This window comes from Patagioenas fasciata, chromosome 9 (assembly GCF_037038585.1).
Source record: "Patagioenas fasciata isolate bPatFas1 chromosome 9, bPatFas1.hap1, whole genome shotgun sequence".
NCBI classification, from domain to species: domain Eukaryota; kingdom Metazoa; phylum Chordata; class Aves; order Columbiformes; family Columbidae; genus Patagioenas; species Patagioenas fasciata.
The window spans coordinates 26,962,260-27,247,260 of record NC_092528.1 but is presented as its reverse complement, the minus strand read 5'-3'; the positions used below and the strand labels follow the sequence as shown (position 1 = coordinate 27,247,260).

Below are 285,001 nucleotides of genomic sequence, written 5' to 3'. Positions count from 1 at the left end.
TGTCAAATAATTCCTAAATGTGTGCACATGGTCCAAACTGCGGCTACCAGGGTGCTGTACCAGATGAGGCTGTGCTTGAGCACCGTGCCCTGTTTTAAATCAGTTGCTTTGGCTTGCAGTCAAGCAGTGTGTTACTTTTAGAAACTGCACTGCTTGTTTTTAAGATGGTTTCACTTTGGCTCCAGCTCCGCAATTAACCCAGAGAAACCCTTACCAATGCTGCCGTATTTTATGTTCGTTTCACAGTAGCTCATTACAAACCCCATGCATGCAAACGTTCCTGAAAGACATTTCCTTGGAGAAGACGCTGATCTTCTTCCCAGTCAAACACATTGTCTTCTAAGAAGCCACTATATGAGTAAGAGTGGTTGCAAGGTCCTGTCAGAAAACCTTTAGAAAAATCTTTAGTTCTCTTCAGTGCCTACATATGGAGATATGTAAAATACTTGAGAAAACAGTGCTTTTATATTACTGCCAGTAATATACCATATAAAAAGATATAAAAACAAATTCTGACCAATTGGTGGTAGATACAGTAACAGACTATAATGTACCCATTGTAAAGAATTCCCAGCGGAGACCGTGGAAATCTTACATTGATTGAGTCGCGCTGGACTGGAGATGCATTGAAAAACTTCCAAATGGTAAAATATTAGAAATACTATTTTGAAATATTTACCAGTGAAACACTAAAGTACTGTTACTGGCTGACCTTTTCACAGCAGTTGTTTCTGTTGTACTTTTGTAAAAGCAGCCAAGAGTTTAAGAAAAAAAAAAAAGAATAAAATAAAAAAAGCTTATTTTCAGTCTCGCTACCACCCCTGACCTGTGCAATAACATCATAATGGAAGAATAATCATTGTAAACAATACCCACGGGAGTTTGCTGGCTACAGCAAGGGACGAGCCCAGCCAACTCCACTGCTTTTCTTTACTACATCATTGCATTTTTGTCTGCATATGGATAAGAAGAAGGTTCCACTCAATGCCGGGTGATGGAAAGTGCTAATTGTTGACACATTAGCTAATTGTTATGATTGCTTCTTAACAGTTTGTGTCTAGGAGTCCAGATTTCATCCGCCAAAGTGTGAAGATTCTTTATAGCAACAAGTGCTGTGAAAACACTTACACAATGAGGTCCTAATCTTGCAGATCTCTCAACCAAGTGACAGCCTGGCAAACGTGCTGTCAAAGTGCAGACACTCAGGAACAAAAAAATAGTAAGAAAAACTAACTCCCTTGTCCACCCCATATTTCAGACACATGTCATCTGTTGTTATCATTAATGATCTGTTTTTGCAAACAGAGTACCACTATGGAAAACTGAGAGCAGGCCAATCAAAATAAACCCAGCAAAACCCATAATTGTCTACTGACAATCTGGGTTGCTTGGGTTGTAAGATAATGTGGGTGTATTTAATGCAGAAATGCATTACGTGCCACACTTTGCAACTGCTCTGTTGAGTCCAGACCTTGATACAAGGCAGGAAGGCTGGGCTAATGGCAGCTGCAGTCTCCTGAAACCTACCTAAGCTCAGGTGCTAAAAACCCACACGAAGTGAAATCCTGGCACCATGAAAGTCCATGGCAAAACTCCTGTGATTTCCATGGGAGCAAGATTTCACCAATGGGAGAAAAAATAATAATTATAATATATATATGTTTAAAAAAAATAAAGAGAAACAAACCTTTATGATTCTGAGCAAACAGGGCTCATGTGCTGATGCTTGCTCCCGCCCGCACAGCTTTTCTGACTTGTGCAGTATCTTCTCCCATTCATACACCAGCAAAGGCAAGAGATCACCTCTGTTATCACTGTTTATATAAGAGTCATATCTTATGGCTTTAAGTGGGGATCAAAACCATATCATGCCAAGGACTGCAGATAAATCGTGCAAAGGCAGCTTTTGCCCATGTCTGGAGGGCTCAGGATGCTTTACACCAGCACAGCTCCTGCTCTGCATTTCTCTGGTGGTTTCCAGCACTCTGTGGACAATCACTCAGACCTCGGAGCATTCCCTGTGCTCTCACCATCTGGTCTCATATCCAGGAGCTTCTACTAAACTTACTGAAATTATGTGTGCCAGGAGCAGAGATGTCCCTTACACTGCACACTTCATCAGAAATAACTGTTGTAGACACAAGAGAAGCTCTTGATGCAAAAGGTTTTTGAACTGACAAAGAAATAAATCAAACAGCAGCCTCAAGCACGCTCAAACTGCAGATGGAGAAAAAGTACAAAATTAAACCTTAAGATAACACCTCATTTAACTGGAAGACTCTTCAGATGGTACATTAGATCACTTCAGATTGCACAGAGCAAATGGTTCTGTTCGGACTTAAATCCAATCAGCGAGTGTCCAAAGAGCTTGACATCCTAAGGTTCATCTGGGTTTTTTCCCCTATAACTCGTCTTTACAGACTTTTACTATATTCCAGCATTAAATATTAAATATCCCTTGTAAAAGGGAGCAAGGCTCTCTCTTCTGCCTCCCTGTCCCTCTTGAACTTTGGGGCCTGGCAAAGCACGAGGACGCAGGGCCACTTGTCTGCTTCCTCCATCCCTGGGGCACGGCGGCAGGAAGCAAGCTGGGAGCAGATTACGCGCTGGCCCGACTTTTCCCACTCGCTGGCGAGAGCTGCTGAGTGAGAATGGGGGCAGATGTATATTGCTGATAAAAGCCTTCAGCAAATTCCCATCCTCTCCTTGCGAGGAGGGAGGAGGAAGTCACAGGGCAATTGTAAAAGTCCCAGTCACCCCGAGAGATAGCGCTGAGCCACTGGTGTGCCCAGGGGAGAGCTTGGAAGGTCCCTGGGTTACTCCACTTGGGATTGCTACTGTATATTGTGTTGAAAAATCTGAAACTATATTTAAACATCCTACTTTTTTACATCAAATCATCAAGCCGTTCCACCCCAAAACTGAGTCAGCCCACTCAGCAAAAGCTATAAACACTAAATGTTGCAGTGCAACACTCTGCCAAAAGAAAACAAAAAGAAAATTGCCCATTTACGGTTGTAATGGGAGAAGCAAAAAGATTTTAAAGATTTACATTTTGGAACAGAACCAGAACTTTGGAAATTATGAAAATGAACTTGATCTAAATAATTTTACCAGGTCTAATAAGAAACATAGACAAGGCTTTCCAAGTACTCATAAAAACTGTAGTTTAGCATAAGAATCTGTGACTCTTGACTCCCATCATAATTTTCATATTACAGGCAACCTGAAAGATTTTGGATTCCTGTAGTGTATTTACTAAAGAAGGTTCTCAATTGTAAACACATATAGAAAGGGAAAAAAAAAAACACAACACAAAACAGAAAACCAGACAAGCGATGTTGGCTTGCTGGCTACAGAAAAAGATAACTGCGGAATAGTGCATTCTACTGGGAAGCAGGTTTCTGCGTGTTGCTGTGCAAAAGGACCCACGTGCCACGAGCAGATGTGAACACACCAGAGACAGAGAAACCATCGTGACTTTCAGATCCAAAGAGCTGACCTCTACTTCAAAGTAAGAAAGCTGCATCTCTTTGCAAAATTACATTTTGCAACCACCAACAACAAAACTTAACTGCCAAAGTAGAGTAGATTGACCTTAAAAAGGAGATAAACGAAACCATGAAAGTCCTAAGTGTATTTGTGGCTGCTCTTCCACCCTCAGCTCATCACACCATGCCCAGGCACTAGAAGCAGTTCCTCATGGACAGCGATGCCCAGTCCCGGGAGTGCCGCCATCCCATGCCTAGACATCGCAGGGCAATCCAAGCATAACCTATCAATCTGCAATTTGGATTTCCTGACTTTTGTTAGCTTGGTCATAGTTTTAACATGACTAAAATATAGACTATGTTCATGCAAAACATCCAGCAGATGCCAGCCACTGCTCTGGTTCAAGTGCTAATGAAAACATCACAGCAAGACCACTACTCCATGGGACGATTGACTCATTCAATAGCCACAAGAATATCTGGGCTGGGAACAGCAAACAAGGTGAATGAGGTAAGGGATGTCGCTCTTCATAGCAACGGTCTCAGGAGAATGGGAGAATCCAAAAATAAGACATTTGTTGACTGGATGCCCTTGAGCTGGCAACCAAGCTGAGTTGGTAACAGAGCCAGCAACAGACATCAGCCTGGTCTTGTTGCTGCCAAGCAATCCCAGTAAACCAACAAGAGCTAGCAGGAGAGAGACTCTGATTTAATAGATTAAGGAGCAGGCTAGAAGCCAGTCTGCTCCTGAGTTTTACTCCTGGCTCTGACATTAGTTGGAATTAGAACCTGCGGGCGTGAAATTTGTGCTTTTAAACAGGGGTGGATGTAAGGGCACATTAACTGGAAGGTGAAATGACTGTTGCTCCAGACACACTCCTGTTCCCTGTCACCAGCACACACGGTACAGCCCAAAACACAGCCCCCAGGCTCCTCATTCACAGCACACCTGCATGGGACCTGAGGAGCAAGGTTGAGTTTCAGATGTTTTCTACAACCAGCCAGCAGGTCAGTGCCCTGACAGGGAAAGCTCGGCTTTGAGCAGTTTAAGCCATTTAAGCTCTGTTGAGTTTAAGTGAGTTATTCCAGTCTTACAGCCTGCCAGGCTGGTTTGTTACCTTTGCTTTTTTTAAATCCTACTCTTGAAACTCTTACCACTGATATTTGTAGGAGAGCCCTTCATCCAGCCCTGTCCCATGAGATCCATGGTCCTGGGTGAAGGTCTTTATATAGATCCAGATGTTGCTGTAAGGCAGCAGGTGCCAGCTGAGAGCATCGTTACCCTGATCTGTAAAAGTCTACGTTGGCAACTTGCTGGAGGTTGATAAATCTGCAAGTTCTATTTCTGACATAGCAAAATTTGCTGGACTCTGACTTCTCTGAAATAAAGAGCTCTAGAGGATTTCATGTTCCACTTCTTGAAAAAAAATAAAGTTCCTAAAAACATTTTAAGAGAGGTAAAATCCTAGCTAAAAGGTTCAATAGAAAAATGAAATCTGTTGATTCGTATTATAATAATCTGAGTTTTTACTTACTGATTTGGTAGGTAGAGATTTTTTGGCAGAAGTGTGACTTTTGAAGGTGACAGTGTCCATTTAATTCAAGTTCAGTACCTCCTCTCTTGCTGTACCTGCCCAACTTCTGTGTGTTCAGCAATCAGAATAAAAGCCAATTGATTTTAGGTTATAATGATCCTGCAACCTTGGAGGTGCACTGAAAGGAAAAAAACTCCAGCACCCTCTGCTGTCTGCACACAACCTACGCGGAGATCCACCACCGCGAACCCTGGACATTTGCTGTGCACACATCAGCTTCACACAGGCTGCAGAAAACACAGCACTGGAAGAGACTGTTCAGGGGGCTCATTTTAGATGTCCAATTTGAGGTGAGATGTCGTCCTACAAGCTGTCCATCAAGTATAAAGGAAATCTAAACAATTTCCTCAGATGTGGGAATGCTACAGCAGCTAAATCCTACCTTGATCATCTGTGAACAAGAAGAAGTGGAAAGCTTTGGCATGAGGAGGCACCCCAGCACACAGCCTCAAAAGATGTGCCTGTGGATGTGTGGGCTGCAGTTGACCAGGAGGAGCCAGAAGGGCAGGAACTACTGTGTGAGAAAAGCACCTATTTGCTATTAAATCTGGCCTCCAAAATTTTTTCTCCCACCTAGCTCGCTCCCATGGCAGCACAAATAGCTGGGCTTCAGAAGCTATATTTTTGTTGTAATAAACCACCTATCTCCTGTCACCAACACATGTGAAGGAATAAGACCTGCCAAAAACTACATTATGGAGATGTGACATTCAGCTCTTGTACGGTACCTTTAGTGTTTCAAAAACTCAGAGGTACCTGGCTGACTCTGAAAGTTCATGCTAAGGAGATCCTTGTAGAAAAAAAAATGGACGAATTAGTGCCCTCACCCAGGAGGCCAAAGGAACAGATTTCTTTCCAAAATCCACGTTTGTGACAGGGAGAAGAATCAGACAATTTCACCAGCAGCAATTTCAGTTATTGAAGAGATGCAACTCATACCTCGTCTTGCCATTTTGGCTGTTGGAGTTGGGAGTGAATGCATTTCTTCATCAACCCTGATGGGGTTCTCTTGAAAATTACGTAGTTACCCAAAGAAAACAGAGAGATGCTCTTAAATATCATCTGTGAGAAAATAAGACTATCCATTATCTATGCAAAAGCACATGTGAAATCAAAGCTAAAGAAAACCTGTACTTTTAAACAAGCTGAACTAACATCTTTGTTTATTCCATGCATGCCAGCAGCAATTTAACTTCAGAAAGCAGTCATTTCAAGCAGCTCTAGTTGCCACGATTCACCATTGTGAATGATTTTGCCTCTCACAGCAAACCGGGAAGTGGTGTGAATGGCTTATTTTCCTGCTCCAATAAACTCTGACTTGTCATTTTGCAGATTTGTCTTTGTTCCTTATTTGCCTCCAACATAAAAATAATCTGAAGAATCAAAGGAAAAGACCTGAGCGGAACGATGATCTCAAAACTCACATCTGCGTGGGAGCAGCCACCCTCGCTTCCTGCCAGTCACCTGTCCGCTGTGTTTTCCCATGTCCAAGTACGTTCCTGCAAGATGGAACTTTATCTTTTTTGAGGATTACTCATACGTAGCAGAGTTTAAATGCCAGACCGAATTGGAAAGTTCTGTTTTGGACAAAGTCCCACCTCACTTTTTGTTTCAAAACAGAAGCGTGAAGTAAAAGAGACATCGTTTTTTCCCACAAAGTGAAAATCAGGGCATCTCAACACCCAGTCAGCACATCTGGGGTTTGACCCAACTCATTTTTTATGTGACCCAAGAAGGCTGCCAGTGAGGCCATCTGTGAGCACCCAGGGCCCACAGAAGAACTTCATCTTCAGCTGACATTGAACGCTGCTCCGCACAGGCGGTGCTTCTGCAAATTCGCCTGGGTCGTTTCTCAAAGGTTTTATTTTCCACAGCCCACATGTCCAAAAAGCTCACTCATGGTGATAAATATACACCACCATGAACATGCTCTTCTATGCGTATCAGGAGATTTTCAGCCCTAACTGAAAGAAACTATGATTTTGCTGCAAGTACCTATACAGTTCTTTAATTGTTTTCTGAAATGCTTTCCCTTTTGTACAGGCTGCAAAAGGATTTCCTGGAACAAGCCACTGACCAGGGTTTGCATGTGACCGCTCAGCTGGCTTTTTCCAGAAGATACATCTGGATGGAGACTTGGCTCTATTGCTACAGTTTACCACCCTAAGACAAGAGCAAGTATCAGCGAGCCCAAAGTTTGCAGTGGTTGAGAAAGGGCCCATAATGTGCCTTTGATGCTTGCTGCTGCCCACCACGGCCAGTCCTGGGAGATGCAGAGTGGTCCTTTGGGATGAGCTCTTGTGTCTGCTCACTGCTGACAGCAGAGCCTGAGCTGCCATCCTGGCCGATAGGGCAGGAGCTTGCAATGCCTTTTACACCCCTTGCTCTTCTGAACCTCCCTGCAGCCCAGCTTGTCATTTAGGAAACATTAATCATTCCTTTTGCACCCATTTTGTTATCGTTTACGACCCATACCTACCCAAGAGATGTCTGCAAACATCCCCCCTGGCCATTCCAGCGCTGAGGTCAGCTGGACGTTGCTTGGTGAAGATGAAGAATGTATTTGGGGACGTCCCAGCCTCCCCAGATGACTGCCACAGATGATGAAGTTTTGTACTTTCATTGCACTATGTCCTGGGACTGAGTCCCTGCTTAACCTGAGCTTCACTGCTGCGGCTTTCAAAGGGGAAAATTACCACACCAGTCTTTTCCAACTGGAAATGATTATGCCTTTGTTGCTACCGAGGGTGCTCCTTGGCAGGCAGCCCAGGCACCACAGGTAATGGTCACAACAGGAGGTGCCGCAGAGATGCTGGCATTTCATCGCGGGGCAGAAAAAGGGGGGAAATGCACTATCTGCGAGCCCGACACAAACAGCTCAGGGTAAACCCATTTGTCAGAGTGGCAAGTGACCCTTTCCGTTCACCTGTGATTAAGGAACCAGATTTGTTCATTAAGGCAAATAAACCAAATTAAGACTGCTGGGTGCAGGGGATTCAAGCAGCTTTCGCCATCCCACTCCTTGAACTCATCTGATTAGAGCAGCCTGGGAAGTGGAAGGAGTAACTCAGGGCAGGTCAGGGCAAAGCAGCGCTAAATCTGTGTCTCTCGACCCGTTGTTAATCATCTATTCTCTTTCTATAAATGAATTTGGAATGTGGAGCAAATCATACTAAAAGATTTCTCCTCCTTGCTGAATACTTCAGGAGCTTTAAGGAATTCAGCTCAGGAGCAATGCTTCATTCAGGGCTGTTGATTAGTTCCACCGTGGAGTGCACTAGACAAGACAATAAGTGGACAACAGACACAGTGATTCATAGATTACTCTGTTGAGAGTTGCAGGTGTTTTGGGATCGAAAGAAAGGAAAGGAGGTTGGGTCGGTTCTCAAACTGCCTTCCTGTTAAAGGATTAGCACTAGTAACTTGGAGTTATTGAAATTGTTCCCATAAATGTAAAAGTTGGAGTTTTTCCTCGAAACTGCCTTCTTCCCCAGCTGACCTTTCCTAGAAGAAACAGAAACTATCTCAAGTTTAGCGTTAGTGGCAGCACCAAAATGAAAGCAAAGGAGGGGGGCATCCTCCCCAGTGTAAACAGGAAGTGTTTCTGGAAAACTTCATGTAGAAATCCAAAAAATAGATTCAACTGAAGCCCTGAAACTTTTCTCACTTCCCAGAGATGGCTGGATGTCATAAATCATGCACAATCACTTAAGATACAGGCATATGACTATAAGACCCTTTTCCTTTATCAGTATGAAGTATAAATACCATAGGATAAAAGGATTTTAGTGAAGTTGCAGGAAAGAAGAGAGTATTGTGCACCTCACTGAAGCCAACAGAGGAGACTTTCTACCTTAGCCCGAGGAAAGCAGTAGCACAGGGGGGTGCCAGCCTCAGTGGGGGGACATGGGGCAGCTCTGCCAGGACAGCTACCTGTCCCCGTGGGGTACATCAGCAGGGAGAGAGGCAAAGGGGTTTTGCTCTCCAGGAGTGCAGCCAGGAGAGAATAACTGTAATTTAACCACATGCTCTGCTTAGCTAAAGCAGGGAGCTGATGCTGCTGCAAGCGTTCATCCACCTACCCCTTTTGCAGGCACAAACAGGGAAATCAAGTGCCACGTTTTTTCAAGATAAAGCAAAAGCAGTTATTTTTCCATTGCCTTCCACAGGATTCAACAGTGACATTGCCCCTCCACCCGCACTGCCAAGCCACATGGTACCCTGCGTCTGCTTATACAGACCCTCAAGGAACCAGTCGCCAACATACTTTTGAATTCGATGCTTCAAATGGGTATGCAAATCCCACATTTCATGCATCATGGGGTGTTTTACGCTTTGGCAAGAAATGAAAGTCACCTAAGAAGCAATTGCCATAATAGGGTGATGAGCACAATAGAAAGACATTTACAGGGCTAAACATATTATTGATGTGTCTGGTTTGCCATAGTTTCGGTACAGCAACACGTAGTTCACATGTCAAAAGCATGTTTCCAAATACAACGTACACATCCAGAAGTGCAGTACTGTACTCTGCTGTTCTACGCACGCTGCCTACAATAGGAATTAAGAAGTGTTACTAGTTAAAAAGCAATTTGTGTATACTGTAAGTTATGAGTAAGGCATTGCATTCCTCTAGGATTTTGACTTGAGAAGATTCCAAGTATGTAAAAAAAAACCAAAAAAACCCGTGAATTTTTGTCAAATCTCAGCAGATACACTAAACAGAGGAGATGATAAGCAATAGCGCATGGTTCAATGATCCTATCTGATTTTTCACTTTTAGAAACGTGTATGAAACTCATTTCTTTTCATCTTTGATATTTGGGGTACTATTAATTTTTAAATCAATTTTGCAGCTCTAAGATGTGCTATATAGCAGCATCCATGTTGACTGCCACGCTTTTTGAAGTGCTTTTTATCAAATATCCTTCGTTTGCAAGTAAAACTCCCTTTCTTCCTCTGCTTTGCTTTCTTTCTGACCTGCAACTGTGAAAGCAGGTTTGGGCTGCTAAGAACAGCTCCCAGCCAGCACACCTCTGTAGAGCAGAGCAGCAGAACCTATTGCTGCCCACACTCCCTTTTCCACCCCCACTTTCCCCAGAGCTGGGCATAAGGTGAGCAACCCTCAACTTGCATTTTTTGCAACCCAGTTCGCAAAATGTGCCAAGTGGAGGGCAAGCAAGCGTGAGGAGATCTGGATGGAGACCAAAAGCTGAAGTTCCATCTCCAGCCAAGGCCAAGCACGGCACAGAAACCACAGCTGCTCCCCAACCCACCCTCAACCAGGGCTATGGAGCAGCTCCCGTGTGGTGGGTGGGAAGAACAAGGACATTCATTTAGCAACTGGCCTGGGTTTTCCACTTAGCCTGGAGGGAAAATTCACGCCTGCAAACAGCAGCCAGGAAGAACCAGGTGGGAAGGTCTCAGCTGCACCATCCGCTTCAAGGCCGTGCTCCCGGCTGGGAGAGGGCAGCGCTCCCCAAGACGCCTGCCTGCCGCACCAGTGTGCAGGGCGAGAGGAGACAGCAAGGGGGTGTCCCCACGTGTTTCACCCCAAAGCCCAACATAACAGCATTTCAGTGGAGCATTAAATAAAATTGGAAAATAATCCATAAAGCACTTTGCTGTCTTTCAGGACAAAAGGCTGAGGATGAGCTAATATTGCTGAAAAGAAAAACCCAAAAGAATATTAAGAGGTGCGAAAACATTCAGTGCTGAAGTTACATCAGCCTGACCCAAGATATCAATTATTTGCTAATCAGAGGGTCTACACACATCCCAAACATGCTGGTCAAGGGAGCATCACAGGCTGACAGCCCACCCAGACCTCTGCTTGCTCATCTGCCGTATCCTAAAAACCACTTTTTTGTAGTTTGTCATGTCACATTAAATTGAAATCTTTGATTGCCAAACTGGGAAAAGATAATGGAAAGCAACATTTCAAGGTGATCTACCCTTTCAAACATAATCTTTAGCTAATTAATAATTAACCAACTATTTATTGGTCAGCTGATACTGCTGGAGATATGGAGCTACAGGCAATGCACCAGTGAGGTCTAACACAGCCATATTTCTCTTAATTAAGGACAGGTGAAAGGATATCTCAGCTAGCCCTATTAATCTGGAGGACCTTTAGGGTAGGAGCAGCACAAGCGTGATGCAGCTCTGCACCCCAACTGACCCTTGCAGACTTTTCCTCCTCCTTTCCACCATCCCCAGCGGATGGCACAGCTAACCTTGCCAAAGAGCCACGCACAGGCATAGCTCTGACTTCAGGGTCCATTTCCCTCCAGATTTGGCCCACGCTTGGGCACCTCCGCATGGGGTCAGGCATCCTTTCTCTCACGTGCTCTCCAACCTGCCAACCACTAAATTTCCAGCGTACCTACAGCCCCCTTGTGGAATGAGGTTTCAAAAACTACACCAAAAAAGCAGCATTGTTTTAATTTAAGAGCACTGAGGAGTTATTTTTAGCTGCTGTGGAGGTGATCCTGCAGGTGCCGCAAGCTCCTGGGGCAGCAGTGGCTCCTAGCACACCCTGGGATGTGCTGAAGCCACCAAAAACCAGAGGGAAGAGTCCACTCAGTACCATAATTCAACACCAGAAAAATGTTTGCCTTGTTTCCCTATAAGCCCTCAGCACAGGTTTCTGATTGAGGGGTTTTTTTGTTGTTTCAGTTTAGCCCAGAATTGGGGACTTTTCTTCACAGTGTTATTTCCAGCTCCCCCACTCTGATTCTTTACTTGCTGCAAGACCAGAGGCACTTTCCAGCCCACATCGCTGTCACAGGCTGGCCAAGGGCTGTTCTCACTTCCAGCGTTTACTCACTTGTGTCCAATAAAATAAATTACAAGAGATATCAAGCTGCTTCTGATTTCACTTTCGCTGAAAATATCTCAAGGTATCACACCCATCAAAAGCCCAAGCGGGATGCGGGACCCGGCAAGCGGTCTAGGAGCAGAAACACTGTTTGTAAGGCACTCGGAGAGAAGTACAATTAACATGCGTTTCCTTCCCAGCACACATCTAGCAGAGCATATCAAAGAGAAAGTGTGGGGGGGAATAAAAAAAGCACACTATGGTATTTTTAATAAACTAAGAAACTTTTTTGACTTTCATGATGTACATATGGCCGTTAATTTCGATGTCACGTTATGATTTTTGGCTGAGCCAACAGTATGTATGGATGGAAGCAAACAAAACAAATGCATTTTGTATTCAAATTTATACAACTCCATACATTTTTATGCTGTTTATTTGAAAATTAATTTTGGCTTAGGCCTTAGAGACAGCAAATGTTGTCAAGATTTGAGGGCTACCTGAAAAGCCTTGGGGACAGCATTACCCTTATGCATAAGAAACAGCAAAATAAAATAAAAATAAATGAATTTCCAAATACGTCATGGCTAATCCCTTGAGCTGACCTACAAATGAATTATAGAGGGTTTGCTACAGGACTGAGTAGATCTTGTGATTTCACTGAGAGATTTATCTTATTTTCCAACTTATTTTCATATCTTATTTCCTTTTCTTTTAGAATTAGACTGTAAATAAAAGAGCTAAGACCGAATGAAGCTCCTTTTCGCCGCACTCATATTGGATTGATAAATTAAAATGGTGAGATGAGTTTTGTATGACCCATCCTCGAGGATTTGGGAAATTTAGCCGATGCAAAACAAGGCATTAATTTGGAGAGGCCTAGCTACTTACAATGCTTAGTATTCTGACAATGATGAATGGCATCATTCCAAGCAAATGGTAATTTCACTTTTTGTGACAGTACTTTAGAGCAAAACCGACTTTCTTCACACAAAGAATTTGCAATCCTATTGAACAGAGGCTGTACCTGAATATCAGAAATCCTTCATTGTTTAAGTATCATCTGATATTCTTGATTGGCTCCAGACTGAAGGTTGCAGTTGAATTAGGGAGAACGGAGGTTAAGTCCTAACCTTGAAAGATTTAGCAGCCATTGAAACACTGCCTTTGGGCACTTATTGGCCTGTATTTATCAAAAAACTTTTCAATTCAATGAGGGGAGGGAGAAAACACAAAACTTGTCACATTCATCAAGTGAAGCCACTGGAAAGACATCTACAGAAGAACACCCAAAAAGCATAATCTTTCAGAAGAGCTGATAGAAATGGTAATTGGATGGGATGAAGAATAATACTTCTAAAGCAGGGGTATAGAGAATATAGCTAAAAAATCAAGGTCAGGAGAAGAGAATGTATCCTTTTCAACTTAATAAAACTTACATTTGGCTTTTGTATTGCAGAAAATATTCCAGGTACCATCTCTAATTTATTTCTGCACAAACATTTCTAAGCAAAAACAGGATTACAAACAAACTGGAAGCACGTTTTCTTTGAGCATACGTGCAGCGAACATAAAAGCATTGTTAGCAGATACAATTAGGAAAAAAAAAACACACACACACGCACACAACACAAAACAAACTCCAGCACTTCCCTATTATTTAGAAATGTGGCTCAACCTTCAGAAACAGAGAGCATCTTTAAAAAAAAAGCATCTCCCTAAGGCACTCAAGACCCACCTTCTATGATTGGCAAAGAGCACCGACATTGTCTCCCAAACAGGGAACAGAAATGATGAATCATAAAAACTTGATTGCACTTCTTCCTGCCTCCTTACTAACAAGCTAATCAGAGACTGCAAAGTGAGTGTCATGTGTAAACGGATGAGTTGTACGGGGATGCTATATTGTCCCATTTTTATCTTGCACAAACACCTCAGGCTTGAACTTTGAAGGCTTTTGGCACATTTCTCGGGTTTTGTATCAGGGGTCCTATCCAGCTGGTGAAGAAGGGGAAATACTGAAGGGCTGTGTTGCTCTGCTCGGCGGAGCTGCACGGATGCAGGTGTCTCCTTACTGACGAAGACATCAGCTAGGGGAAAAAAAAAATCTGCAAAAGGTCAGTATCTGCAGGCACGGAGCCTCCAGCCAGCTCCCTAAACAGTTAACAGACACATCACCTACTACCAAAACATCCTCATAAATAACTCACATAATGAAAGTAGAGATGAAAGCATTTGTTAATTTTCCATAGTCCAGGGATTTGGCTATCGATGCCTATTAATTCAGGAAATATAGCATTATATTTGTCGAGAGCTTCTTAGCACATAGGGCTGGAGGAATAACCCGTGATTTGTGCTGACATTTTCTTTGCCAGGGCAGGTATTTTAGGGTTACAGAGCATTTAATGACAGCGTTGACTAATCTGCTCAGGGTTCAACTGCTCATCAGCAAGGCTCTTCTGCCAGAGATACCTGAGAAATAACCGTTGCCAACAAGAACTGTAGGTCACCCTCATCCCAAAAATATCATCTGCAACATATGGTTGGTGAAGACGCACTGACATGATGGAAACTGCAACTAAGGACAAAAATACACAGCCGCAGCCCCCCAAAATATCTGTAATTTGGGGTGAAACCTACCATCTGTTCTTCAACACCTTGACATCAAGAAAGCAGTTATGGGGATGCCCTGTTGTGCCTAGGCACTTGCGGACATATGGTACGTTTTACCATTAACTGCAAATTTCCTCACTTTTATGGTTTTCTGTCACAAGCATAATGTTTTCTTTAATGCAGATTCATTGCATGAACATATTTATTATATATCTCATGTTTTTCCCAGCTGCTCACCACTTCTCCTTGGCTTTCTTGGTCTCTGCACCAGTCCAAGGCCACACCATGGCAGGGACACATCCCAGGGATGCTGACCACCCTGCAGGACTTCAGGCATCCATTTCAGTGTTAGAAATCAGACATCCCATTACAGGGGTTTGCACTCCAGGTTTTGTGTTTTCCTCCATGTTGCTCAAAACCCCCTTTAAATCATCATCCACAGCAGGTGCTTCGTTTCTCCTCCTCAGCACATGGATCTATCAAATCCCCCCACGCTGAGCACCACACTGTGGATGGTCAGTCTCCTCAAGTACTTCCTTAAGGTTTTTATTTCCCTCTCCGAGCCAGATAAGATGTGTCTTTGGCCACACTTAGCTCTGGCATGAGCAGACCCTGCCTTGCCCCCACTTAGTGCACTCTGCTGAGTCTCCTCCCTGGTCCCACCATCATAACCCTGGGGAGAAAGCCAGCAAATAAAGCAAAAAGTCAAGAGTCTCAGGTAATTCCGGCATGGTCACAGCTGAGGCAAACCCACATACACCTCCATGCCTTCAAAAGAGCTAAGAAAAGACTTTTCAGGACACGGACCATAACAACAGATGCACAAACTCAATGGCCATGGTCCATGTGGTGATGGCAAGACTGGAAATGTCACCCTATTGGTGATGAAAGAAAAGGACGTTTACAAGATCAGTGCTTTGAGGTAAAATCTGATTGACGCTGTCTAGGGAATTAAATATGTGCTAACCATAAAAAGAACTTCTAATCTCTAACACTTACAACGGAAAAAAAATATTCAGGAAAATTCCTGTATCATGTGCAATTATTCAAAGGCATCTCAGCAATCCCTAGAGCCCCTGTTTGTAAGTTATGACTGAGCAAAAGTTGAGTAAACACCTCAGAATTTGACCCTCTAGTGTTTAGCAACTAACCTTTATTTAGAGCATATATTTTGCAAAATACATTTAAAGTCTAAGTCTTTGCCGCAGCAGGCTTTAGGAAAACAAAGTAAACAGGTCATTATTTGTGGCAAAGGTGGCATGTGCGGTTTTCCAAAAAATGGCTGGTTTGTGGGAAATCACCGAATTAATCACTACACCGCATAAAAGGGTATATTCTATAATGATTTTGGCACGCTTCTATGAATTTATTTATCTGCCTGATGCCACCTGTTTCACTACTGGTTCCTCCAGCCACATACCAAGGCAGCACTGGGGGGGGTCAAACCAGGAAAATTCCTGGGGACCATCTGCTTATTCATAACCCCCAAACCTATATTTCCATCTCAGCATCATATCCGTCCTTATTGGGGGGCATTGTGCACTAACAACCATTATTTAATTAACAGATGAAGAAGCCCTGAAAGCCACGCCGGCAGATTTTGAACTTGATCTTCTCTCATTTGCTGTCATGCAAGACCAGATAAATGACAAGTATTTCAAGAGTCTGCAAAGGCCCTTTAGAACAGCTGCACAGGCTTCACCCCTTCTTTGCAGCAGGTTTCTCACTTAAGAAAAAAACACGCTTCATTACATCGCCTCTTACTTGAGCTGCAAGGGTCTATTCAAGGAAGATAAGCCTCTTAGAAATGAAGTAGCGTTGAATTTAGGTTTTGAGTGACAGGAGGAAGGTTTATCCATTCAGCAGACAATACTGCTTTCTCTGCATTAATCTAGGAGGCGGACAATGATCTGGTTTTTAGGCAGCATCTCATCTCTTTTCCCACAGCAGAAGGTGATTAGAGTTCGGAAGCAGGGACTGTGAAAGAAAGGCGAGCACTATCTCCCCAGCCCTCCTGTTTCCTGAGCGGGCAGGAGGGAAGTTCTCAGCCAAGTGCATCAATCACAGGGCTGGCGCTCAGGATGTGCCGCTTGGTCGGGGGCTGACCGGGGGCTGGCAGGTGAGGGCATGAGCACCCCCGGCCTCCTTATCTCTGAAGATAAAGTTGAGAACTTTGTTTCATAACCCTACATGTCTTGCATTTGGGACAGAGGGAATAACGCCCCACTATGAACACCCAGGGTAGGTAATAAGTGTCAGAAAACACTTTTCTTAAGTGGGTCCAGCCCAGGGATTGTTTATCAGTGATGAGTGTTGGCATTTCTCGGCTCAGCCCTCGCAGCAGCACTCTGTGCTCACCAGCAGTTCCATCCAGGCGATCTCCCAACACTCACACAAAGGGAGTCGCGATGGTCCTGCTTTGCAGAGAGGAAAACCAAGTAACTGAGAAGCAGATTTGTCTGAGACCACAGTGGCAGAATGGAAATTGAACCCAGAAATTTTGGCTCTCCCCTTCCTGCCCGGGATCTCCTAGCAGATTAGGCATGACCAAAGGGGCCAGGAGCTGGCTTGCTGAGCCCGCTCGCCCCACACACACTCCTGTAATGATGATCAAAAACAGCTAAAACTTTTTTCTGTCTCACATCACCTCTATTTCCCACATTCAAGGAGCAACCTGCTATTTCAGCCAACTGTCCAGTGGGAAAAGTGAGCTACCGGGAGCCACGCGAGAGCAGCACGGCCACAACCTGCTCGGCAGCACTGGCATTTCTCTCTGCTTTTCTGAGATCTGTGCCTCCAGCTGTTGGGCTGCAGGGATTTTAAGCACTTTAGCTTTTCAAGCACACATGCATAGGCATGAACAGGCAAGGCGGCAAGAGAGGAAAATATTCTGAAGTGTGAATAAATACACGGCACAAATGCCATAGTTTGTGCTGGTACATGGGACAAAGCACCAAGCTTTCCAAACAGAATTATTGAAGTATCCACATACATGTCTTCTTGCATGCAAAAAACCTGCAACATCAAGCATTTTCTTTAGGTAATCATTCTAGCACTTACATATTCACAAATTAATTCAGTTTCTTGTCCCCACATGTCAGGGGACCCAGTAGAGCTTATGTCCACAACCAAGGGGTGTTACAACCCATTATGAAATATCAGGATGAAAAAAGCCAAGACCGAGGCACATTGGAGACCCTGGTCCCAGCTGCCTGGGGACCTGCTTGGAGCGCGTTGAGCAAAGCCAATTCCACATGAGCTGAGAGGTTATAAAAAAGGAGGAGAAAAAAATTCTGCCATTTTACCTAATACCCTGTGGGCACTACTTTTAAATAAGCAAATCTTCTGTAACACAAATGCTTTCTACATCAGGGAGACTTTATTGTGTCCCAGAGTGAAGCAGCTGAAGGGAATCCCTTTTCACTGCCAGGATGCTCTGAATAACTTTTAAGGGGCAACACAGCAACCCTTGCTCCTGTTAGCGACAGCCCACAGATCAAAATGCGGCGTGTTGCAGAAACACGGCAAACCTTCCACAAATAAGGAGCGTATTGACACATTTTCTCTTCGCCCCTTTGTGCTAAGCCTGTGTAACTGCACTTCAGTGAATGGCTTTTTTGTTATTCTTATCTCCGCGCCTCAAAATTCTTCAAAACACATCTGTCACGGCACAGCTTGAGAGCCAGCCCCAAACAACTCCGGTGTCACAGCTCTCCTATCGCCCCTCCAACCTCCCAGGTGGGAAGAAGTTTGCACAGACATTTCTTTTGCTCATCGGAGCATGGCTGGCGTGCCGAGTCAGCACCGCACAGACCCACGTCCTCCCCTTTTTTCCTTCTTCCCCCCCCCCCCTTTTTTTTTTTTAAAGGGGACTTAATTGCTTCATTTCAGATGTTATGTTTAACCTCAGGAAATGGTACTATAGACATGGCAAACAACTTTCTGGTTGTTTCCAATCAGTACCATATTATAAAGTACAGCCAGTTAAGAATCCTATTCATTTTCTTACCCTGTCATCTTGATCTTATTTGAATGTCTGGGGAGCAGGAGGTGCTCGCTCGGCCCCACGTTTCAGAAGTGGGGGTAGGAGCGTCTGTGCAATGTGTTAGAGACACTGAAAGTTTTCATTTTGACTCCTTAATGAGAGCGACCTTTGCCACGAGCTGATGAGTTCCATACCTGTCCTGGTGTGTTTTCTGAAAACATTTGACACTGCTCGCAGGTTTGACGGGGATATGACTAATGAAGTCTTGGTATAAAAATAATGGGCTGCAATTGCAAGTCATTTGTGTGAAACCAAACTCCTTAAAAACTTGTCTCTGCTCACTTTCTGTTTTCTAAATGAGTCAATAATATGAATCAGATGGCTTGAAGGAATAGACCCCCAAATATTTCCTCTCTCCCTTCTATAAATTAGCTGCCATTTTGTGCAATTTTTGTTGCCTCCAGGCATGGTTTAAATTGGACTGTAGTTACTAAATTGCTGGAGCTATTGCAAAATGTGTAGGCTAATACATAATACCTTGTTTTTGTTAAATGCATAGTAACAGCTCTTCTTGTGAGGTCAAGAGGCCCAGGTTGCTACTACTTAGAATGCATAACAATTTTATGTAAAGTAATGGGGAGGCAGGCAGGAGCGTGTGTTTCTGCTGCAAGTTTTAAATAATCAAGAAAAATGTATGTATTGTTTTCACTCTTTTTATCTGCTACAAGGGCAGAGGGAATTCCTGTTGCAACACTGTGCCTTGCCTTTCATCCCTGCTGTGGGACTTGCCTATGGGCTGGGTGATGCAGCATCAGGAGCCTCCCAGCCACATTAAAGACCATTTTGGAGACATCACTGTGGCTCACCGTCCATTCTCAAAGTTTAAATTCTCTTTTTAATTGAATAGGTACCTCATGAATCTAACTACCTGGGTAGCCAGCTTAGAAGCTATAAAACATTGCAGAAACTCATGAACTGTGCTACATTCACAGCACAATTAGATGGGTCGCTGACTCTTCTAACTTTAGTATCGGTACTGATAAATGGTGTTTCTCCTGAAGCCTCAGCTCATGGAGTTCTGTGAATATGTGAGCATTTTAACTCTCAGAAGCAGCAGCTTACAATGTGACAGAAGAATGCCTGAAATACTCACTCAAACTACCTTAGGAGCTCAAAACCTTGAAGGAAAACAAAAAGAAACTCATATGCTTTAACTTCTATATTTCTGAGGCACCTGATTCATGATTTTTGATTATCGAGAACTGGAAAATCTGTTACAATGACTATGAAAAGTTCTGTCATAAACTACTCTGTCTGCTTTTAATCCAGCCTGACTACTGATGACAACAGGTCCATACTGGTCCTAACTTTCCCTAACATACATATATTCCCACATAAATTGTTTTAAATCTCCCCTATCTGCTGGATACAATAAAGGGAAAACAAATATATGACGGAGGTGTAGTCACACATTTTAGTGCTCTAGTGGAAAAGGGTTCATATTGTATGGTTTTAGAGCCCATGTGAACTAGAAGGGGCCACCGCTGCGGGGACCGCCAGCCACCACCGAGAGTTCTGTTTGATGTTGAAACACACAATCAAGTTATTTTATATAAGATACTATTTTAGCCACATTTGGATAGGCAATTGTAAGGCAAAGGTCAACATTTTTCCTTCAGTTCAGGGATGTATATATATACACACACCACACAAGTACAAACACACATTGTACTCCTGTACGTGCGTATATACGTGCATGAGTGTTATGAACGTGTGGAAGAAATAATCCGCACAGGTTACAGACATTTCCCATTACAACCTGTGAGTGGTCTCATTATACCCAAGCTCATTTGCACTCAAAATGTGCAAAGTTAGGAACAGGCGTAAACTTTCGCAGGACCAGGGCTTAAGTACACACTCAACCTTGGGCTCCAGGTTTGGACATGCTGTTCTTCAGCCCTAGAACAAACACAAAGCTTCATACAACTAAATATAGCCAGTATACAAGAGATTTTGTTTTGAAGCTCCCCTGTGGCCCAACAGAAGTTGCGAAATCAAATTAATGTAATCGAGCATTCATTCTCCACTTATTGATGTGGCCTCGCCCTTGGGCATATTTGCAAAATTTCCTTCTACATAATAAAAAATGACATGTCACTCGGTGTGACCAGCGAGACTGCGGACCGGCACTAGTCAAACACAGAGGCTATTCGCTGTTAAAATGCCTGCTGCTCCTTCAAGACAAAGGCATTCCTGGACTCAGCTAAAGATTATACTCTTCTACACTGAATCTCAGTGAGGATGGTACAATGGTTTGTTGGTGGTGTTGCCCAGAGATGGGACAGTCTCTTTGTGGGAAGTTTGCTCACAACACAAACCTGCTCTGTTAAGTGGACTCACAGCACCCTTGAAAGGGCTGTACATCCCATTTCATCATTTTTTTCCTGCATAAACAGACACATTTACCATCACTGACATTTCCTTGCCTTCAGCCCCAAGCAACTGCAATCAAAGGGACACACAAGAAATCCCCCCACATGCAGCTCAGCAGCAATAGCAAGAGACCAGAAGCCACAGAGCCCATTTTTTGCTGTCTTCATCCAAGGATTCACTAATAAATCCTCATTAGCCAGACCAAGTTGCTTTACTCCTACCCTCCTGCACAGATGCAGCCCAGCCCTGGAACGAGAGGACTCTGATACCCAAGTGCTCCAGGACCCCACATCTGCTCCCAAGCAGGACCCACCTCACCTCCAGGTAGGAAGGGGACCTGGCAGTTGGTGAGTGCTCCTCTGGGTGCCAGCATCACACAAAACAAACAATAACCACGAACTCTGCCATTCATATCTCCACAGCTTCCACTTTCTGTGGTCAGAGAGTATCTCGTGTAGCTTTAGGAAGGCACTTCTCTGAAAGCGGTTACCCAGCCTCTCACTGCGGTCCATGGAGGAAGACACTTTGGAGACCTCACCCCAGATGCATGGGCTCACTGTGTTCTTCTCACTGTCACCACCACGGTGGCTTTGACTGCCACAGGGAGCTGGATACCAAACATTCAGACAGCTCAAGCTAGCCAAGATGAATCTCACCCTGTGTGGCAACCTATGGGGAAGTTCTCTCATCCTTGTACAATTCAAGATCTCTTAGATTTTCCTTTAAAATACATGGTATCAGCTATGACAGAGGATCCTTAGCCAAATCACCCAGTTCACTGTGGGATTTTCTACTCTCTAAACTCTTTGGTTTTGCTGGCTCAAGTTTGCTTGTAGGTAACTGTACATTTTTCCAAACTCCCTGTGAACCACATTGTAACTAAACCTGATTTGCAGTTTGTGTATGAACGGGTAATTAGACATCCATTTCTTCCAACATTTGTGCCAGCAATTTAAAGTGGGCAAAGAATTACTCGTTTAAAAATCGCACCTTACACCTTGACACCAGCTCTGAAAAGGCTGGTCCTGGGACATTGGACATTCCATAAATATATGCACGGCCAGGAAGAAAATGGTGCAAGCCAGCCAGGATTCTTTTTAATATCTCTCCTTAATTCAAGGGGCCCATTATATATAGTGCTCAGGACAGGAAAAGGAAGACTTGTACCCACTTGGGGGGGTGGGTTATGGTTTAGCCACCAACTTTCCTTTTTGCTCACACAAGGGCTAATTCATAGGTTAAGTGGAGGATTATAGATGATAGAAACGCAGCAGCCCTTTTCCTTTCCTCCTCATGCTTTTCATGTAAAGAGAAAGAAGGCTTCTCTCATCCCTTCTGCAAAAGTGTCGACACATTTCCATAGCTCTGTGAGAGGACCTGTCATTTCTGTCACTCCACTACCCCTTGTCCTTTTGTCCCCCCAGCATCTTATTTCAGCTTGGAGAAGAATAATTCACAGCTTCAGAAGATAAGAACAGATTTCCTAGGAAATACCTCTGTAAGAAAAGCCTGGACTGTAACCATGCCCAGGATAACACAAGCCCAGTCCTTTCTTTCACTGATTTGTGAGAGTTTTGCCACCAACTTTAAGCAAAATCAGCCCTTTGCAAGATGTGTCTCTCCAAGTAGCATCTTGCTTAGCAAGACAGCACCTGCAAAGTCACCAGGCACCTCTGAGCATGTTTTGTCAGAGGGAACAAGACGACAGCGTGGAAGATCAAGCACTGGCCTGATACCAGCCTGCTTCCCAGTACCCGGCCATACTGCCCCATCAGAATAACCCCTTGTCTTTGCCTGGCAAAACTGTAACTAAATAGCAAGTAAACACTCAGAAAAATTAAACAAATTGTTGCAAATTAAGGGTGTAAGGCTGCAAAGAGTCACACTGAAAACAAATACATACATGAACAGACAGCCCCATTAGGCTGCTCATGACCCAAAGTTCCTGACCGGAGCAAAACTGAAACCATGGGGTTTTGCTTAAAGGAAATTTCTGTGAGCTTTTGTCACTCTGAAAACATCGCAAAAGCTACAGGCAGATCCCCTATGCATTTGTACATACATTGCATTTCAGGAACAACATATACATGCTACAGATCGTTGAATTTCTCACAGTAAGCGATCATAAGCAGATCAGTAAATAAAGCTTCAATATAAAACTCCTGTAACTTTTTTGCTGGCATGAACATTAAGTCTGCCCTTAGCCTTCTAGTAACTTAAACATTTTCCTTTGATAGTTTCCCTTTTGTTTCTTTCAATTCTGTTTGTTTAAGAGAAATACTTGGAATTTTAGCACAGGGGCTGCAAGTGGCTTTTTTTTTCCTCGACTCCTCCCTGTTCAAACCTTAACTTCTTTTTAAATGCACAACAGAGACATTTGCTGGGTTCTCAGAGGGAAAGAGGAAACAGAGGAAAAATGAATTTGTAAAATGGTTGTGGTTTTTTTTTTTTTCTTGTGTTTTCTTTTTGGTTTTGTTGTTGTTGGACTTTTGGGGGGGGGTTTTGTTTGTTCGTTTGTTTCTTTTTGTTGGGGGTAAACGCACATTCCACTCTTGTTCTGGGTAAGACAGATGGGAATCCTACATAAAAGGAGCTCTTTGGGTTTTGAAGAGTGAAGTTGGGAACCAAAAAATGTCCTTTCATAAAAAAAAAAAACACACCAAACACACTACACACTAGTTTAGGATAATCTATACATTTTTTTTTTCATGTATTTTCTATGGAAACGTGGCCAGAACTCACAGTTTCCACCTTAGGTACATTTTCCCTAGTTAATTAAACCCTCTTTCCCCACAAGACAAATGGGCCCTTCTGAGGAAAGGGCACAATTGCAGGCACGGGTGAAGTCAAAGAGGGCATTCTTACTGATTAGACATGAAATACAGACTCTGAAAACAGAGATTTTGAATGTAAAGAGGGAATAACTTACTGCATCCTCAGGGTAAAGATTATTTATGCATCCTCTACCTAAATGAGTTTTCTCTATCTGTTTTCGGGGGGTTTAAAAGGTCTATTTATTTGGTTGGCTGTACTTTTAAAAATATACTTCCCAAAGCCCTCCTCTTCCGTACAGTGCCCATATGTTTCCCGAGCCAAAATCATTAGAAATACTGCCTAGATGATATGGGAGCTTTCAAATGCGGCAGCTTTCATACAAATGAGGAGAAAGCATGGGCACCGATGGGCTCAGTTTGGGCTCAGTGTCTCTGACTGACCCCAAAAGCACCACCGCAAACTGCAAACGTGCAGGATAAAATAAAATCTTGAAGTATGAGGGTGGTGGAAGGGATACCTAAAAATCATGAGAGATTTTATATTTTGATTTTGTGCTTGGTGTTCCCAGCCATGTTCTCAAGCACTGCTTGAAAACTCACTGTATTTTTTAAATGAAAATTAGGGTTGTCCCAGTTGCTTTCTCTATAAAGGTTTGGGCAGGGAGGTGGCACCAGCTGGAGCTCATAGCCTACAGGAAAGTTTTGGAGGTTTCTTTCTTTTGTCAGAGGCGTTTTGAGCCCTAGAGAAACAATAATTGAGCTGAGGAACTGGGCCAAAACAAAGGGCAGAGATACAGAATGACCCAATTGATTCAACTCCTCCTACATCCTACATATCAAGGACAATTTATTTTTGTATCAGTGTCATTTCTCCTTAATTGTCCCGTTCATTTTATACCAGGCATTAAACTGTGCATTGAAGTGTCTGGTCAACTTTTACATACTAAAGCAATCCCTCACTAATTCAGATCTTCCTACTGAATTCATAGGATCTCTGCTGATCAGGTGTTTGTACTCCAGAAAGGCAGCAATTTCTGCTCAGATGTTCATGGGTGGAAAGTAAGCATTTAGGAAATATTAGTCATGTACTGGTGTGATTTAAAATTAAGAACTTAAAGTTCAGCATACAACACATGAGAAATCAGAATAGGAATTTACACCATGGAAATAAGAAAGGATTCTGGCCCAATCCCATATTCTGTGTGTACCTGAAGTGGCTTCCAGCATGTGGCCCACCACCTGCAGCACACACGCTGCCTCACCACACAACACAGCCCTTCCAGGAGCCCCCTGCACCTCTCTGCTGATGGTCAGTTCGGTTTTCCAGAGGGAAACACTGTCCTGCTTGCTCCTCACTGCGATTTATCCCCAAACAGCCTCTCTGACACCTCCTGCTGCAGCAACAGGGGCTCCTTGGAGCTGTCCCACCACTCACACGAGTCACCAAGAGGGACGCTAATGACTTCGTTCTGGTGATTACTAATTACCAAGTATTAGGAATAGGAAAAAATACCCCCAAACCGGACCTAAGAGCAGGAATAAGCCTGTCCTACCCTAGGGTCTGTAACACCAACAAAATCAGGCCCTGTTCCCGCAGCCCTTGCTCAGGTGGCAGCAGGACTGCCCGCATGGGTTGGCAACAACTTACACAGCCAGAGCTGCAGGATTGGGCCCTTAATTGCTTAAAAATACACTACCCACCAATGGTTACCTAATTTAGCAGAATATATTACCTCTCTGCTTCATAAATCTTAATTAAAGCTGTTAGTTTTCCTATTATATGATCAAGAAACGCCCCATTAAAGTTAAGCAGTTTCTCCAAGTAATTATATACATTATGTGGTGTGAGTGTAAAGATGCATACAGCATTCCACTTCCAATTATTTTGCATACCCTGAAAAGCACTATCTATTAAATAAAAAACTTGCAGAATTTCATTAATGCACGATTTTTTAATCTCCCAAAAGTCAAAGCTGTCCCACAGGAGCATATATACTCAGTGTTGGCTCCTTATAATACAATTTAACTCTCACAAACACAACTAAAGTATTTAAGCATTTACTGAGGTTGTCATAAATGCTTTTCTTATTTTTGATCAAATTCAAGTCTACACTTAATACAGTTAACTGTAGTTATTTAATTTCAAAACTCGAGAATCCAACCTCAAAAATTTATAACGATATAAATTTAGTTACAATGATATAGGATATGTATGCTACTGGGAAACCATTTTTCAGTAAGAAGTGCAGAATTGTAAGATCTAAAAGGAGTTATTTTTTAAAGTAAGCATTATTTCAAATAAACCTTGTCAGATTTCAAATAATATTTTCCTATTCGCCTGCAAAATGATTTCGTAATTTTTAGTGGTATATTTCAAGCCAGTGCTAAATGCTACCAAAAGCTAAATGTATTTTAATTATGCTTTCTCTTTTGATGAGGATTTCAGGTAAATACAGAACAAATATTAAACCGAGACACTGCAAATATCTTAAATACACTATTAGCCAAAGCACTTCATTTCCCAGCGACTGGCTAGAGAGAATGAAATTTGGAAAATTATGCTTAGTTCCCCTAAGACACTGAATTTATTGCCTGACCACATTAACAATTAAAAGGTATACGCAAAATGTTAGATGTTAAAATATAATGAAAAGAGCTTAACATCTGCTCATGTAAGGCAAGAAACCAACTCCTGCCCTTAAAAGTAACCTAATCAGGCTTGCAAGAATGTAATATTTTACTTTTAAGCAAAATATTATTCTCCAAAAACTACAGAGAGTTGATAACACATAAAAAAGGAGGAAAAAGAAAAGCACAGAGAGAAGCAGCCCCGGCTGATGCTGATAATCTTTGATCCAATACAGTTTCATATCATCCCTCAGAGCTGACAGTACATTATTAATTGAAACATTGGAGCTGAACTATGTCCTTTTCTGTAGTAATCGTAATATAATTATATCCCATAGGCAGAAATACTATTTCCACCTCTGGCCCTGAGAAAGTAATCTGCAAACTGCCTTAAAAATGCGTGAAACCAAATAATACACCACCGCACTATTTACAGTATCGGTACTCGGGGTCCATAAATCATGACGCATATTCTAAGGAAACAGATAAATGAAAATAGCAAACATGATTTTTACATAATACATTATGAAAGCGTCTTGGATAACTCGATTTCAAACTTCTCACTGGGTTTCTTTTTATAATTTTTTTTTCCTGTTTTTAATTTTTGCACAGATGCAGCTATATAAATAGCAGTATTTCCTGGAATCCCTGAAACGTCAAACCAAACATATTTTCCAATATTAAATGATTGCATTCCATTATATCATTACCACTTAGAATAGGCTATAAATTCATTTACCAAAGAGTTTAAGAGCAATGCCTGATCTTTTATATACCATACTTTCACTAATAGAAAATTGGCCTCTTCTGAAACGTTAGCACTTTACCCTTTCTAGTAAAGCATATCAAATCACGTTAGTGAAAAAGTTGCCAAGTCAAATGGAAGTTTGGTGCCAGTTTTCCTTCTTTCTTTTTTTTTTTCCCCCTTTCTTTTTCTCAAGAGGCAGACAGACGGACAGACAGACAGAGAGAGCGAGCACAAGAGAGGGGGGATTAAATTTCTCGCTAAACTTGTGGCAGTGAACATAAAATATAATGATACTCCTTTAACATTCCTATCGTGATTTTGGTCCTAGCACTTCAACCAGTTGAGGACGGAAGGAGTTAATGTTTTAAAATATGCAACAATTCAGAGAGATAGCTTGCATGATTTGCAATACACTTTTTTTGCTTTGCAAGGTGGACTCTGGAGCAGACAGATCAACTTCGCAAAAAGAAGTGAAAGCGGGGGGGGAAAAGGACTTTACAACCAATCAAACCAAATGCCAGAGCAGAGGGCAAAAGGATATGGAAACTGAGAAGATAGACTTCCAAGTCCTTTCCTGAAAGTGCTTGGATTTTGAGGAGAGTCCAACACAGCCTGACAAAAGTGTCTTTGTGCAGCGACACTGGGGAGAAGGGAGGAGAGCTCGAGAAACCTAATGAAAACAGGCCAAGCCCCGTACATTAGACCCCATGGAGAACTTTGGATCATACGAGCTGCAGACAAGCGCTGAGTATGTAATGGCAAATTAAAGACCACCACATCTGGGCAACATCGGAGCAGCACCAGGGCAGATGCACCCACAGTGCCATGGCCCAGATCCCTCACCTTGTCCCCTGCAGAGAGCTGAGCACTCAGGGCCTCTCTGCAGGGACTTCGGGCTCATTTACCCACTTAAAAAAAAAAAAAAATAATAGTTAAAACTTTTTAAATCCCTCCATTTTAAAGCCAGTATAAAAAAAGGCATAACACCCCACCCAGCAGAAAGAAACTGAAACAGAAGAACCCACAGTATAGGTGGGGGGATAAGGTAAGGGGTATTTGTCCCTCCCTGTCACTGGCATGTATTAAGTGGGATCAAGTTGGGGGGCATTTGTCCTCACCTGTTACTGCTATGTATTAAATTAGATTTGAAATCACTGTCCAGTTTATTGACAGGTATGAACTGGCACTGCTCCTTAGTGGTCAGCTAAGCTTAAACTTGCAGGAGAGCACAGGATTTGTTCGTGTTAAATTAAAAAAATGTATAGGAAATAGTGTAGAAATAGCTGGTTTGGGATAGGGGAGAAGAAAAAAAAGGGACAAAAAACCAAATGTAAATCCAACATTTTGATGTAGCTAGAAAAGACTAGCCACTTTTTAGCTCTGAATAACAAATGTGAAAAGAAAAACCCCTATATTTAAAGTAACACTTGGAAAAATGACCACTGTGTTTCCTCAGCAGCAACCGAGCCAATTTCTCTGTTACCTGCAGCACAGAACACCACCGATCGTGGTGAGGTTGCACTCATGTGAGCAACCCCCGCTGGCCAAACCCAAGTGTCCATACCCAGTGGAAACCTGGGGCAACCTCCAGCTTTGGTGGGAAGGCCCTGGATTTGCACCAGCATCCCTAAGGGAAATACTTGGCCCAGTAATTCCTTAAAAACACAAGGTGGTTGGGTTTTTTTCTCTCCCACTGAATGTGAAACCTCAGTGGAGTCAGTGGTGTTGCATAGACTACAGATCGCTACAGGCTTTGGCGCTTTGTTTTATGCCAGATATTTTCTGATATTGTGTATTTCTAGCAAAAATTCACCTTCATTTATACAACAGCAAGCATGCTGAATGCTTCCCTGATACCTCCCTGGTGCAGGCTGGACCCACACAGTCAGAAAACTCCGGGTTTTTCAAAGTCCTGTGAGTCTTGTGTGAGTGTGTTCCTCCCCACTACTCTTCCAGAGACCATTTTCTCTAATTTGGGCTAATAGTGACCCAGACTGCTTCTCCTCACAGCCCAGAACTTCCTCCTATCTCTCCTCAGGGTATTTCTTTCTTTCATTCCCCCATCACAACCCTCACTGGCCTTTGTATCACTTTAGATCCTTGCAATATTATCCTTTAACTGGAGGCAAAAGTGGACATTCAGGATTTTCATCTCTCTCTCCTTCTTTCTCCTCCCAGTTCCCCTTGTTCTCCTATCATGACCAATCATTACCCATGTTTCCTTCCCATCTGTGGTGCCACCACATTTCAATGGTTCAGCACACCCACAACTGACCTGCCCCTCTTCACCTTCAGCATACAGCTAGTTGGATTTATAGATGTATACAGTAGGAGGGTTTATAACTATGGATTCCAAGATAATTTAAAGCATTCTTGCAAGATACTGTATGAAAACAGCCCTTTTGGACTATTCTTTGTCCCACTAAAGGTTGATGGGACTTTTCAAGCCAACATCAGGAGTTAAGACAACCTCTCTTAGATCATAAGCCAGTGAGTTGCTTTCACATTGCCTTAAGTGTTCCTTTTCAAGTAAACAAATTTACGATCAGCATAGCCCAAACAATCACATTTGATTATTAATAGTTTCTATAGCTATCGAGCCACAAGAACATTCTGAGGTTACCCATCAGACATGAACTTTTATCATGGATAGCTCTGTTCCAAATTTAACAGGGGGTTACTTTCACTAAAAAGGTACTAATGGATATGGCAAGGAAACTTCTCCACATTGTACACAAAAAGAGAGAAAATAATGAAAATAGCCTTCATTTCCTATTTGAACAATGATAGACGGTTTGGAGTTGAAATCAGGCTCATTGTTTTGATGCCTGTGACAGCCTATACCATTAGCATTTTATAAAGATCATTTTATCACTAGATGCATTAACAATGTGTCTCTAAAACTCTTCCTTTTACTGTCTAGACTTCATTAAATACTAAAAGAGCACTGAATAAGGAAAAAAAAAAAAAAAAAAAGAGTACAATAATCCCAGACTTTGTAGAACCTTGGATTTGTCTCAAAAGCTAATTAATAGTTCAGAGGCATCTGAATTCAGAATTTTGATTTGGGTTCTTATCTACGATTTATAGAAAGGGTTGTTTTCCATCCCTAACACAAAGTCTGTTTGTTTCCAGTGTCATTTACTAAAGACTGACCATACCTTGGGGCTAAACAGAGACCAAGACCACAGTGCCTCTGGCATCGCAGGCGAGTGGTGGGGAGGGACCTCCTTGCTCCACACCTAGTACCGCGGGGGCTTTCTGGCATCGTTATTAAATCAAAACAAAACACCAACAGAGAGCACTCATCTCATTTTTTAAAGCCGTGTGCTCTCCGAGCTGCTTATTCAATCATTTTAACAATTCCAAAAAAACACGACTCGCATCACACATGTCCTTTCATTGGGAACCATAGGTGATATGATCAAAGTTAACCTACACCTAATCAGCAAGCGAGAAATAATCAAGAATCTTTTTTTTAAGACGTGTTCAATTCAGCAAAGGGCAAACACTATTAGTCTTTTCCTTATTTACTACAGTTTGGGTGAAATTCACATTATTTCCATTAATATCTCTCCCACCATATCAATTATTATAAGGTGCACTCAATAATGCGGCTACGTTATACCTCGAGCAAAGTATCTTTCAGTGCAGTTTCTCAAGCAAACAAGATTTACATCCTAATGCAAGATTCACAGCTCTACCAAACAAATGCCATATGTCTCCTTTTTTCAGTCATTGCCCCAGTGACATAATCCACTGGGTAGATTCAGCATGGAAAAGAATGTCAGAAACTCTGCAAAGGAAAACAAGCACCGAAACGGAAAGTTGGATGGGACTGATTAAACCACCACTTTTAAGTGTTTTCGCAGCAGATTTAATTGGAAATTATCCTATCAATACACCAAGAGGGGGGAATCTCACATGGAAAGGTTTGGTTACATATCGAACATCCCTAATCTGTACCCACTGAGTGACCTAAACGAGCAGCAGCGTGTGTGTATATCTCTGTAAAACAACATGTCTGCTTTCCCTTAATACAGAATTCCTGAACACCTGGATGCTCCCATGTCACAAAATGAACGCTTGTAGAATAAAAATTTACAGTCCTCCACATGCATTAAATTTGTTTAAACACTTTTTCAAAGCAAGGGCCTTTTTTTTTTTCTTTTTCTTTTTTGTTTTTTAAATGGTGAGCTGTATTTTATAATGGAGCGTCAGCTCTCCGGCGAGCCTCCATTCTTCCAGCCCTGACAGACTGTTTGTCAGCTAAACTCCCCTTGTCATGTATCCCCACCACTGCCAACTCATGCACGGAGACCTTCACTTTTACTGCTACCACTTGCACCCTGCGCAACCTTTGTCATTGATCACTGATCCAACCCAGTGCCCACATGTTCTTCAAGTGCCTACACAAGTAATGAGGTACTTGTGGTGTAAAATTAAACTGTCAACTGTCAGCGATTGATAACCACAGTGAGAGCTGACCTAGAACACCTGCACCCGTGGCCAAGACAGGTGTGACACGTTTGATCGCTGAGCCCTACTAGTCAGCCTGACCCGGCGATGTCCCTCCATGGATTTTTTGTCCCTGACAGAGATGCCGTATTTCAGCCCCAGGTTTCCAGTGCTGGTGCAGGAGCAGCCCCCTCCTTGATCACCACAGACCCCCTCCTCCATCTCCTCCATTGTGGTGGTTGCAACGCAAGTGACACCACATTTTGGTGGTGACAGATATTTATGACCACAGAGTGTCTTTCTACTTCCCCATCACCTTGCTCCCCCCTGCAATTTCTCTTCATCCCCAGCCCAGCAGCAGACCCCACATTTATCAGCGTTGTCACCCCCTTTATCCAGGTTTCTGTGAGCACCCCAGGGCTCAGTCAGGGTGTCTGCTCCCATACGTGCATTGTTTTAGGAACAACACTGAGTCACATATATGGCTATTTTTGTAGCACAAAACCTCCAGTTCTGCTTCTGCGTTACTCTGCATGGTGGGAGTGCAGAGCTGAATGTTGCTTTGGCATTAAGTAAACTCAGTCTCATGCTGTTGGGAGCACTGAATAGGAAATCTCCATTCTACCTCTCATCCCTTCCATCACTGCCATGGAGAAGCACATCCCTCTTCACCCAGCTGTAATTAGTTTTAGCTGTGGTTATTACACAGTGGCTAGCCTTCAGTTCATATTTAAATATTTTCGTTATGATTTTTGTACTATTGATTTTCATTTTAAGCAAAAAAGGTCTTTTAAGGCACACACTGTCTTTTAAAACCCCCTGAAACACATCAGAAAATAATGGCAGGAAGGTTTCTCCCCTCCCCTCCAACAGTTGCACTATATTAAACTCATGTGATGAGAAGATAAAAATCTATTAACTTGCTGCTGACCTTATCGACACAAGGATCTCTGCAGACATTACAGGAACCATATCTCTTCTGACTTTTACATCCAGAACCTCATGCACCAATGTCCCAAACCAAATATAAAGTCTTCATGATGAGTGAAACAGTGACACATACTCCAACTTCAGTCCTGCCGGCTGGCAGGAGACACGGGGTCCTCCGGGGCCTGGGACCAGCCTCTACTTTCAATTTGACTTCAGGGGCATATTTTTCACCATATGCTGCTGGGGGCTATGAATCAAAACAGTTTCCATAGGACCATATGCTACAAGACAAATGTGCTGGATACAGAAAGGCTTTCTGCTCCCCCATATCACCATGATGTATCACAAACATAATTAAAGGTGAGTAACGCAGGCGCTCCTGTTTGGGTTAATCATTCCTTTTTGTAACTGAAGCCCGTATAAAACAAACCAGTTTTCAAATTAGACCGAAAGTCCATCTAAATGCACAACGCTCACACACACACACCTCCCACGTCTATACCAGGTTCCTCCTCTGCACAGACAGTAGCTCTGGAAAGGCAAAGTATTTAGGTTTATTATTATTTAATAAGGGTTTCTTTAGGCAAAACAAGGACTCATGCCTGTCTCCCATCTCAGAAATGAGTGAGACGGGACCATCCCAAGCACCACCATGCTCCAAGTGCCAGGAGGCAGGGATGGGGCAATCACTCAGTGGTCTCCAAAAGGCAGCCAAGGAGTTGGTGCCAGAGGGATGGTGCTACCACGAAGATGACAGCAACATTTGCTGCTCACCAGTTCTGCCTACCAGGAGGCAGCAGTTTCCCTTGTGATTAGAAATCACCCTGCACAGGATGCCAGTACAACTGCACCCCAAACAGTCCACCGCTGGATTACATTGAATGAAACCGAAGTGTTGTAACACCACCAATCAGCATCAACACAGTTTGCTGGTGTCACCAACACCTAAATTCCAGGGGAATTTACTCAGTAGCATATCTCCTTGATTTTGTTTGGACTGGGACAAGTCTTAGAGTAATTCCAATATCAGCTCAGCAGGGAGGGTGTCACATACCCCGTCACACACCAGAGACAGGGCACTGCTTTGACAAAGCTCACTATCTCCCAGCCCACAAACATGACCAACACTACACCCAGCTCCTCCATGCTTTGATTAAAAGATAAAACTCTGATGCTAACAAAGAATGTAATAGACAAGTCTTTTCAGAAGGTGGCTGGAACTCAGGCTGGCTGCTCTCACAGCTACACAAGCACACAGGTGAGCCCACAGAACAGTTTCCTAGGGACTAGTCAATGTGTGTGCACTTATCTCCTAACCAGGGAGTTTTTGATGCGAAACACAGAGTTTTCTGGGATGTCTCCTGCCCTCACACCCTGCTCTGGCCACCCACCAGAGGAGATGGGACACTGGGCTGAAGAGACCTGTGGTATGACCCAGCACATCTAGTTTCACGTTTGGTAGCAGTCACACATCATTTTCTAGCAGTACCTAGAAAATCCTCAAGCGTGCTATTAATTTGAAAGGCCAGTGTCCCTCCAAAGCTCCTGGCATGCCAACGCAAACCGCTTGAGGAGCTGCAAGCTGGAGCGGTGCCCATGCCCCATCCCTCCCCATGGCTCCAACGCCTCGCACATGTTTCACTCCAGAGAGCTCGGAAGAGTTCGCGGTTAGGACGAGGACTGGCCAAACCACACGCTGTATCCCTGTTTCAGCCCCCTGCATTCCTCCAAGATCTCTAGGAAAATGGTTTCATTTCTGTGCACCCCAGTTTACTCTTATTTTACCAGAGCTAGTAGCAACACCCATCCCACAGAGGTGTTGGGAAGTGACTGCGGTGGTTAAACATGCCTAAGGCGCATTCATATCATGAGTAATAAAAATATATTACAAATGCCTAACAATAAAGAAATAACATAGCCTAAGCCACTGCTGGTTGTGGTTGTGGTTTTGTGAAACAAAAAAATCTTACTGATGGGGAAAATTGCTGATGATTTGCTTCACAGAAAGAAAAAATAAACAAGTACCATGTAACACGGAACAAAGTTAAGGTTTGATCAATGATGCTCTTTGTATTAGCAACCAATGTAGGCTGAAAAATTTGGATGCCAATTCAAATGTTTGCAGAGTTCAGAGATGTAATATAGAGCTCCATGTGCTGAACGAAACGAAGCTGATGTGAAGATTGCAAACAGCTACTGTTCATCATCCAATCCTGGCACTACCATCTGATACTGAAACTGCAGACTCACTGTATTTGCAAGCAAAGCCCAGCATTTTTAGTGCATATACAGCCTTTCTGTTGTTTTACTGCAAACAGATTCTGCAATTTGTATGCTAGAAGGAGAGTAGATATGTTGCTTCTCACTGATGCTCCCTACAAGATAGGCTGAGAATAGGGACTGAAAACCAACCCAAAGAGAGATCAGTATGTAAAGTATGTCTAGAGCACCACATACAGCCCAGTCCAGCGTGCACCATCAAGGAGAAGTTAATGATACGTGGAAAGCTCATTCCAGATGATCACAGTGACCAAAACTCTTGGACCTAGAGCCTCCTCCACCCGCTGCATCCAGAGAGAACCCCTCTTGTTTTTATTCTAATCACAGAGCTGACTCAAAACCAGAACTTCCCCAGCCACCCAAGTGGAAGCAAAAGAGTTGATTTCAGAGCAATGAGGATGAAACAGAGTTAAGATTATTTGCCTCTCATCTCAGCGTTTTACATCAAGAACGGTGCACACCTTCTGACATCAAAAAGAGATACATAAAAGTAAAATTAAATGGCTAAGCTCTTGGGCATTCCTTGGGACAAAAAAAAGGCAGCGAGAAGTGACATCAAAGATAGGCTGTTTACACATTGGGGGACCTGTCTGCCTGTCTCTTTGCATTGATTTTTATGGTACAAAAATATTATTTCAGTGACAAGGATGTAAACCTTATTCAAAACAGGATTTAAACCATATCCTGCAAGTGAGGCATCTCTTCAGATAGCCTGCCTGCACTTACAGCATACCAAAGGCATGCTGATTTTCATCCACGGTGTTTGTTAAGAGGGTCACAATATCAGGAAGCAGGAGAAGGCTCATCAAAGCCTCGTTGCTCGCCTTCACCGCTCATCAGCTAGACAGTACCTTGTTTTTTAAAGCAGAACGGAAATGCATCTCCAGTGACCCATTGTTAGAAACTTCCTTTTGTCTTTAAGTTTGCTGGAAGGAGTATGGGGGCCCCTTTTAACTCTTTTCCAATAGGTAATTTCCCTTAATTAGGGCTCTCATTACAAGTGAGAATTTATCAGACATGATTAAAGAAGCATCTTGTCTCTTTCCTATCACCTCAAAAGGGACATATTTTGATCTCCCAGCATGTCTTGCAAACACAGATAAGCACAGGCACTGAGCTGGGAGATCACAGCAGAAATTTGGCCTGCCCAGAAAGTTTGTGTTTGGATCTCAGTATCCTCAGAGCTTCCCTCTGAATTGCAGGGTGTCAAAGCCACCACGGGGAGCGGTGGGGCTCCTGGGGCAGGCAGGAAGACGGGCAGATGCGACCACAGAGCTGAGCTCCAAGGCTTCAGGCAAACCACAGTTCCTAAAAACCCCACACACATTGTGCAAATCGCCTTCCTGCACAAGTCCAGACTTCATTCTTTCAGAGTATCCATCACAGACAGACCATTCCCTCAATACAAAAGGGCAACACCTGTCAATACCCAGGGGAGGTCCAGAGAAACCTGAATATAGCCTTTTCATAGCACCCTTAAATCCATTTCCCCATGCTGTAAGAGATCAAATACAGAGCTTGCTGAACCAAAATCCTGCACTCACATAACGAATTTGCTCTACAGGTGCAGCCCTCTTTGCTGTCAGTATCCTAAACACTGGCCCTACCTCTGATGTCTTTCCCTCAAGGTCTTATCCAGTTTGTGTTTACAACAGGGGAAAATCTCCCATTGACTTCAGAGGCAGCAGAATCGGGCTGGTATGTTAAAAATGTGCTTGTACTCTTAATAATATTGTTTATCTTTAATAAACATTAGTGATAAACTCAGAAGCAAGTGCACCATTTTACAGAGTAACTACAGAGATAAAAGTTGTTATTGTTTATTACTGTGAACGTAACCAAAACTCATATTACAATAGCAAGAATATTAATTTGCACCAAGAAAAACTCCTTCCCCACCTGCAAGTTACGGTATGTACTTTCATTAATGATCTAGTAATTACACTCATGTTGAGCTCAGGGTGAGCATTAATCAGACAATAAAGAAGCAATGAGGAATTTTGCAAACATTAAAAGCGTTCGTAATCTCTGAATCACCTACAATCTGAGGTGTCCCAAACATTCATCTCCGTATGTGTCACCTCAAACATCTGTCCCCTCTTTCCCTCGCACGAACACACATTCCATTCAACCACAGATACAATCAGCCTTTAATTTTATTTTTCTCACATAATGTTAATCAAGAGCTAAAAAGATAATTTCCTTCTACCACAAAGCAATTCCACTGTGGTGGAACAAACTGTTATCTTAAGTTTCACAGAGCAATTGTTCAATAATTCCTGTTTGTGGCTCTTTTCCAAATCCTGGAGAATAGCTCAGGCTGCCAACCCTTCTAAAAAAAAAAAAAGAGAGAGAAAAAGAAATCACAACAGAAGCCGAAAAGCACTTGCTGTCACTCAGGGGTTCAGCAGTTGCAGGTTCAGCCATTTCTCAGAAGAAACTCCAGCCCTGCAACTCCGACATGCAGAAACGCGCTGCCTGTTTGAAGACAATTGCCTGAAAAGATATAAGCTCCCAGACTGTAAATTTGTCGCAGCGCTGGCCCTCTGAGATGGTGTTATCTTGACTTGGTGGATTCAGTGACTTGGAAGCTCCAGGAGGAAAAAATAAGAAGGATACTTGGCGTTTCTGCATTGTTTTCTACAAGCAAAGCACAGAACGAGCTTTAAGCAATTAATGTTTATTAAAGAAGAATGGGAGGGTGGTTTGTTGCACGAAAGGAAACTGATAACGTGGATTTCTTCAGTGAAAGTCATAAAATGTTCTGTTTCTATGGAAAAAATATTAGAAATAACAACAACAGTCCTTACCCAGAAAGCACCCTGCATTTCAAAACCACTATTAATTTTAGCCTGTGAGCTCACTGAGGAAGGGACAGTCATTTACTACAGCTTGTACAATGAGCAGCACAACAGGGCGCTGCCCTGCCCGTCGGTGGGAGTTACCATCACACAAATATTGGAGCAATATTAATCATCACAAGTGAAAGTGCAGCATTAAGCTGCCATTTCCAAGTTGCTGGGTCTGAGCCAAGCAAGGAACAGGGCAGCAAGGGAGGTCCAGGGGCTCAGCCTGGCCAGCACAGGGCATCCTGTAAGGACCTGAGCTGTGACCCGACCTCCTCCAAAGCATCCAGACATAACCCTACAGCATCCTGGCCAGGGTTTCTCCCTAAGGTTTGGCCACAGCTTGCAGAAGGCGATGCCTGCTTGCTCAGAGCAGATGCAGCTAGTGGGTAAGTCTGGTGTTACCAACACCAGGTTCACATCATCTTCAACCCCAACACTAAAAGGCGGGGGGGGGGGAGGGGGGGGGATGAAAAAAAAAGATGGCTTTCACTCCAGAGCAGAGATATCTGCAGTCAATGAAGATAATCTGTCAGGTTATGAGTGGATTAAACACAATTTTTGGCTTCATTTAAATGTTTCTTTACATTGTTTTCACTTTGGTGTAAATGTGTGTATCCCAATGATACACACTCTACAATGATACACACTCTACAACAGAGTAAAATTGAAGATTCAAGCCCAGACCCTCATTTTATTTTGCTATGGCTGGAGAAAAGCCACCATCCTTTGGTTAGAGTAACACAGCAGGCTTTCCAGGGGTGGAATACACTATTTTACCCAGTCTCTAAATTTTTATGGACTCTGAGCACAGCTGAGAACAACCTTTGGAAAGATGCTCTCCAGGCAGAAGAGGGAAAATAAACAGACATAAATAACCACTAGCTGCAAAAGAGCTTGGCTGTATATGTCACTGCACACTGGCACTGAGATTTAGACCAGGTACAGCTAAGATGAAAATGGTCCCTGAAGCCAAGTAGGGTAAGACACAGTTCCCCACCAGACCAGCACACTAGGGTTATCCCCCAAAAAAAAACATATTGTCATGCAAAGATAGACTTCACATTAGTATTTTAGTCTATTTGAGCCCACTGATCAGATAAAATGTATAGAACTGTCCTAACAGCGAGCACCAGCAGGAGCCCCTTGCCATGGGATTAAAGCCCCATGGAAGGGAAACCAGTTCAGTTTCCCTGCTGGGGGTGGACCAGGCTCCAGCCTGCACAGCTCATTGTCTCTATTGTGGAACAAGGGGCTTCTCCTGCTGCCCGTCTGCCCAGAACAAAGGTCAAGAGAAGACAGAAAAAAGTCAATGGGGACAGGGGGAGAGGAATCAGATATTGCATTTTGGAGGCTTCTATGCTGAGCTGCAGTAGTACTGCATTGAAGGAATTGTCAGCAGCTAAGATATTGGGTAATTCCTATTCTCTCCCAGGGCTTGCCAGGCAAGTAGTGTTTATAAGATCAGGTTGTTTCCACAAATCCTCATGCAAAAATATCACAGAATTTAGCTGGAGTCCTGCACAAGCCTCCCGGGCTGGAGATCATGCCTTCCTTTCATCCCAAATCCAGTTCTTTACCTATTACACTGCAAACTCTCCCAATTTAATTTCACTGAGCTCACAGGGCCCTTCCCTTTAAGTTCCCTGGCTCAGAGATGCAGACAGGAGAGCCACCACCCTGGGCTAAAACACACATACACGCACATGACTTAACACCCTGATCCTCCGGGATAAGCTATGAGCCTGTAAATCACCACACTTCCAGAAAACAATAGCTACCTCTTGTTTAAATAAAACTGCACCTGCTATATTAACATACCACCAAACAATCGCTTTGTTTTTCACTAGGCATCCAGGCTGAAGCCACGCTGCTTCCTGACCCATATACTGGAAGACTTATTCTTAGAAGGGTATGGGGTTTTCATGCCGTGCAGCAGCATTTCACGGTGATCACCTTCCTTCCTTCTTTTGTACCAGGGCCGTACATGGTTTTGTTTAACTTTCAACAGGTTTATTCCCATCTCAGCCCTCAAAGACCTGTTACAGCCCTTATTTAGCAATCATTCCTTCTTTTTGTTTCCTATCTTGGGCTATCACAGCTCCGAATTGCTTTTTTGGGCCATTTTGAGCCATTTTTCAAGAGATTCTTATTCCATTGAAAGTTTGGGCAAAGCAGGTGCCAGCTGAAAATTCCTTTGCCAAATGTATAGTCATCGGTAAATCATTTTGCTCTCCCCTCAGCAGGTTAATTATGATGCTTGTTTCAAGTTTATTTATCTCTACTCAATGCTTGTTTATTGATTGCGCTGGGACCCTTTTCTAATGGAGTTATTTTGCTCAAATAAGGTGCTCAGCAGTGATTGAAAAATGAACTGTTTGAAGAGGCTGGGTCATGGACATAGGGAGCAGTAAGAGTTTTGTAGAAGTATGCAGTGGGTACTTGAGCCAACTTCTCCACGTCAATGAGAAACACGATGTCTCCAGTGAGAAGCACAGATGGGGCGTTGCTTAACAAAAAATGTTTTATTCCCGAATCTGAACCCAAAGCAACCCCAAATCCAGCATGGCCAGCACATTTCCACTTAGATGCACATCTTCTGTCCTGCAGGTTATGCGTTTGAAACAAGCACCCTGCCTCCGCTCACGGCCAGGAGCACTTCCTCGCAACCGGCTTTCCAGGAATGCGGTGCCCACTCCTCCTTGTATCCTCTTCCTGGCCACCTGCCCCACACCACGCTTCCTGCTCGTCCCACACGGCTCTCAGCCGGATCCAGCACCTCCCGGTTCACGCAATCTTTTCCACTCTCAGCTGGCTGAAGCCAATGAACTTTGTGAGGACCTGTGTTCCAAGGCCCCATTCAACAGTCACATCAAGGCTTCAGCAATTTAAAACTACAGATTAACTTATAAAACACCATCTTGATGCAGACCATACTGCCCAATTACATTAGCAATTATAAGAATATTTGTCCTGCTCCTGCAGGCACTACTGGTAGGTTACTCCTCTTCCTTTTAACCTAATTATGGCACAAAGGCATAAGAATAGCTGACTTTTAGTGCAGCAGCTCAGAATTATAGAGAATGTTACCAAACTGAATTTCAAGGCACTGTTTGGAGTTACTGGTGAATCCTGAAAGCCAGGTTGCAAAGAGAGTCTTTAATGAATTGAGCATCAGGGCAAGTGGGATTTCCTCTCACACAAACCAGAAAATACACAAGTTCAGAATCCTACACGTGACTCTTCCATACAACCAAGAACCTCCGCACACATCATCTACAGAGTCACCATTCTGTCCACTCTCATTATTGTTCCATCCCAATCAATATATTACATTACTTTTAAAAGGCTTCCACATGCAATGCATGATATTTCTCAAAGTCCCTTATAGAGGAAGAAATTACCCTGAAAGTCAGGTTAACTCCCCAGTCCCTCTATCAGCAAGATGTGTAACCATATACCAGGGAAACAAATGCCAGCTTTTCTGAAGACCTTCCTTGGTCAGCACCTGCCCTGTCCCAACCTTCACCTGTGACGTGCCCTCATTGGCATCTTTGCCCACCACCTTGGCCAAAACCACCAGCAGCACCAGGTGATTTGGCTGCCACTAGCCCAGACAGCCCAAACTGTGGTACAAAGCACATGCTGTGCCTCATCACAAGGTTTAGCACCAAGATGAGAAGGAACCACCTGCAGTGACTGCAGAGCTGCACGTCTGCAAGCCTCAGCAGTGACCACAGCCACCCACATGGGTGCTGCCACCCGTGCCATGAAAGAGGCCAGGTGCTGGGAAGCCTTTGCAGTCCAGCAGCAGCCTCGGGTCAGGAGGAAACAGCACATCTTACAATGAAGGGAAGCTGAGCCAAGCTCTGGACCAGATCCTCCCAACATAGGGGCATTTGAAACGTGGCTGAAGAACAAAGCTCCCTGCTAATAACAGTTTGTTTTGTGCAGTGAAAAATGTGCAATATTGGGTTCACAAGCTGAATTCCAAACTGCTTGGCCATTTTCCATTCAACTTCCCAAATGTATTGAAGTGTGACAGTTTGGCTCTCTTTATAGTGTTCAAGTGACTGGCACATCATTTAGTCCTAGAGACTCACATCCCCCATCACGACTGTGCTCAAGGGCAGAGTCAGCTCTCCCATTTGCACATGCTGCCCAAGTTCAACATCCACAGGACAGCTGATTTCTGCAGAGCCCTCACCAGCCTCCCTTTATCTTGCTGCACTGGGGACTTCCTTCCTACCTTGCTCCTTCCAAAAGCCAGTCAACTCAATCACCAGCCCTTTTAAAACACAGTGATTGATCCTACATGCATCTCTGGAACACGGATGTGAACAAGCTACCACTCTCAGCATCTCCCAGACTCACAAGTGTCAGAAGCACAGAGCGAAGCCATTCCCCTCACCACCAGAGGCAAGAGAGATACCTTGATCCTCATGTCAGATGGTTGTCTACTGACTGTAGATACATACAGCATCTGCCAAGCAGAGAGACCAGCTTGTGCTCCCAAGGGGTAAAGGAAAAAGCAGAGAGGTCATTTGACCTCAGTGCAAAGCCCAGGTGAAACATCACTCTGCACCCCACACAGGTCTTTGGCCCCCACACCCTACTCCTGCTCTAGCCACTAGAGAGCACTTCTTCCCTTCCCTTTTATCAGTCAGGCTCACAGATTGAATGTTATTAATTGACAGCTTTAAAGCTAAGGAATTGTATAAATTAAATACAGTCTGCAGCAAATATACTGAGGAGCTAGAATTTATATACACACTAGATATGGGAGCTCTTAGTTATTACCCACTTAAGGCTATGGCACTGATGAATGGTAAGGCCACCCTATCCCTGAAGGCACTTTTCATTACAGACAGTGTAGGAATATTGAAAGTGTGTGTGTATGTATCCAACATGACTGCTCATTTCCATAGTTCTCCGTCAGGTTTGCATTGAGTTTATAAAATAAAAAATTACTCCAGGGACATATTTCACTCATTCCAGAACCCTTTCTCTTTCTCTCTCTCTCTCTCCACCCCCCAGCCCATATCCCAGCTGCCTGTCTCTCTTCCTCCCAGCCCTGATACTCTAACAATGCCTTTAAATCTGATGGTGCTTATTAAATGAAACAGCTTAATTACTATCAATATATAATGTTGTGCACTTCAACCTCAACCCAGACGTCTGATCCCATACTGCTCCTGAACTTTAATGGCCATCAAACCAAAGAAATTTTGGTCAGCTCAGTACAATTCTGACACATGCCCAGGTCGGGAAGATGAAGGGACGCTAATCTACCATGTTATCCCACCCATTGTTTAATACCTTTTCCAATAGAATCTAATAACTGGAGAAATGCCAGTTTTCTGTCTAGTTTGGGTTAAAACCTCTTTCGTTGAAAATAAATAATTATGGAACATTCTGAATAGCCCAGGGTTTACATAATTGGTGCCTCTTAGACAGAGCAATAAACTTCAAAGGCAAGTATACAAGGAGAGGAATTTAGGAATTCAAATCAGCGGCAGCGCTCCTGAGTGTGCTCCACTCTCCACCTTGGTGAGGCCAGCGCCAAAGGAGGCTTAATTAAGGGAAGTGAAAACCACTTTCGATTCACCAAGGTAACACAACAAGTGCATTGCTTCCTCTGAATTGAGGGGAAAATAGCAGGAATGCTTCCACTCAACGGCAGCTATTCTGCAGGCTGGGATTCGAGTTCTTTCGGGGAAGAAAAAAAAAATCTATCATAAAATAACCAGTAACACAGCACCTCATGCATAAAGACATCAGGAGTGTTTAGGTTCAAGTATTACTATTTATACATATTGTTTCCCTAGTGCTAAACAAAACAAGTTTTCCCATGCCAAAGTGAGGGATGCTGCCAGGAGAGCCAGACACCCTGTCTGGATCGGACAAATAGTTTGACCTATTGACGGGGCAGCTGCATGCAGCAATATTTTATAGTGGGTTCACTTTGCTAATGCACTTGCATCAGGCCATTCTCAAAGCAGCCCCATCCTCCAGAAGAAAACTACTGCAGTACAAAAACATCACGTCAAGGCAGATACTGGTGATTCTCTGGAAAACCAGCCCCAGCTGCACGAAACATTCGGGGACTGCCAGGTTCCAAATCAGCATTGCCTTTGTATTTGTGAAAGAGGGAGGCTACAAATCATATCTGCCCAGCTTTTGAAAACACCGGTCACGGAAGCTGAGCAGAAAACACAGAAGGATGTTTTTGTTAATTATCCATTTCTCCAATACCCATTCTTTACCTTAAGTCATTAGTCACGTAACACAGCAGGCAGGTAACAAAAAACCGTGACCAAGACTTATAAGACCTCTCTCAACCCGAGGGTCCCACAGCAGCTTGTGGGGTTGGGATTACATCATGCCAGAGCTCTTCAAAGGCTGAAGGGCCAAAACCACCCTTGGTGCAGCCACCATCACACCACGGGTGCTGCGCGGGGTCACAAGGAACTTTGCAGATCCACAGGGACAGGCTCCATCCCTCCCAGCTCCTGTCCAAGACAATCAGCAGTGGGATGCGGTGGGCACTGTACGGCTTGGCCTGCCCACGCTGCCTGTGCAAGGGAAATGGAGTAATGCCATCGGCTCTGGGGGAGTTATTCGGGTGTAACTTAGAACAGGATTTGCAATCAATCCTCACCCAGACACTTACTTGAGAAGGAATTCAGGGTTTGGCTGTACGTGCACCAGAATCACTTCACAACCACTGAATACATTTATAGTGTAATTTAATCCTTTAGTGATTTTTCTTAAAGGGAAACCTTATCCATTTAAGGTCGATTCTGCATCATTAAAGTTAATGGGAGTTTTGCCAGTTACTTCAGTGGCAGCAGGGCTGGGGAGGGATCAGGGCAGGGCAGATGGCTCTACACAATGCATCAGCAGCATCTCTGGCTGCCAACCTCTCTGGGAGTCATGAAAGAGTATTTTTCTTTTATTTTGGTGAAAAGTTTACACTTAACTTAAACAGAACAAACACTGAGGTCCGTGATCAAGCTCTGCTCTCATTCGTACTGAACTAAATCCAGAGGGACGCTTCCAAAATCAGTGGGGATCAAGTCACAGCCTCTACAGTGGACACAGAGGGGCTTTAGTGCAGCCATCACATGCTTCCCTCACACTGGCTTTGCAAGAAAATAATATCTCCTCTCCAGACACACAAAGCTGAAATGCAAAATATTCTTTTAGTTCAAACACGAGCACACAAAAGCATTTTTTCCTCACAAACTGCCATGCAAACCTTTTCCCTTTTCCCAGCATTGGATCCCACATCTGGTTGGGCTAAGTGGAAAACACTGGTGAGTTTAAATGGCGTGAGTCAACTCCCATAACCAAGAAGGGCACAGCCTAGACCACCAAATCACAGCTTATGAGTCTTTCCTGGAGTATTCCGAGATAAAAGATCTCTGTTTTATTCAAACAGAGCCAAACCCTGCTGATACCTAATTTCGCTTCTATTACCTCATTAATAACCTGCAGACGTTCGCGGCTTACACTTCTTTATGTCTGCATTGTGGTCATCATACACAGGCACGAGTGCTATTTCTTGTTGTATTTGTTTTGGGTTTAATTCCCAATTCTAGTCTGTGCCTCTGCCACCTTTGCAGGGCTGGGCTCAATTAACTCTTTTGTGTTCTCTTTGCAATGAGCTGCAGCAGTCGACAAGCGATGCACAATCTTTTAACAGGTATTAATGTGTTCACGTGAAAATATTCATCGACAGTTTTATGTAACGTGGCAATCACTAAGTGGGATTTAAAGTACAAAAGTGGCATTTAGTAGTAAAGTGTGTAAAGGCACATTCACATGTCACTTAATTGTAAATGTGTTTAAAGTGTATTTGCAGCTAAAAATAAACCTATATCTTTAACAAATATTTTTCATATTGGTCAGACTGGCAAAACTGAAAACAAGTTCAAGTAATTTGACCATGTCAGGTAAATTCTTTAAAACAATGTTTTAAACGAAGGGTAAAACTGTTTACAAGTTTTTAACTGTAAAATATTTCTTTTCTTCTTGTATCTTGCCAATATCAATAAAGAAACAACATGTATAAATATATATAAACAGACACTTGGCATAAGAACACATTTCATGAAATATGAGTAATAGAGCAGGAAAATTCAACATATATTTCTTTTTTACTATATTGAACGGACAGGTTACCGTAAAGAATACATTATGTGCAGATGGATGAAAATACAAAGTACATGCAGAATATGTAGGATATGAACAGGGTGTTTATTTCCAGGTAGAAGCACAAACATTTTGGTTCATTTCAGATCTCACTTACACGGCATTATTTGGTGTCATTTCATTGACTCCCATGCATTCGGACTTCAGTCCAGCAAAGCACTTAAACACATGCTTAGCTTTAAGCGCACAATAGTCCCCTTGAAGTCAAATTAAGCACATATTTACGTGCTTGGCTGGATCAGGGCCATACTACAGATTTACACAGATGTAAGTAAGCTCAGATGAGCTCAAGCCACAATGTTTGTGTCCAGATTCAAATCCAATTGGCAAATGCTTTCAAAAGCCGGAGGTATTTGGATTAGGGGTTTTGGTCCAAGCCAATCTGTAACTTTAGTACCTGAACCCACATTTCTTGTGCGCCCAGGACTCCCATCGGCATTAGTGGAAGCTTTGGAGGAACAAGAAGTACAAGAGCAAGACCTCTGGGACTAAAGAGCCAATTTACTTAAACCCAAATTATAACATTTTTTAACCTTTAGATTAAACCAAACTCCCACCAGAGTTCAACCCTCGCTCCATTACATTTCTCACCCAGCATTTGGATTTTTTGTTTATCATATTACTATTGCTTTTGGCTAGCATTCACTTTATTATATAACATTAACCTAGGAAAAACTAATGGGCACCATCAAATAGCTGTTAACATAAAGTACTTATAAACAAGTGCCATTAACAAACCAAAAGAGAGCACAGGAACTCATTTATGTTACATCTGTTAACATTGGATAAACACAGGTTTACAGTTTTAAACAGTAAATGATGCCTCAGCCTCATCAGAAATTAATTTCCAGGTTTTTCCACAGATCTACCAGTCCAGCAAATGAACGCCATGTGCTGAACCCCTGGTGATGGATAAGCCAGCTGAAAGGTGCCAGAGCCCACAGCGACACACACTTTCACCCATGTGTATGCACCAGCCTCTAACATCAGCTGCTTGTTCACCTGGGACATCAGACACGCAAGTTCCCTTCCACATGTGCATGGAGAAAAAAAAAAAGTCATCTTCAAATCATCAGGAACAGAAGTTATCACCTACCGCCCTGCGGCTCTGCTGTGCTCTACACGGATCAACAGGTTCCTGCTTCTGGTATTGCTCAAACCAGAGGTGGCTGCTGGCTCTGCAAAACCTGTGGTTCCCATAAATGTGGGAAACACTAGCACCGACATGGGAATTTCCCCCTCTCCCTCCAGCCCAGCACAAGAAGTTGCAAAGCCCTTTCAGCAATTTCTGCCCTCTCCAGAGGATGTTCCTCAACAGCACCATCCTCCAATGCACCCCTCATCCCACCGTGGCCAGCAAAGCTTCCACAGGACAGCCTCTGCTGCTTTTGTCAGACATGCTTATAGGATTAACACATCTTTTCTTCCTTATTAACCAAAACCAAAGTGAAATGGTGGTATTCAATCACCTCCGCTGCTGCAATTCCATGTAGAGCACAATGTGAGCTTTCAAGAGGCAGACTCTGAGCATCCCCAAAGCCATCTCCCTCCTCAGGGACTACTGACCAGGGCAGCAGGAAAGAAACACATGAGCTTCTGATGCTGACAGATAGTGATCTAAATCTACAGCCAAAACGTTCTTTACATATGTTTTTTAACATATGTATTTTTATATGCTGAGGGCAGTACACAGAATAGGGCAGAATCACAGGGCTGGAGGCACTGGCACTCAAGGCTGCCAGAGGAAGTGAAACAAGACATGGCATCTAACACCGGTTCCCCATAGCATCTCAGCTGTGGATAGGAAGATAATGCTAGGAATAGAGTAGAATTTTGTTCCTCCAACCTATTATCCAACATCCTCTGAAAAATCACACAGAGGAAGAAGAGAAGAAAGTCTTCTTTCTATCACTCTGAGATTTGTAATCAACACTAAAAATGTCAGTGCCAGTAGACACAACACTGAATAAGAGAAAATTTTGCAGAAAAAGATTATGTACTTCTCAAGAAAACATCTAAACATTTTTTGTAGCCTCTGCCTAAATTCCAGGAGAAACAGCATTTTCTTGATGCCAGTTCTGGGATGACACCATGAGACTGTTGTAATAGCAGATAGTTACACCAAGGGGAAGGAAACAGCCCCAGCTTGAACCGCAGGCAGCACCAGAGGAAACTGAGACCGGTTCACACTGTGCTCAAGCTCAAAAGACAAATCACCCCAACCCACCACCAGCTGAATGGTACCTGACACGGCAGCTCCACAACATCCCTGCCCAGAGAAGGGCATAAAGCAGCAGCAATGCTTTTTCTGGTATCCTATAAGAGGAGCAGCAGAAAAAGTATCCTCTGCCTAACATGGAACCAGGCTTCATAGTCCCTAATTATCTTGCAAACAAGCCCAAAATAATGAGCTTATTTTCACCATGATGTGACACAGCTGAGCAGGTCCCTGCCCAGCTGCGTGGAGGGGTAGCTCAAGAGAGGCAGGACACACCCTCACAGTCTCTCTGTTTTCTTTCTCCTGAGCAATCTTCATTCCTGTATCTCCCATCACTCCCATCATAACTCAGGCCATCTGGCACATAAGGTGCGCAAACATACCAGATGAGCATCTGAAAACCTGAGAAATTGTGATGTAACTACAGGAAGAAATCAGCTGGGCAGTCTGGGTACTTGAAAGGCTGCAGAGGACAACATCAGGTGGTGCACAGTCCCAGCTTGTTAGTGCATAATTATAAAACTCGATGTCCTGCTCTTCCACGTTGCCTTTTTGTTTTCCTTAAAAAAAACCACCTAACTTAGTTAACAGCCTTTCCTCACTTGAACCTTCAGGAAGTTAGTAATAATATAACTCAAATCTAATATTTTGCTTCTCTTCAGCTGCTGTTCTACATTTTAACAGAGTTTTTCCAAAACTTTATATAATTTTTTAAAAGCCATCATGATTAGGGTAGCTGTATCACCAGAAAGATATCCTAAAAACTGGTAATGGCACTGGGGGCTAGAAAATGCAAGAGTGACTGATGAGTAGTCTTAATAATTCTGTATATCAGGAAAGAGAATGAGAGATGGATACGTAAAATAATGTTGTTGTATAGCCGTGAAAACAAGCCTATAAGGAGATGCCCAGAAATTAAAGCCCAGGCTGTCCCGCCGTGATCCTATGCTCTGAAACAAATGACACTCATTGAAGAACATAATCTCCAGGAACATCTAGAAATGCAAAAGAGGAGAGAAAAATCCTTATTTTAAAGAACTGTAAACATTTTTCGCTTCTAAGCATTAGAGGCTATAGCAGTGAAGATTGCCCTGTATCTGCCTTCTCCCCACCCTGGATGGATCCCAGGGCAAAGAGCCAGCAGAGCCACATCAGGTTCATCCCCTGCCAAAGTGGGTTTTGCTCTCACACCAGTTTTACACCAGTTTAGCTCTGTGTGTTTTGGGGCTGTTACTTTCACAAGCTAAGGTAAAAAAAGCCTCTGCCACAGCGCTGTGTGGTTCCTGTGGCTGACGGGAGGTACGACTGGGCAGGCCACATCTGATGGGCTGCGGAAAGGTCTGTCTGCTTCTGCTCCTCTGGCAGGCGGGGGAAAGGTATCTTGGAGAAGAAAGGGATAAGAAACTCCAAGAGTGAGAGAGTTTGGCTGAAAACCCCACCAGTAAAACATACTTTCTCTCGCTAGCCTCCTGCAGACTATGTCTTTAAGCTATTGGCAGATTTGAACACACAGAAAATGTCTTTTGCTAAAATATTTTCTGTATCAAGTTGATCCAGATAACTTCTGAAATTAAATACCTTCTTCCAACTTAACGTACTTGCCATGTACTTTTATTAACTCAGTCCAGTGTCAAAATACAACAGCAGAGGTAAATATTTGGATGTAGCTGTTTTTCTAGCCTTTCATATCACTTTTATTTCCTTTCCTTTTTGTTCTTTCCTTAACCTCTTTTTTTACTGCTGTTAAATTCTTTGCTTTCATTTTTGCAGAAGTTCAGCCTTCCAGCCCACTCTCCAATGCTGTTAGACATCAGTTCAGGCTCAGACTTATTACTTCTGATATGTCACTCCGCAGGCAGGGAGCCTAAAGCAACACTGCTCCCTCCAGCCCTCGCAGGCTTCAGCTGGATCTTCACCGATCCACAGAGCAGAGTTATTTCTGCAGAGCAGGGACCTGGAGGAAAGATGTGGACCCAAAGAATAAGCCCAGCACCTTGGTTCACGCTGAGCCTCTGAAACAGGAGACTAAGCAAGGGGTCAGGATTCATGGACGTGATTTAGCCATGTTGGCTTGCTGAGTTCATGCATATATATACATAACTGGTATAGTACTGGGGAGAGGAAATCTAGGAGAACAGCATATTTGGGGCCTATTGAGTATCTGAAAAACACCAATCACCTCTTAAATCAGGTGTCCTGAATTATTTTAGTATTTTGGGGCAGAAAGGTGCCAGCAGAGTGATTTGTTTGTCTCCTTTATTCAGGGTGTTCTGACAGCAATCCATCAGGCACGTCCCATCTCCTGCTCCTCTCCCCCTCCATGATCCCTGCCTACTGTCTGGATGCTTCCATCTGATTTTTGGTGGTACTTTTGCTGTTGTCAGCGAGAGATAGCCCTTTCTTTCCAGTGAAATAGAGAAGGTTGGCAGGACAAGTTTGATGGTCATGGGCTGCCATATGCTCAAGGCGCATAAACAAAGTGGGTAAAAGGACATCAAATATTTTCTCATCCTTTGCTCAGTGGAACCAGGAGAGGCAACCTTTGAAGAGGAAATATAGGCATAGGAGTGAACACTGCTTTTTCTCTAGTTTCTGCTCCGTTCTTCTTCTTTCCCACAGTGTTCTCTGCATTCCCTTTCCTTATTCAAGCTACATAAATAGTACTGAGCACTGATGAGATCTAAGTTCTGTTTAAAACCCCAGAAAAGGTTTTAAGGTTATTTCTGAGTCCTCAGACCAGTTATAACTAGAAGAAGAAACATCCGTGATTTAGTGTCTAATAAACAAACTGCCAAGGTCATGATGGCATCTTTTCCCATACCCACAATCACCTCCCTCAACATTTTGAGTTGTTGCATGTATCATCTGTACTCCCTCTAATGCCCAGCCACATTTGATTTTCCTTCTATAAGTGACATCCCAAAGAGAAGTGAGTGTGAATTATTACATTGTAAAATAGATTTTTAAAAGATGAACCATTCTGAGTGTAAAATAAACATTTGTGTGAGGTTTATCTTGTAAATGCCATCAAAGATGCGATTGAAATCAATAGCCTCTGTTTTGGAATATGAGCCTTGAGATGGCAATGATCACCTCACCTGTAAAAATCAGGGCATTTAGCATGTTTCAAAGCAGAAATGCTTGATCCTCCAAAACAAACCATATAGGTTGTTCATCCCTGAACCTGGGTCAAACTGTCCAATTGGCTTTAAAAGGGCAGTTTCTCCCAAGGACTACCCAGCTGTGCTGGGCTCAGCATCCAGCTTTTCACAGCAGAGGCAGGTGCCGCTGCCATGTCCTGCCGAGCACTCTGATCCAAAAATCAAACATTTTGGGAATGAGGACTGTGTGGTACTGCTTCCTGCAGCAGCTCCCTGTGCTGTGCACAAAGCCGTAGTGCCTTACTTTTTAATGTGTCTCCGTATTTATAAAAAAAAAAATTATCTAAAACTTTGGCACTGGTAACCAAGTTGCAATCAGAAGTTAGGAAATTGCTAAATAAAGCCCATTTTACTGCCTAACCTGAAGGAAAGCCATAAAATTATCAGTCCTTTCTTTCCTCAATGTATTTTCTCCACAGTCTGTGATGCTCCATGGGGTATTTCTCCATGTGAACTCCATGACGGTTTGGCTCCAAATTATCTGAACATAAAACTGAGCTTATGAAGCCTCACTCAGAGGTTGTGTGGACCCTTTTTGTTGGCACAGACTTAAAAAGAACCTTAATAAACCTTATAGGCTTAGGGGACTTATTTAGTTGCAGGCACTTGCCAGGCACACTGCTCACATCCCTCTTGCAGTGCCCAGTTGGAAAGTGGGCTGGAACCACAACCCAGGGATTTTATAGGGCTGGATTATCTGCTGGTATTGCCCTCTTCCTTCCTGGAAAATCTCAGAGCTATTTTCTTTGAAAGCAAGTGGATGATGCTGCAAGGATACTCATAGCTCAGTATGGCTTGATCACCCAAGGTTATGGATGCAGCCAAAACTAATAGGGTCTAAAATGGAACCGAGGGCCATTTGCTGGCAGAGAGAGAGGCTGATGGGATTAAAGCTGAAGCACATCCGCCCATGTGCAAGAGGAAAGCCTAGAATTCCGCAGCCCTGACTCCATGGATTTTCCTCAAAGCATCCGTTTCTCCTCAGGATTTTATTACTGCCTCCAACGATGCTGTAATCGCATACGTAGGGCAGCAGGCATGAAGTTTAATCTGCATTTCTTAGGGCCTAAACTCTGTGCGGGTTGCCTGTGTTTGCACAGAGCTCAGCACAACAAGCATCCAGTCCTGGCTGGGTTCTGCAGTCACTGCTTTAATTCAAATCATGATAAATAACAGTGTCATGTTGGAAATAAATCTTCTGGGTTCGGTCCATGGCTGATCCTTCAGCATGGTGTGCAGAGAAAGAACCAGTTGGGAATCTTTGCCCTGTGCTACCCCTTCTGGTTCAGTCTCAGTTCAGTTTTCACTCAGGGTATTGATCCAATACAGATAATTTCACTTTTTCTCTCATTCTGAGACTGTTCACTGGTATTAAAGACACCGCACAGTTTTATTCCTTCAGATCTCTCTGATCTGCATCATGTGGAGTGACCTAGTGCATCATTTTTTCATTTCTCAGTTATCTTGGCTTTATCTGCTGTCTTGCATTGCACCTTGCATCACAAACTCTTCGGTGGTAAATATTCACAGAGCATAAATGCTTAATAGCACGTACACAGGCAATGACTACTGAGATATTTCTTACTATATGAACTGAAAGAAACAGGATGAACATGTAGTACTGTTTACCTTTGACAACTAACAAGTCTTTCTTATTGCTGTAAATTATCATTATCATGGTACAGTAACAACAAAACACCAAGAGTATAAAGCAGTGCTGTTAACTCAGATACAGCTGATATCTTTTGGGTTTCAGTGTTGTGTATTCTTAGACTAATACTCCATGTCAGTCCCTGCAGCCAAAACTACATCAAGAGCCTAAAACAAGTAAAATAGAAACATCACTTCAAAATTATTTCAAACAGCAATTCCTTTTCTTCCATTATATGGAGCCACAAAGACAATGGGAAAGATTAAAACTCAAAAAAAAATGATTGCTTAATTCCTCACCATGATACAAGTAAATAAAATGTGGTGAAAAGGCAGCCACAGCAAATTGAAATCACAAAGAGTTTTCAAGAGGGAAAGGCCAATCATTTCTGTCAAATGTTGGAAATGTTAAGTGGTTTTTAAATCAAAAATATAAGCACCACCAGTGACTCAAGTTGTGTTTTAGACATGTATGGGGTGATCTTTTTCCAGCAGTCATTGCTCATCTCTCGCATACCTTCTGTCTGTCTGAGATGAAGTCAGGAGGCATTAAGTGGAGCCCTTACTGGAGGCACAAGGCACTTTCAGCAGCAGAGCTATTTGTTTAGAAGGTACAAATTCAGGCTTCTTGCAGAACTGTAGTCCTGGGGATGCCAAGCCCCACAGCACAACCCATGGGTGCCAGACCCCTCCCGCGTCCCCCAAGCGCCCACCACACCCCCCAGCAGTCCTCGACTCACCAGAGAGATGGAGAGCACAGGGAATGGATGGGGCACGGTGGGAAACAAGTATGCAAAGCCACCACAATCCCCCCATCAGCAGTGTTCATATTTCATCATAATGGCTAAAATGACTCTTAAATGAGGCCAGATTATAGGGCCAACCTAATTCACTTACACTGATGTAAATCCTGGTATCTGTTACAACATCGCATGTTGGGGCTCACCACAGAGCAAAAGTTGCTGATAAACATCCCCATCACCCCAAGGATGAGGGGAAGCAGATTCCTCCTGACCAGACCCGATCCAAAGCCGGTTGAAGTCGGTACAAGCTCCTTTAGCTCCAGTGGGTTTGGGATCAGGCCTGCTGCAAGCACTGAGTCAGCTCTGCTGCCAAAATGCAAAATCCTTTTCCATTGGCTTTGCCAGTTTGGTGTTAATAGATGTGTGAAGGAGCTTGAGGGAGAGGGGGAGGTGGAAGTTTTTGAGGGTTTTTCTTTTAAACTGAGGAATGATTTCACCCTTGCCAGCATGTGGACTTTGTGTGAAAAAAACGGGAGGGGGCAGGAGATGTTTTACCTGAAGCCATCACCTCCCTGTCACAGCATCCCAGGGGAGGATGGATGTGTCCATCTCAGGGACCCCTTGGTCCCTAGGGCCAGGTTAGTGCCTGCACTCCAAGGCAGAAAGACAAATCTGGAGTCACAGGTGGATGTTAGTACAGAGCCTGCACTCACCCAACCTGGCTGAAATAAGGGCAGGTTTGAGGTAAAGTATCCCTTGGACACAGGTGAGCCCCTCATCCCAGTATAACAGGACCTGCTGGGGGCTGGTGTCATTTTATCCTCCTTTTTTCTATAAAACTATGATCCTCCAGTTTTCTCTACCATTCAGCTCTTCCCCCACTGCCAAGTTTTCTATTGCACATGTCCCATACAAGATGCTGTTGCTCATTTGGCTTTCCAGGGGAAGGGCTTTGCCTTCCTGTGGCTTTCGGAGCATGTAGCCCGGCTGGTCTCAGAATTAGACTGGGGCCTTTGCAGGCTGCCGCAGTATAAACAGTTTCAGTAGGCCACATGTTATATAGTAAGATCATCCGAAACCAAACATTTTCCCACTACACACAATAAACATCCATAATAAATTGCATTATACGAAATATATTTATGGCTAATTTTTTAATTTAAACCACCTGGGAAATTTTTGTTAGATTGGTTGATACGAAGGTCTCAGTATTCTGGTAATCTAATGATATCTAATAGACAAAATAGTATGATGTTACAACAGTCTCAAAGTTTTCATTTTCTGTAGCCCTCTCAGAGATCAAACTGGCAGAACTCATATTTTTTGAAATTTTATACATAATTAGTGATGCAATTGCCAAAAATAACCTATTCATAGAAGTCTTGCTCTTCTGGTTTCTAACTTAGTGTAATCACGAAGCAGAGCAGCGCACTGCTTTGCAATGGAATATGGGTTTGGGTCAGGGAGCAAGGGCTACAGTTGTGTGGCAGTTTCCATTCTGCGTATTATTTTACAGGCAATTTAAATTTAGTTTAGAGTTTAAACAGGGCTAAAAAGTAGTGCACCCATACAGACATGTAAGCAATTCTTCAGAAAAGGAATAAAGCTGTAACTTGGGTATATCTCTTTCCTGAACAATTTTTTTTTTTCCAATATAGGATTTTCTAAACAAAAGCTGTCAGTGCCAAAGGGGAAAGAATGTTTCTATCGTATAAATTAAGCCCAGACTTGCAATCCTTCCACCATAAAACTCTCATGTTCATCACAGATCAGCCAAGATCTCCAAAAAGGCTCAAGATCATCACAGATCTTGTTAAGCCAGCCCCTCTCTAGTCAATACAAATCCCAGCTCAAACCGCACTGTGTATCTGCAGTGAGCGCTGGCAGCTTGGTAGTTGCTGGACTCGTTTTAAAGCACAGCCCGTACCTTTAGCTACTTCCTTGCCTCCTGTTGTTTCTGGGACTCGGAGGCCATGTGGTACATTTCAGCCTTAACTTTGAATTTCCTTTATTTTGTAGATCAAACTTTGACATTCCCTTAAGGTAGTAGGGTTTTATGTCGTTGCATATATCCCAGTTTTAAAAGATAATGCTTTGCTGAAACAGACCACAATATTAAACCCTGAAATAAAACGAATTGTATTTCACTTCCCAGCTTCTATTGCTGGATTAGCTCACATTTCTTTCTCTTTGTTACATATTTAGCATCAAATACAATATTCATTGCAGGCTAGCTTCCCTCCTCCCACACGGCTCTGTGGCTGCCTTTTCTTCCAGCAGCACTGGAGAAGGCAATGCCTCGCTATAGCCTGGAAATGCAAACAAAAGGGAGGGAGCCTGAAGTCAATGAATGATCAGGCAGGGTTTCTTTATACCCTGAGCATTTTAATTTTCATATTTAAAGTGGCAATGCAAAGAGACAGAGTCCCGGGGATAACAACATCCACTTCTCCTTAGCTTCTCCTTCCACACCTCACTGTTTCTTAGCTGAGTTTTTCTGCCAGCAAACACCTGCCTCCAGCAGCCCCTGCAGCAAAGGGTGTTTGGGGGCATTTTCTGATGCTTATTGGTCCATATCACAATTTATACTGGTCTTGTCTGGTTTCTAGTCTGGGCGTTTGGAACTGCAGTGGTAACCAATTGCACATTAACATAGCAGGAACTCCTAACCCCAGTGTGTACACCCCATTCCTCCTGCCCATCTTTGCAAAACCCACCTGGGAGCCTTTGCTTTAAATGCAGAGCCAGGGCACCCCTGAGCCCAGCATAGCTCCAGGGATGCTTGTGCAGTGGGTTAGCAGTAGTACTTATGGAAAGTACTTTGAGCCAGACACTGGTTCTGCAGAGTCTGAGCTGAACCCAGTTTGCTTTTTAATGGCCTTTTAGTTTTTTAAGTGCATTCCTGTGATCCCAGCCTTAAGTCTAGGTCTCCATATGAAACAGCACCGCTTTAACTAGGTGCATAGATTATAAAACCAGGAAGAGTGAGTGGTCTGGTGTGCCCCCCTGTATAACACAAGCTACAGGAATTCCCTAAATTAATTCCTGTTTGGATTAGCTCATATCTTTTAAGAAAAACATCCAACTTTAATTAAGACAAAGGAATTCCAGTGATGTTGAAATCCACCCAGCGCTCAGTAAATTGTTACTACTTAAAATATAAACTGTATTTTAATCTGTATTTGTGCAGTTCTAGCTCTGTCTACCGGATAATATGACACTTGTATCTGTTAGTTTCAAAAGCCATGTGTGATTAAGCCTCTCTCTCCTTTTCATAAGTCACTCGTTGCCTAACTAAACTGAAATGATGTAAAACTGATTGTATTGAATTATAGCAAAAGAACACTGAGTTGCCGCAAAAATGGCAGTAAAGCTATTCAAATTTTAAATAAACAAATATAATGAATTCTTGATCAGAAACCTAAGTGTCTGAACCAGCCCTTCCAAAGTTAAAGTACGTTTGTTTAGAAAGTGGTTTACTGCAAAGCGAGGCAATTTCAGTGTACAAGGCTTCACTAGCTGGGATTTATAAAACTCCATCTGCCTCCCTTCTGGCCTTTCCTCATCCACCCTCCGGTGGGCTGGGGCAGCCACTGATGCTTTCCTCTATCCTCCTGCACCATGTACCTGTCCTGGCAGAAAATACATTCCACTTTCTTCTTCAGCAACTGACTTACACACACAACTCTAGCAGGGAGCTGTGCTCCCTGTGACAGCCAGAAGTATTTTTTCTGCTCAGACACTTACTTGTGCAGTCAATAAACATTTTACAATGAATACTCCCAACAGAAGTACATAATTTGTGCATTTGGGAGGCATCCCAGGGAACAACGTATAGGCTCCTGTATGTCAGCTCTGTGCTCCCTACACACACATCTACACATTTCAGAGCCTGTGTGAATGTACAAACATAGGTGTTGAGCCTGTGCATACCACAATCTCTCTTTAAAGTACTATATATGTTAGTAGCGATTGCAGATATCAAACATATTTACCTGCTTTTCTCTCTGTATGTGCACACATACATACAAGTATTTTTTATATATATATCTCTGTGGCATAAATAGAAAGCTATGTTATGAACGGTCACGTATGCACATGTATGCAGTAAGCACAGACACATACACACTTATGTGCACTTAAATAACTAGGTGAATAGGTGAATATGAACACTAATAGCCATTTATGGCAACAACAATGAAAGCTGTCCCTGGAGCCCGCCTACGGTAGAGCAGCCAAAATGATTGAGTATGTACAGGGTACTGCTGCAGCAATGGCACTCACATGGGCCTCCTTTTAGAAATGATTAATATTTAACCGACTTGGTGAACCTGGCTTTGGCTTTAGTTATGATTAGATAGCAGGGTGCACAGATCTGTCCTGCTAAGGACGTCGTGGGATGTCCAAGCAGCTTTCACTCATGCTTCTTGAGACAGAAGACAGAAAGTGAAGAGAGAGGAAGAGATACGAGGTAGTAAAAAAAAAAAAAAACCCTATGCTAAGCTCTGTTTGTGTTTGTTTGGAAAGAAAAGGGGGAAAAGCAGCCTGAGAGGCTGGTGTAATAAGATGCTGTAGCTTTCATGAAAGAGGTGAAATAATTTTAAACACAGACACACAATGAGTTTATTTATTTAGAAAGTTGTTAAATAGAGTCTGGGAATTCAAATATTCAATGTTGACATTGTACAGAGCTGGCGGGGAGCCAGCCCCGGCACTCCGGAGGGACCCAATGGCCACGGCGCCCAGGCCCTTGCCCCTCCCAGCCCACTAACTAGGTAAAAGCCATTAGTTGTACCCACAAGCAATATCTGAATCCGAGTCAAATAATGTTGCCTCAGCCAGCCAACTTCAAAGGCGTGTAAGTGTGTTTGGCTTTTTAGTGCTGGAACTGCAGCAATATGTCACACTTTTGAAAGAGTTTTGTAAACAGTTCCTTCCCTTTTGTAGAAACATTTCTTAAGTTTCTTGTACCCCATGTAAACAGCCTTAATTAACAAGAGTTACATTTTTCATTTACAAGCAGGGCTATATTAATAACGAGCTCTCCTTCTGGACTATCCTTTTCCTTTATGTCGTTTCTCTGCCCTGCACCGCAGCCGGGCCGGTGCAGCTGGGGAGCGGCCGGGAGGCACCGCAGAGCTCGACCACGGGCTCGGCCTCAGGCAGCATCACCCAGTGCAGCTCCACAAAGCTGGTCTCAAATTCAGTGGTGTCTGTTGGCCCAGAGTAAGAGAAAGAGAAAAGGAGAAAATGAGAAGAAGAGGAAAATAGAAAAGGCGAAAAAAAAAAATAAAAAGAGAAGGAGAAAGGGGGGAAGAAAAGAAAGGAACAAAAAGGGAGAGGAGAGGAGAGGAGAGGAGAGGAGAGGAGAGGAGAGGAGAGGAGAGGAGAGGAGAGGAGAGGAGAGGAGAGGAGAGGAGAGGAGAGGAGAGGAGAGGAGAGGAGAGGAGAGGAGAGGAGAGGAGAGGAGAGGAGAGGAGAGGAGAGGAGAGGAGAGGAGAGGAGAGGAGAGGAGAGGAGAGGAGAGGAGAGGAGGAGGGAAAGGGAGAAAGAAAAATAAAGAGAGAGAGAAAGAGAGAGAGGGAAAGAAAAGGAAGAAAAGGAGCGAAAAGCCACACGCACGCTCTCCACCCTGAAGAGGGTAAATGAAGTGCCCGGTGAAAATGTGCCCGGCATGTAATGGAATTGTCTTGCCCGTCCCCGCAGCCTCCCGTGCTCGCACCCGCTGCGTTGAAGCCACGCGGGGACAACGCCGGGCCGAGTCGTGCCCAGGGCCGGCACTCGGCCGCCGGTGTCGGTGCCCGGGGCGGTGTGGAGCCGCGGTTGCAGCGGCGGGGCCGGGCCGGGCGGGTCCGTGTGCGCGGTGCCGGCGGCCGCCCGCGCTGCCTCCCCGGGCGGGGCTGGGGGAGATCGACACCAAGTGCCAGCAGCAGGAACGGCGCTAAGGCGGGGGTAATGGTAAAGCGAGGCAAAGAAAACAGTCTCACTGGAAGGGCCAGGGGCCTGGGCATGGCAAACATTTCCCTGCTCAAAAACAAATTCCCGGACAGAGTCTTAAACAGGCAAATAAACTTGCCAGCTCTGTTTTCCAATCAAGCCTTTTAAGTACTAGACCGAGGCAAATTACAGGCGCAGGAAAACCTGCTGAAACTTAGGAAAGTGTTATTTTACTATCTCAGATGGTTAGAGGGATCTGGATCTACCTTGGCTGCCCTAAATTGCCTGTAAAAAAGTGGTGATAAAGTGTAAAAGTAACAAGTGCCTCCTTATTCACGTGTGTTCCCCTAATCTGATCACCTTCTGTCTCTTTATGAGGCTACTGGGTGGCTGGGGGCTACCCCTGGGCGGCTGCAGGGCTGCGGCGGCCCGTGCTGGGGCGGGGGTTATTCGGGGATACGGTTTCACCAGGCGGGCACAAACCCACCCGAGTGGAAAAGCAGCTGCCCCCGGGGGGCCGTCCCCGCGCTGCGAGGAGCGGAGATGCCCGCGCAGGTGCAGCGCGGCTGCGGGCGGCCCGGCCCGCACCCCCAGGCCCCGCTCCCCAGCAGCTGCCTCCCGAAAGTGTGGCAGGGAAGAAGACTTCAGCGTGTCTTTTCCCTTATTTTTACAGTTGGACGTTTAAAAAATTCACTAGCTATTCCCCGAGTGGCTATTTTTGTTTCTTCTGAATTTTGTGGGTTTTTTTTTTCTTTTAAATTTAGGGGGGGGCGAAGACTCAAAATTAATTTTTAGCGATTTTACACAGAGGTCAAGAAAATGCGCGCATCAGGTATTCTCCCTTAATTAAGAAGAAAAGCCTTTCATGGATATTAGCGACAGCCACACAATCGGGGCAATTTTTATTTCACGCACGAAACAGTGAAAGTGAAATAATAAAAGAAGTGCGCCTGATCCCGATCTATACTCTTTTCCACGCAAGAGGGTGAAGGCTACAAAATATTTTCTATTCCCAACCCAGCCAGAAAGAATTGCAAAGCTAAAAACCTTTCCTTCTCGAAAGACTAAATTACAGGGGTCGCCTCCAACCCTCCTTCCACTTGCCATGAAACTGAGAAGCTCTTCGGCGGGGGGAAAGAAACAGCCTTTCGAAACACACACACAAAAAAAAACCCTCGGCTTTTTAAATATTATTTCCTTTATGAGCGGATTGTAACTGAAGGATTATTTAATGCAACGCATCTGTCTGGGGGGGGAAAGTGCTCCTGCTGCTGCAGAGAAAGCCAAGACGCGCAGCCCAGAGCAGAAACTTTACAGACGGTCGGATCTTGCCCGCGGAGCAGAAGCAGCGCAGAAAAGCGAGAGAAAGGCGAAGGAAACCTGACGGATTTGGTCGGGGACATGAGATTTTTTTTCCCCATAATTAGCTCCCAAGTAGAGATGGTCACCTGGAGATTTAACAACATATTTGTTTTCAAATTGTGAGCGCTGGATTATCCACTTTAAAAATCACCTAATCAAATGCAGGTTGCTGCTGTTATTGTTAAGGTTCACAGAAAAGCTGATGATGATCCGGAGAGATCTTTCGCTTCCCGTTTTCCACGCTCCTCTATTTTTTTCCCCCTTCACAAATAAAGAGTAAATAAGCATCTGCTCTTTACGTCACGCAACTTATGCAACATTTCATCCGACTTTTTTTCCGCCTGCCCATTTTTTTTCGCTCGGGAATGTGAGTTGCCATCGCCACGGATATCAAATGAAACTTGCCCAGATGTGTCAGAGAAAATAAAGACATCAGCTGCTTTTAAAATAGGACGCGAAAGCTGGAGAAGTTTTGTTGTTGATTCCCTCTTAAAAAAAAAAAAAAAAAAAAAAGCCCCAACACTGCAGCAGTTAAAAGCAAAGATCCCTATCATAAAGGAGAACCAGATGGAGTGAGCGTCAGACAAATAATTAAATAAATCGGGATTTGCGTGTGGACGGCCGAGCCCTCGCCTCGCGGAACAGAGACCTTCGGGCGGCCAAACTGTATAAAAAGTGCTGGAAAAACGCCTGAAATTACAACATTTACATCAACTTTTAGCGGGTGACTCCAGCGGGCTGGAAACTGCGCCGCGCTGCCCGGCCGCCCCGCTGCCCCCCTCCCCAATCCACGCGGGGCATCCCGGCCCCCCCGGCTCCGCGCCGCGCTCCGCCGCCGCTCCCCTGCCCGGCCCCACGCACGCCCCGCTCCCACGCGCGGTTTGGTTTGATGTGACCCGCCGGCAGCGGGTTTGCTGGAGGAGTGGGGCTGACACAAGTGCAGCAGGGTCCGGGGGGGTGATCTCTGTAGCTTCGCACCGGCTACCTGAGCCCGGGACTCGCCGCCCCCCCCCGGCAGCGCTGCCGCTGCCCCTTCGTGCACACACGCACACACACACACACACTCACCGCCCCCCCCCGCGGCCCCCAGCCCTGCCGACAGCCGACAGCGCCCACTATAGGGCCCGGAGCCTCTCGCGCACACCCCCCCACACACTTCCCCGACCCCCCCTCCAGCCCCCGGCAGCAGCAGCAACTTCCAGCGCTCGCCACTGAACTTTTCCTCAACTCCTTCCCCACCTCCCGCCGGCCGCCCGCAACCCCCACACCGGCTCCGGCCGCCGGACCCCCCCCCATCCCGCTCTCCGCCCGCCGAGCCGAGCCGAGCCGGGCCGGGCCGGGGTGGTGGGGGGGAGGGATGCTGCAGGTTGCCTGCGAGCTCCGCGCCGCATCAGACATGTCTATGCAACATGGCAGAGAGGGAGGGTGAAAAGCCAAGAGAAAGGGGTATTGCACCTACTTGCGGCCAGCTTCCTCGCCCTGCCCTTGGATCGCATGCTGCCAGTCCCGCGGCCGATGCTGGCGTGGGCTTGGGGTGGGGGGGCTTTTGTTTTTTTTTCCTCCCGGAGCTTTTCCTCCTTTTTCGCTCCCCCTCTCCCTCTCTCCTCTCCCTCTCCCGCACACACACTCTCCCTTTCTCTCAATCCCGGCTCGCTATCTCTCCAGCATTGTCAGTTTGGACACCTTCGCACATGCGCACGGGCGGCTCCCCCCCGCTCTTCAACATTTCAGCGCCGCCAAAAAAAAGTTTGCAGCGATCCATCACCGCCGGTGGGGACCCTGACAGCCGGCACCGGGGCCGGGACGGGCCGGGACGAGGCGGGCAGCCGCCGCCGGGCTGTGCGACCGCGGCCGTGGGGCAGCCGCTCCGCTGCCTGCGCAGCCGGGAGGGGTTTCGGGGGGGAGATCTCCCCGGGGCAGAGGCTTGTGGGGGGAGAAATGACCCCTTTTTTTTTTTTAATGCCTTTTTTTTTTTTTTAATGGGATATTAATGCTGTTCTGGCGTCCTTGTAATATTTAAACAGTTTATTCTCACCCGGCTCCAATTATCATAGATCTCTATGTATACAGAGAGATATATAATTTGATAATACGTTTTATTATGTATGCGTACCATTAAATCGTACACTTTTCCAGCACTCACACTTTCTTTCCCCACCTTGAAGTCGGCTCAGTCACCACCACTTGGGCAGAAAAAAAAGCGCTTTTAAAGCAGTAACACCGACCGCTCTAATCTGTTTTAATTACAGGGTTTGCCAATCAAAGAGGGAGCGCGCAGAAATTGGGAACTCCTTTAGGGGATGGCTGTGTCCGAGGTATGAATCAATCCAAGCTACATATAGATTTTCCTCTGGTACAACCTCCTTGCATTAAACAGTTTTGTTCAATACCTTCCATGCGCTATTTATGTTCCCATTAATATCTGTTGCAAATCCTGCCAGACACCATAAAAGAAAATTACAATCTTTCAGACTCGGGGCTGAGCCAGTACATACACGCTGCTCAACTTTTTGTTTTAATAAAATCCTCAGCATCAACCCTTCCTCCTCAGTCCCCTCGCACCCCCCATCCACCCCAGCTGCCGGTGCTGTGGATCGGGGCCGCCCGCGGAGCGCCCCCGCGGGCCCACAACCCCCCGGACCCCAGTGGTGACAGCCTCCTGGGCGGTGGCGTGGGGACACCGCGGATCCCCCGCTGCTCCCCCAAACGCCCGGCAGACAGGCGCAAGCACCTGAACCCGCTCCGCGGAGCCGTCCTTGATGCCCATCGTTATTTTGAATTTACAAATTGGATATTTTTTTCAGGGCCACGCAGCTGCTCTGTGCCCATTAGACTACCTCAGCGCAGCCGGGCAGGGATGCACCTAATGCCCCTCGAACAAGATGGGCAGGACACTGCGCGGCCGCGCACACGCACCGGGCTCGGCCTCTCTCAGCCAAGGACCTCCCGCACCCCCCGGCGTGCGCAGCCGGGGGTGTCCCGGGAGGAGCTGGGCCCCTCTGCCTCAGCTCTCTCCGTTTGGGAGAACCGAAAACACTCGGCAACTCTGCAAAACTTGCCCCGCGCCTGTCGCCTCCCCCCCCCACCCCCGGTTTAAACGGAGACCCGGGCAAAGCCGTCGCCCGGGCAGAGGTGCATGTCCTTCCCTCTGTCCAGGGAGCCCGCTCCCACTCGGGCTATCGAGTCCGGCGCCGCGGGTAGCACGCGTGGGAGCCCCGTGGCCGGGCCGGACGCACAGATGCGTGTTTCCCGGGCGAGCAGCCCTGACCCGGTCGCGCCCGCCTGTCACCGCCACCTGTCCGCCGTCCCAGCGGCCCCGGGAGCCCGGCAGGTGCCGCGCCGCTCGCCCCGGGCACCCGGCCACCGTCCCGGGACGCCCCGCGGCCGCCCCACGCTGCCCGCCCGCCCGCGTCGCAGCCCTCGGTATCGCCCGCCGCAGCCCCGCCAGGCTCGCCCCCCTCCCCGAAAGGTCCCGGCCATCTCCCCGGGAAATCCGTTTCGTTCGTGCGGGGAGGATCCTCCGCGCCGGCTGCCGCCGCTCCCGCACGGGTGGGAAGCGGCTGGCTGCGGGGATGCGGGCTCGTATTCGGCAGATCCACGGCCAGAAAGAAATATTTAAATTTGGGGTTTGTTTGGGGTTATTTTGTTTGGTTGGTGGTTGTTTGTTTTTTCGGTTTTTTTTTGTGTTTTTTTGATGGAGGGTTGGAAATGTATCTATTTCTAATACAGTCTGGGAGACAAAATGCAGCCCCTGACACCCAGGTTTCAGTTCATTCCCCGTAACAGGAAATTTTCCCTTCCCTATATTATAATTGAACAAGCCCCGCAGCCTACTTGGAGAAAAGTTGGAATTCTTCATCGAGGTATTTGTTGTGCTATTGTCTTTGTGCAGTGAACTTTACATCGTGTTATTCAATCTCAATCTATATTCTCCTAGCTACCAGTAAGATTAATTTAATCATTGTAATGCAATTATTAATACTGTTTACCCAACGCTTGATTTCAGGTTTGCTGTTAAGAATTAAGCTTCTTGCTGGGTGACCGAAAAAACTATGCAGGGATTTTCAGTCTACGTTGAAATGAAACAGTCCTCTTTATTTAGTCTCAGAACTCCAGCTTTCAGCCACGGGCTCAATTAGCCAAAATGGAAACAATTTTCATTCATTGCAATAACTCACTGTTCTGCTGATCACTTTCAAAATATACACTTTATTATTATATGGTGACCTCGGTGCCGCGAAGTGGCAAGGCTAGAAAGAGGCAGAGGGATCTCTCCAGCCCCCTTGGGCTGTAATTATTAGAAATTAATTGGGTTCAGGACCCTGGGTAGCATGGGTAAATTAATAGCTTGTCTGGTTGTTTAAATCCGAATTCTCAGTCCACAGGAGAGCCGGGGAGGGAGGTTCTCCCTCCCCAAACCCGCCCCGGGAGAGCGCGGCGAGGGCTGGGGCAGCGCGGACCCGCCGGCTGATTTCCCTCCTTCTTTTCGCCAACGCATTGTTTTCGGGGAGCTATTTAGGGGTTAAAAATCAAAAATAAAGATCTTGTATACTTGGAGCTGTCGTGCGGGAGTAAAAGTGAAAAGGGAGCCTTAGGCAAAAGGAAATTACTGCAAGCCCGCGTGACCTTTCCGAGAGGTAATCAATCAAGTGATCAACAGGGATATTTATCATTGCTAGATGGGGCTACTTTACAAATGCACAGAAAGGGGGTGTGTGTGTGGTGGGGGGGAGGTGGCATACACACACACACACACACACACACACACACACACAGAGACAAAAGTTTGGATAAACCCGATAAGTCTGAAGACAAATACGGAGACTTTAATCACTGGGAAGACTGCACATTTTCTGAGCCCTCAGAAGGTAAGGAAGGGAGAAAACCACTCCAAAGTATTCCAGTAGAAAATGCCTCCTGTGCTAGGTGGTCACATGGAAGCTGTCCACTCTGCTTTGCAGCCCTGGGAAAGGCTGGGAACGACAGATGTGATTTTTTAAAAAAAAGGCACCAAGTACAGGGGAAAATAATAGAGGGAGATTGAGGTTTTGATAACCGGGCTCGGTGTTTGTTTTTATGTAATGTGTTTTTATTTGCCGTCTCGAAACTCGGAGACTGCGGAGCCCAGTCCTGCCTGCCTCTAGTCCCCGAAACGGTTAACTCCGAAAACAAAACAAAACAAAAAAACGCACCCCGTGCCCCCTGCTATATGAAATCAGCGATCTGGTTCAATTAAACTTGCTCTCCGTAGCATAAAGCATCCACCACAATACAGGCAATGAAAACCAACAATAAAAGCCCATGCATTTTCTGCGCAGTTTCCTTCTCCCTTGTAAAACATGCCGTCGTGTAAGCACCAGACATTTAATTTTGCTTCCTATAACTTACCGGATTCCTTAACAAACCTACTATGACCACTTTTTTTTTTTCTCTCTTTTGCACTGTGTTTCACGCACACGCCTGCACAAAGCCTCCCTGTTTGCACTGCTGCCTTTAAACGACTTTGGCGGGGGTGGGAAGCAAACGCCAGCTCCACTGTTACCCCCCCCCGCGATAACACTACTCGAGCCGTCTTTGGGAAGAAATTCGTGGTTAACGACTGCGCGCTCGCAGAGCCCGGCGTTGCGCTGCGGAGCTGCGGGCAGGATCAGCCGCGGTGCCCCGCGGAGCTGCGCGGTCCCCGTCCCCGCGGGTGGGGCGCGTCCCGGCCCCTGCGCGTCCCTGCGCCGCGCTGCGCGGAACCCCGCGGTCTGCGGCGCCCCCTCGCGGCCGCTATCGGGCTCTCCGGGCCGGGCTCGGGGGAAAATGAGGGGGGACACCCCACGCTGCCAACCGCCAGCAGCAGGGGCGAAAATAAACCGAAAGCGGGTTTTAAAGGGACATAATGTTTAAGTCAGTTCTAGGCGCTTGGCAGGAAGCAGGACTGGCTCGGGATTTCCAACAGGCCTGGGATTATCCTGTCCCCGGTGAAAGTGCCACTGAAAACACCGGGGTTGGGAAGAGAGAAATGCATTCATAGGTTCAGAGGCAAGTACAGAACACCAGTGAGCCATGCAAAATACTCCTCTAGAAAAATTTCCCTGTGAAAATGGTACAAGATGCCAACTGCGAAGTAAATCTTGTTTTTCCCCGTAGGACGGATTTACATTTTCACAACCTTGAGATTGAAAGAAAAACAGAAAAATTAACAGGGTAGTGGCTGGCTTGAAGGATGAGGGTGGAGGTCAGTTTGGTAAAAGGGGATACCAGAGAACTGAGTTTGATTTTCTAAGTCATCACAGATTTCCTGGGTTACTTTGCACTGGTCCCCTAGTCCTCGCATTCCTCCATCCCTCACCTGACGCAGATAGAAGCTTGACCCCTCAAGAGCTGGAGGTATCAGCCACAGGAGGGTTTGCAGGCCTCTCCCCTCATTACCCAAGAGGGTGGCAATGCATGACCATCCCCAAACACGCCACAGGACTTACATATCACCTGACCGCAACCAAAATCTCATTTACCAGTTTATCAGCGAGAGGTCCAATCAATATCCTCAACCCAAGACCTAAACCACTTTCTGGCTAAAAAAGTCAAATCCTCAAGAGGTTACCCCCAGTATGTCTTGTTCTTAAAGGAGCATCAGTGGAAACATAATTGGAAAAATTAAAGAGGAGAAAGGGGAAAGTAATTACAGGTCACTAGAGAAAAACAAACATGTTCTGAATGTAGACAAAACATTGAACAAAGGGGAATTAATAGTACTACAAATCAAAAGGGAAAAATGTCAGCAGAGATCAGCAGAAAGTGAACATCCTATTAGAAGTGAAAACAGAAATAATCAAAATCATGGAGAACCACAGAAAGGGGAAGCAATTTGAAAAGCAACTTGAAATTTAAAAAAAATCAGTAAATTTTACCGTGGTACTAAACAATAGTTCAATCTGATAGCTGAAGGGTTAAAAAAAAAACTGAAGCCACACCATACAGGTGGGTCAGCAGGTGAGAGAAATCCTCAGCCGATTAGACAGAAGAGTTTAGTGATTTATACTAAGCTGGCTTCCATTATGCAAAGTGGACTGGGCAAGTCTAGAAAATGCCCACAGAAGATGAAAGGGGGTTTTCTGGTGTGTCCCATCACTTTCCCCTTCATCTCTTGCATCCCAGAAGGAAAGAGCTGGGAATTGGTGAGATCTGGGCTTTGAGAAGTTGTTGTCCCCTTGGGGCAACAGAATGAATGAAGATGGTGCAACAAGCACTGCTCAGCTCTAAGGAGTCAGTGAAACACTCGCATGAAGCACGTTTTCTTTTGCTGAAGCCATGTTCACAAATGGTCTCTCCAGTGCCATGAAGGATGGGCAAGCTTTGGTTATTAAACTGTTTAATGAGAATAGTATGACAAAATGCAAGGCAGAGAAATGGAATGGGGTGATGGCAGAAAGGCTTCCAGCAAGTAGCACGGAAATAAATGAAATTTTGAAGTAAGAAATGAAATAATCTGTTTGTGTTGTGAAAGAGGGATCATGACCAAGGACTGTCATCACAAACATGGAGCTGGCCTTTGTTTGTGTTTTACCTGCTTTCATTCTCAGCGCTACTACCAAGCAATGAGCGATCTTCTTTCCGCTGGTCTTTGCAGGAACCACAAAGGCAGGTTAGCACATCAGCCTTTATAAAATCCACAAACCCATTTTTCCCTTTAAAGCATAAGGAACACATTCATATTTCACTCTCATTTCTCTCCAGTACAAAAGCACAGGGTCAGAATTAATGAGTAAAGTATTTGTGTGACGTTTTATATTGTATTGGCATTTATATAGTGCTTTTCACAGGCTTCATGTCAAAACCTTTTACAGGGCAATAAATCATATACCTTTCCTGATGAAATTGTATGTAGGCAATTGGGCACCTATCCTGCCCTCAGCAATGTCCCGCGTGCGAGACACGGGAAGTGTGATGAAACCTGCAGAAGTGGGTCTGAAAAAATGGATGTAGGTCAAACCTTCCCCCCTTAATATCCTGCAACATGTTAAAAAGTCTTTAGAGCCCACTTGAACAGCCACAGGAAAGACCTAACCTTAGCATGACAAAGCTTCTATTACAGTCTGAATTACTCAAGATGCAAATTGAATTGTGAGTCTTACACTTAACCCAGGTTTGGTGGGGTTTTTTTGCTTCTGAATTTAAACAAGATGTTCATTTACATGGAAAATAAGGATTTTTTCAATTGAGTTCATTTCTAAAAATAGCGTTCATTCACAAGACTGAACCGAAGTACCAAATTTTGGATCCTAGGCTTTCTGTTAGCATTCATAAATATCTCTGCTAACACTAAATTTGCAATGTGACAATGCATCTCTGCCCCGCTGGTATTTGCTTTCCTATGCGCAGTTTTTCAGATAACAAAGAGTAATGAAGTTCTGAGAACTGTAAGTCAGATTAGACTGACTCTTTTATACATTTATTTGCATTCCTGCCACTTTTCCAAAGCCACCTTTGGGTCAGAAAAGAATGGAAATTCATTCAAGGTATTTTTGGGGAGAGATGGCTGGGGTTGGTGGGCAGGAGCCAGAGCTTTGCTCCATTGCCCATCCAGGAGAACCACAGCGCTTTGTCCAGGTAAGAGCCTTTTGGGTTCCACAGGTGTCAAAGGAAGCTTTGCAGAGCGTCCCTCCTGGCAGACTGTACCCCCTACCACTTGAACGCAATTGCCCCAAGATTGCACAAAGGCAATGGCTGAGAAGCAAATGGAAAATCTTTGCAGTAGCTCAACACCATTTCAAAACCATTTTTCCACTTCCCCTATCTGTAACACATGAAAACTGATAACATTCTGTGCATGCTGGCTGATAGTTCAAACACATTAGAAACCAACTTAGTTATGATTTATTAGCCGGAAGAGTTGTTAGAATAATTTCTAAGTGTGAAAGACTACAAAAAAAGTACTGTTCTCCAACAAACAGGCTTTTAGATTACTTAATCTAAAATCAAAGTAATTCAGAAGTAAAGCAAAAGTAAACAGGTAAAAACACATCGGCCACTTCCATTAACTGCCACGGGCTATGTTAGAAGTGGAGGGTTCTTGCATCTTTTCAGAGGCCATTAAAGTCTTGCGAGCTCCAAGCACGAGCAGTGCAGATGTGCTGCCACGTAACAAACTAGCGCTGCCTTGGCTTTATTCTGAGTGTTGGATCACAAGCTCTTGACTTACAAGAGCTCAAATTCACAAACTGTTGTTGTGCTTTGATGGCAATGTAGCATAATATTATCTCTTGTTCCTGTCTCAGTATACAACTTATTTGGTAGTTTAAAGAATGATCTGTAAATAATATACATGCATAGACTTCACTAAGATGGATGACAATGATAATTAAAATGGTCTTTTCAGTGAGAGACACTATCAGCATCAATAGTTAAAGTGGAATTTTAAGAGTAACCAACACATTAGAGCCTGTAAATTCTATTCTTTCTGGCAGTAATACATTCAAAGATTAAATTAGACTAAATGTTTGTTACAACAAACAGATTTATGTTAGCATTCAGTATTATATTCCCAGTCAATGTTTATTATGCTTTTGGTCATATTTATTTCAAAGGTCTCATTTTCCTACTTCCATAATTTTTTGATCAGTTTTGTTTAAACTGGAATCCTTTTACTTTTCACTTTAAAAAATACTGTTTCTTCTTGAAACTTCTAGTAGGCTATGATATCTGGAATGAGTACTAAAAAAAAGGAAACAAGCTAAAATAAATTACTATCTAATCTAACCCATCTGACTATTTCCAAGGTGCTTATTATTGTGGTATCAAAGCACTGGATCTCTGATAGCATGTGATCTTTGATCTTAAATCAGACCTCTGATAACATTTTTTAATTAAACATCTTATTTGATGCCTGCTGTAGCTAACATGCAAATAGCATCACGTAAAGAACAAAACTTAGGAAAGTAGGGAACAGAAGAAGGTGGCTAGTTATAGTACATCTATTGTGCCAAAACAAAGAACCCCATCCTCCAGTCCCTGCTGAATTAAAATTATCAAAGACTGAGTAAAAACTACCTAGAAATTAAAAATGCTTATAATCTGTTAAAATTGAAAGTGAAATAAAACAGTTTGTCCTAAGCAAATAAGAGGTACCCACAAAAATAGTTCAGAAAACCTATGATATTTTGGCTTCCTTTGCCCACCAGTGCCCAGCAAATACTCTGTTCTGTTGCAACCCTTCAGCAGTTTTGTTTAAGACTTCCACGCTGGCTGAGACAAACCACCCTTGTTCTCTTTGAAAGGCATTTTCAAATTACTTTTTGCATAGGACTCATTAGTATTAAAGCATGAATGCACTGACAAACTTTATACGACTATATTCATAGTTGATTTGATAGCTATTTCTACGAGACATTAAGAAGGAAGATATCATTAGAGCACTGCTATTTCAATTTGTTGAGGTTTATATGAAAGCACATATCGACCAACACATTATATCAATACAGGGCATACACAGACACCATTTACAGCTGACAGAAGTTAAGTGTATTCAATTCCTTCCACATCAGATAGGAATCACTCCCTTGTATGTTATAAGCTGTTACTTCTGCTTAGGACATAAGTACAGATGCCATTGCTCAAACCTCCTTTCTGCTACATATGGAATCCCAAAAATATTTCAATCACATTTAAACCCAACATATTTTAAAGCCCCACTGCTCCAGATGAGAGTCATCAAGTACAGTATCACGATACTTTGAGTATCAAGTAGTCTATTTCAAAATGCCTTTCAAAATTTTTCTAAAATATTTCCATTTGCTTTTCTTTTTTTATTTTTTTTTTCATTCTGCACTCATCATCACACATGAGCACACTAATAACACACTAAACATCACATGTGAGCACACTAAACAGCTGTTCAACCATTTCTTTCCTCAACGTCTTCCCAGAAGGGGGTGCATAAACTGTGTAGTGATTTGTAAGATTATATTTTCCACCGTGATACAACCCTGTGTATCACCGTGAGTTCTCTGGCAGCTCTACGGCCCAGAGGAGCAGCCTCTTGGCATCTGCTGCCTGGAAGAAGGTAGACTATAAACAGTAGTCATCTCATACTTATCTGAGGTCAAAATTCAGCCCTTTTAATTGTCACACAAGTAATAAAAAATTATAGCCACAACTTCAGCAAGCAGTAAATAATGATAGACATTCACATTCCAGAAAGAAGAACAGATGAAATTTCCACTTGTTTATTTTACAATGTAGTTGGCATTTCTAACTGCAGTGACCAAAAGGGTTCATGAAGGTGAAGAGTCAAGTCAATTTGTGGCTTCCCTTGGAGCAGCTGGGCTGGTGTTCATGAACAATGAGGTCCAGCAGAGCACTGCCTGGAGTCCCTAGAGATGCCACAGCCTAGTGCCAGCTCAGCACCCACAAAATCCTCCCCAATAATATGGCAACACTCTACCTGCATCTGTGTTTGACCAAGAGCAGCCCCTGTCTGCGGTAGGAGAACCTGGCTGAAGAATGAATGACAAAACCCAATAGAAGAGGCAGGAGAGCAAAGATCTCATTATTCTCTTTCTTTATATTTCCTAAGGTAACTGTGGTTTAGCCTTTTGGTTTTCATTTTTCAGGAAAGTCCTTAAGCCTATTTCACCGCAGTCTTTATGGCTGAGAGCTCATTCATCAAGAGCAAAATCTCAGATGCAAACAAAGTTCATGACAGAGTGCTGAGGTGCAAAGTTGAAAGAGAAGAAAAATAACTTTTCCCATCCCAGAAATAATTTCAAAATTTCAGAAGCATTCCCAATTGCAACAAGATGAACTTGGAAGTGGGATTTGTTTGTTGTTTGGGGCAGTTTTATTTTTTTTTATGAAAGCACATGAAAAGGGCACTCTAACAACATCATGACCCAGAACTAGGGCTCTCCTGAACATGGAGACTTTGGGGGTTAAGTCCTTGTTCTCAGACAGGCAGAGCAGGGTTAGAACACACTCCCTCTAGATCCTAGCCTGAAAACAAACTTTTTATTACAGAAGTTTCACTGAAACTGGCTTGTTCCCACAAAGTGTTTCAGTGGTGAGAAATAAAGAGTTCCCAAGTGGAAAGCACTGCCAAAAAATTCCCAATCATTTCTAGCCGGTGAGCAAGCAAATGCATTATTTTGCCATCAGTGGAGAAGAATCTCTTTGTCCCAATGGTGCTGTAGGATTGTGCTTCAACTCTCCCCAGTAACTGTTTGTGCGTTCATACTGCTAGGTACCCAAAATAACGTAGGGTCATTTTCAAATGCATTTGAGCAGTTTGTATTGTAAATGCTTGTATTAAAGCAATGAGTATGGCAAAAGAATACAGACAGAAAGATACCGTGACCTCTTTTCTATCCCTTTACAGCAATCTCTTTTCCCCACATATACACATACACACCCATTTGTGATGTGTGAAGAGATTTTAGAAATAAATCTTTCACAAATATTTACTCTTCAAACTCACATGCTTTTAAAAGAGACCCAGCTTTGGCCTGTGGCACTTAGCACTTGCCTCTTGTTCACATGTTGGGAAAAGCCAGAGGAGAGAAACTCTTATGTTGCCCGAAATTGAGTGCAAGGTGATAACTCCCTGATTTGTTAAAACTCAAAGTCTTTGTGGAGGATAAATCCTGAGAAGGAGCTGCTTGACATAGCGCAATTGCAGTTATGAATCTCACTGAAGGTTTGGTGGACACCAAAGCAAAGGCCAGTGTGAGTTCCCCTATTAGCTGAGCACAGCTGGATATTTTGGAGAGGGTACACTTTTCTTGACCAAACTCAGAGAAGTGGCTGTTTCAGAAGTCAGAGATGCTGAGCCAGCACTTTTAGAAAGCACTCTTGTCTTTATCACATGTGAATACCGGATGCAGTTAAACATTTCATATTAACATCCCCATGCTACATTTACTCACGCTACTCCTTATTATACAAAATCAATAATAATAGCAATGCTTTCCAGTTAGAATGCATTAGTCAACCCACGCTAACTGTAGCTTTTCCCAAATTTCTTTGCTATCCCCAAACAGGCAACAGAACACCTGCTGTAATCCCTGCCAAAGCAAGGACCGCTGCTCAAGGAAAAGCACCTCTATGTTACAGACAAAAGAACACCTCCATTGGCTGCTCTCAGAGAAAATCGTGCTGAGCAAAGAAATCCTGCTTTCTCTCTGAAGACGACGTTGTGTTCCCAAAACAAACTTGAAAGAACTCAAATACGTCATTTAATTTTTAATTAATTTTATCTAGACACACAGCAGTCTGAGAAGTTGTAGTGTTATATATATGACCTCCTTATGTTTCACTATTTACATTGTGTTGTTCTCTGGCTATTTCCCAACCTTATTCATTCACCCTAGAGATCAATTTATGCACCAAAATAAAGTATGATCTTATCTTTGCACTGTACAGAAAACCGAAACAAAATTTCTCACGGGAGGCAGGGGTTAAGACACTGGACTGGGTGTCAGAGAAGTGGTGTTCTATTCTTGGCTCTACACTCACTTGCTGTGGGAGCTTGCAGAGCAAGATACAGAGCAGGAATGGAGGCTTTAGCCAATAAATTCCTCCTCTGTAACTTTCTCTCTTTCATTATGCACGAGAGTGAGTTTTTCCAGTGTTCAAGCGTACATCTGAAAACTGGGGAAACGCGACTCAACCAAAATACAGAACCAGCAGAGAAAGAAAATGAGTGGAAAACATCAATTATAAAGTTTACTTGGGCGCCTCTGAAGTACTGAAACAGAATCTCTACTCACACAGCAAAGACAGAGGACCAAATTCAGCCCAGTTTCAGTAGGCAAACTTCCAACTATTGCACTGGACCTGCGCAATGGCTGACTTTGGCCTGCTCTGCCTCTACTTCTTGATCCATTTTCTGCTTTAGGCAAGTTTTCTGAGACAGCAAACAATAAAGACTCAGGCCAGGGGAGAGAGGTTTTTCTTCATTTTTGAATAAGTAGGAACCTACGCTTTGGTTTTTAAATAAGCAATCTGACTTTTCAGAAGTAAAACCAGATTTTATTAAGGCAACTTTGATTCGAAAACCATAGCTAAGACTATATCGAGATCTGGAGTAGCTAACAAATTGCCTAAATTAAGAATGACAAACTCTCAGTTAACTCCTACTGTAAGCACTATTTCCATGCCCTTCAGTAGAAACAGATCAGAAGGTACTTTTTGCTTTGGGTAATAGCTGTGACTTAACACACAAAGTTGCAACTTCTTATCAGTTTGGGAGAACTGAAGAAAAGGTAAGCATGTAGGATCTCCTTTAGGCATGGCTGGGGCTAGGCTCCTATACCTCTATGCTAGCTAATGGTTGAAGAGCCAGATTTTTGCAACTAGAGTTATGCAATGTAAGGTGCATTGTCATGAAACTGATTTATCCCAGTCTCATTCGGTTTTAATCATTTTACCACCTACTCAGAGAATCTGCACCACATTCTGCTTTGAGCCATGTTCTAGATGTTCAGTGCAGACTCACCTCATTTGCTGACAGCTTTATAGCTGGTTCTTGGATCATTTAGGCAGAGAGAAATGGAGCACTAACCTAGTTGTAGAATATTGTTCAATATTAACTTTTGTGTAAATTCTGTATATGATCTACGGGAATAGCATATACCTTGTTTTAAAGTTTTAAGAGTTGTATGACTGATTGGTAACTTCACAAAAGCTCCTGCTGTACAGTGTTAGTTCTCAAACACAGGTAACCCGGTTCTACTATATAACAAAATACGTTATCTTGGCCAAGACAGAAAAAAATTCTTATTCTGACAATCCCTCAAATTGCCAAGTTCTCAGAAACTTTTGGTCTGAATGTCAGTCCCATTAGAGGTCCTTTAAGGTGACACAATATAGGATCTTTCAAGCTATAAGTAATTTATTGGAGATGTTAGAAGTGAACATTGACCTCCCTACATCGCGAAGTGTTTGTTCTCCTACCTTTTTCATGGCAAATCTCTATAATACTTTTTATTTTTCAGGGCCCATAAGAAACTGCCCCAGACAGCTCAACTGGCTTCTTGATATGTAAGACCAATCCTCCCAGTTTCATACTTTCTAAAATTGTCTACAGTTTAATTGCTGGAATATTAGGTAACCAGTCTTTAATCTAAGTGCAATGCACACTTGTTTTATGACAATTATTTCTTCATAAAATATAATTATAAAAAATTCAAGGCAGTCTCAGTGAATGTGCAACTGAAACTGTTAATATACCTGAGGGATTACTTCCAATCTTATGTATATTAAGCATTATACACAACAGAATTTCTTGGGACATTATCAACAAAGGACATTTTTTTTAAAAAACCTGCTTTTTACTGATTGCATTATCAAATTCAATTTTATTAGCCTGAATCTTCTGGGAAGGATATGATTTTAATAATGCATAAAAGGTTTGCCTAGTAGTTGGCCGTTGGCTTTTACTTGATACTTAATGTAATCTGTAATTACTATAGCAGCTCCTATGTTGGCTAGCATGTTAAGGTCACTGGAAAGCTATACTGTGTTGTACTCTGTGTACAAGAACAGAGTTCTGGTGATTGATGGCTACACCCTATGGAAATGTTTTAATTTTGTCCTTGAAGCATGCCTTTAAGGAACGCTGTCAACATGTGTTCTTCCTTGTCAAGCAGTACATGGTCCTTAGGAACCTGCAGACAGCACAAGATCTGTCTTTCTACCAGTAGGCACTAAAGAACGTCTCTTTGGATTTAAAATTTGGTTCCCAAGTCTTCAGCCAATGAAGTTACGTCTTATTTATTAGAAAGTGTGAAATTAAAAAGCACGTTTTACCTTGCATAAGCATTAAGATGGAAAACAGTTGAAGCCCTCACTAAAAAAAAAGAAGTGTTGCAGGACTTGGCTTGAAGAAAGTAGATTTTCACCTTTCTAAGTATTGTTGCTTCTTGTAATAATTTTTCTTTACACTGTACTCCTGAACTATCTGAAATATTTGGCCAGAATTTACGGCAGAGAAACACACTTAAAACATGGTTTGAACTGGCTTATATTACATGACTAAACTGTATTTTAAAGGAGTTTAACATTACCGTGCTGTAGCGAGGCCCTTCGACACAACAGGCTCTCAACCAGCAGGTCACCTGCAGCTTCACATGTCATCTGCTTCAGTGGTGCCACTGAAACCAGCCTGAAAGTAGAAACAAGGTGTTGGAAATATTCCAAAACTGCAGTATCCCCAAGTTTATTAAACTTGGACTTTATACTCACAAGATTTCCATGAAATAGATTGACAACTAAAACAATCATCAATATTAATCACAGAATCAGCAATTTAACCATTAGTCCACATCTGTTTATGATCCTCACTGGACATAAACCAACTTTTTGTCCTGGTGATACAAGTTCGCTACATTAAAAACGGCGTTCCTGAGGGAAAAATCAATGTAGAAAGTCCTCTGATTGCAGAATGAAAAATCAACTTGGTAGAAAAAAAAAGACTTATTCTGAGGAGCTGATTAATGGGTATTTTTTTCTGTGCTTCATTTCTGTACTAGATAATGTTACCTTTACATTACATAAGTTTATTTCAGACAAATTGTTCACTGAAAGGTTCATGTGTTTTCACAATGAAAATCAGGAACAAGACTCTACTTGTCATTTACCAATATTTGCCATACATTTTGATTGTTTCAAATCCATGGCTGCTGCTCCCACTGAAAGCAACTAGAATACTGATTTATAAGCCATATGAAGAGAAAATTGTAAAACACATTATCAATAATATTTAATATTAAAAACATCAATAAAGAATCATCATCTTCACCTGAGATTTGTTTTCAAGTTTCATGTTTTAGCTTGTTGGTTACTTATTTTCCTCACTGAAATTAATTCATTTCATGTTTTCTAAATGACCTGCTGTGGACATGGGTGTCCTCATCTCCAGTTCTAGCCAAGAGTGATGATATATTTCTGCATCTTCTAGCTCACACTGACAATGATGTAGATTCTTCTCAAGAAAAGATGCATTTAAATTGTAGACGAGAGTCAGGAGGATATTTTTATAATACCAATTCATCTCAGCTCTTATTGCAAGTTTAAACCTGCTGGAAGATCAACACAGATGGAAAGTGAACATGCTGTTGTTCATGTCTAATGAACGAATGGGGAGCTTTTAAATGTTGCTCTCTGTAAGTGCTAAATGACGAGCACGTACAGATGATAAAGCTCTGCCTTGGAACAAGCGTTGTGCTTCTCTCCACTGAAAATTAATTGTGTTGTGTTCATCAGCTGTGTTGCATCATTCTAGTCAGCAGGAAAAAAACCCAAACAAACACCTAATATTTCTGCATCCTGTGTGACCAATTCTGTGGGTTTATTTTTTTGCCATAAATTAAACCAATCTAAAATCAACATTAATACAGAAGAAAACTGCTGTTCAACACATCAGTGAGAACCTTGGTTACCTGTAAGGCCACTACTGTAATCCCTGATAATTTCTTGGGAGCAGAATCAAAGAACGACAGCATGCAACTTCAATAAAAAATACAGCCAGAATAAATAGAGAAAACATGAAAACAGTGATTTTTTCTGGTATGCCATTTGAAAGGAAGAGTTAAATTAATACATTAAAAGATCCTATCAGCTCTGATTTGTTGGAGTTATTAATTGAACACCTTCTTGGAAACATGTAGATAAAGACGTGTACCTTAGAGAATACAAGATAAGAGTGAAAGGAAAGGGAGAGAAATTAGCCGTTTTGCCAGTTCCCTCCCTTAATTGTCAAGCTAAGGTTGTTTAAAGCTGCCTAGAGGAGGATAATATGAAGTGGTAACTAAAGTGCAGGCTGATGATGCAGAAGATAAAAACTTCAGGATTATGCTTAAACATACTTATCTTTAGACACAGAAGAGGCTGTAAAGCCAGCTGAACGATATAAAGCTGTTCTAAAGCAAGACAAATGTATACTCCATGTGTTATAAGCAGTTCAAGCTGCTTCCTGTGATGAAAAACATGGACTGTACGGTAGACATACTACAGCTAAGTACAATAGATCCCATGATACAGTTGTTTAAAGGAATATTAGAGTGATGAAAGAAGTGATGGAATTCTGCTCTTTAGGAGGCTCAGAGGCTGAACCAGAGAGAAAAGGCTTAAGCATGCAGACTTGGTAAATTTTCCTGATGCTGAAAGTTTGCGACCTAGCAGACAGTTTTATGCGTGAAGAGCCCGGCATCTCAGGAAACTATACAGCTCTATTGCCTCAGGCGAAAGGCGAAGAGGATAGCACTGCCTCGGCTTCTCATCCACAGCTGCAAAAAGAGGTCAGTCTCGTTATCACCATTTTATAGACAAAGAAGCTGAGAGGCTCAGAAGGGCACATCTGGAGTCAGTAGCAGTCTTGGGACCAAACCCCCTTCATCACTTCGTTTCAGGCAGTTTCTATCCCTTCTGCCTCATTCTGTGCCCCTTCCCAGAGCACAGTGAGGTGTCCAACTGTACAATTCAGATAATACCAATACAGTAATAAGAAACAACCTTATTGAAATACTAATTGCAGCACTAAAATATTTTCTATGAAATAATCATAACTGCCAATATTCCATCATTAATGTACACAAGTCTGATTATCTTTTCAACAAAAACAGAGGAATGCTAGCCTTTAAATTCATTATCATTGCAAAACAGAATGCTATGATAAGCATGAGAATTTTGGTTTGCAGCTGTAAGATTCCCGAAAGTCTTGTGACTCAGTTATAACTTTGTTATGGATTATTACCTTCCTCACTCGCATAGCTCCCACGTTCACTTTTGGGAAACAAAGCATATATTCCACAAAAGCAAATAGTAGATATATATAAGTAAATGAGAAATGGGGAAGGCAGTTTATCCTACAACATATGGCTGTGTACTAAAAAGGCTAATATTTGCACCTCCGGTTTCAAATCCTACAATGCATCTTTTGAGGCAAAACTAAAAGCAAATACCTGCAAATGCTGATCTCTGACACTATTTTCAGTGGAGTCAAGGTGTCAAACTAATTTGTCAAGTTGAATCCTAAAGTTTATAGGCAGGAATTAATATTGTTTTATTTGTGTAAAGGTACATTTTAATTAGTTTCTCAACAAAACATAAACTGAAAATTACTACCATTTTGAGCAAACTTGAAAAGGAATAAAAATCTAGTGTTAACCAACACTCCTTAATCGCTTGAATTTACCTGGAATGTACACCGAAATAATGAATTTTTAAATTCCTTTTTACATAGGAATGAAATGCCATTATAGCACCTTCCTGTAAAGCTTAGATAGCATCTTTCAACATTTCTGCTTTGAAATGTATTCTATAAAAATGTAGTTAACCTGCAGTTTTCTGTTTAATGGCAGTTTAGCTGTACTTGAAAAAAAGAAGTAGTTTTTACAGATAGTTTCACTTCAATTCCTACCCAGGAACGTTCCTACTTGCACGTTAAACTCTCTAATGCACCGATTTCTACTCTCATGTTTTACACATGAACAGCTACTGCCATCTACTGCTGGGAAAAATATCAACAGCAGGAGCACATCCAACAGACCTTCCCATAGCACAGGTAGGATATAGAAACCAAAGACTGCTCCAGCCACAGGCTGCAACTTATCCTATTGAAATATTTGAAATACAAAATGCAACTAGACAAAGAGCAGCAGAAAAAGGTCTCTTCTGTTCCCAAACCCTTATCGTTTTTAGTTCTGGTATAAGTAGGAACTGTACAGGAATACAAATACTGACCACTGTTATCTTTGTATAGATCTGAGAGTTTGTTAACACTACCCCAATTACTGCGGGCAGAGTTGCATACAGAAAAAAAAAAAAAAAAAAAAAAAAAAAAAAAAAAAAAAAAGATTAACAAATAAAGTTTAACTTTAAGATACTATTAGACCCAAATTATAACCACATCTCTGCAAACTGAAAACCATAAATGCAGGAGGTAAAAGCCATCCCCCAGCTTCCTGTGCAAAGGCCACACAATACAGAACTCTCACTTGAAGATGGACCTGATCTGACCCATCAAACAGGTCAAAGCCACCCCACACAGGACCGAGACCCAGAGCTGTTCCACCGGGCTGTGGTGTCAGAGGTACAGCACTGCCTGGCCTTGGTTTTCTCAAACCTCTTTTGGATAAAACCATCTCCCCACTCAGGTGTGTTAAGCCGAATACAGAGAACTGGGCAAAGAAAGACACAGAAAGTTATTATACCATTAAACTACATTTAATCCGTAATTTTAGCATTTACAAAGATTTGATCATACGACTTCACTTTTCCATGAAGTCACTTGTTTAAAAATTATTTACATGTACGCTTCTTCTATTCTCTTTGCTGATAAATATCCTTAGATACGACATCTGACCTCGCTTTGAAAGCATCCCTTCTTGAGGCAATCTACAAACAGAATTAGGGTAGGGTTCTATTAATGTTTGCCAGACCTGTCAGAGGTTAAACAGCCTTTGAATTAAACCATTCTTTACTCTTTGATAATTATTATTTCTCCTTAAGACACTTTTGTTGTCTCATAAGCAAGGTCAACTTGAAATATTTCGTTCGACTCAGTATCGCAGTTCAACGCTAACTCTGCTTGCACTGTTCTTAAAAAGCACGCATGTGCTATCACCTCTGTGAACAACTTGTGGAAATATCTAGCAGAATTTTAGGTAAGTGAACAAACTCCGGCTTTTCTGTTGGTCATTTCAAGTACACAGCGAAGTGTACTTGAAGTTTAAACACAAAGTCATACCAACGTGTGAATCTATGCTCGTTTCCTTAAGTTTGTTCGGCTATGTGTACAAACCTCTTGAACTGATTTAAATCTTCCTTGTTTTGGTTTGTTGTTCACTGGCACATCATATAAAACCCAAACAATTGTGATTGATTTAAAATTAATGCAAGAAAGCTAAAACAAACTGGAAACAGCTTAACAAAACAAACATAAGATAAAATACTGCTGCTTTCAAATACAGCAGGTTTTTCAGAGTGGAAAAGCATCCTTGTTGAGCTCAGGAGGGGTAATGGTGTTGAGAGGTGACAGAAGGAAGAGGCCAGGGTAGAGCAGGAGTGGGACACAGCTCACCACGTGCTGCATGCTGCCAGAATAAACCACAGCTGAGACCTCATGCTTAGAAATGTGCACTTGAAAATGCAGTAACGGGGGAGGTACAATCACCCCCCAGAGTCCCCAAACAGGTCAGTTCTTGAAACACCCTCAGAAAAAGGCTGTTTGCATGAGCAGCCTAATATTACACCTCCTGCTATCCTGTCAATCCTATGGGATTTTCTCCACGTTGTGCCCATATTTTATTAGGTTCTCCACAGAAGGGGAATGATTTCCCACAGGGACAGAAAACTCTTGGGTGTTTAGAAATAGCGCATGGGAAAGATGACCACGCGAAAAGAAGGTAGCCCCATGGACATATTAGTAGGGTGCAACGAGGTCATTTAGTGCTGCCAGCGCAACTGGCAGTGCTTTATCACCTTTGCCCAAAGCACTTTCCGTGTACCCAGCCCGATAAGGCAAATGCCGTTTGGCTTTTCTCAAACAGTGAAAACACCCACCCTAAGCAGATGTGAGCAAGACATCCTTCAAAGTTCATCACCTAAACATTCATTAGAGAACCTCCTGATGACTTGGTGTTAATTTCTGGGCGTTTGGCATTCGATAACAAGTCACACAGGATGCACAATCCTAATTCCCAAACCATCTGAGAGTACAAACATCACAGAGTACAAACCTCAATGAAGTGATTTCATAATTTTATTGAGCACAAGTGCTCCTATTCTTCTAAGTCACCACCTCTCTCTGTATCACTCCACGTCATATTGAGGGTAAACTTTCTCAGTATACACACATTTCAAGCATAACATGAGATTCTTTCAAAAAACAGACTAATCTGAAGGTGTTTACAAGAGCACTTGTGATCTGCAGGGAAGAAAATCCACTTACTGCCAAGTGATTCAAGCCTGATGCGGAGATGGACCTGCTTCCCCGAGCTGCCAGCTGAGCTCAGCTCAGAGAAGAGCCATCAAATACAACATCTTTGACACACCGTGGTGGCTGCCACGTGCAAAATGGTTTAAAACTCTTCGAGGAGAAATCACTGGGAACTTCTGTTTTGATTCCTAAAAAGCCCCAGTAGCACCTTTTCTGGAATTCTTCACAGGGGTTGGAAAGGCAGCTGCGGGCTGTTTACAAATAGAGGCATTTGTTGCAGTCTCCACAAAACCTTATTGCAGTTTTCCTTCCTACTATAGGTAAATAGAAACAAAAGTAGCCCAAGTTCTCGGTTTCTAAACATTTCCTCTCCAACACATCGATCTGCAGAGCATCCACTTTCTCATGCGTACAGAAACTTGGCAGTTTAAGCTTATCGCCTCTTTCAAAAGTGACAGCAGAGGAAAAAAAATCACTGTAAATGCCACAAATCAGATATATTTAGGAAACAAGACTTTCCTCAGGGAAATGACACTGGTAAGACAAAGAGTTTCATTTGAAAAAAATAACGTACTAAGCACATGAAATATCTTGGCTTCGCATGTTTAGTTGTAATTCTGAAATGAAGTCTTTGATGCGAAGTGAAAGCTGTTGCTCAGAAACGAGATAAAACAATGGAAACACACAAGTTACTTTGAAACAAGAATGTTACCAGAGGCAGAGCCAACACCAGCTTTGACTAGATCAACTTTATTAAGCAACATTCAGATTCCACTACCAGAAAGGACCTTTACATCTTCAAGTGTGCAATGTCAGATTCTCCCATTTCCACTTATTCTGGCAACAGAAGGTTTCCTTCAAATTGAATTTAAAAAATTAAGCACCCAAGTTTACTCCCACCCTCTGTACAAAGATTAAAAAAGAAAAGAAGGCCACAAGATGGCACTGGTCAAACACCCGGGAAATTATTGATCAGTGGGTAAATAGAGCACTGGGTCATGCCCAAACCCAGTTTCTAGGGCCATGTCTGTTTCCTGCTGAGGTGAGACCTGCGGTGGGACAGTGGAGCAATGTGTGGCTTCCATCACACACCGCAAGCACGTGTGCCTGCATTCCTGGTAAATTTCTATAAGTGCTTGATACAGAACAACAGGAAAAGTTCGGCCTATGGTTAGACCTACCTTCAGTATTCAAGAAGAGAGTGGACAACACCCTCAGACACATGGTGTGACCTGCGGGGTTGTCCCATGCAAGGACAGGAGTTGGACTCCATGGTCCCTGTGGGACCCAGCTGAGGACTTGCAATGGTTCCAACAGCAGAGGTAACTGCACAGCGCGTTTCCACGATGGCGAGCGGCACAGGATGGGCTCCCTGCATGATTCCTTCAGGGAGCCGGTGCTGTGGCTTGGAATGCAACAGAAGGTTTTGCTGCATGGCAGATCAGAGCCTCGGCACGGAGAGGAATGGCTGGAGACAAGCCCCAACACTTTCCCCCTCACGTCCACACCTCAGCAAACTATTTGTCACCAGCTCGCTGTACTCGAGCCTTGCACATTTCTGCAGAAACTCAGCTCTGCACTTCTAAAAATCGAGTAAAACTCAAGATTTCTTAAAGCCGATGAGTAAAATTCAAGAGTTTTAAAAGCCGATGAGCAAAATTCAACTTTTGTGCTTTTCCATGGCCGCAGAGCTCTCCGGATGAGCGAGCCCAGCCGTCCTATGGCCCATCCTCTGGGAGGGAGGGGATGCGAAACATCTCCCGGGGAACTCACACTTGGGGTCCTCCGCTCGGCTCGGCTTTCCGCCGGGTCCCCCCTCAGTCCACGGCGCGGGGCCCGCCCGGCCCGCGATGCCCGCCCGCCCCACAGCGGGGGCTGGGGAGGGGGCGGCGGAGGGCGGTTAACGGCCCTAACGGTCGGGCGCGAGGGAGAAGGGGTCGCGCGGCGGGGCCCGGGAAGGGCGAACCCACGCGGAGCCGCCGCGCGCGTGTCGGAGCGGCGCCGGCCGCGCGCCCCACGGCTGAGGGAAGCGGCGGCGGTCGGTGCCGGGGGCGCCGCTCCCGTTTTGCTCTGCTGGGGCCCCCGAGTTCGCGGGGGCGCGCCCCTCCGCTCCCGGCCGCCGCCGAGGCTGACAGAGACGAGCTCTTCGCGGCGGCAGTGGCGGGAGCCGGCCGACCGCGGCCTCCGGGCGGTGCGGCGGCGGGAGCCTCCGCGGCGGGCCCCCGGCTATGGGGGGGGACTGGGACCCCAGGGCGGGCCGGGGTGAGGAGACCCCTCGCTGACGTTTTTTGATGGCGGAACCCCTTCCCCTCCACCCCCCTCCCGGGCTACTCCCCGCGTCCGCTGAAAGTCAGCGAGTAAAACAGCGGACGGGCGCGGGGAGCGCGGCGGCGGCCATTAGGGTTAGTGACACCAGGGCCTCCCCACCCGCCACGCGACGTGGGGGCGCCCCCGCGGGGCGTCTTAAACCCTCCGCGGCCACGCCCGCTGCGCCTCCATTGGTCGAGGGGGCACGTTCCTCCGGCTCCATTGGCTGCGGCGGGGAGAGGGGACGGGAGGGAGAGAGTGGCGGGAGTTTGGAACGCTCGGGCCATTCGTCCCCCCGCCGCACCACGTGCTCCCGGGCGCGCGCCTGGCCGCGCCCCCCCCTCCCCGCCCCTTCCCCGGGACCGGGCCGTGCGGTCTGGGCCTGGACCCAGAACCCGAAGTCAGGCCTGGGACTTAGGAGTGGAATCTGGGATTCAAGGCCGGGACCTGCGGCCTGAGGGCTGCGCTTAGGGTCAGGGCCCTCGCCCAGGCTTTGCCCGATGCGGTCGAGGACCCCTAGGTGAGGAGCCAGGCCCAGAAACTCCCCTCTTCTCCCAAACCGGGGCTGCCCCAGCCCCTGTGCTCCGTTGCAGGAGGGTATTTGTCTCCGCCATGATCTCTTTGTGCAGGGCGCGTTCTCCCCGGTGAGATACCCGCTCCCTGCAGCGCTCGCCTGGGCTCCTCCTGCTGCATCACGTTCCGCAGAACGGCTTCTGTGTCTTTGCTTTCTGACCCCAAGATTTCCACGGCAAATCAAAGTGTTTCAAGGCTGTGCGGACCTGCAGGTACAATGGAGTGTGAAGCAATAGTGTAGAGCGCTCGGTCTTTCTAACTTCAGTTGTACATAGACCACACAGCATTGTTCTGGTAAAGAACCTCTTTAAAAACACATTCTACACCTATTCACAAAGATATATTCTTGGACTAAGAAGGAAGTAACTGTGCCAGACGTGATTTTTATTGGACTTTCAAAAGGCACGCTGTGTACACAGACTTCCCCCTATACACAACCTTCCAGGTAGCTGTAATCTCGGGTTCTTTTCCATTAAGCGTTAAGTAACATCTGTTATCAAATCACATGTACATTACAAACGTTCGCCGTGCACCGTGTTAGGTTCAACCTCCCTACACTCCTTCACGATAATCCGCATTGTCTGGAAGGCACTCAGGGAAGCGAGGAGCCTTCTGTCCAAACCAAAAGCTTCCCGTCAGGGGTGACATTGACTTTCACCTTAACGCCACCTGGGACCACGCCAACTACCTCCTCCTTTAAGCATTCAGCTTCATTCCAGGGGAAGAGCTGAAGTCACCAGGAAGGACTGGAATAGAAGTAAATCTTTATGCCAACAGCACAGTGACGATTCGTGATACAACTGGAGCAGAGCTTGAAAATCTACCGTTCAGAGGGTGAAAGGGGGTTTCAAGACAACGAAACCTTTGATGTGTTGATATCTACAGGAGTCAGTGGTGCTGGACAAGTGCTCTTCCACTTTGGTCTCCACGGCAACACCAGCACCTCCCCTTGGTCAAGGTAGTCTGGGGATGACCCAGATAAAGAACATCAGGAAAAAGCACTTTGTGTACATTTAAATGGGGTGTGTTGTTTTGAAAAAACACTGCAAAGACCTTTGGCCCTTTCACAGGCCAAGCAATTTCGGCAGCTGTGAGATGGGTGTTATTAATATTGGGGCAGCAAGCAACTGGGCAGAGATGTGGCTGCGATGTCAACCTTTTCACATCAGGTGCTACAGTTGTGCACAATAGATCTTGTGATCCCAGCATGCCACTAAGAGCACAAATGCATTCCCACAGGTGTTTTTCCACATCGACATGACAGATGTTGCAAGCATGAAAAGAGCTGGTAAGGATGCTGTTTTTTCCCAAAAATGCTCTTTTGTGGCACCTCTTACACACACATCCCTGCAGCTATGAGAAACCTCTGTATGATGACAGCAGTGGTGTTAAGAAATCTTGCAGCTCCCACCGCCAAACTCAAGAGAATAGTGTTACTGCCCACTTCCAAATTCCTTCTGTTGCCCATTCCCTGTCACTGCTTTCTTCTGGAGCCTTTACTATTTCATTCTTGGCTTTTCTTTCTCCTCCCACGGGTTGGGATTTGGCTTGTGTTTCCCTTTGCAAAGGATGGCAAAGCTGAGTTCCTTTCTACAGCTCCTTCCAAGATCAGGCATTTCAGTGCCTGGAGCACAAGACAATCCAGGCGGATTAGTCATTTCCTCATTCCCCAAGCTCCAGCCGTAGCCAGAGGCCCGCAGAGGAGACGCTGCCCGATGTGACTGTAATGCAAAGCTGGCAGTGCCAAACAATTCTATTTCTCCTCCTTGGCTGGGGCTGTTTCAGTCTGATTTCTGACAAACATGCTGAAACTACCCCACTCTGTTCCTGTGGGAGCTGCAGTGCTTCATGTCCCTCCTTGGCAGCCCTGCCCCGTTTGTCCTGCTCATCCCACCTGCATTTGCTGGTGCCAGCAGGCAAAGACCCTTATCATACTCTGCTCCTCTCATTTCCTTGGGCTTTTTAGCTCCTTTTGTTGGTACCTTCCATGTCTGTGCTTCATTCCCAACACAGCAGTCCTTCCAGCAAGGGGTAGATTTGTAAGCAATAGTGATTCAGAATGACACATCAATGTGATATATTATCAAACGGTATGGCCTTTTATCTACAAATATATTGAAAATCAATTAGAATATTCCACGAAAGAGCAAGATCTTGAAGTTCCTCCTTCCTACCAACGCTGTTACTCATGGTGTGCGTGGAGAAGGGGCAGTGGGTGACGTCCCTGGAGCACCCCGCAGCTCAGGGGTCACTGAGGTGGCGAGGGGAGGCCCTTGGCAGCGGGGACTGCGGGGCGCCCCGGGGGTGTTCGGGAAGCTGCCAGGAGGATGATGCGGTTCCCTGCGTGAGCCCGGGGGTTGGAGCAGCGGTGCGAGGCTGGACGGAGATTTTGGGGGGGAGCAGAGGCAGCGGAGAGAGATCCAAATAGAGGGACCGCCGAAAAGCGGCTACCAAGCGGCGTTTCCGTAGTGTAGTGGTTATCACGTTCGCCTAACACGCGAAAGGTCCCCGGTTCGAAACCGGGCGGAAACACTGGCAGGGCTGCTCTTTTTCTCCGTGTAGGTCACTGCGTTCTTGAAAGCGAGCTGCCCCCTGCTGGGCTGCACGCTGCTAGTACCACATCTCCGAAATTCAAAAACACGTTTTCTAGATTGGCTTTAACTGCACGCACAGTGACGGCGAGGCCCCTGAGCGCTGCTGCGTTATGAGGTACATTAAGCCCATTTTTTTTACCGATCCAGGGCGCACGGAGAGGATCTGCAGGGCAGAAGCTGCGTTAGATCCCTCCCGCCCGCCTCTCGGGTACCGCAACCCGCCCAGCGCGTCCCGCCGGCTCCGCTCCTGCCGCGGGTCCCGCTCCGCTCCGCCGGGTGCGACTACATCTCCCGGCATGCACTGCTCCTCGCCGCGCTAACGCCGGGCCCTGCCGCGGCGCGCTGCATGATGGGAGTTGTAGTCCGCGTTTCCCCGACCCTCGCGGGAAGCCGTTCGCAGCGCAGCCCAGCCCTGCCCTGCCCTGCCCTGCCCGTTCCCCTCAGAGGGACGGGTCGTGGCCCCGTCACCGCTCCCGTTTCCCGTTGTGTCCTCCGGTGCCACCGCTGCCCCCCCAGCCGCCCTGATGGGCGCGACACCGGAAGTCACCTCCCGGAAGCGGCGCGCGCGGCGTCATCAGAACATGGCGGCCTGAGGCGAAAGCCGCTTCCCTGCCCGCTGCCTCCGCAGGTGCGTGAGGCGCCGCCGCCCTCTTCCTGCCGGCCCGGGGGCGGCCCCGCCGGCGCCGCAGCGGCTCTCGGGGCGGGCGGGCAGTGCCAGGGGTACGGACGGCGCCTGGTCAGCCGGACCTGGCCGCGGGGGACACGGGGGTGGCGCGGCCGGGCCCGGCCGAGGGCGGGCGCTGCGGGTCCGTCCCGTCCCGCGGCGAGTGGAGCCAGGGTGGCCGCGTCTGCTGTGACCCGGCGGCACCGCGGCTGCTCCCCTGGCACCGAGGCGGCTCTTCCCCCGGAGCCCTGATGGCCTCTCGGGATCCCCCGTCCGGGCTCTGCCCGTCCCCGACCCCCGCGGCAAGGAGCGCGACTGAGCCCCGGGAGCGGCTCGGTCGGAGCCTTGGGCGGCCCCTTTCTGCAACGGGCCCCTTGGAGCCCAGTTTTGACACGATGGCTCGTAAGATTAGGCGAGGTAATCCTCTCATCTGGGTGGGGGAGTGGACACGTCTCTGCCCTCGCCCCCTCGGTCAGTCTCTAAAATTAGCAGCTCCCCAAGTGAAGAAGGATCCACCCATCTCCCACAAAAGCACCACTGCGCCAACCGTCCTGCAGCACTTGAGCGCAGAATCTTCTCTAATCATTAACTTACTCTGTTAGGGCAGGAAACAAAGTTAAATCTTGTATGTAAATCGATTTTTTGTTTTGATTTGTTTTCCCAGATCAGGACGAAGAAGCTGCAGCTCGTTATCAAAATGCAGTGTTCCCATCACTGTGAGCACCTTTTGGAGAGACTGAACAAGCAGCGAGAAGCTGGCTTTCTGTGTGACTGCACTGTTGTTATTGGCGAATTTCAGTTCAAAGCACACAGAAATGTGCTTGCCTCCTTCAGCGAGTACTTTGGGGCGTTTTACAGAGACGCATCTGACAATAATGTTGTTTTGGATCAGACTCAAGTGAAAGCTGATGGATTCCAAAAACTCCTGGAATTTATTTATACGGGAAACTTAAATCTTGACAGGTAACATACGCTATTAAAGGGGGAAACAGAACAGGGAAGTAAACTTTGTGTTAAGGCAGCACTGGGTTTTTTGTTCTTTGTAATAAGTTCTGGAGGAACAAATAGTAGCAGGTATGATATGTATTAGACGTTGAAGATAATCTGGTTTTATGTTTTAAGACACCGCATGGTATGTGAGTGCCAAAACAAGGGTTTGTTGTCTTATATTTCACTGATTGATAGTTTCACTCTCTGAGCCTTTCTGTGTTAATTGGAAGGGATTAACAATCTTTCATTATCTCCAGGAGAGTGAAGGATATGTGTGTTCTTTCTAAAGTTGGATCGTAGAAGTCAATTTTTGCAGTGAACACACAGAAACGGTGTGTGCAGTAGAGACTGAAGTCTGAGGAACGGATGAGGATAGGCACGATTTTAAAAGATTCCATTTGTTAGAATTTGCATAGCTGTTACTTAAACTCACATATCGCAGTGCCCAAAATGTCTCACAGAAAAAGTGTTTGCCCCTTTACTGTGTGGATTTTGTGCGCATTGTGTGTTTTCGTGTACAGGGAGAATTCTTCTCTCTTAGGGAGAAAGAGAGATTATCGCATGGGAGCTGTGACACTTAGAACTATGTATACTGGGATTTTAACTCTTTTCTCAATGTCTGCTGTCAAATGCATTTCAAAAAGCCTTGTTGCTATTGATGCCTGAAAACTCATCCCTGATAATTTAAGTACACAGATGTAGAGTGTTTGGTTTTTAAATTAGCTACAAGTATTAATAGATGAGTGTGCAGAGCCGTGTGGTGAAGCTAACAATTGGAGCGTTGCAAATTACGCAGAGCAGAAGTGTGCAGCGTTCTTGACGTCTGTCTGGGACCACAGCAGGAGAGTTTCTGGATTTGTTCTGAGCAGCTGAGATCTCTGAAGGAAGAGGGAGGTGAAAGTACAAGTCTCACCCAGGGGGAGGTGACACCCGCAGCTCTGCCCACATGCAGTCCTGTGTCCCTTGAGGTGACTGCTGCAAATGCGGTTGTCCTCTGTGGTGGGTACATGGGGGACACCAGGAGGGTGCACTTTGAACTCAGCGCTGGTCCAACACAGGACACTGAAACAGCTGTGTTCATGTACAGAGCGTAGTTGTGGCTACTTACTGTTCAGTTACATTTCCTGTGTAATAGATTGATAGAATGATGTTATTTACCATTAATCTCTCTTCAGAGTGCTGTAGCTTCATTGGTGGTACAAGTTGCCACCTTTTCAAAGTTATTTTATTCTAAACCATCAAGGCCTGTGTTGCAGGAACTGAAAATAGTGCATAGCAGTTGAAATGAGGACTTGCTTGGTGTTAATGTTGTCTGTGCACAGCTGATACAGAATTAAGACTGTTTGCAAATCGTTTTATAAAACAGGATTAATACCTGCCTCACAGAAGTGCTGAGGTGAATGCGCTGCTTGCAAATTGCTTAAGGCTTTTGGCAGAAGGATTATAGAGTGATAATTTTTGCATTTTATTCTCCAGTGTTTTATCTTTTTAGCTGTGATTTCTGAGCTTTTTGGACCAACAACCCCATGTCTAGCCTCCCCACCTTACAATTGGGCTTTAAACTTAAAATTCTACAAAAGGCACAGAACCTAAAATAAAACTCTCAGTTCTATGGCTCTGCAGATGCCACTGGCTGTGGTTCTGGAGTAATCGTGATACTGCGGTCTTACAGCTCTACAGCACTAAGAGATTAGATCTTCCTGTATATGTTCTTGAAGTTACATTTTCTGACAGTGTAACTTTTCTTTAGCTGTATTTGATACAGTTGGTACAGAACAAACCTTCGTTATGTCCAGAATATTGTCACCCAAGTCTCTTTTTTCTTGCAGCTGGAATGTTAAAGAAATTCACCAGGCAGCCGACTATCTCAAAGTAGAAGAAGTGGTCACTAAATGCAAAATCAAGATGGAAGACTTTGCTTTTATAGCTAATCCCTCTTCTACAGAGACATCCAGTATCACTGGCAATGTTGAAGTGAATCAGCAGACTTGCCTGCTGACTCTCCGAGATTACAATAATCGGGAGAAAGCAGATGCTGCTTCTGCAGAGTTGGTTGAACCGCAGGCAAAGAAAACAGCTTTAGAAAAGAAATCTCCTCAAACCAAAAAGCGAAAGAAGAACTTCAGCTCCCCCAAAAGCATACAGAATAAATCCGGACAATATCAGAACGACGTGACCGAGAACGCATCTGTGGAAATGTTTTTAGATACGAATAAGCTGGCCACACAGATCACGGAACAGGCTGCCCAGGGCAGTGATAACTCCGAACTACAGCTGGCAGCTGTGGTGGAAAGCGAAACATTGGCAGCTCAGGATCTCTTAGTTCAGACTATTGCAGCAAAACAGAAACGGGGAAAGCCCCAGCAAAGCTGTGCGCTGAAGGAGCACTGTCTGTCCAACATAGCCAGCGAAAAGAACACTTACCAGCTGGAGACTTCAAGCGAAGAGCTTGACCAGAAGTTCTCCAAAGCTAAGCCGGTGTGCAACACCTGTGGAAAAGTCTTTTCAGAAGCCAGCAGCCTCCGTCGACACATGAGAATACACAAAGGAGTGAAGCCATATGTGTGCCAGCTTTGTGGGAAGGCATTTACCCAGTGCAACCAGCTGAAAACACATGTAAGAACTCACACAGGTAAGCCGCTGGCCTCGTCTCCGGGACTGCAGAGACCTGTGAGCGCAGGACTGAAAAGGTCTTTGCATTCTGACTTCCTCTAGAAATGTTAGCTGCTGCTGGTATGCATACAGGGATAGTACCTGTATCCTGGTAGCATTACCTTGTTTCAGCATTTTTCAGTACAAAATCATAGTTTCTACTTTAAATAGCTGTAGTGGACCTTATTAGTCTGAGCATCTTTGTTTCTGGAAAGACTCAGAAGAGCTGGCTACCCTTTAACTCTGTAGAGTGATGGAATGCCAAAAACTATCACCAGCAGAGTGTGAAAAACTCACTGTACTTGATACCAGAATTTCTGTTGCTTTTTTAAAAAACTTCTAACATAAGTTTGAAAACAAAAGTGGGAAAAAATGCAGTCTTTTGATGAGTAGGTAATTTCTCCCATAGGTCTTCAAAAAAGGTAAGGGAGGTAGCTGAATTACTACAGCATTTGGGATTTTATTCTGTAAAATGTGCAGCTGAAATGTGCAATGGTGTTATGATCTCTGCATTCAATAGCATAATGAGAAGTTTGTCTTGTATCAAGAGCTATTGGACAAAGCATCAAAGAAGAATCAGTTATGAACTGTGAAAAAGTTTATGAGCAGCAGGTTGCTGGAGCCCAGGAAGAGATACAGCCGGAGCGCTGTGCTTGCTCATCTTTTCCTGTGTTCTCTCTGGAGATGGAAGACTTGATACTGGGTTGTTTGGTTCTTCAGGCTGGTCTGATGCAGCTGTTCTGCTGCTGCTGCTTTTGCTGCTGGACTTAGCCCAGCGAGCAGCAGAGGGACCTGGTTTATGTAGTTTTCTTCCTTGTGTGACTGGCATTCAGGATTCTGAAGTAACAGTGAAAACAGATTAAAAATTGTTTATTTCTGCACCTTTTCCCCTTTGGAAAACTCTGAGCAGAGGCCAGCAGTGGAGCTCTTTCCAGGGCGCTGTGAAGATTGAAAGGGGTGAAGTAGGAGGTGCTGAGGTGCAGCTGCAGGAGAAGGATTTGCTTTTTCACTAACCAAGGGAGAGGATTTCAAATATTGTCAGCCACTGACTAACCAAAGATTCACGTGCAAGATGGAGCTTGTGAGGAGCATTCAGGGACGGTTTGCTGCACTTTAAACTGTTGAGGGTGTTGCACTGGGAATTTTTGCGTGGGTAGGTAGGGAATTTCACGGTGCTGGTTGCTACATGTCAAATACTTTTATTTTGGTGTTTTATGTGCACAGTATACTGAAGAATTGTTGAGTTGCTGTCATCTAAGACTGCAGAGTTGCACAGTGAGAGTGTTTTGATCACTAAGAAAACATGAATAGTCAGAGAAGTACCTGTAGCATCCACAGCAGGTGCTAACGAGAAATATGGAGGCACTAGACTGTACATTGCAGAGCTGTTGCTGTTTGACAGGCAAGAACAAGCAGATGATTTACTGGTTCTTCATCTTGAATATTCAAAATCGTGAACAGACATAACCAGCAAAAAGTCTGAAAATGTAGTAGTAGCATTCATCGTGTAGGGAAAATGGCATAATTAGAAATACTAATTATTACCTTTTTCCTCTAAAAAGCAATGTGTTCAAAAATGGTCTGTTATCCGCTATACTCCTGGCATGTTCCACTTTGGTGGACTGATGATGGGATGTTCCAAGATGTTCTTTGTAAAAAGTGTTACAACAGACACTTGAGTTTTGCTCAGGTAATGGATTGGAAAGTGTTCTTAGCAAATGCAGAGGGTACAAGGGGTTTGTTTTTCCGTAGGGGAGAAGCCGTACAAATGTGAACTCTGTGACAAAGGCTTTGCCCAGAAGTGCCAGTTAGTGTTCCACAGTCGGATGCATCACGGCGAAGAGAAACCGTACAAATGCGATGTCTGCAACCTGCAGTTTGCAACTTCGAGCAATCTGAAGATTCATGCCAGGTAGGCAAAAGCGAGAACCTGCAAATACTTATCTATGTGTTTATTTAAACAGAATAATTTACTCAAGTGAGAGCACAAATGAAGTGCTCACATAATTTGGTCATGTCTACTCCTTTTCTCTCAGGTCTTCTCTCACATTGGATAACAGAATAATTACAGCTACATACTTGTTTATTAGGGAAGCGGCTTGTGATTTATGAATGTCACGGCATACGTACTGGTATCCTTATGGCAATGATGCGGGAGTGGTTTTTTGGTTTATTTTGGTTTGGTTCAGACTGTTTGTAGCATCAAGGAGGAGGGAGTTCCTTCATGGGAAGTGAAACAGAACGGTTCTTGCTCTTCACTGTCCTTTTGCAGGAGCGGGAATTACGTTCCCTTGTTGGGAATCATCGCTTTATCTTTCAGTACACCGTAATGCAAAACTTGCTGAGTTCTCATGGTCCATTAACATGTGCAGGGCCTGTAGTTCAGTTCAGCTACCACTGAAATCACGAGCGCGCTGATTCCCAGAGTTAACAGATGGTGATTTTTCGCTCCACGAGAAACTGCTATCTCAAAACCAAAGTCACAGTTTTTTCAGATTTTAGTTCACAGAACATTAGCGCAAGGAACTTTGGGAATAAAATACTAATTGAGGGAAGCTGTTGCTTTCCTTTCTGCCTGGAGATCACTGGTGTCTGTGTTGTTTGGCAGGAAGCACAGCGGCGAGAAGCCCTACGTGTGCGATCGCTGCGGGCAGCGCTTTGCTCAGGCCAGCACGCTCACCTACCACGTGCGTCGCCACACGGGAGAGAAACCTTACGTGTGTGACAGTTGTGGAAAAGCCTTTGCTGTCTCGAGTTCTCTCATCACCCATTCCCGAAAACACACAGGTGAGCAGAGATGGAGCACCGAGGTAGCGGGACAGGCCTGGCTGCCTGTGGAGGGGCTGGAGACAGGAAGTGACCCCAAAATCTTGGTTGGGAGTTACTCTGGAGTTGTCATCCAACTCCTGTCTCCTGTTCTTCCCTTTGGACGTTACCTCTGTTTCATTTTGGTCAGTTCTTTATGTATATTCTGGTTTATGCATTGAAATAACAAACTCCTTGTGTTTCCTTTAGGAGAGAAGCCATATATCTGTGGCATTTGTGAAAAGAGTTTTATTTCCTCCGGAGAGCTCAATAAACATTTTCGGTCCCATACAGGTCAGTCTCCAGACAGGCTGCTTCCTGCACTATAAATAATATTCTACCCTTACCCTTTTACCTTTAAAATATTCCATATTGCGCTGTAGCAGAATTTCTTAATTTATGTATCTCTCTGTTTACAGAATTTAAAGAAAATATTTAAATATTCACTTAATTGCCTTTTTTAGACTAATACCTGTGTAACAGCATAGGTGTTTATGTATAATCATGGCTTTTCTTCTAACATTTGGGTTCTTACGCTTAGTTTTAATCTGTTCTGGAAACAATTTTATTCTGAATACAGACACGCAGACAAAATAACAGTTACAAAGCTGCATTTTAAAATATGACATTGAAATCTATTATCCTGCATCTCTGTGTTTTCTTTCAATTTCAAGGTTGTTCTAACGGCCAAACTGTTTTTCTCAGGTGAAAGACCATTTATCTGTGAAATGTGTGGAAATTCTTACACAGATATAAAAAACCTCAAGAAGCACAAAACAAAAGTTCACACAGGTGAGTTCCTTATGCAAAGAAAGGTTGTGAAACTACATCAATTATTTTGCTTTCCTCCATGCTGAATAGGTATTTTTTTTGATAGTAGCTCTCTTTAGACCCAAAAGCATCCGCTTTAGAGGTACCCAAACCTTTTAAAGCATAAAGTACATACTTTAAAGTAGATTCAAGACAAATTTCCAAGCATTTGCATTGCCAAAGCAAACACATGTGAACCAAAATAGAAGTGAATTGCTGCTGACAAGAATTTCTCTATGTAAATACTTACTTGTCCCAGTAACTTGGGAGAGCTTCCCACATGAAGGCATAGTCTGAATTGTAGGAAGTTTTTTGCCTCTTCTGAATATGTTTTAGGAGTATGTCTTCACAACAGTAGTGACTGAGGTGAACAAGGCACGCTGGTTACAAGGGTTACTTTACATCTTGAAGGCACAAATATTTTCAGTGCAACAGTGAAATATTTTTTCTATGTATGCAGTCAACGTCAATCCAAGTTAAAGCAGGATCGGCAAACACACATCATCAGACAGCTGGGAGAATGTTCCCAACTGCCAATACTGCTCTAAAAAGACTTCTTTGAATACATTCAAGTCCTATTCTAGATACCAGATTTTGATTAGGAAGAAATTTGATATATATTACTTACCTGTGGTACAAAGCACAGAGGTGTTCAGATCTCCAGCCTCTTTCAACACTGGCTCCAGATGCCTCGTTATCTGTCCTTCCTTCAGTCTGTTACAAATAATTTCCTTGCATCTGTCATACAGAAGGAATAATAGGTGTCTGTGTACGTCTGGATCTGGACAGATGGAGCAGGTGAGGGAGAGGATGAGAAAACAAGTAGCACGCAGAGGCAGCTTTGAATGTGAAAAGCTTGAGCAGCCCCGTTTAGGAAGGTCCCTGTGGAGCGAGGGTGAGGTGAGAGCAGCAGCGAGTGGGTCAGCCCTCATGGACACACGGACAGACAGACAGCAGGCAGGAGCGCCGCACCGCGGAAATAACAGGCTGCAGAGCACAGTTCCGTAGAAGAACCCAGGTGGCTTAGTCAGAAAGGCATCCAAGAGCAGTGGTGGGCTGCATTCACACAGGAAGGCAATGAGGAATCTGTTAGCAGTGATTTTAATTAAGACTGGATAAAAACTGTAATGGTTCTGAGTAGGATGGAGTTAACAGATGTTTTCTTCAAAATCAGTTTATGGATGAATGATATACTGTATATTGCTGTCAGTTAAAAGAAATAATGTTTAGGTGTGGCTGTGGTTCTTTGTTTTTCTGGGACAGAAAATCTTAAGGAAACCTTCATAATTAAACCTGATCTCCAAATCTTTGTTCACTATGATGTTAAGGATTTGTTCTCTGTACAGTGCCAAATAGACATCAAGTAGGAATGTGTGATCCATGTAGTTGTCATGCTACAAGCAGCAGAGGATGCAATTCTCGGTGCTTACGTTGTATTTACTGCTGGTTTGGGCTTCGCAGCAGATGGAAGCCACTGACAGCCGAGCTGCCCGGCCAGTGTTTGACACTCCAAGTGTATGACAGCCATTTCAAAGGGAATTTGCAGAATTTTTGCAGGAGCTTTTGAACTTTTTTCTTTTCCCCCAGGATCTGAAACTCCCCCTGATTGTAACGCGCTTGATAATTCTTTCAATGAACAAGAATCCATTCAGAGTCAGAAAAGTCCTTTATCGGAGTCCATAGACGTGAAACCCTCAGAGATGTCTTTGGCACTTCCCCTTCCCATTGGGACTGAAGACCATCAGATGCTGCTGCCCATGACGGGCAGTCAGTCTCCTTCATCAGAAACGTTACTAAGATCTGCTGTGACTGGATATTCTGAACCTCAGTTTATTTTCTTGCAGCAGTTATACTGACAGTGCAGTACGGAGCCATTGAGGTAATTTGGTCGTGAACTTGGGTACTTTGGTAAGATGAACATAAGCAAGCCAGCAGTCACACTTTTTGAATTGGACCTGGTCTTTTTTTCTTTTGTAAGGCATTTCCATTGTGCAGTGCTGTCTTTCTGGTTTGGTTGAATTGTGCTCATACACAATCAAATTTCTGTTTGCAATTAACACTGATTTCTGGGAGACGATTCCTTTCCAGCAACACCTGCCTTAAGAATTCTCTGTTCAATATCTTAAAGTATTTTGGAGATCTCCTCCCATGTTCCTGCTGATCCGATGCATCACAGTGTCATTTGAGAGCAGATGTTTAAAGCCATATTTGATAGTTTATTAACCCAGAGGTGTAAGGGAAAAATAATCATTTGAATGTATTAACACTAACAAGCTTGTACTCCTGCATTCCAAGGCGATGTAACGGTACTTGACAGAAGGTAGGCCTGTGCTCTGGTGAGGTGCTTGCAAAGAATTCCTGCTGTGTGCCAGCAGTAGCCATCTTCAGTTGAAGTCTGACCAGAGGGAGAGAAAGTTTTGGGTATATTTTCCTGATAAGGCAAGTAAAGGAGTGGTTAATTATTTTTTTCTGTAGTGTGGTAAGTCAGAGGGTTCTAGTGGTATAGATGCTACTGGGTATTCTTTCCAACAGGTCACTTTTTTCCTCCTCTTCTTTAATTGAAGTGAATCCAGCATTGTTTTATCTTGTCCTGGATTTATTTTTCACATCCCTAAAATTTTTTGGCACAAACAGTAGCATTTGCTCAAGAGAGCTGGAATGTGGATAAGTGTAGATGAGACTGAAAGATGCATTGACTTAATGTAACACATGACTTATAGCTTCATAATCCTTTTTTGTTTTTAATAGTAGTGCTTCTAGTGTTCCACAGTAGGTACAGAAGAGGAAATAAATCCTGCCCTTCACTGTGAAAATAATAAAGTGAATGCTACGTGAAGAACATTAAAGAAGAATAAACATCAGATTGATATTGTTCAAGGCAAGGGGTGGTTAGAGTAGGACTGATTGTTTTAACTGACGTATTTATGTATTGCTTTCTGTTTCATGTCACTTGTCCCCAGTAACTGCACAAAAGTAGTATCTAGCAAGACTCATGGAAAGGTGTGTTTTATTACTGATAAATGTACATTTTCAAGAGCAACATTTTTAGTGTCTTGGTGGGGTCATCACTTTAAGACTTGTTAACAATAGGAGTACTTTTATACTCTGTTTTGCCAGTTTGTGCCATTAACATAATGTAAGCATTATTTAAGTAATTGTCAAATAGTAAGGAAACATAATAATGTACCAACAATACATTTAAAGATATTATTTGTTGGTTATTTACTTGGTGCTAGCATTTTATTTCCACTGATGCCTTGTGTCCAGACACTGATGAATAGAAAAGCATAGGACATACCTCTTAACCAATTCTGTTCTACATGGAGTAATAATTAATTTGCACCTTAATTAAACAGACTTGTGACAGATTTCTTGGAGGATTTCATTTAAACATTCTGCAAATGGTCTCGTGACTCCTCAGCATGACTCTAGATTTTTTTAAAATTTTTTTCCCTCCCGTTTTTCTACATGTTTGTAGTTGTAATAGACCTTTAACTGCTTTGTGTTCATCATCTTAAGATGCGACATGTTTAAAACTCTGCTGCTTGATCGTATTCTCTGCTTTAATACATGGTCAATTTGCTGATAAAGTCTACTGTGGGCAGCAAGGACTACAACCATACTCACCAGGAGCATTCTTAATGTAGGCGCTTCTAACTGTCCACTAAAGCTAAATACTGCCATACCTGCCTGCCCTGTATTTTCTTTGCTATATCTGCACTACAACATTTATGACCAGCTCATTTCCTTTGGAATGCTGGCAAAGGACAACGGATTAAGTTCTCTGATTTTTTCTTTCCTGTTTGGCATTTTCCCCTTCCCCTGCCTTTTATTTTGTAGCTCTGTTACTGATGTAGCACCTGAAGGATTCCTTAGTCTTGCCATTTATGACTGAAGAACAATAAAGATGAAAATCTTGACAAGTGAACTTTACACACTTGTCTTAAGGTTCCTCTTTACTTTCTCTCTCTGAAAATAGAGCAGAAGTCTTGGGATAGACATAGGCTTTAGTCATGAATCCTGACAATAAACAATACCATACGATTAATAAATTTCATATTTAAACAGCTTTGGAAGATAACAAAAGCATAGTATTAGTTTATCTGAGGAAAAGTATCTGAAGATTAACAGATCCAGGATAAATAACAACAAGAGAGAACTAGCTCTGGAAAAATAGTTTTTAAAACCCCACATTCCTGCATAGAAAATGCATTCCATAACTGTGTGTGTTTGGGCTGGTTTTATATTTCTAAAATTATAGCTTATTACTGTATTCTTAGATTTCAGACTTTTTTAAAAAATACAGTGCTTAGATTTATACAGGATTTGTTTAGATACTTATACCAGTAGCACTTGCTTTATTAGTCATTTAGTTTTCTTTATAGACAAGAAGATAATTATTTTTTACAAGACAACAATTTTAACCTTTCTTAATAGAATACACAGGCTTGTAGTTTTGTCTTGGAGCAATAATTTAGTTACCTGCACTCTTGAGTCTCCATCTGAGAGTTTTGATTCTTATCCTCACCTTTTGTGAAGATATCTCACCTGCTGAGGTATGATCTCTATGAACTGTATTCATTTCTTAGAATATAGATTTTAAATATATATATATGTATATAACTATTTGTAGGTGTGTTGAGGCCAGGTGCTGCAGGACCTGAAGACACAGGTCCTTATTGTACCTTTTGCCAATAGTTGCATGGAAATCAGCTGCACATCTAATTCCTGGGCTTACAGATTCCGAGTTCATTTTGGAGGTACAAGGTTTGTAACAGTATTGGTAACTGTCTGTAAGGGAATAATATGGGAAAGCATGGAATTTTTTACGCAGACATCTCCTTCTTGAGCCCTACCCACAAAATGAAAGAGGGAATTGTAATAATTCCATTAACAGTAATTTAGAGAAAATTATATGATTTGTCACACTTGTTTCAGTCAGTTTTGCATTGATGTTGGTGCCAGTTTTGCCTGAATAGGTTATCTGCATCTAGAAATTTCTGAATTGGCTGTTCAGAAATCTTACGTGAGAATAACTCCTTGTATGACACTTATTTCCAAATATGTGCCTAAATGTGGGCACAAACCAAGCATGACAACTTTTCTGAAATCATGCGTTTCAAAAAAAACTTTCAAGGATGGACAAGTCCCATGTTAAGGATTTCAGGGCTGCAATCATGGAGAGGCTGTTGATAAGCCTTGCAGAATTAAGTTCAGTTAAGGATGAGTAACTGATTTTTTGGTTAAATTATTTTTAAAGTATCTTTCATGTATATATATTTTTTCCTCTGTTATTTGTATATAGCTCAACTCTCAATTTTATAATCCCCTGGGAAGGGAGGGGGTTGTACATATTTAGCCTGAAGTGTTTTCTGTTAGACTTTAATAAACTTGTTTTGTAATTTTCCCTCACCTGGTGTCTCCTGTTTATAACTGCAAGGGGTAGCAACAGAAGGAGGGAAGCAGCTTCACAGAAGGAGGGAAGCAGCTTCACATAAGCACGGTCAGAGCGCCCTGTCACCCACGGGAGCCCTTTGTGCAGCTACTAACAGAGCAAGGATTATGATATTTTCTTCTCAGCAGCAAACAAACCTGACTTTTCTGTTCAAACTAAATTAAACACAGACTTTATTCTACTTTATTTGAGGTGTTTGAGGAGGGAAGTTGGTTGTTTTGGGTTTTTTTTTTTTGTTTGTTTGGTTTGGTTTTTACTCTGCTATTTATTCTTTACACTAATTTTTAACAGGCAGGTTTAGAGTTGCAGAAGATCACATTAGTGAAAGCGTTGAGCAAACCTCTGCTGTCCTATTTGATGACTTTCTGTTTAGGAGCATAGTTCAAGTCACTTCTACAAGTACAAGCAGAGTGGGTGGAAAAAGGAAATGATTTAATGATTCCCAGGTTTTTAAGAAGCCTGTATCCAAACCATTAAATGATTTTTAACTACCATTATATACATATGTCATCTTATTCATGTATAGGAGTTGCTTCATGGCTAGAATGACAAATATTTTTAAACAGTTTACAAGAGACAGGAGAAAATAATGAAACCAAGCTTGGTGTGTTTCATTTGTAGTATAAGAAACAAGTACATCCTGCAAGTTCATCAAAATTGCATTTATATAAAGTGAGCAAACCGAGGTTACTGGTAAAGTTCCAGTGTTATGGTTGTGAAACACTTAAGTTCATTTAACTTGGTTTAAAAAAAAAAAAGAACAACAAAAGCATGCCATTACTAAGTCAAAGGAGAGAGTATATAAAGAAGAGTAGCAACAAATGGGTTTACCCAAACCTCTCAGCTTTACCAAGAACCATTTTTTACAGCATATCTGATATACTGTCAGGCAAAGCTGGTGCCCAGCAGCACTCCCGGTTGTCAGTTTTTGTCGGTTTGATCTGCCTGGCTGCACTCCAGCCTGCAGAGATGCAGTAACATTCACTACCAGTGGGTTCTCCCAGCTTACATGGACACGGGCCTGCAGAGACTGTAGCCTGGGAAGGACAAGGAGAGCTCTGCTGCTGCGGGAGCCCTGTGGGAGAGGGCCCTGTGATCACGGAACTTCATCCACAGGTGCTGCTGCTGCTCTGATTCAGCCCTGCCTCTTTATAAAATAAGAAGCACTTGATAAAAATCCTGATCTGAGAAGGTGTCCTAAACAGAGCAGAACAGGTCAGCTGCTGGAAGTTCAGTCCACACGTTTGTGCTGCTGCACAAATTGCTCAGGTGCCTCTGGTCAGTGACTGTTCTATTCCTTGTTGCTGCTATGAACACCCAGTGTCACACTTAGTGCACTGCGCCATGGTGAAAATTATTTTCCTCTTCACGTTTTATTTTATTAAATTCACCCATCACCTGGGAACCCTGGAACTACATCTAATCGTGGTAAGGCAAAGGAGATAGCGTGCAATAGAAATAACTGCAGCAAAATTAATGCCTTTTCATATTAATAGGCTGTTAATAGCTTGGGCATCTTTAGCAACAAATTTTAAGGTCACTGGTTTGATATTTTATCTCCAATGCCCCCTTGAGTGCTTTTAGATTCCTTCTAAAGACCCTGAAGAAACAACATGCAACAACTTTGATACTGATGTAATCCATTTTACTAGAAACCAGATAGGAAAACCTCAAGGACAGGAAGTGCATCGAGCTAGGTTTTCTGAAACAGGTGCAATCGCCAGACTGGCATTAGCGTCTTTGTCCATCTCCTCCCCAAAACTGGGTGTCCAGTAGTAATGCTTCTTGAGGCCATGGGAGAGCTCCGCAAGGTGAATGTGCCCATCCACTTCAAATGGTTCCACATCTGTACAATTAGGTTTCAGGCGGCCTGTCTGAAGTAATTCCGAATATGCCTGAAATGAATAATAAGAAGAATACGACATAATATTCTACTTTGACTGCAGTGAAGGCTCTGGAAGATAACACACAATAGGCAAGTAATTGATCATTTCATTATGCTGACGTGCAGTGAGTCTCGTTACAGCACCACCATATTATAATTATTTTTTTAAAAAAAGTAAATTAAGTATCTCATTGTATTCACAAACTGCTGTAGTCTTCCCAATGACTGTAAAAACATACAAGAACAAACAAACATAAAACAACCTTCTTAGAAGACTTCAGAAGCAAATACTTACCATGCAGGTGGCTTCATCAAATGTGTTCCCCCAGATGTAAATATAAGAAAGTTCTGTGTTTCTTTTCATTGCATCTGAAAGAGCTAAAAGTCCTTTGCCACATATCTTGTTGCTTGTTACTGACAACCTAATAAACAGAGAAAATAGTTACGCGAATGTGTGTCAACCCACTGAATTCCCATCTTAAGGAAGAGTTTAACTATGATTTATTCTTATTTTTTATTTAATGGTTGTATATGTATATTGAAATGCTATCTTTGTTTTTAATAATGCTATTATCCATTTGTATTAAAGCCAGTGCTACTATAACATTTTTGCAGGTTGCTACAGGCAGTTTGGACTACAGGCTTGTACTATTTCTCAAGGCATTTCCATGCCCCATGCACCCAGGTTGTTCACTATTTAGTTCTTCAGTGTCAGTGCCTCACTACAAGGTGACCAGGTCCCATCTCCAGCCTGCTTTGAAGCCCAGGCGTTGGCATTTAGCCAGGCTAAGCTTTGATCTTTGTGGAGCGGCAGTTATTTTTATGTTGGTGAACCTGGAAGGCTTTCAGAGGCACCCACCTCCTCAGTCTGCTACTTAAAACTAATGGCTTCAGGTAACACCTTTGATCAGCTTTTACATCCTGCCCGCATGCGGTTTAACGCGGGCTACAAAATACACCCTGATGGAGAGATTACAGTTCTTTTGGGTTCACCTGGAAGCTAACTTAAAGAGAGGATTTTCTTAAGTGTTGAAGATGAGAATTGACAGATATAGTGCTTTATGCCTGCATGAAATCTGATTATCTTAAAATTCTGAAGATGTACAGCTTCCAGTTTGTTTTTGTTTATGTGCCACAGGCACCTACACTTTAAAGATGCAAAAGGAACTAACAGGATCTAATTGCCTTCCCCCCTCCTTAGAATGACTGTAAAAGCTGTGAATTGCATGTAAGATGAACCACTACAAAACTGATCTAAGCATCAGTGCAAAAAAACCCATGAAATACAAAAACAAGCATGTCAGGCCACACAGCAGTGGATACGAGATGGAAAAAAGGCACCTGCCAGGATCCCAAGACATCTCACAGGCCTTGGGGCATCTCACACGGCAGGAGATACCAATGCTTAGCAAAGGAATCCCACTCAATCTGTTACATTTTTTGCCCTGAGAAGGAAAAATGAACTAAAAAGTTTGGAAACTCCTGACTTGTATTTCAATCAACATCAAAGCACAGAGCTTTGATGTCAGTTCAGCCACTGCAAAGTCCAAGTTTCTTATACTCCAAGCCATGACACCTGCAGTCTCTGGGGTAAAATACTAACGCCTGAAGAGTGTTGTTGTACGACGCCAAGGCTTCACTCAGGTAGATGGCTCCATCATCTTCTATTCGGTTTGCATTCAGATCTAGGATTTGCAGGGTGTCGTTCCATTTTAATAGTTTTGCCAAAAATTTTATACCATCACAGGTAATTTTATTACTGAAAGAGAAATGAATACATTTTTTTTCAAAAGGTGCTAAGAAAATGAGTTTCTAAGGTTAGTCAGGGCTATGTCACTTCATAACTCTTACCAGCTAAGATCAAGGTATCTCAGGGTGGAGTTCATATACAGCGCCTCACACAGTTGCTGTACACCAAAGTTTTTCATTTCATGCTTGCCCAAGTGTAGTTCCAAAAGAGAGGAGTTAATTTTCAATGTCAGAGCTACATGAACTGTGGTCTCTTCCTAAAAATATACAGTCAGTTTAATTAAGCTGTACTTTAAGACTAGATGTGGTCTTCCTTCAGTCAAAGAGAAATGCACAACTAACAGCAAGATTTGGTTGTCAGTAGCGTCCTATTTTGCATATTGCAGCTTTGTATTAAAAATAGCCAGGAAACAATACATTATGATAATGCACAACACCAGAAAGATCTTTGCATATTTACAGTACTGTATACCTCCCTGCAAATATCAGGAGCATCAATGTTTGAATCGTTATATCTAATGAGTTTTCTTCCCATTCATTGCTCTTAAAAACTGAATGTTTGAGTCAGCCTTCATTAACATTAGAAGTATTTTGTTATGACACTAATATATTATTTCATAAAAAGAAACAGGATTACTATGGGAAAAAGTATGTCCTGTCACTCTAAGGCAAAATAAGTTAGTTTTGAAGTAGTGATATTTAGTTAAAAAAAAAAAAAAAAAGTGAATATGTTGAGTCAAAAATAAGGGAACACCACAGAAGCCTCAGAAAATGAGAGAGTTGAAGGGGAGCACAACGGCAAATAGTCTGGCACGGATACAGACCAGGCCCTTAGCGGTCTATATTTTCAATAGCAGTAGTTTAAATTGACTTCTAAAACTGAGTTTAGACAGATCAAGCCCTGTTCCTAGTAGAAGAGAAACAACTAAAATCTGTTTAAACTGTTAAATTCACCTTTGGGAATTTAGGAAAATCTGACCATCATAGTTTAATTTCGTTATCCTGCCATCGGGAAAATACTGTACCTGTTGCAGACACCTGACAACTGCTGCCAGTCTGGTGAAAACACCACTGCGACCAGCTCTAGAGCCGAGACTTCAGTGGGACCAGCCGTGCACACAAGCTGCACATCTGCAAGCAAAACCCCGTGGCTCCCTGCACCTGTGGTGCTGCCCCCAGCAGCCTTACAGATTTGCTTTTCCATGCTCAGTTGTTTTGGAAGGTTTATGTCTCTTTTTTTTTTTCCCAACTAATGCATCGCAGGTTTTACATGGATGAGGTTCATTCACTTGTTAAATTCATGCTTCAAGTGAAAGAACAAAACCGCACAGCATAGTGAATGTGGCTTGTTGTTGAAGTGCGCCTTTCTTCTTCAGGCTGTGGGCTCTGGTATCGCACTGCTCAGATAAACAAGAGTCTTTTGTTCTTCCCCTCATTTCCTGCTAAGCAGCATTTCTCCCTCTGTTTACCGAATGACACATAAAACTCTCCATGCTCTAACAGCAGAAGGAATACCTGGCTCTCCAATAACAAGCTGTCTCCATTAGCCTATTATTTAACAAATGCATTGTGCACCAATAAAGACATTTTAAAAAAAGTAACCTTCTAGTTAAACAGGGGCAGCCTATGACTGCACAAAACTTGGCACAGAAAGAGAAAAAAATATCTCTTCAGCCATTTACTTCACAAGGAAACCCAGAGAGCCGTGTAGTCCAGCTGGCCATAAATACATCAGTACTGACTTACACTTCTCTCTTCGCTGAGCTGACACTATGGTCGACTTACATACCCTTTGGCTGTGTAGTAAAGGACGATTTAGGTTTATTGCTTTGACTGATTGGTTCAGATTCAGGGCTGTTGCCAGGGCTATTAGACATTCCGTATCCTAGAAATGAAAATAAATAAACTCTTAAGAGAAGCTTGTTCAATGTATAGACCAAGCTACCAAATTACTGTGGCTTCTCAGAACTGATTGTCAGAAGATCAAAAATATCAAATAGGCTCAGATTTGAAACACTATGATTTCTGACTCCATGAACTCTGGAGAAATGCAAGTGCAGTAGACAGGCGCTTACAGACACAATGTATTTTCTGATCATACCAACTTCAACTCCCTATGGAATCACAGAGAGGAATTAGACTAAGAAGTACAAATGACTAGGAAATTTGCAACTCAGAAAATAAAAAGCAAGAATAATGCACCTCAAAGATCCTTGTCCATTTAATTGATTCTGTATTTTGGTTTTCCTGATTTATGAAGCAAAATCAGCTTGCGTGTGTTCCCTAAGGTCTTTGGTAAAGGTAAATTCATACTGAATGTGACTAATATGATACAGAGAAGTGAGAGTCTAAAATGCAGGCCAATTCATTTTTTTAATTTCCTTCTAGTTTGCTCACTAATTTATATTTATGTTACTTTCCAATTAGGCTGGTATACAAGCCATTTAATTTTAGACCAACTCTATCCTCTCTACCAAGCAGACACATATTAAGCTTTCAAATAAATCCTACACTGGCTACACTTCCCTTGTTTATGTATTCATAACACCCTTCACACTTTCTGAGAGGTATTCCTCCTTCTTAGTTTAGGAGCAAATGCTGTAATTCCAGGAAACAAATACAGGCTTTTAAAAGTCATCCACAGGTTTTTCCCAGCTAGAGTGGGAAGCATTGCTACCCCGCTGACTTTCCCTGTGCACTGTATAAATCCCAGCACTCGATTTTAGGAGGCAGCAAGTTGTCTAAGATCAAACTGGGTGCCCTTCTACTCAATTCAGCACTGTTGTGTTCATGTCCTTTATGGATTGAGCTCTGATCGGAGCAACAGATCTGTGAGACTGGATGACTTACAGGTGTTATAGCACTGCACACTTTAGAAGGAAAAGAAGCTCCAGGGCATAAAAAGTCCTTTCTTCAACAAAAATTACACAAGACTTAGCATAACAAAAATGAACAGCAGAAACAAACCTTGGAAAATGGGAAAGCCAAGCACTTGAATTCCCAGGGACATAGTGGGTCTAATATATATCATCAGCTATGACTTCACAGGTGTCTTCTACAACATGCCTTTCCAAGTATGCATTGCAATTTTAAATATTGTTTTACCTCAAGCTAGCACAAAATGCAAAATCAATGGCAACAGATGGCATTTCCCCTTAATTAAGTACTGTAGGACCTTTGTAATACCCTTGAAAGACTTATGTCATTGCTGATAATTTTACTGGGTTACTCACCAAGTCACAGTCTCCAAGATCCAGCCTCTCCAAGGTTGAATTAGATGGTAGCATTGTGGCAAAGGCAAGCCCACCTTGCCTTCCTATTTTGTTTCCAGTCATTCTCAAATGTAGAAGTGTTTTATTCTTCTAGAAAAAAAATTTAAAAAAAAAAAAAAATCAATGTCTTTGAAATGGCCTGAGAAACAACACTGTCCTTTTTCCTGTGAATCTCGCTGGTTGTCACACAGACAAAACATCCCTCCAGAAGAAATGTGTCTAAGTGATAACACTGACTAAGCAGTTGGCTCAGGCTCCCCATAGTGGAACCAAACATATGAGAGCCTGGAAACAAAACTTGAGCATTTGAAAACTTTTGTTTCTCCCAAGTTCACAAATTTGCATTCATGAAGATAATCCAGGCAGATATTTCTGCCTAAACTGGCAGCTGAAATGCAAATTATCTCAAAATTACTCAGATCTAGTAAGTGTATTTTAAACAAAAATATAATTTTCTTTCTTTTTCAGAGCCTTTAAACCACATGACCAGTCAAAGCTCAGTGAAGCTGGTCGACTTCAGCAGGATGATGTGGCGCAGAGTCAAACCAATATGTAAGTCCTTGCAGGGCTGGAGACTTCACTGGCAGATAAAAGTTCTGATCAGAGGTTGAGAAAAGTCAGCATCTTTCCCCTTACCCTCCACAGAATTTCAATAGATATTAAATATCTGTTCATCTGTTAAAGCCTTAAATGCAATGCAGAGTAGTTTTGTATTTTTAATTCCTCAGTACCACCATGATCACTCATTACCAGAGATTATCACAGAATCATTGAGTCCCAGGTTGGAAGGGATGACAAGGATCACCTGGTCCAACCTTTCTTGGAAAACTCCTGGTCTAGACAAGGTGGCCCTGCACACTGTCCAGCTGAATCTTAAAACTGTTCAACATTGGGGAATTACTAAGTAAGAGATTACAAAACAAGTAGCAGTGTGAGCAGCAGAAGCTCTTTCAGCCAAAGGGTTGTCAGGTTGCTCAGCAAACCCAGCAGATGCTGCTGGGGGGGCTGCACAAGCAGCTCTGAGGGTTTTTTGCAAGCCCGGTGTTGTACAATCTCCTGTACAACCTCAGTGTTTTGGGGGTGTGTCACAGTGAGCTGAAATCAGTTCAGAGTTCAAAGACTATGAGGGAGGAAGAAAGAGCTCACGTGAATCTCATTTCACAAACACAACAAATCTTACACACAAGCCTCATTTCCTTGGCAAACCACATTAAAAATAACAAACATGTTTTTACGCTGCTGCTGCTGTAAGGCAAAGTTTTGAAAACACGTCTCAGACATCTTGAATCAAGACAAATATTGACATCAAGGCACAGGCAAATTTAATACCATTTAAAAAAATATATGGTATTATATATCCTATAGCATAGCATTTTTCACACAGAAAAAATCCAGCTATGATAGTTGTGATCATTAAGTGTTAATAGCAGCACAGTGCAACTTTCTCATGTGTGAAATCTGATTCCTGAAGTGTGCCCTGGGAAAACAAGCAATCTCTGTGATAAAGCAAAATGCTGAACGGACTGAAGACAGAGGGCCCTTTGAGCCAGCGCTGATGTTGGCAGGACAGCCAGTACTGCTCATCAAAAGCAAAAATATCAAACTGGATGCCAATGTCTAAAATGTCCCAGACACATACTCACACGGAGTGCTTCTGCTATCAGCACCGCTCCCCTTGTGCCAATATCATTAAGCATCAGGTTCAGGTACCGCAGAGTGGAGTTGTTCTAAGGAACAAACAAAGCAGAAAGCAATGAAACTACTTTCCAGAGCATACTTGCATTTTTCAAAAATGAGATGCATCATACACATACTTAAAACCTCTGTTTGCTGCATTTCAGGCAGCCCTTGATTTGGAGATGTAGTTAAAGAATGCCAAAATATGAGAGATTATGATGGAAAGGCTTACAGAAACCACCATGTGCTCAGCATGACCAAACAAGGCCAGTGGTCAAGCTCAGCTGCAGATCCTCAGACATTTTGTGAACCCAGTGCCCCCCCTGAGTTCCAGGAACACAGGCACTGAGTGGCAACCAACCATTTTTCATCTGTATTCCTGTGCTTACAATGACAGAAAGGAAGCATTAAAGTATCCTATCTTTAGACCTACAAAAAGACTAACAAAGATGATAAGGTGTCTAAAACAAAGGCCCTGGCACACTTGACACTACCATTACCTCCTATATTTAATTCAAAAGTAAGCCTAAAAGCCTCACAGTTTATTCCACTGTTCTTTCTTCATGACACCCCAGCCAAATGTCAAATGGTTTTCTATCAGAATTTATAAATCTCCCCAGAGAATGCAATCTGAGATTCTAGTGGGATGGATTTGGATGTGAAAGTCAAAATGAATGGAATTTTGCCAAACCAATGCATTCTTGTCTCAAATTTACCACAGATAAATATTATCAGAGCCAAGAAAAACTACAAGTTGCTGAATGATAAACATAATTTTGTCACCTCAAGGAATTTTGCCATGTGCTTTCCTCCAGCATCAGTCAATAAATTAAACCTAAGATCCAAACCTGAAAAAGATGAAGAATGTGACAGATGCGGATCTACAATTAGATGATCTCTAAACAAAAAGAAATAAAGACAAACTAAGGCTGAAATCAAGACTGCTTATGTTTTCTCAAATTCACAAGGCAATGTCAAACACACCTGAAAGAAACTTACCTGTAACAGATACAGTATTGTGTAAGACAGAAGTGAGAGCTTGAAGATCGTCATCTGTAACTCTCTGCACAGGCACTAGATGATTATTTCCAGCTATTTTTATTGTGATCCCATTTGACCATCTGACATAACATCAAAATGTAAACACATGGGGAGAAGTAAAACACAGAAAAATTAATTCTCTCTCCAGATAAGAAGTATACCCACACTTGCCCTCACTGCTGCATTTGCATGCAGTTAACTGCTGCCACTGCCTTTGGTAACACCATGACAGACGTGATTCAAGCTGTACCTCAGCACTGTCCTTTTTGATACTCTAAAAAGCACACATGCACAGAAAGCAGGAAGAAGCAAGATGAGGGGAAGGCAGATAGAAATAAAGACTGTCTTGGAGGTTACGTTATCTTCTCCTTTTTACTTGTTCCCTTTATTTACTTTCTCCTGCCCTCAGAATCAAAACCTACCACAAACCATTTCCCTACACTGTACTTTCTCAGGTTTTCTCTCCAAAAGACAATTAACTTTGACCCCAGGAGCATCCCTGGGAGGAAGCCCTGCCCAGCCACAGAATGAGAGAGTGTTTTGGTGGTCAGAGTCACTCCAGGGAAGCATTACCAGCTGGAAGCTCACTGGATGCAGCTGAGGCTTTTTAAACAGGAGCGAGACAAAAGGCAGGGAGTTAGAATGACTAGATACTGGGTTTGGCTTCTCCAAGGGACACAAAGGCACCATCCTGTACATTTTTCACTTTTTTTGATTTCTCTGCTTGTAAAGCTGCCCAGAAAGGATATATCACTACAAACTTCTGCCAAGACGTCAAGATGAGTCAAACCAGAACTTCAGCAGTAAATGCTAAATATTACTTGAGTTTAGGCCTGAAACTGTATGAACTTCCTCATTGTTCAGTTCCTAGTCCTGCTGTCTTGTTTAAAGGTTTCAGAAGCATCTGAAACATGCTGTTTATTATTTCCTTACGTTTCACCATTTTTATCAGCTTCCTGAAGCACATGAGCAATGAAGGGGTTTTCAGATTGGCCCAAGTTTTGGCAGGCCTGCACATACTGCTGGTGAAGATTTGGACGAAGTGACATGACCTGCTAGAAAACAAAACAAAGTGTTAGTGCATTGTTAGGGCAGCCTAGCAACATCACCCTGGACCCAAGTGCTGTTCTGCTGGGCTCTGTGTAACAATAAAAATGGGCTTGGTCTGAAATGGTTACAACACTTGGAAGGCAAGAGAGACAGGAAAAACGAAGGAAAAAAAATGCAGATATGTGGATATGTTTCTAGTCTGCCATTGCGTAGGATCTGAGCTAATATTCATACATGTAGGTCCTTTTTCCCCATAAAGCAGTGGGGTCTCCGATCTCCGCAAGCCTACCTGAGCAATGAATGCCTGCGTCCTCTCTCCGGGCTGCTCCAAGGTTAAGAATGTTTGGTCACAGAGCCCATCTCCAAGGAGAACACCCCGAGGGAAGGCAGCCAGGTCCTGGCACAAGGCCCCATGGCTGTGGTATGGCACGCAGTGCAGTGGAGACATGGCCACATATGTGGTGCCAGCTGCAGAGGGGAGATTTGGCAGCTTACCCCAGAGTATTTACTTAGTGGTCTGCCCATGGTCTCCAAGGAGCCTTTGCAAAAATTTCCGTGGTTACACGGATTAGCAGCTACTTCAAAGGTGCCTGTGCTGGTCCTTTCCATGGAATAAATCCTTCTGCCAGCTTCACCATCCCAGGAGGGGGTGAGCAGGAACAGCACATTCTCCTGTCCCACAGCATGTAGAGCTTGCTCCCAAATACTGAACTCAGGGACAATAAAAATAAAATTATCTCAGGCAAAATCTAAATTAGACAGGTAAGCCCAGCACAAATGTCTACCTGTGGTGGTTGCTCAGTTCTTTTTCCTCATCCTGGTGACACCTGGAAACCACCCATCTCTGGAAACATGACATCCTCTTGGCATGGTTATGGCAGCAGAGAAAAGGGCATCAGTGGGAGATGACTGACAGCTTTCTCTTGATCTCCACTTTCTCATCATTCCCTAAATGCCAGCTGAAAGGTTTCTACTGTTCAGACATCAGAGGCTGGTCAGGTAGTCCCCGCTTTCCACATGTTGCTCCTTTGCCATCAGCAATACAACTTCACGGGTTATCAAAGATCAGATTCACTGGCATTTCTTTGGCTCAGAAACCACTCATTTACAGAAGAAAGTGCTATCTTTTTGCAGTAAGACTTCCAGTTCTACAATCAGCATTGCTGAAGACAGACCTCAGTCAATGTTTGCAAATACTTAAGGCCTTAAAGACTCAAGGAGGTTGTTTTTTCCAGCTCCCCGACATCACAAGTTCACCTTCTGAATCTGGCTCTTGGGGCAACTTTGGGATGCGCTGGGATTCAAAGATACGGTCCCACTGTATTTACCGCAGGATTTGATCTCAGCAAACACAAGCAGCTTTTTGCAGGGGTACAACTGAGACTAGAACCTGTTCCTAAATGCTGAAGTCTTACCGTAATTATTTAGCGTAGGAAGGTCTTCAAATACTGTTAATTTCTAATTTTTTTCTTTGCTGAAATTCCAAATAAGGAGTCCCAGCAGAGCCAGAAGGCCAGCAGGACTCTCACTGCCCTAAAGCCAACTCTTGGTTTTGAGGGTGACCACACTGAGACCGCAAAAAAAATACCAGTGAATGAAGCATCAGAGGATGAAGCTTGTTCTCCGACACATCACAGGAGATTTTTTTATTGATTTAGCTAAACCATCTCACCAGAGGCCTTGAGCCTAGAATATCTGGAAGAGCTGCACATGGAAACAAACACAATTGTAAGCATCCCTAGAGACATCAATTGCCTGAGGCACATGAAGATCCTCCACCTCGATCAAAATCACATACAGGACCCATATAAAGAACTGGGGGAACTGAAATATCTTCTGAGCTTAGATTTAAGTATTATAACTACCCCCTCTCCTGTATTTCACTGCCAGTTATCAGCAAGTTGCAGCCCCCCCTTTATCAGCTCAAGCTCTTGCATGAAATCCTAGAGCAGATCTGTGAATATGTCCATCATGTTGAACTGCTTGCTCTTTCTGACAATAATCTCAAGTGTCTGTGGAAAGAAATAGTGAACCTGACAAAACTCAAATTTACCTCCAAAAAAAAAAGACTTCAAAGTTTTCCCAAGGAACTTTGTCATATTGCTAATTTAGAAATAACGTATGTGCAACAAAATCTCAGTCTCATTCCAGAAGAGAGAGGATTTTTGAGAAAGTCAGTTAAGCTATTTTTAGCTTTTAATAACTTATCCTCCATTCCTCCTACACTGCCAGAAGCTGGCTGTGCTGGATCTGCCTCATAATCTCCTACACAAGCTTCCCCCATGTTTGAAGAGTCTCACTGAAATGAGAATATTCAGACTGCCTGCTAACAGCCTGGAGAAGCTCCCACACAAGATCTGTTGCTGGCCATCCCTGTTTATCCAAGGAACACCCAACTGCATGCAGTACCTGGGTCCTTCACCAGATTAACCAGTGCCAGGATACTCAATCTGAGTGAAAATTGCTTTGATGAGATTCCTAAAGGAACATGCACTATGAAAAATCTGGAAGTATTGGATAGCAGTCAGATGCAGAGGTATTTGTTGCTCTGTTTTCATTTTTATTTTATCAATACCTCGCTTTTGCAAAATCTAAGCTCTTCATTACAACTGTCACCTTTCCCTACTACAGTGAGAAGGCATGTTCCACCTGGTGTACACCTGAGCCTGCGTTACTCGTTATCACTGACATCTGAGTATTCAGACAGGAAAAGCAAGAACAGGAAAACACCGACCTTTGTGTTGGATCATAAAGATAAAATACTAACTGGAAGGATTGCTTCAGTTTTTTGCATTTTTTTTCTGTGTATGCTAGAAAATAAGAGTTGCATTTGCATAGAATCAATGTCACAAACTGAAACAGAACAGAGGGCAACTAACAAAGGGATGTGATATTGTAGCACTTCCAAGATTTTCACTTGTGCAATTTCTTCTGGAAGATTACATTTACAGAACTAGTAAATTATGCAAAAGAATCACTTTCAGATTTCGTTCCTTTAAATCACTCTCCCCTGCACTGTGTGTTCAAAGGAAACAAAGAAGCAGACAAATGTTTCTGCTAAGAAATAAAATTAACCCCATAAGAAATCTTCCCAGCAGAGGAAACAACATGGATTTTTTCGACAAAATTTCCACTGTACTGTGAGGTACAATGTTATATTAACGAGCAGAATATTCTGCGTTCATCCATCAACAGCAATGCGTCCCCACAGCATTTTCCTGGAGATTTTTTCCTAAAAAACAAATCCTAAAGGCTACTGTTTAACTGACATAATGTATCTTTTTAATGATTCTGTTTAGGTATCTGTGAGGTGAAAGAACTGACAAATTTGAAATGCTTTAGCCTACCTGAGAACCTATCCAGTATCTTTCCAAAAGAAATCTTTCTCCTAGAGTCATTAGAGAGATTATACCTGGGACAAAATAAAGGAATTACATTCAAAGTTCTGCCAGAAGACATGAGCAAATTGCAGGTAGGAGTGATAGAAGGGGGAAGATCTTTTTCTGATGCAACATGGCACTTCTGTGGACTTCCGCTGCTCCCAAATGCAGGACTGAAGGTTCTCCTAATCTCTGAAGATACATGGTGCAGCGTCAGGGCTGTCAGAATAGGAATCATATCAAAACTCAGTGTCTGAAACACATGTTGTCTCTGTGTTTAGTAGATATCCCCAGGGTACTATCAGTTATTTAATGAGTTTTATATTCAGAAATAATCAATACCTTGATTGGAAATATGGAAGAGGATTCTAGGCAGTCAGAACACATGCACTTATATCAGAACCTGAATTACCACCCTGCTTTTCAGAGGTGTGAAAAGCTGTTTTGAAAGTATCTCTACACTTTTGCAAAACTGTTCACTGATGTTTTGCCAATCTGTAGTTACAGTATTTTGACTGACTGCAAGCTGTCAAATCCTTAGTGTTATAGCTCATCTCTCAGATAGCCTGGTGACAGTTTGTAAAACATCTGTGTACAGCAGGCTTATTTGAAAGCAGAGAGGATGCAATATTCTGCAACTGTTACAGGTCCTGGCAAGTCCTAACATCTTTGTTACTCAAAAGAGCCATGACCAACACTCCTTACTATAATTCTAGCATGTCAAATTTATACACAGCCATGTCCTTCCACAGCACTTTACAGAAAGCAAACCCCTCCAAAGTTTTATTTGCAGCATCCATAAAGCACAGAGCTGAACTAAGACCGACCACTGTGCAGACTTTAAAATACACAAGTGGGTGGATCAGAACCCTTTATTTAGTTTAACTGGTCAGAACTGCAGTCCTGCTCTTGTTCGCCGAGTTGTCTCGGAGAAGGTGGTAACATCCTGAAGCAGGTGGCGAAGACAACGTCACTGAGATCCAGCTCTTCCTAGAGCTCCACCTCCAGGCAGTGCTCTCCAAATGCCACAGCTACATCTGCATCCGGGGCATGGATCTTATTTCTGTTTGGCTCTTGAATTGATACTGAAATCTCATCAATATGTTTGTTGGCAGGAGAGAGCTGTGAGTGCAGAAAAGCAGGGTGGTTCAGTTTTGGTTTTCCATTTTACTACATGACTGATGCTGTTTTGATTGTTTGGAGGTGTCTCACAAAATTTTTTCACTTTAAGTGAAGGCAAAGAGAAACAGAGAGAAGGGATGATTCAGAGACTACAAAAGAGGCAATCACTGGTAGTGAGAGCTTTTTGGAAAGATTTGCAGATAAACATGACATTTAATAAAGGGATTTAATAAAAGCTTTTTAGTGGCACAACAGGTATGACAGAACCATCAGGGAGCAAACGAGTGAGAAAGGGATCAGCAGTAAATGGAGAGGTTGCCAGTAGTGAGTCCATAATGTTCTCTGGAGCTGAGAAGAAACCCAGCTATTACAATATGCCAATGAAAGAAGCTCCAATACTGAAGTCCAGTTCAGTCAGTAAGATTACAACAGATACTGGACATTAAACATGGCCCAGCTGCTTTGCTGAATTAGAGAGAGAGAGGTTCAAATGGGAAAGGAGTGATTCAGAGAGGTTCTCACAGAGCAGTTAAAGGATTAATTTCCCAGTTGGACCAAAGGCAGAATTGAGGGGGAAAGTCACAGGAAGGCGAGTGATGACGAGATTGGTGTTCTGCTGTTAAACAGAGATGATGGTACTTCCACATTAGAATAATTCTTGAGTCACTGCTTGAAAGTCTCTCTTGTTATCCCTGTGTGAAACAGGGGCTCTTTGCTTCATTTCAGAGGTTGAAGACCTCTGTAGAAAATAACTGATCCCACACTGCAGCAATTCCCTGCGACGACTGACCAAGACACTCCAGTTCATCACACTTCTCAGAGCTGGGGCAGCCAAGTGCACTTCTCAGTTGAAACCAGGAAATCCATAGAGACCCTCACATGAAATCATGAATTAAATGATCAAGAGGTATCAGCACGGCATGGTCAGCTGATGGTTATAGCCCTGATCAGCCAGAATCTCACGCTGGAAGGGTTACCCAGACTGGAAAGTTAGGAAAGTGCCACTGAATGATGCCATTGTGCCTGTCCTCCAGGAGATTGCTGCAGCATGTAGTTACACTCAGGGCTAATTGAGCAGCACTTTATCCCTCAAGCTGCCTCAGGATTTCTCTAAGACTCCTCACTCAGGGGGCAGATCTAATGCCTTTACTTCCTAAAATACCTTACCAATGAATAATCCCACTGCCGTCTTTGAGCTCATATGTGGGTTAACATGCTTCATGACACAATCGACTATGCCAGAATTTGGCTCTGTGTTAGGTAAACACAATAAAATGCCAAACAAGAGGTTAACAAACAAAAAAAGGAGGAGTCACTTACACATCCCAAGTTGGTGCTTTTTCTAACAAGTCTTGGGCACAGAGCAGGGTGCTCTGCTCTTAGCTAGAAGTTGCCCTGTGTGGCTTTGAATAATAGTCTTTGCTTATTCCCTTCATCTTTAGGGTGAGGATATGTCACAAGGTATTGTGAAGATGAATGGATTAATCCCGAATGTAGGAAGCATGAAGGCACTGCGGGGACTCCCACTGGCTTTCACATGCTCTAGATCAGAGTCTTAGATCTGGAAGTTTGAGTTTATGCTGTATGTCATAAAAGGGTCTGTCCAGAAAGCACAGTCTGGATAAGGCTGAAACAGCTCAGGACGAGAAGGAGCATCCCTGAAGTATCCTGAAGTATTTGCATAGCCTCATCTAGAATGCTTATGGATTGCTCTGTGCCCAAAATCTTGGTTAAGGTAGCTGGACATATCTGTGATTTAACCTACTGCACCATTTCCCTTGCCCCTGAGACCTGCAAAGACACAAGTCAACTGTTTCTTACCTTGATTTTATGCTGATTCTGTAAGCAGGACCCATCTGCACTATGAGATGCCATTAAGGGCCAGAGCAGAGGTAGAGCAGCCCCTTCTGTGTTTTCCTTGCTGGATTGAGTTGTTTGGATGCTTTCCAAACCTCACAAATCTGTAGATTTAATGAACTCATGAAGAGGCAAAAGTTTTGGGAGAGAAGAAACTAAAATTTAAAACACAGAGGTTTCAAGTATTTTCACATTAGAGGCATTTTCCTTATATACACATTCACCCTGCCCACCCACCTGCATTAGCACCCACCGCAGGCACTTCCCTCCCTGGCAAACCTGCAGCATGTCCATCTGAAATCACCATTACTCTTTGGACAGGAATCATTACAGTATTCACAACACGAAGGTTAAGCTTATATTGTAGTGTAAGCATGGCCCAAAGAAGCTGAAAAAATATGTTATTAAATGCAATGATCTATACATGCAAAAGTTAAATAACAGTTTTCTATAATTGTCGAAGTATTTCAAGAGCTCTCATGAGACAAGATTACTAAAAAAAAGGCAGTTTTCTAAGTCAGAGACACACAATACTTGGTTTGTGTCCTGCTTGTGAAAGGCCTTTCAGAAACCTTCAGCCTCCATCAACAGTCAAAACGAATGTTTCTTTTGTTGTCTTCATTAAAGTTTTCCAGTCGTTTTCGCTGTGATTCTGAAAGGACCCATCTTTGCATCCCCAGCTCTGCCAGGGCAGGCAGTTTTGTCAGGGCCGCTAACAACTCACTGAACCACATCCCACAGTCACGGCAGGATGATGGGCGAAGACTGATGTCCAGCTCCGAGAGTTCTTTGAATACTGCTAAGCCTTGACAGAAAACAACCCACCCTTCGTCAGAGATGTTGTTATTATAACTCAAATCCAGCTTCCGTAATCTGGCTAGATGGCCATCCTGGATCAGTAATGCTGCAAGAAATGACAGACACAAACACAACTAAGACATCCTGGCAATTGCTTTAAAAGCTTACAAGTCAGAAGAGGAGTATTTTAATACAATTTTATGTAAGGTTTTTCAGCAGTCAAACAGCAAGATTCAACTCCTCAGCAACATAAAATCACTTGCTGGTGACCTCAAAAAGACTGTACTAGCACAGCCGAAGGAATGTACAGCATTTTAAACACAGGCAATTCAAAAGGAACAGAAGTGTCAAGTTAAAACTGTATGGCAACCTGAAAACCTTTGAGTCCGTTGGAAGAAGGTTCTCAAGTGCCAACTGAAATAGGCAGACAAGCTCTACAGGGGGATATTGAAAGAGGAAAGCAAAAAATAGATGAGGTTGCACGATTACAACAGCCAGCTCTCACTGTGGGAGGGTAATGGGCCTAATATACCCTAAAGGGAACCAGAATCCTTAATGTATGGTTGGCAAAGCAGACACCCACCAAAGGTGGCATTTGTAAAGTCAAAAAACATTCACGCTTCATCTCACCAGCCTTCAGATTACTGGGCCTTAATAGCCGTTACCCAGCTATTGCCATCTAGGACAATCAAAACCCATGGGTCAGGCCCACAGAATCACAAGGATGATTATAAAATAAACAAATTTTTTAAAGGATCCTAGATGTTATTCTTTCATTGGGTTCCCATTTTCTAGTATTTCTCAGCAGCTCCCAAAAGGCAGGCTAAAATATTTCTGTTTTAACTCTCCCATAATAGCATGACTCCAAAAAAACACCTAATGGACAGAGCTGGTAGTGCCTGTATTACTGACTGTCAGCACATACATTTCCCATAAATTACTGAACCCCAAACCAGTAACCAAGCAAAATTAAACTCCTCAGAGCTTTAAATATCTGATATAAAACACAGATTCAAAAGCTACATTTTCTAAGTGCTGTCTTCATGTATTAATAGATAAAACTGCTCAAAGATTCTTGGCATTTTTATCTTTTTCAGCTTTTGTCCTGTACATGTATAGGACACACAGTCTTCAGCAAAATGAAAACCCTTAATGGGAAAAAATGCTGCTGTATTTTCCATCTTTTAATTTGATTTATGCAAAAACGTGCTCAGCCCGTGGAACAAGTCCCTTCTGAATTGTGGTCTAAATGCCCTGGCTCCTTGACTGCTAGTAAATACCATGTTATACGTACTTAAAAGTGCCAAATCTTCAGCCACCAAGTTACAGCTGCTCAGTCTTAACACTTGAATCTCTGTTGCAAGCTTTAGTGCTTCCCAAAGCAGCTTTAGGTTCCCACCAACGCACTTATTCCAAGAAAGGTCTAATATCTCCAGTTCAGGAAGGTGAAGGGCGGCCTCAGCTGAAAAGATTAAGACCAGCAACTTCTGCTTACTAAGAGAAAACAACATGGCTTCAACAGACACCTCACACACAATTCACCTGTAAATAGGCTGCTATCAGTCTGCCTGGTTGTGCTTGGAATTACTTCTTTTATCCTAATAAGAGTCAAGCAAAAATATCTTCTGTGCTCTTTATAGAAGATAAGTGTCTGCCAATAGAATCTTCAAGGATCCTGTGGAGGAGTTTCTTGCCTTTCTGTTTACATTATTGGCTTGGCCTTCTCTCACTGAAAACAATTTAATATCAAAACTTATTTTTAAACTATTTTATATAAATTTAAGTGGGTTTTTTTGGTTTTTTTTTTTTGGTTTTTTGCTGTGAACTCACCATGCAGGGTGAAACGGTCTGTATCTTTTGACAACACCGATTTCCATGATGTCACACTTACATAATTGTAATGATTTAAATATAGTTCTTTTCCTGCAGGGACCTTAGACCAGTTTAGCTTCCTATTGCTTCTGCTGAAGGCAGTCAAGTTTTACTATAGGTTTTAATATCACCAGTAAACAGTATAAAATATATCATAATTGCACAATACACAGTAACTGACAGATCCCCCCATACTTGGATGTCATGTGCCATATGGAACACCTATCAAAGGGACAGTGTAGCCACTAATCAATTGAGACATGCAACAAGTAGGCAAAGAGAGGTGAATTTACATATCCTGTGTTAGACTGGACTTCTCTTCAAGGCTGTGTAATATCTCCTCCCCTGCTACAGTCATTGCCCCAGATCCTCCATTGCCCCATGCTTAACTCTACACCAGAAACTTCACCTGTTTTTCACTAAGTGAAAAACTTTCAGAGAAAACTTTATCCCACTAAACTGAGAATGTAGTATTACAACCAAACTGTAATTACAGTATGATATGAAAGCATGTTTTGCTTTCTCTTCCAAAATTAGGCAGTATGCGAAAGCTCACTTGCAGACAAAGGACTAAAAGCACTTCAACCAGTCGAGCGTAACAGGGGAAACCATACAATGGTCGTCCCTTGCAACCAGGGCCCATGAAGCACTAGTTTCACTACAGGCTTTTTCACTCGGGACCTGTGGTATAACGTAACCATGATCTCTGGAGTTCAGACAAAGGAGAATGAAGTGCTTTGTCCCACAAGGATACACAGAAAATAGACACACAAAAAAACCCACAACCACATTCCTACCTAGTGATGAAAATGCCTCTTCGCCTAAACCACAATTGCTGATGGCCACGGATTTCAACTTTGGTAAAAACCTGAGCCTGCCCAGAAGAGGATAAGATGAGACTCCAACATTTTTATTCGAGGATAAATTCAGTTCTTGAAGACTGGAGAGTAAAGGTATCACCTGGGCTGTGAAAACATGAAATATTTATTAGACAGTCACCGATCCAGAAAAAATATGTAAGTTTTATATTTGCCTGACATCATTTCTTTTCTTTATAAATCAATCCAAATGTCAAGGCCAAGTTTTGACACTCAAATTTATGGTGAGCAATGTTTCAGACCATAAAGAGCCTTGTCATTTTCGGTAGGAATGTTTAAGAAATTAGGTATTACATACTGTGTGGAAGGTTGTCAGAACACAGCTTCCTGTTGAAATTTTCTAGGTGAAGTAGGGAATTTAACATTAAATGAGATGGGGGTTATTTCCAAATGTCTTCACTGTTAACTGAAGCTCATTTATATTAGTAGTGTTATTCTCTGTTGGTCAATAAATTAAAAATAAATAATGACTGGTATTTTTAATAGTTAATACTTCCCAATGCTTCATCAACAGCTTTTCAAATTATCATTATCATGGAAAATAAGATGTGGACAATACAGGCTTTGATTCATAGGATTTTTTGTTGTTGTTCTAAAGAGTAAGAACCAATGTCAAAAAGTAAAGATCAAGCACACAGGAAAATAAACTGCCTCACTGATAGAATGGGAAATGTCTTTTTCTTCCTAACACTATTTACGAGATGGATCAATTCAATCTGGAGACTGCAGTCTTCAGCTTTTCTATAAAGCACACAGCAGCAGCAGTGCCAGGTCTCCTAACATCACTCTCAACTTAAAGCTCACTAGGGGAATTTTAGACAGTTACATGCACATATGTACCTTGGATCCATACCAATTTATCCCAGCAGGGGAACTGTCCCCAGATACTTCTAAAATTACTGGGTATCAAAAAAGAAATGTTTGGTGGCAGATCCTACATTCCCATCATGCTTCTGCATCATGGTCCTTAACTCCACAGGGGATCAGACACTATGAGATTTCCTTTGATACAGCAAAAAAACATTCCATATTGATTGAGAAAGCTATCCTCCACACTGCACTGCCAGAACTGCCCCATGAAAACGAACCAAGCTCTGCTAGACTAAGTCAGGCAGAACATCTTAACACCTTTGAGATATTTTCAGAAGTCAAAATCTACATTCTTAATGTATTTCCTCAACATGTCCTTACACAAAACAGTCATGTCCTCTTCTGTTACACAGCACTGGTGGAGATCAAGGACTTCGAGGTTTCTCAAGCTGGCCAAATGAACTGTTGAGTCCTTAAAGCCACCGCCAATCTCTTTGTTACCCGATATGTCTAATTTTCTTAGCTCAGCAAGGTGCTGTAAAGCAGTATCTGAAATGGAAAAGGGAACATGCTGGTCACTGGCTGCTACAATAGCTCAGGTCGTGGCTTTAGCATTTATTTACTTTAAACTCAAAGTTTGCCCAAGGTATTGCAGGCAAAGTTCTCAGACTAAGCTTCAGTGTATAATCACAGCAGACACAGAGGAACCATAAAGCTTCCCCATCCATACAACTCCATCCTTCTCCAAAAGAGCAGGTGAAGGTGAGGCCAGCTCATCCCCCCCATCCAGTTAATCCTCAGCCTTTTGCTGAAATTACCACTGGATGCGCTAATCAGTGCCAGTTGTTTTGTTGTACGGATAAGACCTCCACTAGGGAGAGACACAGGTAATAAGCCCATTTCATACGGGCTTCACTGGACACTCATTAAGTGATAATGGTGAATTTGAGTTCTCTTCTGAGAGTAGGATTAAGTCATTAAAAGTTAGCTAGTCTGTCTGGGCCCTTGTCTTTGTTCTGTCTGGGGAGAGAGGAAGCTTGTCCAGAGAGCCATTAATCTACCCCAAGATGTGTCTCAGACAAATGGTGTGGAGGGTGACTCTCCCCACCGACTTTCACATGCTTGAGCTCAGGGAAGACAAATGTTGTTCCTGCTGAAAGTCTCTGTAGTCTTATGAATCCTCCAACAGCAAATACCGATTGTCCATTAATACTGCCAAAGCATCAGCAAAACCCCACCTCATTGCCTTTCCTAAATGGTTTTCAGATGTACAATTTATTCAGAATGAAAGTCTTCTTGAACGTGAAGTCTAACCTAAGCCCTGGAGGCTGTCTTGCTTTAATCCACACATGTGCAAGTTTAACTCTTTCAAGCCTGGCACATTTTTCAGATCCTGAGCGATAACCTTCATGCTGCAGCCGATGTGTTTGTTGATAGAGAGATCTAATACTTCAAGATTTGGGATCGCATTTAGAATTTCAGCTGGGAAAAAAAGAAAATAAAACCAGAATTGGTAACGGTTTGGGATATATACAGATGAACCCTAGAAAAGTATAGCACCATGACAAACAGGAAGAGGTAGGCTGGGTTTGCCTATGTGTAGTTTAGACTTAGTAAGTTCCTGTTCTACCTGAAAAATACAGCAAAATAAAGACTGGGTAGGAATCGTGAAAAGCAGTGAAATATCTGTATGACAAAAATTGGGGGGGGGGGGCAGATACAAGGGCAGTAGGAAAAATACAGGGGCATAAAAAGCAGGAATACAAAGAGAAATAATTTCTACTTAATATATATAGGACTGTATATTGCATATGGTACATCACCTGCTATGGAGATGTGAGCATGGGGGCTTCTCTTTAGGGAGAAAATATATTTTACAACCCAGAATCGGATCAAAAGGCCCCACAGGATTAAGCTATGGTGAGAGGAAAGAGGGGAGGGTTGCTTAGTGTTTGCCAACTCAGCCTAAATTCCCATCCCTCAGGCCTTCTTTCCCATCCCATGGCTAAGTACATATTCAGTTGTTTAATTTAAAGCTATGTCGCAAATTTTGGCACAGATGACTTGCTCAGGGTCTCAAAGGATCCAGCAACCCTGGATCACTGAGGCAGCCAGGCTGTGGTTTAGATGGAGCTATTCTCCTTAACCCTACCTCATGTGATTAGAGAGAACAATAATTTTCTTTGGAAGAAAGTGCATTAAATCCCAATACTCTGTGGTAAAAATTGTCATAATGCAGAGCCTGAAATTAACTTTCCACTAACATTCAGATCAATACGGCCATAATCTAAGTCAAACAAGTTGCATTTTTGTGAAGCCAGTCCCAGTCCAGCTATGTGGATACACATACCAAGGGATTCTCCATCCTTTGCCGTCAGGTTACAGTCTGTGATCTTCAGAAGTTTTAACTTGCATCCTTTCTGGAGTTTTTTTGTCAGGAGTGATAGTTTTCCACCTATATTACTGTTCCATGACAAATCCAGTTCTTCAAGTTGAGGAACAACTTCAAATGCTTCTCCTGTAACAGAAGCCTAAGATGATGCATTCTGGGTATCAATTTCAGTGTAAGACAAAACCACAGGTTTGGAACACACAAAAGAGGAAAGGTTAGCCACTGAATTCTCAAATCATTATATTTTTAATGGCTTGCCAGGAAAATTGGTGTATGCCATGAATTGCTGCTACTGCAGCAATGTTGTATAAATTCTCACCTTGTCTAAGGATCAATATCAATCACAAGTCACTGTCACAGCACACAGACTTCTCAGCCAGCATTGTAGACCTGTGCCAGGACCCAGAAAGTCTAGTCTGTAGGGAAATCAATACAAGTGACAAGCCTGAATTTACTGTCCTGTATTTTCTCTATTTTCCAAACTTCCAACGTCCTCTGTACTGTGTCCACAGGTCATTTCGGAGGGGATGAAATAAGTCCTCTCATAGCTATTTCTGAAACTTACAAGTTGAAAGGCACTTCTGACTCGCTTCATAAAGAATCAAGGTGAGCATTGGTTTAACCCAAACTTCCCCATGATCTCAAGGCAACCAGCACAGATTTTGATTACATTTAGAAAAATCAGCCTTCTCCAGGTTTGATGCACCTGCCGACATGAACTGTGTTAGTGCTTCTTTGTAATACTAACATCCCACTACAAAATCCAGCTTCTACCTTCATTTGTGGAAGAGGGAGGGAGATGTATATTCCCAAGAAAAATCAGTTTATCTGATCACATGCAAATGCAATTTCAAAGTGTCATACCCAAATTTTTGATCTAAAGTCTCATCACCAACCTAAACTGAGAATTGGATTCCAATAATAAAACGCTTCCATGTCTGTGTGTTTTCATTATTAATTTTTCACAAAATATTTAAAATGGAAAAATGATTATTTCTGTTGTTGTAAGTGAATATTCAGGTTTGAGATAAAAGGATATATCTTAATTTTTATTTTTATATTTTTATTTTAAACTATTGCCTCAGTCTTGAAGACTGAGCAATGGTCTCCTGTTAAGAAGTGGTTTTGCCTCTGCAGCATAGCCCATTTCTGCTTGATATGGGGACAAGCATTCCTGGCACGTTTTCCACCCAGAAGATAAATAAAGGACTATAACTCCAGGAATGGTTTCCTACCACCTCTCACAATCACAGCTCTGAGCGATCATATTGGAGAAGTTGGTATTGCAGTTATATATGAGACACTGCTTTCTAAGCAGAATGTGCTGAGTTCAAAAGTAGCCACATCTCCACAGACAGATGTGGATGCAGTCAAACAGGCAATATTGGCCTAAATATGCACCCTGTTTTCAAAATCACAGTCAAAAATCAATGCAAATTGACTGTTGCTATTCCACATGTCACGGGCATCGCATTTTGACTGGAAATTCAAGTTCTATTTTCAGTTTTGTGTCTGTCTCAGCAGCCAGAAGGGGGAAGGAAACAACACAGAAGAACCATGCAGAATAAATCAACTGGAAATACAACGAATAAAACTCAGAGAAAGAAAAAAGAGAAAAGTGTTTGACAAATAATTAATTAGATTTGGAAAAAAAATCTGACCAAGGATGCAACACAGATATTTACCCTCATCAAAAAGAGAACAAATATTTTCATCAGCTTTTGTAAAGATGCATTTTCCCTCCCCAACAGATAGCATGACCCACCTTTGAGCTACCATCGTATGCCATTTCAGTTCTGAACCTTTCTTAGAAAAAATCTTGACATGAATGACATAAAACCCAGCTTTATAACTGAGACTGGTTTTTAGAACTTGCAAAATAAGCAGTAGGTTTTTTATAACATAGTTCCTAGTTGATTGAGTTTGCTCTTCTTTTAGATATGTATTACAGACCCACCCCTGAGTAAACTCCAGGCCCAGAGGTGACTCATCATCAGAACCTGAGTGCATAACACCACCTATAAAACCTATAAATCTCACGCTTTGCAGAAAGCAGGGTTGCCGGCACTCCAAAGTAGTAAGCAGAAGAATAAGCTTTTCCCAGACTTGCAGAAACAAATCATAAAGCTCTGAGGCAGCACTTCTGGTTTTAAGTCTCAACACTTCAGACCATCAATATTTTTTTTAAATGAGCACTGCATCTGCCCTACAGCATGAAGACCTAAGATGACCTTATTATAACTGACTCTGTTTCAGTTCTTCTGTCTGCCATTAGATATCAAATCGAGAAAACAAAAAATACTAATCCAAATTGAAAACAGGCTTTCCGGCAATTAAGGCTGAATTCTGTTCCCTTTGGAATGGGAAAGCTTCATACCCTGAGGGATGGACTTGGCAGAGCCATTCAAATAGACACGGTCACTCATAAGCCAAAGTTCTTTCTCCTGTTTTGCAGCAGGAGTTTACATGGCGCAGTGTGGAAGCAGCAGGAGTAGGACGCAGGAAGAGATGAGCTGGATTACATTAGACCCAAGCTGTCTGGAAGTAAATAGGTGCGAAATCCCGTACCTAAGGAGGCGACATCCTCAGCTGTCAGCCTGCAGTTGTTAAGTCGAAGGACTTTTAACAGGTTCACATGATGGAGCTGAACAGTAAGAGATTTCAAAGTTCCACCAACACAACCATTCCAGGAAAGGCTGATCTCTTCCAGCTCTGGGAGAAATGGCAGTAAAGAAGCTGGGGAAAAAAGAGAAAAAGAGTATTCTACTGAAATATTATCTGCGGACCTTAGATGTCAGTACCTCTTAATACAGAGCGAATAATCAAATAGGTAAATAAGAATTAAAGAAATATATGAGATATGTAGTTGAATAAAATGCATATTTACCCAGTTCCGTTACATCTGCTGCACTTAATGCACAATTATTCAGATCCAGATTCTTGGTGTTGGGTTTCTTTCCCAGTTTCTCCATGAACTGGTTAAATCTCTCCTTACCAGACGGTGACTCTTCTTCAGAAATGAGACACGGAGGTTCATCTGAGTAACAAAGAAATGGGGTCCTGGTTATCTCTGCTACTAACATAATGTGTAAAACCTGTTGATTGCTGTCAGGCAAAGACTTCAGGAAACAAACTAGATCTGTCAGCAAACCAGGCTCTATTTTTTATCAACGCAGACCAATAACCTGAGTGGTAATTTCACTATACATCAGATCACTACAAAACTCCTGATGCAGAATGAGAAAGAAAATCTCCTGTTGCTCATCTCCATGCTACCTTATGCCAGTGACTTTAGATGCTTGCACCACCACAAGGACATGAAATTCATGCAAAACTCTGAACTGCAGCTACTCTGGATGCACAAGTCATATAACCAACTCTGCATGCCTGCCCTGTGATACAGTCTGTTTCTGATCAGTGGCCCTGCAATTGTGTGGTGAAACTGCTGCTTCCTCCAGGACACCCTGTGCTAATTTCAAATATTGTCTGTGTAAGACAGTTCCTGCTTTTATCGGCTTTGCAAAGCAGCTCCTACTTACCCTCTTCTTCGACACAGTTTGTGCAGTAAGGAAAATTGCACTTACATTTATTGCTAAACCCTCCAACAAATCAGTAATTTCATCCAATGCCTATAGTTGGAAAAAAAAGCAGCCAAAGAATTACACAGAATAACACCCCAGCTCTCAGTACCTGTCCTCTGTTTGTTTCCTCAAACCTACCCAATGATAGGGATCTAAGCCTCCCCTTCCAGGTCCTTTTTAAAAACAGCCTCCTCTTCTCTGGTGTGGATGTAAAAAGTATGCTAGTGTGCACAAAACAACATCGTGATGAACTTCCATTGCCTTCCCCTCCCCCTCAGCAGTGTCAAGTGGCAGGAAACATCTGCTCTTGTTGTCTTCAGATCACTTTAGCAGCAGGGCAGACAGAGACAGATCTTAAATACAACAGGCCAAGCTACTGCTCAAAGCTTGGCTTTCAAACCAAATAAGCTCTGCAACTAATGAGCTGACTCCAGCACTGACCTCTCACATTGGAGATCAAGAGAGAGGTCACCCAAAAGCTTTATCCCCCCTCAGGAACATGGATCCCAGTCCTTGTTTGGCACCTATCAAATTAGAGTGCATATCCTTGACAATATTCCCATCAGAAGCAAATCCTGGCTAAAGGATAAACTATAGGCAGCAAATTACAGCATTTTGGCTAGCAAGAAAAGCAACTGATTTTCTATGAAATTAAAAAACACACACATACACATGTGTTTCATTATCGTACCAGCATTACCTTCTACAGAAAGGTCTTGCTTCTCTCTCTGATCATCATCTCCAGAGTTGTTTATTTCTGTTTTTCCGATTTCCCTTCTGTCCTTGCCTTCCGATTTCCCAAAGTCAAAGCCCCTGAAGAATTCTTTGATGATTGAAGGCTGCTCTTTTCTTTTTCCAGAAGAGGACCTCTTCCCTTGGAACTGTTTTATGACAAAGTCAAATGGGGAACTCTTCGGTGTGTTCTCTTCATGCTTATCCTGGCAGCTCTTAATGTCATCTTTCAGGAGATCAGCAGACATAGAAAGAATTAGTTTTAGTAACATTTTTTTCTTGCTTACTCTCTTTCATAATGGCAGATGCACTAAGAATTTCCTCCAATTCCCTCCAAGCCTCCTAGACAGCTTGTTAGAGCAGTTCAGTACCACAGTGACCTCAGTTTCAGCGGCTATCTCAACGGTAAATTAAAGTTAACTTCATAATAATTTATACACATTCTTCCCTTATTGCTGCTTATACTATAGCATCATCTGGCGATTCTGAAGCTGCTTCATTTTTCCCTAAACATTAATTTAATGCTCTTTTAAAATTCTGCTTTAATTCTAGCATTCTCCCCCATATATGTGCTTTTAACTGTGCACTCAGTCAAAAAATAAGCAGACAATCATCGACTTTTGCGTTGTTAGGACTATGCAGAGAAGGTATCAAGTACTACTGGAGGGGGAATGACCTGTGCTCAGACCTTGATACTTAATACACCAGAGCTCAGGAATGGATTTCTGTGCTCACACAGATTCCCTTTTCCCTAGCACAGACCCCTACACAGAACTCACTGCATAGTTCTCCATCATCCATAGAGCACACGGAATCAATCATTTCAATAATTTTCTGTTGTATGTAACATCACAAGCATCAACTTTCCAAAACAGAGAAACACATGAAAAGTATCAGGAGCCCTATGAATTTCAAAGACAGTTTTCATATTATTATAGTGAGAGTCAGGTCGGGGGGAAAATGTCAAAATAAAGCAAATGTAGTTTTTATTACTTATACTTTTTGCTGTGTGCATATATATAAATGTAGATACATATATACTGATGTATCTATGTAAATTTTCTAATTGTGTAGGAAGTTATCTGCCCCGATACAAGTGTTCAAGGGAAGAGCACTTACAACTACAAAAAGCTGATGCATTGTTTAGTCTTGCTCTTAATAGCCTGTCGCAGCTGTATTTCTTATGAGTAAAGTACAAAAATTATACAAAACAATGTATATATCTGTACATGCACATTCACTGAGTTGTAAAGCAATGCCAGTTACCCTGGCTGTGTTTTTATTATTTTAAACAAAGAAACATACCTGTCTCTTCCATTGGTACACTCGAGGATCTGTTTCACCCTGTACAGCACTTTCAGGGCTTGCAGGAGCAGTAAGCCATGACATGCAAACAAAACCTCACTTTTTTCCCTAATAGGACTTTCCATGTACTTTTCTTTCAAGAGTTTCTGTCTTCACCAGTTTGAGAGCAGTGAGTCCACGCAAGCAGTTTGTAGGCTCTTTCCCGATGCCTTTGCTCCCCTGCACTGTCTCCCGACGTCAGCCTGCTGTCCCTAGCCTCTCTTTTCTGGGGGAGGTTGAAAAGTCCATTTAAGTGCTCTGATCATGTCCCAGCTTAGATCACTCACAAAGCAGAAATCAGGAAGTGGCAGCACAGACTTCAATTCTGCACAATAACCACTGCACGTCCCAAAACAGCTGGTGTTACAAGAGGCTGAGTCACCTTGTAGATCAAGTTACAGGACTACCTGAAGAAAAGCTCCTTGTTTTCCCACCCCTTTTGTCCATACTGGTCAGAAATACTGTGGGAGGCTGAGCAAAGCCGTGCTGTCAGCAGGATGTTGCAGAGTTTGGTAAGAAAAAGGAATACAGCGGACTAGTGCACTCCTGTTCATTTTAGGGCAAGAAGAGATATGAGAAGAGACATCCTACCGCATCATCGGTACAATCTGCTTGTAGGCAACAGCATGATACAACACTATGATGTAATTACTTGATACATTGGGTATATATATCTATATAAAAACTTCACTATGCTTATTTTTGTCTGTCTGTCCTAGAATGTGATTTCCATGATGGCAAATGTTACAATTTCTAGCTTAAACATACTCACAGCCACTTGTCCTGAATCTCTCTAGTTTTGATGATGCTTTTTAATGTATGAGGTCTTCACATTTGTAGGCTAAACCAACCAGACTCTTCTTACCTCTCCTCACATGGCAAGCTCTCCATTTGCCTTATCATTTCCTGCTCACCTTTGTTGTCTGCACCTGTTGCGATATAATTGACACATCCTTAAATACAATGGACCATCCACCAATATGTATACACTAAAGACATATGCAAACTGGAGTGCTTTTGGTGGGGAACGATAAAGCTGGTTGATAAAACTAACGACTCCTTTGGAAGCAGCTGAGCAGACACCAGCTGTGAGGACAGGCTTGACTCAGCATGTCAACGTACAAACAATTCAGGCAGGGTGGAATGAGGCACAGGGTGCTGCTGTGAGCCAACAAGATAAGATTAAAAGAAGGAAAACTTAAGTGAATATCAGGAAAATCCTCCAGCCCATGAGAAGTACCACTCTGGGAAACATTTACAGTAGGAAAAAAATGCACAAAACCATTGCGATGAGCCAGCTTTCACTGCAGGAATGGAGGCCACATTTCTGTTCCCAAACAGAAAGGACCTCCAAGTTGATTTTAGAGTTTTCTAACACCAGGAGTGGCTGTTCTGTCCCATTTTCTGAAACTACCATCTCACTTCAGACCTGTACCCACTGGGAAAGATCACCTCCCTGTGCTCTAATTCACTTCACATGTTCAGGCATCTCAGCTGTTGGTAAAGAACTCATTGAATTCAACAGCTCTTTTCCACTTGTTGTGCTTAACAATGGTGTGGCCAGAGATGAAACAGAGACAAGATAACCTGTGTTTGTGAACACATGTCAGGCTCTACTGGACCAAAACACTTGATGCCTGCTGCAGTTCAATGGGAAGGTGGAATAGGAATATCTAATGATCTCCAGTCCCTGGAACTGTGGAAAGCCTTAAGCACGTTAAGCACCGATTACAGTGGTTAGGCTGGGCTAACTCGAATGCCCTGACATCAGTGTGTTAGGTGATGTGTTGCCCATTCAGAAATTCCTTCACCACTTTAGGCTGTTGAATGATAGTGCAAACACCTCATGGCTCCATGACAGCATCCCTGTAATCCAGGGAGAAAGGAAATGTAGTTGTGCAGTGATCTAATTTTTTTCCTCCTAGAAGGCAAATCTTTGCCTTTATTCACAGCAGCTATATGGGAAGACAGAACAGAAGGGTTATCCCAAAGCAAACAGGGTAACCAGAGTAAGGCGGCTGCACTGTGCTGAAAACATGAGCGTTACTTTGCAATAGCATATGCCATGCCATAAACCTGTGATGTATCACGACAACCAAGCCCAGCCATGCCCCTGTGGTAAGGAAGTTTATTCCCTAACACTCTGTTAAATGTTAGACTGGGCCCTGCAGTGTGACTCGCTGCATCCCTCACTGTCTTCTCCTGCTCCTGCCTACCAGACCTGTGCATCTGCTTCTTGCAGCATGTCATGGACAGCACAAGGCAAGCTTAGCTTTTGGAGTTTAAAAATAATAAACATCTTCCCCTTTCTATCCAGTTAAATGGTTTGTGACCATCTGCCGACTGCTCAGCGTCACACTTGTTTATATCTGCTCTTCCCTTGGTGTAGACCTGGGGCAAGGTTAGGAACAGAACCAATTTTGGAACAAAATAGTTAAATTTGCAACCCACACAGCATCCACTGGTGAGAGATTAATGTGGATTTTCGTACTTTGCCTCATTGTGACTCCTTAATCCAGCATATATTCCAAAGAAATAATGCCATTAGAGGATTAGTGCCACAAGTTCATTTGAAAAAAAGGATTTGCAAACACTGAAATCCTATATTCTATGTACTTAATCACCAAGTATCATTTTGGGGATTTCCTCTCCCTTTAGTAGTGTCTCTTTCAATGAGACCCAAACAAAGTAGCGACTCTCTTTTGGATGGCACTTATTATTCATTAAAGGAAAACAAAACCCCAAGCATCTGGTTAAAATAATACAGTATATCTAAACACACAGGAGTGAACCCCTCCTTTCTGTCATACAATCACTGGAGCTATAGCAGGGAGGCACTTGGCCCAATCTTTATATAGAATTTAATGATTTGGGATATTTATCTGATAGGGATTTGTAATATTCTGAGTCCTGTAGCACGCAGGAACACCGTGAGCCTTGTTTGCTTCTAAGGCAGCTCCCTTCCCAGCTTTGCTCGCACCCAGTGAAGCCACTGTTCTCCTCTCTGTGGGAGGAGGAGACACACTGCCACACCATTCATTCTCCCTTTCCTTAGCATGCATCTTTGCTGCTCTGTTTCCCCTTTCTGCATGACTGTCACCACCTGCAGCAGCTTTTGTGGGCTTCTCCTGCTTGTCTCCATTTGTTGCAGGCTGAAGTGGGCGGTTGCATGGGCCAAGAAATTGTTGGAGGTGAAAAAAAATGCTTATTGCCCTGTTACTGACTTCACCAGTTCCAGGTGACTTGTTCTTGGGCTGTGCTGACCCAGAATAAATGAGCCAAGAGCTGCTGCCAAATGAGGGTAGGGGAAGAGTGGCTGCTCCAGTCCCAGCTTCACTGCCCTCATCTTTCTCAGACACCTACATCAAACCATGCCCTCCACAGCTCTCCCCATCCTGTTGTGTCCCTTCCTTCCATTCTCTGACTTCAACCCAGTTCTGACCCCTTACAACTGAGGCAGCAAAATTCAGTCTTGCCTACACAGCTCAGAAGTTTTCAGCTGGCTGTGATAGCATGTCACTAGTACCACAATATCTGCATCATCCACTAATTTGATGTTGACTGTTCACACCACAGAGTGGCAGGGATCAGCAGACAAAACCCTTCAGAAGAGGCTGCAGACATGATGGGCTGGAAGGACCATTCTCTGAGAATGAATGAATAGATGCAGTTGCATTCACTAGTGGGAAGTGCTCTGCAGAACCTGGGTTAGGAAACATCACTCAGGCTTCAAGGTAAAGTTCAGCAGTTTGCTACCACCTGGATAAACACTTTCTCCATATATTCCTATACTGTTAGAAATATTATGCAACACTGACAATTCCCTGAAGCAAACTCATTCCAGACTTCCCTGCACTGAGATCAGTGTGCACGCCTGGCAATTCAGTTAGGTCCAAAACATCTAAGTATCCCCATCATTTCCCACAAAATGAATATCCAACCTTCTGATTTTAAAAGCCCATCAGCCTACAGTAGTAGTTCCTAAGATAACTGTTTAAATGTTTAAAATACATTTCACTTATTCGGTACTTAGGTACAACCATAGACTGATCACAGCGGGGGTTGAACCAGCACAGAGAACATAAAAAATTAGCAAAAACTTTGGGTTCGGAAATGCATACACCTCTTAGTGACCTTACACAGTTCCCTAAACTCAGTGAAACTTTTCATGGGTTGAAAGGCTGAGGAAAACTTTGACATTTCACTGTACTGTCACACTTTAAAACCTAACAAAGAGTTATGAAACTCTGTTGCAAACAGACAAAGGTGGGCTCTGCCTGACATGAAAGGGCTGACACTCAGCAGGATGATCATGCAGGTTCATGTGCTGGATGAACTGGTCATGAGCGGAGGAGTCTGATGGTCCCTGTTACCATTGATTTATTAGAATTACAACAATTTCAACCTTGTATATACAAGCACAAACCGCCAAGTACAAACTGTAGAATTTTAAAACATTCTTTTTCTCAAAGCCAGAGTTTACCTTACCTACTATACAATACTAAAAATAAGTACATTTTCCCCATCTACTATCTCATATTGAAAATGCATTTTGATTTCCACAAAAAAGTGTGACTAAAAGATCTATTGCAGCAAACGTATCTTCCTCTCCACCAGGCAGATACTTTTAACACTCTGATATTGAGTTAGTCTTTTTTTAAATGGAACTACACAAATATAAACTTAATGTTTCATTCTCTATTACAAGTCTGTCAGAGACAATTTTCAGGGCTGGAAAACACTTTTTAGTTGAACTTATGCCAGGAATAATCCCCTTTCAGTTAATCATTTACACGAATGTGTAATCTGCAGAGTTCATGCAAGGCCTTCAAACTATATTAATTACTAGAAACCTAATTAGAAATCAACAGAGTCAAAGGATCAGCGTTACTTCCATACAGTACCATCTGGTACAATGGGGTTGGATAGTTCAGCAGAACTCCCCATTCCATTCTGTGAAACTTCAACCTGAATATGTGCTGCCAGAGAGAGCAAGTTTATGCTCACATGGAGGGGGTTGCAAAGCAGTTTTAGGGTCATCCTAAACGATGGCATCTGAGTCCCTGTATTTCTAGCAATTACTTCAAAATTTAGTTCCAAAAAAAGAAGAGTATTTATTCAACAGTTTTCTTTTTGAATGCAATACCAATGCAGTTGCAATTCGCCTTGCCGCATCCAAAAATACCTTAAATCCATACACTGGCTATTGAAAACAAAACAAAAGCCAACCAAACAAAAAAACCCAAGCCAAACAAAAACACACAAACACAAAAAAATACGAACATACATCACTAAATGGTTTAACTAAAGATAATAAGCGTGCGCATTGTTTTCTTGGTTTACAAATCATTATTCCAATGTAAAAAGGCATGTCCAGAGCAAAAAGAGTGAAATTCCATAGATGACACAAACACATTAGAGTGCAGCCTCCATTACCTCTGGTGTGCATACATGGCAATGGTAATATAATTATACCAACTGATTTGCCCTTCCAGCATGCTGCCAGTTTGAAAATTTTGACCAAAACATTTCAGTCCTGGTTGAGACTCTGCTAGCCAAACAAAAAAACCCCGGGTCTTCAGAAACTGAACTTGGATGGTTTTAAATCCAGACTTTTGCAACCATTTTCATTCATGGACACATAAAATCCAACATACAATATTGTGTCAATTTAATTTTCAAAAGAACTTTATAGTTAGCCACTTAGATTCACTCATTAGCTTTTGGAATTGAGATCAGCCATTCCAAGTAAAACTCAGTAGCTTCAGTTTTGTCCCTGTTTGGGTCCAGGTCTCTCTGGTTAATTTCCAGATTTCCATTGGGAATGAAACAGTTGTGTACTCCACCTAGTCTCTCCAAACTTCTCTCAAAGTAAATATAATGCTTTTCCATTGAACAGCCAACTGTGTTACAACCTGTGTCACCTTTCCAGTGAGTATTTGTTGATCTTGTCAGTATGTATTGAAACAGGTGAACACCAAAGTTTGGCACCACCCTCTTCAGTGTCCTGCAACACAGGAAGGAACCAGAGCACCTACCCTCCAATCAAGTAAAGGGCTAAGAGTTGGAAAAAAACCTGACCTACCAAGGAATGCTATAGTTTCTAGGACGTTCTGCATACCCACAACTCAAATTATTACAGTGACACTGTCACAGAGGTTTGCCAATTCCCTTCTCTAGTAACTTCTCAAATTCTTGTGAGTACACCCAAAGGCAAGATCCCATGTGTTTCTAAACCAGTTGTGTCACTGTAAAGCCTCGTGATTGTTTCTAATCCCAGGTTTCTAGGACACCACTTCTTGGTTCAAGATCATTCCTGGGATTTCCAGCCTACCAGTCCCCAACTTCCCAATCCACCCATCAAACCATCCTGCTCCTGATCTATGCTGCCTGTCGTGGACACCACTACTCTTCTAGTTTAAACCTTTCGAGGGGGGAACATGGAAAGAAGTGAGGTTTAGCTGAAGAACTTGGTATGTCTGCATATAGATTTAATTTTGGAATAAGATAGGATGACACTGATAAAGAAGCCATTTGCCAAGTTCCGTGACCATCTAGTTCATTTCATTGTACAGAAAAAAGTCTCCATTGAATCGTATCTTGCTTCAGTGAACTTCATAAGAAGAAATAAAGATCACCGCTCTTCCTGAGTGAATCACCACAGATTCCTCACACAGGCATTGTTTAGAAACAGTGGATTAAAACCTACTTAGACTCTAGTTTAGCAGGTTCTCTACTTATATAAATCCATTCCAGCATTACATTTTGGTAAACATATAATTCTTGAACTGATAATAAAATTGTCTAATGAAATTTTTTGCCTTACATTTCTGAAGATTATATATCCCATCAGTTGAGACATGTCTGCCATTGATTTTGTCAAAAGGGAATCAAGTCAATTCTGACCCAGATCAGTATTGACAACATGTCTGGTGGCAATGGTAAGGTTGTATCTACCTTAGTGCACAGATCCCACACTGATAACCCATTCTGATACTTCAGGAATTGAGAAAGATGTGAAAGTAGTCGTAATTGGTTTTGAAATAAATGGAGAGAGTCTCCTGGTTCTTAATTCAGCTTTAGAATAGTACAAAATGCCAAAAACTGTTGGGTTTTTGGTAGCATTTTTCCAACTCCTAGAAGAATTCTACACCAGGCAGTAGCTGTCAGACTACAGTTATCCCCTTTGTACAGAGGAATCAAAGTGCTGGTGTTTCCCCACTCTCAGATTCCTCCCTGCAAAGGGGATAAAGTGGGACTACACTGCCATAAACCATCTTCACTAACAGTGATACTCATTGACAGACCAAGGCCCAGATCAATTTGATATACTCTACATTACTTGTTCTATTCATAAATCACCTCCTACACCCCCCTCTCCCTCTCCTTTGCTGCTTTGCCATTTTTCCTGTCAGTGAAGATAACCAGCAGAAACAGAACTGCTGAGAAAAACAGAGACCACTGCATGATTCAGAAATACACCCCACCTGATGCTCGTGAAATCCAGTTAAGATCTTCGGTAGAAAGGAACTGTCAAAGCATCTTTATGAACTGTGGTTGTCACACTCCACCATAGCACACAGCAATCCTGCTGCTGTGCCAGAAACCAAAGGCTCAGTGCCAGGGGTCATATGAACTAGTGTGCTCTCTCTCCAAACTTCCCTCATTAAGTAAAACAGGAAAAAATAAATTTATATCCTTATATTGCTGGTTTCGTATCTACCTCAGGAAGTAATTTTCCTAGTATTAAACTTTTTGTGGCTTTCCTGAAACTTGATTCACATGGACTAAGACATCTGATGAAAAATGGTTGCTGATGCAAGACTTTGTTTTTAATTAACTCAGGCAACTTCATTTCTTACAAAGCATTGGCTTCAACCTCACTCAAGCAATCTGGAAAAAGCCCAGTAGAGAAACCAGGCACTTAGAGAGGGGACTAAACACAAGCAGAAAATTATCTTTAAGCCTAAGATGCTCGTTTGGCTTCTTGTCTTTCTGAACATGATTTGGACAAGCACATGAAAATTATCCTCAGGTTGTTTTAGCTGATCTCTTTTTTTAAAGGAACTCTTGAAATTCTTTTAGAAACCCAGTACTGGATATTTTTAAACAACAACAACAAAAAAAAAACCCCACAAAAAACCCCACAATGATTCTAGGTGTCATTTTCTTCTTTATAAAGAAGGTCCAGATAGCAACAAAATAGCCATGGTAGCATTTATAACAAAAATATTTAGTCACTTCAAAAATCTTAAAAATAAACCCACACTAGATACTATGTATGTATTTTGTGTTACATTATTAAAAATAGTTTGTTTTCTGTAAAGGTGTGCTGAACTGTAACAGAATTACATCCCTTTCCTATCAATAACACTTCCCTGGGAGCAATTTTCAATAGGAATGGGTCCATTTTCTCCAGGTTTTGGGGTTGTGTTTGCATTTCAGAGAGGACAATGGACAATTTTTTGTTGTTGCAGCAAGCACTTGATGAACTTTAGGCAGGTGAACAAGGGATTAACAAACATCAGCCCTGACGTCCCATCAGCTGACATGGATATTAGAAAAGAAACACTTTGACATTTGAAAACCTGCCATTGACTCAGCATTCATTGTGAGAGCTAACCCACTGACAGGGAGAATTAAAGAGTAAATTGCCGGCTTGAGCAGTATAACCACCTGATCCCTGTGTTAGCCTCACAATATGCTTAACAGGATTTCCATCTTCTAGTTCCCCCCAATCCAATCGGATACACAGTTCTGGGATAACGCAGTTCTGGGGTAACCACTTGTCAATGGTCAGAAGTACGTCCTTTCTAAAAATCAGTATAAACAGGGAACACAATGTGTGAGAGCAGGGCAACCATCAACCTCCTGTCATATTTCTTGTTGGAACAGGAAGATTTTAAGTGAATGCACCAAGCATCTTAAAAGCTAACAACAGCTTAGCAGGTTACATGTGAAATAGGTTTATCAGATCAGTGCAGTGCTCTTCTTGTAATTATGTTTTTACAGCCTGGTTAGGGGATGGTATTGGAGAAGGGCTTGTGATGTCAGAGTGGGTAGGGCTTAGAAGCAGGGATGAGGGCTAATCAAGATAAGTTCAATTTGTATTTAAAGTGAAGTCAGCGTTAGTTAAGGCAGTTTTTGACATGTTAATCTTGATGTGTTTTAAAAGCTGCCAATCACATTACTGAGGCAGCTGGAAAGGAAGACTAACAGTGAAGGCACAGGCTCTTGGATGCTCATGGTGGCTTCATTTTACCCCAAACTAAGGTCTTCACAATAGACGTAAGTATACATGAAATAAAAATAAAGTGCTAGTTTTTAATGTAAATGGTGATGTGACATCTTCTAAGCAACACCAAGAGGTGTATGATTTTTCAGGTTTTGATGGTAAAGACTTCTCTCATGATAGAAACAGCGCAGATCAAAGTGGAATTCCTCATGGTGTTTTTCTCTAAGAGCAGCAATGCACTGCAGAGAGAAAAGTTCAGAACTGGCAGTGGTGATACAGAAAAAGTAAATTATGTGACTATGTTCTGATTTCTCAGCAATTTGGTAAATGTATTCTTATGGATAAATACTGCATATTCAGACGGAAACACTTTTTGTATTACATAAGTTTGATCATTCTGAAAACATTTAAAGATCTGTATCACAATTGGAGAATTTTAACTTACTTTTTGTTTCCCATTGCATATTCAGTATTTTTCTAGAAAACTTTGGATACAGATTGAGTTGCTTAATGTACATGCACAAATGTTTCACTGTCTTGTCTAATAGTAACAAAATATTCTTAAAAAGCTAATGAGTTGTTAATACATATAGGTTAATCTTTATGGTAATTTTTTTTTTTTTTAAAGTACAATAGGAAAAACCTCAATATTTTACAGATACTTCCTGAAGCACCAGATTTGCTCAACCAGTGTGCAATCAGAATTAATCAAGGTTATTATCACATAGATATATTTGGCTGTTTTAGTGTGGTGTACCTAAATCAAGCTTATCTAATTAAAATTTTGCTTGTGTGCATAGTAATCGTAACAAACCCCAGTGCTACCAGCTTTGTGGAACACTAATGTATGCAGGGGGATAGAGTTTGTAAATATAATATCATAGTGTGATGAGGTTTCCTTACATCATATTATCTGATTATGTGGGCAGAATTAACTGTAGACTAGGAAAGGCTTGGGCACTATTGCATTGCCTTCAGAGCTAAAATTTCAAGTTCCTCAGTTATAGAATACAAATTTCCGTATCTACCCAGTGCCCCTGAGATACGGAAAGAGAGAGAGGCAATCTTAACTCAAGTAATTTTATCATAGTCTGATCCTGCAAACTAGAGCTGAAAACATTGAGTGTGCTCAAGACACTGATTTCCAAGTCTGTTTGCAAGAACAGGTGTGCTATTTCACATGTTAATCTCACAAGGAGAAAAAGTTCATATTAAAGCTTGTGACATATATGAATGTGGAAAATAACTGGTTTTGTAGTATCTGATATCTGTGACTAACATATTTTAACATACCTGCAATATTTTTTCAGATGAGCATGTGCTGTCTCATGCATTGTAATAAAGAAAGCTAACCTGAAATGATGAGTGACAAAAACCCATACCACCTTGTTTTACCTTTGTGGAATATGACACAAGTGCAGTTTTCTGTTTTATCAGAGGATCTGGAAAGGTTTGAGGGATACTGCTGCAATATTTAACACCCTAACTGAAAACAGAAGGTACTGAGGATTCAGTACAAGTTTTCCAGATTCAGACTCTTAGTTAGTCAGTGAAGTTAAAGTGTTGTTATATAAAAATAGTTTTAAACAGCTTTCCTAAAACCCATTCCTCTCCCCACTACCTGGTTTCTTTTGGCACTGGGAGTGTTGTCATTTGCACTAGTATTTCATGTTAAAGTGAGACAAATCCTGCTAAAATTCAACTGCATTTCATCTGGAAATACCAGCCTTGCTCTCCTATCAACAGAAAGATCTCCATCCCAAGACTTGGATTTCCAGTATTCAAAAATTAAAAACAATTAAAACACTTTATGCTTTAAAATTAAACATTATTAAAGAGTAAAAAACAGTTTATTTTCCCTTTATCTGATCCCACCCAGGCCTCATTTGGCAATCTTTAGGCTTCTAAAAGAATCAAAGACAGGATGGTGTTTCAAATGTCATCCCTAATTATGAAATAAGTCCACAAGGAAAACAAATGACATCATGCTTCTATCTCTTGTGTATATAGCCTATGTAATAGAGAAACCCAACCCTTGTAAACAGCTTCTCATGTGCCAGTTTGGCAGGATACAGGGTGGGTGGACAATGTTACACACACACGTATGCATGTGCATACTTGCTGTGCTACAATCATTATTTTCATTAGTTTTTGCTTAGTTATTTTATTTGTTGTACAAAAGGCATAGCCAAAGCACTTGGTGTGATCCCAGCTGGAGCCTCTGGGCACTGCCACAAACACAAATGAATAAATAATATTAGTATGATGGTTCTGCAGAAACCAGCCCTCTGGTTCCCGCCCCAAGCTGAGAGGGACAGCGCTAAGCCTGACTCTCACCGCAGCTGCTTACTGTCCTGTATCTATACAACTCCACCATATCACATGGCAGTTCTGCTGCTTTTTCCTCCACCATCTGTCTGTCCCACCCAGTCAGCTTGGAGGGCTCTTGCTGTGTGTTTCTGCTCAACACAACTACATCTCCACCTTTGGTTTTAGTCAGTACATTAAGCTGACTGTTGCCTTATCGGCACGCAGGAATAAGTTTTCCCCTTGCCCCTCACCATTCCAGGGGGAACAAGATTAACTTCTGTTACAAACCTGACTTAGTTCCTGAAGGACTGACTTCACCAATACTAAGCCAGGATTTCTTCCAGAGATCAGTGTGTTTAAATAAAATGAGTGACTTGTTGCTTGCAATCTCACCAGTTAGCTAGCCCAAAAATGGTAAAATATTTGTGTCTTCATTTCAGTGCAAAGGCAGGCCATGCAAACTCTGCTGGCTGACACACACAGTATAAATATAGTTATTTTCCTTTCTTTAGGGAATGTATCGTTCTCAATCCAGTTTTAGGATTACACTCTAATCTCAATCTCTGCCCACGTATCTAGGATTAGAATTTAGCCCCACAGTCTCTCCAGGGGTACCTTACCCCAATTAAGATTACATATTTCATGCTCCTGTATGACATAACGTTGGTATAATTGCTTTCCAAAAGTCATTTGTTTTGCTGACTGTGGGTTCTTGAATAAGTAAAAAAATCTCTAGTTTTATGACTCTTAGTATAGGCTTGCAGCAAGAATCCTTGATACTACAGCTAATAACATTAGAGTATTAATAATATAAGCATATGTATCTTTTTTTAAAACAGCATGTAATTTCAAGTAATCAGGAGAGTTTTTTCTGAAAAAGAGAGCAAATGGGAATGAAATTGAGACTATGCATGAGTTTCCTCATATACATCACTCATAAGCATGTATACATATTTATACTATGTTTAACTGATTTCTCTGACACAGATTTACCTGAGCATTTTGAACAATACCCAGCTTCTTCCAAACACTGTGGCTCCACTGCAGAAGTATACTGGACATTGCTTTTAAAAATGCTAATTCCAGGTGTTTGATGTACATAGAAACAGTATTAGTTAATGAAATCTGAATGTGTAAAAACACATTTTCCAACAAGTCTATATTATACATAAGACAATGCTGGATTTTGCCAAAACAGATACACAGACTGTTATAGACATTTTGAAACTGCATATGGCATGATCATATTTGCAAACACCTCTGGTTCATAAAGTTTGTGTCTTGCTACTTCTCATCTAATAAATCGAGACAGAATTAGTTCTGGGTGAGTGGTTCTGCCTGCTGCCAAGAAGGGTTTGCTAAGGGTAAGACTCTAAAGGTAGAGATTAACTTGTCTTCATCCCTGTAATGTGCTGTACAGCCAGGATTTGTGCAATAGGATCAGGGAAGAGCCATATATGACTGGAACACTGGACAGCTGGTGTGTATGAATTTATATGAACCCCAATGCAGGATTTTGAGCTACTCTCAAATCCCAGCTAATAAATGTATCAGAAGTATACTTTCCCTCTTCTCTCAGAGATTTTTTTTGCTGATGTTAGTGTCTAATATTCTAGTTGCTATGAAAACAGTATGGACCCTAAATAACCCAAATTTGACCTGTAAGTCAGAACCTCAGCTAAGTAACGAAAAAAAGGTGTTTTCCAAATGCAATAACATAGATTTATCAAGTTCAGTATCCCCTCCTGACACAGGGTTACACATCTTTAGCTTAATAACATAATATAATTATTTATCCTACCTGATCAATCCAATACTTCCCTTATAAATAAACAAGTAATTTAATACTGATGACACATACATACAAAACGTGTCCTTGAAGTAAAATTTACACCATATTGATGTTCAAAAGTTCAGCTAGCGAAAATAGGTTGGAATTTCAGTAGAAATACCATCTGAAATTTTTTACCACAAATACCAGAGTTATTTTATATATCTGAGAAGAAATTCAAGCTCAGTTAAATCAGATTGACTGGCTCACCAATGAAAAACACCAGAATGACTTTGTGGTGCAACTCCAGTGAAAACCTCATTAAGGAATCAAACCTTCCTTTTGGCTCATGGTGATTCAAAAACTGGGTCAGAGGAGTCAGTAAGCTACAGCTTTAGTGGAAAAAGATACCAATGAACTTTCAAGTCATATTATTCTATGACTTTTTTCAATACTGTATCTTTTCCACATCAAACCAACAAACCAGCTGGTCTGCCTTTGCAAGGATAAGTTGCTTATGTGATGCAAGCTGCCTGAAGCAAAGCTCTGTGAATCTTGGCCATCTAATGCATAATCAATAAATATGGACTAACTCCACTATGGATCCTGCTGTATATGGTACCCTACACTAAGTAAAAATGCCAGCATTTAAAGGAAAACTTCACTTTTAAAATGGAAGATTTTTAAGAATGGTCTTAGATAGTTTCTCCTTCAGCTCTGAAAGCAGGTTATGTGAGAGACTACGTGGCAACAGAAGTTTTGTTTTCCAGATTATTTAATACACAGACACTTCTCTGTGAAAGGAAGCCACCTAACCAGCTCACAGGACCAATATGGTATTGCAAATACCATCATCCCAGTTGCCATCTATTTTTTTTGAGCTGCTGTAAAGTTTAGTTCAGCACTAAATCGCTTTAGTACTGAGCTTTAAAACGCTTTAGCAGCTCAGAAGCACTTTGGCAGCTCAAATGCTCCTCATGAAGCACCCACCATCCTAAACCGCTTTAAGCCTAAAGTATCCTAAAAAAAAGGCAAATGGAAACATGTTCAGCAACACACGTTCAGATACATATGTCAAGAACAAAGGACACTGTTGTTCCTGGATTTGACAGACTTGTGAGACCAAGTATCTTCACCATACCAAGGAAATGGTAAATTCATGATGCACGTGAATTAGATCAACAGCTTTCCCTTTTTTTCGTAACTCATCAATAGGTCAGAGGCAGTAAAAGGAATTATAATGATTATGCTCATTTATAAATGTCTTGGGTAACAAAATATGGGATTTGGCTTCATCACATTTTGGATAATGAACAGTTTTTACAGTTTGCTTCTGTTTTGGAGAAGGACTGGTTGTGAAGAAGCAGAGTTTTGGTTGTTCTTGCTTACTATTTCTAAGGAATTTCTGTATGCTAGGTAGCTGGTTTGAATGTAAACAGACTACATGGAAATTGGATCCCTCTTGTACTCATAACAATGCAAACATCTCAAGCTGTGTTTGATCTTACTGCTACTTGTACAACACCACTGCAAGTTTGGCATAAATGTGAAAACACATGGGAAAGACCTGAGCAAAAGGCAAATTGTCCAGTAAGCCATAAAAAGTAAAACCATCCAAAGCTCCAGATGGTTCTGGCCATTTGTGCTTCAGAGACAAAATCTCTGTCAAGTGATTATTAATAAGAATTCAGCAGTTGTCAGCAGTCAGCTGAAACAGTAGATTCTCTGTGCATTTCTAAGGCATCCCTCACTATTATCTATACCAAACACTGGCCAAACTCAGAGCTGTAGTTATCTACAGGATGAGAATGCTTATGCATTACATCTTCCATCTTTAAGAAGAAAGAAATCACCCCCCCCCACCCCCGACCCATTTGCTGTGCAAATCCAGTTTGCAATGAACGTCCAGGTGCCCCAGCCACCCTTAGAGCTGGTCTGTTCCCCTCTGCCAACCCCTCAACTTCAAACCTTCCACACAGGACAGTTTTTAACACCCAGGCTGTGAGTTACAGGACTAATTTCTTTTATGACCTATCTGCACAGATAATCCTGCTGTAGATCATTCCTCCCAAATCCTAAGTACCACATACTGTAGTTACTCATTCTCTTGTTACCAGGATCATTTGTAATCTAGTCACCTGCTTCTCTGGACAGACTTAGACAAGCTCACAAAATCCACCTCAATGACACTATAGCTGTTCAACTATGCACTTGCAGTGTATTAGTTTTTAGTTTGGAGTTGTGCTCTTCATCTGGCTTTGTTTACCTGTACTTTCATAGATAATTAATCTGAGCCTAGCTATTTTTAATCACTGTTTTCATTACTACAAGCATGTCACCTTTTTTACTTTATTTACAAGCCTTAAGGGGCTCATATCATTTGGAATAGCTCATTTCTATAATTTCTTTCCATCTATTTCACTTAGTTCACAGCAGACAGGGCTCCAAACTATTACAATACCCAAATTAAACCAAAGATACCTGCCTTCCTGAGTACAAGCATGTCACTGTGGTACACCAGGGGCTGCAAGCAAGACTCTGGCTTAATTACATCCTTCTGAGCAGCTGATATTTCTCAACAACCTGACTACCCTTGCATAGTAATACCCAAGGACACTGAATAGCTCAGTATAAACCAGGGCAACATTTGCATTGTCCTGAAAAATGAAAGCTTCTGTATGGTAACCAAAATAATCCACATGCACTCAAGGGTACAGCTGTGAGTGACAGAAGGACTACCTGTCTGAGAAATAACTTGTATAACCTGCTCCATTTCCTACATTGTTGAATGTCTTATTCTTTTCTTTGGGCCTGCTGATTCAGTTCTTTACAAAAGAAAAGTTGTTGTTGTCTTCTTACAGCATGACTCCACGGGATCACATGAGAAAAATGTCTATCCTGGGGGAACAAGGAACTCTAGAAGAAAAGCACTTATACCGATTAGCAAGCGGCATGGCAGCAGGAGGTATGCAGGAAGAAACCAAACTGTGCATTTCTTTATCGGATTGCTAATATCTGTACAACACACAGGAAGCAGCCAGAAACAGGTTTAATGTATTTAAAAAGGTATTTCAAATTTGCCTTATGAGTAGCTGGAGAAACACTTCTCTTAAGGTAATTAAAAGTTAACAAGGGGGGGATCCTCACATTCTGAATTTCATCAATGCATGATAAGAACCTGGAAGAAGAGTCAAGGTCACACAGGAACTCAGCCACAAAAGCCACAGCTGGCACTATAAGGTTCTGGCTCCCCACTGCAGGCTCTGCTTCCTAGAGCTGCTGTCTCATGACGAGGCAGGTTCCCACTAATAAGATTTTTCTAAAAATAAAACAGTATTAGAAATGAAAACTCCCTAAAGCAGAGAACTTAACATTCACAGCTATTCTTTTTTGTTTCATAGTGATATGAGTTATTGCATATTAGGAAAAAATTCTTCCCAGAAAGGGCTGTCAGGCATTGGAACAGGCTGCCCAGGGCGGCGGTGGAGTCACCATCCCTGGAGGGGTTTAAAAGGCGAGGTTCTTAGGGACATGGTTTAGTGTTAGATTTAGGTTGGGTTATGGTTGCACTCAATCCTGAGGGCTTCTTCCAACTGAAATGGTTCTATGATTATTAATTGTAAATTGTCCTTTTGTACACTTGGCTGCAAACATCCTGTTTATTTTCACTGCAGTTTGACTGTATAAACTTAGATTACTTCAAGTGGTTAAGGTGGCAGTGGAAAGATCTTTTTTAGCTGCTGTTATTAAAAAGAAGTGTGATTTTCTAGCTCATACTAAAATGCTGGTAACTTGAGGGGAAAACACCTTATTGTTTCTGATAAAGTTACATTGCAAATAGAATCACTTTGTAATTGACTGCACTGACAACAGAACTGTCTATCCTTTGTGTCAGAACTGCGGCAGCGGCAAGAGATGCTGATGAGAAATCAGTTGATGGCAGTAAACCCTCAGCTAATGGGTGCGGGCCAGCAGAGAATGCAGGCCATTCCCTCCCAGTTTGAGCCTCGACTGGTAGACAGGTATTTTGCACCATTTCTCTACTATAACACTGCAGTCAAAAAATAACTGTCCATGTGCTATACCTAAGTATATAAAGACCCTAGATTATTCTTAACTAAACGTCCTTTGCATATCTGAATGTTTTTTTTTTCCTCTCAGAGAACTGTTACCTTCAACTGAAATGATGGCATCTGCTGACCCACGACAAATCCATATAGCATCCCACCTTGGACCTACAGTCCCACAGCACGCAAACATGCCAAACATATTGTCCAATCGTGTTTACCCAGGCCCAGGTAACAAAGCATTGTTTGCATCCTGAAAAAGTGATAGCACATACATGAGAAAACAAACTGCAGCTGCTAGTTTTTCATAGGTTTATCAGCAGTGTCAAGAAACAGTTAATTCTCTTTGGAAAAAGTCACTAAAAGTTGGTGGTTTACCTACCAAATATTCTAAACTGCACCAGTTTGAGTCTAAACACATCCATTTTAGCTTTTGTTAAACACACTGTTTTCAAAACCATTTGCATGGTTTTGTTCTCTCCTTTTCCTTTTGTATTTTCCAAGCATTTTCACAGTTAAACAGCAGGTTGTAGCTAAACAAATTAGCCAATACCACTTTTTGCTACTTTTCACTTTTGCTCATGTATGAGCACTGGCTGATTTAAGAGACTACTGATCATATTCTCTAATCATAATATTGCATGCCATTTTATTGATGTAGGGCAACTACAAGCCCTTTTAACAAAGGCTCAAAATTCCAGGGCACAGCCCTAAGAGAAAGGCTGGATATCACAGCATGGCAACACAGCTGTGGCACACATCATGCAGCACATAAAGTTACATATCACTTCATACAAAGAGGTCCTATCTTAAGGTTCTTACTTTGAAAGGACAACAAATCCCCCCCCCAATGTGGATTTCAAATAAGAGATTCCCTCAAGAGGAAATGTCACGTAAAAATAGGGGGCATCTAGGCTGAAAAGAGACTTGAAAGAGCAGGTTTGCTTTGGTTAACTGTTGGTTATTATTTTCTGAGCAGCTATGTGTACTTCAAAGACATAAGTCACCAAATAAAGCCACACTGTTGTCTCTTTCCTTCACATATAATTACAGGTATAACTAATTACAGATCTGATCCTGCATACACCTGATGTAGGACTTCATGTTTCTACTACATATTCACAAAAAAGCAATGAACACAAATTGGATTTAATGTGAAGTCATATCAGCTTCCTAGCAAGGCACATAGTTCAAGTCTTACAAAACTTTTCAAAATGCACTGCTTTGGGGTTTGTGCATTTGCTTGAGGAAACAAATGAATTTAAGATTTGTTTTTTTTCCTCCCCTCCCTTCAAGGATATAGCTTTCTGCAACCAGAATCCATGGACGCTGTGGCCAGAAGACAGGAACTAGTTCAAAAGCAAAATATTGCCAGGTAATCAATAGTAAGCTTTGCTCAGAGGTGCATGCCAGGATTAGGGCAGCAAAGGCAGCTGGAAGTTACTAAGTCACAGACCTTTTGTGGGTTTTTATCTACAGCAATTGAGATACTTTTTCAAGTTACCCAGAGGAACAGAGGGCCCTTGATTATCTCTTAAGGTCTGAAGTTACTGAACTTTCTGCTTGTCCCTATTTTGTTTTTAGCCTTAAAATAATACAAGAAAAAGAAAAAAAAAAAAAAAAAAACCTCAGCTTGGTTAAAGAAATAAGCTACAAACTTCAGCCCCAGCCCTTGGACTCTGGATCTGAATGCCCTGAAGTTACAAGTCAGAAACAAATTCAAGCTTTACAGCTGTGTGCTACCACACAACATTTTACACATCTACAGCTGGGCTGTTGGGGATGATCAGGGTACCAGGGTAGACAGCTTTCCTAGTTTAACCAAATAGTCTGAACGTCAGGGTGACTATAGAAAACTTTGTTATTTGGACCAATTTCAGTGTAATCAGTAGCTATTAAGTTACCACCAGTGCCCTCCCTCACAGTCACACCATCTCCATAAAGAAACTCTAACCTCAACCACACTAGCACTGGGCTTCAGCAAAGAACTGAATAGCAGCAACTCTCACACAGTAAGATTAAGAGCAAAGAACAGATAAATTCTGAACAGAAATCTCAAGAGAATTATGACAAGTGTTTTAAGCTATTCAGTCAACAAGAGTCCTCCAAACACAAGATTTGCATCAACAATGCATTCCATACAGCTCCCATAACATAGCAAAAGCTCTAAGAAAAACCAAGTACAATAGCTGGTAGCAAACATAGTCGTCACATAACCCTCAGCCACATCAGAGCTAGTCCTACCTGTTCAGGCTGTTCCTTTAGCCCCTCATACCAGGAAAACTCCAACAAAAAAAAAAGCTCAACCTAAATCCCTGGGATAACTTTTACCCCATTCTTTTGCCAGCCTAGCAATTTCCACCAGTTTCACACTGGATTCTGCAGCATACTTCACCTTCAGAGCTGCATGGTCTCCTTTTACCCTTTATAGAAATCAGGTGTTGCCAAACAATCTCTCACACTTCCTGCAGCTGGGCCCAAATCCTTGCTCTCCAAGGGACTCTGCCTACTACCAAAGCTCACTGATCTTTTGGTTCTCAGAGGAGCAGACTGTCTTACCTGGAGGAATGGTCAGGAATGTAATGCTCTTCTCTGTTTACTTCCACCTCAAATCTATGTGTGAGTAATGAAAACTGGGCAAAATGTACAAAGACATGGTATATACACAAAATACTTCTGCTGGATCTCTGAAATCAGAAAATTAATAATTCAGAGGTTGTTGCAAAGATGAAAAGAGAGCAGAGAAAAAGACCTGAGTGTTATGGAGTGATCAACTAATTCCTCCTCACAACAATCACCTGAACAGATACCATTTGTCCAAACTGTTTTCCTGACAATGTTAAATTAATGAAAAGTTTCCTAGAAGTCAGACTGTCTCTGACCTGTTACCCTCATTGCAGTGTTAAGAATGCTATCTTGGTGCACTTTAAAGTCTTGGCTGCTCTCACAAGCCCTTTTTCAAAGAGAAATGTGGAAGCGCCACTGAAAGCTCCTCAAAACAAGGAAGGCAGGCTGAACCATTTCTGGTTTGTGTCTGGAAGAGTGGCTCATTTCTCCCATCTCTCAGCTGAAGCTGTGGAACTCTAGCTTTCCATTTGGTCACTAGCTTAGCTCCAGAGAAAGCTGATGCCAGCAAAGGAGACACTTACTACTACTTGCATTCTCTGTAGCTCACTGGCAAGCCTTCCCACCCGCAATGCCAGGGGCAGGAGGCTGGCACAGGCTCTGAGGAATTGGTTTTATCCATCAGGAGGGAGATCAGTTGAACACTTACGAGCAGGATCTCATCCTTCCACACTTTCAGACTGTGCACAAGTGCCAGGCACCATGGAGAGTTACTCAAGAGACCTACTAAAGTTACCTTACCCTGAATGTATGCAAAACGTTCCACGATACCGTAATTCTAGTTCTTTATCACTTACAGTATCACTGCCATTTTCCAGTTTTCAGTATAATTTTCTGATTGGTAATGTAAATAACTTATTTTCTTTAGTCTTTGATACTTATGACCCTGGAAACAATTTTCCAAATCTCAGGTGAGCATAATCACTGTAATAACGCCTGAATTGCCCAAATCCAAGTAACACTTTTTAGTGTGAAAAATTATCCAGAGGCATCACATGGAAGATATATTTTCTTTTCGTTTTAGTTTACTGTATGTATCTGGCAGCACATTAAATGTAGCCAGCTTTGCCATTCCATCTGCAGTTTGTGATCTCTCACACATAGCAATATTGGGGAGAGAGAAGAAAAGCAGTTCTCTTACCTATTTAACTGAATTTTAATCTGCCACTGAAAAAAAGAGATGATGAAGGAACTGAGCTGCCCTAATTGCTTGTGTTCTGTGTGTCTCTTAGAATGGAAATGGAGATGAGTGCTATTTTTCAGCAAAAAGAAATGGAGAAAGCTCATCGGAAAGGACTGCTGGGCCTGGAAGCACCTTTCCTTTACCATGGCATGCCAGCTAGTCCCATAGCTTTCCGTAGCAGGCACAGGCTACCCGAAGGCCATCTTCCCAGCGACTTATATGTTCATCGTACCACCCTCGATGAAATTCATGGCAACGCTATGCTCATGGCCACCAGCCCATACCCTCCGGTCAGCACTTTGCAAAGGGAGAGGGGACGTCGACCAGGGAGACGAGCTGGAAATCACAAAACTGCCGACGGTAGTGCCAACGGCACAAAGAATCAAGCTGACGACAAAACTACGGACCCTGCTTCAGCTGCGGTGGATGATGAGAAGGAAGACAAGAAAGAAGCAGAGGTGGAGACACTGAACAAACATGAACAAAGTAAAAACCAGACTGAGCCATCTGCAGTTGCCAAAAACTGTAAAGAGTTTGAACAAGGCTTGAGAAAAAACTGCGCTACTCATGAAATATCTGCTGAAACCAACACCAACATAAATGAGAAGGAATCTAATAGCTCGTGTGCTGCTTTTGATGACAAGTACATGTACCCTTCTGCAATCCCACTCTCAGCATTACCATATGGATTTCCAGTACCTAGCAACTCACTGGTACCTTCAGGTTTGTGAAGACTCCAGATTACAGTTAGAGTGGTATGGTGATATTATTTATTTTTATTGGTTCGCTCTGTCATCTCTTCCCTCTGTTTTAAGCACATTTTTGGTATTGTAGAATCAAAAGCACTGGATAATGTACTCCTTAGAGAAAATACTGCGGTATGATTTGTATGTGCAGTGACTGGCACATACAGTGCCAGCAGTAAACAAAAGAAGCCACCAAAAGAAAACCCTCCAGAATCAGCTACTCATGACTATTTGGTGATTTTGGTGTCTAGGACTCCTGTATCTGTCTGTGGCTACACACTGCTGGTAATATATTAGGTTCTGGAGAAGTGTAACAATTCTCATGTTAACAGTCATTTCTTATTGATTTGCCAGCAAAGTCCTACAGACATAATAATATCTGTGTTTCCTCCTCAAAGGAGCACATGGCCTGGTCCTGAATGGAGAAGATATTTCTTCCATTGAAGACATTCGCAAGTGGACCATTGATGATGTATACAACTTCATCGTTAGCCTCCCAGGCTGTTCGGATTACGCCCAGGTGATTATAAACATTCATCGCTTTTTTAGGTCATTAGGACCATCTACATATAAAGGTCATCATACAAATGTAAATGTTAGAGATTAACTGGTTGTCACAAAGTTACAAACATAATAGTTTTCATTGTGCTTCAACTTAAGACGCCAGCTGCTTCTTCAAGGGAAAGCCAGTCCATGCTCTGAGAGGTTATATCTACATCTACTGCAGTCTGGAGTTACTGGGCATGACACATACCAAAAGGATCAGCAGCAAAAGGATACTATAAGAAAAGTATCCTAATTTTTTCAGTCCACATGCCCTGCACAATCTTTATTCAGATTAAAGTAATTTTGCATTCTTGGATATTGGCATAACCCACGCACCACCCCTAAGCTCTTACAGGCATTATTCTATTTAAAAATAAAATACTATTCCAAACGCAAATGAACACGTTAAAATCCTATATATTCCTGATCAAGCCTTAATAAGAGAAACGCTATTCTTTCTATCATAGCAGGCTGCTCACTTCCTAAAAAACAAAACCAATAAAACAAAAAACAGACAAAAACCCCACAAAACAAAACAAACAAAATGAATGAGAACAAACAAAAAAGCTAACCAAACCAAGCACAAAAAAACACAGGAACTAAGTAACACTAAAACATTACAAAGTTCCCACTTGCCAAGAGCAAGTAGATAAACTACAGACCAATGGGCCGATACCCACACACCTAAACAAGAGACCTCATGCTGCAGTTAAGAAATAAATATGAAGATAAACCACTAAAATTTTTATGTCCTCCTTCTATTGTCTCTGCCTCAGGATTAAGCATAAAAAAATAACCACTGAAGTCTATTTCAGCACAGCATTATATGTTTTATCATTTCGTAAGATATTTAAAGACCACGCTATTGATGGAGAAACCCTCCCACTTCTAACAGAGGAACATCTCCTGGATACAATGGGATTAAAACTCGGACCAGCATTAAAAATCCGCTCTCAGGTACGATCATTAAATGTATGCCCAAATGGCAAGCCATAGAGATGTAAGTCAAAAGCTAACAGGATGATTTTTTTCCAAACTAAACTATTTTTTTTCTCACTGATAAGGTAACTATCATGATATTAGGAGAAAAAAAAATTACTCCAGCATAGTTTGCTTTTGCTTCTCTGCATGTTACAACAGCACACAGGGAGACACTAGGAGGAGCTTAGGACTGGTAGTCTGAGAGACACTTTAAGTGGAGTCAGGATACAACAGCACTGGAGAATAGGCTGAGGTTGGAAATTGAAAATATGTTTGATGACTTACATCAGTTCACTCCTCTTTTCCCTTCCCAGCTGGTAAGAACTGCTCTGCTACACACTTGCTTTTGCTTCAACTTGGCTTTCAAAACATACCAAGTAGAGTTTTCTACAGCCTTTCTGGGATAATAATCTTACATGTTTCATGGACAGGCTGTCCCTCTATGTTTAAAGTTTTCTGCTCTCAATTTCATCCAGTAATATCAACTCTATGTGTCAGTAATATCAACACTATGTGTGTTTCTATCCTTGCCCGGTTATTTTCCTTTTCTTTAACCCCTTGCTCTCTCTCACTCTTCTCTCATTAAACCCACCTTCCCTGCCCCTGGCTGGCAGTTTGCCTCCCTTGCTGTCAGACCCAGCAAGCTGGGACATTTCTTTTCCCAGTCTCCTCCTGCAAGAACCTGGGTCTAGAAGAACATGAGAGAGGGAAAACTGAAGAGATTTTTTTTTCACTTTTGTTAATCACTGGTAACCCTTTGAGATGGCTGGGATTTCCAGGATGCCCCTGGCATTGCTACACCACAGTCAGCCTTGATGTTTAATGGCTTTAACACTATCTCAAGAAGCAATTGCTGCAATTGTGCTTTTGTCCTTAAAGGTGTCTCGACGTCTGGGCAATGTGTTCTACATGATGAATCTTCCCCTGTCTGTGCCCTTAACACCTGCTCCAGGCAAACCCTCAGACCAGCCCTTGGACACAGCCTCCCCTCTTCACTGCAACAGCAGTGGTGACACGCTGGATAGTCCCTGCTCACAGGACCCAGAAACGTCAAAAGCCGTGGAACAGATTGTTTCAGAAAGCAGGGAAAATCCATGTGACACAGTTGGATCTCAGGCTGACTTCCAGATGATTGCTTTTCAGAAAAGTTGAGCTGACTCCAGGACATAAAATATTTTTAATCATACAGGAACCGCTAATTACAAAGTGTTTGAGAAGACAGCTGCAGCCTGAAACCTCTGTATGACTGGTGCTGAAGGAAATACGCTGCAAATGCAGTGTGAGGAAGTATGGTATCTGAAAAGTGTTTAAAAAGTGCAACTACATCTTGGTGCAATTACTTTCAAGTGCAATTCATTGAAAAGAATACCAGTACAGTTAACAGGTAAATTTGATTTTTCATTAAAGTCCAGTGTGATCGCTAAAATCTGCCAGAGACTCGGGGTGCGCTAAATGACTTACAGTGTGTCCCCATTGAGAAACTACAAGGAAAAGTTACAGTTTGCACACATAGCTGACTTCTTCTTCTGTTTAACAAAATTTAAACATAATTCATTGGGAGAGTATGGAACTACTTGTAGAATATAGAGAAATAAACCCTAGATTCAGCAATTCGAGTTAATTTCAACGTTATTCTAGAGCTAAGCCTTTCTAAGTGCCTGGGAAGGGTATACAGGGTATAGATGAGATACCCTAGACATGTAAATACCATGTGTACCAGCAGTTTTAATTATTCTGAGGCATTATTGCTGAGGTTTGAGCTGAGCTGAGTGTAGGAGAAAGCATGAGCAGACTCCACCATAAAGACCAGTCACTGGGACAGCAATGTTCCTGCACCTGGTTCCTTTCCCCCCAGCACACCTGGGCAAGCCACAGGACACCCTTCATTCAGCAGCATGCGTGATGTTCTTCATTTTGGAAGAGGCCACCTATTTTAGCCTGAAAGCTCCCCCTTCTCTGCAAAAATACGTTTTCCCCTCACTTCTGCTACTGATGATTCAATACCTCACAGCAAACAGGAAACACAAAATAGAGATTTTTGCTAGGGATAAATCCCCAGCATCTCATTGTGATTCCTGTGCGAATTATCTTTGTTCCCTCTTCAGAAGTTTGGTCACAGACTGGTCTTCCACTTCGGAAGTCAGTATACTACAGTGCTGTCTTCCACTCTCCTCCTTGCAAGAACACTTCTTTACTCCAAAGAACACACAAATATTTTTGATAAAGTTAATTTTTGTAAATTGAGTGTTGATAGATTGTGGAACTGCTGTATATTACTACTTCAGATCCTCTCCCTTTAGTTTAGTTTGTGTGACCTCAAGTACTTAAAAACCAAGAAATACACTGCCGTTTAGATGACAAGCATCTAAATGCATGAGGAGAGGGAATATTTTCATATTTTAGACTGTGGGCACCTGTTCTTTTCCTTTAGCTTGAGATAAATTATTTCATATCTTTGGTATATTTGTGCACTAGATAATATGTGATTAGAGGTTTGCAACACCAACTGAAGATGTTCACCTTACTATACTCTCCAAACTTTGCAGCCTTGAGAAGAAGTGCAAGTACCTACAGCACTCCTTTTCTAAACTAGCAAAGTCTTTCTGTAACAGGAGTAGCGCCTGATTCTGCTTTCACTGAAAACTGCCACTGACACCAGCTGAGGCAGTTTTGGGCTCTGTGCATAAATCTCCAAATATTGTAAATGGAGTGTATGATTTTAGGGTTAATCGATAAAATTCAGTAAGGCCCAATGCCAAAGTGTGGTTATGCTATGCAGCAAAATACTCCAAAGTTGCAGACAGACCCTGAAGTAATCCCCGCCTAAGTGAAGCGTTGTCCTTTCCATTTGTGATCTGGTGAAATAATGTGAGTCTTGCCCAAGAGTTTGGATTATGTCTCATGCATCATCTGTGGATATTTTTCATATAAGGAACTATTTACTGAGTACTCAACGGTGTTCAAAAAAAGCAGAATAATAACCTGAAGCTGGAAAGTTTAAATTTAACTCTTTTAAACAAAGATGTACACCAGCAATATTAATCTTGGACTGGCAATTAGTTTGCTTTTCACTTTGTCTCAATTAATTTCAAAAAATGTTAACCTCTGTTCTCTTCATTAACTGCTCTACATTTTTTCATGGCTTTAAAATCTAGTAAGGCAGCTTGGAGAGTTTTATGTTGAAATTGGTAATGTGAATGTTTACTTTTTCAGGTTTTGGATGAAACACAATCGTCAATGTAAAAAATCGTATTCCGTTTGAAATGCTTTTACCTGTTATTTTAACATACAACATCTCAGATTAGTTACACCAGAAAAAATGTTTTACTTTCACAGTAGATTTAACTATGATTTTTTTAATGTAGCCTGCTCATATTCCATGAGGGAAAAAATAAAATATTTTTATATAGTAAAAGTGCTTGTTAAAATAAAATCAAAAACAAAATCAGGGACATCAATTGTGTTGATCCGAAAAAATCACTAACCTTTTTTTTTTGTACAATTGACAATCATGTTGACAATGCCACTTATCTAATTAAACACAGTTAATGAATTGGTTTTCAAATGGCATCCTATCTCCTCATTGTCTGAAATATTTAACTTAATCCACATGAGACTTTTTCCACACTAGAAGAGGAATCTCCGATATGTTCCCAGACCATGAGGCCATGAGGCGTCACTGCAAAGCTACAAGAGATTACCTACTGCCCCCGCCAAGTGAAATGAAGCACATTTGAACTACAGGTGGCCTGTTAAGTGCAAGGATATGAAGAAACCGAACTTATTTTTCTAAAGTAACAGCAGAGGAGCTTGACTTGAAATCCTGTATGTCAGGGAAGAAAGATTGAAATCCGGTTTTGAAGAGCATGACTGTTTTTGTAAATGGCTCAGACACAAACAATGCCAAAAGCAGAGAAAGCTGGAAGACAGTTTGCAGTCTGGTATTACTTCTGCAATTAAAAAAAAAAAAAAAATATGATCCTTTGCACATATTGGGCTCTTCTTCCCAAAATGACAAAAAGAATGACTTCATGGCTTCCTGTACTGGAGGGAGATGTGCTGGAGCAGCCAAAATGCAATAAGGGCTGGACTATGTACAGCTGCAGAGTGAAATAGGAAGGAAAGGAACTTATCTAAGTGGACATAATCGATTCTAATTCTTATGAAGGAAATACCACTGCTAATGAATGTTTCCTCCCCTATAAACACTTCAGAGAGAATGAAAAAGTAAAATGGCTAAAAATTTTAAAAGTACACAGAATCAGTAGACAGACCCCTATTTTCTGATTTTGATGTGTTTTCAGGAATTATGTTTATATGTAAACATTGAGGCCTTACTGATTCTCAGCAGCTACATGTTCTTTTTGGACTTTTAATACTTATTCCAGCTGCAAAGGGGTGTAGCTAGCAAGCATAATCATGTAAGAAAGCTGGCAGAACTGTGCTACTTAATGATTTTCTGGTACCTACGCCACCAATGCATTCATTTTTTCTGCTATACCACTAAAATCCCAATGGGATGCAGACGATGTATTTTAATATGTGTGGTGGCATTAGAAATGTTTCACTTAACATCTGTTGTTGTGTAAGTCTCTAATAGTGATGCAGTTAACAAAGAAGAGAATGTTTTTCATGGGACATTTTTCAAGTGTCTGATTTTGCCTGTATCTACACTAAATCTGTACACTCCTAGGGACAGGGACTTCTATTTCTTTTTTTTAATAAAGTTTTAAAAAAAGGTAAATAAAAAGGTATAGCAAACATAAAACAAAATGGTTCTATACTATAAATGACCAATTTAGGAAAGTCCTGAAAAGGAACAAATGGCTTGTCCTTCCTACCACAACCTGTGTTTCTGACCTCCTGATTGCTGCATATGATGATGATGTGGAATACAACTTTGTAGAAACCTAAACAGACAATACTCTGCCCAGTTCCCCAGGTGAAAAATCTCAGAATGTGAATTTATCCTTTGACTGTAAAATAGAAAAAATAATCACCTTCAGTTTAAAATAATCTCTACTTTTTAAACTAAGCAGATACTTCTCATATTTTAGACTTTCCAAATACCCTAATATAATGTTGATTGGTTGTATAGTGTTTTGAGTCATCATCAACATCAGATATTTTACAGAAAAGCACCCAAAACTAGCTACAGGTCTTGTTTTGGTACCCTGCTCTGATAATGGCACAATAAATGTCCTATCTAAGCCTTTTTTGTTCACTGGAAAATAACAAGTCAGGTCTATGAGGCTGGGTGTCCACCAGGGTTCTGCTACCTGTGGTGTTCAGTTTTGACTAAGCCCTTCATGCTATAATAAACAACTATAGCTATATAGCTATGGCAATTTCAGTATAAGATTAATACAGATTATGGTAAAGGTAAAAGTCGCCTCTCCTTTTTCATTTGTTTGGTGGTTTTTATTTTGGAGGGTTGCTTTCTGCCTTTGCATTTGCATATCTCGTTCCTTCCTTTCTTCAGGAAGGGTTTGCTCTTACTAACACATATATTGAGGCCACAAGAATTACTAATATTCTGTTGACTTGACCTTTATTCATTCCTTTTCTTTGTCCCATTGCCAAGTTTACCTAAGTCTGTATTCTCCAGAGAGACATTAGTTTTGCTATTAACTACACATTTTTCTTTAACCAACAATGTCCCTGTTGGTGAGGATGCAAAGTCTTTTACCTAGACTGTAGAAAAGAGGAACCTACTGCCCATGTTGTATATAGAATGATAGAGTATTTTTTTCCTGTAGTACAGCAAAGGCATGAATAGATGTTTCACTTCATCAAAATTTAAAAACACATACATGTGGTATCTGCATGTGTGAATTAACAAAATAAAAATCAATCAATCTAAACAGCAAACAGAAAAAGCACAGCTGACCAAGGGGAGAAAAGAAAGCATCAAGCCAATCTGGTTTTCATCTCTGCTGATTACCTTTTAGTTACAGGGTTCCAACAGCTCTGGTAGAGACGAGTGCTGCTCAGTCTGTGATTCATGGGCCTCCAGCAGGCTGTAAATATTCTGCACTGAAAGATGCTCTGTAAAGCAATCACCGGCTTCTGGTTGAATCTGTTAATTGGAGAGATGTAAACTCAAGAATCACACTTCCATGTAACAAATATTTTTAACTCAAGCACTTGTAGTCATAACAACAACTTTATGGTTTTATAAAATAATGCTTTTCCTAATGCAGTATCCTTAAATATTACCATTCTTCTCCCCCCCTGCAGCCACTGCCAAAAAACAGAGATACAAGCAAGTATATATTTTTTTAAACTTTTTTCCATAACTTCGGCTGATTCTTAAAAAAAAACCCCGGATTGATGTATTTTCTATTTAACAGATTTATATGTCCACCAGCAGAACTGACGGGAGTCTTTAGGAAGCACGATATGCCACTTGGCATCAGGACAGCCATGTCTTTATATTAGAGTTCACCAGTTGCTGCTAAAGTACAAATATATTCTAGCAATGAGCAAAACTGGTATGTACAAAATCCAGAAATACAGAAGGACTGGAATCAATGGAAATTCATTCCTACTTCAGCTATGTTTTTTCTAAGTTATATGTATCAAATCATTCTGAGTTTTATAAAAATGTAAAGGAACTTGCAAGAGTCAAAAGATTTAAAAAGCTTCTTAGTGAAAGATAATTCTAGATGTTTGTCTAATGAATCTCTGTTGTTCTGCTAAATTACAAGCTAAGTGGCTAACTAAACATTTGTAAGCTTCTAAGATGGAAGTGACTCAGGATATGTCTACACTGGATTGTGCTTCTGAGTAGTGACTCATGTATTTGTGGGTGGATTTTAGCTAAACCCGCCTTGGTAGTATGTGTCGCTGTACAGTACAAGGCTCATATTCCTTTTATTTTGAAACCATATTCAGCGCTGAAGCTGACTGGATGAAATGGGAGATCACTCCAGAGCCTGCATGCTACCATCTGTGGATGATCTCCTAAAATATTGCTGGGGAATTTGCCTGTTTTCCTCAAATCCCTCTTTGGAAGCTCCTTCCTTCCTTCCTGCCTTCCCTCCTGCCTGCCTTCCTACCTGTCAACACAAAAGTAGAGGTAATTGTGATTTGTGTTCTCCCCTTTCTTCCCCCAAAGCCAGAAGGATTAACCATGGGTCCAGTGGATAAGTTTCTTACAAGCAAATGGTTTGTTCAGCAGAACAGACACTTGCTCAGACTTCTAGTGTCATTTCAATTTCTGTATTGCAGATGGCAGTGTGACTCTAGAGATACAAATGTTGATAAATTGCCAGGAACAAGTGAATATAAGGGTATAGGAAAATATGTACCAGAAAGAGTAGAACATCACCCAATTTGGCATCCTGCCTCAGAAGCCCAAAGAGAATACCTAAAGCAGAGAAGAAGAACAAAGCAAATATCTCAGAATATTTCCTTTATCTCCAGGGATCTATCACAGACAACCAGAGGTGATTTTTACATTCAATAACTCATGATGCATTTTTGTTTCATGCATGTATCCAGCTGGTTTTTGAACTAAGTTTCCAGCATCCATGCTGCTGTATTAGATCTCTCTGTTGGGGTAAAGATGAGGAGGATGAGGGAAAAGAGGCTAATGAAATGTCATCAGTTTGGCTTTGTTTGAAAAAGGAAACCACTCCACTTGCATGCAATATCCTTCACAACAGTAATTTCTGTGGTCATGATTCTGAAATCCTACTCTAATCAAAACGGTAGTTGGCACTTAAGAGGCTGTAATTTTACTGCATGGTTCTGAAATGCTTCTTTTGCAACCTGCCCTGCAGCTGACATAGACACTAACCTTAAACGCGAGCCGTTTGAACCTTCACTTCCACTCCCTAGTTTTCTTGAGATTCAGGCACTTCTCTCCTGTTTTCCCGCCATATCGATGACTGCAAATAAGCTTGTCCCATCTAATATTCAGCCTTGATGGTCTCTGTGCTCCACAGTGGTAGGAAGTTCACCATCCAGTGCCTCACACTGGAGGACACATTCCCTGGCTGCTCCTTGTGCCGCGCACCAAACTGCTGCTTCATGTCCAGCTGTGCTGAGAAGAGCTCCTGCAAGTTGTTGTTTCTCAAACTTCAGATGAATTTAAAGTTCTGGGGAAAAAACCAAACAAACAAACAAAAAAAACCACCAGAAATCCAAGGTTCTTTTCTGGCAGCAAATAGCTTGATGTACTGCAGATAATATGCCATGCCAAAAAAAATAAATACAAAATTAAAAGCTATGGATTAAAGGTGAGTTTGTGAATCAGCAGTATATTGAAGACACAGAAGTAAGGTCTAGTGCTAGGCAAGGTCTTAAAAAAACCTGAAATCAGAGGTATGAGGGATGATGATCTGGAATGAGACTCATCATATGGCGCTTGCAATCTCCTCAAGGAAGGCAGCGAGCAGACAGGAGCGAGGTTCCAAACAACCTCTCCCATACAGCAGGGAAGAGTTTCCCTGCTGAAGTTCAGCTTGTGCTTATGCAGGGAAAGCAGAGAGGCTCTGAGCTACGCCTTGTTAAGCCCTCACTGCAGACATTGTGTATTATTAGCACACTTTAAGTTACAGATGTCTAAAACTTCTTCACAAGAATATCTTCATTTCTAATGTGCGTTTTTGTTACTGTAAGTTAAGCACACCAAAAAACTGTTGAAATCGTTGCCATTCAATTATTTTTGAATAAATGCAGTTTGCCCACTTCCCCAAAGCTTTGTTTTATTGTAACCATAAAAAACTTTAATTCCCTATACCTGCAATTTTATCTTTTGAATTATACTTTTATAGTTCACTCACTCTGCCGTCAGTCAGCTTAATTTGTAACTTATATAGATTTTCCACCCAGCAACAGCAAGAGGAAAACATTCAAAAGAAAAAGACGTCGTACCAGAAAAAAAACACAAAAACTGGCACGGTGACTCAGGGGCAAATATGCTGCTGGAAACAAGTCTAAGTTTTTAATTACCTCGTTTTCAATCTGAGAGGTTCCAAAATTGCAGGAACGGGAAGGGGTAACAAGATTTGAAGGGACTGGACAAGACAATACAGCACTGTACATACTTTTCCATCGTAAAGTGCCAGGGTGTGGTTTGGAAACATGGAGCCAGGATAAACCATTATATGCTTTGCTAACTTGAGTGACCTCATAGTGAAAGTACGCAGGACAACTCCTGACAAAAGGCCATTTTACTTTCTAAATCTGATTCTGTAGGTACATGAGAAGGTCTTAGCAACCAGAGTGCGTTCAAGTAACAACTAACAAAGGCCCGCTGTATCAAGCGTCTTCAAGGCCTAGCGGCCTATTTAGGAGTATGAAAATTAAACATACAGATTTTTACTGCCTTAAAGCTGAAGCACCTTTTTTTCCAGCAGGTCAGGTCCTCACATCCCAGGTGACATCTCCAAGCACCTCAGTGCCAATTTGGGAGCTGAATTTCAGGCAGCAGGGCCTGAGCCCCGCAGGGTGAGGCCTGGCCACAGAGAGGTGACGTCTCCTCTGAGGGGTTTCTCGTTAACCAGACTGCTGCACGGGGAGGCCTCACAATCCGGCCCCTCGGCCAGCGGGCTGGCAGAGATGCCTCTTGAACCAGGGCAGGGAAGAAGGACAAGCAACTGCTGGAGAGAGTCCAGCGCAGGGCAACAAAGATGATTAAGAAGTGGAGCATCTCCCTTATCAGGAAAGGCTGAGGGAGCTGGAGATTTGAGGAGACCGAGGGGTGACCTCATTAATGTTTACAGATATATATAGGGTGAGTGTCAGGAGGATGGAGCCAGGCTCTTCTTGGTGACAACCAGATACGACAAGGAGCAATGGGTACAAACTGGAACACAAAAGGTTCCACTTAAATATGAGAAGAAACTTCTTCTCATTGAGGGTAACAGAACACTGGACCAGGCTGCCCAGGGAGGTTGTGGAGTCTCCTTCTGTGCACACATTCAAACCCGCCTGGACACCTTCCTGTGGAACCTCATCTGGGTGTTCCTGCTCCATGGAGGGATTGCACTGGATGAGCTTTCGAGGTCCCTTCCAACCCCTGACATTCTGTGATTCTGTGAGCCAGCTTTCCCTCAGAGCCCGGCACCGCTCGGCGAAGCTGCCGAGGCTCGGAGGGCTGAGGCGCTGAGGGGGCTGAAGCTCGGCGGGCTGAGGGAACCGCCGCCGCGCTCTGAGGGGGCACGCGCGGCCCCCGCGTGCCCTTCCCGCCCCTCCGCCGGCTCCCGCCGCCTCTCGCGAGGCCGCCGCCTCCCCCCCGCCCCGGCCCACGTCACCGGCGGAGCAGACGGGGACAACATGGCGGAGCGGCGGAGGCACAGGAAGCGGATCCAGGTAGCCGAGCCTCTCCCTCCCTGCCCGACCCGCGCCCTTTCCCCGGGCGGCAGCACCCCCCTCCGCGTTCTCAGGGTAGCCCGGCCCCGCAGGGCGAGACGTGTGGGGTGGCCCGGCCGCCCCTCAGAGGGGCATCCCCGCCGGTTCTGCGGCCTCGCCGTGCCGTTGCGAGGAGGCGGCGGCGAGCGGTGCCGGGCGGCCCGGGCGCTGAGGGAAGCGGCCTCGTCTCGACCGCCGCCGGGGTAGCGGGAGCGCCGCATCAGGGCTCGGTCAAAGCCCGGGCTGGCACCGGGAGACAGGTTTTCTTCAGAATTTTCTAGCAAACCCACAAGTCCTAGTAAATACCGAGAAAAACTGGCGGGGAAGCGCAGGTCGGAGCGTTTCGGGGGAGCTGAGGGGCGGCCGAGGGAAGCCCGGGCCCGGCTCCCTGGCCCATCCCTGGCCCCGGCCGCCTGGTTGTCCCAGGACCCCGCGGTTCTGTCCTCACGGGGTTTGTGCCCTCAAAAGTACATCTCAGAGCTTGAGATTTCGAGTTGTTAATATTTTTTAATCGCTGTATTATAATTGGGATCTCACCCGTTACCCATGGCAAACAATAGCTCAGTGTGGTACAAACACTCAAAAAACCCCAGGCGAGCAGCCACCGTAGCCTGGAGCTGACACTCGGCCTGTCTGTTCCTGTGGTTTGTAAGCAAAAGACATGGGACAGATGGTAAAAGGAGCTTAAAAACAAACGTGCCCCAGCCAGGAAATAATGTAGTAAGGAAGGGAAACTTGGGTTTAGAAAACGTAAACAAACACTCGAATCTGAAAATAAACCTAATCAGCTTTAAGATCATGTTGAAATGCAGTGAGAGTTATATGGTGTTAAAAGCAAAATGAAGATTGTTTAGGTGTTTCACTTACCTGCAAATCTCGAATTCCTGATATATAACTTTTAGCAGTGAGTTTTACAGAGGTTCTAATGGATGTTTTGGGCATAGTTACAGCATCAGTTGCCGTAATGCCTGTTACTGTTATGTATTATTAACCCTAAGCCTAAATAGTGTTTGGGATTTATTGCTCTGCTGTAAGTGGAGATAATATTCACGAGAGAAGTCATAGAGCCGTTAAACAATGTACGCTTCATATGTCATCCTTCTGCTTGGTTGCCCTCTCTCCTTTCCCTTCCTTTCCCTTCCCAGCCCACTTTCCCTTCCCCCCAGAAGATGGAGAAGTGTCTGTACTCTAATGGTTCCATTTTTGTTCCTTTAATTCCGATTACTCGGGGGGTGGAGAGGGGAATAGATGCAAAGAGTAATCAATCAGAATCTTGTTAAGCAAACCTTATCCATCACAGGCATTCAATGAATTATTGTAACACATTACAGAATTATTCTCTTTTCATAATCATCGTAGACTGTCCCTTAGTAAAGACGACAATAGCTCAATAAAGCGTCCATCAAAACCAAATTAAATGTAATTTAATGTTTTTTGTAATACCCAAGGCTGTGGTCTTGCAAGCACTTAAGCACATGCTTAATTTTGAGCCTGTTAGCAGTAGAAGTATTTCCTGGATTGTCAGTAATGAAATCGATGTCAGTGTGTTAACACTTAAGCTTTAAGATTGTGGCCTAAATTTGTGATATAATTATGCAGATAAATGTGTATTGCATCTTATTAGTTTCCCGGTGTTATGTCGACAACAATGGGAAGACAAGACAGCAAACAAAGAATACTGTTGAATGCCCAGAGGATGTTCCTAATTGGTCAGTGAATAAAACAACATGTATTTTTCTTGGTGCTTTTTTTTTGTTGTTGTTTTTGGTGAGCCTTTTTAAAGCTCTTTTTGGACTCTATTGGCATAGTTACAGTATGATTATCATGTTTCAGGATAATGCTTCAAGTTTCTTCTTTTAAAATGAAGTGTGAAATTTTTATTTGTAGATGTTTCAAGTGCTCTAGAAGCCTGTACTTATTTTAGGGTGATGTGTTCCCCTTAATAAAGAGACTACCATACTTTACATATGTCCAGTGTTTGAAAACCCCATTACCATTAGGCAGAGCTGTATTTCTTGACAAGAGGAAGGTTCTTCGCAGGAGCAGGTATATTCAACTGGAAGAGACTGATGTAATAGAGTTCAATTACAAATAACTGTGTGTACAGAAATGGGGTTCTGAATAATTTTAATAAGATTTTATGTCTGTCATCAAGATTGGAATTGTGCTAGTTAGGTCAGCCAGCTACACGTGAGATGAGATGTGAAAAAAAGTCTTCTAAGTTCTAACAAGCCTACTTTTTGTGTGTTCCCTCAGAAGTGATAACAGGAAGGATGTGTTTTCTATGCATTTTCATAAAAAGACACATTGCTCAATCTGTATTGCACAGTTTAGGCTCTTCCTCTGACTACAAATTGAAAGTTATGGAAGTTGCAGAAATCAACTTCAAAAGTTTGAATAAAGACATTTCAAAGGTAAAGTTTTCAGAGTGTCATTCCTGACAGCAATTTAACTGTAATTAACATGGAATTACATCAGAAGTGCAGGAGTGAAAAGGAACTGGTCTGTGGGAAGCAGATTGCTTTAGCCAATGGGTCCCCACCTGATACAAATTTCTGAAATCAAGAATGCTTGCTGTATATAAAGGACTTATTAAAAGAAAACACATCTAACAGCTAGCTTTTTTTTTTTTTTAAACAGTTACATCTCGAAAGACGGGATGTCTTTGAATGCCTGTTACTCCAGCAGCTTGATCAAAGCTATTTCATCTCTTGGAAAAAAAATACATATCCGCGTATGGAACTGTATGTTTTTTCCAAGAGTTGAAATAACTCACTTAAACACAAAATCTTCAGAGTTGGTTACTTTGACAAGCATTCAGCTGGGTAACACGTGGCACTTTGTTGGCAGGTCTGCAGTTTGACTGTTAAGTAGGCATTAAGTTTTAATTACATTGGCTGGATTCCATTGTGCATGGTTTTATTCTGCCCATGGGAAGTTTTGTTTATCTTTGTGTTGTGGTTAATAGCACTTGAGCAGCACCTCAGTACTGTGTCCTCTACTCTAGAAATGTTAATGCATATAAATACTGCTCTTAGGAAGAGAGAAAACAGTTCTTAGGCAAATGTCTCACTGCAAATTGATGGCTGAGGTGGCATCAGTGCCCGGTATATGCCATTAATGGCATGTACTTTCCTTGTTAACTTTTTTCCCTCCTCTTCAATCACTGGATTCAAGGTTTGAGAGTCTTCTGATGAAGGACATGTACTAATCAGTATTTTCTGTTGTGTCTTGATTTGGGCTCTGCTGGAAGGAAAACATGGTACAGCTGTATTGCTACTTCCAGTGCTATAGTTTTTGTGAATGAGTGTGGAAAGGATCTTCAGAAATTGCAGTTCAGTTTTTCAGTGATGCAGATTTTAATTCCGTTTACCCGTTTGTCTCTTTTTTTCTCATGAATTCTAGTAAAACTGTCTGGGATGGTAACTCAGAACAGTATCAGGTGATACAGGAGGAAGAAACAACGTTTGGCAGCGGGGAATGCAGAAAAATATAAATTCAAAGTAGCAGCCCCACTTTTCAGTAAAAGAAGAATCACTGTCTTTTGAAAATCTGAGTTACACTTTTGGAGGTGGGGAGGGAAAAAGTCGAACCAAAAGATTTAGGGTTAGAAGGGGACTGAAGCTGGCGTGTTCAAAGTACTGTACATTGCTCCTTTGGCACGTGTTTTAGAACTCTATGTTTACAACTTTTGCTCAAGAAAAATAGTGATGGTGAAAAGAAGGAAGCAAACAAATATTTTTAGAGGATATGTATAGGCCAGAAAATATCTGTTGATCTTCTGTAAAGAAAAGTTAATGTCTTATGTCTAGCACACAGCTATGGTAATCCAGAAGAACTGGTTTCTCTGCATGGGTCTGCAACAGTTTCTTTTAAGAGACCTCAGGCAATCTGTGTACTGGTCATCAGTGCAGGAGTCAAACTATTTTATGTATATTAGTCACTGAAGAAAATATAGATGGAGTCATAAAAGCAAATCCTGAGACCCTAATGTGTTTGTTTCTGCCTACCCACTCCCACCCAGTGATAAATCATGCTAATTTGTGTGCTTTTTCTTTCTCCTGCTGCATCTTGATTTATTTTAGGCAAAATATGAATGTCTCAGCAGAATGGATGAGGAGTACCCACTCACCTGCCACAGGACATCTAGTCTAAGGTCCTGAGAGTCAACAGGGGAAGGAAAAAATACAGTCTTGTGATTCAGCCCAAGCTTTGATGTGCTTAGACCATCTTCAGGGAATATAATTCTAATGCAGTTGTTGTGCCCTTATAATATGAGGAGAGGTCTGAGGAATGGAACATGGGTGGACATAATGTAATTTTTGATGTAGCCGCTCAGCTTGAAAAACAGGACGCACATGACAAATGTGCTTACATTTCTTCTTTTCCTTATCTGAAAACTGTATAAACTGTTAGGCTTCAGAGGTCTTCTGTGAGGGACAGTGGTCTGAAAATCTAAGTTCTCAGATGTAGGAGCAAAAGAATAATCTAGATATTAATTTTATTGAAATCAAAGGATATTGATGAGCCCTTTAGCATCGATCATTGTAACATGTCTGTCTGCATGTGAAATAAGTTGTCTTGTTAGTGATAGTCATCGTTTATTCTCTTCTGATTTTCCAGAAGCCTTGTTTACATTATAATGCTGTGGAAGGAAATCAACCTGTCTTGGGTTCTGCTTGTCTTCTCGCAACTGTGATACAAAGCGAGGTGGAACAAAAGGGTGACATTTCAGACCACAAATATACCCTGGCCTTTTGACATCTATTGAAGGGTTCCAGGAGTAAGAGAACCACAATAAGTCAACCTTAGTTAGAGATGAGGGGGAGAAGAAACCTCATGGACATGCTGGTTTTAATAGCTCAGTTCAGATGTTTTTATTTTTAATGTATACAAGTCTCTTTACTGCTGCAGTCCCAGTTGGAAATTAACTGGGAAATACATTAGCATACTGACAGAAGTTCAAAATGCACTGTGCTATAATTTGATTTGGAAGATAATAGTAAAAAAAATTATAATGAAATTTAATATTCTGACAGTCATCTCTTTTAATATTTTAACAGAAACCTGTCTCTTCAAATAAAGGGGTGAAAATAGGATGAAAAATGGGGATTAAATTGCAGGGGAAACTTGCTGAGAATGAGCAGGGTTAAACTGTGGCAGTCTTTCTCATAGGGCAGATTTTCCTTTTGTTTGGGATATTATGAAACTATCCCACAGAAAAGAACAAAGCAATAGACAGTAAGGAGCAATAAAAAAACTCTAGTGCCAGCCACTGCCTGTATAGTGAGCGTATCACGTGGCCTAGCAGAATCATAAATATTTTAGGAAGAAAAAAATATTCTAGCAGAGGAATTAACACTGATGTGAAAATCTGAAGCTTCTCTGACTGTTCTACAGTCTATGCTGTGAAGAACATTTGCCCTCTAAGTTTCATTTGCTGGTAGGAAATATTAGAAAAGCATTGTTTTGAGACTGGGTTGCTGCACATAGTCATAATTTTCCATGGTCCTTTAGTGCGTTTGCCATACGGTGATGATGGTACACCTTCCCTCAGTTTCCTTTAATGCATTGTCACTCTTTTCATTGCTATTAAACCAAATCTGGTTTGGTACCAAACTTGGCAATATAGCTAATGATTTACAATCACTGGTACAACTGCACCGTATGAGGGGACATCAAACCGCAACATATAAATTATGTACATACACACACTGCCAGTTAGTGAATTGTTTTCTGTGAGTTATCTGATGTTTTATACAGATTTTTAAATCATTAGAAAAAAAGTAACATGGAGAAGGAGTTAATGTAATCTATATGAGGACTGTTAGGGTCATCTGTCTCAATTTGGGCATGTGTTTTTAGAACTGCCTAACTGGTGAGCATACTCCTGCATGCATATAAAGAATTTAGGCTTTAAATGTCAGTGATCTCAGAACTAACAAACTACAGAATGCTTTTGGTCATTCGGATATCTCATGTCTGTGTTATTCTCTTTAAAATTGTCCTCAGATAGGAAAAGCAACAATACAGTCAGGAAGGATAATTCATTAACCAGTTGATTTTGAAAGTTAGCCATACAAACTGTTGAAAATTAACAACTCTCTCGCCATCTGAAGTTTTTATTCTGCTGTAACAACATCTATTTGACCTTGCATTTCCGTTTAACGTGCTTTCAGTATTATGGTTATACGTCTTAAAAGTGGTAACAGAGCTTGTATATGTTTATTGACCTTAAAAACATTGTCTTTAAATAGAATCTTTGAATGCTACACATTCCTGTACGTCACCAATCTGGTTTGTGGCTTCTGTAATCTAGTTCTTTGGCCAGCATGAGAAGAATAGGTATAGAAAAGGTACTGACAGTCTGAAAAGATGTCCCAGTGTTAATCCTGTTACTGATCTGCAGGTCGGGGAGTGGAGGGTTGAGAATTACTGATGAAAAACACTACTACTGAAAGGAATTTTCAGGGAGTTTGCTTGAGTCAGGGTAATATGGCAAATGTTTGTTTCAGGTATGTTGTTGCGAAGCAGGAAAGTTGTCCTTTCCTGCTTGCAAATATTAGGTCTTAATTTTACATAATTGAAAATGCCCATCTCCATCCTTCTGTCTTACAGACCTGAATTCTGCTACCTCTCTGCAAGTTGGTAAATGTACAGAATTAATAAATTCTGTGTGTTAATAAATTCTGTGTGCAGACCGAGGGCTCCCTTTTTGTAAAATGTCTGGTTTGATGTTTGAGGAACATCCTGATGTTCCTGGTCTTTAGACTGAAAGAATCTCCTCAAAGGTACTCTGAAGTTTCAAGTCATTTTATAGTCCTGCAGTGGTACTGACATTTTGTAGCCAAATCTTCCAGCTGCTTTTCAACGTGGTTTTATCCACTTTCACATGAAATTCAAGCAGTTTTGTATTCTGTCGGTATGCCTACATTGCTGTCATTTCATACATACTCATTCCTCACTGTTCTTTGCTCTCCAGCTTCACAGCTGTTTTTCCCCAAGCTTGTTGTGCCTTGAGCAGCTTCCTGTGTGCCCAGTGCCCTCCTCTTAGCTCCTTCTTTAATTTGCTCTCTTTCCAGAGCTGTTAAAAGCATTCATAGTCATTACATTCAGACCATGTAACTTAAGAATTCCTGCTGTTTTGCTTTATGTAGACAGAAATTTCTCAGGGAAAATGACTTAAATTTTATTTGTTATTTATATATTGCCATAAAATAATGAGGACTTCTCAATGTCTGATTTTTGAACCCAAATGAGTGATTTTCCCATGTGTTTAAAACTGTATTAATTTTGCACTTTTACTATTGTAGGAGGTGGGTGAGCCATTCAAAGAGGAGAAGGCTGTTGCTAAATACTTACGTTTCAACTGTCCAACAAAATCCACCAACATGATGGGCCACCGAGTTGATTATTTTATTGGTAGGGGTATTTTTAATTAGAGAATGAAACTTTCTTCTAACGTACCTGGCGGGAGGGTTGGGGGGGACAGGGAGAGGACTTGATTTGTTTTTGTTATTAGCGCTTTATCTAATAAATACTGATCTTAGAGTTTGGGTGTGAAAATTTATCTAGGCATTAGATAGCTATAAAATTTATCTGATTAGCCTTAAGTAAACACAATAACTTTTAACTCTGTGATTTAAACGTGTATAGTTGTCAAGAGTAAACTGTTTCAGAATAGTGGCTGGTCTTACTTTAAAGATTGAGAGGATGTGGAACATCGCCCGAACTGACTGACTGGTTGGTGTGGTTCAAGGAATGTAGACTAAATTTTAAAATAAATGTAATTAATCTTAATGCATTTTTAATTCCATTTTTCCCTCTAGCCTCAAAAGCTGTGGATTGCCTCCTGGATTCTAAATGGGCAAAAGCAAAGAAAGGAGAAGAGGCTTTATTTACAACGCGAGAGTCTGTAGTTGATTACTGCAACAGGTATGACCTAGCCTAATTCATCAATTTTATTAATGAGCATAGCTGTCAAGATGTCTTAGTTATTTAGGAACAAGTTTCACTCAGGCTTCACACACTGTGAAACATCTGTGGTTGTATGTAAAAATAATGATTTTATTACTGTGTTTGAAAGTGTCACACCAGAAATGTAGTTTCATTGTCTTTATTCTCAAAACTCTTATTTGCTTTCATTAGGCTGCTTGTAGCAGCAAGATGAACAAAATTACTTTCCTAAATTTTGTAGTTATTTTAAGTTGGTAGGGTCAGAGCTCTCAAGTGTTTCCTTCCCGTGGACCTAGTCTGCCATCACGGCAGAAGCTGGACTTGGGAGGTTCAGTTTATGCCTCTCAAATGTTGTTTCTCTGCTGCTTAATGTACTCTGTGTGCTTTGTTTAGATGAATGGCATATTGTGCTATCACTCATTTGGGGCAGATGCATAGGATTAAAGGGACTGCGTGTGTTTTGAGAGGTCTGTGAAAGCTGCTTAGAAATGAAGAAAATGGCTAATATTTAGTCTTTTTTTCTGGCGTTTTATTTAGATAGCCATCCAGCAAGATGAGATTCTTCCCCCAGTTCCAGGGCTGAGGCAGGGTTGATTCTGTGCTTGAACTTTAATCCTTTTGCTGATTTCTTCAAGAAAGTTTAGGAAAAAAAAGCATTTTTTTTAATGCAAGCATAAAAATAAGTCTTCCATTCTGGAATCTTTGGACTGAGGTAGAAGTCTGTGTGTTTTTTCTTCAGTTACTAAAACACCGGATGAGATGACAGTTGGTTAAGCCCTTCAGCTCCAGCAGTGTAAAGAATGCCTGAGCAGCGTGCAAAGAAAATCCTCTGTTCTCTGGCACTGATTTTTATCACCAATATCGTTTCATGCCTCGATGATCCATTTGGCACCATACCATGTGTGCGGTTTGATTTCTCATGCTGCTTCTATATTGCTAATGCTAAGGCCACCTTTGGCCACTGAAGCTGTTTTCAGAGCTTTAAATTTTAACAGTGTCTGCTTCCTCTGCCTTTTGGAAAGGATGGAGGAATGTCTTAATATAACTAGTCCCTTCAGTATAAGAGGCTGTTTAAGCTCTAATTCATATTAAAAACAAGTGCCATAACTCTGTTGGTGCGGTTATTGCTTGTTTTACCTTCTCCATCAAACAAAAACTGAATATCAGGTCCTGCTCCTTCATCCCTTGTCAACTGCATCTATCAGTTGCATATTTAAAACAAGTTACGAACTGAACTGATATGGCTGCTCCAGTACATAAGCTCTCCCTGTACACTTAGACATTGATCTAAGTTCAGCCAGTTTTCTGTTGAGGGGATTTGTTCACAAATAAGCTACATCAATAATGCCTTGTTCAGCACATCTGTAGAGGGTTAACAGGTCAGGAATCAGCAGTAACGTGAACTTTGTTAGTTACGTCAGGGTCTGTCCCACTTCAGGACCTGGTTGTTGGCTGCATGCTCTGAGCAGCAGGTCTGGCATTGTCCTGTCTTTTTGTATTCCATCCGAGACAGAGGTCGCTCCTGGAATGGACGAGCTGTCCTGCAGGCCAGACCTGTCCTATGCGCCACTCGTTACCTGAGCACCCTAAACTTGCAGCTGTGAAGAAAAGTAGTTTCTCCCAAACAAGTGAATTTCTTTGCTAGAAAGAGAATCCGTGTCAACAATTGCCTGAAGGAAGTTTTTATATATACCTGAAACAACTTGGTTTGATGGTCAGCACGCACAAAAGTTTAATTGGTTGAATGACTTCTCTCTCTTTAGTGGGTTTTCCTAATTTAACAATCAGTAGGCCAGCATAAGGATTTGGCCTGCAGCAGGAGATGAAAGAAGTCAAGGACAAATAAAATCAATTTGAGGCATAGAATCAGGATTTTTTATGTGAATGGGTGCTTGGATTTCATACCCTGTGGCTTCCTCTCAGTCTCTGTTCTGAATTTGGCTGTGAGCCTTTCAAGGAAGTTACTTGCTGGTGAGCACCTTAAGATTACCAAATACTGCTTCTGGTGCCCCGCTGGCCATAGATAGGCTTCCTGTAAGGTACGTTTGTAGCTTTGGAGTGCTTACGTATGTACTGCACTTCCAACAGGGTGATTCTCTTTTATCGTGCACCTCTTAGCAAGGAACTTGACAAACCATACGTCCATTTTTAAAATTTTTGCTATGAAATACATTAACATAGGCTTGAAAATAAATATTGGATGGAGTTTTGTTAATGGGAAAGATAATTAAATTAACCTGGTGGCTTCCTCCATCTTTTGTATTCGTTTGTATCTATACAAAATGCTACCACAGAAAAGTATGGTTTTTAACCCAGTTTCGAACAGAAGAACGAAAAAAGCAAAGCAAGAAGTGAGACACAGCAAAATTAGGTCTGGTGTGTATGGTTGTAAATAGAACAGATGAGGTGAGCTCTGTCTTTAGTCATGCTATTCATTATTATATTAGATAATCTAAACTGGTATCTAATAACGTAATCGAGTGTAAATGTTCTTGTTGAAGCCACACTTAAATGTACCATTTAACATTTTTCATGTTAAGGCTGCTGAAAAAACAGTTCTTTCATCGAGCATTGAAAGTGATGAAAATGAAACCTGACAAGGATATAAAGAAAGAAAAGGAAAAAGGAAAGGCCGAGAGTGGGAAAGAGGAGGAGAAAAAGAGCAAGAAGGAAAGTGGCAAAGATGAAAAAACTAAGAAAGAAAAGGAAAAGAAAAAGGATGGTGAAAAAGAGGAGTGTAAGAAGGTAAGTACTATCTGTGAGAGAAGTGGTGAACCTGTCACAGAGAATACATTAACTGACAAGATTACATTGGCTTAAAATTATGGTTAGTTGTTCTAAAACGTGACATACCTTTTTTGCGTCTTTTCATCTCTAAAATTTACTGCTTTTTTTTTTTTTTACCTTTGGAGTTCTTCTGATTTTGACCTAGATCAAAAAAGAGGTTTCAGTTGGGCCTTTGTGTGCCTTGTCATCTCTAATGTAGACTGAGTTAAACTGTTCAGCTGCGGTTGGCAGTGATGCTTTGTACAAGTGTTCATGGGACCTCACATCTCAGAACAGTGCAGCTGCATGTGTGAAACAAAAACAGTTTTGCAGTGTTTGGTAATAAGAATGTTTGGAATGTAATATGTGATATTTGGTGCTTGGAAATAGCTCTTCAAGAGTGGGCACTTTGGTGTATGGCAGCTCCGTTACTAATCTGCGTAATGCTTGGTTTTCAGACTTCTCATTTACTTTCTTTAAAGTGCAAGCTGTTATTACAGTACAAGTTTTCATGTGCTTGTTCACGTTTTCATTCCTGATTTCTTTTATTAGCAGAACAGAATTCCTATATTAAAATGTTAGGAATCTGCAGGAGAAACTTGATGAAGGGGTGTGTTTTTAATTCTGCATACAGTGGTGTGAGTCCAGTGAGAGTTAGCAGGATAGTCTTCAAAAGTTACTCCAGACACTCCTAAGTGAAATAATGGCATGTTTAGTGAGAGGTATGATCTGTGTACAAAGGTCTGGATCTCAGAATAACACTGCATGACTAATAAAAGAATTATAAACAAAATCTTGCTGACATTCTAAACATAGAAGTCAGTATAAGATGACCTAACTCCTGAAGTACTTTAAATGCCGATAATGAAAGTTATGGACCCTTCCGGTTCTCTGTCATCTGGAGTGATACATTATTAAATGTAATGTTAATTTTTAAACTCATAATTAATTATTGAACTGATATTCTAGTGGATTATGTAAGTCCGTGGGTAATAACTTGAACAACAACACAGGAAAAAACTTAAAAAGTTAATTTCAAGCAAAGAAAAGGAAATTATAGGCAGGGAAGAGGAAGCACAAGATCCAAAAAGAGATTGAGGAGGACAGGGAATGAACAGGCGGAAATTGATTCTGAAAGGGTCCCCATGTGGTAAATGTGGCATCAAGGTACTAAATAATTCTAATAAAGTAGTGACTATGAAACGGCAAACCTTGATTTTTGTGCAGACTTTCTGCTATGCATTTGAAGACATAATGTAATCCTGAAGACATATTCTCATCCTTGGTCACTAACTGAGAGTAAAATTTCCCTTTCCTTACAATTTTCCTTTATTTTTGAGATACTCACTTGGTAATAAATGAGAACAGGAGGAAATAAAGCATCTTCACTTTAAACAAAACAAAATAAGCAAACAAAAAGTTAATATATTCAAATACTAGAAATTAAACCCCTCTTCCTGGTTTTGTTTGGTTTTGTTGGTTTTTTGTGGGGGTTTTGTTGGTTTGTTTTAATATGTGTATAATTTGTGTTTGTGCTCAGGATGAGACCCCGGGGACACCCAAGAAAAAGGAAACTAAGAGGAAATTTAAACTTGAGCCACATGAAGACCAAGTTTTCTTGGATGGAAATGAGGTAGGATTTATGGGTACTTTATAACTGTTAGTGCCAATGTACTGTTGTCAGATAAGATGTTAGTTTACTGTATTTCTGCAAACTCACGTTGAAAGAAAAATTAATGGCAATACGAAGGCTGATCTTGAAACATCCAATTTTTAGATATTTGCAAAGAGGTGAGATGGAGATAAAGGTAGGACAGTAACTTAAGAAAATCTGAAAAAAACTTAACCATGGGTAGTTAAGTGTTGGTGAGCTGTCTGTCTGTGGGGTGTAGTGGGGTGTTGGTGCAAGATGCCCAGAGCAGTTCTGCAGCCTCCAGGCTCAGGAGCTTTCAAGTCCAGCCTGGGTAGAGCCCAGGGTAACCTGGGCCAGCCTCATATCTGACCCCACTTTGAAGAGGAGGGTGAACTAGAGACCTCCTGAGGTCCCTTCCAGCCCAAATTATTTTATGGCCATTGTCATGCTGAAATATCTCTAAACAAAATACAAGCCTTTTAGAACATGATGTTCAATCACAGGAGGGGAAACCAAAAGTATCTGCTATCCAGAAGCTGCCTGGTTCTGTGATCTGAGCAGACAGTGGCACTTAGGCATTCCTGGATTCTCCTTCTGGCTTTACCACTGAAATTGTGGTCTTAAATACTTGTCTGCACTTTGTTTTCCTGGAAGACAAATAATTTAATTCTTTAAGAGCTCTGTAATGTAAAGAGTCATATTTGTGCTTTTAAAATTTGGGAGAAGTGGTAAGTCTTCACTTCAGCAAAATTGTCCTGTGCTCTGTGTTGATGCCATGTGTCACTGTACTGGAATCTCCCCTAAGCAAGTGCTGTAAATAAATCAGTTGCGTAGAAAATATGCTTCCTCTATGTATGTTTGTTTTCTCAGTCAGTTCTCTTACCACCTACCTTGCTCTGTTTCATCCCACCTCATACAGAATCATACCTACCTCTTGGCCTCCCTGTTGTCACCAGAATGCCTGTGGTGTTCAAAACGAGGGGGCAGGACTGTAGTTGCACTATAACAGTACTTAACAATAGCTAAGATTCAAAGTGTTTAGTTTGGTAAGGAAAAAAAAGCGTCCCGTTTTTCTAATTTGGAAAGTTCTGCGCTTTACCAAGAAGCCTTGTTTTTTTACAAGGCTGAGCAAATCTGGTTCACATGGATCCACAGTTCTCGCACAAACATTTGGTACTCAGTGTTGCAACTGTAGACATTCATACAACAGTGCTGTGGCACAGAGGGTACAATTACACTTATCTGAGGCCATCAGATGGGACTGAGGCTGAATTGAGCGTTTCAGCTGGTTGCTTTGTCCATATGTTCAGTCTGCTGTTTTTCCCACTTAAAGGAATCTCTGCAAAGGTACAAGTATTTTTTGTTTGTGCTTGGTGCACTTGAGGAACTTTTTGTGTTTCTTACAGAAGTTTTTTTGGCTTCATGCTGAACAAGATTAATGAATAAAGAAAGATGAAAAGAAACCTTGATTCAGTGATATTTCTGAATCTTATATTTCCGCATCACTTTTTACTGCCCGATGGTTTTCCCCAGGATTTTACACCCCCTGTAAGTTACTCTGGGTATAGCTGCTTTCATGAAGTAATTCTTTGAGAGATCCAGCCTGTTTTTTTCTGTGTGGAAGCTCCTTCCCTTCCTCCTCCCCTCCTGGCTGGAAGGCTCCAGCCCAGCCAGCACATTGCCCGGCTCTGCACGTGTCCTTGGGCCTCCAGTCACACAGCTCCGCTGATAACCGTCCCGTAGTGGAGGCGGTCGGTGTAGGCACGTGGGTGTGTGGCGCTGGGGCTGGTCATCTCCTTCTGTGCCTGTGTATTGCAGCACGGCCATAAGCATTTGGATAGGGGAATAAATGAAATCATTGATCGGAGAGCTTGGTTTCCAAGTATAAACCACATTATTTCTCTCCTAGGTGTACGTGTGGATCTATGACCCTGTTCACTTTAAAACTTTTGCCATGGGACTTGTACTTGGTAAGTAAGAGTAGAAATTAGTGAGCACACTTTAAATGTAGTCACAGTATCAGCAGGTCTGTCTGTCTGAGAGGAGGTTTGCCTTTTCCCTGGACAAAGCTTTTGCTCTTCAGCATCTGTGTGATTTGATACCGGTCCAGTTATGCGAATTTTGATTGGGGTGGAGGAGCTACACACGCTTAAACAAGCAAACCCAAACCTGAAGTGTGCTCTAGCAAATATAGGAACTTGCACAAGTTTGCAAGCTGTTAATTTCTGTTGCTTTAAATTAACAAGTAAGTTGCCCAGCAGACATATGTAGGATATATATAAAAATGTGAAAGATGTTAAAGGAATTATTTGAAACTGTGAGTGATAGTTTTCTGACCTTAGAACTGGTACTGTGCAAGGTAAGCCGAATCAGTTAATTTTATTTTTTAATCTAAATAAGTATTGATGCGACTTGACACCAGTGAGCTAACAGATCTCAGTACTGCTGGTCTGACACCTCAACCTGTACCTCCCAGTTTCCTCACCCTGAGAGCAGCCCCTTTCCTGAGAATCCCTGTCACCCCTCGGGCCTGTATTCAGTCCTGGGGCCACCACCTGCACCCAGCTGTGCTGTGTCCTGCCGTGCTGGTGACAGCAGCTCCCTGCTCACCCGCTCACTTGTACCCTCTCCTCGGAGCGGCTCTTTGCTCTGAGCACAGCGACATCAAGTCACTGAGTGTGGTCCGGGGGGTGCCCCTGCTCCACATGAGAACAGGAGCTCTGGGACTAGACAAGGTTTTAGTCAAGGACTAAAATACTGTCAGTAACTCATGCTATGCTAAGCCAGTACGTTGAATAAATGTTGAGGCTAGAACCTTTTTACATGTACCAGGGGAAAACCAGTCATGGTCCTCAAGCTTTTCTCCTTATCTTTCTATTCAGTGATTGCCGTTATAGCTGCAACGCTGTTCCCGCTCTGGCCAGCAGAAATGCGTGTTGGTGTTTATTACCTCAGTGTAGGCGCAGGCTGTTTTGTCGCCAGTATTCTTCTTCTTGCCGTTGGTAAGTGTCCGTCATCACTTTATCAGCCAGTGAAGGCTAAAAGGGGAAAGACACAGGCTGCTTGATATACGTGGTCTGAGATGTGTGACTGAGTTCCCAGCAATAGCCAGACTGATTCTCTGTACGTTTTTCCCTCCTGGCCACTGGGTGTCAGAATTGGGCCACAGAATGAAAGAAGACACAAGCTTGTGTCACCTGTTTGTGTTTCCTGCATAGCAGAGATTTTTTTGCAGCCTCCATTTAAAAAGGCAAAACAAACCCAAGAACTGTATATATGAAGAGATTCAGTAGTGAGAGTGGTGTAACCAGGTTTTTAAGGTATTTTTTGTCCTACATTTTTTCAGCAGAGGGGTAAGAGCTGAATAATAGATAAAATACTGGTCAATGGGGTGGGGAGACGAGGTGAGAACAAACTATTCCATAATGTTGCTGCAGAATGAGATTCTCTCCCAAGGCCAACCCTGTCCCTGGATTTGGGAGGGTGGTAGTGAATATCTCTCACACCATAGTTGTACAGTGTGGATGAATTTCACCTTTTTTATACAGCTCGCTGCATCCTTTTCCTCATCATCTGGCTTATTACTGGAGGAAGGCACCACTTCTGGTTCCTGCCAAACCTCACAGCAGACGTGGGATTCATTGACTCCTTCAGGCCCCTGTACACACACGAATACAAAGGACCAAAAGCAGACTCAAAGAAAGAGGAAAAATCAGAATCCAAAAAGCAGCAAAAATGCGACAGTGAGGAGAAATCAGATAGCGAGAAGAAGGAAGAAGACGATGGGAAAACAGAAGCAACGAGGAACTCGGGAACAGACGGCTCGGGAGGAGAGCGACATTCAGACACTGACAGTGACAGGCGTGAAGACGACAGGTCCCAGCACAGTAGTGGCAATGGAAACGACTTTGAAATGATCACAAAAGAGGAACTGGAACAGCAAACAGATGAAGAGGATTGTGAAGAGGAAGAGGAGGAAGATACCGAAAGTAGGCCTTCACATGAAAAATCATAACTCACTGTGGTTTGGGGACTAAGTATGTGCAAAGAGTTGGATTTTCTTTGTTGGCTGATCACCAAAACATAGACCATACAGTAGCATCTTTGTTTGCTGAAATGTACGTGTTACCGAACAGTTTTATATCTAGTTCCTTCATTTTTTTTAACCATTAACTTGATTACTTGGTACCATGTTAATCATTAATATCCATTTATGGAAGTTTTATCAATCTGACAAGTTTTCTATTGATTGATAGATTGCCCAGATTGTCCTCAAACATACTGAAAACCGTAGTTTTCTGGTACTTGCATAACTGATCAATCAGTTTCGCTTCTCAAACTTGCTTTTGTGAAACAGGTAAAAGTTGAATGACCAAATCTCAGATTATCCCTAGTTGTTTGATAGCTAGTTAGGTAAAACCTTTCATAGCCCACAGCTTTCTTGGTATTTTTCTTGATTTTATTTTCAAAAATTGTGAAAAATTTCCGAAGACAACTAGTTTTAGCAGAAATATTTTGCTGCACATACAAAAAGGTGGTAGTGCTGAATTTGGCTGCAGCGTTCTCTGTTCCTGCAGGCTGTGTGCCAGCAACTGAGGAAATCCAAACTGGTTTTGTACATCTGGTTCAGAGAAAGACGTCATCTCCAGCAGGTGAAGGAAGCAGCACAGTTTGGAAATTATGGCTGTTTTCTTTCTCCTGCTCCATCTTGATTTTAAAAAAAGTGTATTCTGTACATAATTTACAAATAAAGCGAACCATTTACTTTATCTGCTACTTATTATTTAGAGGTTTGATCCAGCATTCAGTTTGTGTTATTAAAGCCATTTTGTGGTGTGTCTATCAGAGAAATGCAAGTCAAGAGGACCTCACGGAATATTTGTGTATGATTGGTAGCTGTTCCACAAGAGCTTTAGTTTTGTGCCAACATTCCATGTATTTGAGTATGAGTAAATCGATCTTTATTAAATGAAAGCAAACAACCTAGCTGTATGTATGCCTTAATGTTAAAACTGTCTCTTTTCTGGAACTGGAATACTTTTTACACCGAAGAGGCAGGAGGTTATTCGTCTGCTTAGAAATGCAGGTAACTCAAAGCTAAGATGAAGTGACCATTAATAATTTGTTTATCAATCTCTTGGAGTAGTTCAGTTTCTCTCGCGCATCCCTTTTTGCTGGATGTTTGGAGGATGAACGCTATGTTTGGGTTAACTAAGTGGCGGAGAAGTTAAGACCTGGCATCATTCCTCTGGATGACACTAACAGTAGTGTAGATATTTGATCATCTCCCAAACCCGCTCAGAGAAGGGTGAGCTTGACCTTTTAACAACTTAGTGAACTTTTTTTCCCCAATCCTAAGTTACTTCCCCTTCCTGCCAGCATCAGCATTTTGGATAAAGATACTAATTTTTCAGATTGTGCAAATATACACAACATAGTGGGTTTGTTGATAAGCGATTCATGGATATGGTGTATTTGCTTATCAAGTCTGAATATTTACTCCGTAAGAAAACACAGAAATTGGATCACTTTTTAATTAATGTAGATAAAAATTAAAGGACCCATTACTTAAACGGATTGACTCTTGGGCACTTTTGTGTTAATCACTGATTAAAATAGCTAACGCAGTCCTGTCGCTGCCGTCAGTACCTTACTGAGACGCGTTTTGTGATGAAGCATTTGACCAACAGCTTGGTGATGCAGTAAATGACGGAGTTGTAGAGTGAACCTTGCAATTGGACTCTGTTAAGCCGCACTTTTCTTAAAGTGATCTAAAATGCCTTTGTGGCAAGCAGGCCCCTAAATCACTCATCCACCCATCACCAGTGTATGATGCAAGCAGAGTTGCAAGGAGGGGTTGAGCTTTGTTTAGACAGCGAATCTCAAGAGATGACAGCCCACAGGGAAGTCTTTGCTCTGACAAGTAGTAACAGCCTCAGAGAAAGTGCAGGGCATGACAGGAGGGGGTGCAGCGGAGGGCAGCAATTAAAATCCATAATTACCCTTTCAGGTCCTTGCTGTAGGGCTCTGTATCTGTTTGGGTGAGCAGTTGGCACACGTAGAGCTCTTCATCTTCTCCAGCCTTTTGCAGGTGTTTAGGTTCATCCTGCCTGATGGAGTTAAGCCAACACAATATATTTTGGGGAGCAGGAGTCCTGCTAGTGAGAGAAGGAGAAACTCTAATGTGTGGACAAGGACTCAGTCCTAACAGGGAGTTTGCAAACCTTGGCTGCTGAGAGAGGCATCTGGTTCTAGATCTGATAGGACAGGCGGGCAGTGGAGCTGCAGTCTGTGCTTCCAAACAAGCAGCGCAGCACTTTTATTAAGGACTGTGATGACCCCTGAAGAGTGTTCGCCTGTGCTGCCTCCTGTCCTTGGTGGGAGGAGATACCTTCAGCAAGGTTAAAGGTGTAAAAAATTTACTGCCCTGGTTAAAGCCTCAAACCATTTAGGGACACAGAGTTAGGTTGTGGTTGGACTCGATGATCCCGAGGGTCTCTTCCAACCAAAATGGTTCTATGATGATTCTATGATGCAGGTGAAATTATGGGCACAAGGTCAACTGCTGCTCATCAGGTTGTTGAACTCCCAAATGTGTTGTTCTGAAGACCTGTATCCTTCCTTTCCTACTACCAGGATTTTTCCACCTGTAAAATGAGAATTAGAGCACTGTTTCTCCTGTGATTGTTACAGACGCCCTGAGATCGCACGCTGCGACTTCCCCTTGGGTTTTCCAGTGTTCTAGAGTGTCTCAAACTCGCTGCTTTTTATACTTGCCAGTTGCTGAGGAGCCACTGTTGGGAAATGCTGCTCTAAACAGACACGTTTGCAATCACTCTTACATGAGGCTGCTGGCTGCTTCTCTTCGCCCCTTCTCCGAGAGCGCTGCCTGGCGAGGGCTCCTGTCCTTGTCTGTGTGCACGCTGCCCGGGTGGCAGCTGCAGTTTCATGTCTGAGCCCTGGCTTAGGTGTAGCCTGTGCTTGGAACAATGTGTTCCATCAAACCGATTGTTCAAAGGGATGTTTCTGGATGAGGTCCCTGCCTTCTGGGCTCTGCTGGGTCTTAAAGCAATGGTGGCTATTAGCATATTGCAGCATAGCGATGTATTAAATACGTTCAAGAGTGGCAAAGCTCCTCATTTTCTGGGTTCAGGAAGCGTGGTAGGAAAGAAGAGAGGAGGAAAATTCAGAAAGCTTAAATGTGACAGGGAAGGGATAAGAAAAGCAATATAGAGTCATTTCAACAGACAGATTCATAGCAGTTTTCTCAGTGATAGACTAGTTTGGAGGCGTGAAATTATGATAAGTGTAGCTCTCATATCCCTGGTTTTGTTTCTTCTGGGTGCACAGTTCTTGAAATTGCAATGGAAAAGTCGTGGATTTCCTCCTGGACCGACCCCATTTCCCATCATTGGAAGCATTTGGTGGATAAATTTTAGAGCTGACCATGGGAGCCTGAAAAAGGTGAGGATTTGCAGAGGTGAACTAAAGAGCCATTGAGGCTAAAAGTAAAATCTGGTGGTGGGTGTTGATAGGTTAATGTGGCAGCAGAGAGAACTTGATCCTGAGGGAAGGTGAGTCGTGGAAGTTGAATTAATTCTTCATGGGAAGGATTGTCAGGCATTGGAACAGACTGCCCAGGGCAGTGCTGGAGTCACCATCCCTGGAGGGGTTTAAAAGGTGTTTAGACGAGGTTCTTAGGGACATGGTTTAGTGCTGGAGTTGGGTTATGGTTGGACTCAGTGATCCTGAGGATATGTTCCAACTGAAATGATTCTATGATAAGTTAAGTAAAATCTGCAGAGTCTAATTTGTGTGAACACTTCATGTGTTCAAGTTAAACAGAACTGAGGACAATAATTTTTTCTCAAAAAAGACTTCTGGTAACCACTCCCACTGCAAAACAAAACTACTGACCCTTCTAATTTCCTTCACCCCTGATGAATATCATGCTAGAAGAGAGCAGCCCGTCGTGTGTGCATTTTGGTTGATGGTTCTCCCGCGGGTATTTTTTTGGCATTGGCCTAACTTACAGCTGGCAAAAAAGTATGGCAACATCTGTACCTTGTGGCTGGGTCACAAACCTATGGTGGTGCTGTATGGATTCCAAGCCGTGAAAGATGGTCTCACCACCAACTCAGCGGATGTTTCTGGGCGACTACAGACCTATGTCTTCAACAAAATGGCAAATGGAAAGGGTAAGATGTTCGTATCCATGCAAGGACTTAATCATTGATATATTTTTTGTTTCCTTTTGTTAAGGAAGTTTCTTTACCCTAGGTGTCCTGAAGCAGAGACTCAGGCATGGATTCCAGCGATTGTTCTTAAATAAGTAACTCATTTGTATGACACAGCACAGAGAACAGCTTGAGCTGGGTGCCTCTGGAATAGGGACCCCAAGTGAAGAATTCCCTGGGCAATTATACCCTTACAATCAAAGCTTCCCGCTCCCCACATGTCAGTTCGGGCTGATTGTAAAATTAGGGCCTGGGGTCTCCCCGTTCTTCATTGGTTTTCTTCATTTTCATCACGAGAGCCATTTCTTGTCTCTCTGGGTGGTGCTTTGGCTTTTACTGACCAGATTGGGTGCCAGTTCTAGGTCCTGTCGGTCAGTTGTTATTTTGCATCTACAGCTGGGGAGAAAAATAAGTACCTGGCAATAACCAAAACATTCTACTGTGCCTTGTCTTGTTTTAGATGCACCATTCCGTTCCTTTACTCATCTCTAGGGATGCAGCTCCCGTTGATGATTAAAAGCTCCCTTCTTGCTTTAAGAGACCTTGTGGCCCTTCTAGGCAGAAAGTTGGAAAGTTCACAGCTTGCAGACTAGGCAAACTTAGTTACTTATGCTAAGCAAGTTCTAGATAAGCAGTTTATAAGCAAGTTCTATAAGAAGCAGTATAGCAAGTAGTTCAATAAGTATGTCAGTCTATTCCCTAACACTCTCTTGTTTTCTTTATTGACGAGCCCTTAGTCCCCAATTCACCGTTTCTGTCTGCTCAGGGTGAACAGCACAATCCAGTGTCACTCTGAGCTGTCTCAAAGTCCCACTGTCACACACAAATTTCAGAATCTCATCAGAGCAGCAATATTTGACCCTAGTTAGGTCTTGCTTGTCTATTCCTAGTGTTGTTAAAGTGTGTGTACTGATTTGAAATAATCTGGAGTTTGTGGCCTCCTCTGCAAGCTGAGGCTACAGTAATTTTTTATGGTCCCAGCTGTTTACAGCAAACGTAAGGAGAGTATGGATGGAGCTATAGAGCAAGGTCTGTCTTTTTGGGAAGTGCAAAGGCACAGGAAAGTCGCTGGAGCTTTAAATGTATTAGCCAGGCTGTACCTGCAACATATCCAAAGCTTCTAATTGTGTTATCATTTACATCAGACACTGAGAATGACAGTGGATGGAGAATAAAGAGGATGCTGCATTTGAAACAGAAATGATTGAGCTTGTTTCACTAGCCTCTTCTCTAGAGGATATAAAGCAGATGCCTTTCCTCAGTCAGGCTTTGTTGCATGTGGATTACAATCTGGAAAGCTTTAATTTATAACGCTAACTAACGTAAGTAAAGAAAAGCATCCTTAAGGAATGGAGATTATTAGGTCTGAGGCCATTTCAGTCTGTTTGGAAGAGTCTTTATTGCGGCCTTTTATCTGGGTGATGGGGAGTGAAGCAGCGGGGCTGTGCCAAGGTGCCCTCACGCTGGCAGTTTGCGACAGGGCTGGCTGGAGCCATCAGCTGCAACACAAATACCCGCCTGCTAGTCTGGCACCTTTTCTGGTAGCCCAGGCTCTCAGATAACAGAAGGAATAGGGGAGAGTTATTCCAGGCGGTGGCCATGCAGCAGAGATTGATTCCCCACCGTAGGGATTCAATGGTTTGTGCTAGGCTGTCTGCTGGACCACAGGCTCGCAGCAGGGGCCTGGGGTTCCTTCCTGTCCCACAGTGAGGCCTTGGTCTCACAAAGCTGTTCGTAGCTTGGCTAAAGCCTGCTCTTCCTATTCTTGTTCTTACCGGGTGGTTCTTGCCCTGGATTCCTTTTCTTTCCAGGAGGGATCTGGACCAGGACAAGTGCTCGATATCTCGTGTAAACAGCCTGGTAACATTAGGATCCCCTAAAAGTCAGAGACTGTAGCACAGACAACATGTGCTCAGAATCAGTTATCCACTCTAGTCATTAAAGAGTTTTACTTTCCCAAGCACCAGGAGATGCAATGATCTCCAGAAGGTTTGCATCAGGTTAAGAAGCACCAGCACAGGGAATGCCCAGACCCCCCCAGTGAGCTCCGCAGAAATCTCTTCTGGGCATGAGTAACTTGGTGAGAGACACCATCGTATTTCCAGGTGGTAGAAACCTGAACTGAAGCGTTTGTTGAGGAAAACTGTCTTTGCCACTCCTGCAGAGTTGGCATGGGGCAATATCTCCAAGAACACAATGTCCATATGGGGATATTGGCAAACGCAGCTTAGAAGTCTTAATTGCATTAGAAGATTGCACAAGATAATACATGAGATCTTGTAAGAGATTGCATGAGCTGGACTATAAGCTTGTCTATGTGAATAAGGGTTTAGATTCATTTCTGATCAAAGCGTGGGCAAATAGGAGGCAACTCCAACCCACACTGTCTTTGCAAGTGTGTGAGTCCTGAGTGGGCTTTTTGCAGGGGTGGGAATGTATTAACCAAGGCGGTTTCTCTGTCTCTGATAAAATACAATTAAAAACCCACTGCCCCAATGCAGCTCTCTTCTTTGTGAGTGGCAGCATGATGAGATTACCATGTGTGTGAGCTGTTTGCTATTATATAAACATTAACATGACATTAAATTGATTCTTGGTGGCTGAAGGTATCCTGGTCTCAAATGGCCTCATCTGGAAGCATCAGAGACATTTTGGAATCGGAGCTCTCCGAAAACTGGGAATGAGCAACAAAGGAATGGAACGCGGGATACAAACCGAGGCCCGTTATCTGGTTGAGTTCTTCAGGGATAAAGCTGGTACATCACTGGTGGGGTGCTTGGTGCGCTGGGGCTTTTGACATAGTACATCGTGTGCGTGACTCTAAGGGTAAAGCCTGTTTTTGCTCTATAAAAGAAGGGGTTTGGAGCACAACTTAGACTGTTTGCACAGTCAGACCTCAGCAGTGTGAGTTTTGGTATCAACACCAAGATCGAGATTTAACAAAAACAAACAAACAAACAAACAAAAAGGCAAACAATATAACGAGACTGGGAGTTCAAAATTGGAGGTCTTCCTGTCCTCATTTTTGAAGGAGGTTTATCTTTTGTTATATTTTCCATTGAACTTTGGGTGTTTCATCTATTATAAAATGTCATTGTGATCTTGCTTCCAAGATCACAAAGGAGATGAAGAAAGTGTTTTGGAGACAAGTGCGTATCTCTGTCTGCAGGAAGAGCTTTCGACCCTTCCTTCCCCGTTGTTCACGCCATCTCGAACGTGATCTGCGCTGTGGTTTTTGGACACCGTTTCTCCCTAAAGGATGAAACCTTCCGCCAGCTGATTGAAGCATGCAATTACATAGTGGCTTTTGGGAACAGCTACCTTTACTATGTGAGAAAATTACTTATTTAAAATGCAAAATATTTTATTATTGAGCACAATATTATTGCATTAGTATGCAATATCATTATAGTACATATATTATTATAGTTATTGTGTTATTTAATACACATTAAATGCTGCTAAAAAATCTGGCTATGAAAATGAACTGGACCTGCAGTGCTTTGGGTTTGACATTGTTCAATTATTATATAAATAACCTCTGTTGGAATTTCTCAGCAAAGGCAATGTACTTGGGATGCTGAACTTTTCTGTAATGGAAACACCAGTATTGTTAGGGTGAAAAGGCGACACTCTATAATAAGAGAGAATGTTTTTTTCTATGTACTAAAGTAATGTATATATACACTTACTAATGCTGAAGTTATTAATATTAATGTTAAATTTACTTGGAAAGTGACTTCTTTTGTGGGTGGATTAACAGAGCAAATACAAGTAGAGTTACGCAATAAGGACACGAAAGAATCCAGAGTGGAAACTGTGTTGTCTTTGATTTGTGGATTTATTATGTGTTCACGTACTCAACATTTCTTTTTGATGCTACAGTGTTTTTCCTAAAGAAATTAATTCAGCAGTTTGGCCCCAAAATGCCCACGCTGTGTCTCTATAGCGGCCTCGCTCGTGCCGGGTGACTCAGGGCAGCTGTGCTGAATTCTTGCTCCACAGATAAGTGAAGTTTTCCCGTGGGTTGCAGAGCATCTCCTGGGACCCACACAGAAAGCGTCTTCTTGCTGCGACTTCGTTCATGCTTTCGTAAGGCAGGAAATCAAAAGCCACAGGGAAAAAGGCAAAATAGACAAACCAGAAGATTTCATTGACATTTACCTGGATCAGATGGAGAAAGTGAGTGATTTATGTGACACAGGTCCTGTTCTAACAGACTCTCTGCACCTTTCCTATGGCTCTCTGTACAAAGCAAAATTTTTACAGAGCTCTATCAATACAGTTTAAGAACTCTGCTGTCAAACTCAAGTATGAACTTTGAATAGTTAGTTTAATAACTTGTTTCAGAAATACAAATTAATTACACCGGTTTGTTTTTGTACTATGGAATCCTTAGTGCAGGGTGGGCAGTAGGGAGGACTCTGGAAAGGTGCAGGTATTTGGATGGCTGTCTCATTCTGATTCTTTATGTCTCATTATTTACATTTATTATCTTTGTGCTTGGTGCTGAGCTTTTGTGTGCTTAGCAGTACTGTACAATTGCCATAGCAATATTAAAATGATGGCAGTCTCTGTCTTTTTGCTGAAAAAAACCATTAATTTTAAAAAATGGTAATGTATTACATATGCGATAGCTAAAATCAGCAAATGTGCAGAGGGCAGCAATGGTGGGATAAAACTGCTTTGAAATGCTTTTTCCTGATGTGGAATTTAGCAGCAAGGCAACGAGTCATTCTAGACGGCAGCTTAACAGGATCTTAGACACCTGAGGCTTCCGACAGTGCCTGTAGTTTAACAGTATCGATGTACTTATTTGAGGAGAATCTTTGCATGGATTTTCGTTCTGCTCATGTACCTGTATTTTCCCCATCCTCCAGAACTATTGTTTATCTATAGCGATTGCAGTTTGTCTCGGTGCCGTGACACAGGTGTGCTGCATTTTACCTTTCTCATTGACACCCGCAGACTAAAGATGACCCCGGTTCTACCTTTGATGAAGACAACATGGTGCAGTCTGTTTTTGACTTTTTCCTGGGTGGCTCGGAGACCACGGCCACCACCCTGCGTTGGGCTCTGCTCTACATGCTGGCTTTTCCTGACGTCCAAGGTGAGTCGCAGGCACAAACACAGTTTAACATGTTTAACTAGAACAATTGTCCCTTTACACTTTCTTTTTTCATGATCAAGTTGTTTTTGAAGATCAAGCTTTCATTTCTGTTTTTAAGATCGTATTTTTGAGCTTTGATTATAGGAAGACAGTGAGGTAGAAAATCTTCAGACAGATATTTTAAAGTAATTTCAGGGATATTCAACTTCTGATACTGTATTTGTCAATTTTTGCCAGACTGTTTCAGTACATTAAGCACATAATGGAAGGTGCAGTCCAGCTTGTAACACACAAGCTGAAATATGAGCTTGGCTTAGGGAAAAGTGACACTTTTCTGGTATCCAGAATGTGTAATAACCATATATTATTTCTATATTAACTGGCACACCAGTTGTATTTCTGTGTAATAAGTATAATTGTTGTAATGTATGGGAATGTTAAAGTGAGAAGGAAGACAAAAAGCTGGTTGGAAAAGTAGTTACACACTAGTTTCAAAATTTGTGAATGATTTGATAGAAGGCTTTCGGAAGTGAGGACGTGTTCTTGCCTCTCAGGTTTAGAGCTAGAACTCTTTTCATGCTTTTGGGGCTAGAATGCTGGGATAACAGAGCCGTGCTCAGGCACATACACTTCAAATTCTAATGAAATAAAAAGCAAACTAAATCTCTTGGATTGCGAGCCTAATTTTGAAGCATGAAATTTGACCTGGAACCCTCCGACACTGTGTAAACTGTATTACTTACTGAAGCCGAGACAACAGCCAAAAGAGATTAACAGCGCGTGATGGTTTGGTAATATTATCCCATTCCAGTTCTCAGCATTACATCTGTATATCAGCCTGATACGATGGCTCCCTTGCAACATCCTGATTAGTGTGCTCTGAGTCTGTATTTAGCTACAGTAAAAGTAATAGCTTGAGTAACTGAAATGATCTCTTAATGAGAGGTTCTGGTTTTATTTACAGTTCATTCCCCTTCCTTTAATTGTGAAGCTCAATAGTTCTGTTGGGCTTGTGGAAAGATGCCGCGAGCATAGAACCAATAAACTAGGAGATACCAGAGCGTAGTAAAATCATAACTAGATAGTTGAATAAATGTATTTATAGTTTAAGATAATGTGAAGTATAAATTATTTACATATTCTATTTTTTCACCACTATAATCCAAAAAGGAGATGAAAGCTGTTTCATGCCAAACAGTGTTCTTGTATCTATTGTGGACTTTTTTTCCTATTTTATAGAAAAGGTCCAGAAAGAGCTGGATGCCGTTCTGAGTCCCTCCCATCTCATCTGCTATGAGGATCGGAAGAAACTCCCTTATACATACGCTGTGATTCATGAGATCATGCGCTTCAGTAGCATTGTTCTAATCACCATTCCTAGAGAAGCAGTGAAGGATACAACCGTTTTGGGGTATCGGATTCCAAAGGTACAGGTATCCTTTGTATTCCAGTGTGATCTTTGGCTGTGAGTTAAGTTCCTTGCAGTCGTGTTGAACACTAACGCCTTTCCTCTCCGGCTCAGGACGGGTGGCTGCTGGTGACAGCGCTGGCAGACACACTTTTCCCCTCCCATGGCCTCTGGCCTGTGCTTTTGTCTCACAGACAGGGAGTGAAAATGCTTGCCAAAAGCACAGTTCCACACCAATTAAATCAGTGTTCTGTGAGAGCGCTGCTGGGTTTCACTTCCCCAGAGCTTGTGATTTTGAAATACTGTATAAGCATTTGAGCTGTTACATTTTTAAGACGTCTCAGAAAATACTTTATAAGCATTTGAGTTCTTATTTTTTCAAGAAGCCTCAGAAAAGACTTATCAGACTCGTGCAGTGGTGTCTGTAGGGAAGGTTCAATGAACTGTTAACACTGGGATATTGTCTGCCATGTGGACAAAAATTTTCTTCATTGGTGATATCTGAGACAACTCCAAGCATCTACTCAACTTCATTCACGTAGGACTTCTTTTTCCTACTATTACCTCTCTGGCATCGTATTTGAAATACAGAATCATAGAATGTCCTGAGTTGGAAGGGACCCACAAGGGTCATGGAGTCCAACTCCTGTCCCTGCACAGGACACCCCACAGTTCACATCGTGTGTTTGAGGACATTTTCCAGTCTCTTCTTGAACACTGTCAGGCCTGGGGCTGTGACACCTCCCTGGGGAGCCTGTTCCAGTGTCCAGCACCCTCTGGGTGAAGAAACTTTTCCTCATGTCCAACCTAAACCACCCCTGGCACATCTAATAAAATAATAATAAAATAATCTTTCATTTCTGCTGCCTCTCCATGTGACCAACAGTGTGATGAATTATAGCTGGAATTTGTTTGTATCCTTTTCATCCTGATGTGTGAGAGACAGAACTGAGCCAACAGGATCTTCCTTTCAGGGCACTGTGATTATGCCAAATATCGACTCCACTCTTTTTGACCCTAATTACTGGGAGACTCCTCACCAGTTCAACCCTGGCCATTTCTTGGACAAGGATGGGAATTTCGTGACCCGAGAGGCTTTCTTAGCCTTCTCAGCAGGTGGGTGCACTGGTGAGTGAAGCCCTTTGGGTGGGTTAGATTGTGAGTGTGAAGCTGTATTATTTTTGTTGTGGGGAAGGCCAAAAGGAATATAATCCCAAACTACAGGAGCACATGTTTTTTTACAGCCTAGAAAAATGTTTGATTACAAAAATAAGTTGTTTGATAACTGTGTAACCCTTGATCTTGGATTTTTGTGAAAATGAAGAGAAGGGGAAGGAATTGGCCCTGGAATTGCCAATAATTAGGGGATTTGAGTCCTTACACTGTTGTCCTCTGTCATGCTCTGCATATGCCAGATGATTCTGTTATAGCAGCTGTCTATGTCAGGCTGCTCTGCTGGAGCCGATTTATTTTGTATAAATAATCCAGTATTAATGGGTGCAAAAATCTGAAGCTGGATCAAACCCATCCCAAATAACTGTGTCTTTCCTGGGGAGTTTCTGGAGCCTCCCTTCCACGCAGTGTGTGATTTTATAGAAGTTTAAGCAAACAAAAGCTCTTGGAGATCACGCCAGGAGGGAAGAGCCTGATTGTCAGAGACCTGAACTGAGATGTGGAAGCCTCAGGCTCAGGTTCCTGCCCTAAACTGGGCAGAAGATGAATTTGAACATGATTTCCAAGCTGAATGGCCTAACCAAACATTTCAGGGTCTGTCAATGTCTTTCTCTGACTGGAAACTATGTCCTGGACACAATTAACTGATAAATTGGGAAAAGTTTTTTCTTTAACAAGTTGTTTTCACTGAAAACATTACATAGAAAAATGTCTAGTCACATGTAGAATGTCCTCCATATTCTGATTTTTCACTGCTATTAGTGAAGAAAAGTCAGCCTGTACTAAGTGGAAGCTGTGAGGGAATCTAAAGATGCTTTCTTGTTATTCTCGTTTGGAATCAAGAGACTGAAACTCAGTTCATAGAACTGGGGAGTCCTGTAGATTAGGGAGTAAAGTATGAAACTGCTGGGGAGCATCTCTGGTATCTTTTTCTATGATCTGGCAGGTCCTGCAAAAAATTGTTCCAGATATCTCAGTTGTTTGGTCAGTTCTATCTGAGAGGAAAATGTCAGATTCAGGAAAGCCTGTTGTTCCTCGCTGATGCTCTTTTGAAAAGCTGGGGGGACTGACTGCTCTTTCCCTTCTCGCTCCGCAGGCCATCGCGTGTGTCTGGGAGAGGCGCTGGCGAAGATGGAGCTTTTCATCATCTTCTGCAGCCTCCTGCAGACCTTCAAGTTCACTCCACCAGAAGGAGTAAAGGAAGTCAACACAGACTTCATCTTCGGGAGCACAATGAAACCCCATCCGTACAAGCTCCGTGCAGTTCTTCGCTAGGTGGCAGGGCATTGCAGATTTGAGAGAGACACATTGCCACAGCTTTGCTAGTATGCTGATCTTTTCTGCAAATTCTAGGTTTTTCATTTCTAACTCAAATTCAGTTTGAATCTGTCCTTGTATTGTTATGTGCCTAAGAAGCCACTCCTGAAAAATCCTCTGTTTTTCCTGTGTCTGGGAAATATCTGTGCATTTTTTTCTGCTGTATTGCAAATGAAATAAACATAGAAAATTATGATGGTGTCTGGTCTTACTAGAAACTCAACAGGAATATTATTGGAGGCAGAAGGAATATTAAAACCAGCTGTTGAGGCACTTCCCCTTGTTCCCATGCATTCTCAAATCTCAAGTGGATTGAAGAAATGCTCTTTCCAGAGGTGGTGGCTCTGAGCATCACCAGAGCCCCAGGTATGGTTGCGTGGGGGAACAGTGTTGTGGAGGGGATGCCTCAACGAGGTGGGAGCCAGCTGGTTTGTCCAGTTAGCTGAGCCATGCAGAGATGACAGCTTCATTCTGGAAGTAAGAAAGCTCCAAGAACACAACCCTTCACTCGAGCGTGAGGCTGGTGACTCAGGCTGAAAGTGAAGGCAAACCCCTCATATTCCCTGATGAAGAACTGCAGAGGGGAGCTCAGCGCTGATGGAAAAGAAGTGGGCGTGTTGGACCATTGGGCTGGCCTGAAAATGTGTGGTTGTGTGGTGTGGTGGGGGTTTTTTCTGTGTGGTTTTGTTGGTTGGTTGACTGTGGTTTTTTTCCAATATATTGTAGTGGCACCTTTAAGAGACATTTCTATGAAAGAGGGAGTCCTCTGACATAGTTGTGTTTGTAATGATAATGCTGTGCAGTACTCCAGGTTGGCCGTGTTTGTTGATGCCTGCAAGCACAGTTAAGGGTGCTGCTTGTGGTCTTGTGAAGCAACACCTGGTGCCTGCAAAGGAGGGACAGAGCAGGAGAAATTTGTGTAGTGTTTCCCAAGAGCTGTGTAAGAATTGAACTTCGTGAGAGTTTTCTGTGAGCACAAGGGCAGCTGCACGCAACCTTCCAGCAGCTGGGCTGAGGGACACTGAGCAGAGCTGAGTTGGGAGCTGGGCCTTCGCAACTTCACAACTGTTATTATACTTCAAGGATTAGTTGTCATTGCCTCGTTTATCCACCACGTTAGAGTTTTCTTTCTTTAGTTTTAAGTTGTTGGTTAAAAAAAATAACAATTTGTCTTTGTGAAGAACCTCAGTCATAAGGTCATAAGGCTCAGTGTCATAAGGTTCAGTGCTCTCTCCTCAGGCTTCTAGTTTGGGGCTCCAATGGGTGCTGTTGTGGTGACTCCCATGGATTTGAAGTTGGCACTTGCTCCTGCTGTAGTTCATCTGGGTTTGCAGAAGAGGTGTGTGAGCTTAGTGGGTCAAGCAGATGAAGCCGATGCGGCTTTCCTGCTCTTTAATCCGTATCGAGCTCTGTGCTTCTGCCTTGTGTTGATGCAGATTCTGTGGGGAGTGGAGGGTGGATTGTGCACTGCTGCAAAACTAGGATTCATTTTCTCTGCTAACAGAAAGATGAGGTGGCAAAAATGGGTATAATGAGGTGACTGGGTAACTGCTGTGTTGACACCCAACTCTCGGGCATCTCCGTGAATACAGGACGAATGAGAGACTGAATAAGAGTTGAGGTTTAGAAACAGCCATCTGGGTGACTTCCCAGAGTGCCACACGCTCCTGTCAAAGCCAGTTGAGCTGAGTCTAAGCCAGTGCTGTTCCTGAGCAAGTGCCAAAGCTGCATTGTCCAAATGACGCCCTTTGCAGGGGCACAGGCTCTACCTGCATAGAGGAAGAGCAATCCACAGCTCCCAAAGGGCGTTGCTCCATTGCTCCGAGCACTACGGTGGCAATTAGCTGAGAGGTTGAAGACCTTGCAGCCTCTCTTATCTGTACAACTGGACAGAGTGTGTGGACACTTAGGTCTTACAACATTACAAACATCAAACTCTCATTATCCAATGACAGATTAGAGTCTTTGCTTGTTTGTTTTACGTGCCCTAAGTACAAAATTAAGAGGTCCAGCCATCTCCCAAAGAGCTTACAGTTTAAATCATGAGGAAAAATGAAAGGAACAGCAGAGAACATCAGAATTGAGCAATAATAGGAGATGAGCGAAGGAACAGTGCACATGGTTGATACATGTGGTGGCTCCCCATGAGCCTGATTTTGAGCAATCCCATGGGCCTTGGCTGTGTAACCAACCCTCAGGACATTTTTTAAAATGATTTCTCTGTTCTTGCAAGGGTTTTTTTTATGAAACCAATACTGTGGGCAGGGATTTGTGTCACAGCAACTGTCATGGCACAAGGAGGCATGTAATTAACCTGCATTTTGTATATCATGGAGAGCCGATGATTGTCAGATTTGTGGCTGCAATATTATGGAATGATGTCAGATACGCTTAAAAATAAGAACACTTGGTTCTCTGGGATGGGGAAGTAAAGTGATAAAGAGGGAAGGACTGAGAGGCACTGAAGCTTCAACACCTTTTTCTCTTTTAGGGAGGTACCAGCGAAACAAGATAAAGTTGGATCTATTATCTGTGGGGCAGTTTTTCAGGACAACACAGCCTTGTAAATCAGAAGTGAAATGTTATCAGTAAGTGTGGTGCTGCTGTTTTTTGTGGTGTCTCTGTTGTTTCTGCAGTTTCTGAAACTGCAATGGATGCGAAGACGATTTCCTCCTGGACCAACTCCATATCCCTTCTTTGGAAATTTGCTGCAGATGAACTTCCAAATTCATCATGACATCCTTAAAAAGGTATGCATTTTCAGGTAAGTAATTAATGGACTCATAAACTGATTGAAAAGTAAATATGACTGTTTAACATAGTCTTATTTTGAATGCTAGGAAGGGATTTGTTCTAAATTGTGTAAATGTGAAAATAGATGGGGATCATTCAAAGAATCTGCTTCTCGGTATGAAAAATTTCCAGCTTACTATGACATATGTAATTAAAACCTCATGTGCATACAAACAAAACAATACTGATAATAACATTCCTGTCTTGCACATCGGAAAAAGACACATGTTAAAGCAGACTCTTTAATTCTGTGCAGTCTTTTGCATGTCTGTGTGTTGACTGTTGTTGCACTGGCAGTTTCTAAATATCACATGAAATAACTATGGAGTGCCTATGTGTTTCAAGTATAGAAAGGAGGATTTTTTTAAATATACTTATTCAACAGATTTTTCAAAAGATCTTGGAATTTTTTTTTCTGACCTATTATACAATTTGGTCAGATTTTCACAAGAGACTTCAGTTCACTGAGCCAGAATGAGTGTTTAAGTAGCCAAACTAGTTCATTGTGTGCCTACCTTCAACCTCTTTTCTAAGTCCAATTGTAATGCACAGCACTTCTAGAATTTGTATCATAGTGTTTTATATTCCCCCTACATATATATTAAATATTTAACATTTAAATAAATGCATACTAGCACCTCACTGTCACTTTTTGTTCTCATCCTTCCTTTTCCCTGGCTCTTCCCTGTCCTACCCGTTCTCCTCTCCCAAGTTGCATATTGAAGGCAAGGTAGTTACGACTCCACAACATAAAACTATGGCCAGTGCATGTCTGTTGTATTTTCTTCTATTTCTGACCTCCCAATCCTGAAGAGTAGTGTTGCTCATCCCAAGATTTCAAAAGCCATTAATTAGTCCTTCCAAAAATGATATTAGACACAAATGTGGAAGCACGTGTGTACGAATTTTTCTCAATGTTCGTATCAGTTCCCTCTTGTTTGTTCCCAGGGAGCAAAATTTTCTAGCTGAGCTGGAAAGGAGAGGCTGATTCCTGCTTTACCCATCTCCTCGGCTGCTTTTGCAGGGATTTAATCTCATGAGCCTAACGTTTTCCTCTTACAAACATTCACCTGCAATGAGTTTGAATTGTAAGACGTGCGATAAATAACATAACAGACATTGGCATTATTGGCTGCCTGACATTTTAGGAGCATCTTTATCTTTAGTAAACAAGATGTTGGCTAGAAACCTGACTTCAAGCTATATATATATAGATTTGTTGCTCTCTACTCAAGGTCAATCATCCCTGGGGCATCCGCCAAGGGAGAAGGTCTGATTCATCTTGTTTGATTTCAATGTCCTCGTTCTGACCTATGTTGTCCTGGTGCTGCTTTGCTCTACAGATGGCCAAAATGCACGGTAATGTCTTCACCTTGTGGGTTTTAAACCGTCCTGTAGTTGTCCTCCAAGGGTTTCAGGCAGTGAAGGAAGGTCTGACTGTCCATGCTGAAGACGTTGCTGGAAGGCCAACAAGTCATTTCTTCCATATTTTGACTCATGGAAATGGTAATTATTATTTTCACTAAATATTTTTGTGTGTTTAACCCTGATTTTGGAAAGTGATTTAGGTATCTTGATGTCTGTAAGTTACAGTGGAAAAAAATTAATATTTTCATGAGGTTTTTTATCAAACATTTCTTCTGTCAGAATAATAATGGCAGAATATAGCTATTGTAAGAGTTTCTATACAGGAGATAGGTGGCCGAACTGGAAGAAGAAAGGAGAGGAAAGAGGAATGCTGCCTTACTACTGGCAAAAATCTGACAAAATACAATAACTGTATAAAGTCATTAATTTATAAAGTGTTAACAGCATTAGTTCATTATGATCCTAGGTGTTATGTTCTCTAATGGTCATGTCTGGAAGCAACATAGGCGTTTTGGACTTGCAATAATGAGGAAAATGGGAGTAGGGAAAAAAGACCAGGAGTATCAGCTCCAAGAGGAGGCCCGTGACCTGGTGGAACGCCTGCGGAAAACAAACGGTACGTGACTCGGTGTGCACGTCAGTCTGTGCGATACTATTACAGAAAGGGATTTAAAGTGTACACGCAAAGCTGAGGCTCAAAGGTCCATATCGTATGATCTGTATGAGACATTTACCTGCAGAAGCGCTGCATGTGAAACCGCGCGGTGCAAACTTAGAACTGGGATGCCATGGTCCCTGTCTGTTGGTGTTATAACTTCTTAGTCAGTTTGTTCCGTCTATGTTGCTGAATAATGGGGTGAATCTATAGCTATGCTCAATTATTGTGTTATTGGGGTTTTAAAGGATAGGAACAAAGAACAGAAGGTGGATCTCTTTTCAGTCTCAGCTGATGTTCTTTGAAGCCTGATTATTGCCAAACATGAGATCTACTGATGCCAAGATTCTTTGAAATCTGGGTGTTTTTATAATTACTATGACTACTAATTGCATTCCCACCAGGTGTCTTTGGTTTGTTGTTTTGTTTTGGTTTAATCCTACAGTGTTTTTTAGATGTCTGAAGTTACCTTTTACTCACGCATTTTACGAATCAATTGCAATTTATCATCTGAGAATCTAATTAATGTCAGAAATGCTTATGAATTGTTATCAGCTCTCCTATCAGTGGGAAAAGCAGGAACAGTAAGTGTTAATAGTGAATGCTATTCACTGTGTTCACAGGAAAACCTCTGGACCCCACTATGCCTGTTGTCCATACCGTTTCAAACGTGATTTGTTCTGTGATTTTTGGACATCGCTTCTCTAAAGACGATGAAAATTTTCAACGCTTGATTGAATCCATTGATACTATAACAGCATTTATGAACAGCATCTCTTTTTTTGTGAGGAAAATTGTTTGTTTGTTTGTTGACTTTATATAGACAATGAAAAAGGCAGCTTGCTTGTTACTTTTATAAGAAAAATAGCTACAATTGTGCAACTGGAATTGCTGGAGTACACATCAGTACTTCCAGATGCCTGGTTCAAAACTTATTTCAATTGTCTATGATGCATCACAGCACAGGAATTTCCTTTGGCTGGTGGGCAGGGATGGAAACACAGAGGCTGCTACACATTTGGGAGAGGTATAAAGGACTTGCTGTACAACTACCTGTACAACTTCAGTGTTTGAAACTACGATGGCAACTCAGTAGGAAAATACAAGTTAAAATATCTGAAAAGCTCTGAATTAGGCTTATTTAAATTCTGTCTGACAAAGGGGCTTTTTTCATTGTATCAAATCATACGACTGTCAAGCAAGGTCAAGAGGAATATGGGTCTTTACTCCTTCCTTCACTACTCTTAGCTAACTTCATAGTTGAGCAACTGTAGTGCACAAAGTTAACATGTAATTAAATTGCTTAACAGTAGCTTCTTCCAATAGTTTTCGGCAGCAACACCTGTACCATCCCTGCATGTCCTTGTGAGAACTCAGTCACACACTCTGGAAGTCACTCTCCATTAGCTGTTGGGTGGTATTTGTCTCCATTCAACACAGCAGCTCCTAACTTCACATCTGCTCCACCAGACAGCAGAATTTGCTGTCTTGCTTCTGTATGAAGCTGTGAGTGCAGCTGCAAAACGAGTAGAACCATTTGCCTCAATCAGGGCAGTTTTATTATTAACCATTTACAAAGGGGTATCAATTTACACGTGTGGAAGACAACCTGCTTCTGCAGAACTCGCTGGAACTCATCCGGATTTGCATCTCGCATGATTTCACAGAATCCCAGAATGTCAGGGGTTGGAAAGGACCTGGAAAGCTCATCCAGTCCAATCCCCCCGCCGGAGCAGGAACACCCAGCTGAGGTTCCACAGGAAGGTGTCCAGGCGGGTTTGAATGTCTGCAGAGAAGGAGACTCCACAACCCCCCTGGGCAGCCTGGGCCAGGCTCTGCCACCCTCACTGAGAAGAAGTTTCTTCTCAAATTTAAGTGGAACCTTTTGTGTTCCAGTTTGTACCCATTACCCCTTGTCCTATCATTGGTTGTCACCGAGCAGAGCCTGGCTCCATCCTCCTGACACTCACCCTTTATATATTTGTAAACATTAATGAGGTCACCCCTCAGTCTCTTCTTCTCCAAGCTCCAGAGCCCCTCCAGAGCCCCTCCAGAGCTCCCTCAGCCTTTCCTCATAAGGGAGATGCTCCACTCCTTAATCATCTTTGTTGCCCTGCGCTGGACTCTTTCCAGCAGTTTCCACTGTCTCTTACTAATTGGAAACTGCTGTAATCAAGGTCCTAGAGAACTTGAGGACTAACTTGATACTCGTAAATTTTTCTCCCAGAAGATACAGATGGAATGATTCCTAAGTCATCTTCTAATCAGCTATTTCCGAACTTCTCTTAGTAGGTGTTTGTATAAGCTGTTCTTAACAACTCTTAATAGTGTGTCTATGGCTAACAAAAACACCTAGTCCAATATTTCATTCTGTCCTGCTCTCCACAGTGCTTTCACAGCAGCGTACAATCCTTTAATGGTGGTCTGTACTAATCTGTTTTCCTGGTAAGCGGACAGGTAGATTTAAGCAAAATTCTGCAGTAGGACAAAAGAGAAATACAAGGCAGGAATCTGAACAGGGTAGTGGGAAGATAAATCTCTGTAATGCAGCTGCCATTTAAATAGGTGAGCCCAAGAGTTATGACCTAATGGATAATTTAAACTCCAGTAATTCTGTAAACTGGAAGGACATGGTACAGTCTGTAAAACGGGAAAAAGAAAGGGAAATTAGTTAGAGAAATGGAATCGATGTAAAAAGTATTTTGTTTCTTTTCCACTGAGGTGTGGTCTATAAAGGGATAAGTGCAATAATGTGAATAGGTTTACAAAAATGAATAAATAGCAAAGAATCCACATGGCTCAATATTTCTACTTCATCAAGTTGTTTTACAGACCACACAGATGAGAAGGTATATCTGAGTAAAATCCCTGTATATTTGGTATCCTACAATTAGAAATTAAACCTGGATTTGGATATTTCTGTTTTCAGTTAACACGTGTCAAAGCGGTCAGCCTGGACCTGTTCTTTTTAGTGACGAGATAGAAATTGTACATATGTTGGATAACCAAAGAACAGGGGTGTGTTTTGTATGGAGGTCCTTGCTACTGAAGTTCAACCTAGCAAAGAACTGGGGTACAGAGGAACTTCATTTGTTCTTTGTACATATCAATACAAAATTGTAGCATAAGACTAAGAAATTTTGCTCCAGGGAAAAATGGGATTAGGAGAGACATTAATGAGTCATGGGGTAAGCACTTTCCCTTCAATGTAAAGGTGAAGGTGCAGTCATCAGGGTCTTTCATTTGCTTTTTCCACTGCCTAAAAGCCTGTATCGGGATTCAAGTTTATTTTGTTAATGTCATTAATACCACATATCTAAAATATCTTTACAGGTATATGAAATGTTTCCTTGGCTTGCAAGCCATTTCCTGGCACCATTTAAACAGGCTGCGTCCAGCATCGATTTTGTGAATGCCCTATTCACAAAGGAAATCAAAAGCCACAAAGAAAAAGGAAAACCAGATGAAAATCAAGATTTTATTGATTACTATTTGGATGAGATAGATAAAGTGAGTATCTCTGAACTCTTCTTATGCTCCACTAACAAAAAGAGATTTTAAGTGTTCCTTTGATTATAATGATGTCTAATATAAATTTAGGGGTGTAGAATTTCTCCATAGAAAAGGTTATAGGTAGATGAATTTTAAAAAGCTGACACTAAGAGATGTTGGGAGAGAATGAAGTAAAAACGTAAGCAGATTTACAGGTAAATTGTCTATACCACAATAATAACAGATCTGCATATGGTTAAGGTACAACTAGAACTGACTGTTCTGATGGGATGCAGCAGGTGTAGGAAGAATTTACAAGTAATAACATCGTTATGGCTGCAGAAAAAAATTGATAAATTGACAAATGTACTAGAAAATGTTTTTGCATTATTCAGAATGTTTTATCATCTAAGCCTCCCTCCCCACTACTTTCTTCATTTTGGGTAGTATTAGTAAATGTTCCTGTGATGCAAGGTGGTTTACTTGTTTTGATGTGCCTTAACTTGACCTTTCCAATTCACATCTGCAGACTAAAGGAAATACTGATGCTACTTATGATGAAGAGAACTTGACCCAGACTATTTTTGACCTCTTTATAGCAGGTACAGAAACTACAGCCACCACTTTATGTTGGGCGCTGCTCTATATGGTGGTTTATCCTGATGTTCAAGGTAAGCACCCAAGCAGTTCTGCAAATTTTTAGAAACTACACATGTTCAAATAGTAGTAGAGCTTGTTCAAAGAATACTAGAAGAATTAATAAGTAGGGTATGAATCAGCTGAACTGCATTGATCTGTTCCATGCTTTATCATTCTAACACACGGGCTGGTCATTTTAGGGTTTGTTTCTAAGTGATCCATACAGAATGCAGGGTGGGATTCATCTCATCAGGTGGAGGAGTCTGTTCTTGGATGAGATAAACTGCACTGTTGCCCCTCTGCTGACAATAATGATCAGACATTCACTGCGGGCAAGGTGGAGTCTTCAGGTCATCCTTTTCAACCTATTAGAGAGCAGTGTAGGGGAAAAGGACCTGGGGGTCCTGGGGACAGCAGGGTGACCATGAGCCAGCACTGGGCCCTTGTGGCCAGGAAGGCCAATGGCATCCTGGGGTGTATTAGAAGGGGGGTGGTCAGTAGGTCAGAGAGGTTCTCCTGCCCCTCTACTCTGCCCTGGTGAGACCACAACTGGAATATTGTGTCCATTTGTGGGCCCCTCAGTTCCAGAAGAACACGGAACTGCTGGAGAGAGTCCAGCGCAGGGCAACAAAGATGCTGAAGGGAGTGGAGCATCTCCCGTGTGAGGAAAGGCTGAGGGAGCTGGGGCTCTGGAGCTTGGAGAAAAGGAGACTGAGGGGTGACCTCATTAATGTTTACAGATATAGAAAGGGTGAGTGGCAGGAGGATGGAGCCAGGCTCTGCTCGGTGACAACCAATGGTAGGACAAGGGTACAAACTGGAACACAAAAGGTTCCACTCAAATTTGAGAAGAAACTTCTTCTCAGTGAGGATGCCAGAGCCTGGCCCAGGCTGCCCAGGGAGGTTGTGGAGTCTCCTTCTCTGCAGACATTCAAACCCGCCTGGACACCTTCCTGTGGAACCTCAGCTGGGTGTTCCTGCTCCATGGGGGGATTGCACTGGATGAGCTTTCCAGGTCCCTTCTAATCCCTGACATTCTGGGATTCTGTGATTCTTCGATGTGCCTCTGGCTTCTTTGCAGCTGAAATCATTTCCATGCAGTGGGAGGTTGCTAATATGTGTGGTTATTTCATGAAGCTTAAAAATTCAAATGTAAATATCTACATATAAACAGATATTCAAAAAAAAGAGTGGGGTACCTCGAAACTGTAGGCTTTTAATAATGATATTCACAGAAGAAATATATAGATTGGTAGAGGAAAACAGGTGAAAGAGTCAGAGTGTACAAGGTAGAAAGGATTAAAAGGTATACAAATCACTTCAAAGGCCTCGTATTTGAGAATTTAAGCTGAGTACCAGGCACAGCAGGAGGCTGGCAAGAAGAAAACGGTGGAAATGGTAAGGAGGAAGGATCTTCTATTTCTGTTACCAAACAGCTCTTCAAAACACCTGAACTTTGAATTTTCTCCACATGATCTTTCACCCTCTCAGGATATATTGAAGCCGTTGTAAGTTTCCTGATGCACAAGGTCAATCTAATTGCAATGACAAAGGCTGTAGTACTAATCAGACCATTTTGGCTCAGAAATTAGCCAGAAATTACCATTTCAGCTCAGATTGTAAGTAAAAAAAATTAAAGAGAAAAAATTAATTTGCGTGCTTCCCAAGACAGGTAATTACAGAATAGCAATTAGAGCATCTGTGGATGACAAGCAAAGTCTGCGTGGTTCTGAGTGAAGAAAAATCATTGATCAGTTACTAATGTGGTCTCCCAATACACAATGAATATTTCATATTCCAGTTGATTCCCTGCCTCTAAAAATAAATATTAATAAAAGTCTTTTTATAAATTACCTCAGAGCAGTAAATGTAACAGGCAACTAAATATACTTATAGAATGACTTTGTCAGCTACCATTATTTTTCAAGTATTACTTGGGTATGCAACCTATAAACAGCTTCAGTGTCAAATTGTATTCAAGTCATCCACAGGTGGATTTGAACGCATACTTATTTTATAAAATATCTTTTTCACATTTTTTGATGTTATCCTTACTGTAAAAAGCAATAGGAAAAATTATGAGTAGAGAGTTTATAGACTGTTTCTTGTGTATTTAAAGCTGAATATTCCTCTTTAGAGAAAGTCCAGAAGGAGCTGGATGCTGTTCTGGGTTGTTCCCGTTTAATTTGCTACGAGGACAGGAAAAAGTTGCCCTATACAAACGCTGTCATTCACGAGATCCAGCGGTACAGCAATATAGTCTTGATTGCACTTCCCAGACAGAGTGTGAAGGACACAGAGTTGCTGGGGTTTCCTGTTCCAAAGGTACAAATACGCTGCATATGTGAATATCTGATGTCTGGTTCACTTGTAATGCTTTTTCAAACTGATTTACTCTAACTTTTTAAATACCGAAGCCACCTTGGGTTGTGATTCCCAAGACACTTCCATTTTCATCCCTTTTTTTCTGGATCCTCTCAAAGCAAATCTGGCATTCCAGAAATTATCAAGTAACAACAGGAAAAATTAAACTGATATTTGTGATATTCTGTAACTCAAAAGCTGAATAAGTAGCAAAAATACTTAGTGCCTATAGGAAAAATAAAAGCAACACATTTTAAGAATACAAACATTATAAAACCCTAACCATTTGTTTTATTAAACTTATTGGCAGCAAGCAATAAAGAAAAGGAAGTTGCAACATTCTCAACAGTTTAAACTTCTTATGAAATGTTATAAAGCTTGATTTTGCTTTTGGAAAGCTGAGACTTCAATGAAGGACTTTATATTCTTTGTTCCTTGGTCATCAGTTGCTTGTCTGATGAATATGAACAGTAAGACAGAACTGAAGCCACTGCTCCTTTTTTTCAGAACACCATAATTTTAGCAAATATCGACTCTGTTCTGTCTGATCCTGGAAAATGGGAGACACCAGATCAGTTCAACCCAAGCCACTTTCTGGATAAAGATGGAAACTTCATAAACAGAGAAGCATTCTTACCATTTTCCATAGGTATGTGCACTGAACAGCAATTTATTTACCCCATGTGATAACAACTTAAGATCCATTCATTCTCCAGCATAACTTGGAAGGAATCTGCAAATAGGTGTGTAAACACGTTCCACTGTTTTAAAGTTCTCTAGGAAGAGAGAAATCCAATTGAATGTGGAAAAGATTAGAAGACAAGGAAAGACACATAGAAAAGTTTCTCTTGGAAGACAGATCCAGTTTTTCTCTTGGAGGGGAAGTAGTAGCAGCAAAATGTATAGCACTTGGAAGGCAGCAAATGTAAATTATGCAATCTTGGTGATCGTCTCTATGATGTCTTGCTGCCTGCTGTAAATACAGATTGAAACTTTTGGTGGAAATACGAGCAGCCTTTTAGTTCTGAATCATTAAATGAAGCTATAAGGACAAAGTCTGCAGAAAACAAGCAAACAAACAAAAACCCCAAGCAGGCTAGAAAGGGAGGTTTGATAGAAATCTTTTTTGGCCAATTGCCTTTTCTCTCTTTTCACAGGGCACCGTGTGTGCATGGGGGAGCTGTTGGCAAGGATGGAGATCTTTATTGTCTTTTCCACCCTGTTACGGGCATTCACGCTCACCCTGCCAGAAGGAGTGAAAGAAGTCAATACAAAGTTTGTTTTTGGGAGCACAATGAAGCCACCTCCCTACCAGCTCTGTGCCATTCCGCGGTAGGAGACGGTGCCCCATAGATTCAGGGAAGACTTACTCTGCAAGGTTGCTTCTGCATGTGAATCCCTTTCTGTATGTCTTCAGATTTTTGCTTTCCTCTTCATTCGGTTAATCACGGCCCTGAAAGATGCTTTTCAGACAGTTGCATCCTGAGGGTCATACCTACAAAGCATTAATCTTTAATTCTTGTTTTCTCTTTGGAAAATCTTGGTTACTTTCTTCTGATGTGTAACAAATAAAGACATTAAGGGAAGAAATAGGATTTGGCCTTATTTATTGCTAATTATAAAGAGGAATGACAAAAAAAGAACCTGAGGCAGTCTATGAATTAGAAGTCTTGTGATTAAAGGTCTGTGCGTTATTTTCCATAAGCCACAGCTGCATTTGTGGAGATAGACTTAGAGATCTTTCAGTTTGTTGCAGGTTATTAGTGGGTTCAGGAGTAAGAAGAAGCTCTTGGAGGACTCTTCCTAGAGAGGCAGATAATATGATCTGAGATAACATTCCCAAAGCCTGATCAGGTTTGGTTTTGTGTGAACTTGTTGCATACAACTCTGTCCTTGACACCTGACAAGACAGTTCAAGGTTTCACCCACTCCAACAGGCAGTAATTCAGCCATTCGGGTGAAAATAGAGGAGCGGCTTCATCAACCACATGTGGAGTGGTTTCCACAGCACAGACAAGGGCGAGGACGGCAAGACAAATAACAACAGGGAGCAGACACAAGGTGTTGATAAATCGTTTTATGAGTCAACTGGTTGACAAGCAACGGGAGAGCATGTCTTTGCATGACAGATAGTCTTCTGGTGTTTTTTGCTCTAGATCCTCCAATAATTTATTCAGCTTCTTTTACTCTTTCAGATCTTTAGTGGATTCTTTATCACAGTTAACTGACTTCACATCAGTCAGCATAAATTAGTACATCACGGCCAACAGATGATTTAGCACTATGGAAGAATTATTGAAGCCTTTTATGAGTATGGTGCTTAAGGACTTGGCAAAAGTGGATATTTAACATTTTACTAGTTTTCACTAGCATTAGGAGTACGTTCTTCTTGCATGACATAGGAAGGGGATACTGTATGCCAACACAGGAAGGATTATTTTTATACACTGATTAACTGATAGTGCTGTGGGACTGAAGTCATTATCAGCTGTATTTGTTTCAGGTACCTCCTTGTATTTCAAAACAGGTATCACCCAGTCTATAACAAGCAGAGATGTGTGAAATCGGTAATCTGCATACTGGATTGTCGTGGTTTAGCCGCACTGGCAACTAAACCCACGTGTCGCTCACCCCTCCCATGCTGCGGTGGGATGGGGAGGAGAATTAAGAAACAAAAGGCAAAACTTGTGGGTTGGGATAAGAACAGTTTAATGCAGCAGCAAAAGGGAAAAGATAGACAATAATAATAATAATAATAATAAAAATAATAATAATAATAATAATGAAAAAATATACAAAGTGAGTAATGTACAACAGAGTAGGCATAGTTGTGTTCCCTAACAGCATTGCTTTGTATGCATTAATATAAAAAGCTGGTAATGACAGGATGGATTGCAGCCACTTCACCTCCACAAGCAGAAGATGCGGGGGAATAAGGCCATCATTGAAGAAAGCAGCTTGAGTCTTTATTGTCACTAACAGCAGTAAGAAAATACCCTTTTGAAAAAGAAGTGATTGTTGGAAAGCTTAAGAAAAAAAGACCAAGAGGGTAAGTGCCAGCTTCTACATTCTTCTCTCTGGTAGGGCCTTGCTAATACTCTCAACAACTGCATTCATTTTGTTGTGGAAATCCATTTAATTCTGGAGAATGTAATTGGCACCAAGTATCATCATTTCTGCACACGAAACAAAAATCTCTCGATCCTTGTTTCTTGGTTTTCTGAATCTCAACACATGCTCCCAGGACCTTCCATGTCCCTGGTGTTAGATTGAGTCCCTGCAGCTGTCACTTCACCATTTAGGAAACCGGTTGCATTGGAAGGGTTTTGGCTGCATGCTGCGATGTCTGGGTTCTGCTGAAAGGCTTGGAGAAGTTTACTACTTACAAATCATCACTGGGGATGAGTTATTGTGTTTAATATGCATGGTCCTGGTCCAAGGAACTGTGCCATCCTAGACAAGTATCTGGAAAAAATTAAGTGGACCCAAATGTTTCAGAGTTTTACACTTGAAAACCAGATGGGAACAAAGATAGCCCTGGAGAAACTGGAGACCTAAGATGGATGTTGGAATTTAAACTGAATCTTTGTTGCCTGTCATACAAATATCATGAAACATCACGGATGGAAGCAGAGGGCCAAATTCCAGAAAAGACAGGAAATCTTCTTCAGGAAAACACCACCAGGCAAAAGGTTTTAAACAGTCCTGAAGTGGCCAGTACATGAGACGTGGTTCCCCATGTCAGCTGAACTCATTGACAGAAATGATGCCAAAGAAAGAAGGAAGGAAGAGCTTCAGGCTGGTGTTAGGACTAAGACGAAGGATGTGGGTGAATCTGACAAGGGGCTGAAGGGACCAGTGGTATTTGAATACCTGGATTTCTAAGAAATAGCTGATAATGTGCAAACTCAAGGCTGCAAGGCTAAAGAAAGGAAGAGCGATTCTGCTGCAAGGCTGCAGCCCTGGCGCTGGCGAGAGCCCCAGCCCTTCGCTTCTTCTCTTTCCCATGGGAAATGTCACTGGGCAAAAATGACTTTTGCTGTTGAGAAAAATAACCTAGATGGAAAAATCTTTGAATAGCTAAGAGGCGAGGGAGAGCATGACATTGATTCCACCTGAAAAAAATCTGATCAACTCGTACATTTTAAGTAAACTTTGTAAAATTATTCTGGATACAGGGCAGGTAAAACAACTCATCAGCATTTCTTTTTAAGGAGAAGATTTTTTTCCTGTTGAAGTAGAGAGCAAAACTAGAAATGAGTGCCTTGAAACACCAGCTATTTTGGAAACAAACAAAGCTTTTGTAGAAACATAGTCACTGCCTTTCTAGGTTAATAATGCATTAATCAGTTGTGCTTTAGCGGTAGCGAAGTGCAGTGGTTGGAGGCTGAGTTACCTGGGGGCTGGCAAACACCAGGCTGTTCTTTCTGGATAAGTGAGTTTCCTGTCCCAGAGCCACAAATCCTGTGAAACAGTTTCTGTCTCAAAGACAGGGCCCTTGAAAGAAGCAAGCTGAGGTACGAGTCTTCTTGGCACACTTTCAGTAGATTAGTGAAAATGTATTTCTTTAACAAGTGTTTTGCTTTCAGGAGATGGGCATTTTCCACAAGGAGCCGTTTTTCCATTAGCATTTTGGTAACACGGGGCTGGAACTGTCATTGTTATGTGGTGCCTGGAATCCCGCTCACATGTTCTTCACGGTCTGGTTCCCTGTAAGCTCAGCTGAAGCTGGTTTGTTCGTCCTGCATATGCTGAGCCTTGGCAAAGAGCCTTGGCTACAAACTGTGTTTATTCTCAGATTACCCAGTATGGTACACATGTCATGACTAGTTCTTGCTGGGGCCCTTAGTTCTGATTGTAGCTCAAGATTCCCAGTAGGTTTTTCCCATGGTTTTTAAATCTGTGTTTCATACTCGTACTTTCTATATGCGTACGCTTTATTTCTCTGGCAAGCTTTCCGGTGATAGCACAAAATAGTCTTTAGGGCAGGGATGTTAAACTCATTTTCATTGGGGGCCACGTCAACCTCACGGTTGCCTTCAAAGGGCCAAATATAATTTTAGGACTTTTATGCAGGTGAAAATGAGTTTGACACCCCTGCTTTAGGGTATTCACCTTTATGTCAAGATTGAAAGGGGAAATTCAGAAGCAGGCAAACCCCTCCAGTGAAGCTAGCCAGCACAAACAGGTTAGAAAAAAAAATTAGGTTATATATTAAAATTTTCAATTAGATTTGAAAGCATAACAAGTTTTGCTTTTTGTATTAAGCGTTAGATACTCATCTATGTATCTGAAGATAAACGTGGGCTGTTAACTTTTATCCATTACTGGGTATATGTGTATGTATGTGTGCATGAAATATATACAAAACATTTTGAAAACTCTAAGATTGAATATCCATCTACATTTGTATGCTTAATTTGTATGTATGGCTATTGCCTTTCTAGAAGTGTTCATGAAGTTTTGGTAGGAGCACATATTGTCCACAATTGTTTCAGAAAATTAGATGAAGAATTTACATGAGGATGTGTGAATCTACATTGCCTGGAAAATCTTGGCCCTAGTCTTTTAAGAGACCGTTCCTACAAATCCTGTGATCCATATCTGACAAATGTCATCTGAATGAGAAGAGGTAGAGGATATACATCTATTAAATACGCTTGAGCATGAGGATGTAATCAGTGGGGCAGAAGGGAGTGGTTGATGATATAGAGGGAGGGTTAGAGGCGGGGAATGATTATTATATGAAATTTAAACTCTTATGAAAGAACTGGTTGAGCAACCAGCCTTTACAGTTTCAATAGACTACTTTCAATAAACACAAGTTAGTGAAAGTGGATGTTAAAATGTTAACAATAAGTGAAGTTCTTATAGCTGTGGCTGTATTTCTCCTAATTATGCAGTTTTTGAAGTTGCAACGAGTACGAAGACGGCTTCCTCCTGGACCAATCCCTCTCCCAGTTTTTGGAACCTTGATACAGCTGAACTTTGAGTTTAACCGGGATATCCTCATGAAGGTATTTATTTTCAGATACTCCTGATTGTTTAGAAGTCTTTGTAATTTCTCATTTCTCATGTTGTTTGCTATGTGAAAACATCTTCTCTCAAAACTACGTTGGTAACATACTGTCATTGTTAACTACCCACTGTGATATTGCATTCGGTTTGGTTTGGACCTACTGGCTTGATTGGCAAAATAAGAAAAAGTTATTGCAGCATAGAACAGTTTGCCAAGCTAAGAAATGTGGTATTGGAAGCTATGAATGTGTGAAAATAATTCTGACACTTCAACCTATCACCTGTTAACACTGGATTTGACAAATTCTTGTGAAGCTTGATATAATTTTGGATGGAATACCTCTAGGGATAACATGTCAGATTTGCAGTTAGGGAAAAGAAATACTGTTTTTAAAAAATTACTTTCAAAGCATAGATTTTTAGCTTTCCGAGCATTGGCAGTCTCTAGATGGAGAGTAATTAGATATCTGTGTATATGCTTGTTTATACTCACAGGATCTTTAAAAATACCCACAAACCTTTTGTTGGTCGCTTTTTTGAGGCATCCTGTGCACAAAGCCACCTCTATTTCATTCTGTTGATTCTCGCAAGTGCTTTCAGGATTCTCAATAGACAATTCCAGTGGCGTCTGTCACTGGGATGTGGAGGAGGCTCATCAGTGGTTGTGACCACATGGCGGGTTCAGACAGGGAGTACGGACACCGTGAAATGGAATGGTTTTACTCAGGTTCCAGCACTGAAATAGGCAAATGAGCAGGGGCAAAGCAGAAAGTAACTGGTCCAGTCTCTACAAGCCAGTTATTCCCCTGACATTTCTGTGTTCCCTTTGTGCCACTTTACCAGTACAAATGACAGAAACCCTCTTGAAATAAATTCACGCATAGAAAATACCCTTTATCACATGAATCATTGTGAAGTTAGCTTTGGCTTATATATGGTAATAAAAGCTACTTAATGTTTCTTGGCATAGATCTGTGGCTCTGAAAAGCTGGAATACTCAGGTTTTTCCAACAGTGAAAGCTGGAAGAGAGTTCATCCTTTCTCACAGATAATTGTAATCTTGTGGGAAAGGTGGAGAGCATCATTCCGCCTCAGGGCTAGTCCTGTAATCAGTGTAAAAACATTCTCTGTTCGCAGCGTGTGGGATTTCATCTGTGCTCTCCTGGCTTCTCTCTCATCTATAGCTGGCAAAAATTCACGGTAACATATTCACCTTATGGTTTGGATGGGCCCCAGTGATCATACTGAATGGATTTCAGGCAGTTAAGGATGGTATGACCACGCACCCTGAAGATGTTTCTGGGAGGCTGGTGTCTCCTTTCTTCAGAGCAATGGCCAAAGGAAAAGGTGAGAATTTCTTGCCATAAATACTGCACAGAAACACCCCCTTGACAAATTGCAGCTCTTGAGTAGCTTGTAACCATTTCCAAAGGTACCGCAGTGGCAGGGTTTGTCTATGAGGAATGACTGCCAGGTGAACTGTGAAGTACGAAGCGATGAAATAGCCTTTGGACAGCAGGAGGAGGAAGACATCAGCAACAGAGAAAAGATTCATAATGCCTTGTGTGAAATATCGCTCGTAGCAGATTCAGAGGTGATGAGATGAGGCAGTGGTGGGTTGTGCCACAGAGAAGTGGAGGAAGGGCAGGAAAGGGCATGTTTCCTTGTCCTGGACTCGCTGCCTCCCACCATTACATTTTCAACTGGAGACTGAGCTTGATGTGGGATCTTCTTCCCATTCTATTCCTTTTATGAATATTTCCGTACTCTCACAGTTGCATTTAGAGATTTGGTGCACTTCTGTTTCAACCTTGCTGTACGTTTCTTACTCCTCAACCATATGGCAAATTCATGAACACATGCATTGTGAAACAACCTTTCCTTTATTTGAGACCTCGACTTTTTTTCAAGGAAACCTTCAATTTTTCTAATTTTAATTTTTTTTCGTCATTGGTGATTCTTATACTAGATTAAAGATCCTGTTAGTATATGTTTATTTCCTCTGAAGATATTTGTCACAAAGCCCAAGTACTGAACTTTTATGGCCTGTGGATAGGAAATTTTCTCCCTGACTCCTGTTTTCCCTTCATGAAACCATCACCCTGGTCAAGTGAGCTCCAAGTATAGAAGAGAGTGGGAAGCAAGCACTTCAGAGAGGATCTAGAGAAGCAGCTGTCAAACTTTCTGAGATAATTTGTTGTCTTGAATCAAGCTTAATCCTGCAAGTCATCTTATTACCCAGTTAAGTTTGTTCCTTTTATCCCTGCCCATGTGTTTACCGGCTACAGCTGTTCCTTGGTGTCTTTGTGTTCATAGGCAATGCAATAGTTTCATTATATTCTGTGGTTTAGTAAATCTTTTAATGTAGTCTTTGTCTAGACTGACTATTAGCATGATAAAGAGCTCTTCCTTGAATGGATGCAGGGATTATGTTGGCAACCGGTCACACCTGGAAGCAGCAGAGAAGGTTTGCACTGAGGACTCTCCGCAACCTTGGCCTGGGAAAAAGAGGTCTGGAGCATCGAGTTCAAGAAGAGGCCCACTACCTAGTAGACTTCTTTGCAAGCATGAAAGGTATCTCTGCAATAAATACTGGTTCCTTTTTGTCATTAGTCTGATCTGTATGTGTATGAACTTCTCTGCCCTGCCCTGATATCAAGGGCAGCTTTTGTTCCGCAAGAGAGTGTGCAGGGTCTTACAGTGTCTGTGTGGAATGGACTGAAAATGCAAAGACCCCAGGGCTGTGTTTTCAAACCCAGTGGGAGACTATTCTTGTTCAAAGTTATTTACAGAACTACTAAAATTGGGAAGCAAAACTGGAGCTTACTTATTATTTATATGATAGAGTGCTTAAAGTGGAAAGGGATCTCCAAAGGTGGTCTAGTCTAACCCCTTCTCAATGAAGGGTCAATCAGAGCAGGCTTCTTAGGGCTGAGTCAAGCTGGGTTTTAAATATTTGCAAGAGTGGAGACTTTACCACCTCTCTGGGTAACATGTTCCACTGTTTCATCAGCCCTACAGTAAAAAGGTTTCTTCTGTTCAGACAGGATTTAATGTATTTCAGTTTTTCCCCATTGCCTCACTTGATACCACTGAGAAGAGCTTAGGTCCATGTTCTTTACTCCCTTCCATTGGGCATTTATACACATCTGAGATAACTCTCTGAGCCCTCTCTTCTCCAGATTAAATAGCCCCAGCACTTCCAGCCTCTCCTACATCAAATGCTTCAATCTCCTAATTGTCCTTGTGGCCCTTTTGCTCAACTTGTTCCAGTATGTTGATGATGTCTCTTGTGCTGGGGACCCCAGAATTGGACCCAGCACTCCAGATGGGTCTCACCAGTGCTGACTGGAGTGGAAGGACCACCTCCCTTGACCTGCTGGCAATGCCTTTGCTAATGCGGCCGAGGATGATGTTGGCCACCTCTGCCTCCATTGCTGGCTCATATACGGTGCTGGTGCCTAAAGATATGGACACATTGTCAACACTGATGAATTAAGTCTTATAACACCATTTGCATGAGCTCTGTAAAGCACTGACTAGAATCTAGTCTTTTGTCACAATATTTTATCCTGAATAATCCTGTCAGGAGTATGAGAGTTGGATTTCCCAATACCGATCATTATGCAAAGGCACAGTAAACCAGGACATGCTGTGGCTAGCATTGTGTCTATTAAAAGTCATTAAATCTAGCAAAGTCCCATGGTTTAAGAACTAGGAGAGACTGAGATGTGATCACACATGCAGGAAATAAAAGCCCAGAAAAATAAGTTGCTAATCAGAATTGGGTGTTGGACAGTTGTATTGTTACAAACATAAACACAATTGTTGATAGTAGTTTATTCTGAAGTCATAAAATAGTCTTCTTGGATTAAGTTTTGAAATAATTACTTTAAAATTAGCTATTATATTACTGACACTAGTGGTTGGAATTAGTTTATGACATTTTATCTTAATGGAGGTTGTACATCTCTAACTAGTCCAGGCCTTGCATGTATTTATCTCCTTGCTGAATAGGGCTGCCTCTCTTGTAATGGTTCTTCCCTCAGACTCTCTTTGATCAGAGTGTTCTCAGACATTTCCATGCTCAAGACCTATTTCAAACGTGTCAGACAGAAAAATTGCATAGAATTTATTTCTTCTTACCTCTAAATTTGCTCTATCATCTTACAAAATATTTTATTCGCATGGCGTTTCCTTAGAGTGCCACACACTCCTGGGATTATGAGATTGCAGCACGGTTGTGAAGAATCAGTTTGATACTGCAATTTTGTAAGAAGATTGCTGCTTCTCTGTGAAACACAATGCTCTGTTGAAAGTTCTTTGGGTAACCTAAAACATTCTCTCATTTCACTAAAGTAGATAGGAGACATTAAGAGTGATGTTTATTATTATGGTTGCAGGGAAACCCCTGGATCCTTCATACCCTCTCATTCATGCTGTCTCAAATGTCATTTGTGCTGTCGTTTATGGACACCGCTTTTCCAGAGAGGATGAAACCTTCCGTGAACTGATTAGAGCCACAGAACATCTATTCAAATTCGGAGGCAGCTTTATTCATCATGTAAGTAAATAATCTGTTTTCTTTTTCTGAATAAGACAAAGCAAGAAATGCAGATTCAAGAGGTAGCTGTTAGGCATAGAATCATGGAATCATTTTGATTAGAAGAGATCCCTCAGGATCATCGAGTCCAACCATAACCTAACCCTAGCACTAAACCATGTCCCTAAGAACCTCGTCTAAACACCTTTTAAACCCCTCCAGGGATGATGACTCCACCACTGCCCTGGGCACCCTGTTCCAATGCCTGACAGCCCTCTCTGGGAATAATTTTATCCCAATATCCAATCTAAACCTCCCCTGGCGCAACTTGAGGCCATTTCCTCTTGTCCTATCACTTGCTACTTGGGAGAAGAGACCAACCCCCTCCATGCTACAACGTCCTTTTGGGTAGTTACAGACATTGATAAGGTCTCCCCTCAGCTCCTGTTCTCCAGACTGAACAGCACCAGTTCCCTCAACTGCTTCTCGTAAGACTTCACCAGCTTCCTCACCCTCCTCTGCACTCTCTCTAGTAGAAGTTTTAGAATGGGTGAGCGGTGTCCCGTGCAGCTTTGCTGGACAGTGCACTACCTCAAAGTGTGATAGCAGAGCTCTATATACCAGCCTTGGTCTTTTGTGTTCATTGTCCTATGTGTGAGCACTGTGATAAGGCAGTTTGCACTTAAATCTTTGCAGCAAGGCACAAGTCGACGGACTGCTCCTGGGTCACGTTTGTTATCTGGTTTCTCAACCCCCATCTACAAGAGATTCCAGCCTTGGGCATCATGATTGTTAAATACTAAATGTCAGGTCTGCAAGCATGATTCACATGCCAGGTTTAGACACTGTTTTATATACAGTCAACAGAGAGAAGAATTATCAAAATACCTAACTGTTTTGCCTGTGGCTACTTATCTCCATTTCCCCTAAAAGAAGTGGAGATTGAAGACTTTCCAGAGAAATTCCACTCCTTCGATGAGTGAGGAGCAGTTCTAGACACAGGCAGTAGAAGATAGGAAAAGCTAAGCCAGCAAACATACCCGTGAGCTCAGCAATCAAAACAATCAACACTCTTATGAGAACCAAGGACTTTCCTGACCCTAGAAGAGGCCCTCTTTGCACAGAAGCATATTCAAAGTTGGCCAGGAGTTCCGGTTCCACTTCTAAAGTTGTCCCAAACATTTTATGCAGTAGCTTCTTAATGTAAAACACATAAGCAATCCCTGTAATAAAGAGATTTCCTCCCATCCCCCTATCCCATGGAGCAATCTTCTCACTGAGTTAGGATCAGGTTCCATTTTGCCTAGTCTAGCACTGGGTCCTGTAAGTTTTGTGTAGTGGTGGCAGGTGACACCTGGTTTTGAGAAGGAGAATATACCTCCTCTTCATCTCTCCTTCCTTTGCTTTAGTCCAATTAATAAGATCCTGTTCTGGGAAATAAGAACAGAGGTTCAAAACATTCCAGAGGGAAGTCTGCAACCTTCCCACCTCCAGGTTGCAGAGGGAACTCAGCATGATGTAAAAAGTGGCCATTACTGTGTCCACATCCCCATTTCCTAACTGGATTCCATGCTGGCAGGCACCGAATGGGAGAACTGGGGCCCTCCAGAAATTGAGGAGTTTTGGCAGGACTTGTAGCCAAGAAGGCAAACGGACTCTGTTCCTGTCTTGGATGTTGACAGCTAAATTCCACTTGCATTTTGGGTGCCATAGCAGTGGGAAAGCACATGCATTTGAGTAGGAATGTGTGTGATCTGGGCAGCCATATATGATTAATGAGACTACAGTTGTATATTAGGCTTCTGAACAGATTTTGGAAGAAAAAAAAAAAAATACCAGAGATGAAATTAACAGAAGGAGATGAAGTTCTGTGCGAATTTAACAAGGCCGGACTACTGCCTTTCTGTTATAAGGCAATGATTAATTGATAATTCTATGTCTGACAAAAAGAACTGATTTTCCAAAAAGAGAAAAGTATAGTCTAATTCAGCCAGACTCCAGTGAACACCGAATAATGTGCCCTTCTGTGGTATAATGAGGAAAGTACTAGAAGAGCTCAGCAAAAGGAAGACTGAGAAAGGATAGAATTTCTGCTGATAAATAAATCATGGGATTATGTTTCAAGCAGGAAAAGAACTATTAAGAGAAAATACACTCTAGATACAAGAACATTGTATACAAATTACCCAGGCATTAAATACAGACTGAAAATCAGAATGAACTTTCTAGCTACCATAATAGGTAGAAAGCATCTATCCCTAGGCCAGATTTTCCCAAAGAGTAAGAGAGAAAGATAAGATTAATCTGGTTGTGTCAGCTAACCCCTTCTTTTCCAGATGAGAGCACTCAAAAAAGTCAGGTACTGTTTCCCAGCTTTTTGGGTTTTCAGATGTTTCAAGTTTTATTGAGGGCCCTTCAGAGCTCAATGAGTAGAGAGATTACTGAGTTCGTGTGCCAGCTGCTGGTAGCCAGCCCTAGTTTTGGGTTGTATCAACTGCTTTTGCGCATCCTGGTGAGGACAGTTTGCAATGGCTTTGCTTCTTCCTTCCCGGTATTCTCCACTGGAGGGCAGGGTCTCACTTTTAAAATGTCTGAAAACAGCTCATTGTAATTGAATACGTGAATTGAATAATTGAATGAATGAATATAGATATAGTTCATTCTAATTATAATCTTTCTAATTTGGCTTGTGGTTGAGCTGAAAGTATGTGGAACTTTGAATTTTACCACCAACGCAGATAGAAATTATATAGTGTATTGTCTCACAACTTGAAAACATAAGCGTAGCCTTTGTCAGAATATTTTACTAATCATGCCAAACCCACATACTAGCATGAATATCACCTTCTCTTTTTAGTAGGCCTAAAATGCATTTTCTAGTGATAGTGACTTTGTGGTGCCTCTTGTGTGTCCCTCCCGCAGCTGTATGAAATCTTCCCCTGGTTGATGTGCCGTCTCCCTGGTCCTCATAAGAAAGCGTTGTCTTGCTATGAGGTCCTGAGCTCTTTTACGAGGAGAGAGATCAGACTGCACAGAGAGCGTGGGGTGCCAGATGAACTGGAGGATTTCATTGACTTCTACCTGGCTCACATTGAAGAAGTAAGTATTTGCTCTGCCTGATCGTCCATTCATGGTGAATAAGGTGAAATGGACCATTAAATCATCCAGTCTGAGCCTTACTATCACAATCTCCTACCTTTCATGGACATCCTAATGTGAATCCAGGAACCACGGACTTGCTAAATCCTTTCTCATTATTGACATGCCACGGTACTTTGCAATCCTTTTGTTAAAGGGCAGGTTAATGTGCGGCGTTTTTTTTTCTCATTGGCACAATTTAAGGCCTCCAGGAAAGAATACTGAATTTCTAAGTGGACCATGAGAGAGCTGGGAAGGTGTTAGGGAGACAGAGTGGGCTGTTCTGGATAGGATATTTGGCCAGTAAGGTTTGTCGAGAGAGTTTGCTGAAAGGGGGCAATTGGATTTTGAGAGCATTTTGTGGGGAAATAATCCAGGAATCAGCAGAATTTCAGACAAGGCTGGGAAGAACAGAGTGCCAGGGTCAGCGAAGTTGCAAGCAAAGGGAACTGGAGCAAATAAGGACATTGTAGATGGGAATCCATAGGGTTTTGAAAAGCTGTAGGAGGCTTGCATAAGCTGTGAGTGGGGACACCCTTCTCTAGACCTTACCAGGATAATTTTTCCTCTGTTTGAATTTCTTGGGAACTGGATCCCCTCCCTAAACCCTGGGCTAGCAGCTGCCCTCTCCCTCTGTGACTCCTCCTACCTCCACTTAATCACTCTATCTCCTCTTCTCCACTGCAACGAGCTATATTCCTCTACCTGTTCTCCTTGGCAGTAGCAAGAAAAAGGAGAAAGAGGAGGAAGCAACAAGATGAGACTGGTGATACTGGGGGCTGACAAGGCAAGGGAAGAAGGGCTGTTAGCTATTTCTGTCAGCCGGCCCCTTAGTCTTTTAGCAGATGTTTTAAGAATACTTCATAGTGCTTGATTTTTTTTTATTATTATTGTGTGGAACAAAAGCAACTGTCTCATGGAACTCCAAGGATGTTGCAACTGTGAAACTGTAATTATCATCTAAGCTCGTAATTCCATCAAAGAATCAAATCAGATCTCCTTGCCAAAATCAGTTTTCCATGTCATAATTAATAGCATTAATTTGTATTTCTAGCTGGTAATTCTTTATTAATTGATTCCCACATCAGCTGCTATATTTTTTTATGTCCAGGCTGGATAGCAGCCTAACCGGTTTCTAGTTTCTTGGATCCTCTTGTTTTAAATTATTTTTAGACTGACACGATAGTAACACATCTGGTCTTCCAAAGTGTTTAACTGCTTCTGAAGTCTTTCTCTGCTGTTCTAAGACTTAGGAGACCTGAACATCAGTGGACAAGAAACTGTTTGAGTGAGCTCTTCTGGGACTCTGCTAGGTGGAAATCCTTCAAGTTTGTTATTAAAAAAATTGAATTGTCTGTAATAGATATTCAGGGGCAATATAAAAAGATTAGATGATACTACAACAGGGGAAAAACATCCTTCCCGCTTTCCAGTTGCTCCAGTTGGCAAAAGAAAGCATAACCTTCCTAAATTTAGATCATTAATTCCCCCAAACTATAACAATATTATTTCATAGCACATACATACATGTCCTTACACTGGTAATTGATAATCATCTTTGATGTCTAATATTTTTTTATCAGTCTGTCTGTATTCTAATATAGGCAAAACACACTTGGAACCAATGATAAAATCACATTTAAGCCTATTCTGGTTTTTCTAACTTCTTCTTCTCATTTGCAGTCCAAGGGTGTACCCAGGTCTACATACAATGAAGATAACATGATTTATTCTATAAATGACCTTTTCTTGGGTGGATCAGAGACAAGCAGCACTACTTTGAACTGGGGCCTGCTCTATATGGTGGCAAATCCAGACATCCAAGGTGAGTAGATAAGCACATCACAAATATCTTTAGTGCAATAGAACAGCCAAGTCATAACATTTTCATGGATCAGAGATTTTTCCTAGATACCAGTGTATGGCTGGAGGCACATGGACCTTTTTGTACTGGTAGATCTGTGCTAGGGAGCACCAGTAGATCCGGAATATCCATGTGCAAGCTCTTACAGCAGTCACAGGCTGTATTTGAGCTTCTTGCAACAGAAATTACTCCAGTCCAGAGGAGAATTTGATGGCTCATCTGTTAGATCTATGTATATTTAAGAAGTTTATTTTTAAGTCTAGCTTTTAAATAACCATCAGTCACTTTCATAGAGCATGAAATGAAAACCAAAGAAAGAATGATCTCTTATGCTGGATTACAGAAATCCCACTGTTAGATATCAGAATGTGTGCAAATACCCGGAGGAGAACCGGATTTAAAATTAAGGAAGGAGATGAAGATAAGAAAAAATTACTCACCTTGTAGCTATCAGACAAGAAGGTCTACTTAATCTTGCGTTATTGCATGGTAATTATCACCTATTATAATTAAGGTTATGAAAGCGCTGACTGACCTAAATAATTTTCTTTATCTAAATATTATACCTTGCACAGACTTGGGAAAGCAGGGTGTGTGCGGAATGATCCTTCTGAGTCATACATCGCGTCTAGACTCTCATAAAGAACTGACATCAGTATATTTGTCCTCATTTAATTGGTGGCTTCTTTTGCTACCCATTGATACTTTTACCTGTGTTGACACCCAGTGAAAATGTTACGCTGTTTTGCAGTTCCATCATGTTCCATATAGGACCATTTCCTTTTAATAGGAATTAGGCTTTTTAAAGGCCAGATTCATCTGGCTTAAATTCCAGAGAGCTCTGAGCTTAGTGGTTCTAACTGGCTGTAGGTGCCTGAGGCATCTAACCAAAAGAAAATACAAAGATAAATCAGTTATCTCTTGCATTTAAGAGTTAGTAAAGCAACTCTTTAAGAGTTTTAAGTTTTTGAGCAACAAATCACTTTTCTTAATCTACAGTCAAGGAATTTCAGACCCAGAGGTAGAGCTCCCACATGTTTAAGCTGTCAGGACACCCTGCTACTTTTATTTCTTTTATAAAAGTTACTTACATTTTTTACAATAATTTTGTTGCTGTCTTTGAAAATGGAATTGGTAAAAATATTTCATATATTTTTCCACCTGAAATTGCGACTATTTCTCCACAGAGAAAGTGCAGAAGGAGCTGGATGCCGTGCTGGGTCCTTCCCAGTTAATCTGCTACGAGGATCGGAGAGAACTGCCCTACACAAACGCTGTGATTCATGAGATTCAGCGCTTCAGCAACATCATCTCAGTTGGCATGCCAAGGGTGTGCGTGAGGGACACTACATTGCTCGGCTTTCCCCTCAAAAAGGTACAGACCTGGTTTCTCCGTCACTACAGACCTCTCCTGTATCAGTAGAGCAAGGTGTGCATTAAGTCTATTTGTGCCAGGATCTTGTTCTCAACAGCAGCAGGGTTGGATACCTCTGAATCATAGTCTGAATGGAAAGGAGGACAAGAAACCATCTGCCAGGCTGAGCTTAGTGACACAGCTCTTGGGAAAGGGTTATCAGCAGCTTTTAGCAAGTGTTTCTACAAACCAATTGAAGACAAAACCTCAGAGACTGATATTAAAGGGTGCTGTGATTGATTTGTGCTGATAAGCCATCGGAAAGATTTCTGCCAGATATTTTGCCTGCAGGAAGCCTGCAAAAGATCCAGGGAAAATCATGAAGCAACTAGCCTTCATCAGAGACCGAATCACAGAAACTTCTAATATTAGAAGTAAAAATAGGTTTAGTGCAAATAAAGTCATTAGTTTCTAGTGACACAGCCACTTCCACTGCCACATTCTGAAACAAAAAGACTTTGTGTTCCTTGCAGTTCCTACTGGGGAAAGGAACCTACCTGCATAAAACTCCGAAAATAAACTGGCACTGGTCTCGCCTGGCTGGTTCTGGCTGCTGGGGGAGGATTGGCAGCCAGATCTGAGTTAGTGCTTTTCTCCTTGCAGGGCACCATCGTTCTACCAAATATCGCTTCATCTTTGTATGACCCAGATCACTGGGAGACACCTCGACAGTTCAACCCTGGTCACTTCTTGGATAAGGATGGAAACTTTGTGAACCAAGAAGCCTTTTTACCATTCTCAATAGGTAAATGGACTGACAGCACAAACAGTTGTGGTTTGGATTTGGACTGTAGAATTAGATGTTTGTTAAAAACCTATTGGTCATTTATTTTAAACTTATTTTAGAAAAACAGATATAAAATCAACATGATTAATATCAGTAACATTTCCCTATCCAACTATAAACATTTGTTCTACTGAACAGATAATAACATGGAAAATCAGAGATGTCCTGACAAATCTGTACATCTAACTTGCCCTATTTTTGGAAAGAAATTCTCTGCTAATGACTATGGTTATTGACTTGGGGAATACATTTTGACGCCAGACATACATTTAGAAAGTACTTGCAAGCAGCTGTGCTGATGCTTTCTGCATACAAAACTGGAGCTTGACATCTCCCAGGAAGAGCAAGTCCTTAATGTTCATTTACATGAGTGAAAAAATTCCTTTAAATGAAGATGGGGGCTTTTGAGGTAAATGAAGCAAAGCTCAGAGCAGAAGGGCTGCACAGTTATCTATAGTTGCAGATAGGATTCTTTAAAGGAAGAAATACATTAAGTTTATGTCACAGATTGCATTAAGTCCTAAAGAAATTCTGGACTTATCAAGAAAACCTTTGCTTTGCATGAGGATGAATCTGATCGCTTTTGAGGTCAATCTAACTCACTGCCCTTCCCCTCTTTGTTCTGCAGGGCACCGTGTGTGTTTGGGGGAACATCTAGCAAGGACCGAGCTTTTTATTTTCTTTGCCAGCCTGCTGCGTGCATTCACCTTCCAGCTCCCCGAGGGAGTGACAAAGATCAACACAGAGCCTATTTTGGGGGGCACGCTGCAGCCCCACCCATACAGGATTTGTGCCATTCCACGCTAGCGTGGACACGTGCAGTACGTTACAGACCATCTACTAAGCAATCTTATTTACTTTTGTGAATGTATGTCGTGAGACCATACAACATTATTTTGTCCTGGATACGAATTTCTGCTCCAAAAGCCACCTTTTGTCTACAGTAGGTAATTCTGGTCAGATCCTGCTATCTGCTTGTGAAGGGGATTTTGTTTTTTTTTTTTATAACAGTTCATTTGTTCTGGAGCAAACCATCATTCTCAGCCATAAAGGCACCATGCAATTGCTGTTGGGCCTGGCAGATTTAAATCTGGTACGCTAGTGAGTAAATTACAAGATTGACTGGCAGACTTCAAGAATTAATTCACTATCTCTGAGTTATCCTGTTTTCAAAAGCAATGGAGTTTGGAAAAACATACCTGGAAAATTCTGCCTCTTTGTATTGATGTCATCACTCGTAACAATTTAGGCAACTTTTTGTTGATGGTTACTAATAAAAGATATGAAGGAAAAATTATCAACCAGTTTTATTTATGGATGACTTAGAGTTCACTGAGAATTTCTAGATTTGATGCAGCAGAATATTTACATCTGCCAGAGGACACTTGGTTTGAGTTCAGTAGAGAAAAGGTGCTGGCTGTAACCTGGTCAGAGTGAAGATACAGAGAGACAATTTCTCTTAGGGTAGAGACTTTTAATATTTAAAACTGTGCCAAGTTAATTCTTGGAAAGTCGTTTCTAACAGAGCAACTATTTATAGCTGTGGGTCAATTCCTGTCAACATCAGCCCTGGGTGTTTGCTACAGCAGGTGCAAGGAGCTCCACCAAGGAGCAGTTTGGGTTGAGGAGCCTGCTGGAATTACAGCTGATGGCACATTGAAAAATATGCATGGAAAACACTGTAGATAGTTTTTAATCACCTCAGAAGTTCAGTGGTATACCTGAAGCTACAAAGGCTTGTCCTATACACAAAGTACTGGTCAAATTCAGTGAAAGAGCCTATAATAGCAGAAAAGGAAAAACTTGGTTCCTGTGGCGAATATTAATTTGTATTGTCTGGAAAAGACTTGTAAAGTGTAAGTGAACTTGTCCTTCATTAATATTCCTATTTCTGTGAGAAGGGATAGGTCAAATAAACAGATGATTACCTGTTAAATCAGTTATCACTAGGTGTCAACTGGTGTGTGATTGCGATTAGTTTAAACAGTTTACCATGAATCACAAATTTAGACCTGTCTCATTATTTCTAATTCAACAGTGGATGGAGCGCTGCATCAAAATAGTAAGCACTTGATATTTAGCTGTTATTAAATTAAATGGCAGAATAGCACTAGTGAAATATGGAAGATCACATCATGACATTTTATTTGACAGAAAACTGTGTGCCCTGCTAAAAACTGATGTCAAAGTCTCTGTGAATTTGCATGTGTGCACGGACAGATAAGGCAAAGCAGAAAACGCTGTTATTTGGGAACACTGGAGCTGTCATTGCTTCTTAAACATGATGTTGGAAACATCAGCAGCATTCCAAGCATTAACGCTATTGCTGCGTGATGCTGTCACTGCTGATGGCCACATGCTTCCCCAGATACCCTTCCAAAAGGGAAGCTCACAAATAGGAAGCCTGCCCAGAAGGGACACGTGCAGCTGGAGCAGGATGAGTTGCCTGGATCCAAACCAGTGGCAATCATCACCTGTCCGGATGCTCAAGAGGAGACACTTAGGGTGCTCCAGAGGAAAACTGTACCTCACATGTAGGTAGGTTATTTGCGCATGGTTGTGCTAATGTCTATATGTGACAGGAATTGCTCATTAGTGACTTGTAATTCCTTTGTGCAGAGATGCTTGGGAGCAGAGAGCCCAGTGCACGAGGTGTGGCAGCAGGGAGACAGCACAAGTACGCTGTTCAGAGCCTTCGCCTTTCTGTTCTCACCTGACCTATTTTAAAAGTTACGCACTTAAGTTTGTGTTCTAATAAAGCCTGGTCTTTTTCAGCTTAAAAGCCCTTCAAAGTCTGGATGATGTTGCTACAGAAGGCCAACAAAGCTGGGAGCAGCTCTGAGCGGAGCCCAGGTGCCATGACGCCTCTCTTGGCCTTGGCAGAGTGGTGCCTCCTCCATCAGGCTGCAGAGCTGTGTCGCCCCAGGGCTGCTGCTCTTAAGGGAAAGGGCTGTCTTGGACACCTCCACTGTATCCTTCATTCCTCTCCCTGCTCTTCTTTAGTGCTTCTACACTGATTTTCACAGCTTGCTCATGCTCTGATTTGGGGACAGTGGGACTGACACCCTTTCTGTCGTCTATCACAGGTGCTAACCAGCCTATTAGTGTCAGTGCACAGCTCAGCTTGCTGCTCCCAAATCGACACCTTTTCTGCTTTCTCTGTGATGGCTGAGGTCAGTTGCTTTTAGCCTGTGAAGCTGGTTGTATTTTGGTGTCTGATTTCTCGGCAGCAGGCCCCATTGAAAGGGCGGTTGTTCTCCTGGGTCACCGCATCAGTGCGTAGGTCAGTGTCTCACACCTTTTAGATCACACTTCAAAATTTAAATCCTTGTGCTGCATCTGCAGCAAAAAAAATGGACCTTTCCCACCTGTGAGAAGCATCTCCCTTTAACAGGGCAAGAAATGTAGCTCCTATAAAAGAATAAGAGAATGACAAGAAATAGAGTAAGGTGGAGATATTTAACTCAAATTCCCACGTTAGTAAGGACACGATTTTTGCCCTTGTTTCTTGAGCCTTAGCAAACATATTCCAGTGCCTGCACAGTGTCAGAACAACAGCCTGAAGTGAATGTTTCTGTACTATCTCGTTTCTTGAAGAGTTTGCCAGTGACATCTAGAACTTCTAAATGTGTTACCTGGCATATTTGCTCCGCTTACCCTTAAAGTTTATACACAAAGCGAATATAAGTAATAAAGTATAAACGTTCTGTATTTCAGTAGTATAATGAGGACCAAGGAAAATGCTGTTTTCCTCAGAACTGCAGTACATCAGGCAGGCTCTCTGGCAGATGGACAATTTAATGCCTTTTTTGGCTTTGGTTGTGGATGAAAATGGCAATGGTGATCCAGAGGCCAATACATTTAACACCACTCAATGTTCATGGAAGATTTCTGTCTAGATTAGGAAGAAGAGGTTAGAAAATAACTAGATAAATGTGATGTTTTCAAATTGGCTGGGCTGATTCATCCCAGGGCACTTAGGGAACAGTATCAACCTCAGAGCTATTAGCAATTATCTGTGAGAACCTGTGGAGGATGGGAAAAGGTCAAAACATTTGCTTGTCTTCAGAAGGTAAGAGGAGTTGCAGTGTTATAAATCAGTCAGCCTGATTGTACTTCTCAGAACATTCTGGAAAAATAATCAAGTTATAAGCACTGGGAGGAAAACAGAAAGAGTCAGTACTTGCCAAATCATGTCAAAGTTACTTAGTTTTGTTTGATGACATAGCTGGAGGTCTGTTTTCCGGAGAGAAGCCATTAATGTAATTTACTGCTCTTTAATGTGGCTTTGACACCATCACAGGAAGTCCAGGGAAATGTGGGGTATCTGAACACGTGCAAAACTCAATGGAAAACTCAGGAAACATGTATGAATAGTACCATGTCAAACTAGAGAGATACACTGATAGGGATTCTGTCCTGCATGTGGTACTATCAAATATTTAATCAAGGACCGTGATAGTTAACATAAACACCAAGCCTGGCTATGGTCTTGATGCCACCAGATGCCAAACTGGTGCCTGCAGCAAGGTGAGAAACAGGCATTCCCAGACTTGTCATGGTTCGCAGAAACTTAAAGGCAGGATGATTTTATTTGGATTTATTACCTTTGTGAAAGCACAAAGGCTGTCATAGCATGGATACTTCTTATCAGTTTTAATGTCAGATAGCTGGAGAGGGGAGGATGACCCTATTCCAACATCTCTCGTTCCTCCTGCCTTCCTTTTCCCTGGAGTGACAGTTTTCTCTGGGGAGTTTCTCTGGAACTCTTTTCTTTATCATCATGGTTCCCACAGAGCAGTAAGTTGCAACAGAAAAATATATTTTAGTTTTGCAGTGTCTCAAAATGCCTCTAAAGCCCAAGTAGTCAAACTCAAATTTGAGGTCCTGAGCTAAAACACCTCCTTCAGACTTTCTTGAATAAATATTTAGTGGGAAAGATAGGAAGCTTTCATTAACAAATTTCTGAGAGAGGTTATTTGAGACTATATTTATCCATTGAGACCATCAGCCTGAAAAAAATCTCAGTGGACTGGATTAATTTAAAATAATATTCCAGCTAAGTTTGGCGGATTTTTTTTTTAGTGAAAAGCTTATAAACTTGTCCTAATATCTGTGAAGAAATCTCAGCCTGTGGTATTTTTAGCCAGCACTCTGGGAACTATTTATTTGAGTTCCCGCAGTGTGAAATTCTAATGTTAAAGGAATAACAACAATAAAATTGCAGCCCTTTCCCTGAATAGTTTCTGAGATACAGCAGATAAGACAAGGGACAAGCTAATAATACAAGTATATTTTGGGGTCAGCTGGTGGTATGATGATATCCTACAAAGAATGCATTTTAAGGAGCATTGCAGAGAAAATGGAACTTTTCGTACTGTTTTGTATGATACTCTTTCTGAAATAACTTTTTTAATACTTTAAAAATGTTTATTCCAGTGATGCAGTCACATGAGCATAGGCCCTGCCTTGTAAATTCATCTTGGATTGGCAACCATGAGCTATAGATGACTCTAGTTTGTCATGTAAGGCTTCCGTTAACCTACTTTTCAGTAGTTTTAGGCAGGGACAAATATCACAACCACCACCCTCCTCTAATACTGAGGGTATTATTAGCTTCAGCACTCACGGACAGCAATCAACATCATACAGAAACACTGACCATTACCGCACTTTTAATTGCCTTTACAAGTTTTAAGACTGCTATTGAATTATGAGACTGCAGGCAGAGATGCACAGGATTTCAGGCTTGCTGTTCTCTGACTCTGACTCTCTTGTGGCATTGGCCTGAGTCACGGCAGAAAAGGACACATTTGCAGGAGTTCCGTCTTTAGGTGTCTAGTCCTAATGCATGTATTTGGTCTGAGGCTGTAGTCAAGGGAGGTTGTGTCTGTGCAGCCTTCAACCTGCTCGAGAAGAACGTCAACAGCTACTAGAGATGGCGCTGGTTATTTCAACGTAGATCAAGTGTGAATTCTGCAGCACCACGTTATCCAATTTGAGCATCTCAGCCGGGCATCCTCCAAGGAGCCAGGCAGAGGGCAGCAGAGGACTCTCTGGAAGGGCTTTTAAAACTATTTAGACCATTGTTTTGAACCGTTAGAAGTCAATTTTGTTAATAAAAGCAGTTTCATTGTTGTTTCCGTTTCTAGATGAGATTTTCCTGAATATAAGGCAATTTTTTCAACATCTAGTGTTTGCACTATCTGTCTGCAATTCCAGTTCTCTTTGGCTGTGCAGTTCTCTCTTTTACATCCATAAACTGAACAAGGATCTCTGGGGGAAAACCATGAATTCATTAAAAGCAGTTGCAAATGTGTCATACAATTGTGGCCACATCACTTAGAAGAGCTGTGCCTGTTTCTGGAAAGTCACAGCAAATGGAAAGGGAGATATGACTTTGATGCAGAAACTGTCTGGACATATTCAGCTGTCCTTTTATGTGCTTATCCGTGTTGTTTCTTATGGCAGCAAAGAGCTGCTTTGTGTGTGTGGCTGTTCTGCCAGGAAGGAGCGGGGTGAAAAGCAAGAAAAATGAAAGTGAGGGCAAATTCCTGAGGCAAAAGGACAACATCTGAGAAATGTGTTTGAAGGCATCACAGAAGTTCTGAGGAGGAGCAGCTGATCTTTCAAGTACATATCCTGAGAATCTTTGCAGGCCAAGTGGATTTTCCACTTGACGAAATGATTTACAAGACGTTCTGAAGCAAAGTCTTTCCTGAAGCAAATAAGCCTGGAAGAAGTTGCTTTTCCTGCTCCGTACTTTTCTCCAATTGTACAATAGTTCTTCAGTCTCCAAGGGCGCTTCTTTTCTCCCCCGGCCCCAGGTCCAGAACTGCAACCTTATGCTGTCCCGTGCATGTTCAACATCTCCACTCTGTGCTGTAAATCCTCGCTCCACCTGCCACATGGAACTGGTGGCTGCAGCGGAGCTGACAGGAACAATACATAAAAGTGATGGATTTTTAGGGCGATACATATTGTTTCCTGCAGTAGAAGATGGCTTTTCTGGTTTATATGAAAAACTCTGGTGCCTCTCTCAGCAGTATCAGTGCAAGCAATAAAATTTCTTCCAGCATATCTGCAGGAGGAGCAACAGTGTTGACCTCAAATGTTTCTCAGTCCCTTTTAACTCAACACCCATGGAAAACTTTTTGGGGAAAAAGGACCTTCCTGGACACTGCTACCATAATGCACAAGCAATAACATAATAATTGAAAAAATAAATAAAAATCAATTATGTTTGTGGGGTATTTTTGCTTAAGTTTGGGGATGTGTCCATGTACCGCAGTTACTTCATGTGCAATCGACTGAGAAACTTCTGTCTGAGGGACTGCATTTTCTTTGCCAGTATCAGCTGCTAATCTCTTGCATATTAATTTGTTATATAGTATCACTGGCTACCACCCAACCTATGCTTTAAGCCATAAGTAATTGTCAAATGCTGAAAGCTGTGGAGCAGGCTTGCCATATTTCTTGAATGTCACACTAGCAGCGTTGCTATAGGTGTTGGAAGTTATTTCCTGATGGCAGGTGCTGAATGGCAAAGCCATAAGCAGTGTTGTCCAAGGGCCTTCTTCCATAGGAGATCTGGATACATGTGGAGGGGCATTGATTAGACGTGTCCCTCCCTTGGGGAACTGGTGGAAAAGCAACGATGAACCAGCAACAAGGCAAATGCTGGGAGGGCAGCTGAACAGGGCTTGTTGTGGCACAGTCCAGGCTGTAAAATCAATTGAGAAAGGAATTTCTTGCCAATTTCTTACCCTCAGTCCCCCTGTTCTCTTCATATTAGCACCTCGCAGTGCAAGTCCCCATCATTGAGCTCTCCTTGGAAGTAAGAAGAAAAAGCTTCCCTGAATGGGGAGAAAGGCATGAGTCAGATTTCTGGCCACTGCAGTTTATACAGGGCTAATTGTCACATTGCTACTTTAGCAAAACAAATGTCCTCTCTTAGCAGCTTAATGCAGTTAGTGCAGTGCTTCTAAAGGTTGCTGTCCCTGCCCCCATGCTGGAGATTTAGGAGCGTGTGTGTGACCGAGGGTTATTAAGCCTCTGTTCTACTGCTTGATTTCTTTTTCACTTAAGATATATAAAATCAAATACAGAAACATCACCTACATCTCTTTCCAAAGTGGTTTTGGAGGTTTATGTAGGTTGCCAAGTCAAACTCTCAAATCTGAAAATGTTACAGAAAATAGCCCTGCCTGAGAAAAAGGAACGATGGTGTAATTGAAGACTCTGAACTGCCAGTCACGGTTTCAGGTTGGGTCAGAGGACATGTTGTCTTCTTGTGGCCATGAGCCACCCTGTCCCTCTGTAACACCCATGTCACTGCTTCTGCTTCAGTCTTCCCTTGGTTTCTACCTCCTGTTGCTTGACTTCGGTTTGCCACACTGTAATTAAAGACTCTGGGGAGCTGTAAGTACCTGAGTGCAAAGGATTTACAATGGGAAGTATAAGGTGGAGGTGGGTAATGTGGGTTGATAAAGCTCCACTCGTACTAATGCGGGATAATGTATCGCTACTAGTTGAGTGTAGTGATTAGAATATGTTATTGAGCCGTGCTGATTCTGCCTGTCATATTTGGCATTTAAATTCCTACCATGTAAATTTAGGGGTATTAATACTTGTCTGATTGGCAAGTCTATTCCATTACACATTTTAAATATAAATAATCCTATAGTGTAGTGTAATTTCTTGCCTTTATGAGTAGGGTTATCTTTGCCTTGACACATCTAAACCGCAGTTAATAATTATGAAGTACCCTGAGACACTTGATGGAGTGTGAACTGATGAAGTGAAACCATTACTTATTTTTAATATTGTATAAAGTACATTGGAGTTATAGGTCAGTGCTTGTATCTTGAGTTGTGTATGGTTTGTTTTTTGGGATTTTTTGCAGTTTTGTTTGTTTTGTGTAGTTTGGATTTGTTGTTTGCTTGGGTTTTTTCTTAAGGCTGGTTTAGTAGAATACACATTGTAAACTCCTGGATGTCCTCATTCTGAATGTATGAATTGTTTACAAACACAGGGTGGGGGACATATTGATCTTGCAACCTTTTAGTCTTGCAATCTTTATTCATTAGCTTGTTTGTTCACTGTTGTACATTATGACAACCTTCTCAGCCTCTTGTCTCCAAGTCTTCACCTACTTTAAAACCTTCTTTCTATTTTGCAAACATTGGTACATACACCTACATCCCTTTAAATGTATGTTTCTTCTCCATGTGCTTATGCCCTTTAAGCTTTCTCTTGCAAATGACTTTTCTGGAAGCTGTATGTTTTGTGTTGCTTTGCTGTTTGGGGCACCTCACTTTTTGCTGCTGTTGTTTTGTTTTAATAACCTGTGTCAACTACAGCTTCAAGTCTCTGAGTTGTGGTAAAACTGTTGAAGACGTTTATTCCAGGGAAAGATGCTCAGCTGGGTGCACTACTTTTCAAAGCATTGTGATGCCTTTGGTGAAAAGTGAGTTCATGTCACAGAACTGCAGAGGTGGCTGCTTTATTTTATATTTCAGGACAGCAGAGTACGTAAACCCAGAAAGCCTGAAGTATTTAATGTTCGTGAGTATGAGGGCAGAGAGCTGCTTAACATTATATTGTGCTCAGCTCTGCTAAGGTTACAGTTAAAGAACACAGGGCCAAGTTGTCCGATACCAAGTCCCTCTGCTAATTTTTTCTTTGTGTCAAAGGCTCGGGCGAAATTGTCCCTGTTGATGTTGCAGTGCATGAAACAGTGAATCAGAAGGGTGTAGTGGGGTAACCTGACATATATGTGGTTACATTTTGAAAAATATTGTCCATTGCACCAGCATTGCACATTTGGAGACACTGTTTCTGTACTTCTGAGGAGGTCTAGGAAACCCTGAACAGACAGGAAGTGACAGAAGAAGAAATGTTTGCTGTCTCTCCCGTGGAAGGGCTGGCAGGTGCCAAACGCAACAAAAAGGGAGATCGCTCACAAGAACCAGAGGGGATTCACCGCACATGCCGTGTTGGAAAGCTGTGCGCATCACAGGATGTTGCACTAAACATTTATTTCTGTTCAAAGAGCAAGTGGATACATTTTCAGCAGAAAAATTTATTTGGGGCTGTTTAATACCAATACAGGATTTCTGATTTGTCCTGTTATTACCAACTTTCCTAAGGCATTTCTACCATGTGCTATTAGAGATGGAACAGGAGACCAACTGAACTTTCACCTGACACAGCATGGCTGTGCTTAAGTTTTCTGTCATTTAATCGGAATTTTAAAAGTTCAATATTTATGTTCAGTTTGAACGGTCAACAATCTTATATTTTTCATTTGAACAATTTGCTGTTACTTTCAGACAGTGCCCTGACAGAGAGCCTGATGAGATGTAAATTGGGAGATTAGAAAAAGATGCTCATCCAAGCAACTTGTAATCCTGGAATATGAGCCAAAATGCACTTAATGTTATTCATTTGCCTTTGATTAAAAGTCTTGCTGCTGGCTCTTCTCAAAGTTCAATGTATTCATTTGCCAGATGTCTTCAGGTGAGAAAAATGCATTGTGAACAGCAAATCAGATTTTCTTGGGTGCTAGAATGAAATTTCTGGTTAGGAATAAAAAAGAGATAACATGCTAATTGAATTGGGGTTACACACACTTCCTTTAATGTATCATTAAGCAGAAATGTATAATCAGATGTGAGATCTGCATTCAAGGCCATGTGGTCAGGGCAGCCTTGAGCTTGGATTTGTGGGTAACCCAAGATGAGGAAATCCCTGCCCATAAAATCCTTATGTTGTAAACGTCATTATCTGCCCACTTCTTCGCCTTTATCTTCAATATCTTCTTTATTTTTATGACTGTGAAATGCCACATTAATAGTGTTTGCAGCTGAATTAGATTAAAGGAACAGCAAATTGCAGTGGCAGGAAAGAACAGATTTAGGGAGATTTGGAGACAGTTGAGTTACAATGTGTGAAAAATACCATTGATGTACCTGCAAAATTCACTCTGAAGTTAAATCTTCAGTGGAAGAGAAACACACTGCAGAATAAAGCAAGGGCACCCTTTTGAGAATAGGACTGTATAAGGATGATTTAGTTTACTTCCGGGTGTTTGTTACAGTTATATGTCATATGTTATGTGTTATGTATTATATGTTATATAACATATGTTGTATGTTGTATGTTGTATGTTATATGTTATATGTTATGTGTTATAAGTTATATGTTATAGACAGATCAGTTAAGACTCAAGAAGTTTCCCCTGTTCCAGTATTGTTCAGTGTCAACAGATCAGTGCTGGAAACCTGGGGATAACCCGTGCTGTCACACATTAGCACTCAACAGCTGCAGCTTCAAGGGACACCACAGGACTCTGTTCCTGCAGGATGGTGCAGGAGGACAGTGGTGGAGGAGTTGGACTCCATAAACTTGCCCTTAAGTCTTCACTGAAATAAGAAAATCCCATGGAGTGTTCTCAATTCAGCAGATCTCTGAAAGAAACATCTGCCATTGAACAACTTTCAGCTTGATCTTTTGCCGTCATGCAAAACACTCCTTAACACTGCCAACAAGACAGGATACAGACAGGAGACTTATGAGATATTATAACTATCGCCTACTGCTCTTCACGTTGCTTTGGAAAATCAGAGATTCTGCAAACCATTGTTTGCTGAAGTCAGCTGGAGTTAATGACTGCACATGTTGTAAAGTCTGCTGTACTCTAAACCCACCCCTCTCTTGCCTGAAGATTAAAGGCAATGTGCAATTTGATGAAGACAACCTGGTCTGGGTTCTTCACAAGCTCTTTTTGGCAGGAATGGAAACTGCGACAGCCACTTTGCGCTGGGCACCGCTCCATATTTTGACTTAACCCAGAGAAGCGGGGAGACTAATGAGATCACATGCAAAACCACTTGGATTGTGATTTCTCAGAGAATGCATCAAGGTCAGCACAAAGTGGAAATGTAAAAACTTGGAAAACTGCATCCAACTGGAAATTCATAGTGACAGTAGAGGGTGCAGTTTCCCTGCAACCATGCTGCTGAGCACAGCCGGGTGCCAAGGGCAAGTCCTGATGAGACAGCCATGCAGTCACTTGCACATTCAATAAGAAGGAAAACACCCATCCATAACATCCAGCTGCAACATGGGACCAAAATGTTTTGTCCCTTACAGGCCACCACTGTCCTCCCGCAGCACAGCCTCTTCCCAGCAGTGGCAGACACTCTGAAAGCCCTTCAAGTTCCTGATGCTGAAGACGGACAAAACTAAACAAATTTCTCAGAGAAAGGTTTGATTTGGGGGACATAACAGGGCTGGCAATTCCTGAGCTCTTTTGCATGGTCTCTTGAAGTGTTTCGCAATGTTTTGTTGTCTTTCACAATGTTTCTGAAGAATATCAAATTTATTAGATTTGTTTTCAGTCTTCCATAAAGTTCTCCCATTATCATGTCTTCCCATCCCTGAGCCATCCATACACTTACTACCTCTAAAATCTTATTAGATCATTAACTGAGAATGTTTTAGTGCATTAGAAGAAAACAATCACTAGACTGTGTAATATAATTTCTGTACAGTTCTCTGTCTTCTGTCACTGGAGTGGTTAATCGGGAATGTATTTGTGACAGCAACAGCTCCAGGAGCTCAAGTAGGAGGGACTCTGAAGCAGAGAGGATACAGATAGAGATTTGTGCTGCAGCAAAAATGATGGGTGAGTCTGCCAAAAGGGCTGGTCCTGCCTCCTTTGTCCTTCACCACGTTCTCACTCTGCTTAGTGGGACAGCGGCCAGCAGGTGAGTCTGTTCAGACTGCTGAGCCAGCAGAAAACTATTCCTGCAACTGAAAATGAAAGGCTTTCCACTAGATCAGCCAAATGAATCCACTCACTTTGTAGCTCTGTGTTTGCTAGATCTGACCCTGGTGAAAGGGAAAATGAGGGCATGGAACTATTTGTTTTCAAGGCATATTGGTTATAGGTAGATTTTAGACTGGTTATAACATGAAACTCCATGGAGCAGCTTGCCCAGAATCACAGAGGAGATTCATAGCACCGCAGGGAATTGAACCAGATCTTTAAAGCCTAATCTAATGTCTAGACCAGGGTACCAGCCTTGCTCTCACTGTGACAGCTGAAAAGTGGCCCACCCTGGTTCGTCTGCTCCATCCTTCCTGCTCACTCTGTGCCCAGATCAAGGGACACACTCAATTGCAGCCCAGCTGTATTCATATGGGACTACACACGGTTCATTTGCCTGTGCTGTCCAAGGGCATCTTATCTAGAGATTCACAGGACCCTCCCATTTCTTCTTGTGCCACTGGAGGATGAGCCAGGAAGGTTTCATGCCATGACTCCATTTCCAGCTGCCCGAGGAAATGCAGCAATATTGGTAAAAAGGAGAGTCACTAAGCCTGGGAGGCATGTGAGACAAGACACATTGAAACTCCTGTTTTCCTGCGCATACAGAAGAAAACATAAGCTCAGGACCTCCAGTTCCTTTGAGTACTTGATGGGATCCAATTTAGGGATTCAAGCACTTGTTTCTTCTTCCCTCTCCACCTTACTTGGGATATCAAAGTAAAAGTCTGGACTCCAACTGCTGTGAAAACCATTCTTCAAATGACTCTCCCCTACAGAAAACATTGATTGTTCAAAGCAAGTGGCAGCAACTAGGTGCTTGATCATATCTGCATGTGTTTTCAGTACGGTCAGCATATTTCAGAATCCCTGGCTACATATTTGTTTCCAACAATTATAAAGGGGAAGGCCTGCACCCACCTCCAGAGAGATACAGTCCTATAGATGTTCCTGAGCAACATGTGTGAGTTCAGTTTGGTGTTACATATACAAATATATGTAACAATATAATGGTTTGGTGTTACAGATGCATGTAACACCAGAAACCTGTGCAGGCATGATCTTTACTCAGTCCTCTGCTTCGTTCTTTAAAATATATGAAACAGATGTTCAGAAATCCTTACCTCCTATCCCATACAATCACTGGCTAGTTGATGTTGTTTCTATCCGAAATCCCAAATCTTTGAGCAAGGTAACACTATCTCATCTTCCCTCCCTCTGCAATTAGGTCTTTTTCAGCCACCAACGGTTGAAGAATTCATACGTGGTCTCTAGGTCATAAGTGCCAGAGACCTGATTTGCAGAAATTGATTGAGAGCCCAAATACCAGTGGCAGTCAGGATCAGCAGAAGCTGAGTACTCTCCATGCAGTTCATGAGCCTCAACACATCTCGGATGAGACACTCCAGATCAATGGTTATGTCTGAAAAGTTTGGCTTAACTACCTCACTTTGCCGGACTTTGCAAGCACACTGCTCAGTGCAATGGTGAGGAAACATTACCATCTAATGGCTGCACGTGTTAATTACAACTATAATTTCTACTTTAACGATGAAGGCTGTTCCTTTTTTAAGTACTGATACACTGAAAAAGCTGTATGATTGGAAAACAAATAAACATGGAAAGATAATAAAAGCAATATTTACGATTTTGCAGTATCTATCAATCACCTCTGGTGGGACAATGCAAACAAATAAAATTATGTTGGAGTATTTCTGGGTAACGTGACACAGTTGTTGCACTGATGGCTATATATACTGCAGATACATGAATAATAACAGCCATAAATAATACTGCACTGCATTAGTAGCAGTGAAAGCCTTTTAAGATTTTAATAGTGGAACATGATTCTAACCTCTTTCAGCAGGATGTAATTTCTCCCATCCCTTCCTTGGGCAATGCCAAGGGATGGTAAACAGCCTTTACACAATATAAATGGTCTTTGATCTCTGGCCTATGAGAAACACCAGGATGTGGAAGGGAGATACAGCCTCTCTGCCAGTCTCTCATATCTTTATGCCATCATGTGTCTCATTGTCTCTCCAGGTGGTCAGCTTGTATGGAAATACATACACACCCAGGCTACGGGAAACACCAGTGATTGTGCTAAATGGATTTTAAGCAGTGAAGGATGCCTTGATCGGGCATGCAGAAGAATTTTGTGAGGGACCTGTGGACCCTTCATTAGGAACATTGTGGAAGGCCCCTGTGATACTTTCTGTTGTGTGTACTGAAATATTTTTAGCAGAACAAGCTGTTCAGAAAACAGGGATTAGTACAATGACTGCATCTGTTCTCAATGCCTCTTTTCAAGATGAGCTGCTCTTGGCACCAAGATGAATACCGTACTGCCTGTCCTTCTCAAATGTTGGACCCCAAATATACATTCAGCACATAAAACTAATGTGGATCCCATTCATATACTTGCATAACCTAGGTAATTCTTAATTACTGGGCATGTTAACAAGCTATCTCAAGAAACTTTTGTGATTAAATGTGTAAAATTGTAAAAATATCAGGCAGCAGGACCCAGCTGCCTCTATGTTGAGTGCATGGTTCTAGGTAAAAAAGCAGAAAAGGAAATGCAGACATGGAACTGATTTCCCACAAAAGGGATCAAGCGGTTGTGAAAAAACAGCAAAAAATCTCTCATTCCCTACCTTAATAATGTCAGGGATCCTCTGAAGTGGTAGATCTTGGAACCTCTATGATTTCACCAGCCCTGCTTATGGAGATTCCAGTCCCATAATTCTCCAGTTTGTTGCAGGCATCATCTTTGCCAACAAGCACACCTGGGAGCAGCAGAGACGGTTCAGCCTGATGACTCTTGAGAAACCTCGGACTAGGGCAGAAAAGCCTGGAAGCCCGATCCAGGAGGAAGCTTGCTGCTGGACTGAGGTCTTTGCCAGAGAAAGAGGTGAAACATAGGTCTGTATGTGAGCATGAGATGGGCTCATTCTCCTTCTTTCCAACCCTCCTTTTTCTACTGGAAGTTGCAATTTCTGCAGTAGGTTCAACAGCAGGTTTACACAGCTGATTGTTTCACTATTCATTTTACTCCTGGATGGAACATCGCACCTGACTCACTGCTTTCACGTTAACCATTTATGGGAGAAAGTGACAGATGAGACTCCTAAATTGTGCTGATTATTCACTTTTCTATCAGATGGAATCTTTTGCTCACTCATTATAAACGTGCCTGAAGAACAATCTCCCAGTTAGACTCCTGCATCTCAGTTCCTGCGGGCTCAGCTATTTATGTAATCCCACGCAACATCAAGAGCAGGCTGGATGGGAGCTCAGTGTAACAGAGGGTCATAGCCTATAAAAGAAGTTACTGATGCAGCTTTCTCTGTTTGCAGGCATAGATCTCTCTGTCCCACTCCTTTCTTCCATCAATTATATGACTGTTGATGTGCTCTTTGGACATCACTTCTCTACACAGCCTGTCATGTGTCAGGAGCTGCTGAGAGGCTCCCAGGCCACGGCAGAATTCCACGGCATCTCCTGGCCTTGGGTGAGCAAGGACTGATCCATTCCCTGTAACCATATCAAATCCCAGCAGCGTTCCTCAGTGAGCCATGGTGTGAAACAGTTGCTCTTCAGCAACACACAGAAAGGAAGAAGAGCTCCTGATTAAACTCTGAACTCTGCTAAAACCAGCACTCACTTCTGTCCCCTTCTTTCTCAATAATGATCCCTCTGCAAACATTCCTGGCTTGCTTTGTCTACAGGCACATGGAACCTCCTGTAATAACTATCTTAATCAGCATCAGGTTTGCCCTGGCACCAGAATCAGGTTTTCCTCTCAGCTTGTGCCTTGAAGGGTTTGTAACAGCTCTGGTTTCCTGTCTCAGATTTGGCAGCAACAACCATCCAGAAAAAACATGACAAGCCAACGTGGTTGTGGTTTTGAGAACTACAGCCAAGTGTTGACTTCAGATTTAGGAGGGAAGAGGTCATTTGGGAAAGGCTTCACTTAGAAAACATAATAAAAATGTACTCAAAGGCATTTAAATCCTCCAAATCTGAAAGTTATTTGTGGAGAGCAGGTAATCTAGAAAGTAACTGTATGGTAATAGTCAGTCTTCACACACTTCTTCTGTCCAAGATAATTTTTTAAAAATTAAGTGGTCTTTTTCCTATAGTCAGACAAGTGACACATCTGGTTCGGCATGGTTCAGCTGTGAACATTCAGGCTCTAAATACACAAGGAAGCTGAGATGTCATGGTGCCACTTGGGCTTGTATTTTCACGTGCAGCTCTACGACATTTTCCTGCCACTGTTGAGGCACTTAAGCAACTGTGTTAATGAGGTTGCTGGTGGCATTAACACACTTGGAGGAGCTAGTTCCTTCTTCTCCTAAAAGTCTGTTGATCTCTTTCTTTCTTCGAATTCAACCTCAAAAGTAAAGTACTTTGTGAAGGTATTGAGGATGTTCCTTGGCAGTCACCACAGAGGCAGTAATGTTCCACCTGGGGCTGAAAGGAAGCTTGTTGTACGCTGTCTTCCTCAGTCAGCAAGATTATTTCTTCAACAGAGGTACATGGCTGCTGTATTACCAGCTTCATTAACTCAGTATGGACTGTGCAATGAAAAAAGCTCTGCTGCTGGGAATTTGCTATGCTATTAAAACAGTCTGAAATCTCATTGTACGTCTCTCATCTGCAGGCGAAGGATGACCCACTCTCTGCATTCAGTGAGAACATCATGGTGCAGATGATCACAGATCTCGTCATAGCAGGCTCATCACTTTCTGCTGGGATCTCTGTGATGGTGTAGCTGGAAGTACAAGGTGAGAAATGTGTGTGTGTATCTGCACTTATCTGTGTCACTGTCCTTGCTCACAGCAGGGTAATAAGGCAAAATGCAGCTGACTCAGCTGCCCTGATCCTGCAGTGTAAGGTCTCTTGAGAGTTTTGAGCTTCTGCATAGAGTCTACACATCAGCTGCCTTATTGAATCCTCATTATTAGTCCTTTTATTCTGCAGAATGAGTCCAAGAAGAGTTGGATGCTGTCATTGGTCCAGCCTGTGGAAGTGAATTTAAGGGCTGAATGATCCGGCCACACACAAATGCCATTCTACGTAAAATTATGCGTTATAGCAGCACAGTCTTTATATTTTGTCCCAGGCTGCAAAACTGCCCAAAGCTGAGTTTGAACAACTCGTGAGGAACTCTTCACTGTGAATAGGCTGATGTAAATTCTATAATATGAATAATCTGGTGCTCAGTTGCCATCTCCTTTCGCACAAATATCACTTTTACCACTTTTCTATACAGGATTTCAGGATTAGATCAGTACAATTGTACTAGTGTAATGACCCTAGGCTTCTTTTAAACTGGTACGAGCTAAACATAAAACCCACAAAAATTCTGGAAGAACAGTGTCTGTATACACAATCAATTTGTATCAGCAAAATGCTTTAAATCCATATCCAGCCACATGTAGGGGGTCTTCCCAAAGGATGGGACCTGTGTAGCTTTTGGAGAAGGTGTCTTTGAGAATACCAAGGCCGAAGTCAGAGGTCGTGGATCAGTGGGAAACCTTCAGTTCAGTGTTTGGTGTTTTTTTGTGGGTGTTGTGTGTGTGAGAGGTTTTTTTTCCTCCCAGTTTCTGATTACTGTAATTACTGCATCTTCTGGTGCTCCAAAATCAATTTTTCAGAGTGCCTAATAATTTCTAAATATGCTATTCTGTAGGAGATACCACAGGGTGACCCTGTTTCTCACCCCGTAATAATTAGTTGGCGCTTGCACTGGGCAATTTCAAGAGAGCAATTGATATCTGGGCAACTTATGTCATTAGTTTTTGACTCCGTGATGAAGATCTTTTAATGTTCTTTTTGTCTTTCAGTAGGACAGCTGAATTTCCCCCAATGTATTTTCTGTTTCGTATGATCAAGAGCAGCGGAAGAGTCCTTGACACTTCAACCCTGGCGATTTCCCAGACAAGGATGGAAACTTTGTGAACAGAGAAGCCTTTTTCTGTTTTCTGCAGGTAAGAGCATCCTCAGTATTGTCCACAGTTCTCCTGCAGGGACTGTTCCATGTGACAAGCCTTTCTTAACATCTGATCTGCCACAAATATCTTTATTCATTCCAATAATAAGCTCTAGGTAGAGGGGGGAAAAAGTCCTGATTTTGGAGACCTGCTGCAATTTCACTTTCTTGAGGAAAAGAAACTAAGAGTAGCTGGTGAGCTGGTGTCTGAATTTCCCAATAAAAGCAACCACAACTGTGGCAGAATGCCAGACTGTCCTGTGAGAAAACAAGGGCTGATCAAAGGTCCTGCAGAAGGCAGGGGATGCAAATCCATTTGCTGACTAAGAACTGGCTCCTGGAAGGCATTAGAAATCTTTTACTAATATTGACATCAGCAGAGACCCAGAGGCCAGCAGAGGAAACAGCCCGTGAGGTTGATCAGTGAAAGGTCTTCACAGCAATTTGTGCAACACGCCCTTTCTGAAATACTGTTGTAAACTGCTGGCCTTCAGAGCACACAGATCTCATTTATGTGTACTTGCAACCAACTAGGAAATTCTTTATGAGTTTTTAAACTATTTCTGCTAATATTTATTTCTAAATAATTTTCTATGTCTTTTAAGATTATGAACACAGGTTTGAGCCTATAAAACACCAGGATGGGAATTCCAGGGTAGGGATATTTAAGTGTGATTTCAGGGATGTTGCTTAGACACCCATTGCCTTTGATTCCAAATAGTAAAGTAAGAATACCAGCATCATGTTACTGTGTTTTGAAAGGACAAATATACCCTGACATTATAGCAGCAGAGGACACGTAGTAACTCACAGATGTTTAACACGCTTTCTGCCGTATGGGCTGTGGGTTTTCTCTTTCTCCACATCACAAGGTAGTGAAGCAGAAACTGCATCAGCCAGAAAACCATTTCCTAGTTAGAAATTATGGGTCAGAGGTGTGCAAAATACTAATGAGAAGATTCTGTGCTCATGGAGTAACAGGATTCATAAAGTGTGAGGAGACTGCCTGCCCTGCAGGGAGAAGGAAGCGCTGACGAGTGTCCAGGCCTGTCTGTCACCACAGGAAGTGAGTCCGGCAGACCCCTTAAAGAGTGACTGACTGACTCCTGGAACTGTATCTACCAGAGAGAAATGAACTCTATGAATAAAATGGCAGGGTTCCTCAGCCTGTTGGCTGTGCCTCTGCAGCGGGAGGTCTGCGCTGCCGCGTTTGGGCGTCGTGTGAGGCGACACCCCGACCCGCGGCCTCACCTCCCGGCGGGTTCCCGCCTCTGGCGGCGGGCTCGCTTCGTGCCACACCCAACATGGCGGACACCCCGCAGTGGGTGTTTCCCCAGAGCCCACACTCAAGATGGCGGCGGGAAGAATACGTTTTTCCCTTCCCCTCAGCTCCTTCCGTCCTGCCGCCGTGCTTGTGCCGCCGTGGGGAAGCGTGGGGAGGCTCTCGCCGGAAGCGGCGGGAGGCTTTAGGGGGCGGACTCGGCGGAGCGGAAGTCGCTGAGCTGGACGGAGGTGGCGGCGGCGAGCGACGATGAACAACAAATTCGACGCGTGAGTCGGCGGCGCGGCCCCCTCGGCACCCCCGTCCCCGGCACTTGCGGGGGCTGCGCGGTCCCGCTCCCTGGCGGCCGCTTCGCGCTGCTCCCTCGGCGCCGGGTGGGCGGGACGCGATGAGTCACGGGCCGCGCTCAGCCCCGGCCCGGCCCCGCTCAGCCCCGGCCCGGCCCCGCTCGGGTGCTGCTGCCGGGCCCTGAGGGGACACGGGCCTGGGGGTGCGGGCAGCGGCGCAAGCCTGTGCGGGTGACGGGGCGGCCCTGGGCGGGGAGCCGCGGGCCGGCCGTGGGCCCTTCGCAGGGGTTGGGGAGGGCGGAGAGACCTGGGGGTGTTTGCTGGCCCGGGGCTGCCTCTGCTCGGCTCAGGAGCGCGGGGTGGGAGTCAGGGACAGCGAGAAGTCTCCGTGTTCGCCTCCTGAGTAGTCTGGGGACCCTGGCAGTAGTTCAGGTTTTCTGTGACAGATCCGTGTTTAGAATAAACTGCTTGAGTTTGTTCTAAAAAGTAATTTTGTTGCTTGCTTGTGCTTCAAACCGTGTGACTACAATTCCTGTGATGGGCTCCATGGAAAGTATTAATAATAGTAATAGCTTTCACTGTGTGGGTTGTCACGTGTAGATTTCCAAATGCCAGTGGCCCTTGTGCCACGGAGGAGCTTAGAAGCAGAAACTGATGGGGCTTGGTATGAAACTTCTCAGCTGTGAGATGCAAGGCACCCTTTTTGTGCTCTTTTTCTTTATCAGATTGAAAGATGATGATAGCGGAGACCATGACCAGAATGAGGAAAATAACACACAGAAAGACAGTGAGAAGGAAAAGAATGACCGAGAAAAACCACAGAGTACGACTAAGAGGAAGGTACAATGCTGGCACCTACGTTCTGTCACTAGGGCACAATGTGGGGGGGGTGTCCTCAGTTCAGGGATAAGGAAAATGTGTCTTAGTGGGCTACAGTTGCTTAATGCACTGTTGTTGTTGTAATGAAGACAGAGGGGCTACATTAACATTTGGATAATTTGACATAGTTTTTGGAAGTATGTAATCTGAGGGATGAGTGTTCCCTTCACAAATACATCTGGTGCTTTGCCAGGCTTATGAATAGAAATGAGAAATAAAGCTCTATTTTTCTCCCCATTTTTATTTTTTCTGAGAGCATATAGGGGAAGGACTGATTGACAGGGGAGTTGTGGCTTGCAGTTGGTTTACCAGGCTGTGTTTATGCTACTGTTGAAATAACTCTTAAGAGAGGGTCTCAGTGAGTGTACTGTAGGCTAGTTAAGAAGGCATAAATTCATCCTGCTTTTTTATATTATGCTTAGGAAAGATGGTCTGTCTAAAGTAATTCAATCTTCACATTTACCATAGAAAAGAAGAAAGTAGAGATTTAAGCCCTGGTTATTCCTGTAACAGTATCAAATGATACAATATGAGGGCTTTTGAGGGATTTTTTTTTTTTTCCTGTCCATTTTGACTCTTGGGTAATGAGCTCTCGTTAGCCTCTCTTATGCTTATTAGAAGTCTTTTTAATCAGAAATGGATGTTTTGCTAATTGAAAAGTGATCACTGCCCGTGCTAGCCATGGGTTCTACCAAAGCTGACATAACTAGTTCTAACACAGACTAATCCTCTCAGACTGTCAGGGTGTTGGTTGCTTAAGGGAGCTGGTGTCACCAAAGAGTTATAATTACTTTTGATTCATGGTTTAGTATAAATGGGTTTTGTTCTTTCCAGAGGATGAGTGGCTTTTTTTTTCTTAAGTTGAAAAAGTTTAACTCTTGTCCTTTTTAGTTTGTCTTTTCTCCTTTGAAATAGGAATAGTTAAGGACTAAAGGTAAAATTAGTAATATTGCCTTTACAAATTACAAGGGTTGCTTTTTCTGTGATGCTTTCCTGAGCTTATTATTTCCTTAGTTAGCTCTGTGCTGTAAATTTCTAGTATTTTGTATAGTAGTCAGCTGCTATTAACCTGATGGTCCATTTCAGAAAATGAATAGATACTATTTTTCTGTAAAAATGAAGACCAGTTGTTTGGTTTAGAGTCTGTGAGGGTAGGACCATGTGGACTTCTGATGCTGTGAGTGTAATTTTTCCCATTGCCCCTTCAGAGGAGCGTGGAGGGGTAAGGATGCTTTTCTGTTCTGCAGGCTGTTGTCCCAGGGCCAGCTGAGCACCCCTTGCAGTACAATTACACCTTCTGGTACTCCAGACGAACACCCGGGAGGCCAACCAGCTCGCAGAGTTACGAACAGAACATCAAACAGATTGGCACCTTTGCCTCTGTGAGTATATCCCTGCTGTCCTTGTGTCCCTTGGGCACCGCGTGGCCGTCGTGGCTGGCTTACCCCTGTGCTCTTGCCGTCAGGAACAGAGGAGAGCGAGTGAATTTCCACGACTTGCGTAGGAGTTCTTGAATTGCCTACCTGCAGGTGACGTACCTTGACGGTTCCCTGCCCTGTGCTAGAAATCTGGGCTGGCAGTAGTGGTAGTAGCTGGAATATTCATAGAAAATGAAAAGAACTCCCATGTGGCTTAAATGTGCTGGCTGGAGCAGAACTTGACAGGTGAGCAAGAGAAGAAAGGAACAGTTTCTCTGGGTGCTATGGAGGTGTTAGCACATTGTCTTTTGCCTGTCTGGAAGTGATGACTGAGGAGCATTTTGGTGTTGCAGTGAAGTTCATTGAAAGGCAAACTGCGGTCCCATTCCCCTTCTGCTCTTTGTGGAATAAATTGAGCGTATCCTGGAAAGGCAATGTGGTGGTGTTGCATGGTACTGGCAGTGTAAAGCTGTCATTAACATCCCAAGATACATAAGCAAAACATGTCTCTGTTGTAGAGGCACCACATACGATACCATTCATAAGGCTGGGAAGTCTGGCTGCTCAGTGGTTTTGTAGTAAATCTAGTACAGATTTTCCTGGGTGTCTTGCAAATGTTAGTTTTGCCCACCAGTAAATCTCTGTCTTCTGTAATGTGAGAATTTGTAACAATATCCCTTTATCCCTTCTGGAGGCTGCAAAAATAGGCCTGTCCAAGCAGCTGGGTTGTGTTATTGCATCCACACAGGATAAGCGGGGGAAGAATAACTCTAAACCTGTTGGATTGTGGGCTGTCACTGCTGCTATTCCCTTGTGTGAGCAAGTACTTTTAGTTCAGTGAATGAAAAATGTGGCTGCTGCATGATGATCCTGCAGTAACTTTTCAGTCTGTTAAATCAGTGTAGACTTAACAGTGATTTATTTAGCTCCTTAGAGGAAAAACTTAACGCATTCTGTTGTCTGCTCTTTGCTGCAAAGAATTTGTAGTCGCTGTCATAGGTTGGAAGTGTTAGAGTTGAGTTAGGATGGAGAGAGACTGACCAGCAGATGTGGTGATGTGTGTTTGGTTCCAAAATCTCTTTAAGGAAGGGGAAGAACAAGCTTCAGAAAGAATTGTCTCAGCCTAAGTCTGGGATCAGATTTATTATTTTGGGTTTTTTTCAGTGGTAAACTCTAAGAGCTTTTGAATTCTAACTGCTAAAGGACCTATTAGCTCAAGAATTTATTTCCACACTGCATTTGGATCTGTCTAACAGAAATAGATTGCTTCCGACCCCACCTTATCTTACTTCCTAATTTTATTGACTATAAAAGCAAATTCTTGCTTTGATGGCAGAGATCAGAGATTGGAGCAGAATTCCAAGTGCTGACCAGGTCATTAAGGTCTCTGATAAAGTACTTGGGATGGTGTCTGATCCCTCCAGCTTCACTGCTTGTCTACTTAATAGCTATTGTCTTCCTGAGTAGAGTCCCCTTAAAATGTAGTAATTAGTATAATCTCTTCCAGTGTCTTGTTTGCTTTAAAGATCCAGGCTTTCTAAAATCTTTTTTCATCCAGAGAATCTGAAAGGATAAACATGCTCTTTTTAGGAATTAGAAAAGATAAGTCAGATTGTCTGAAGTAAACACAGGGGTTCCAGAATGGAAACTGGTCAAAGTGAAGTGGTCCAAGTGTACCATGGCAGATTGTAAAAAGGAAATAAAGAGGTATTTGGGTGAAAGCTCTGAATGGTGCCTTAAGATCTTAAACCAGCACCAGAATGTATCTTTTGTCTTAAAACCTGGATACAATAAAATTAAATACAAAAAAGTCGAATTTGGAGGGTCCTACAGTCTCCATGATTGCAGAGTACCATGGTTAATGTCGGGCTAATATGTATGGTGTAGAGAGGCTTGGCTGAAGCTTATACGCTTGATGTATACCCACTAATTGAAAGCTTGGGCAGTAAGATTTACAAGATACGTTTGGAACTGTTCTCCAGAGCAGCAGTTATCTTAGCACAGATTTCTCCAGACAAACACCAAGTAACTTTGGAGGCACCTGCTGAATATTTCAAGCGGTCATCTGGTAATGGAGCCAGCCTGGAACAGACTCCCAAGCTCTGATCCTACTGCTGCCTTCTGGGTATCCTTATCAACAGCCTTGTGACAAGAAAGTAGAACAGAAGAAGGGAATTTGGCTCTGACCAGCTGACCGAGAAGGAGAAGCCTGTTTCTGTAGGAAACTTGGCTGTGAACAGTTTGAGCAGCCTCATTGTGTGGTTCATGCCATTGCAGGTGGAGCAGTTCTGGCGGTTTTACAGTCACATGGTACGTCCCGGGGACCTGACAGGCCATAGTGACTTTCATCTTTTCAAAGAAGGGATCAAACCCATGTGGGAGGTGAGTTGGACCTTTCATTTCTACCTTGGTATTTTCCCAAAGTATTCCCAGGCTTCTCTTGGGTGCAGTATTTCATTCTGGCTTTCATGTAAACTTGTCCTCAGGCTCTGTCCCATGTCACCTAGTGGTCCTGTGACCTGCTGGCAGAGGAGGGGGGAGATGAGAGAGTTGCCAGCTGCACTCCCACAGAGGTTGTGGAACTGCCTTTGCCTGCGGGTCCAGAGGATCTCTGGGCAATGTTGCCTGGAACTCAATGAAGAGGGGACCCCAATTAAGCTCTGTGCCTCCTAATATAGACACTTGCCCCTTATGATGGCTTTGTCCAGTGACAGCAGTATGGGGCTTTCCTCTAGAAGGGCTGGACCTCTTAAATGGAATTCAACAAAGCTTATAGGAAATGAGCACTCCTTTTCCAGACAAAGAAGAGGTGCATATGGTCAAAGCCTACAGCTGTACTTCCTTTGCTTTTTTTGTTTCAGGGCATTTAATTTGCTTCTGTTCATTCCTATCCAAATCTGTTAAAAAGAAAAAAAAAAAATCTTTGCCCAGCAAATCATTCTTCCAGTTCCTGGCCTGCTTCCAGCGATGGCCAATACCATCGCAGTATGAGGATTTTATGTGTTGCTCCGAAGCACCTAATTATGCTGCTTGGTCCTAAGAAATTTATATGTGACCCTAGCTGGCAATTATTTTAAGCAAGGTGTTTTATAGCCAGTTACTGCAAATACAATTCATATAAAACATTTAACCCTCTTTGGACTCCTAGTGAGCTAGCTGCTCTGATAATGTGTCAACCAGAGAGTCCACAAGTTAATGATACTGGAATTTCTATAAAGTATTTCTCTGTAACCATTTTATGGTGGAGGTGGAGAGATTTGGTTTTTTACTTGTGGCTCCACTCCCTTCTTGTATTTATAGAAGAGGACCCAAAATCTTGCTGCTGACCTTCCCTTTGCTGCTTGCTTTGCAGGGCTTTGTTTCTGCACTTTTCTCTCCCGAACTGATCCTTGCTTACTGTCATTGTTTAGGCACATAGATGCATATATGTAGCTCTTTTCTGGATCCATCTGTGCCTTTTCTGGGTAAAGTCAGAAACACTAAGCATAATGTTCCCTGATGATTTACTGGGCTGCAGATCATTATTATTCTGGTAAGGGAAATCAAATGCTTGACTGAACCGAAGCTTGTTTAACCTGAAAGAAAACTAACAATAACCATAAAACATGCAATACAGCATCTGCCTCCCAATCACTGTTCTCTTTCTAGCCTTGAACCTGCTTGAACCCCTTTTGAAATATTTTGAGCAATACCATTTTCTCTTCTGACCCCCATTAGTCATTGTGGAAAGTTTGAGGAGTTAAACCCAACTCCCTGCTTTAAGGCTGATGCCTAGATGGCTTAATTCTTGCAGTGTGATATTCACAGCTTGGAAAACAAGGATGCTTAATGACAAAGTAGTTTGCATCTCATGGGAGTATGCCACATTCCTGGAATGTGTTGATTTGGATTCCTCACCTTGCTTGTGGCTGCTCTCATGCTCTGGGGTTTGTCCAGAGCCAACACCTTCCGCTTTGAGCACAGGCTTTAGCACTTTACTGAAAACGGGGAGCCTGGTGAATGCTGCTGCTATGCTGACACTTCCAGGATTCTTCAGGATTGCTTTGTTAGCAATTGCTGTCTCTGAGAGCACATGAGTGTTTTGTTTTATCTGAGCCCTAAAGAGCCTTTAAAGCTAAAATGAAGTTAACTTTGTTTCATTAAAACCTGGGCTGCCTTGCCTGGTATCTTTATGGGGTGTCCCAGCTTGGCAGAGGGGATTGTTGGTGATTTGGCCAGGGATGTCCTGTGTTGTGCAGTCCCCTCTGCATTATCCTTTGTTCTTCTCTGTCTTAGACCTGTCTTCCCTTTCCCTTCCTTGCTGCCACCTCTTTGTCTTGTTCCTACCCCTGTCTTTGGCTTTGGATGGAATTCACTCCCCTCTCACTGTGTAAGATTTCCCAGCTACAGTGTTGTACAAGAGCATGCCACAGGGTTCTGCACAGAAGAGGAGCTCCTGTTTCACATAGGTGTGCGTTCTGTGAAGCAGGGGCGTCTGTAGCAGTCTTCAACTCTTTTCTAGGTGCAACATAGGAATCACAATATTGAGGTGACAGACTGGGGGCTTAGTGTAATTTTTTTCTTTATCCCCTCATTTTCGATTACTATCTTGAGTCTCCACAGTCTTGGAACAAACATTCAGCTGTATGATGTGTTATAATGTCAGTGACTCCCAGAGAACAAACTGGTCCTTTCTGTGTTAGCACAATCTGTGAGCCCATTCCTGGAAATGTGGAAGGAAAGTGTTTATCAACTTTTACCTTGCTTTTAAGTATCACTTCGTGAATTCTTTCCCTGCCTTCCATGTTCTGTGATGAGGGATTTTTCCAGTTTTACAAGCAGAACTACATATGCAGGGGATTAGATGAAGGGGGAATTGGTCTCAGGTTTAGGAATAGTTTTAGGGTCCTTGCTGCTGGTTCTGTGTGCAGATTGGCAGGCTGGTGCTAAGTCTTTTCTAGTGGGATCAAAACACGAGAGCTCAAGTCTTCAGTGCATAGAGCTTTGGAATGCTGAGAGTCATTGTTTTGAATACTTTGTATTCAAAACAGTATACATCTGTCTCTGCTTGTATGGGGGAGAAGCAAAATGCTTTTGCTTGAAAATACCTCCATTCTGTCCCTTGCCCCACCCAATCAATATCTGCCCCGTCTGTGGCTTTGCTGTCTTGGGGGAAGCAGAAAAAATAGCTAGAAGAAAACAAATTGATTTCTTGCCCCTCTTCCTAGGACGATGCCAACAAAAATGGAGGTAAATGGATTATCCGTCTGCGAAAGGGTTTAGCATCACGATGCTGGGAGAATCTCATTCTGGCAATGCTGGGAGAACAGTTTATGGTGGGGGAAGAAATCTGTGGGGCAGTCGTCTCTGTCCGATTCCAGGTAAGCACTTCTGAGAACTGGCATGTACTTCCATTTGGAAGCTGGGCTACAAAAACTACCATCTGCTTACCCCTCCCGTGCTATTCTGTAGGAGGATATTATCTCAATATGGAACAAGACAGCCAGCGACCAGGCCACGACAGCCCGGATACGCGACACGTTACGAAGAGTGCTCAACCTACCTCCCAACACCATCATGGAATATAAAACACACACCGATAGCATCAAGTACGTGTGGTGGCAGGGGGAGGGCTTGCTGCTGGTTGCATGCATGCTTGAGCAATTTAATGCAGATCGCAAGAACTGAGAGAAGTGCTTGCGTGCGTTGGGGCTGTTCACTGTGAGCAGTGATACAAACAGCAGCAATTGTTGCCGGGGCACTTCAAAAGCCAAGTATCTGTGTTATTATCGTGCTGTTGTTAGGGACATTTGGTTCTAGTAGTAAAACCTTATTTTTTTGAAGTGTATAGTCTGTAGCTTTGTTAGCAATCCACCCAGCCTGTCACTTGGGAGAGATGTGCAGCCCAGTGTGGGACTGCGGCTTGGTGTATTCAAAGACAAGATTGCAGTGGGGGGGACAAGATCGTTTGAATAAATAGAGATTCTGGGGAATAAAGTGCGGAAGCTAACGGGGATTTATAGTGCCATTAGACTTATAAATGGTCTTGGGAAAGTGCTGTGTGAATTTACAGTGCTGTACAAATGATTTCTAATCATAATAAACGTCGTATATTAAGTCTTCCAGGCCCTGATGACAGAGGCTCTTTAACAAGACTAGAAGATCACGGTACAGAGAGAGGACAGCTGTATTTTTAAATAAACCTATTATAGCTTACCATGCCAGGCCATTCAGGGTGACTTTTATTTCCCACAAAGTGACGAAAAATTGCATATGTAGGTATTAGAGATGAATAATGTAATTTTTCTTTTTTTTTTTTAAGCATATTATAAACCAATACACTGATTAGGTCATATTGGTTAAATTAATGCTTGAAAAGGTGTACCCAGAAAAAGAAGTGAAACAAATTAATAAGACATTGGTAGAGCAGTGAGTTTTCTAATTTAGCCCATAATCAGGGTGCAAATATTTTTCTTTACTTGCTTTCATTACGCTCACTTGTCCATTCAACATATTCACCCTGTCATCAGCATGCTGGCAAACAGTTCGGTGAGATCAGTCCTGTTTGTAGCAGACAAGTAGCTTCCAGTTGTGGCCAATTTTGAGTGTGGGCCACTAGCAATAATACAGAGGTCTCGTTTGAAGTGCCTGTGGGCATCTAGTGTTCCATGTGACCCTCCCCACTGTGTGCGTAGGAAAGAGAAGGGAAGGAAAAATTATTATTATTAAACTGAATCTTTTCCATGCAGATTTCATTTCTGAAAGTTCCCACTTCTGTTGAACTCTCGTAGTCATGATTTTTGCCAGTAATGTTTCTTATGCACTTTTTGCCAGGAGAGGGCACTATGGACTCTGTCTGTGTTATGAGATAGCGAAGTGCTGGTGTGGACACACAACACGATATTTTACTCCTGCTCAGCAGTAGCAGACTGCGGACTGTGGTGATGCAGCTTTGAGTTGGGAGGTGTTTGACTTCTCTGTCTCTGCAGGGAAAGCTGTGTCCTGACCCAGCTGTCCAAAGCTGTGGTGGTTGTAGCAAGTTCAGAATGGAAATGATGTGGCCTTTCCCTTATAAGCTGTTGTCACCAGGACTTCTAGGACAGAGAATGCTGCTATAGCAATGTTTGTAGCTGTTCTTGCTCTGGCAGATGCCAGGCTTTGGGTGATGGTACATTCAATATCGTGGTCATGTTTGCCTGCAACAGTGTAACATGCCATGCTTGCTGCCCTCTCTTCCTGCATAGCATCTTAGTTTCATGATGTGCTGCTGACGTGTGGTGCAAAATGAGCTTGTCCAGGAATAACAGGTGTTTGAGGAATGAAGTTTAGTAGCTCAGATTACAGCTGGGAGCAATTCTTAAATAGGGGCGGACTGGCTTGTCTCCCACCTATTATTTTGTGTGTAGGAGGGATAGTCAGGAGTTGGTTTGATGGTGTCCTGGTGAGGGAGGTCTAAGCAATTCACCTTCCCCCACGTAGTGGGGTTGTGTGAACTCTTTTTTTCCATTGCCCTGAGCTGCAGCAGCCTGATTGCCGTGCTGTCCAACATCTCCTTCTAATGGCGCTGGTGTAAATTCAGAGCAGAACTGCTTGCCGGTGGAGTTTCTATGTAGTGACGTGTGGACTGACTTGTGCCTTTCTCACCTAGTGGCAGCAACTGCAGAGAGGTGAGGGTACCTGTTTTGTTGACGGAGAACAGCAGGACAGCCCCAGCTTTCATTCTGACTCTGCTTGGCTATGCTTCATATCATTAAGGATCTCTCACTAATGAAGAATCTCTTGTGTAACTATTTCTATCCTCCATAAAGTCTGGCTTCTTTTCCTCACCCATCTATCAAGCCCTGTTGAAATACTGTCCGTCATGAATAAACTCCACTTATGCTGTGCATGTACCATGTGATTTATGACTCAGGAGAGCTTTCTAGCCAGCACTCTATATTCACACTCTGGCTGTGTTTTATGAAAGGCTCTAATGGAAGAGCTGTGCTGTAGCCTTTGTCAGGGCTGCCTTTCTAGGGGGGCTTGTGGCATTTTTCATTTGTATGGGCCACATCTCTCCACTAGAGCTCTGCTCATGTGCAGGGTTTGATTGGCATTGATTGGGCTTCGGGGAAGGGAGCACACTTAGCAAGAAAAGAACAGGCGTTTCTCAAAACCTTGACTTTTAGGTAGTGAATTGACCTGGATTAGCTTTTGACACACCGTAAATGAATGCTTCTGTAGAAATTACTAGTGTGCCCCTCACTGTGGAACCCGAGTCCTGTGTTTCAGGCTTCATATATTTCTTTTGTGATGTTGCATTTCATGTTAACTCATTTTTAGACACCATTTTTCGTGAGTTGTCAGTGAGGCTGCAGCCCCCTTTGTTTCAGAAAATGGTGGTGCTGCCAAGCTGTGTTTGAAAAGTATCTGTTGCTTCACAGCTATTCCAAGGAGCTATTCTGCATTCTGTCCTTTTTGCTGTCAGTAGTGGGGCTTGTGCATTTAGCTAGATAAGCAGATCTTTCATTGCAATTTTCCTGTGTTTGTCCTTTCTCTTGCTTGCGATATTGACAAGCTGCCTAAATCCCAGCCAGTGGAAGGGTCAGCCTAGTCTGTATTAATTTCCAATCTTCCTAGAAGAGCTAGAGCAATCTCTTGGACTCTACTTAATTCCAGGGGATTTATAGTACCTTAGACGTTACAATGCTGAGCATCTGAAAAGTACATGTGTGACATTTTGTGGGCTCCCTTGTTTAAATAGCTGGAGAGAAATCACTTCTCTCCATTCCCTTGGAGGTGGACTGAGAGAGGTGCGCTTGGTTGTAGTGAACCACTTAATAGATTCTGTTCATCAGTGTTGTTAACCTTGGAGGTGACATAGTCCAGCAGTGACAGTGGGTTACGGACAGTGGTATTCCCTGCAGTTTGGAATTAAGGGGGAAAAAAAAAAGTGATCTTTTGCTGCCTTCGGAGGTGCACTGTGCTTGTTTTGAAAGTGTAATGTTGGTGGCTACAGCCTGGTCATGTCTCAGCCTTTTGCCCTGCCTGGGGTTTTCAGCCTTTTCTGCACCAATAACTGTGTGGTCAGTGACCATCTCCTTTGTTGAGAGCTCCCACCTGCACCAGCATCCAGGAATCCCAAATTCCACAACATTGCTTCAGATGCCAGGAGAGATCAGACCTGTGACCACACAGCAGCTGCCGCTGAGCTGGCTGCTCTAGAAATATTTTGGTTGCTGTGTGACTTTATGGATCGTCCTGTCAGCTCTAAAGCAAGGCTGCTTTTTCTGAAAACAAAGCTTCAGTTATTTGTATGTGCCTGCTGCAGTGAGAGCTGAGCAGGGTATAAAACTCTCCTTTCAAAGTCACCACTGATAACTAATGGGATGACTCGAGTAAATGAGAAGAATAGTTGATCTTAATAGGGCTGGCACTGGGTTCATTTCACTGCAGGCAGCTGGAGGAAATGGCCTTGGACTAAATGTTAGCTGGGAAACAAGCAGATATCCTGTAGAAGGAATAAGGGTATGCGCAGGGGCAAGGTTCTTGGGACAAAACAGTGAGGTATGACAAAAAAAAAAGAGAAATCCCCATGGAAGTGTCAGGTGTTTGACAACATTTTCATGAGGCAGCAAGCTGGTGGTGGGGTGCCTGTGAGAAGTGTCCATTGTTGCTACATCAGAGCTCAGCCAATTCTGTTAACTTTGCTGTATCTTTATAGCACTAGTTTCCATCAGCTTGCTAATTTCCAAGACTTTAGAAGAACTTCTTGCTGTTGCTGTCCTAGTTGTGTTACCTTTGTCTTTATCTTACGTAGTGTGAGCCGGGTTAACCTTGTCTGAAGTTGGGTGGTTTGTGAATGGGACCCACAGACACTGTCTGATGCCCATCAGTGGAAGGCTGTTTGCCTTGGATCTTGCCAGCTCTAGTGAGCTCTGTTTCACCCTTATTCCTTCAGGTCTGAGAGCAGGAATAAAAGCTAAAGGAGAGTGGTGAGGTTCCACATTTGATAGCTGTCCTCCTGACTATCTGCGATACTGGCTTAATTCATCTATCACTCCATTCTCCAGTTCCAGTAATATTTCCAGGTGCTGTGAGTCCAAGAGCACTTCTCTAGACCTGTGCTTTAAAATGATGGATTCATTGATTTGCTCTCCATCAGCACAGTATGATTTATTCAGAAGTGTCCGTGACTTTGTTAAAAGCTTCCTGATCTCGGTGGCCTGTCTCTTACCAAAGAAGTAACTATTACCTATTTATTTCATGTTTCTTTTCAAGGAGGTCGGTTCAGATGTGTTCATTTCAACATCATGATGGCTTCCCTCTTTGCCTTTGCTGCAGATACTGCCAGATATGTGAAAGAATTATTTCAGACTGGAAGAATATCCTGGGTTTTTTAAATCTGTGGGTTTTCAGGCCTGTCACAAAGTTCTAAACTGGCTTTGAACAAATCCCAAATGCTGTGATAGAGCACGGGGAGCACCCGGGACGAGGCTGTGCTGCTCTGGACACCATTGCAGAGTGTGGCGGGTGGTCACTGCTGGGAGGTGACGTGCAGGCTGGCAGAGGGGACGGACCCTGGTGACTGTCATGAGGGTGGCACACACCATGAGCTCGCTGTCTGCTTTTTTAGCTGGGGAAGGCGACGGTAAAGAAAGAAGGCTGCACGGGGAAATACTGAAAGGGAACTGCTAGGACTAAAGATTGAGGGTGGTTGGAGAAAACAGCAAGTGCTGCTTGCACAATGGTGATTTGGAAAGTCCCTTGAAGCGGCTGTGGCTGCTCTTCCTCTTTTTACTGGAGCCTCTGATAGTGGCTCCTTTTTGCAGTTTCTTTCTTTTCCCCAGCTTACTTGGTGGGGATAAAGGGAGCCCTGCCTGGGTCCTGACCGTGAGCAGTGCGGGAGAGGGTGGGAAGTCTCAGCAGTTGTGGGTCAGGAACGAGTGTGGAAGAACAGCTCTGGCTGGCTTTATTTAGCCTGCTAGTGTTTCCATTTCGCATCTGTTCAGTGGGAATAACCTAAGCGTTGGGGATCAATTCACTGAGTATCTGACTGCTGCGCAGGCAGGATAGCAATAAGGTACTAAAAATGTCTATACATAAAAATAACCTCTTAGACTGTCTGGCACTGTGCCTTTGGCACGTCACAGGTCGTAAAGATTATGCCAGATGAAATTAACTGGCAGCCTTGTTCAGTACGAAATGGAGAGCAGTTTGCCCCACTAGCACAGTTTAGGTACATTAGAGCAGACACATCCTGGTGAATTTTTTCAGTCAAGTCAGCAGATAGTTGGAGTAATTAGTACTATAATATGTATGAGGGTCTTGGCTTAAAAATTCTTGGCTGGAAGAGCTTTTTCTGTATGTCTCTGAGAAGGACTTGGCAGCTGAAGGACTATGTGCATGATGTTATTAGGATGTTGGAACAGGAAACTCCTTGGTTTAAGAGGGGTAATAAATTATTGATTATGTTGACAAATAATTTGCCCTTGTGTGCCTTCTGCAGAGAACAGAAGTTACAAATTTGGAGAGAACTGTGGGAGAGGAAGGGAAGATGTGGGTGGTGGAAATGTGGTAGAAATACAAGGCAGGAGAGGCTGGAGGGAAGACATGAAAGTAGAGACTACATGGCTGGAGATGTGCGTAGCTTTCTAGTCTGTATTCAGCAGCTTTGAGGGCTTCAGATCACATTTCTCTTCCACCTAGTTTTCTTCTGGAGGGAGCCAGTTGCACCCACACTGTCTGGTACCATGTGCTGACTGGGTGACATGGGCAGTCTTCCTTTCTCTGGAAGATTTCTTGGCCTTGAACAGTGCAGTGTCTGGGGAGACTTGGGGGAAGGTTCCCATTTAGAGACCTCTGTGCTGCTGCCTTGCTTAGAATGAGCCCCTTGAGGGTTTGTCTCTCCTCCAAGCAGCATACCGCTGTATGTCAAGCTGAATTGCAGATCTGACCTCAGCAAGCATCTGCGAGATGCATCACTTGGTCCTTCTTCTGCGGACCGATTCACCCTTGATTTTGCCCTGTACTTGCCCAACTGAGTGCTGAGGGAAGGCTGGTGTATGAATGCACCACGGCTGTCCTGCGTGCTGTCCTGTCGCATCTTCAGCACCATTTGCTGTCTTCCTCACATTGCCTTGGGCTTCAGGGGCTCACATCTGAGGATCAGCCAGAGATGCCATGTAGTTTTGGGACTCCCGTGGATGACTGTTACTCACTTGTCCATCCTAGTCAAGATCAGGATTTCAAGCTACTGTGAATGGAGGGAGACTGAGGAGAAACCCCAGCCAGCTGCAGATAAGTGCTCTCTTAGACCAGCTGATCACTTTGGCAGTTCACAAGAGCCTGTGATTGCAGGGCTATGGAGATCTAGTTGCTTCTTGGAAGTTTTGGCAGAGCAATTTTGAACTGGGAAGAGCTGGAGTGCTTTGCCACTCATGGGGCTTGTGCTGGTGGTGCTGAAGTCAGTGATCTTTAGGATATCACTTCCAGCACTTTCAAAAGAGCAGTTTACTGTCCTGTGGTCTGGGAAGGCAGTGTCACAAACTCCACGCTGTACGCTACAGTGACAAGCATCTTGCTCATGCTGGCTTTGTTGGGTTCCCAGCAAGACCACCAGTATGTGCTGTACAGTCTTGCAGAGGACACCGCAGGTGCTCTGCCAGTATACTCTGTGTCCATTTGGACTATGTCTTTGCTGAGAAAGAGCATGTGAAAACTGAGCTGCTTTTACACACAGTGGTGAGGAGCTTGACACAGTGAGGCTCAGGTAAGAGCCAGATGGAAGGTCTGTTTCTGGCACAGATGCTGACTAATACAGGATTTCCATTTCTGGTCTCTTGTGCCATGTTGCAGTGGCCGGATGTGGCAATGCAGAAAACAAGATGTGGAGTAGCTTCTCAGTACCAACAACAAAATCTGCAGGACAGTGTGGGTTTGTGACTTACCTGGGTTCCCTTTAAGGTCTCTCCATCTCCATGGGACTCTCTGTGTTCCATAAATGACTTGGCATGTGCTGTGGGCACCAGCACTGTTTTGCTGGGCATGGCGGAGCTGTGAGGTTCTTTGATGTCTCTGACCCCAGAAGATAATAGTCATGCTCACATTAACCTCAGCATCTTTTCCCCGAGAGGGCATTCAGTATGCTGCCTTCATAAAACAGACAGCAATTTTTCAGTCTGCTAGCTTCGTCCGTCAGTAACGTTCCCCGCCAGGGAATGCAGTGTTAGGCCTGTCCCTCTAACTTATCTGAAAACATTTTTGTTTCAAAAAGCTGTAATATTTTTACTGGGCTGTCATTAACAATGCAGGTTTACAATAGGAAATGAGACTTTCTAATAACAATTGGATTCTGCTGCCCGATCGAAGAATATTGTAATAACTAAGCTATGTGGCATTAAAAGAAGCCCCTTTTGGGGGAAATACTACATACGCAAGTATGTGGTGAAGCGTGAGGCCAATAACTGGCTGAATTCAACCAGCCAAGGAAAATGATAATCCTCCAGAAAAATGTAACGTTGGCTATTTTATTAGCAAAAGGAAATAGATATTCCATTGATGGCTGGGAAGGTCATACCTGTCTCTGGGTATTAATGTGGCTGTATCACCAGCAGCCATTGGGAACGCTTCATGTCTGTGCAGAACGTTAAAGCTGCCTCGCGCTGTCAGATGTTTGGCTGGGTTTTAAGGATGCTTCTGTCCACTGGGGCTATCGGAGAATATTGCCTTGCTCTCTGAAGACAAGTGCCTTTCAAACGCCATTGAATGTTTCTGCTCTCGTTAAAAGTTAAGAAGCCTGTGATCTGAAGTGCTGTTTTTTTGTTTCTTTTTTTTTATTATTATTTTATTTTTATTTTTTTTTTCCCTCTGGCTTGCCAGGGCCTGGGAGGAGTTTCATGGCCTGGTGAACAGCAGTGGCCGCTGATCGAACGTTCCCCCTCCCTCTGTCACACACAGGGTAGGGCCTCATCTTTCTTTGTATGTGACTTCATGGCATACCTCTCAGCTTCCAACCCTCTTCCCACGGGCTGGCGTGTTCTCTTGCCTTGTGAGCCTGGTGATGGACCCATTCTGCTACTGACTCTTTCCCAAAGGTCAAAATGATTTATTTTTTTAAGTGGTTTTTTTTTTTTTTTTTGACCAAAACCTCCATTCACTCAGCATTTGCTGTTGTGCTGATGTGTCCTTCCTCTGTGTAAGGCACTCGTGTCCCAGACCTGGTCCCAGGAGGCTGAGAGGTATGTCTTCAGCTTGGGTCTGCTGCCTAGGGTTGCCTGTCAGATGCGGAGTGGTAAATGAATGCTGAGTACATCCGCGTGATGGACACTGAGCTTGGCAAACCCGCCTTTGCTCTTGACAGTGGGCTGGAGCAAAATAAATTAGTCTGTCAATAAAAGCTTGTTCAGGAAGGACAGATAGTAGTTACTGTATTTAGAAATAATAATGCTGTGGCTAATGAGGTGAAACCACCTGCTACTTCTGGTAGTGACGACTGGCCATGTGCAGAGAAAACAGCCAAGGTGAGCTCAGGGCTGTTGTGAGCCTCACAGCTCAGATTGTTTTTCCCCTCCAGTGCCCACTTCCCTCATGACAGGACCTTTTCTTACCCAGGGCTTGCAGCAGGCCTGGCGGTGGGACTTGTGTTTGGTTGTAGCCAAGTGGGATTGCGGCACTGCCAAGTGCCAGAATGGGGGAACCCTCTGGAAGGAAACGTTACATCGCCCAGTTCCCACCCTGTGGTGGTACGTGACTGTTCCAGCACAGCCGAGCTATAAGGGGCAACAGGGCATCCCAAAACCTCCCTCCGCAGCGTTGGGCAGGCAGCGCTCTCATAGCTCACTCTGAAGTCCTGGGTGGAGTTAATACCGTTCCTCACAGATTTGGCTTTTTATGAGGATCAATGATTACAAAACATTACACAGGCACCTAGTAGTGTTTTTATTGTTAGATGACATTCAAATGGCCTTCCAGAAGAGGAAGCCAGCTCAGTTCATGAAATACCCGTTTCAGAAGGCAGGAAATGTGCCAAGTGTATCGGAAAACAGTGGCGGAGTTGATTTAGCTCCCAGCTGGATTGGGCTGCCTGTGGCACCCTGATAAAGGCAAAAGGAGGGTAAATGTAGAAACCTGTCCAAAAGAGGGCTAACCAAAGTGTACTGCTCTCCTGAGGCAGATGGCACAGGTAAAAGTACAGTATGGGATGGAAAGCCAAACCATTGTTGCAAATTAACTGGAATACAGTTAATGAATCCTGAATCATGTTCCACAAATGGCAGCACAGCCTGCTTTGCTGGCAAGTGCAAAGGTGAACCCCAGTCTTTTGCAGATGGCCTCCAGCATGGTTTTTTGTGTCATGTCATAGCAGAGTAACTCATTTAACTCTCTGAAGAGTGTTTTTTACTTCCTTCTGCTCCTCCAGCTCTCCAGCCCACCTCTTGGAGATGTTCCAGCACGCACTGTGCTGTTACAGCTCTTAGCAGCAAACAGCGCTAGCACAAGGGTTTAAGCAGAGTTTTACAGTCCTGCGGAGCACCTTGCTCCTGAAGCTGCTGCCACAGCTCTGCCGATTTGGTGTGATAGGTGCTGGGGCATCCCTAGGTGTTTGGTTTGGGCAACTTACTGCCCTGGCCCTGTTATGGGAAGAGCTGCCCAACCTATCATCTCAAAAGATTGTAATCTCATTTATTTCCATTTGAGTTTAAAAAAAACACACCACCTTTTTATTAATGTGTAAATACGCTTTGCCTGTTGCTGCTGCTGCTCACAGGCTGGCAGTAAACATTAACAAAGAGGTTTCTGTAACCTGCCCCATCTTCGGTTGCTGCCACGTGCCACAAGACTACACAAATGAAGGTTGTGGACCAGCAGTCTGCTCTTTGTCAGTAGCCCCTGTCAGTGGCTGTACTCATGTGAGTAAAAGGTAATGAAGAAACTCTTCTATTTAAACTTGAGGGAAATTCCCTTTCAGATTAGATATTCTTTTAAGGTAGGAGAGACCAGAGAGCTAAACTTGACAGCATGACAAAAGGAGCTTAAGTACAAGGGACAGTGTCAGGGGAAGGTTGGACTGACATGTTTGTGCTCCAAGCAGAACCCCTGCGGACAAATGTTTGGGAAGGAGGAGATCTTGCGGGTTGTTCAAATTCCAGAATCTATCAGGGAAATTTCCAGAGACTATAATATGCTTTGCTCTCAGGAGGTGACACTTTCTTCTTCCTGATGAACGAGGCTCTCCCCGTATTCCAGGTGTTCTGGAACAGCAGGTTGACTTGTGTGAAAAGTGTCCAGTTAGCAGATCTGCTTAGAAGGCTTAATGAGCATTGATTTGAGTGACATACTGGGATGGCAACACTGGTAGCTGTGGTGGGTGGAATGGGGGTTGCTGTAATCTGAAGGAATGCACACCTTTAACCTCTTTCTCCTCTCTGTTTTCCAGGGATAATTCAAGCTTTCGAAACACAAAAATCACATTGTGAGAACAAGAGTTGGCACTAAGCTCCTCTCTCCGTGTTGAAAGCACTGAGAGGTCTCCACCAGTGCCCTCCGACCTCTGAAGGGACTCATGGTTCACTCTCTTGCACTCCTCCTTGGAGGAAGGATCCATCTGAAGCCCTCCAGCAGCGGTGACAATAGAGGCTGATTTTTGTCATACACAAACTTTTTTTTAGCAGTGGGGCGGGAGGCCAACCTTTCAATTAGCAACGTGCCCTTGGAGGCCACATCTTGCAGCACTTTCCTCTCTTTCTCTACATGGCGTGCAGGATCTCTGGGATTCTGCCTCAACGTCAGAGCCTTTTGCTGAGGGATACCAGTATTATAAATCTCTCTGCAGCTGGGAGGAGCTTCCCAGTTGAGAGTCAGCCCTATGGTTTTCAGATGCCTCCTTTCAGCTCTGCCAATAAATTATTGGGTCTCTTTGTTTCTTTCAGTCTCTCTTTTTTTGTCTCTGGAAATCGGTGGGTGGTATTTCTCTAGGCTGTGGTAAATCCCTAGACCTGCTTCTGCCAGCTCTGCGAAGCATCTTCTTCCGAGCTGCAGCAGCAAAGCACCCCAAGTGCCAGCAGTGGCTGAACTTCATCATATTTGTGGACTTACATGGGCACAGAAGTTAGAGATGTAACATCTTGCTTAAAAAATTAGGTGCTTTCTTCATCTTTGCACCTTCTTCATACTCCTGGAGCACGCTGAGGTTTGCAAGTCTGGCCATCAGAGAACCTGGACCCCCTGTGGCAGGAGAGGGTGATGGCCCAGGAAAGCTGTGACCAGACAGGAGTGGCGAGTGACCCGCTGTCTCCCATCCTCCAAGGGTGAGACTGGGCTGATGGGTTGTTGCCTGGAAAACTTCAGTTCTGATGCCACAGTAACAATGGGAGCTAATTATTTCCTCTGATTCGCTTGACTACAACGCTAATTGTACTCATTAACAGCTCAAGCCTTTTCCCCTTTTCCTTGGGGAATCACGCAACTGCCTTTCATTTTTAATAGAGCCTTTGCATTGGGCCCAGGAGGGGAGGCCCTGGCCGGAGATGGGGCGCGTCTCCCACCCAACGTGCTCTGCGCAGTCCCTCGGGAGAAGGGGCTGCTTGGGCCAATTTGGTACCAACCACAGAACCAGCAGCCCGTGTCTGAGACAATTATTGGCCTTGGGGACCAGGAAACCTTCAGCCTCCTGACTCCAATTGCAAATTCCTTGTGTTACTGTTGAAACTTAGACTGAAAGCAGTCAGGACTAGCAGGGAAAACTGTCTGAAATATTCAGTCTTCTGAAGGGTTTGTTTTCTCCGGTGAGGGTGCCAGTCCTGGGCTGCCTCTGGAAACGTTCGGTGCACTGACAGTGGTGACAAACTGCTCCCTTTGCTCAGGTGGTCTGTGCCTCGTGGCGCCTGGCTGAGCAGGGACCAGGGCACTTCCGTGGGCTGTGCCATCCCTCTCTTGTTCTCAAGACTCCATGGCCCTGCTCCTACTATTGCCACTTGTTTGCCACCAGCTTGCAACCAAATGCTCTTTTCCAGCGACAGTTTGTTTTCCCCGCTGCGATCAGGTACCACTACGGCTGCTGCTTAAAATTCCTTTTAAATACAACTCTCCCCTGCTGCTCTCCAGCGTTTGTTAGGGGGGATTTAGTTGTAATTACATTTTGGCAATCTAAGCAAAAAATAGCCTTGCAAGGCAAGGCTGAAATACTAGCTGCAGGCTCCTTTTATCCACAGTGCATTTAGCTTCTTGCAGATGACGTCACTTGGGTCTTTAGTCCTGTTGTTGTGCCCAGCTGCGCGTCGCATCCACCTCTGCTATTTCATGGACTCGCCCACTTCTCGCCTCTGATACCCTGTGTCTAAGCTCACGCTGATGAGCGCAGGCTTGCTATTAAATCTGAAAATGCTGCAGTCCTGCTGTGTTTTCCCTTAAATATGCTTTGTGAGTGAGCTGTGGAAGAGCCCATCCCTTGGGGGCTGTTACTCTCCTCCCACTGCTGCCGTGGTTGAGGTTTGGAGGAACTTGGTGCTGGTTCCTCTTGCTCGGCCGTGAAGGGAGCGAGCTGTCCGGGGCGTGGAACTTGTCCTCTTGAAGGCTACAACTTTTCCTGATGTCAGGAGAAAAGCAGCATTTGATCAGTGCCAAGCACCAGGTTTGGTGCTGGATGGAGCCAGACTGGGTTTTGAACAGGGCGTTTGGGTTGTAGTCTACTCTGTCCTGCTAATAAGAGTAGTGAGAAGACAGCTGTGGGGTGGTTTGGGAGGGGAAGGAGCCTCTGTCACACTCTAAAAAAAGTTTCAGATCCTCTTAATTCAGGAAGCAAGCCTGGACCCATGGGAGCCCCAAATCTGTGGCGAACTGTGACCTTCCCTGCTGTCCTCATCTTTCAGGTTTTCTCCATCCTTAAACTTGTTCAGATCCTTATGTTGCAACCTTTGAGGAGACCAGCAGGGCCTTGAACCCCTTCAAGCCTTGGAGTCCAGCCCCAGGGGTTTTTCTTCCCGCAGGAGATACTGGGGTATATGTGCTGTGGGTGTCTCTGGCTACAGCTGTTTGAGTGGGGGCTGATGGCTGGGCTTGGCTGGGGGGCTGAGGGAACAGTGGTGGGGGGCCTGCTGGGTGCTCTCAAGCTGGAGTTAAGGAGGAAATCTGCTTCTCAGCCCACAGAACGGAGTCCCTAGTTTTGGAGGGGAACAGATGGAGGGTGCTTAGAGGGGGTCGTTGCCCCTCCTTAGTGTTTCTTGATGGGTTGTAGGCACGTGGGGCTGATATTGGGCTGGAGGGGCTTTTCCTCTCTCGCTGCACTCCCCTCAGCACCCTGCCAGCTGCAGCAGGGTGACCTGCAAGGTGATGTCCCCCTGGTTGCTGTAAGACACATCTGCTGCCCAAGGCCTGTGTCATCATGGCTACTGCTTTTGGTTGTTTTGTCTTTGTCTCTGGTGCGGTGATAAACCCCAAGGACCTTCAGAGGGCAGATAAAACCACTGCTTGAGGATGGTGAAGAACACGGTCTTGTTCACATGCTCCTGGCAGGCTGGAAGAGCTCGTCCCTTTCTGGTTGTGCTGCACAGACATGCTGAGGATTGAGCTCACCTGGAAGCAGCAGCTCTGCGGAGTGGGGAGAAACGTGTGACAGTACCTGGTCCTGTTCAAAGCCCCCTTGTCCTGGAGACTGGCAACAGGGCAACGGGGATGCAGCAATCAATGGGAAATGACCAGGCACAGTACATCTTGGAGCTGGGCGCAGGTGGCGTGAGCTGGACCCCAGGGGAGCAGACGCTGACCGCCACCGTTCCCAGGCTGACCTCCACATCTCCCCCGCCAGCAGGGACAAAGCCGTGGGGGCCTCAGAGGTCAGTGAGGGGCACAGGGGGACGCGGTGTTGCTGGGGTGGGGGGAAGGGGCTGTGGTTGACAGAGATGATCCCGTGGGGCAGGGAGGGCTGGTGGGGGAGTCATGTAATGATGCTGGTAGCAGGGTGGGTGCCAAGGGGCACCCATGCCTGAGGGGGGTTGGGTACCTGGTGGCCCAGGGTCTTCTCACCCCAAGCTGCTTGCTAGGGAGCAGGGACAGCAATTCAGCTGCCCCCAAGAACCACACCAGGGGCATAAATGGGGGAATTACCTGCCCCATATCCCCTCTGTGGCTCCATTGCTGTGCCAGAATGGGGAGCTGTATCCGTGATTCCTGACGGTTGCCACCATTGGCATGGCAAGGGATGCCAGGAATCCCGTTTGCCCTGGGCTTGAAGCTGTGAACTTGCAGCAGGGTAACGTGGCTCTTGCTGCCAGCACTGGTGCACAACCCATCAGATGCCTGGATTCGTCTTTGATTTCCCCTTGTCTCATCTCTCAGCACCCTTGCGGGGTGCTGGGGCAGGGCTGTGTGGCTTAGAGAGCTGTAGCCAGACTGCACAGGTGGCGCATCCAGCTCGTCCGGGAGAGGTAACCCCATCAGTGGGCACGCAGCAATGATGCCACAGAGGCTCATGAGACTGCCACGGGCTTTACTTCCACGTTCAGCACAAACACAGCCACCCCATGCTCCTGCATTCCCCACCACCACCACTGCTGGGAGTTGGCAGAGTCCCCCGTGCTCCCCATCCTCCCCCAGCTCTGTGGTTGGCACCAGGAGCTGCTGTGCCCACAGGGATCTCAGCTCAGGCTGGTTTGGGGGTGCCCAGCCCCTGGCTCCAGCAGTCCCAGCAACAGGAGGGCTGGCAGGGGCCTGTGGGCATCACTGCGGCAGGTACTGCTTGGGGTCCCCAGGGAAGGGCAAGGCGGGCGCCTGGTTGAAGTGAGCCATAAGGAAGATGCCGACGGTGCCGCACACAAAGAGGGAGGCCATGATGAAGAAGCAGACGCGGTCAATCACCCGTCCCACCAGAACCCACTCTTCGCTCTCCTGCCGATGGCATGAGGAGGGGGGTGAGGGCTGCCCTCCATGCGGGTCCCTCTCCCCCTCATACCCCAACTCACGCTGCTGAAGTCATTCTGTTCCCGCGTGGCTTTGGCAATGTGGTTGCAGGCATCCACACAGGCACGGATCTCAGGACCTGCCTCCTCCAGGCTCTGGCAGAAGTCCTGGGCACTGCCACTCTCCAGGCCACGTTCTGCAGACAGCAGAGCCAGCACAGCAGGCACCAGTTGCCTGACACATCACCCAGCCTCCCAGGGAGGTGTCAATTCCCCAGGGGCACTCACCAATCTTTTCCAGCACGGTTTTCATCAACCCATCCCTCTCCTTCTGCTTCTCGAAGAGCAGCTCGGTCCGAGCTTTCCAGAGCATGTACTCATCAGCTTTCACCATGAGCCCCAAGGAGCTGCGTCTCCGAGCGGCTCGCTGCGGCCCCGGTGCCTCCTCCGGCATGTGCATGCCCAGGTAGTGGGGCAGGAGGTGCAGGAACACCTGGGCACAGCGTCACCAATGGAGACCTGAACCCCCAAACCGCCCCAGGGCACTCAGTGGGTGCAACAGGGTCCCCTTGCATTGCCTGGAGCACCCCCGTGGGGTACCCTCGTGCCACCAGGATGCTGGGTGTGTTGGCATCTGCTGCTCCTCAGTCCTCAGTAGTGTCTTGGAGGGGGTTGGTGGCACATTGTGGTCTCTTGGGGACATCTGGTGGGTCCCTCTTTGTGCCAGGACTTGCATGCAGATTAAGGCATGCCAGCCACCCCGCTCTGCAAGGGGCTGGCTGGGGTCCCCAAATACCCACCCCTTTCATCATACATGAGGCACAGGGGGATGGCAGCGGGTACCTGGCGCACTCTCTGGGACATGGAGTGAGTGTTGGGTGTTCTCAGCGAGACATTGAGGACAATGACAGCGTTCACCACGATCACCACTGTCACCACCATGAGGAAAGTCAGGTACCTGGGCAGGGGACACAGGGCCTTACATGAGGCTGCTGAGCCACAAGCTATGGGTGTGTGAGGTCCCTCGTAGGCTGAAAACTGGGGACCAGCAGTGGGACATGGGCGCATGGTAGCCCTGTGCCAGCCCTGCCTGGGCTGGGGGTTATTTCTGGGCCAGGGTCCTGTCCCTGGGCACTGCTGCACAGCACCCAGGGACCCCGCTGGCATGGTGTGACAGCAGGACTGACACCTCCATCCCCGTGCATCACTTACTTCCCAATGAGAGGCACAGCCTGGGAGGTCTCAGGCACTTTCTGGGCGATGAGGAAGAGGAAGACTGTCTGGGCCAGGAGGACGTTGATGGAGACGGTGCATTTCTGCCCACCCGCTGCCAAGGAGGGGGAAGGCAGAGGTTGGCATGGGGCAGCAGTGCGGGCATTGCCCTCCTTTGGCAGAAAGCCCCCACCCTAAAGCTGAACTGGCTGAGTCCTGAGGCTTTAACTGTGGGCTACATGGAAATTCACACCACCCACAAATATCACAGGAGTGGGTGAGAGATGGCACTGATGGTCCCCAAGCACGGAGGGGACAATGAGCCCTTCCTCACTGTGGCTGTCCCCGCTACAGGTCCCCATGTCCCTTGTGGCCATGGCACCAGTGCCTACCTTTGGCAGGAAGAAAGTACACCAGCACGGCCATGGCGGAGATGAGGACACACGGCACGATGATGTTGATGATGTAGAAGAGTGGCTTGCGCTGGATGATGAGGTAGAAGATGACCTGCTGGTACTGGATGTCATCTGGGGTGAAATGCTCCGAATTGATGATCTTCCGAGCCGGGCGGTGCTTGATGGCCCATTCGCCGTTCTCTGCCGTGAAGCAGTGATGTGAGTCCCACCACCACACTGGGAGCACTGAGGCTGCCAGCCCAGGGGGGAGGAAGAGGAGGGCTGGTGGTCAGCATGGAGCCCATGGGGCACCCAGGATGGCCACCATGTGGGGAAAGGTACTAGAGCTGCTAAAGAGGGAGATTAGCGCTGCAGAGTGTGCTGGAGTGCCTGGGTAAAATACCCCTAAAGGCTGTTGGAGTGGGGACCTGGCATCTATGGGGCATCTTGAGCCCCTCAGGGGCTCCCACAGTGAGTTTTGTGTGGGACTGGGATGCCCCATCTCCCTGTCCCCAGGGCATGGCAGGGGGAAGCCGAGCGTGACGCTGGGTGACAGCGCGCTGTTTTCTCCTGCCATCTGTGGGAGCGATAGATTTTTCCCAATCAAGATTGCTGCTTGGGCTAGTAATGAAAAAATAAATCTCGCTGCCCAAAAAGCATTTTGTTCCTTCAATATGCAATTAAAATGTGATGGAAAACGTCATCGTTTGGCCATGACAGCTACGTTCCCAGCATCAATCAAGCTCCCCAGGAGCGGTGTTCTCCAGGAACCACTGCCAGCGGTGAGATCCCCGAGCCAAGGGGGTTAGAAAAACAAATCTCTCCCACACCCACACTTCCACTAATAACTTAAACACCCATCTAATGGCAGGAGCTGCTAATAACCCCCATAGCTCTGCTTTGGTGTACCACCGGTGTACCACCAGGCCTGTTCAGTGTCCCCTGCGGTGGGATGCTCCTGTGCCACGGGGGCAGCTGTGGTGCTACCTGTGAAAGCCTCAGGGTCGATGAAGATCCACTCCACGGTCTGGCCGTCCTCCACCGTCAGCAGCAAGTTGATTTCATTGGCGCTGTAGGTCTGGGACCTGGGCAGGGACAAGGGGGTGGCACAGGCTGGCATGCAGCAGGTTGGATGGGGAACGGGTGTCAGTGTGACACCATTACACCAGCCACCTCCAGCCCTACTTAGGGGTGCCTGGCTTAGCCAAGGTGTCTCCTGCCACCAGCGGGGTTCCAGGGCACAGGTAGGTGACACTTGTCTCCCTGGGACCTCACTGCCCCGGGGCAGAGGTGGGCATCCCATGCCCATCCCTTGTCTGGTGCTCACTGGAAGACCATGGTGCAGTTCTGCCAGTCGAAGGGAAAATAGGTGACATGGATGGAGCAGGAGCTGCGGTAGATGGCAGGGGGCAGCCAGTAGATGCTACCGTCAGGGGACACAAGTACATTCGTGTAGAGAGTGATTTCAAACGTCCCATCGATGCTGGGGGGGAAAAGAGTGGACTCAGCCTCAAACCATGCCCAGGGGGCAGCTGCCACCCCCTGTGCAGGGAGATGTTCCCATTGCCCCGTCACCTACTTGTTCTCCAGGACAACATCGGGCAGCCAGACCATGGTGGAGGGCACCCGCAGCTGCTGGATGTTGTCATATTGCTCGGGGTCCCACCGCAGGCGATAATCGAACCATTGCTGTGGGAAGGGGAGCAGAGAGGGGGGTCATGGAGCTCCCTGAGGCGGGGCAGCATGTGAGCTGCCTGTCCTGTTCTGCTCCCAAAATGGGCTCAATGGGGGGCACCCACAAAAGAGGGTGCAGGTTATGGTGCCAACCCTCCATGAGGTGCCACCCTGAGATGCAAATGGGACCTGGGGGATGTCCTGCCTGGAGGTGAGGGGTCTCACCATCTCGATCCAGACGTTGGTGGTGAGGGTCTCCTCCCGCTCGTTCTGGCAAGGAAGGAAGTGGGGAGGGAGCTTTAGTGCCCTGCCCACCCCTGCCCACTGCTCCATGTGTGGGGGCAAATCCTATCCCGCTATGGGGATGGGGTGGGGGTCTCTCACCAGGGAGATGAGGTTCGTGAGGGTGAGCTTGAGGGTGACATCAATGATCTGATCCCTGCGCAGGGCTGGGCGCAGGTGCCGGTTGTAGTTGGTCATGAGGTCTTGGAGCAGCTTCTCCTCCTGGTTCCTGCAGCTCACACCTGGGGAGCACACATGCCATGGGAGCACCCTGGGGTGGGGACAGCAGGGCCACCGATGGTCCCAGGACCTGCTGGCATGGGTGGGGGTGTGCAGGGTGTGCATGGGGAGGGGATGTCCATGTGCATGTTACTGTGGGTGTGCGCAAGCAGCTGTGCATGCCCGTGTGTATCAGTGTCCCAGTGCACAAGCAGGGGGTGTGTGTCCCCTATATACCCCACCCCGCTCACGCCAGAGACCTCTCCAGGGCAGGACATGGGGACAATGGCTCGTCAGCATGGGGACACCCTGGTGGGAGGGTGCATGGCGCTGTACACCCATAGGTGACAAACCCCTAAGAGCAAAGGCAGGGGATGACCGGGTGCCCCCCAGGCCTCCCCCCGCGGCAGGCACCCCTTACCTGCCAGGGCGCAGAGGGTGAGGAGGAGGCTGTGGCAGCGCATGGCGGTGCCGTGGGGCGCAGGGGCTGGGGCTCCGCTCGGCTGCCTGCACGGCGCTGTTCTGGGCCTGGCACCCGCGGGGACAGGACAGCTGTCCCCTGCCACCGTCAGCTGTTCTCAACAGCCACAGGAGATGGGGAGGAACGAGTGACCACCCACACCCCTCCCCGCCAGTGAGGTGATGACAGTTTTCTGGGAAACTCCTCTGGTATTTTGTGCAGGGGGAGGTGGAACTGGGTCTGGGGGCAAAATGAGCTCCATGCCTCAGTTTCTCCATGTCTCTCACAGAGGGATGCATCTCCCTGAAGCACAAATCCAGGTGCCCAGGGTCATGGAAAAGGGGTGCCCCCCTGCAAGCACCCCCAGCAATGCCCTGTCCCCCCATGGTGGTGGCTGCCCCTGGGGTGTAGGGAGGGGAAGATGCAGACAAGTCCCACCATGTCAGCCTGGGCAGTGATGTCTGCCTTGCAGGTCCAAATCCTGCCAGACCCTGTGCAGGGGAGTCAGGGTGGGGAGGTGAGATTCCTGGCTCAGTGGGAAGGACGTGACAGCTGTCTCGGGCCACTGCCGGTGGGGGAACGTCAGCTGTGCCCCCTGAAACCTGAGCCCTAGTGTGCCACTGCTGAGCTGGGGGAGAAGTCACCCCTCTTGGCCCCCAGCCGGGTGCTGCAGGATGGAATCTGGCTGGGGGGGCACTCCTGGGTCTGGCTGGGGGCTCATGGAGATGGGGGGTGATGTGGGCACTGATGGTGTCTCTGCCCATTGCATGGGGTCCAGAGGAGATGGTGCCATGCTGGGGGGTCCATCCCCTTCCCCAACCCACCCCATCCCGAGTGCCCAGCTCAAACTGGGATAGCAGGTCTGGTACCACCACATCCCCTCTGGGAAACACCCCTTCCAGCCACAGCTGAGCACCACCGCACTCCAGACACCTAAGAGCACCCGTTCCCTGGTGGTATCACCCTCCCTGACACACACACAGCACTCAGGGTGGGCGCTGTGCCCAGGAGGGGACACTGAGAGCAGCCACCAGCTCAGCACCCCATGGCAAGAAGCACACAGCTTTATTTTCACGAACCAAGGTGGGTGAGTGGGAAGGAGCGGGGAACTGGCACATGGGACCCCCCAGCTATATGAAGCGCTTGTTCTCCTCCCGATAGTCATAGGGGTCTCCAGCAAAGGGCAGTGGTGGGGGGTGGTTGTAGATGCCCATGAGGAAGATCCAGAGAGTGCCCACCACCAGCATGGGGGTGATGAGGAAGAGGCAGAGGCGGTCCATGGTCCGTGCCACTTGGTTCCAGTTGTCCTTTTCCTGGGAACAGAGGTGGGAACCAGGCAGTGGGGGGCACAGCAGGCACAGGGAGTCCCCTGTGCCCCCTCATGCCCATGGGTGCCCACCTCGTTGTAGCTGTTTTTCTCCCGCATGTGCTTAACAATGTAGTTGGCACCATCAATGATGGGTTTTATGTGCTCATAGAGTTGCTCCTCACCCGTGTCTGTGCCCGGTGGTGCCAAACCTGGGGACAAGGAGGGTGGTGAGACGGGCTGCCACCCCCGGAGAGCCCCATTCGGCCACTCTTCCCCATGTTCCCGTGGAGGGGCTGTGGCTCACGGGCAGGGGTGACACGGCTGGACAGGCCGTGACGCTCCGACTGCTTCTCGAACATGAGCTCGCTGCGGGACTTGACGCTGAAGTACTCCTCCGCCTTGGCGATGTAGCCGGCTGAGCTGAAGCGCCGGATGCACGGGGCACCCGCAGGGCTCTCGGACGGCTGTGACATGCCCAGCAGGCGGGGCAAGGTGTCCAGGAAGACCTGGGGCATGGGAGGGGCTGTCAGGTGCCTTGGCCACCTCCCTGGTGCAGTGCCACCTTGTCACCACCTTCTGCCTCCAAGCTGGGTGTGCAGCCCCTTGGAGCAGCACAGGTGGGACACCACAATGCAACGCCAGGGCTGTGCTGTCCCATGCCCTCAGTGGGGCTTGGTGCCACCCTTGTACCTACCAGTTCACCCACCCCAGCCCAGCACCCTGCTCACCTCTTTGACCCAGTCGGACATGACATGGGTGCTGGGGGTGCGGAAATGGAAGTTGAGGACCACGACACAGATCACCACCATGGCTGACACCAGCAGCATGATAAAAAGCAGGTACCTGTGGGGGACACGGACCTGGAGCTGGCATTGTCACAGGGGCTGGGCACAGGCAGAGCTGCCTGCTAGCACTCTGGGGACCCTGTGATGTCCCCGCTGCACCCAGCAGTGCCCAGGACTCACTTGCCGATGAGTGGGATGGCGTGGGAGGTGGCGGGCAGGCGCTGGGAGATGAGCAGAAGGAAGACAGATTGGGCCAGGAGCACTGAGACCACCAGGGTCATCTTCTCACCACCTAGAGAGCAGGTGAGCTGAGGGCAAACCATGCCCCAGGTGCCTTTCCCAGTGCCACGATTGCCCTTTCAGTGTCCCACCATACACTGCCCCACATAGGATTTTCTAGTATGGGGGTACCCCAGGGTCCCACATGGGGTATCCTGTGCCGAAATGTGCACTTGTCAAGATGTCTGGCTGGAATGCTGGTGTCCTATGTGGTGGTGTCCCATATGGCAGTGTCCCAGTACCAGGATGTCCCTGTGTTGGGCATTAGGCTGTCCCCATGTCCCAGGACCTGATGCAGGTGTGGGATATGGAGGTGCTCCCCGAGGTGACCTCTACACCCAGAGCAGGTGCCATGGGGCTCACTTACTATCAGCGGGCAGGTAGAAGACGAGGATGGCCATGAAGGCAATGAGGATGCAGGGTGTGACAATATTGATGACATAGAATAGAGGCTTGCGTTTGATGATGAGGTGGAAGGTGATGTCCTGGTGCTCACAGCTGTCAGGGGGGTTCTCAGGGTGAATGTTCTTGCGGGCTGGGCGGTGGATGATTTCCCATTCCCCGTTCTCTGCCAGGACACATGAGACAGTGCACGGCATGAGGGGACCCTGCCATGCCCATCCTCACCAGCCCCTCCAGCACAGGTGTCCCTGTCCTGGGGCTGGGTAGCTCCAGGACTGGTGGGACGGGTGCTAGGCTGCCAAAGCCCTGGACACGAGGGTGTCTCTATGGCAGGGTACCCCAATGGCAGGGTGCCCCTGAGCCCCATACAGAGTGTCCCACTGCCACAGGACACGGCAGAGAGCACAAACGTTACCTGTGAAGCCTTCGGGGTCGATGATGATCCACTCCACGGGGTAATCCTTGCCCGTCTCTGGGTCATTGTCTGTCTTCAAGTGCATGCTGATCTCCAGGGCGCTGTACGCCAGCGAGCTGGCCCGTGGCCAGGGGGGACAGGCAGTGAGGAGCTGTACTGGCTGCTTTATACCCATTACCCACCACCCTGACCTCCAGCATGATGGACTTGGGCCACCGAATCACCTGCAAACCCCCACCTTGCTACACTCCAACAGCAAGGGAAGGTGCTGGCAGCAGAGGGCACCGCAGGGGGTTGGGATGCCCACCCTGCTGCCCACCCCTGCCCCAGCCAGCCCCCCAGCACCTGAATTTGAGGGTGCAGTTCTGCCAGTCAAAGGGGAAGAAGTCGACGTTGATGGCACAGGTGGTGTGGAAGATGGCGGGCGGCAGCCAGTAGACGTAGCCGGTGTTGTAGATGAGGACGTTGCAGTAGTAGGCGATCTCGAAGAGCCCGTCGTTGCTGGACCGCAAGAGACATGAGATGATGGCAGGGGCAGGGAGAGCCCTGGGCCTGTATGAGGCACAGCTCGTGGTGTTTGGGAAGAGAAACTGAGGCATGGCTCACTTGTTCTCTAGGACTATCTCAGGCAGCCACAGCATGTCTGGTGGCAGGCGGAGCACCTCAATGTCCCCAAACTCGGACTTGTTCCACTGCAGGCGGTAATCAGTCCAGCCCTGGAGAGGAGGAACCCCAGGTCACCCGCTCACCACACTGGGCCACCCCATTGCCCATGCCTTGGGGCACAACTGAGGCCATGATGCGTGTCCCTACTCACATGCTCGAGCCATACGTTGGTGGTGAGTGTCTCATCTACCTCTTTCTGCAATGACAGCATGGGGCAGTGAGATGCCAGGGCCATGCCCTGCAGCTGCACCCGCAGCCCAGGATCCCTCTCCAGGGATCCCCCCCATGCAGCCAGCCCTGGGGCTGAGGCACGGCCGGGGGGCGAACCCATGGTGGGCACTGTCCACTGGGGCTCACCAGTGAGATGAGGTTGGAAAGGGTGAGGGCCAGGTAGACATCCACAACCTCATCACTGGAGGTGACGGGGTGCACCTCCTTGTTGTAGCCCCTCTCCTCGAAGAGGTAGTGGATGAGCCGCTCCTCCTGGTTGACACAGAGCCCGCCTGGGGATGTTGGGTCAGGCAGACCAGGGTGGGTTACTGGCGCTGGTGCCACCCCGCAGGGGTGCTCAGCAAGGGCAGGGTGGGGTAAGGATGGAAAAGACAGAAGGAGGCCAGGACACTGCATGTCTGTGCTGCACAGGGACATGGACATGGGGGAATGACACACATGCAGGGGCACATATAGGCATGGGACAAGGACATGAGCACAGACACAGAGGGGCACACAGATACAGTGCTGGCACACAGAGGGACACACAGACATGAGAACCCTGGGCACAGACATGGTGGCGCTGTGCACATAGGTGGATGCACACACAGAGGCACATGTGGACATGGACCCATATATGCAGGGACATGTGGTCACAGATGCAGTGTCACTGTGTACACAGGCGCACACAGAGAGACACAGACACAGTGACACTGCGGACAGACACACACACACATGGCCCAGCTAGGAACACGGCTCCGGGTGGCACAGTCAGGACAGAAGTGCGGGGCATGCTCAGTGATAGGACTTTGCCAGGCAATACCCAAAATGCAGCCCTAGGGATGCTTATGCCCAGCTTGGACCCTGCATCACCACCCTCACTGATCCCGCTGAGGGGACCCAGAAACCCCCAGCAACGTGACAACCCCATGCCCAAAACCCCATGGTCCGGCTCACCTGTCAGCAGCAGTGCCCCAAGCAGGGCCAGCCGCCCCGGCAGGTTCCCCATGCGGTGCCCGCGGTGCCCCCGTGCCGTGCCAGGCCCTGGCTGCCTCCCTGTCTGGCCCGGCCGAGCGGATGTCCGGCTGCTGGCCGCAGCGGGAGATGGATGGTGCCAGGTGCCTGGGGGAAGGGTGCCAGCACCGGATACCCGTTCCGACCCCCCCTCTTCCGGCACCCCCATGCATGGAGAAGGGGAGACAGGCAGGCACAGGTGCTGTCACCGGCCCCGTGCTTGTCAGCCCATCGCTCTGTGTCTGGGCACCCTGGCACGGGCCCTAGGAAGACCAGTCCCTTCCCCGCTGCGGGGGGATTGACGGACTCCCCGCGAGCAGGAGGTGGGGTTGGTACCCACCGGTGCCCAAGCGTGGGGTGGCACCACCCTGGTGCTCACCGCTGGCCCAGGGCACACTCAGCTTCCTGCTGGTCCTCAATGGTGTGGCCCTGGGGGTGGACACTGGTGCTGTGCTCCGGGTGCTGCGGTGGGCAGAGGTGTCTGACTCCCAAGGGAGAGGCTGGGGAATCTGTGCCAGGCTGGGCAAAGCACCAATGCCAAGGGCAGGAACTGAGGCTGAGGGTCATTGCTTTGGGTACAGCGGATGGGAAGGGGATGTGATGGGATGTCACATCCCCCATGGGAAGTCCTCTGTTGGTGCCCACCTCACTGGCACTGCATGGCACAGCACTCGCTTCACACTCACCAGCTACTGGAAAATAAAGCCCTTCTTTATTGAAAAATAGACCTTTCTCTGTACAAATAAATAAAAGCCCAAGTGCCTCTAGGCAAAATGAGGTGGGGGTGGGCTTGCCAAGGTGGGGGTCCCAGGGGAGAGGAGGGCTGAGATCCTTGGCTGAGATACTCCAGGTCTCCCCCAGTGCCCCATTGTCCTGGGGAGGATGGACAGTGCTGGCAGGAAGAGGGAAACTGAGGCACGGTGAGGGACAAAAATATGGAAGAACCTGAGCTGGGGATGCAGCCGTGTTCGAAGGACATGAAAGACCACTACCCCAGTGTCCCATCCCCATACTGGCATGGCGCCCCAGGGCACCATTAGGTTTTCAGTGCCTCGAGTGCCAGAGCGACAAGGCCAGGCATGCTGCGGGCCAGTGAGTCGCTCTCCAGCCCCACCAGGCCAGCGAAAACCGTGGGGCGGCCCCCCACTGTGGCCCGCACCTGCGCCCGGTATAGCCCCTTGGCATTTTTGGAGGTCAAGTCCACCAGGATCTGTGGGGAAATGACAACACTGTGAGTTCCAGGGGAGCCAGGGGCACAGCGGGATGGTGATGGGCTGGGGGATGGCACCGCCTGGCTGCCAGTGTTGGTGGTTTGTAGTCAGTGGATGGGACACTCACCTCCTGGAAGGTCATGGCCAGGTCTGGCTCGGGCACCTGCAGCACCCATGCGTACAGGTCCCGCACCGCACCCACCCGTGCTGCCGACTCGTTGAGGCCAGGGCAAACTGCGACCCCGAGGACAGGCAGGAGAGAGAGGGAGGGGGGACATCAGGGATGAGTCATGGGGGGATCATGCTGCTGCCCACCCGCCCCAGAGAGGAGCACCCATTCTCTGAGGGAGCAGGGACAGAAGGTCCCTGTGGAGAGGGGTATGGCCAAGGGCTGTCCCACCAACACAGGACAGCCAGCCCTGGGACTCGGGTATGAAGCTGAGGCCGGGGTTGTTACTGTCCCCATATTGGCACGTGGCATCGCACAGTGGCCAGGGGCTGCAGGGCACTTACTTCTGCCCACACCTGCCTCCTCCTCCTCCACCCCTGGGAGCTCCGTAGGCACCAGTTCACGTTTCTCCCTTGGTGCAGACCCTGCCACCAAGAGAGGTATGAAAACCCCAGTGGGGACATGGCCAGTGGGCACTGCCCGGGCATAGGGCCATTGGGCAGAAGGACACCCCGCTGCCACATCAGCCCCAGCACCCCAGGATCCCGGGGCTCACGGCTGAGTGCAGGGGTCCCTGACAGCTCTTCAGGTGCCCGTTGTGGTTCCACGGCTTCAAGAGGGCTGTCGAGGTCCAGCTCTGCCCGTAGCTGTGCGAGGAAGGCTCGTCCCTGTCCCACCAGCTCCTCCACCACCTCCTCACCCTGCTGAAGTGAAGGGGGGACAGGCTGGATGGTGGGACACCCACAGGGCACCTGTAGGCACATCCAGGTGCGCAGTGGCAGAGTGCAGGGCATGGCTGGGCTGGTGTTGGACATGTTGAGGACATGCAACATCTATATGGATCAGATCCTAAGCTGTGGGGTAACAGCCGTGGCTGGCTCTGCATTGGTTGTACTGAGAGCACCTAGTTCCAGCTGAAGAAGGTGAGATGCCACCTCTGTGGTGGCAGAGCAGGAGATGCCACCTCTATGGCTGTACAGGGGATGATGGGTTCAGGGGTTGTCACAAAGGGATATGGGGGAACTGCTGGGTTTTGGTCCCTGGTGGCACTGTCACCGGAGGGGTAGGGCCTCCCCCGTGCCCATCCCTCCCCAAATACCTGCAAGAAGAGCCACGTCTCCCTCGGCAGCTGCTCCTCATCCGGGGTGGGTGCTGGGAAGCTGCCCCCCGCCATGGCCCTCAGCGCCTCCACCCAGTCCTGCAGCTGGGGCCCCACGGCCCCAAAGAGCCCTGCGAAGTGGGGTGACCGACCTGTCCCCTGCCTGCAAGCACAGTGGGCAAGCTCAGGGCAGGTGCCTGGTGGCACTCATCGCCTCAGCATCCCCACACACTCCCAGTGGGGCTTGGGTGGTCCTGGGCACCCTGGGGACCATGTCTACCTCCCTCCAGATGTTGCTTGGTTGCAGGAAGAGCAGGACCCCAATGATTTAGGTTGTCCCCCAAAAGCCATGTCAGCACCCACAGGCATTGTGCCTACCTCCCCAAACCCTTTAGCTCCCCTCCCTTGTCCCGTAGCCCACCATGCCTCTACCTGGAGGGGGGTCTCTGGGGTCCCTTTGCCGTGGGGCTGGGTTGGCCCCCTGCCACAGCCAGGCCTGTGGGGACAAGAAGGGAACAAATGGGACAAGGGATGGGCAAGCCACGTGGGGGTGCCAGAGCAGGCTGTTGGCATAGGGGTGACAGATGGGACCCTGAATGGGCATGGGGTGATCCAGCGGGGATGTACCTGGGGCATCCCTGCGGACGCGGGGTGGGAAGAGGTGTCCATAGATCTTGCCCAGGAGCTGGGGCAGGGTGTGGGTGAGGAAGGAGAAGTCAAGCTGGTTTCGGATGAAGTCACCAGCCCGGCGCAGGAGATCCACCAAGGTCTGGGCATAGGAGTGCAACTCTGCAGGCACACCAGGAAAGACATGGTCCCGGCACCACACTGGCCCCATCCCATCAAAAACGAGGTCCCTCCCCCTGGCAAGACACCGTGGCTCACCACATCGTCTTGTCCTGGCACGGCAGGTCTCCTCGGCCAGGTGGGCACAGGCAGCCCGGCCCTGGGGGGCCCGGCAGGACCTGGCGTAGAAGGCGCAGAGGCGGGCACGCTCGGGGGGCTGCTGCTCGGGGGGCAGCTGGGCCAGCGCCAGCAGGTCGAAGCAGCTCGGTTCCCGGCTGCTGGGGGCAGCTGCAAGGGCAGTGAGGATGCCATGAGGTGCTGAGCCCCCACCCTGGAGTGATGTATCCCCAACAGCACCCCTGGCACCCACAGCTGCCTCCAGCCCCCCTGGTGTGGCTGACGGCACTCACGGTCCATCTGGAGGCTCAGCCAGTCCACAAAGGCAGCAACACGGGTGTAGACGCCCGGTTTGCCCCGCTCGCCGCAGCCATCACCCCACGAGGTGATGCCGTAGAGGACGAAGCGGTGAGAGGAGGGGTCCTGGCACGCCAGCGGGCCCCCAGAGTCTCCCTGAGGGGCGATGCCTATGTGTCAGTCAGAGGTGGGACACCAACCACCCTGCCAGGCTGCGGTGCATGCCCAACACCACACACCACAAGAGATTTTCAAGTTTGGGGTCTGGCAACCCCCCCCGCACCAAGCGTTACCTGGCAGGAGTCTATTCCCCCAGACAAATACCCAGCACAGAACATGGCGCTGGTGAGCAGGTCCTTGCCCAGGGCACCCCGACACGTCTCCTGGCTGAGCAGGGGCACCCGCGCCTCCATCACCACGTCGGCTGTCGGCCCCTCTGCCAGGCAACACACCCGTTATGGGGTTCCCCATGCACAGGCACCCCCCTCTCTTTTGCACTCCCATGCCCTGGCTCAGTGCACCAGCACTGGAGAGGGCACTGAGGGGGAAGCCCCACACTCTGCAGGTGCCGGGGTGGCGCCTACCTTCATAGAGGGACCCCCAGCCCACGATGTAGCAGGCGGTGCCAGGGCTGGGCTCTGCGGGGCTGCTGGGCAGGCACACGGGGCTGACGGTGGGCGATGGAGCCAACGGCACCGCCAGCTCCAACAGTGCCAGGTCCCCGTGAAATGTCTTGGGGTTAAACTGGAAGGAAACAGCGGTGTGCTGAGGGATGTCCTGGAGCATGTAGAGGGAGATCGGGGTGCATCCACCTCCACCAACCTTGGGGTGAGGCAGGATGCGCCGGACGGGCACTGCCCGCTCGCCCGCATCTGGCTTGCCCAGCTCATGGTCACCCACTACCACCGTCCACACCAGCTCATTCCGGTTCCTGGTGTGGGGCAGCAAGTTAGGGGTGAACAAGGGTGCCACGCCATGCCCCTCCTCTACAGGGACAGCACCCCTACATTGCCATGCCCCCTGCCATACCCGGTGAAGCAGTGGGCTGCAGTGAGGACCCAGGAGTGCCCCACCAGCACCCCTCCGCACATCAGCTCCCCGTGGAGCCGCACCGACACCAGCCAGGGCCAGGCCCCCCGCGGGGCCACGCTGCCGCCCATGATCCGTCCTCGGGGGGCTGTGCCGTTATCCTGGGGGCCCCCACGGTGCCCACATGTCCCTGGGAGACAAAGCCAGGGTGAGAAGGGGGTCCCACACTGCCGGGACGCCTCCTCTCCCAGGTGGCCGGGCGCGGCTGTGGCAGGTGGAGGGGATGACGGGCAGCCCCCGGGGGTCAGGCAGCACCAGGCGTGCTGTCAAGCCTCATTGTGCTCACGGAGGCAAGCGGGCGGCGGGCTGGGGGCACCCCGCAGCCCGGCAGCTGCCGACGCTAACCTCTGCCCCCCAGCCCAGCAGGCAGCCGGGGGGCTGGGGACATCCACCGGCGTGAGGGGGGTGGTGTGGGCACTGCAGGGCCATCCCAGCTCACCTGGCATCACCGCCTCTGCTGTTGCATCAGCGCCCGTGGCTGTGGCTGCCATCCCTGTGGGGACAGGCTGTCATGGCAAGTGGGGACATCCCCCTCAATGTCACTACCATGTCCCTGCTGTCCCCTATTTCCTCTGGTTCCTCTCAGTGCCTCCCAGTTCCACATCATCCCAAACACTCCTGTCCCACGCAGGAGTGCTTGTCACCCTCAGTGACTTGGTGTCCCAAATCTCTCCATCACCCCCCTTGCTCCGTTCCCCCACACTTCTCTCTCCCACCTCAGATTCTCCATCACCCCTCAATGCCCTGTTCCTTCCAATCTGCTCCATTGATCCCAACACCTCCATCCCCTAAATCTCCACATCTCACCCCAGAACCCTCCATCCCACCAATCTCCCCATCCCACCAGAGATCCCTCATCACCCTACCACACCCCTACATCCCCAATCTCCCCACCCCAGCACCCCCTGTCACCCTCAGTGTTCCATATCCCCTCCAGGAAACCCCAGGCATTCCCTGGCGATGCTGTTTGTTATTGTAGGGTCTCCCCTGTATGGGAGGAGCTAGAGGCAAGGCAGGTGCCCACTCACGGCACTCCTGAAGGCGGTGGAGGCAGAGCCGGGCGCTGAGTGGGGTGCAGGTGTGTTGGGCCTCCTCGGGTGGGCACAGGTGCTGGTAGGGGGCACATGCCTGGCTCAGCGCCCAGTTGCGCTTGGGCAGCTCGGGCAGTGCCTGGGCATCCAGCAGGACCTGGCAGCTGGGGGGCATTGTAGGGGGCATGGCAGGGGGCACGGCTGGTGCTGCAAGGACAGTGGAGAAGTGGGCATCACCATGCCCTCCTCCCTGCCACCTGCCCACCTCTGCCCACGCCACCCCAGGATCTGCTTTGGGGCAGGTGGGAAGGGGGCATGATAGGGCTGTAGCGTTGACACATTTTGGTAAGGTCTCCTGGGTGCTGGGATATGTTTTGGAGGGATCTCTGGGAAGGAGACAAGGGATTGGGCAATGTTCTGGGTAGGGATCCAGGTGATGTTTGGGTAGGATCTAGAGAGGATGAGGAACTTCTTGGGTAGGGTCTCTGGGTGGTGTTTTGGTAGGGTCTCAAGCAGCTAAGGATATGTTTGGGGAGTCTGGGCACTGTTTCAGTAAAGCCTATAGTGGTAAAGCCTACATAGAGGAGAGGGTACTGTTTAGATAGGGTCTTGGAGTATCATTCTGGTAGGGCTTCTAGAGGATGTGGCGGTGCTTTGGTAGGGTCCCAAAGCAATATTTGGGTAGGGTTTCCTAGGCATGAGGTGGTGTTTGGGTAGGGACTAAGGACAGTGTCTGGGTAGGAATGCTGGGCAATACTTGGGTAGGAGCCCTGGGCAAACTTTGGGGGGAACCCCAGTCTCTGTTTGGGTAGGGTCTCCTGGGGATGGGGCCATGGGGATCAGGGGGGCCATGACTCACATGGGCAGCGGTGGGTGAGGTTGGCACAGGGGGGGAAGAGGCAGGGGGCACAGAGCCCGCAGGCGCCCCGCTGCCACTGCTGCTCGGCCAGCGCCCGCTCCAAAGCCAGCAGTGCGCTCCTCAGCGCTGCCTCCAGCACCAGCGTCCCTCGGCTCGACAGCGCTGCCGGGCATACGCAGGGCACTCAGACCCACTGTGTCCCCACCACAGCCGCCCACCACAGCCATGGGTGCCCCCAGCCCACCCAGCATCTGTGCCCCAGTAGCTCCATGGTGGGAGTTATGCTGGGCACAGCCTGTCACTTGTTGGCATTGATTGTCACCTCCCTGGTGGGGTTGGCACATGGTGTGGGGAGGGTGTTTGCCGGGGCCTGTGTGTGCCATATGTGTTGCTGTGCATGCACATCTGTGCACAATGGTGCCCTCACCATGGGTGCACATTTGTGTGTGTCAGGGTGTGTGTGATGGTGCCTGCACATCCCGTGTGTGCCCACATGTGAGCACTCCTGTGCCTGCCCTGTATGTGCATCCCCATGTGTGCCTGCACCTGTGCCCACCTGTAGCCACCCATAGCCACCCTCCCACTGGTTGTGCCCTGTCAGAGGGTCCCCAGGGCTGGCACAGGTACCCAGGCAGGAGGGAAAGCTGGCAGCTGTGGGACATGAACCACACTGCTCCCTGCAACCCTGGTATCCCTGAGTGCCATGAGCAGCATTTGCCACCCAGTCCAGGCAGTGCAGGCATGGGGGGCTTTATCGGGGACCTGGGCATCCTACTTGCTCTTCCTCCACTTCCTGGGAGTGAACCCAAGAGTCCCGGCTCCTACAGCCACCCCATTCATGGCCAAACCCTCCCATAAAGATGCCCCCATCCCCGTGCCCCACTGACCTTGCAGGACGCTGGCCGGCATGGGGTACAGCCCCTGGCCAAGGGGGGCTCCCCCCACCAGCTGCAGCAGCGGCAGCAGTGGCAGCAGCACGGGGGGAACCAGGCAGACCCCAAGATGAAAGGCCCGTGTCCTCTTCCCTCCTCGTTCCATCCCCGGACGGGCAAAAGGGGGCAGAAGGGGGGAGCCCCCGAAATGCCCGAGGCGGGCGAGAAGGGATGGATATATACAGTGCCCCCCGGGTGGTGGGAGGAGAGAGGGGCCGGGGGAGCACAAACAGGCGAGTTCATTAATGTCGCGCCAAGATGCCAGCTCGGGGCGGGGGGCGCGGGGGGGGCGCAGCCGGAGCCTCAATGCCGCCTTTGTTCGACGGGGCCTCCGGGCGGGCAGCATCAGACGGGCGCTGCGCTCCGGCGCTGCCCGCAGCCCTTGATCATTTTCACGCCAAGCCCCGACCGCGCCACCCTCCCTCCTGCGGGCCCCGGGCCGGGGCTACGGGGGGGAAAACTGGCGGGTGGGAACGCACCGGTGGCTGCGGGGCGCGGGGGGCCCGGACCGGGCGTGGGAGACCTGCCGGGGGCTTCAAAGGGGGCCAGCGGGCCGGGAGCGGCTGGGCGGACGTTGCGGGGGAGGAGCGGGAGAAGGACACATGGGCGGGGGGGTCTCTCTTTCTGTGCCGGCCCAGCCCTGGCTGAACGGGCCATCCCGTGCGGAGCCGCTGCACCCGCGTGCTGAGCAGCGGCTGCCCCCGGGACCCCCCCCACAGTGTCTCCCCCAGTACGCCGTGTGAGCACTGAGGCCATTCCTCTCCTGGGGTGCAAGAGAGGGGATGCGCCCCGGGGAGATGCCAGGGAGGAAGGTGGGGCCCGGGCAGTAGCTGCCTTTCTTGATTTTTCGCAGCAGTGGGCAGCAGACAGTGTACTGGGGGCTGGGAGGGGCAGCTTTGGCCCCAGGAACTGGGGGACCACACTCACCTGCCA

At 43.9% G+C, this 285,001-nt stretch overlaps 13 protein-coding genes, 1 non-coding gene and 1 pseudogene across 33 annotated transcripts in view; 9 read left to right on the top strand and 6 right to left on the bottom strand.

The window, feature by feature from the left end:
- The window catches only part of MECOM (MDS1 and EVI1 complex locus), a 336,599-nt gene extending 274,081 nt beyond the window's left edge, over positions 1-62,518 (bottom strand). For 3 of the 6 annotated variants that reach the window (XM_065844473.2, XM_065844475.2, XM_065844474.2), the window contains exon 1: positions 62,349-62,518. In XM_065844473.2, coding sequence (XP_065700545.1) covers positions 62,349-62,385 — 37 coding nt within the window. In that variant the 5' untranslated portion in view covers positions 62,386-62,518. The remainder of the gene's footprint in view (positions 1-62,348) is intronic. The other 3 variants (XM_065844476.2, XM_065844481.2, XM_065844482.2) reach the window with 3 other exon arrangements.
- A 25,629-nt stretch (positions 62,519-88,147) lies between these two features.
- TRNAV-AAC (transfer RNA valine (anticodon AAC)) lies at positions 88,148-88,220 on the top strand. Its single transcript has one exon. It is a non-coding gene; the product is annotated as a tRNA-Val (tRNA).
- A 627-nt stretch (positions 88,221-88,847) lies between these two features.
- MYNN (myoneurin) lies at positions 88,848-101,615 on the top strand. Of its 3 annotated transcripts, none has more exons than XM_065844737.2 (8): positions 88,848-88,910; positions 89,611-89,909; positions 91,766-92,568; positions 94,341-94,500; positions 95,197-95,375; positions 95,604-95,687; positions 96,099-96,185; positions 97,791-101,615. In XM_065844737.2, the coding sequence occupies exons 2-8, from the start codon at positions 89,644-89,646 to the stop codon at positions 98,057-98,059; spliced, it is 1,848 nt and encodes a 615-aa protein (XP_065700809.1). In that variant the 5' UTR covers positions 88,848-88,910; positions 89,611-89,643; the 3' UTR covers positions 98,060-101,615. The 3 variants fall into 3 exon arrangements, with proteins under 3 accessions (XP_065700809.1, XP_065700810.1, XP_065700811.1); XM_065844738.2 differs by lacking the exon at positions 88,848-88,910 and adding an exon at positions 88,978-89,002; XM_065844739.2 differs by lacking the exon at positions 88,848-88,910 and adding an exon at positions 89,120-89,363.
- Positions 101,616-103,328: 1,713 nt separating this feature from the next.
- On the bottom strand, positions 103,329-113,109 carry LRRC34 (leucine rich repeat containing 34). Its single transcript, XM_065844086.2, has 11 exons — positions 112,622-113,109; positions 112,216-112,337; positions 111,241-111,362; positions 111,025-111,089; positions 110,208-110,291; positions 108,526-108,654; positions 107,082-107,177; positions 105,395-105,549; positions 105,147-105,302; positions 103,839-103,965; positions 103,329-103,553 (listed from the first exon to the last, which is right to left on the bottom strand). The coding sequence occupies exons 1-11, from the start codon at positions 112,778-112,780 to the stop codon at positions 103,329-103,331; spliced, it is 1,440 nt and encodes a 479-aa protein (XP_065700158.1). The 5' UTR covers positions 112,781-113,109.
- LRRIQ4 (leucine rich repeats and IQ motif containing 4) lies at positions 112,856-118,393 on the top strand. The gene is given in 7 exon segments (XM_065844085.2): positions 112,856-112,918; positions 113,824-114,189; positions 114,192-114,553; positions 114,555-114,703; positions 114,706-114,882; positions 115,632-115,804; positions 118,277-118,393. Coding segments are annotated over 7 exon segments (1,407 nt in total).
- Positions 113,121-162,661, bottom strand: LRRC31 (leucine rich repeat containing 31). Its single transcript, XM_065845066.2, is given in 14 exon segments — positions 113,121-119,595; positions 120,784-120,951; positions 122,159-122,326; positions 123,431-123,598; positions 124,364-124,531; positions 125,400-125,567; positions 128,010-128,177; positions 128,329-128,478; positions 129,723-129,980; positions 131,060-131,092; positions 131,095-132,027; positions 160,507-160,641; positions 161,876-161,934; positions 162,367-162,661. Coding segments are annotated over 11 exon segments (1,818 nt in total). The 5' UTR covers positions 131,144-132,027; positions 160,507-160,641; positions 161,876-161,934; positions 162,367-162,661; the 3' UTR covers positions 113,121-119,275.
- SAMD7 (sterile alpha motif domain containing 7) lies at positions 140,229-157,961 on the top strand. The gene is made up of 9 exons (XM_065845156.2): positions 140,229-140,386; positions 147,276-147,379; positions 148,310-148,436; positions 148,576-148,712; positions 149,778-149,856; positions 152,339-153,012; positions 153,434-153,555; positions 154,428-154,538; positions 155,442-157,961. The coding sequence occupies exons 2-9, from the start codon at positions 147,277-147,279 to the stop codon at positions 155,712-155,714; spliced, it is 1,626 nt and encodes a 541-aa protein (XP_065701228.1). The 5' UTR covers positions 140,229-140,386; position 147,276; the 3' UTR covers positions 155,715-157,961.
- Positions 162,662-164,779: 2,118 nt separating the features above from the next.
- On the top strand, positions 164,780-182,261 carry SEC62 (SEC62 homolog, preprotein translocation factor). Its single transcript, XM_065844985.2, has 8 exons — positions 164,780-164,885; positions 172,238-172,346; positions 172,754-172,859; positions 175,421-175,625; positions 177,187-177,279; positions 179,189-179,249; positions 180,162-180,281; positions 180,828-182,261. Exons 1-8 carry the CDS (start codon positions 164,850-164,852, stop codon positions 181,292-181,294), a joined length of 1,197 nt encoding a protein of 398 aa, XP_065701057.1. The 5' UTR covers positions 164,780-164,849; the 3' UTR covers positions 181,295-182,261.
- Positions 182,262-184,578: 2,317 nt separating this feature from the next.
- Positions 184,579-194,570, top strand: LOC136105206 (cytochrome P450 2J6-like). The gene is made up of 9 exons (XM_065844844.2): positions 184,579-184,743; positions 185,315-185,477; positions 188,123-188,272; positions 188,686-188,846; positions 189,522-189,698; positions 190,485-190,626; positions 191,866-192,053; positions 193,009-193,150; positions 194,304-194,570. Exons 1-9 carry the CDS (start codon positions 184,579-184,581, stop codon positions 194,480-194,482), a joined length of 1,467 nt encoding a protein of 488 aa, XP_065700916.1. The 3' UTR covers positions 194,483-194,570.
- Positions 194,571-197,103: 2,533 nt separating this feature from the next.
- On the top strand, positions 197,104-207,171 carry LOC136105113 (cytochrome P450 2J6-like). Its single transcript, XM_065844672.1, has 9 exons — positions 197,104-197,274; positions 198,661-198,823; positions 199,152-199,301; positions 199,964-200,124; positions 202,674-202,850; positions 203,362-203,503; positions 205,609-205,796; positions 206,343-206,484; positions 206,993-207,171. The coding sequence occupies exons 1-9, from the start codon at positions 197,104-197,106 to the stop codon at positions 207,169-207,171; spliced, it is 1,473 nt and encodes a 490-aa protein (XP_065700744.1).
- Positions 207,172-211,660: 4,489 nt separating this feature from the next.
- LOC136105096 (cytochrome P450 2J4-like) lies at positions 211,661-241,217 on the top strand (annotated as a pseudogene).
- A 2,666-nt stretch (positions 241,218-243,883) lies between these two features.
- On the top strand, positions 243,884-263,187 carry EIF4E2 (eukaryotic translation initiation factor 4E family member 2). Of its 2 annotated transcripts, XM_065844552.2 has the most exons (8): positions 243,884-243,989; positions 244,733-244,847; positions 246,134-246,268; positions 248,582-248,686; positions 251,512-251,664; positions 251,756-251,892; positions 260,144-260,222; positions 262,701-263,187. In XM_065844552.2, the coding sequence occupies exons 1-7, from the start codon at positions 243,970-243,972 to the stop codon at positions 260,187-260,189; spliced, it is 711 nt and encodes a 236-aa protein (XP_065700624.1). In that variant the 5' UTR covers positions 243,884-243,969; the 3' UTR covers positions 260,190-260,222; positions 262,701-263,187. The 2 variants fall into 2 exon arrangements, with proteins under 2 accessions (XP_065700624.1, XP_065700625.1); XM_065844553.2 differs by lacking the exon at positions 260,144-260,222.
- Positions 263,188-266,727: 3,540 nt separating this feature from the next.
- CHRNG (cholinergic receptor nicotinic gamma subunit) lies at positions 266,728-271,516 on the bottom strand. Of its 3 annotated transcripts, none has more exons than XM_071812728.1 (12): positions 271,360-271,516; positions 270,822-270,961; positions 270,627-270,707; positions 270,343-270,452; positions 270,091-270,246; positions 269,751-269,848; positions 268,761-268,964; positions 268,369-268,483; positions 268,000-268,114; positions 267,445-267,649; positions 267,220-267,353; positions 266,728-267,028 (listed from the first exon to the last, which is right to left on the bottom strand). In XM_071812728.1, the coding sequence occupies exons 1-12, from the start codon at positions 271,400-271,402 to the stop codon at positions 266,978-266,980; spliced, it is 1,452 nt and encodes a 483-aa protein (XP_071668829.1). In that variant the 5' UTR covers positions 271,403-271,516; the 3' UTR covers positions 266,728-266,977. The 3 variants fall into 3 exon arrangements, with proteins under 3 accessions (XP_071668829.1, XP_071668828.1, XP_065700788.1); XM_071812727.1 differs by having other exon boundaries at positions 266,728-267,145; positions 271,360-271,515; XM_065844716.2 differs by having other exon boundaries at positions 266,728-267,145; positions 270,663-270,707; positions 271,360-271,505.
- Positions 271,517-272,444: 928 nt separating this feature from the next.
- Positions 272,445-277,074, bottom strand: CHRND (cholinergic receptor nicotinic delta subunit). 4 transcript variants are annotated; one of them, XM_065844709.2, is made up of 12 exons: positions 276,422-276,547; positions 275,612-275,757; positions 275,406-275,450; positions 275,195-275,304; positions 274,934-275,089; positions 274,589-274,704; positions 274,139-274,339; positions 273,673-273,784; positions 273,436-273,550; positions 273,012-273,213; positions 272,798-272,916; positions 272,445-272,711 (listed from the first exon to the last, which is right to left on the bottom strand). In XM_065844709.2, the coding sequence occupies exons 1-12, from the start codon at positions 276,471-276,473 to the stop codon at positions 272,529-272,531; spliced, it is 1,557 nt and encodes a 518-aa protein (XP_065700781.1). In that variant the 5' UTR covers positions 276,474-276,547; the 3' UTR covers positions 272,445-272,528. The 4 variants fall into 4 exon arrangements, with proteins under 4 accessions (XP_065700781.1, XP_065700782.1, XP_065700780.1 ...); XM_065844710.2 differs by lacking the exon at positions 275,612-275,757 and having other exon boundaries at positions 276,422-276,538; XM_065844708.2 differs by lacking the exon at positions 276,422-276,547 and having other exon boundaries at positions 275,612-276,369.
- A 94-nt stretch (positions 277,075-277,168) lies between these two features.
- PRSS56 (serine protease 56) lies at positions 277,169-284,234 on the bottom strand. Of its 7 annotated transcripts, none has more exons than XM_065844916.2 (17): positions 284,024-284,234; positions 283,137-283,298; positions 282,275-282,484; positions 281,686-281,739; positions 281,187-281,376; positions 280,980-281,088; positions 280,742-280,901; positions 280,451-280,593; positions 280,154-280,313; positions 279,843-280,031; positions 279,585-279,746; positions 279,390-279,453; positions 278,958-279,120; positions 278,415-278,562; positions 278,203-278,283; positions 277,817-277,923; positions 277,169-277,688 (listed from the first exon to the last, which is right to left on the bottom strand). In XM_065844916.2, the coding sequence occupies exons 1-17, from the start codon at positions 284,172-284,174 to the stop codon at positions 277,515-277,517; spliced, it is 2,427 nt and encodes an 808-aa protein (XP_065700988.2). In that variant the 5' UTR covers positions 284,175-284,234; the 3' UTR covers positions 277,169-277,514. The 7 variants fall into 7 exon arrangements, with proteins under 7 accessions (XP_065700988.2, XP_071668822.1, XP_071668821.1 ...); XM_071812721.1 differs by having other exon boundaries at positions 278,415-278,559; XM_071812720.1 differs by having other exon boundaries at positions 279,585-280,031.
- Between the last annotated feature and the right edge of the window lie 767 nt (positions 284,235-285,001).

Coding starts and splice junctions, on each gene's coding strand:
- PRSS56 (XM_071812720.1), bottom strand. CDS start 284,174: ATGGAACGAGGAGGGAAGAGGACACGGGCCTTTCATCTTGGGGTCTGC. Junction 280,314..280,450: donor GGGGAATAGACTCCTGCCAG/GTAACGCTTGGT, acceptor ATCGCCCCTCAG/GGAGACTCTGGGGGCCCGCT. Junction 278,563..278,957: donor AGACGTGGCTCTTCTTGCAG/GTATTTGGGGAG, acceptor CCTTCACTTCAG/CAGGGTGAGGAGGTGGTGGA.
- SEC62 (XM_065844985.2), top strand. CDS start 164,850: ATGGCGGAGCGGCGGAGGCACAGGAAGCGGATCCAG. Junction 175,626..177,186: donor AAAAAGAGGAGTGTAAGAAG/GTAAGTACTATC, acceptor GTTTGTGCTCAG/GATGAGACCCCGGGGACACC. Junction 177,280..179,188: donor TTTTCTTGGATGGAAATGAG/GTAGGATTTATG, acceptor TTTCTCTCCTAG/GTGTACGTGTGGATCTATGA.
- EIF4E2 (XM_065844552.2), top strand. CDS start 243,970: ATGAACAACAAATTCGACGC. Junction 244,848..246,133: donor AGAGTACGACTAAGAGGAAG/GTACAATGCTGG, acceptor TCTGTTCTGCAG/GCTGTTGTCCCAGGGCCAGC. Junction 248,687..251,511: donor GGATCAAACCCATGTGGGAG/GTGAGTTGGACC, acceptor CCCTCTTCCTAG/GACGATGCCAACAAAAATGG.
- CHRND (XM_065844708.2), bottom strand. CDS start 276,091: ATGTCCACATGTGCCTCTGTGTGTGCATCCACCTATGTGCACAGCGCC. Junction 275,451..275,611: donor TTTCCAACCTCATCTCACTG/GTGAGCCCCAGT, acceptor CTGTCATTGCAG/AAAGAGGTAGATGAGACACT. Junction 273,785..274,138: donor CTTCTACCTGCCCGCTGATA/GTAAGTGAGCCC, acceptor CCTGCTCTCTAG/GTGGTGAGAAGATGACCCTG.
- SAMD7 (XM_065845156.2), top strand. CDS start 147,277: ATGACTCCACGGGATCACATGAGAAAAATGTCTATCCTGGGGGAACAA. Junction 149,857..152,338: donor CAAAAGCAAAATATTGCCAG/GTAATCAATAGT, acceptor TGTGTCTCTTAG/AATGGAAATGGAGATGAGTG. Junction 153,556..154,427: donor GCTGTTCGGATTACGCCCAG/GTGATTATAAAC, acceptor TCATTTCGTAAG/ATATTTAAAGACCACGCTAT.
- LOC136105113 (XM_065844672.1), top strand. CDS start 197,104: ATGTTATCAGTAAGTGTGGTGCTGCTGTTTTTTGTGGTGTCTCTGTTG. Junction 200,125..202,673: donor TGAACAGCATCTCTTTTTTT/GTGAGGAAAATT, acceptor ATATCTTTACAG/GTATATGAAATGTTTCCTTG. Junction 202,851..203,361: donor ATTTGGATGAGATAGATAAA/GTGAGTATCTCT, acceptor TCACATCTGCAG/ACTAAAGGAAATACTGATGC.
- LRRC34 (XM_065844086.2), bottom strand. CDS start 112,780: ATGTCTCCACTGCACTGCGTGCCATACCACAGCCATGGGGCCTTGTGC. Junction 112,338..112,621: donor CGCAGGCATTCATTGCTCAG/GTAGGCTTGCGG, acceptor TTTGTTTTCTAG/CAGGTCATGTCACTTCGTCC. Junction 105,303..105,394: donor AGATACCTTGATCTTAGCTG/GTAAGAGTTATG, acceptor TTTCTCTTTCAG/TAATAAAATTACCTGTGATG.
- LOC136105206 (XM_065844844.2), top strand. CDS start 184,579: ATGATAAGTGTAGCTCTCATATCCCTGGTTTTGTTTCTTCTGGGTGCA. Junction 184,744..185,314: donor ACCATGGGAGCCTGAAAAAG/GTGAGGATTTGC, acceptor CCTAACTTACAG/CTGGCAAAAAAGTATGGCAA. Junction 190,627..191,865: donor GGCTTTTCCTGACGTCCAAG/GTGAGTCGCAGG, acceptor CCTATTTTATAG/AAAAGGTCCAGAAAGAGCTG.
- MYNN (XM_065844737.2), top strand. CDS start 89,644: ATGCAGTGTTCCCATCACTGTGAGCACCTTTTGGAGAGACTGAACAAG. Junction 89,910..91,765: donor GGAAACTTAAATCTTGACAG/GTAACATACGCT, acceptor TTTTTCTTGCAG/CTGGAATGTTAAAGAAATTC. Junction 94,501..95,196: donor AATCTGAAGATTCATGCCAG/GTAGGCAAAAGC, acceptor GTTGTTTGGCAG/GAAGCACAGCGGCGAGAAGC.
- CHRNG (XM_071812727.1), bottom strand. CDS start 271,402: ATGCGCTGCCACAGCCTCCTCCTCACCCTCTGCGCCCTGGCAG. Junction 268,484..268,760: donor GTACTTTCTTCCTGCCAAAG/GTAGGCACTGGT, acceptor CCTCCTTGGCAG/CGGGTGGGCAGAAATGCACC. Junction 267,146..267,219: donor AACAGAATGACTTCAGCAGC/GTGAGTTGGGGT, acceptor TGCCATCGGCAG/GAGAGCGAAGAGTGGGTTCT.